The sequence below is a fragment of the Papio anubis genome, chromosome X, assembly GCF_008728515.1.
Source record: "Papio anubis isolate 15944 chromosome X, Panubis1.0, whole genome shotgun sequence".
NCBI classification, from domain to species: domain Eukaryota; kingdom Metazoa; phylum Chordata; class Mammalia; order Primates; family Cercopithecidae; genus Papio; species Papio anubis.
This window is the reverse complement of record NC_044996.1, coordinates 106,773,301-107,061,658: the sequence shown is the minus strand read 5'-3', so window position 1 is coordinate 107,061,658 and position 288,358 is coordinate 106,773,301. Positions and strand designations below refer to the sequence as shown.

At 39.3% G+C, this 288,358-nt stretch overlaps 1 protein-coding gene, 1 non-coding gene and 1 pseudogene across 3 annotated transcripts; 2 read left to right on the top strand and 1 right to left on the bottom strand.

The window, feature by feature from the left end:
- Positions 1 to 35,897: 35,897 nt before the first annotated feature.
- Positions 35,898 to 38,887, bottom strand: LOC101012131 (annotated as a pseudogene).
- Positions 38,888 to 64,630: 25,743 nt separating this feature from the next.
- Positions 64,631 to 184,709, top strand: TSPAN7 (tetraspanin 7). 2 transcript variants are annotated; one of them, XM_003917579.5, is made up of 8 exons: positions 64,631 to 64,883; positions 161,504 to 161,692; positions 166,749 to 166,823; positions 169,643 to 169,738; positions 171,127 to 171,282; positions 176,706 to 176,789; positions 183,384 to 183,459; positions 183,729 to 184,709. In XM_003917579.5, exons 1-7 carry the CDS (start codon positions 64,803 to 64,805, stop codon positions 183,450 to 183,452), a joined length of 750 nt encoding a protein of 249 aa, XP_003917628.1. In that variant the 5' UTR covers positions 64,631 to 64,802; the 3' UTR covers positions 183,453 to 183,459; positions 183,729 to 184,709. The 2 variants fall into 2 exon arrangements, with proteins under 2 accessions (XP_003917628.1, XP_009195668.1); XM_009197404.4 differs by lacking the exon at positions 64,631 to 64,883 and adding an exon at positions 121,645 to 121,687.
- On the top strand, positions 109,307 to 109,368 carry LOC116272233. The gene has a single exon (XR_004180953.1). It is a non-coding gene; the product is annotated as a U7 small nuclear RNA (small nuclear RNA).
- Positions 184,710 to 288,358: the final 103,649 nt, after the last annotated feature.

Genomic DNA, 288,358 nt, shown 5'->3' with positions numbered 1-288,358 from the left:
GCTGGGGAGACGGCACAACTGGCATCTACTGTGTAGAGCAGCATTTTTGGCCTCTACATCAGTTTTTAAAAAATCAGTATTTAAGGGGAGACACTGTCCTGCGCACTGTGTGTCCCACCCGCACCAGACAAACAAATACATCTGTATGTGTCCAAATGTAAATAGCTTCACACAAATACTTAAAGGTCAAAATATCCCTAGCAACCCAAACTGATGTTACACAAACAGTAAAATGGTTCCTGTGTATTTGTCATTTTGTACATCTCCAGTCCCAAATGAATGTCAATAGTGCTGAGGTTGAGAAACCCTGTATATGTTGGTGTCTTAGTGTGGGTTTCATCAAAAACAGACCCTGAGACAAGGATTTGAGTGCACCTAGTTTATTTGGAAGGTGATCCCTGGAAGCACTAGTAGGAAAGAGGGGAAATGAGAGAGTGAAGGGATAAACAAAATAATAATAAAATGAGAGCGTGAAGGGGTAACAGCAGGTTACCCCTGTGGGGACCTAGGACTCATTCCTGCTGAGGAACTCTGGGAGATTGTGTGGAACATGCCTTAGAGTTATCCCAAACAAGGCCATGGAAGCTGGAATAGTTATTTTCTAATTCCCCTCTGTCATTAGCTGAGGACTACTTCCAAAGATGTTAACTTTCTGGCACTTTCGGCCTGCCCTTCAAGAACCAAAAGCAAGCCCTGAGACAGAGAGTTGTAGGTGTTTGCAGAAGAACCTCCATGGGCATGTATGGGCATGGTGAGTGCTGAGGGGGTATGAGTACCATACCAACAATGTCTGCTGGAGTTGGTCCTCCAAGAGAACATTTATGGGGATTTATCTTCAGTTTCATTTTCTGAGGATGATGCCTTAGCCAAAAATAAAATTCAAATCATGCCCCCAGTAGGTGTCCTGAAGACAAGCAAGAGTGATACGTTTTAGAGGGACCTTGTTAGAACATACAGTTAGAAAGGCCCTTAGAAACCATGTGTTGAAGCTCTATACCAATGCACAAATCCCTTGAAGAACATCCCCAACAAATAACCATCTAGTCTTTTCCTGAATGCAACCAGGTACCCAGGAACACATTAGCTCAGGAAGCTCGCCCATGCCATTTTTAGAGAGTGTGATGTAGGGGAGCCAAACAAATGTGAATTTAAACCTGGTTCTGCCACTTAACAGCTATGCAACTTTGTGCAAGTTACTTAACTTTTTTGAATCTTACTCTCCTTAGCTAGAAGATACCAGCAATATTATCTACCTCTTAAGATTACTGTGAAGATTAAATAAGATAATACAAGGAATTAGCTCAACTTCTGACACATAGTAGGTGCTCAATAAATATTAGCTGTCTTCACTCCTTTTTCTTCTCCACCTTCCCAAATCTCATGTGTCAGTTCTGTACCTCATAACACTTTTGATCTTTTCATTCCAGTTCTAGCTTCCAGAAGAATAAAAAGTATGTCCAGCCCACCTTCCCATTAAACTAAGACTATCCCCTTCTCCATGGAAACACACCTGGCTTACTCCACCATTCCTTACGTGGCCTGGCTCTGTGGGCCTCTATTCTCTGATCTCTCTCCAGAAGGTTTTGGAATCTCCTCAAGGAGATAGCTGCAATCTCATCCTGACCTGGTGCAAAACACACTTGTAGATCACGTCCATTTAATTTTGATGCACATAGATCAAAATGAGTTTTGTATGAATAATCTTCTCTTTTAACATAAAGAAAAATCTAAAATATGGTTTAAACTTCTTATAGTCAGAAAAGAGGGCAGGAAGTGATTCTCTTTCTTTACCATGCTCTATTTTAACTCTTGAAAATGTTTCTTCCATGCTGTATTTGCCTCTCTCCCTCCATGATGAACAGTGCTTTCTGTTACTTTTTTCAAAGGAAAAATGTAATGTTTCATAGAAAGAAACAAGATTCATATCCTGACTAGAGGTGGCCTCATATCTCAGAAGGGCTGGCAAGTCTGTCCTTGGCAGTTGCCAAGAGGTGGGTTGGAGAGACACAGCTTGAGCTGGAAACAACATCCAGCCTTGAAATTTGAAGTGGCAAATTTTGCAATGCCACTCTCTCTCTTTCCTTGCTTGAAGCCCCTGAATGTTCTTTCTGGTCATACTGACATCTGATTGGAGAAGGAAATCACATGGCAAGAGATTTTGCTTTTCCTTACCTATAGCATGATCCAATTTAAAAAAATATATGTGTGTATATATGTGTGTGTGTGTATATATACACACACACACGTATATATATATACACACACACACATATATATATACACTATTTGTGTGTATATATACATATATATATGGTGTGTGTGTATAAAGATGTGTATACTAAAATATTAACAGTCATCTCTGTGTGTGACCAAGTGTTTACTTTCTACTTTTCTGTATTATCTGATTTTGGGGATAATAAGCATGTATTTAACATTGCTGCAGGAAATCAGGGGGAAAAAGACCTGTTTCTGTTTTCAAAGAAAAGGCGGAAACTTGCTGTCCTTTCTCAAGTAGGTCATATGATCTTTGCCCACAAAGCAATGAACAGGGCTCAGTGTTTGTCTCCTGAAGCCAGAGCTAGCTTGCTGAAAGGCATCCTTTAGCCTCTTGGGCACCAAGCTATTTTGCATGAAAAGATTAAAATTCAGGAACATGGAGGGCTTTCTCATCCACTCTTCCTCCCTTACTCCTCTGGGACTTCACTGGCAACCCTTCTACTCCCTACCAGCCACCAACAACTTGAGGTTCAGTCTGAGGACTGAGAAGAAAAGAGAATCCCTCCTGGGACTGAGTTGGCTTCTAGGACAGGAATGTTGCTTTATACTTCTTCCATATTCCCTACTGGGTCTGGCACCATGATTGACACAAAAAATAACAGATGCTCAGAGTAATGGAAACTCAAAGGTCATCAGTGCTTACTAATTTCCTAATGAACATATTAAATGTGGCTACTGGTCACTTTACCTGCTTAAGAGGTTTAAGCCACAGAGTCCGATGCCTCAATTCATCCAGAGAGCATCCCCAGCCAGTTCCCATTCTCAATGTCAAGGAATACAAAGACAAAGACATGACTGAGCATTTATGCCTCCACGAGTGGGACAGGAGAAGGGGCCATGAACCATGGTGGGACTAGCACCAACAGGTCCCTTTTACAGCATGCAGGGCTGGTGATAGCTGCATGCCTGGCATTCATACAAATCTACCCTCCCACAGTGTTCTTGCCCCTTCCTTGGGGTGTACGGACATGGCTGCAGGCCAAAACACAGCTCTGTTCACCAATTCAAGATAAGGAAATATCTATCTGGGCCTGACTTGCTATATAAGTACCAGATGGTAATGATTAAAATTAAATTAAATTAATGCTTGACAGTCCATGAAGGGCATAAATTGCATAGTGTGCTGCTTGTCCAATCTGTCATCTTGTTTCCCTCGGCTCAGGTCAACAAACAACAGCTGAAAGCTCCATCTCTGAATCAAACAGTAGCTTATTTCTCTGCTATGGAAATGGCTGCTCAGTTTACTAAGTTGAAGGCTTCCATGCTGCCAAAATTGTGATTAAGATGCCTTAAAAGGCAGAGAATTCTATCTTTTTGCCACAATCTCCAGCAGTCATCTCCCAAACACAGTAATAGCAATTACTGGTTAGAGTTCAGAAACTGGGAAATCTGAACCTGGCCTAAGAGTGAACCATTGCCAAAATCACAATGCAATTTTCAGCTCTAATGACAGCCTTCTTCATTCACATGGTTTCTAGAATGTGTGGGCAGTGCTGATGTGTTATCAAGTTGCAAAAGAATTCATGGCATCACATTTTAAAATCACCCATCTGCCAAGTACTCCCTTCCTAAAAACTTTCAGATTTAGACTTTTGCTCCTTTCCCCTGTGTTGTTCAGGAATCAGTGTCCAATATTTACATTTTAGTACTTAAACCCCAAATAACGTTTCAACCTTTGCACTTTTACACAAGAACTTTGATGAAATTTTGAAAATATTGAGCATAACTTCTTTGGTGGGAAAGATTGGATTCTTCAGGAGCAAGCCAAATAGTAGAACAAGCTACTGAAGACAGGCACAGGGTGCTGGAAGTTGTACCACCCAGATTATCCTTCAGGAATGAAACACTTCCTTCCCCAGCTGCTGGGAAAGCTGCAGGGGTATGGCCATCAGCTGTCATCTCCCTTTGGAGATTGCCTCCACTGAAGAAAACTGCCTCACCCAAGATTTCTTCTCCTTCTAAAGGCAGCCCACATCACTCAACTTGGGGCAACTCTGAAGGGCCATCCCTGCCTTTCTGGTTATTTTCTCTACCCGGGCTTGTCTCCCAGATTGCTGCCTGAATCCCTCCCCACTTCATTCAGGTCTCTGCTCAAATGTTGCCTCATCAGAAAGGCCTTTCCTCATCTCTTTTTCTAAAATAACACACACTCAGCCCGTTCCCATAGCCCCAGCTCCAGGGCTCCCTGTGCTCTTACCCTGCCTTCATTTCCTTCATTTCTCCTACCATTACCTGCCATTATTTACACATTTATCAATTATTTTGTTTAGTGCCTGTCTCCCCACTAGCATATAAGCTCTATGATGGTTGAGAATTTGTCTGTTTTGTTCATTGCTTTATCTCTACTACCCAGAAAATTGCTTAGCACATATATAGAGATTCTCGATAAATATTTGTGAATAAGTGCATGAATGAGTGATTAGTTGCCTACTATCTTAGGTACTTCCTAGTGCTTAGGCTGCCTAGCTCTCTCACTGTGCATCCTGGGAATCAGAGTCCTGCCAAGGTAGCATAATAGTCAAGAACACAGGCTATGGAGTTCCACTGGCTTATTCACTTAGTTCATAAACAATTACATAGTTCTTAAGTTGTGCTAGGCATTGCTCTTGGCTCTTATGCTATTAATACATTTAATGTTCATAACAGCCGAGGTCGCAGGATTCCTCTAGAAACTACTAAACCCAGGTGACAAAATGGCTTCCCAGGATTATGACTTCCTGGTTGCTTCCCCAATTCATCCTGTCATTTTTCACCTCTTCTCAGAGGCATGACTAGTCTAGCCTAGCTGCTTACACAAAGCAGCCAGAAAAAATGATGCCTATTAATCAGTTCTTGCCTCCTGCTGATCACCTCAGCTCAGGGCTTCTCTTTTCTCAAGGAAGTAAGACAGATGATCATGGGTTGCCACAAAATGCTGGTTCTTTACTTTGACCTCCTCAGTCCTGGGAGGATTTGTCAGTCAACAACACGCTCATTTAACTACACATCAGCAGCAGACAAAGAGTCAATCATTAAGTAAGTATAAACAACTTGGTACTTCACACGTTTGGTAAAGGCCCATATATTTATAAATGTGCCCTTGGGCAAGGGTCAGCCTCAATGATACTCACTTTGGGAATAACAAATCCCAAACCACTTATTTGTTATGAAAATAAATGACATTTTGATCTCAGTAATCATTTAAAATTCTGTACTTTTAATGGCCCATAAAATCTTAACATGCTCCCTTACATGTCAGATTTCCTAAACTACAACTGCATCAACCTCATAACTTCCACTTGATCATCAAGAATAGATCACATGTGTAATCCCAGCACTTTGGGAGGTGGAGGTGGGCGGATCACCTGAGGTCAGGAGTTTGAGACCAGCCTGGCCAACATGGTGAAACCCTATCTCTACTAAAAATACAAACAAACAAAAAAAAATTAGCTGGGTGTGGTGGCGGGCGCCTGTAATCCCAGCTACTAGGGAGGCTGAGGAAAAAGAATTGCTTGAACCCAGGAGGCGGAGGTTGCAGTGAGCAGAGATGGCGCCACCGCACTCCAGCCTGGCGACAGAGCAGGACTCCATCTCAAAAGTAAATAAATAAATAAATAAATAAATAAATAAAATAAAGAATAGATAAAATACTTGCCCTATTTAAGTGTGCAGTAGTGTGTGCTGGATAAGCTAATAAAATCATAGAAGATAAAAATGCAGGAGAGCATAACTGCTTATTTTTCAGATTTACTAAGGGAACATATTTTATCTAATTAAGTAGATCTTCCTAAGCAAATCCTTTGCTGTCACAGCATGTAGCCTAGTTCTTACAAAGGAATGAAAGGAACACTTGATAGTCTATTGGTTTCTCATATTCGTTTTAGTTTTTTTTATGTACTTTTAGAAATACTGTTTCATTTCTGATCTTAGATTGTCTGGCTACCCAAAGTGGAGCTGGTATTGTTAGGCAGGACTGAGTCCTGATCAATATTCTGTTCTTTATAGTGAAAGATGATATGATTGATGCTGACCCCAATCTGAACGGACAATCACAGCTATAAAAACAGATGCTAGTCTCCCAGGCCCATCCCAGCCATACATTTCTATTCATGGTTCAGGGCACTTGGCAGAGATGGGCATTTTGTGTCAGTAAGCCTCTGATACCCCTGGGCTGTCTGAAGATTATTTTTAAAAAGTTATGATTCACTGCTGATAGGGCTAGCTGCCTCCTAGGATTCTACAACTCCTATGGCTCCTGCTTTGAGAGTTTTCCTCTGTGCCTCAGATACCTACAGTCACCTCATTTCAGGCTCCCTATAAAGTGATTACTTGGATCACAAGAACAATGAATCGGTAAGGGCTTAATTAAAACATTCTGTATAAAACATTTTATGGTCGTGAACGTCACTATAGTGGAAATTACTGCAGTTTAGCATCTGCCCATAGGAGCTTCAGACTTAGTTGAGGAAACACAATTAAAGCAGAATGACGTTTGCCATCATTGAAATAGGTTGTATGACCACCTCCATAATCTCAAAGTGAAATCACAGGGGTCCTTGTTAAAATGCAGCTCTCATAGCAGATCTACTGAATAAGAATCTCTGGATTGGTGATGGAATCTGCATCTTTAACAAGCTCCCTAAGTAATTCTCATGCACACTTAATGTTCAGAATCATTACCCTAGAGGCTGATTATTTCAGCGCAGGCATGGTTCCTGCAATGCCACAACTAGTTAGTGATTCTCTCTGTGTTTTGGAAGGAAATAGCAGCATTCAGTGACGATCACCACTGAAATGTGTGATTAATCATTATAATGATGGTGTTGATGCCTCACCCAGAGCATCCATCCCCAGCTGCTTACACCATCTTACCCAGAACTGTGACTAGCTCTATTTATTTTATATTTAGTAGCTATGAGTGTTGGCTGCTAACAGCTCACAGCTGCACTGTTCTCTTGAGAATTACTCTCAGCTGATGGGAACCTCACCCAGAGATGCCTAGGAGGTTATGTACCCACCAGCACAGTCAATGACAGACTGGTATGTAGGAGCAAAAATCCAGTCCCTTTGCCTCCAGGGAGACAACTGTGTGGTGCCGTCTTTGCTCTAGAACTTCCTGTGGGATCAGGCTGATGCTAGACTTCTGCTGAAACCATATCTTTGCTTAGCTTCTTCCCCTGCCTTTCCTGCTTCCCTCACTTCCTTCCTTACAGGTTTCTCCTGAGAACATTTCAAAAAATAAGTGTTGGAGAGGATGTGAAGAAAGACGTTCACTTACACACTGTTGGTAGAAAAGTAAATTTGTATCGCTATTATGGAAAACAGTATGGAGGTTTCTCTGAAAACTACAAATATAGAACTACCATATGAACCAGCAATCCCACTTCTGGGTAGACATCCAAAGGAAATGAAATCAGCACATTAAAGAGATAGCTGCATGCACATGTTCACTGCAGCATTATTCACAATATCCAAGGTATGGAACCAACCTAAGTGTCCATCAGTGGATGAATGGATAAATATACACACACACAAACACACAAACACACACAATGGAATACTATTCAGACTTGAAAAAGATCTTGTTTTTTGTGACAACGTGGACATAGATGAATCTGGAGAACATCATGCTAAGTGAAATAAGCCAGGCATAGAAAGGAAAATACTGTGTGATCTAACTTATAGATGGAATTTTAAAAAGTCAAATCCTGTTCATAGAAACAAAGAGTAGAACAGTGGTTACCAGGGCATTAGGAGGGTGGGGAACAGGGAGATGTGGGTCAAGGATACAAAGGTGTAGTTATGTAGGATTAATAAGTCTCAAGATCTAATGTATAGCATGAAGACTATACTTAATATTGTATAATGGAAATTTGTTAAAAAGTAGATTTTAGGTGCTCTTACCATAAAAAAATGGTAACTGTGAGATAATGGATAATGTTGACTTGATAGATAAGTTAACCATTTCATTATGTATATTTATAGCAAAACATTGTGTTTTAGAGGCTTTCTCTAGGGGGAAGATGTTATAAAAGTAACAAAAGTAACTGTGATAAATACAGAAATATATTCGTAGCAGGATGTAAAAGAAATAGGAGGTTCTGGTTCCAAGTAAAATGGGGTTAACTCCACCCTGTTTCTCCCACTCAATGCAGCTACAAAACCTGGACATAATGCATGGGGCAGCTATTTGAGGACTCCAAAAATTAAACAGTGGTGGGCAGACTAGGAGAGAAGACAGGCCAGAATCTGAAGTATTACCAAATTGACACTGAGTTTATCATTTATTTTTCTTCTGTTATCCCCGGCCTAGAATCAAGGCATCCTGAAACCTAGAAGTGGGTACTCAGGCATGGACAGAAAAGCTCTCTAATTCTGTCTTGAAGAGCAAGAAAGAGATGATCTGATGCTCAGAGAGAGGGTGGTTGGGAGAAATCTTCTGAGACTTTTCCCTTTTCTCTGTCCTTCTGCACTCCAGGCCATCCTGCAGTAACTACAGTAGCAGTAGAGACAGCAGCAGCACTAGGGATGCCTAAAATTCTGAGGGAGGAGAACCACTATTTCTGATCAGGATAGTTATGTCCCAAAAGGGTGGGGTGAATCCCCATTGCCTTTTTTCTTTCTATCTTCCCTCCTGCTATTTCAGTTCAGAACTGACATAGGCTCAGTTGTTGGAAGTGCGCAGCACAGCATAGTTATATAAAGCCCCATCTTTCTTAGACTGTAAGAGGGTCACAGCCTGTAAGTTGAACCCCAGGGAAAAAAAGTTGTGGGGACATTTTGGAAAGTATGAGGAAAACAATCCCATAGAATTGTGAAGTCCTAGGCTCCCTCCCTAGCTGTGCATGTATGGATCTGACACAAAACAATATACCAAAGATTTTGAGAATGAAATTATGGGACAGAACACTACTTAGGTCCTAAATTGGCTGCTGGGTTTCACACATATGAGACAGACCTGAATAGCACTGCAAAAGCTTTGGAAACTGAACTGACATTGGAACCACAATTCAAAGAAGGCTCGTTGGAATATACAGCCTGAACCCAATCAAGTTGATTGTCTGTCACAGCAAAATGAACTACATTCCCTACAGGATGAAAGACACAGAGTCTCTCATAACCTAGAGTCTTCCAAAATGTCCAGGATAAAATCCAAAATTACTCAGCATAGAGAGAACCACAAAAAAGCTCAACTCTCATGGGAAAAACAACCAACAGAAACAAATGCCAAGATGACACAGACACTGGAATTATCAGAGACTTTAAAGCACGAATAATTAGAGAGTATAATTGGATTGTTTGTAACAAAAAGAAAGGATAAATGCTTGAGGTGATGGATACCCCATTTACCCAGATACAATTGTTACACATTGTATACCTGTATCAAAATATCGCATGTACCCCATAAATATATAAACCTACTATGTACCCAGAAACATTTTTTAAAAATTTAAAAAGAAGAAAAAATACTCTCAAAATAAATGAGAAGACAGAAAGTCTCAGCAAAGAAATAAAGGATATAAAGAGGAATAAAATGAAAAATTTAGAAATGAAAAATACAATAATCAAAATAAAAATTCACAAGATGGGCTCAATACAAAAACAGAGATAACAGAGGAAATAGTGAACTTGTTGGGATATCAATAGAAATGATCCTATCCAAATAATAGGAAAAAATATTTTTATAAATAACCAACAGAGCCTCAGGGGCCTGTAGGACAATACTAAAAGAGCTAACATTTGTGTCATTGGAGCTGCAAAAGAAAATGAGAAGGAATATGCTGCAGAAAAAATATGTAAGAAAGTAATGGCTGAGAACTTCCCAAATTTGGCAAAAGACATAAACCTACGGACTTAAGAAGCTCAGCAAATTTCAAATAGGATAACCCTGAAAAAAATCTGTGCCTAGACATACCATAATCAAACATCTGAAAACTATAGACAAAATCTTGAGAGCCACCAGAGAAAATGACACATGACTTACATGATAATAACAATTTGAATATCAGCAAATTTCTCATCAGAAACCATGGAAACCAGAAGGAAGTGAAATGCCATTTTTTTAAAGTGCTGAAAGAAAAGAATTGTCAATCCAGTCCTTCAGTAATGAGGGTAAAATAAAGACATTATCAGATGAAGTAAAACCAAGAAAATTTATTGCCAGGAGATGTTTTCTGAAATAATTGTTAAAGAAAATTCTTCAGACAGATGGGAAATGTCACCAGAGAGAAAGTTGAAACATCAGGAATGAAAGAAAAGCAATAGAAATGGTAGACATCTGGGTAAACAGAATATTCTTTCCTCTTCAGTTCTTTAAAATATGCTTGATGACTGAAAGCCAAACATAACATTTTGTGATAGGGTTTTCAAGATATGTAGAGGTATTACATAAAAGGCATTTACAGGATAAAGGGGGTAAGGGAAAGGGACCTACATGGTGGTAATTTTTTAAACTTGAAATCGTAAAGTATGGATTCTGAGTAGACTCAGAAAAGTTCAGTGCATATATTATAACCTCTAGAAAAAACACATAAAATAGTGTTTGTAGTGTCTTCCTTTTCTCTGATCAGTAAAAAACAAACACAATTAGAGTAAAAATAAATAAATAAAAAGGCAGTAAAACAATAGACAAATTAAAATGGAATATTAAAATATGTCCAAAAATCCAAAAAGGGAAGAAAACTAAAAACAAAAAATGAAAAATAGAACAATCACAAAACAAATAATAAAATAGTAAGTATAAATCCAAACATATCAATAATCACATTAAATGGAAATGTTAAAGTCAAAAATTGTCAGAATGGATTTTTTTTTAAAAGACCCAATTATACACTCTCTGTAAGAGACCAACTTCAAATACAATGATATAGGTATGTTAAAGGGATGAAAAGAGATATATTAATACCATGCTAATACTAATAAAAACAAAGCTGGAGTGACTATATTTAAAGAATAGATCCTGGCAAAGTGGCATGCTGCTGAATCTAAGCTACATGTCCCCAATAATTACTTAATAACTCTTTTATTTACATTCTTTCCCAGAAAAGTTTTACCTCATCTCACTCATAGACCTTCCAGACATCCAGATACTAAAAACTTCCCAGCACTACTAGACAGTTTTTTTGTGAAATGTTCACAGGTTTTGAATTAGAATCTTCCAGACTGTTCTATCTAATGGCTTACCTTAAGAACATAAGAACATGCTTCTCAACTCTGTTAGGTGAGCGACAGTTTTCCAGGTAGATTTCTGTTTCCTATAAAAAAATTAATGTTATTTTTTCATTTTCATTTTACAATGATAATTACATCTACCTGATATGACTGTACATACTAAGATGAGATACCTTATGATATATGTTTAGCACAGTGCTTGCCACATCGTGGGTACACAATGAACATTGTTTCATTCCTCTTCATTTGCATGCCTTAGAGTAATGTTTGCTAAGTAAATTGAGAGTAAGGTCTGAAGTCTCAGATAAGGTTTTATTATGGGTATGTAATGATCTTGGCCTTGAAGAGAAGCCAAGGATTGGATGGAAAGCAAAAAAGAAGAAAGGCCTCCCAGGCAAGCCCTGGTAATAAGATAGTACGAAGGTAATCTTTGAAGTCCCAGGCAGCCAAAGGTAGGATTAATGAGTAAAGAGCACTTAACAAGTAGTAGGGATATTGATTTGGAATGTAGCCTTAAGGAAACACAATGAAAAAAGTCTTATATTTGTGGATTTGAGTTGACTTCAGGCTAGCCCATGACCACATGGAGAAATAAGCAATATTTTTCTTTGGTGCTTTTCCATTACCTGTTTTTGCTGTCATTTCTTTCCTTTCAGCATCTCTTTCAAGGACTCTAGTGTACTATTTATGCTCACTTATTTGGGAGGAAAGTGGGATGAAAAATATCTAATTTATACCAGGGAGTTTTTGACCTAATGGATTAACCCTTCTAAATCATCATCAGTTTAAAAGAGAACCTTGGTTTGCCTTGTGATTAATCAAGAGAAAAGACTCTTCAGTGATTCAATTTCCAGCACTTCTAAGTAAGGAAGATTTTTTTTTATTAGAAAGGCTATCCACTCAAATCATAACAAAAAGATAACTTCCCACTTCATTTATGGGTGGGAAGAACCCAAATTTATAGATCTAGAGATGCACAGTCGAGATATAATCATGCTTTAGTGTCAACATTTTAAATGAGGCTTTAGAAGAATTTGCCTCAATTCTTCCTATACAGGTGTTAGTGCTGAACATAGGGAGAAGCACTGATTCCTGGCTGATACAAAGAAAAGGAGAAGCAGGTAAATGAGAAAAGTCAACACCCAAGATAACAGTACTATATTAAATTCAAAAGGCCAGAGGTATGATTGAAGGGGTGGCCTGCCCCTCCACACCTGTGGGCGTTTCTCGTTAGGTGGAACGAGAGACTTGAGAAAAGAAATGAGACACAGAGACAAAGTACAGAGAAAGAAAAAGTGGGCCCAGGGGACCAGCGCTCAGCATACAGAGGACCCACGCTGGCAGCGGTCTCTGAGTTCCCTCAGTATTTATTGATCATTATCTTTACCATCTTAGAAAAAGGGAAGTGGCAGGATAATAGGATCATCTTAGGGAGAAGGTCAGCAGTAAGACATATGAATAAAGATCTCTGTGACATGAATAAGTTTAAGGAAAAGTGCTGTGCCTTGATATGCATATGCAAACATCTCCATAAAGCTTTTTAGTGCATAAAGAGCACGTCCCACCTTCAGCCCTAAGGCGGTTTTCTCCCATCTTAGTAAATAGAACATACAATCGGGTTTTACACCGAGATGTTCCATTGCCCAGGGACAGGCAGGAGACAGATGCTTTTCTCTATCTCAACTGCCAAGAGGCCTTCTTTCCTCTTATGCTAGTCCTCCTCAGCACAGACCCTTCACGGATGTCAGGCTGGGGGACGATCAGGTCTTTCCCTTCCCACAAGGCCATATTTCAGACTATCACATGGGGAGAAACCTTGGACAATACCTAGCTTTCCTAGGCAGAGGTCCCTGCGACCTTTGGCAGTGTCCCTGAGTACTTGAGATCAAGAGAATGGTGATGACTTTTCACAAGCATACTGCCTTCAGGCACTTGTTTAACAAAGCACATCCTGCACAGCCCCAAATCCATTAAACCTTGAGTCACCACAGCACATGTCTCTTGCAAGGACAAGGTTGGGGGTAGGGTCACAGATTAACAGCATCTCAAATACAGAACAAAATGGAGTCTCTTATGTCTACTTCTTTCTATATAGACACAGTAACAGTCTGATCTCTCTTTCTTTTCCCCACACGTGATTACCAACCATCCTTCATGTTTGAACTTAGGAGAAGATGAAGTTCAAACTAAGAAATGGTCAGGAGCGACTGTTAAGTCCAAAGTGGTTATGGCGACCAGTCCATCCATGACATCTGCAGCTAATGTTTCCTCAGTGACTGCCAGTTGTAACTAGCTTCAAAGGTTAAAAACAGAGCAAGTGTAGAAAATGCAGCAACAGACTTCTGATGCTACAGGGAAATTTTAAATAAATACTAGAGCAGAATTGGTAGCTATTAGAACACTGAAGTTATGAAGCTAGTAGAATACAGAAGTTATAACACATGCTACCAGAGGAGGTAGTAAAATCCCTATTTAAAGACTCATTAGACACTCATTCATTTTTAAGACAGGACTTAAGAAAAATAATGAGATCTATCTTGTGGTAGTCCTGAGATATGAGCTAACTACGCCACGAGAGGTCTCTTCAAATCCAAGCGATTCTGTTTAAACGTTAAAATCCATCAGCTAGAATGGAAATTAAATCCGTAAGCATTCTCCTTAGAAAAACATTGCTTTGTATGAGCAATGCTCTATTTGCTCTTCTCTTTCTCTTTTTTCATCCCTTCCAAATTAAAAACTGGCTCAAACCTATCTCAAAAGTAATTTTCTTGATATTAACCCCTAACAATAGGATTCATATCATAATATACCAAGAATGTCCAATAGACTTCATCTTGATAAAGGATTCCTGAACTTTGTGTTGGGAAATATTCTGAAGCTGCCTTTAGAGAGCTATGGCTGGTTAGCAATGCCTGCCCTGTGCAGGAAGGGAGATTAGTGCATGCTTACCAGGTGTTTGTTACTCTGCCTGTGTAACAAACAACCCAAGGAGTACTGGTAATTAAAAACAATAAACAGGCAATCTAATATTTTAATATTCTGAGGCATATATGATCTCATGGGCATCAGTGAAATTTGATGCATGGTATAATGGACTCCTTCTGAGAATATGGAAATAAGAAGCTAGTCATTGTTTAAAACAAAGAGATTCAATAGAAGAGGAAAAGACGTAACACCGGTACACTAGGAATAGATAAACCTTTTTTTGCAAGTCTGCTATTCTAAGTTTGGAGTCCTAAGGAAAACGTTTAGGTATAATTCAAAGGAGAGAGGAAACAGAACTCATATTGCTATTGCCATATACTACACTGCATGGCCTAACAGAGGACACATGGTATTCTTCTAATATTGATTACAAAATTTATTTTAAAGGCATAGATAGAGCTGAACTTCAATCATCATCCATTTGAAAAGCCATGCCATTAACCACAAAGCTATACAGCCTAAACCTTAGCTGGGATTCTGACCTCCCAATGCTTAATAACTTTTATTTCTTTTGATAGCCTGGTCTACACAGATATCTAAAGGCCTTCAAGGTTCACGAGGTAAATCTTGCTGATAAAATCACATTGGTTTCCCAAAAAGCTTTTTCAGGGGATTCCACCCGGAATGTCTCAAGCCTGGAGTCAGCAACCATATATTTGCTCTACCATTTGAAGTTGTGAAGATCTATTTTGTGGTTCTGGTGGTTGTGGTAATGTGGAAGACCCTAGTAGAGTGCACACATTCCTCCAGCCCCCTATCTGCTTTATCTGAGACAAGTCAAGTGTGTGGGGTAGTTGGGGATGAAGTGAGGAGAGTTGAGGGGATGTTGCCTGACATGTTGTTGGAACTCAAACATTTATCAAAAGAATAAATAGTTGAATGAATGAGTGGAAGTATTGAGACCACCTTAAAAGTGGAAAGAAAAGTGCCTGCTGGCCGTAGAAGAACAGATGTAACAAGCCAGAAAAACAGAAGCAGGCTAGTGTAGATAAGATTAGTACTTTCCTACTCTAATATCAGCAACCATCCTCCTAAGACCAGAAAGCTGGGACCGTTTTGCTTAGGAGGCATGTATGTGTGTGGGATCATGCCAAGACAGAAAGGCTAACCCTCCAAATTAGTAGAGAGCAGTTTATGCAGGCATGATGACATTTGGCAGCACTTAATTTGGGCATTCTCTAGCATGTACAGCATGGAATAAGAGGGTCATACAGAAGACCATTTAAGTGTACAGTTTGTTCTAACTGTGAATCTGGGCTTGGACAAATAGACTTTTTCCTTTTTAATAATATACTGGTATATTGGGAGATAAACAACATCTAAAACTCATGAACCTTTAACAATTTTATTGGAGGAAACAATTGTGGTTTGTTTTAGTGACCAAAGAAAAACTTGAAATCATTTCGGAATAAGAAATTGATTTTGTTTTTAATTGGCTATTTTCTGAATTTCTCATTTTGGATTTTAAGCTGTGCTGCTGTTCTTTTAAAGAGAGAAAGTGCTTGATGGTGTTTGAACATCTAAGTAAATTAGGGTATAAGGCTGTATGAAATTGGCTATGTTTAGACTTCATTTTAAAAGTGGCTGTGCAAAAACAAAAATTGACAAATGGGACTTAATTAAACTAAACAGCTTCTGTACAGCAAAATAAACTATAAACAGAGTAAACAGACAACATACAGAATAGGAGAAAATATTTGCAAACTATGCATCTAACAAAGGTCTAATATCCTCAACCTATATGGAACTTAAATTTAAAAGCAAAAAACAAATAATCCCATTCAAAAGTGGGCAAAGGACATGAATAGGCCCTTCTCAAAAGAAGACACACACGTGGCCAACAACCATATTTTAAAAATGCTCAATGTCACTAATCATTAGAGAAATGCAAATCAAAACCACAATGGGATACCATCTCACACCAGTCAAAATGGCTATTATTAAAAAGTCAAAAATAACAGACTGCTGAGGTTGTGGAGGAAAGAGAATGCTTATACACTGCTAGTCAGAATGTAAGTTAGTTCAACTGTTGTGGAAAGCAGTTTGGCAGTTTCTCAAAGGACGTAGAACTACCATTTCACCCAGTAATCCCATTATTGGGTATACACCCAAAGGAATATAAATTGTTCTACCATAAAGTCACATGCATGCATATATTCCTTGCAGCACTATCTACAATAGCAAATACATGGAATCAACCTAAATGCTCACCAATGGCAGACTGGATAAAGAAAATGTACATACACACCATGGAATACTATGCAGCCATAAAAAAGAATCAGGTCATGTCCTTTGTAGCAACAAGGGTCAAGCTGAAGGCCATTATCCTAAGCGAACTAATACAGGAACAGAAAACCAAATACCACATGGTCTCATTTATAAATGGGATCTAAACAATGAGCACATATGGTCACAAAGAAGGGAAATTAGACACCAGAGCCTACTAGAGGGTGGAGTGTAGGAGGAGGAGGAGGATCAAAAAACTACCTATTGGGTACTATGCTTATTACCTGGATGATGAAATAATCTGTACACTAAATCCCAGCAATAAGCAATTTACCTATATAACAAACCTGCATATGCACCCCTGAACCTAAAAGTTTAAAAAATATAAATGAATTAATAAAAGAAAGTGACTGTGCAGAGGATATACAGTCTTGGGAATGACTGGTGTCTAGAATCTGCTACCAGAACAGGTTTTGCCTCAGTGAATACTGATTTTGCTTTGCATTTATTTAGACAATGCTCCTGCCTTTCATGTTTTATCATTTTCAGTTATTGACAAGCATAGTATTGCTAAATATGAAAATAAATCTATAACAATCTCCATTTGGGTTTTGATATCGTTCTAATTGAAATAGCTCACTATCCACTTGGTGAAGTTATGCAAAAGATAAAGACATTCTCAGATCCAACTTACTTATTATCATGGATTGTTGTTGATTAAGAAAAGGTACTTTATACTACCAGCCATCCTCCAGAGGCAACATATTTGGAATCTAACATTCTTCTATATAACTTGTTATATTGCTTAATTCAATCCATAATTGAGAAATAGGCAGAAATATTTAATTCACTCTGTGGTCTTGGGCCCAGAATACAACCGAGTTTTCTCAGGAATTTGAAAAACTAGGAATTTATAAAATGCATGTTTTCATGTTTAATTAGGGGAAATATGTAATTATGTCTTTTTGAGTTGAGAATGAATTTTCATAGAACTCATAATTCCTGGGTATTCTCCATTTATGGCAAGGCAGACTATTAAGGGCTGGGAAATGAAAGCTGTCCAGGAGCAGCCCTCATCCAATGAGGGATGAAAATTGGTTAGATAAGTACCCCAGCTCTCAAGCTCCTCAGATGGGATAACTGGGAGGTGCATGTTCTACATTACAGGACAGCAAACTATTTCTGTTAGGGGCCACATAGTAAATATTTTAGGCCTTGCTGGTGACATTATCTCTATTACAATTACTCAACTCTGCTGTACAGAGATTACATCAATGTAGAGAGTTGTAATTTTGTACAACAAAAGTAGCCATAAACAATTTGTAAATAAATGAGCATGGCTGCATTTCAACAAAACTTTATTTATGAATACTAAAATTTGATTTTTGGGGGGTAATTTATGTGTCACAAATTTCTTCTTTTGATATTCTTTAACCATTAAAACCATAAAAACCATTCTTAGCTTACAAGCTGTACAAAACCAGGCTAGAATTGGCCCATGGATTGTAGTTTGCCAACCCTTGCTCTATACTATCTCTTGAAGTTTCTCTGGAGATTACACAGTGGTATCTTCAGTGGTATCTCGCTAGAGAACTTGGTATTGTTTTCTTTTCTTTTCTTTTCTTTTTTTTTTGAGACAAGGTCTTGCTCTGTCACCCAGGCTGGGCTGCAATGGCATGATCATGGCTCACTACAGACTTGACTTCTCAGGCTCAGGTGATTCTCCCACTCTAGCCTCCCGAGTAGCTGGGATTGTAGGCATGTGCCACCACACCTGGCTAATTTTTGTATTTTTTGTAGAGACAGGGTTTCGTCATGTGTCCCAGGCTGGTCTACAACTCCTGGACTCAAGTGATCCACCTGTCCTTGGTCTCCCTAAGTACTGAGATTACAGGCATGAACCACCAAACTAGGCCCATTTTCCTCTTCTTACCTGTCTTACTTCCCCATTCACCTAACAGTGTTCCCTGGAATCACCTCCCAAACAAGCTACATGCATTTGAATACTTGTCTTGAGGTTTCCTTCTCAGGGAAACAAAACTAAGAACTGGGCTGATTAATCACTGAACTGAATATTTGTTGCTCGGCATCATGAAGACCACAGGAAAGAGTCCTAGAATTCTAACAGCAGATGCAATTAAAGGCTCTTTCCAGTACAGTCATGAGTGGCTTAATGATGGGGATACGTTCTCAGAAATGCAGTGTCAGTAGATTTTGTCCTTGTGTGAACATCATAGAGTGTACTTACACAAACCTAGATGACATAGCCTACTACACACCCAGGGCATGTGATATAGCCTATGGCTTCTAGGCTGCAAACCTGTACAGCATGTGACTGTACTGAATACTGTAGGCAATTGTAACACAAAGGTAAGTATTTATGTATCTACACATAGGAAAGATACAGCAAAAATATGGTATAAAAGATAAAAAATGGTACACCTGTATAAGATACTTAACCATAAATGGAGCTTGCAGGACTGCACATTGCACTGGGTGAGTCAGTGAGTGAGTAGTGAGTGAATGTGAAGGCCTAGGACATTACTGTAGATATTATAAACACTGTACACTTAGACTGCAACAAATTTATAAAAATATTTTTCTTTCTTCAATAATAAATTAACCTTAGCTTACTGTAACCTTTTTACTTTATAAACTTTACAAATTTTTAACTTTTTTACTATTTTGTAATAACAGTGTAAGATACACTTTATATAGCTGTACAAAGATAACTTTCTCTATATTCTTATTCTATAAGTGTTTTTCTATTTTTTAAATTTTTTTTTTTTTTACTTTTTAAACTTTTTGTTAAAAACAAAAATATAATCACGCACATTAGCCAAGGCTTACATAGGGTCAGGATCATCACTGTTTCTATCTTCCACCTCCACATCTTGTCCCACTGGAAGGTCTTCAGAGGCAAAAACATCCACAGAGCTGTCATCTCCTATGACAACAATACCTTCTGGAATACCTCCTGAAGGACCTGCCTGAGGCTGTCCTACAGTTAACTTTTTTTAATCAGTAGAAGGAGTACATTCTAAAATAATGATAAAAGTATAGTACAGTAAATATATAATCCAGTAACTAATTTATTATCACATTTAAGTATTATGTACTTTACATAATTGTATGTGCTATACTTTTATATGACTGGCAGTACAGTAGGTTTAAACCAGCATCACCACAAAGATGTAATGCACTGTACTATGACATTATGATGGCTACAATGTCACTAGGCACACATCATAGGAATTTTTCAGCTCCTTTATAATCTTATGGGACTACTGTCATATATGTGGTCCGTGGCTGACTGAAAGATAATTTCAAGAGGCAGTGACATAATTGACCATTGAAGTTATGTGGTCCATGACTGCATATTCTCAGACTCATCGTGTAGTGGGTTAAAGGAATAACCTTTATCATTGCAATCTTCTGACTTGCACCTGAGGTAAAACTGAGAGTGTTAATACCTGCAATGAGCCCAAGGCAGCCATTTCATCTTCTTGGATCCATCACTCCCAGACTCTCATGCTGGCTTTATCAGCAGTGAGGACCTAAAGGTTCCTTACAGCAGCAGGTGCTGGTGACTCAGAGTCAACAGAGTCGTGTAATAGTCTGCAGGAATCCAGGGGCATTAGGCATGATGATAACTATTGCAGCAATCTCTGTAGCCATGGGGATTTATGAAATGTGTTTTCTTCCCAAAGCTCCCTGCAAATAACCAAAGGATTGAATTATTTCTAGAGCAAGAACAGCAGGTGGTTAGACAGGACATTCATTTTTTGGTTCCATCTCACTCATTTTATGTAGTAATTGCTTTCTCTGCAAATTGAAAAAGCTTTCCTCACCCCGTTCTCTGCTGTTCCAGATGGCTGTACCCTCTCAACCTGGCAGGTGCCTGCCTGTTGGCAGTGAGGCTGTGAACTTACTAAGTGCAGCATTTTCCAATCTCCAGACACAAATGAAGCGATGTTGATTCTTCTACTAATGTCAGGCTTCTCTGAGGAAAGGATAGGCCATGACATGTGGACTACAAGAAATTATGAAGCTATTTCAAGCTCTAAAATACTAGAGACTTGTGCATGGTTTCATAAAAACCGATTTCCTCTAGTCCTACTTATTATCCAACATACAACAAAAACATAATTGTAAACTTAAAAGAAAAAAAACCTGACAATCCAGAACCAGCTCTGGGGTATTTATAAGTTCTAACAAAATCCCTCCAAAATGTGTTTTAATTGGGTTTCTATTAGCAAGTCTAATCCATTGGGACTCCCTAATTACTAAGGTAAGTCTTAACTCCCTTTCATCATTATTCTCTCTTTCAGTCCAAAATAGAAAGAAAGAAATTCTTCTTAAGATGCAAATTTTAACTTGAATTTGAGGCCAGCAAAGTAAGCTATCATTGGTTCTTTTTGAGTCTAACCCTCTAGAGAGCTTCATTTTAAAATTCAAATACAAGGAGATTATTTATCAGTGTGGTTCTGGCAGTGACATAATTGCCCCTTGAAGTAAACAAGTTGGCAGCCTTGCAAAAGAGGAAGTGATTCTTATTTATTTATTTATTTTGTATGGGAATTAGGTTCTGCAAACAAATCCCTCTGACTACTGAGGCTTAAAAAATGCTGTATGGTGTTCAAGTGAAAAAGCAACATGAAGCCAGTGAATGGCCATGGTCAGAGGGTGCGGGAAGTGAAGCCATAGTAATAAAAACCAAAGTGCCAGGGAGTGGCAAACCAATGCCCAGAGCTATAAGCCCGCTGAAATTTCTAGTCTAGGTTCCACATTCCTTCTTGAAAAATACCTTCCTCTTGATCAGACACACAAAGGTCTGTGTTTCTGTGGTGTTATAGCATGCAGCTGGGATAGAGTAGGGTGAGAACTGGCTCAGGCATGGGACATCCAGGTTATCTTCCTGCCTGTAATAGTCTCTGGGACCATATGCTGCAAGCTCAGGCAGAGGAGAGAGAAGAGCTATTTCTTACCATCATTTAGCTGCCAAGTCCTGGCATTCTTTCACCAAATTACATAACTGGAGACAGCAGGTGTGTTTCAGAAGCACATGGACCATCACCCCACCTCCCCAACAAACACACACACACACACACACATACCCTTCACCTAGATCTCCCTCCAGGTCCACCCCATCAACTATGTTCCTATCTGCTTATTAATGCTGGAAAATTCACAGCTAGTGTTTCATGCCTTGGATGTAAGGCTCTGGTTTTTAGTAATGTGTATATAATCCTGGGATATATGACATCTTAACCCCTTCGCTTTTTAATTCAAACGAACCCATAATGTTTGTTGTAAATAACTCATTCAAAATAGTCACAAAATTAAAGGGATAAGCTCTATTAATCACATCTACTTTACTGTATACAGGTAGAGGGAGGGTGAGGCAAAGAATGATGCAGGAAGAGGAGGCTGTGTGATCTACCTAATGATCAGGTTGACAGAAATAAAAACTACCATTATTTTAGTCAACTCAACCTCTAATTGCCATAAACAAGATTCTACACAGGTGTTCATTCGTTATACTTTCCAAGACTTACTCTTTTCTATGAATGATTTGTATAATAGAATAAAATTTTAAAATGAAATTCAGATCAAATACCCTGTTTGGGGACCTGAAAATAAAATTCATCAGAAAACTCCATGTGATTGTATCCATTTGGCCAACAGAGATATTGTTATATGGCATTTCTCCAAGTTCCCAAGCTTATTTATATCTCTTTGCTATCCTCATAACATCTGTGCTTTTAGGAGTGTAGTAATATACTTAACTGAATACATTTTTGCTTAGCCAGGAGGAGATGCATAAAGATGTGGAAATACAGAAATTGTCATATCATGATAGCATAGGGAAAGAGGAACACTCATAAACAGAGCATAAGTTGGTGGAAAAATTTGGCCATTTTATCAAAATGTATTATGTGATATAATTTAATGTAGCAGTACTTTTCCCAGAAACTTCATTGTATGAAACCACCTTAACAAACAAGTGGACTGAGGTACAAGATATATACAAGACACAAAAATGTTCATTGTAACACTGCAAATGTGGCAAATGCTGGAAACATCCTAAGTATTCATTAGTTGGTTAAATAAATTATGATTTATTTACATGATGGAATCTAAAACCACTAAAATAATTAAATAAGTGGATAAAATACCTAAGATATTTTATTAACTGTATATATATGATCATACATAGTTTTTTGACAAGTCAAAATGGACACGCACATTTTCCTGTGGTTACCTGTAAGAAGAGGGATGTTGGCAGGGGAAAAAATTTACTTTTAATTTCACAGTCTTCTGAACCGTTTAAATTTTCTTGTTGCAAGTGATCATTCACTACTTCTATGAGATAATAATAAGAAAATAAAGGAAAACAAAAAAATGGGAAAAGGAGAAAAGCAAATTGCCCTTCTGGAAGTATACCTAGGTGTCATTTTGGCCTACATTCTCTCTTGGAGAGTGGCAATACTGGGTTAGAAGAGATCAGCACTGTCTTCCCTGATGTGCTCTGAACATCACTGTCCCTGCATATTTTATAGATTCATCACCATAAACTAATATCTATCTTATTTGGATCCATGTAAACAGCTCATAGTACCTCTTGGGTAACAAGTTTCAAAAGTTTATCACCCCGACTTCACACCTATCAGTGTGCAGAGAAGATCATGACTCTAAATTTAGTCCCTTCAATCTTTAAGAGCTGTTTTCCAGGTGCAGGATTATAAAGGCTTGATGAGTAAGTCAGTGATCATCCCTCTATGTCTTTCGAAAACGTATAGTCTTTGACTCTCTTACTCAACTTTGCTTTTCTATGCAGAAGTATTACAAATCTTCATCTGTCTTCAAATAGAGAGATCGCCCGTTTGTCCAATCTATTAGTTGCCCTTCTCTGGGAACTTTCCACCTCCAATATGATTTTTTTTTAGACATTTTAGAATCAGAATTGCAAATGGTTTTCCCAGCATAGTTGGGCAGGGATTTTATACAGTGTTCTCTATTTTATTTCCACTGCCTTTTTTCTTGACAAGTCCAACTGCTTGGCCAGCTTTTTGGAACAAGTTATCCAACTCCTTTTAGCCATTCTTTTCCCTCTGCAAGACACCAAAACCTCCAGATAAAAATGAAAAATGTTCAGATGTGTCTAAATCATTGAATCCCAGAATAGAACTCAAAGGGTCATTAGATATAATCTAGTCCAAACTTCTTATTTTATAAATGGGAGAAACTGACTGGGTGCTCATGCCAGCCAAGTCGGGAGGGTCACTTGAGGCCAAGAGTTCAAGACTGGCCTGGGCGACATAGCAAAACTCCGTCTTTACTAAAACATATATTTTTTTAATTAGCTGGGCATGGTGTTGTGCCCCCTGTAGTCCCAGCTACTTAGGAGGATGAGGTGGGAGGATTGCTTGAGCCCAGGAGATTGAGGCTGCAGTGAGCTATGATCATTGCCATCAGCCTGGGTGACACAGCAAGACCCTGTCTCTAAAAAAATATATTCTTTTTCTTTTCTTTCTTTTTTGTCTTCTCTTTTCTTTTCTTTTCTTTTTTTTTTTTTGAGGCAGAGTCTTGCTCTGTCACCTGGGCTGGAGTGCAGTGGTGCAATCTTGGCTCATTGCCACCTCTGCCTCCTGGATTCAAGTGATTCTTGAACTTTGGCCTCCCAAGTAGCTGGGATTACAGGCATGCGCCACCATGCCCAGCTTATTTTTGTATTTTTAGTAGAGACAGGGTTTCACCATGTTGTCCAGGCTGGTCTCGAATTCCTGGCCTCAAATGATCTGCCTGCTTCAGTCTCCCAAAGTGCTGGGATTACAGATGTGAGCCACCACGTCCGGCCAAATAATTTTTTAAATAAATAAGTAAATGGGAGAAACTGAGGTTCAGAGAGGTCATATTAGTCCATTTTCATGCTGCTGATAAAGACATACCTGAGACTGGGAAGAAAAAGAGGTTTAATTGGGCTTACAGTTCCATATGGCTGGGGAGGCCTGAGAATCATGGAGGGAGGTAAAAGGCACTTCTTACATGGTGGCAGCAAGAGAAAATGAGGAGGAGGCAAAAGTAGAAACCCCTGATAAGCCCATCAGGTCTTGTGAGACGTATTCACTATCACGAGATTGGCACAAGAAAGACCAGCCCCTATGATTCAATTACCTCCCTCTGGGTCCCACCCACAACATGTAGGAATACAATTCAAGTTGAGATTTGAATGGAGACGGAGTCAAACCATATCAGAGGTTAATCAAGGACTCTAACTTAAATCTCCCAACTTCCATGCCAGGCCCTTCTCCACCACATTTGTATAAAAGAGATAGCCAAAATATTTAATACCTGTATATAGCACAGGTACTGGACTGAAGACCCGCCTGAGTGTTGGCACAGGGTCCTGAAGGCAGCCCAATGTGGTGGGCAATAGCTTTTTATTTGCTGTGTCAAAGAGTGTTCTGTGGGGTCCTGGGGGAGGAGCAGAGGTGGCTTCAGTGCCAGGTGGACGGGGAGTGTTGTGGAGCTTGGTCAAGAGACCAGTATGGAAGTATTTAAATATATTAACAACTGCGACAGTCATCCCAGTGTGTCCCAGGTGTGTAGCAGTTGCATTGGTCTAATTTAGATAAAACTTAGGTATACATTTTTTCTTCATTTGTATATTTTGATGTGTGAAGACTCAGAAGCTCTGGCCAAGTGATGTGCTTTAAATCTTTCAACATTTAGACGTCATAAAAATGCTAGGTAGTCGGGACATTACACGTAATTAAACAAAGTCTAAGGGGTCTTACAGGCTTTTAATATCAGTCATGAAAATGAAATCTTTTTTTTTTTTTTGAGATGGAGTCTCGCTCTGTCACCTGGGCTGGAGTGCAGTGGCATGATATCAGCTTACCATAATTTCCACCTTCCCAATTCCAACAATTCTCCTGTCTCAGCCTCCCAGATAGCTGGGACCACAGGCGTGCACCACCATGCCCAGCTAACTTTTGAATTTTTAATAGAGACGGGGTTTCACCATGTTAGCCAGGCTGGTCTCGAACTCCTGACCTCAAGTAATCCCCCCGCCTTGGCCTCCCAAAGTGCTGGGATTACAGGCGTGAGCCACTGTGCCCAGCCGAAAATGAAATCTTTAAATTGCAAAATAGATGTAGCTCCCCAGAAATATGAACTCTCTAAAAATGCATGAGCTGCTGCTTATCCATCTTCAAGGAAAAATGAGTCACAGTAATGTTTCCCTCTGTGAAACAGATTTTAAATTGTGATTTATGCGGTTTAAAAGCAGTTAAGTAGCCTTTGTCAGTAAGACTATCATGAGATGGTTTGATGGAGACTATTTCGGATAAATTACCAAATCAACTCAATTCCCCTTCCTCAGAGCCAGAGAGTAAAGAATACCCAGGAATGGCTGTGTGTGTGTGTGTGTGTGTGTGTGTGTGTGTGTGTGTGTGTGTGAAGAGGGTCTTTGTTGTCTCATTGTTTTCCTCTCTCCAGCTCCTCAGGAGGTGCTACAAAGACACAGCATACGTGAAAGCTAAACAACAGCATGTACATAAATATTCCTCCTCCTCCCCTGCCTAAAACCAAAACATCTATTTCACAGCTTGAAATCCCAGCATTTCATCTGGCCTTTAAAAGTCCCCAAATAAAACAAAATTATTCCTGAAAAGTCTTGAATACTTACATCTCTTTTCCACCACAGAAAAATGGGGTTGAGTTTCCCACAAAAAAATATTTTCGCATCTATTTATTTAACAGATCTTTCAAAAATATCAAAAGTTAAATCACACTTTGTCCCACTTTTAAAGAAACTGTCTTATTGAAAATGAAGACTATATGAATAGAGATATAGTAGAGGTTTAAATATATATTGAATGTGGGATGAATGAAAAAAAATCAACATGTATGTATACCAGTTAGACCTCAATAAAGCTGCTTAAAATTAATTCACATGTAGTTTAATACTTGATCTGGGGACTTCTGATGCCATCTGTATCATCTAGGGTTCAATCAGAGAAAGAAAACCACTACACACAGGTACACACACACAAACAGATTTAACCTTACACAATTGGTGGAAGTTGGTTAAGTAGTCTGAGTAAGGTTGTCTTTGCCACTTGTGATGCTGGAGCTTAAAGTCCACAGGGCAGGCAGTTGGGGAAGGGAAGATGGCTATGAAATGAGGGAAAGCAACAGTAAGCTGGAACCCACAAGCACAAGCTGAAGACAAGGATGGGCTGAAACCTGTGACAGTTCTTGTTGACTCTGACCTTAGCATTGAAAGAAATGGCAAAAAAAACTGCAATTACCTTTGCACGGACCGAATAGTATGATTGTTTTGTAGAAGCTGGGGAGCCTTCATCACAGGGCTAAACCCACACACCTTACGCAGAAGTAGAAGCATCGGAAAGAGGAGTCAGGGGAGAGTGGAGCAGTTAAAGCCCAGCTGCTGACTCTCTCCAATGAGGACAGTTAGCAGATCAGTGACGATGTGGGAGTTACAAAATGGCTGTTGTTCTCTTCTGCTATCCTAATCTTACATAAGAATTTCTCTTGTGGCCCACTTTAACCAGCAACATATAGGAAGGGGATATCTTAAAAACGTAGTTGAGCCTTGCCAAGTTGACACATTCCAAAGCCACCATAACAGTCACTATATAATCTAGGGAGAGAAGTGTTAACATATTTCTGAGAACCAGGTTTTCAAAATGAAACTGAAGGTATTTACCCAGCAGGGCAAAGATGAGGGTAAGGGTGGTGCAAAAAGAGGTAACAAAGCATATACTTAGTTAGTCACTCTCCCTCTCTCTCCTTTCATTTATTAAAATTGTATATTATTTATTCTATGTCAGCCCTGTACTAAATTGTATTTGCCAAAGATGGCCACAATATATCCCTTCCAGCACGATCACCTTACATTGTGATGTTAACACTCCTATATCAAGAGTCTACATTTACTCCCCTTAAATCTGGACAGGACTGAGACTGTGGCAGAAGTGACATTGCATGACTTCCGAGGCTAGCTCATAAACATGATTAATTTTCACTGGGCTCTCTATCTTTCTGGAGACTCTCATCATTGACTCCATGTTATGAGGAAGCCTAACCTATATGGAGAGGTCACATGGAGATGTCCCAGTTGACATTTCCAGCCATGATCTCAGCATAAATCAGTCAGCATCGATCACTAAACATGTAAGTTAGTGAGTTTTCAGATGATTTCTGCCCCCAGTCTTTAGGCATCCCTTCCCCTCCAAAAAAAACAAAAACAAAAACAAAAACAAAACAAACAAAAAAACCACAATGCCATATGGAACAGAGAGATGAGCCATTCCACTGAGTCTTGCTCAAATTACAAATTTATGAGCAAAATTAATGTTGTCATTATTTCAAGCTACCAAGTTTTGGGGTGATTTGTTACACAGCCATAGTAACTGAAACAGGCTCTTTGCCAGACCAATAAGGTATGTAATGGACAATATATATTATGTTATTAAATTGTACATAATTACCTAAATCCTTTTGCTTTAATATTGCTTAAATTGGCTTGAAGTTAAGTTTTTAATCAATACTTTTGTGTAGTGGGTTTTTTTTTTCACTTTCTATCTTGACATAAATGTAGATTTGCATGCAGCTTTAAGAAGTAATACAGAGAGAGAGAGAGATCCCATTTACTGTTTACCTAGTTTCCCTCAATAGTAACATCTTTCCTAACTATAGTACAATATCACAACCAGGAAATTGATGTTGATACAGTTTACCAAACTTATTCAGATCTCACCAGTTGTACACGCAGTCGTGTGTGTGTATTTAGTTCTATGCAATTTTATCACATTTGTAGTGTTATGTGATCACCACTATAGTCAGGATAGAAAATAGCTGGGTGTGGTGGCCCATGCCTATAGTCCCACATAGGAGCCTGAGGCAGGAGGATTGCTTCAGCCCAAAAGTTTAAGTCCAGCCTGGGCAACATAGTGAGATCCTGTCTCTACAATAATAATAATAATAATTATAAAATTTTAAAACTACAGAACAGTCCCATTACAAGGAACTCCTTATGCACCCTTTATAGCCACAACCACCTCCTTTCTGCCACCACCACCTGCCAACCCCTAGCAACCATTAATCTGGTTTCCATAACTATGATTTTTTCATTTCAAGAATGTTATATAAAATTCATTCATTATGGACTGAATGAAATCATATGGTATGTAAACTTTTGAGATTACCTTTTCTTACTCAGCATAATTCCCTGGAGATCCATCTAGGTTGTTATGCATATTGATAGCATGTTCCTTTTTACAGTTGAGTAGTATTTCATGGTATGGATATACCACAGTTAAGTATTCACTCCTTAAAGAGCATCTGGGTCATTTCCAGTGTTTGAATATTATAACATCCACGCACATTTGTGTGTGTGTGAACATATATTTTCATTTCTCTGGGATAAATGCTCAAGAGTGAAATTGCTGTGTTGTATGATAAGCATGTGTTTAGTTTTGTAAGAAACTGTCATGTTCTTTTTCAGAGTAGCCATACCATTTTCCATTATCTTTAGCAATGTATGAGTGATCCAGTTTCTCTGCATTATCATTTCAATACATGTGTAGTGATATAGCAACATTTTTTTGTAATATGATCTGACCAGATGTGTGTAAACTCTGTTCCTTCTTGTTTTCACCAGGGATCTTATTTTCTTCAGAGCTTCTAGGCCTAGGGCCTGCTGAGAAATTTCACACCCATGTCAAATGGTGAGGGGATCTTCTGTTTTTTTAACACTACCTCATTCCCCTTGACCATCCTCCATGAGATGGAGAAGAAAATGAGTTATGTGGGCTCCATAGCTAATGGCTGGCTATCCTTTTTTTTAAGAAACAACTCCTAATAGATATGCAGAGGCTTTGTTCCAAAAAAAATTTAAATACATTTTGCAAGATATTTTAGGTAAAAAAAATCAAGATAAAGAATGAGGCCGGGCGCGGTGGCTCAAGCCTGTAATCCCAGCACTTTGGGAGGCCGAGACGGGCGGATCATGAGGTCAGGAGATCGAGACCATCCTGGCTAACACGGTGAAACCCCGTCTCTACTAAAAAAATACAAAAAAAAAAAAACTAGCCGGGCGAAGTGGCGGGTGCCTGTAGTCCCAGCTACTGGGGAGGCTGAGGCAGGAGAATGGCGTGAACCCGAGAGGAGGAGCTTGCAGTGAGCTGAGATCCGGCCACTGCACTCCAGCCTGGGTGACAGAGCGAGACTCCGTAAACAAAAAAAAAAAAAAAAAAAAAAAAAAAAAAAAAAAAAAAAGAATGATAAGGTTGGGGACAAGATTAAATATAAGGTTTAACATATAAAATGTATGAGGTCTCTTGCAATTGAGTCACAAATTTGCCTGTGCATTTGTAGCGTTAAGAGGGAAATGTGGTGAACTATCTATTTCACAACATTCATGGGGAAATAATAAACTAGTTTCTCACAGAAACCCAGCCTGTTTCTGTGAGCAGAATGGAAATTCCCCCATGTCTACGGAGGCCACTAGGCAATGTAAGTGAGTGAAGCAGATTGGGAATAAGAGAATAGGGAGTAGGGGCTGGGGCTGTGTCAAACTGGAAAGCACATGCACAGTCTAAGGGCATCTACTACTACTCAGCCTCAGCCAATATTCCCAGAGGGAAGCATAAGCCCTGTGTTGCCAGATTTATTTTGACTTTTAATATATTAGCAACTATATCAGTGAAAATAATAACTGAACAAAATGCTTCTGTAGTCCAGAGCTGGTCAGTTGCTGCCAGTTTAAAACCTCTGGCCTTGAAGAGTAGGCAGAAACATCTAATGCAAGACAATCCTTATAAATATGACCTCTTTCAGCTTAGCTTTGGATAACTATTGAATGTCACTGAGTCGGTGATTAAGCTTTCTGACATGCATTTAGAATGAAGATTGTATGGCTGGTCAAGTATGGTGTCATACACTTTCATAGTCAGCCAACAATAATAAAAACATGAACAAAAGACTTGAACAGGCACTTCGTGAAAGAAGATATCCAAATTGCCAATAAATATATGAAAAGTGCTCAATGTTATTAGTCATGAGGAATATACAAATTAAAACCACAGTGAGATAAAACTACATACTCACTAAAATGGTAAATATAAAAAACACCCCCTCAAGTGTGGGTGAAGACGTAGAGTAATTGGAATGCTCATACGTTGCTGATACGAATGTAAACTTGTACACCTTTGTCATTTCTAATGAAATGTAATACATTCCTTCCTCATTGCCTAGAAATTTCTTTTTTTTTAGGTCATATCCAAATGTTTATTTAACTCATAACCTCTATAACACATTAAGTTGAACTTACAGAAATGAAAGCAAAGCATTTGAAAATTGATCTGTGGATACAGGATCTATAGGAAACAAATATAAAACATGAGACTCAATGAGTCTGATGGTGATAATAATTAATGTTTAGGATTCAACCTATATTCTAATTAATCTAATTGGGTTAACTACAATCATGAAATATTCCATATTTTCCTCTTATGATTTTGTTTGTTTTTTAAACTTTTATTTTAGGTTCAGGGATACATGTGCAGGTTTGTTATATAGGTAAACTCATTTCACAGGGGTGTTGTTGTTCAGATTTTGTCACCCAGGTACTAAGCCTAGTATCCAACAGTTAGGTTGTTTGTTTATTTGTTTTTCTCCTCTGCCTCCTCCCATCTGTCACCCTTGCGTAGGCCCCAGTGTCTGTTATTCTCCTCTATGTGTCCATGTGTTCCTATCATTTAGCTCCCGCTTATAAGTGAGAATACGTGGTACTTGATTTTCTGTTCCTGCATTAGTTTTTTTTTTAATTTTTAGTTTTTTTATTTCAATAGGTTTCTTGGGGAACAGGTGGTGTTTGGTTATATGAATAAGTTCTTTAATGGTGATTTCTGAGATTTTGGTACACCCATCACCCAACCAGTGTACACTGTGCTCAATGTGTAGTATTTTATCCATCACCACCCCCCCTTTCCTCCCAAGTCCTCAAAGTCCAAAGTATCATTCTTATGCCTTTGTGCCCTCATAGCTTAGCTCCCACATATGAGTGAGAACATACAATGCTTTGATTTTCCATTCCTGAGTTACTTCACTTAGAATAATAGTGTCCAATTCCATCCAGGTTGCTGTGAATACCATTATTTCATTCCTTTATATGGCTGAGTAGTATTCCATGGAATATATACCACATTTTCTTTATCCTCTCATTGACTGATGGGCATTTGGGCTGGTTCCATATTTTTGCAATTACAAATTGTGCTGCTACAAACATGCGTATGCAAGTATCTTTTTCTTTTAATGACTTCTTTTCCTCTGGGTAGATACCTAGTAGTGGGGTTGCTGGATCAAACTGTAGATCTACTTGTAGTTTTTAAAGGAATCTTCACGCTGTTTCCCATATAGGTTATACTAGTTTACATTCCCACCAACAGTGTAAAAGTGTTCCCTTTTCACCGCATCCATGTCAACATCTATTTTTTTTTTTATTATTTTTTTGATTATGGCCATCTTGCAGGAGTGAGGTGGTATCACATTGTGATTTTGATTTACATTTCCCTGGTAATTAGTGATGTTGAGCATTTCTTCCATATGCTTGTTGGCCATTTGTATAGAGAAAATCTTCACAGTCTATACAAATGACAAAGAACTAATATCCAAAATCTACAAAGAACTCAAATAAATCAGCAAGCAAAAAACAAACAATCCTATCAAAAACTGGTCTAAGGACATGAATACAAATTTTCAAATGACCTAGCAATTTCACTTCTAAGTATTTACTAACCAAAAGAAATGCATGTATATATCCATAGAAAGACTTGGACAAGAATATTCAGAGCAGTTTTATTCGGACTACCATTAACTGAAAACATCCCAAATGTCCATCAACAGGAAAATGAGTAAATGAAAAACTTTGGGGTATATTCATACAGTGAATGAGCAATAGAAAGAAATAATTATGATGCATCCAACAGCATAGATTAATCTCAAAAACATTAGGTTGGGTGAAAGAAGCCCTACACAAAAGAGTATATACTATATGATTCCATTTATATAAGGTTCAAAAACAGGCTGGGCATGGTGGCTTATAACTATAATTCCAGCACTTTGGAAGGCCAAGGCTGGAGGATCACTTGAACTAAGGAGTTCAAGACCAGCATGGGTAACATAGTGAGACCCTGTCTCTACAAAATAAACAAACAAACAAACAAACAAATAAATAAGCCAGTCATGGGGGCTTGCACCTATAGTCCTAGCTACTCGGGAAGCTGAGGCAGGAGGATCACTTGAGCCCAGGAGGTCCAGGCTGCAGTGAGTCATGTTTGTGCCACTGCACTCCTACCTGGGTGACAGAATGGGACCCTACTTACAAAACAAGGATTTAAAGTTCAAAAACAGCGCAACTTGTGGTAATTTTAAAACTGGTTGCCTCTGTGGGTGCGGGAACTGACTTTAAATCCGAGTGATGGAAATGTTCTATATCTTGAGCTGGGTGGTTACATGTTGTATATTTTTGCTAAAATTTTCCAAACGGTACTCATAAAATCTGCACATTTTACTATATGTAAATTATACCTCATTAATTTACTAAAATAATAGTTGGGTCCTGGAAAAAAAACAACTGGACAAGGACACTGCTGGCCTGGTCCAACCAAACTATCCAGATTCACACAGGGAAGAAATGTCAGCCTCCATGTTGGTATGTTGTACTTGGGTGCATGTGCTGGGCTAGTTCCCACATAGAAATGGCAAAACATGCTTATAGAGTGCCCGAGAGAGAAAATCCTTCTTTCCCCAGAAGTTTCCTACCATACAGAGAGGCAGTACATGGTAATGGCTAGGAAAATGACTTTGGAGCCAAATAACATAGATTCAAATTTTGGCTTTCTCAAATATTAGCTTGATGACTTCGAGGAAATTCTTACTGTTCCAAGCCTCTCATTGCTCAGCTATAAAAATGGGTATGATAATACCTTCCTCAAAGTATCATCATGAAGATTGTCTGCAAAGTGCTCACTTAGCACAGTAACACCCATATGGTAAAGTATTCAATAAATTATAGCATTTCATTCTATATTCATCTAGGGACCAAATGTCTGAACATCTACCTTTCAAAGCTTATCTAACATCTTCTCCTTAAAGAACTTTCTGCTATTCTAAGACTCCTAGAAAGAGTAACATACTGAGTTCTTCAGGCCTTAGTGTAAATTACTTTTAGAAAAATATGACTTCTCTCAGAGACAAGCAAGGTGGGTAGGTTATAGGGTAACTTACTTGACATAGATGTAGGGGAAAGCACTGCTAAAGGAAGAGGTGTCATTTGGGATTCCTGTTTGCAAGTAATTGAAATGATCTTTGGTTTAACCGAAGGCAGAGGCTGGAAAATCAGGCCTGGGCTTACAGAAACCAAGGTCACTCTGTAGGCCTAGGCCACAGAATTCATAGCAACTAATTTAAAGAAGGAAGTGACCAATAAACGCATGACCTCCATTTGTTTCATTGCATCAATTCCTCAAGATCCAAAGTTTGGGGAAAGAGTATCAGTTTTGTCAAGCTCACACCAACTTCTCTTTCCTGGCTCTCAAAGTAGGCAAGGCTAGATGCCTTTGGCTTCCAAAGGGTGAGGGAGGAACCTGGAATTACCTTACACCAAGATTACCCTAATCAGGGAGAGATATTCACCAAAAGAAAATTGGGGTGCCTTGGGAAGTGGCAGTGGATACCGGGCAGCTGAAAAGTAACAGATATCTACAGGAACACAGGGCACAGTAGTGGAGGGCCAGAAAATACCATTTCCTCCTTAGCGGGTTCTTAAGAGGTCTTTTATTTGGAGCTCAACAACTTTTTGGTGATCCTATTATTAAATTCATCTCAACAACAGCTCTGAGCAGCAGAGAGGGACTATCAATTTATTTCCTTATTAGTGACCTGTTCTATCTCATTGTATTTATTTCTTAAGAGTCCAAGTGCTTTCTGTGAAGGTTAGCAGGAAGCCTAGAGCAAATATTTAAGAGCATCATTTGTTATATTATATATATTATATATTTTTACACATATAAAAGTTAAAAGATTAGGGTGACTTCTTGCACAAATCTTAGTAAAACAACTGTACTAGCTAACAAGTTATACACAGTAGTCATTAAAATATTGAAATATAGGGAAATATAAATTTTAGCTCATTTAAATGTTTCCAGAAAAAATATTTTATTTTCATGGAAATGTTACTTTGGTGTTGCCTACTACAACCTTTTTGGGAAGAAGGAGGCCAAAATATCAATTTGAAAATTGTACTTAAAATTTATTTTAATTTTTAAATTTCCATCAGACTTTCTTATATACATTTTTCCTCAGCTTGAGAGAAATCATGTGCTGCCATACTACATTTTTTAATTCGATATGAACTTTATCAGAAAATATTTTTACTTCAATTAATCTGTGTGTGTGTGTGTGTGTGTGCCCGTGCGCATGCTTATAAAGCCTTGGTAAATTGTGACAACTGCCTTTTCTGAGTGGTATAATATCATAGCTCTCTTGCAATCATTTTGAATTATGTGTGCATGTCAACCAATTCAAGTACACTTCTGCTCCATAGGCAACTTCATTTAGTTAAAAAAAAAACCTTGTTTTTACCATAACACTGTGCTTCACACAAAAAAATAATAACTTTCATATTATATTACAAAACAAATAACTGAATCCTCAATGTTGAACTTTTAAAATGAATTTTCAATAGAATTCAAAACAATATCATATTTCACTTTGATAGAATGAACTTCTAAAAATTTTACTTTGATTCAATGAGTTGGGTAAGAAAAATTTAGCCATCATTGGAATTAACAGATTGTTTTATTTGAAGCATTCAATATCACTGATTTAAAACTGACCTCGCTTAATTCTTTGCAAAGCTCTGCTAATGAAGTGAACACAATAACATCTATCAGTTCATTTTTAATATATGCACATGAACACTTGGAATAAAAATGAATGGCATTAATTTAGGAAAATGATGATTTGATCTAAATTAAAAGTCATGCTTTACTGAGTGATATGTAAATACACCTTCTGAAGACATATTAATACATGTTAAATTGCCATCTTCAGGCCCAGGCTTCTTAAATTAACTATGAAGTTTTGAAACTATGAAGTTTTCTAAGTGCAGTAAACCACCATGGCACGTGTATACCTATGTAACAAACCTGCACGGTCTGCACATGTATCCCGGAACTTAAAGTAAAATAAATTTAAAAAAGAAACTATGAAGTTTTGAAATAAATGTGTATATATCTTTCACAGATCTACCTCCTTGGATTTTATATAGCCAGTCATTGATATTATTTTGGCTCCCAGGGTGGCTGGTAAATGGCTCTTAAACTTTTGTGCAAATTACATGTCCATGATCAACTGTCTTGAGAAACAGAAAGTCAGTAATTCGGTTGTTATTAATAATCATGTGCTTCATTTTTTTCAGAATGAAGCATCTTGTTTACAGCTTAATATATACGCATATAAAACACACTTCTGTCCCCTCCCCAATAAGCGGGTCCAGACACCTCCTTCCTACAGCGGACAGGGGAGAGGGCCATCAGGGCAGTGCCTATTTTCTCAAAGGCACGTACCCTCCTCTCCCAAAATGTTCCCTGCCTCCAGTTCCGATGCAGGAGGCCAGGCAGGAAGCCCCTCTGAAAAAGAAAGGGTCCCCCCCAAACTTCCACCCCACCTTGGTTTGAGCTGCAGTTGTGAGGACCTCGCTGAACTCTCTGGGACCCCTCATTTCTGCTCCCTGTTACATCATCCAAGCCTGAAGCACAAGTCACAAGTAGGTGGGGGTGTGGGGGACTGGTCTGGTGTTGGCTCAGTCAGGTGGTTGCTCTCCCTGGAGGACCCCCCAGAGTTGATGTCTCTGAGGCTGTAGGATCCTGATTTGGACTCCTCCAGCCCCCTATCCGCACCATATTTTGTGAGGTGAGTTCCTGGGCTCTCCCTGGCTGCCTCAGGGTGGGGCTGATCTCAGTTGAAGTCAGCATCTGAGGAGTCCCTTGAAGAGGAGGAACGGGTGGATTCATTGTCTTCATCCTCCCTGCCATTCTCCTCATCATCCTTATCCTTGTCATCCTCCTTATTCTTGTCCCTATCCTTGATCTCATCCTCAATGCTGGACTTGGAGGAGTCCCCACCATCCTCAGAGGAGTCACTAGTCTCATCATCTTCCTCTTCTTCCTCTTCATCCTCGTTGTCCTTCTCCTCAGACTCCTAATTGGACTTCAGAGTAGTCCAGCTGGACTTGGAGTGCAGGTCTCAAAGCTTAGTCACGCTCTTACATTTATTGGAGATGTACTCTATAAATTACATGGTCCTGGGGAGACTGTTGATGCAGAGGCCCAGGTGTACTTTGTACACTTCTGCTGCTCCTTGGCCGGCTTTTTGTAGTGCTCTTTCTGGCTCTGGGAGATGTGCTGCCAGTGGCTGCCAATCTCCACAATGTGTTCCTTCAGTGGCAGGTGGTTCAGCTCCCCATTGGACAGCAGCTCCTGGGAACTGTTCATGGGAGGCTTCTTGGTTTCTCCCAGGAACTTTATCTTCTTGGAAGAGTTTCTAGCAGCCAGAGATGCCTGCATCTCGCTCGGCTCTCTCTCATATCACTTTTGATGTTTAGCTGCCTTCTTAATCCATAGCAGTTTCTCCTTATTCTTTATGTTATTCCAGGTCATTTCCATGGCTTTTGAGGGCTTCACCCAGTTGTTCTTCAATTGGGCCATGTAGTCACTAATGATGCTCTGTTGTCAGATCTCTGCTGTCTTGGGTGACTCTGGCAGCTTGCCCTGGGCCTAGTACTCCCTCCTGGGCCTTGTTCTTGGCCTTCTTCTTCCCAGATCATTCCACATTTTGGCCATCAGGTAGGTCCACTCACTCCCAGAGAGCTCAGGCTGCTCCTCCCACAACTGCTACCACTTCTCCTCAAAGAAAAAGAAATGAACATGTCCAATATAGGCCACTTAGGCTTCTCTGAGTTGCCCTTACCCCCATCTTGGGATGGCTTCTTGGAGGCCAGGCTGGTGGCTTGCTTCTTGTTGCTATTCAACATCTTCTCCTTCCCCAGGACCCACTACTGCTCCTCCCTGGGGAAGGCTCCAAGTAAATGGAGGAGCTCCACCTCATAATGTTTCTTTTTCTGAATGTACTTCTTGTGATAGGCATCCTTCTCCTTCTGGGAGAGGAGCTTCAACTGTTGGCTGCACAGCACCATGCACTCTCTGCTGGGTGTGTCCTTCATGTCAGCCATGCGCTCTTCTCAGTACAGCAAGTAGCTTTTTGGAAGTGGCTTGGTGGGTCATCCATCAAACTTGTCCTTGAGCTGCCATTCTCAGCCTTGGTGAGGGTGAACTTGGTGATGCCCACCCCACCTTGGCTCAAGGTGCTTCTGGATATAGTCCCACATCGTCTCCTCATATTCCTTCTGCTGCTCCAGGGCCTTATTAATCCATTTCAGCCTCTTATTGTCCAAGAGCTGAGACCACTGCTTCCTAGGAAGTCCTTCACCTCCTTACCTCCTTCGTAGTGGTAACTGGGCTCACTTTGAGATACACCTTCTTCTCATGAGTGTACCACAGTTGCTGGGGAATTTGGGGCTTCTTGGGGATATCTGACTTCTTGTCATTCTGGATTGGGTCAGAGTGATCCTCTTTGAATTGGGTCAGGTTTCTACAGAACTTTTGTTTCTCCTTATGGAAGCCCTGAATATATTTCATCTTCTTCTCCGGAAACTGCTTGGTCAGGTCCAGATTGCTCATCTCAAGGGGAGTTTCACATACTTGTCCTGCTTCTTCATGAAGAAGGGAAGTAAGGAATCAAGGAATTCCTTGGGAAATCTGCAGGTTTTTTTTTTTTTTTTTTTTTTTTTTTTTTGCCTTTGTAAGGATTTGTAACGTGTTTCTGAGCATTGAGGATCAATTCTGTCAATGTATGGAACTTCCTGGCCTTGTTAGAAATCTCTACCCATTCAAACCTACAGAAAAGTCCTTAAATGCTACATTTTCCCACTTCATATGTGACTTGATAGTTTTGAACTTGGAGCTGTCATTGGCTGTAAAGTAATTCTTCAAGCATTGCGGCAAAGTCAGCATGTCTTCCTGGTACCAGCATTCTTGGCCTTTGGGGGTGGCCATTTTCAGGTCTGTGGGGCAGTCAGTTTTTCTCTTTATCCTCCAGGTATCCAGCTACCTCTTCCATGGTGCTGGCTGGCAACCCAGGATCAAAGCCACCTCACCCTTTAGAAGACATACCAATTCCCACTCAGGCAGGCTGAGAGGTGAGGGACTTTCTATCCCTCTCCCCTCCCAAAGAAGAGGTGGGCACAGGTCCCACACTCACAGAGATGACCAACCAAGACCCTAATAGACTTAATGGGTTGGTAGATGTGGGAGCATGCTCCTCCTCTTCTTCCTAACCTCTACCCTATCCCCTACAGCCTTGCTCCGTGGTGTGCACACTCCCCTGCCCACTGGAAACTGATTCCTGCTTCCATGTGCAATGAGTACCCACTTTCTACCTTCCTTCCCCAACCCTGGCCAACAAAAACTCCTCATTGGAGCACCCACCCAAGGGAGGCTCCAGGCTACAGGGCCTGAGCTTCACTTTAAAAAACTCATTGCAACTAAAAGGTTTATTGAAAAATAAATGCATCATCAAACAATAAAATTGTTGTAGATTACCATCATACAATAAAGAAAAAAATACTGTAGTAAGAGCATTCAGGCTAATCTCTATATCAAGGGTTGGCAAACTATTGCCTGCAGGCCAGATCTAACCTATAACCTGTTTCTGTAAATAAAGTTTTATTGGAACACAGGCACTCTCATTTATGAGTATTGTCTATGGTTGCAACAGAGACCTTATGACCCACAAAGCCTAAAATATTTACCATCCGGCACTTTAAAAAAATGTTTGCTGACTCATACTCCATATGTAAGATGGCAGGGCTGTTCAACCTCTATTTCCAGTACATATTTTATATACACCTAACCCAGGGTTTCCCAACCTTGGCACTATTGATATTTTGGGCTAGATAATTCTTCGTTGTGGGGGGAACTGTCCAGTGCATCGTAGGATGTTTAGTAGCATTTGTGATCTCCAGTCACTAAGTGTCAGTTAGTATCCTCCCACTTTTGACAATCAGAAATGTCTATAGACATTGCCAAATATTCTCTAGTGAGCAAAATTACTCACAGTTGAAAATCACTGACCTAACTTGTAATTTTGTACTGATCTCACAAATTGGGACATGGCAGTGTCATGCAACTTGAGGCTGTAACTTAATACATAGCACAACTGGCTGCTACTTCAAGTGGCCAGTGGAAGCAAAGCAATGTGGAATACTTTTCCCACTACCTTCCAAGGCCATGAAGCATTAGCCGTCTCTAGTCACAAATCGAGTGCCCTGCATTCTGTCTTTAGAAAGAATGTATGAGTTTCTTTGTGTTTGAAAAAGGTCAGGAAATGAGTAATGGGTTATGGTTAATCATTTTTTAGACTTAATTATGTGTTAGGGTGAGAACTTGGTTCACTACCTATGTATCTTACACACTGCTACAGAAGATTATGACAGAAGCTTCAAGTATAAAGTAGAGGTCTACTAAACCTATCAAATGATGTGAGTTGAATGAGTAAATAAGTAAAATAAGTAATGCATAATAAATCCACCACAAAATTTTTTAATTCTTTGGATTCCTTCACATATATCATACTGAGAAACTTAGCATCTCAACTTCTTTTACTCTGGCCCCCTTATTGAATTCAACTAAACAAACAATTGGAACCACTCCCAGCATCTTAACCTAACACAATGGAATCAGAATCTCCTGGTAAGTGCTTCTTAAACAATGGACTCAGCCTTATCTAGTATTTTGTCCTTCCTTCACTCAGTATAGCACCCACTGAACCTATTATGATTCTAGCCAATATACATTAGTAAATTTGCAATTTGGCAACTGGAGCCTGCCATGACCTGATTTTAGTTTAGGTTTTGCAATAATCAGAGGTAGTGGGCTAAATAGAATTTTCTCACCTTTTCAAGGTAACACTCTTAGCAAGGTTGTTACAGGGTCTTCAAAGAATGAAGGAACAGCCTCATTAACCAGGAGAGAAAGGAAGATTATACGGGGTTTGGGGTACTGAGTTACATGAGTCTGGCCATATGTCCCCATTTCAATTCTTGGGATCCCACTCTCTCCTAATCCAAATATAACTTTTATGTAAAATATCTGGTAAACCAATGTTTTTATGCAGCAGCCCAAGACTCAAAATTTGAGTTTTGTTTTCAACTATCTCACTCCAGTGGCTGCAAGTGATAAGAGATTCTTTGAATAAAATCGTAGAAGTTCCACAATTTTTTGGTTTTGTCTTGATATAAGACATTAAGGCTTTGAGGTTGCTTTTCTTTTCTTTAAGCTGCCAAATTCAGCTAGAAGCAGCTAGGCTATACTGCAAATTTTTAATTATTTAAGGCTTTCATATTATTCTATTCCAACTACTACTAGATCCTTCAGAGTCTTGCCCAAAATGAGCACATTATTCCTAATAAGCGTAGATAATAATTAGCTATTTCTTTGATTTGAGCATGTCTTAGACTACTGGTTGAGTTTTTAGAGATATCAACAACAATTAGAAGAGGTAATAAATCTGAGATTTCCCCTTATTTTCCTGAGAATCTGTTGCTTGCAACCTCTTTTGGCACCAATTTCTCAATCAGGTTGGTTATTAAGTAGAAAAGTCATTCATTAATAGTTCTCACAATTTCTCAGAGCCCTGGTAAATTGAGCTTGAAGCCTAACTTCCAGGAATAGACCTGAAACCATGCCTCAAAACAGACTTGATAAACTACTGCTACTGATTGCTAGAGGAAGCCTGCATTGCCACTATCCTTATGCCACATCTGTGGCAGGAACTCAACTTTGCAATCACCAGAAAGCTGCTGTCATTGTACCAGTAGATGCTAGGCACATCTCCAGGAGAAATGGAAGCACCAAAGATTGCTGCCTTCTAAACCACAATCTCACATGGATGCATTGGATTGCTAGGGTCTAGGTCACATCACTGTACAGTAGTTGCAAGTGGGGCTGTGAATTTGAGTTTATACTCCTATGTTGGAGTCCAAAGGCCAAGGAGCCTGGAGTTGTTTTCTAAGTACAGGAGAGGAATAGTGTGCCCCAGCTTTAGCAGATCCACACATTCATCTTTTCTCTGCTTTGTTCTTTCTGGACCTCCAGTAGATTTGATGACCTGCCCACATAGAGGGTAGATCTTCTCCACGAAGTCTATTTTGACTCACAGCTAAACTCTTCTGAAAACACCCTCACAGACACACTCCGAAATAATGCTTTACCAGGTTTTTAAGTATTCTTTAATCTCATCAAGTTGACACCTAAAATTAACCATAACACATACACCATCCCAAAATTTAATGTCTTAAAGCAACATGTATTTTGCTCACAAATGTGAAATTTGAACAAGAGACAATCTGTTTCATTCAGTGTAAGCTTGGGGATAGAATCACATGAAATCTCAGTCACTCACATGTCTGGTGATTGATGATGGCTTTCAGGTTGAGACTTTAACTGAGGCCATTGGCCAGACACCTACATGTGGCCTGTCCACAAAGAGACAAACTGTCTACCCCTACACAGCTTACTGTGTACATTAATCTGACTTTACTATTCCATTGTCTTTGTTAGTATAACTTTAGTATTCCAGTAGACTATTGCCCAGAAAGAAAAAAGTTGCAAGTAAAATTATTGCTTTTTACAGGAGTTCCTGAAAGTTGTATCATTCTTCAGTAGAAGAGTTTACATTGTAAGATTATTTGAGCCTCTAGCCTCAAAACACTTACCTTGTAGTATCCACCAATCCTAAGATCCTTATCCTATTCTAATCAAGCTCCTGTGTTGAAAGACTCTCGTAAACCAAACTCCCAGCTCTCAATATAGCATCAGACCTTGTCCTCCTGCTCTGAGACTCTCTCAGATTCCATGAAGTATCAGTTTAAGCAATATATTCAACTTAGTCTCTTCAGTGTGTTGTTCTGGTGATATTTGGGAAGTCAGCATTTGACACCATGTGGCCTGGGCTTCTTTACAACATGGTGGCTAAATTTCAAGAGTGAGTATTCCAAAAGAAAGCTATGTAGAAGTGATATAGCCTTTTTTAAGATAAGATCAGAAATCACACAGCATCATTTCCACCACATTCCAGTCATGGAGGTAACCACAGATGTTCACCCAGGTTCAAGGAAAAGGGGATTAGACTACACCATTTGATGGGAGGAATCAAGAATTTTCAGACAGGTCTCTAAACCATCACATCCCCTAAACTCAATTAACGTTGTCTATAGGTTCTTGGAAACTGAAACTTTAGGTACAATGCCTAAGGAAGCCAACTTTCCCATAGGCTAATTGATATAAACAAGAGTGATGAGATTGATGTAAACAAGAGTGATATAAACAAGGTTCCTATGGCATATTTCTGGTCACAGAAACATCACCAAAATTCTAAATAAAGACCAAAACACGTCTAATATTAAACATTAAAATAGATGTGAGCTATACATACATTTAAGACAGATTAATAAAAACAAGCAAGATCCAGTTATTGCAGTTCAGAGTTGTGGGTCACCGGAGGCCATCCCGGCAGCTCAGGGTACCCAATGGGAACCCACGCTGGCCAGGATGCCATCCCATCACAGAGTGCACTCACATACACACTCACATTCACTCAGACTGGGGCCATGTAGACACACAGATTAACCCAACATGCACATCTTTGGGATGAGGGAGGAAACCGGAATACCTGGAGAAAACCCACGCAGACATGGGGAGAATGTGCAAACTCCACACAGACCGTGGCCCCAGCCAGGAATCATTTTTTTTTTCTCATCAATGTTATAACAAAACGATTCTGGAAAAAAAGATGTAATTCAAGGTCCTGTCGTATAGAAAGATTATCCAAAAGCTAATGGGCAGCCATGAATATGAGGACTCTAGCGGATGCCCCCTACAAAAGGTATACACTAAAATACTAACAGTGTCTAGTTTAGGGAGTGGAATTATGGAAATAATTTTTTTGTATATATTTTCTGAATTTCCTTCAATTAAGAAGTATTCCTTAATTTAACAAAAGATACACAAACATATCCTCAAATTTAAGTTTGATAATGAAATAAGAAAAAATTCAGTACAAAATATAGAAAGGAATGCCTGTAACCTAAATTATTAAATGTTTTTTTAACAGCTTTATTGAAATCTAATTTATATACCATAAAATTGCCTCATTTAAAGTATACAATTAAATTCTTTTTAGTAAATTTATAGTTTGCAACCATCACACAAATCCAATTTTAGGACATTTTCATAACCCCAGTAAGACCTCTCATGCCCATTTTCGATCTCCATTCTTATTCCCAGCCTAGGCAACCACAACTTAATTTCTGTCTCTATAGATTTGCCTATTCTAGGCATTTCATATAGATGGAATCATACAATATGCAGTCTTCTGTGTCTGGCTTCTTTCACTTAGCAAATATTTTTTGATGTTCATCCACATAGCATGTATCAGTATTTTGTTCCTTTTAATTGCCAACTGAAATTCCATTGTATGGGTATGCCACAATTTGTTTATTCATTCTTCAGTTGATGGGCATTTGGATTGTTTTGGGGTTTGGCTATGATAAATAATACTGCTATGAACATTTATATAAAAGTCTCATGTAAACATTGTTCTCATTTTTCTTCAATAGATGCTTTCTTTTTTTTTTTTTTTTTTTTTTTTTTTGAGACGGAGTCTCGCTCTGCCGCCCAGGCTGGAGTGCAATGGCCGGATCTCAGCTCACTGCAAGCTCCGCCTCCCGGGTTCACGCCATTCTCCTGCCTCAGCCTCCCAAGTAGCTGGGACTACAGGCACCCGCCACCATGCCCGGCTAGTTTTTTGTATTTTTTAGTAGAGACGGGGTTTCACCATGTTAGCCAGGATGGTCTCGATCTCCTGACCTCGTGATCCACCCGTCTCGGCCTCCCAAAGTGCTGGGATTACAGGCTTGAGCCACCGCGCCCGGCCGATGCTTTCTCCAAAGTTGCTGTATCATTTTACATTCCCACCACCAGTGTATTAGGGTTCCTATTTATCCACATCCTCCTTAACACTTATTAAAGTCTCGTCTTTTATATTGTAGCTATTCTTGTATATGTGAATACACATCTCATTGTGTTTTTTTATTTGCATTTCTCTAATGACTAAATATGTTGAGCATCTTTTCATGTACTTATCAGTCATTTGTGTGTCTTTTTTGGTGAAATATCTATTCAACTATTTTTTGTCATTTTTAATTAGGTTATTTGTCTTATTATTGAGTTGTAAGAGCTCTCTATATATTCCACATACAAGACTTTTTTTTTTTTGAGACAGAGTCTCGCTCTGTTGTCCAGGCTGGAGTACAATGGTGTGATCTCAGCTCACTGCAACCTCTACCTCCCAGGTTCAAGTGATTCTCCTGCATCTGCTTCCCAAGTAGCTGGGATCACAGGCACCTGCTAACATGCCCAGCTAATTTTTGCATTTTTAGTAGAGACAGGGTTTCACCATATTGGCCAGGTTGGTCTCGCACTCCTGACTTCAGGTGATTCACCCACCTGAGCCTCCCAAAATGCTGGGATTACAGGCATGAGCCACCATGCCTGGCCAAGACTTTTATCAAATACGTAATTTGCAAATATTTTCTTACAGTCGGTAAATGTTCCCCCATCTATAATTTAAATTTTATCCTTTCAATAGTATAATTATCTTCCTGACTTCCTCCTTTGTGCCCCCAGTAGCCACGATGGAGGTGATGAACCTGATGGAGCAGCCTATCAAGGTGACTGAGTGGCAGCAGACGTACACCTGTGACTTAGGTATCCACTTGGGCGCCAACACCTGCGTGCCCTCTGTCAGCAGCAAGGGCATCATGGAGGAGGATGAGGCCTGTGGGCGCTAGTCACTTATTCCAAAATTGACCGCATAGTTGGAAGTAAAGCCGTCCTCAGCAAATGTAAAAGAACAGAAATCACAACAAACTGTCTCTCAGACCACAGTGCAATGAAATTAGAACTCAGGATTAAGAAACTCACTCAAAACCGCACAACTATGTGGAAACTGAACAACCTGCTCCTGAATGACTACTGGGTACATAACGAAATGAAGGCAGAAATAAAGATGTTCTTTGAAACCAATGAGAACAAAGATACAACATACCAGAATCTCTGGGACACATTTAAAACAGTGTGTAGAGGGAAATTTATAGCACTAAATGCCCACAAGAGAAAGCAGGAAAGATCTAAAATCAATACCCTAACATCACAATTAAAAGAACTAGAGAAGCAAGAGTAAACAAATTCAAAAGCTAGCAGAAGGTAAGAAATAACTAAGATCAGAGCAGAACTGAAGGAGATAGAGACACAAAAAAACCCTTCAAAAAATCAATGAATCTAAGAGCTGGTTTTTTGAAAAGATCAACAAAACTGATAGACCGCTAGCTAGACTAATAAAGAAGAAAAGAAGAATCAAATAGATGCAATAAAAAATGATAAAGGGGATATCACCACCGATCCCACAGAAATACAAACTACCATCAGAGAATACTATAAACACCTCTGTGCAAATAAACTAGAAAGTCTAGAAGAAATGGATAAATTCCTGGACACATACACCCTCCCAAGACTAAACCAGGAAGAAGTTGAATCTCTGCACAGACGAATAACAGGCTCTGAAATTGAGGCAATAATTAATAGCGTACCAACCAAAAAAAGTCCAGCACCAGATAGATTCACAGTCGAATTCTACCAGAGGAACAGAGAGGAGCTGGTACCATTCCTTCTGAAACTATTCCAATCAATAGAAAAAGAGGGAATCCTCCCTAACTCATTTTATGAGGCCAGCATCATCCTGATACCAAAGCCTGGCAGAGACACAACAAAAAAAGAGAATTTTAGACCAATATCCCTGATGAACATTAATGCGAAAATCCTCAATAAAATACTGGCAAACCGAATCCAGCAGCATGTCAAAAAGCTCATCCACTAAGATCAAGTAGGCTTCATCCCTGGGATACAAGGCCGGTTCAACAGACACAAATCAATAAATGTAATCCATCACATAAACAGAACCAAAGACAAAAACCACATGATTATCTCAACAGATGCAGAAAAGGCCTTCGACAAAATTCAACAGCCCTTCATGCTAAAAACTCTCAACAAACTAGGTATAGATGGAACGTATCTCAAAATAATAAGAGCTATTTATGACAAACCCACGGCAAGTATTATAATACTGGATGGGTAAAAACTGGAAGCATTCCCTTTGAAAACTGGCACAAGACAGGGATGCCCTCTTTCACCACTCCTATTCAACATAGTGTTGGAAGTTCTGGCCAGGGCAATCAGGCAAGAGAAAGAAATAAAGGGTATTCAATCAGGAAAAGAGGAAATTAAATTGTCCCTGTTTGCAGATGACATGATCATATATTTAGAAAACCCCATCGTCTTAGCCCAAAATCTCCTTAAGCTAATAAGCAACTTCAGCAAAATCTCAGGATACAAAATCAATGTGCAAAAATCACAAGCATTCTTATACAACAATAACAGACAAACAGACAGCCAAATCATGAGTGAACTCCCATTCGCAATTGCTACAAAGAGAATAAATATCTAGGAATCCAACTTACAAGGGATATGAAGGACCTCTTCAAGGAGAACTACAAACCACTGCTCAACAAAATAAAAGAGGACACAAACAAATGGAAGAACATTCCATGCTCATGGATAGGAAGAATCAATATCATGAAAATGGCCATAGCGCCCAAGGTAATTTATAGATTCAATGCCATCGCCATCAAGCTACCAATGACTTTCCTCACGGAATTGGAAAAAACTACTTTAAATTTCATATGGAACCAAAAAAGAGCCTGTATAGCCAAGACAATCCTAAGCAAAAATAACAAACCTGGAGGCATCATGCTACCTGACTTCAGACTATACTACAAGGCTACAGTAACCAAAACAGCACGGTACTGGTACCAAAACAGATATATGGACAAATGGAACAGAACAGAGGCCTCAGAAATAATACCACACATCTACAATCATCTGATCTTTGACAAACCTGACAAAAACAAGAAATGGGGAAAGGATTCCCTATTTAATAAATGGTGCTGGGAAAACTGGCTAGCCATATGTAGAAAGCTAAAACTGGATCCCTTCCTTACACCTTATACAAAAATTAATTCAAGATGGATTAAAGACTTAAATGTTAGACCTAAAACCATACAAACCCTAGAAGAAAACCTGGGCAATACCATTCAGGACATAGACATGGGCAAGGACTTCATGACTAAAACACCAAAAGCAATGGCAACAAAAGCTAAAATAGACAAATGGGATCTAATTAAACTAAAGAGCTTCTGCCCATCAAAAGAAACTACCATCAGAGTGAACAGGCAACCTACAGAATGGGAGAAAAGTTTTACAATCTACCCATCTGACAAAGGGCTAATATCCAGAATCTATAAAGAACTTAAACAAATTTACAAGAAAAAAAATCAAACAACTCCATCAAAAAGTGGGCAAGGGATATGAACAGACACTTTTCAAAAGAAGACATTTATGCAGCCAACAGACACATGAAAAAATGCTCATCATCACTGGTCATAAGAGAAGTGCAAATCAAAATCACAATGAGATACCATCTCACATCAGTTAGAATGGCGATCATTAAAAAGTCAGGAAACAATAGATGCTGGAGAGGATGTGGAGAAATTGGAACGCTTTTATACTGTTGGTGGGAGTGTAAACTAGTTCAACCATTGTGGAAGACAGTGTGGCTATTCCTCAAGGATCTAGAACTAGAAATACCATTTGACCCAGCCATCCCATTACTGGGTATATACCCAAAGGATTATAAATGATGCGACCATAAAGACACATGCATACGTATATTTATTGCGGCACTATTCACAATAGCAAAGACTTGGAACCAACCCAAATGTCCATCAATGACAGACTGGATTAAAAAAATGTGGCACATATACACCATGGAATACTATGCAGCCATAAAAAAGGATGAGTTCATGTTCTTTGTAGCAACATGGATGAAGCTGGAAACCATCATTCTGAGCAAACTATCACAAGGACAGAAAACCAAACACTGCATGTTCTCACTCATAGGTGAGAATTGAACAATGAGAACACTCGGACACAGGACGGGGAACATCACACACTGGGACTTGTTGTGGGGTGGGGGGATGGGGGAGGGATAGCATTAGGAGAAATAACCTAATATAAGTGACGAGTTAATAGGTGCAGCAAACCAACATGACACATGTATACATATGTAACAAACCTGCACGTTGTGCACATGTACCCTAGAACTTAAAGTTTAAACAAAAAGTATAATTATCACAAATTATTTGATTTTGTTCATAGAACATACCAAATTTGAAGAAAAATGAAATCAATGAGAAGCTTTGTTTCTAAGGTTTAAAGTTAAAAGGGCAATTACAGTTGTCCAATAACTAAAGATAATTTAATTACTTGTTGAAAATTATTTTGCCTTGATTATCTAAGAATTGGTAATCAAAATGTAAGAGCATATTTTTGAAACTGATAAACTGAGGGTTTTGTTTCTTTGTTTGTTTGTTTCAGATGGAGTTTTGCTTTTGTTGCCCAGGCTGGAGTGCAATGGCATGATCTCGGCTCACCGCAGATTCCGCCTCCCGGGTTCAAGTGATTCTCCTGTCTCAGCCTCCCAACTAGCTGGGATGACATGCATGTGCCATCACGCCCGGCTAATTTTGTATTTTTAGTAGAGACGGGGTTTCTCTATGTTGGCCAGGCTGGTGTCGAACTCCCATCCTCAGGTGATCCACCCGCTTCAGCCTCCCAAATTGCTGGTATTACAGGCGTGAGCCACTGCGCCCAACCAGGAGGTTATTTAAGATAAGCATTTCTTATTTCAAAAGGAAGGTAGTAGTTCTAAATTTTAATTCTACACCTCAAATATAATTCATTTTAACACTTTATCTACATCTGACTGATTTTATCAATGTAAAATAAAGCAGGTGGCCCAATTCAGGCAAACATGTACTGAGCATCTGTTGAATGAGGCCTTGTGCTAGGTGTGGCAAAGAATATAATGACAAGAATAACTGCTCATTTGTGATTTACTAAAAAAGAGAGCCAATAACTTCAGTAGTGAGATGTCCAGGAAAATTTTATAAGAGTTGCTACTGATAAGCTCAATTCCACATTCTGCTAGGGAAGAGAACTTGCATAGAAGGATAAAATAGTAAAACTTTTTGTTTTCAGTTTTGCCTGAGTTCCCAAAGGTTGAGGAAAACCAGTAAATTCCAAATACATTCACATGCCAGAGTGAGGCACTGAACTTGCAAAAAGGATGGAGCAAAAGCTATGATTTTCAATCCTTAGGATATCATCTATGTTGAAGTTACATCATTGGCTTCAAGATGGCCAGTCAGCTTCACATGCCTCTGAAGCTTGGGAGACTGATGTCTGACACTCTCAGAGACAAATCCGAAAGGAAGTGAATATGGCTGATGCTGACCCTGCCTGATAACACATTGAGAGAGTACTGCGTTGGAAGTGAGATGCACTTTCCCTTTCATGCAACAGTGGGGCAAGGGTGCTTGAATTTTCCCACTGGCCAATGGAAGGGTGGAATTGGAATTCTGCCCACAAGGATTAAATCCTGTTCTGCTCTTCTATTCCAGAGCCTTTCCACAGTTACTCCCACAGGATGAGCAAAGGGCCTGCATTGTTTCAAGTTTTCCCCTCCATGTAGACAATGGATGGATACTTGATTTCTCCAGTGCTCATGGGCCTAATGATTCGTGACTGTGTTAGCCCCTTTTACCATTTTCAGGGCTTGCAGGAAAAATAATCCTAGGAGATTCATAATTAGAGCAGAATGTGGCCCAAACACCTGGCAATCATGTTCATCCTCATTTTTTACCTAGATCATCCTTGATGCTAGAGCAAGGTTTACTCAATCTGATGGACATGCCTTTTATTTCTCTTGGCATCACCCACCTCTAGATAGTCATAAAGGATAGTGGATGGCTTATTATGTCAAGTATTTCTCTCATAATTAAATAAATTATATAGATAATGCAGTGTCTGTAAGTACTTGAGGAGACTTGGAAACCTTTTACGATCATCAAAATGAATATTTTTCTATTTGTCAACATTCATAACTATGAATCTTTATCTGTTTGTGTGGTTTATACTGGGGTTCTCCACCCCTGCCCCCCAACCACCAGTATTTCTCTACTTGGCCATTCTTATTCAGAGTCTTTCACCTTTATCTCTGACATAGCTTGATTCAAGAGCTTAATTTTTTTAAGGTACCATGATCAAGTCAATTTATATCCTGAAGAAGGGATTACATGACTCTTCATTTTCTGAGGAGTCCAATGAACAGGCCCATAACACGGACTCTCATGACAAGGAACTGAGGCTTCTAGCCAACAGCCAGCAAGGAACCAAGGCCTGCAACAATGACTTGAGTTTGAAGGCAGATTTTCCAACCTAAATCAAGCCTTGAGATGATTATAGCCCCAGCTGACAGCTTGAGTGAAATCTCATGACAGACCCTGAGCCAGAACCACCCAGCTATGTTACTCTCAGTTTTCTGACCCTCAGAAACCATGTGAGATAATAAATGTTTGGTGTTTTAAGTCACTAGGTTTTTGAAAAAATTGTTGTGCAGCAATAGATAGACAATATACACTGGGTTAATGTGACTCCAATAGCTGAAGGGTAGTTCTCTGAAGAGCTTGAGGGGATATCGTGTAGGAGAGTTGCACAAAGACGCTGGGGAATGGGCAGAACCAGTAGAAGAGACCTGAGTGACATAAGCAGAGCATCCATCATATTTGCTATTCCCCCCCAAGCACACATTTCATGAAACAGCACTTATTATATGTGATATACTCTAATGTTTTTTATTCTTGTTTTATTAAATGCTGAAAGAGAGCCCTCAAATTGATTTCATAATACCTAACAGATGTGACATCCAGTTGAAAACAGTGAACGTAATCATCTTTAAGGCCCCTTATAGATCTAACCTGCTGTAATTAGGAGGTGACACAGTTGTTATAATGATAACTAACATTTAATAAGCATTCGCTATCCAGAATTGTTCTAAGCACACTTCACATAGACTGTCTTACGTGAAGACAATAAGGTAGGTACTATTACCATCCTCATTTTACAGATGTGAAAACTTGTAAATGCCAGAGGCCAGGAGGGAATCCAGGCATTCTGGCTCCAAAACCTATTGTCAAGAGTGCAGGCTTCTATATTATACCGTTTGGGTTCAAATTCTGATTCCAATGGTTGATCAATAAATGTTTTCAGTTATGATGATGATGTACCCAATTATTAGAAATTCACTGATGGGGATAATTCTCCCTATTGTCAAGAACACAGGTTCCTGTATCAGACTGTTTGGGTTTAAATCCTGATGCCAATGGCTAATCAATGTCTTTTTAGTTATGATGATGACACACTCAATTATTAGAAATTCACTAATGGGGATAATTCTCACAAAAGGAAGTTTAGGGCTGAATTCAGCAGTTCAACGCATTGATAATAAGATCAATGTTCTGCTCTGCTTCAGCCACACTGACCCAGTCTTCACTTTAAATGCAGCCACTCATGCATTTCAGTAAGAAGGGGCCCTGGCCTAGGTTACATAATGTCTGCATGGTTTAACAGCTAAAGTACACTTCACTGTAACCAAACAGGATAGAAGGAATTTCAACATATTCATTTTTATGTATTGGGTTCATTAAAGTGCACTCAAAGATAATTCTCTAACAAACAAACCTAAGTAAAAATACACTATAGTCACCATCATGTAGAAAGTATTCCTACTAAATTCAGTGAGCATTAATTACCTTTGGATTTCAAAAATAGGATCAATAAACTTGGTATAATTGACTAAAAGTGGTAAAAACTATTTGCAGAACCTGGACACCTGGAACTATCATCTTTTTGGTTAAATTCCTCTGAGACAAGTCTCTATCAATTATATCTTTCCTTTCACAGGAATAAAGTATTTATCACAGGTAATAGAGTCAGTGTAAAAGCACAACATCCTTTTAATAAGATTCTCAGTAATCAAAAATTCATATACCTCCAGAATGAATTATCTAGAGCTGGACACATATAGGGAAAATGTGTCAGGAGGATGTTTCAGCAGCTGCTGCATTGTAAGGTGACATGGAAACTTTAGAAAGAGGGCAGAAGGAAAAAAAGGTTTAAGTCCCACTTTAGATGCTATTGGATGATTATGGATTATAAGGAACAAGACTGGTTGCAACCTTGCTTGGAATACCGCTAACAGGGGTAAGACAGTTTTCTCACATTACCTATTTTCTGGAAAAGAAAATATCATTTCTAATATGTTGCTAAAAAGGGATTTACAGAGGATGTCATGTTTCTCAAACCAAATATCAATCTCAATGACCTAAAATTTAACAATTCAAAATAAAACTTTTTCTAATTATAAAAGAAGTCATGCTTTTACAGAACATTTAATAAATGTAGAAAATGTAAAGAAAAAGCACAAAGTGATGAGATATTGCCCCACAAAATAGTAATTATTTATATGTATATATAGATACACATCTCCAAATTGTGCGTGTGTGTGTGTGTGTGTGTGTGTGTATCTCCAACTTGGCATCACACTATAAGTTCATTTTGTAATTTTACTTTTTACGTTTTAAATTTTTATTAACCATCCCCACTCCCTCCTCACAACTACATGTCCCAGCCTCTGGAAACCATCATTCTACTCTCTATCTTTGTGAGTTCAATTGTTTTAATTTTAACTCCCACAAATAAATGCAAAGTTTTTCTTTTTGTGTCTGGCTTATTTCACTTAACATAATGACCTCCAGTTCCATCCATGTTGTGGCAAATGACAGTATCTTATTCTTTTTTATGGCTGAATAGTACTTCATTGTGTATATGTGCCACATTTTCTTTATTCATTTGTCTGTTGATGGACACTTAGGTTGTTTCCAAATCTTGGCTATTGTGAATAGTGCTGCAATAAACATGGGAGTGCAGATATCTCTTCAGTATACTGATTTCCTTTCTTTTGGGTATATACCCAGCAGTGCAATTGCTAGATGATATAGTAGCTCTATTTTTAGTTTCTTGAGGAACCTCCAAACTGTTCTTGACAGTAGCTGTATTAATTTACATTCCCACCAACAGTGTACAAGAGTTCCCTTTTGTCCATATTCTTGCCAGCATTTGTTATTGCCTTCTTTTGGACAAAAGCCATTCTAATTTGGGTGAAATGATACCTCATTGTGGTTTTGATTTGCATTTCTCTGATGATCAATGCTGTTGACTACTTTTTCATATACCTGTTTGCCATTTGTATATCTTCTTTTGAGAAATATCTATTCATGTCTTTCACCCATTTTTGATCAGATCATTATATTTTTTTCCTATAGTTGTTAGAGTTCCTTATATATTCTGGCTATTAATTCCTTGTCAGATGGGTAGTTTAGAAATATTTTCTCTCATTCTGTGGATTGTCTCTTCACTTTGTTGATTGTATCCTTTCTTGTGCAGAAACTTTTAAACTTGATGTGATCCTATTTCTCCATTTTTGCTTTGGTGGCCTGTGCTTGTGAGGTATTACTCAAGAAATCTTTGCCCAATCCAGTGTCTTAGAAAGTTTCCCCAATGTCTTCTTTTAGTAGTTTCACAGTTCGAGGTCTTAGATGTGACTCTTTAATTCATTTTGATTTTTGTATATGGTGTGAGATAGGGGTCTAGTTTCATTCTTCTGCATATGGATATCCAGTTTTCCCAGCACCAATTATTGAAGAGACTGTCCTTTCCCCAATGTATGTTTTAGGGAACTTTGTTGAAAATTAGTTCACTGTAGTTGTATGGATTTGCCTCTGGGTTCTCTATTTGGTTGCATTGGTCTATGTGTCTGTTTTTATGCCAGTATCATGCTGTTTTGTTTACTATAGTTCTATAGAATAATTTGAAGTCAGGTAATGTGATTCCTCCAGTTTTATTCTTTTTGCTCAAGATAGCTTTGTCTATTCTGAGTCTTTTGTGATTCTATATAAATTTTAGGATTGTTTTTCTATCTCTGTGAAGAATGTCATTGGTGCTTTCACTGTAATTTTATTTTATTTTTTTACTTTAAAAATACTGTGGGAATTTCCTTGTGTCAAAATATTCTGCTTCAATATTAATTTCATAGCTGTATAGAATTCCATTCTATGAATGTAGTACTTGTAAGTTAGGTATCTACTCAGTCAAGCAGAAACTACTCTATATATTTAATGCAGAAAAGGACTCAATGTTTTCCGTTTAGTTTCTCAATTCATACAAAACCACATCCAGGCCATCACCAATCATTCTATATGACAAATGCTCTTTTTAACAACCCCACAATATCGCCCCTTACCACAAAATCTTCCTTCAGCTTAATCTCTCCCACTCTAGGTTCCCACGCCGCCTCTAATCCCATTTGAAGCAGCCCTGAGAAATATTGCCCATTATCTCTCCATACCACCCTACCAAAATTTTCGCTGCCTCAACACTTCAACACTATTTTGTTATTTTTCTTATTCATATAAGAAGACAGGAATGTCAGGCATCTGAGCCCAAGCTAAGTGATCATATCCCCTGCGACCTGCACGTATATATCCAGATGGCATGAAATAACTGAAGAATCACAAAAGAAGTGAAAATGGTCTGTTCCTGCCTTAACTGATGACATTACCTTGTGAAATTCTCCTGGCTCAGAAGCTCTGCCACTGAGCACCTTGTGACCCCCGCCCCTGCCTGCAAGAGAAAAACCCCCTTTGACTGTAATTTTCCACTACCCACCCAAATCCTGTAAAACAGCCCCACCCCTATCTCCCTTCACTGACTCTCTTTTCGGACTCAGCCCACCTGCACCCAGGTGAAATAAACAGCCTTGTTGCTCACAAAAAAAAAAAAAAAAAAGTAATTTGCTATAAGGTACAAAAAGTACTGAAAAAACACAAAGGACAAAGGTGTGTATCAGTTAGCTATTGCTGTGTGACAAACCACCTTAAACTTACTGGTTTTATTTTTAAAACAATTCTGTGGTCAGCAATTTAGGCTGGCCTCATCTGGGTAGTTCTCTGGTCTCAGTTGAACTCCTTCCTGCTGGTTTTGGGTTGACTTTGCAGATTGTGGCTGGGCTCCCTTATATATCTGAGTTATCAGTGGAGACAAGAGGGCTGGTTAGACTCTGATGCACATGGTTTCTCATTCTCTAGCAGGTTAATCTGGGATTATTCCCATGGCAATCATAGGGTTCCAAAAGAGTGAGGAGAAGATGGTGAGTCCCCTTGAGGCCTAAGCTTAGCACTATCACAACGTCATTTTCACTGTCTTCTATTGTTCAAAATAAGGAATAAGGTGAGCCCAGATTCAGAGAGAGAATAAATAAATTTTACTTTTTATGGGAAGAGCTGCAAAGTCACATTGAAAAAGGTCATGGAAACCGAGAGAAAGAATTTTGGCTAGTTTTACAATTCATTACAGTGTGTGTTACCCAGAGACCAGAAAGCTCTACTACTTCTGGGCTGGGACCCATAACCTGTCACTTAATGCTGATCTGTGAGTGATGCTAACACTGCTGTTTTTGGGGGTGCTGCTCCCACTGAGTAGGAATACAGGATGCTATAGCTTTACTAATGCTGTTAAAATGGTCACAGATGTTTTGGAAAGAAATGGCTGCCTATAGTCACTGTTGCTGCTGCTACTACTGCTGGAGGGACTTCTGGAGACAAAAAAAGAGGCTTCTTTTTCCTCTCACCTCATAGTCTCTCCACCAGTGCTTCCCACTGGCAAACCTAACAGGAGGCTAATTGGAAAAGGAATCTGAAAAATGTAGTTTGTGGGTTTCTAGCTCCCTGTGATACAGAGAGAACAATGAAAGTATAACTGGGAGCCAAGTGAAAAATTACTGCACAATATAATGTTTTAAACTGATCTCCTATTGCTGGATATTTAGATTGTTTTCAGACACAACATAAGTGTGGAAAGCAAAGCCATCAGTGGGATAGTTTCTGAATCCAGTGGACAATGATATTTAATTTCTAGGAGAGGTATTTAAGAAGGGATATGTTCTCCTTCAGCTAAGCAAGAAAAAGGTAATACATAAAACAGAGCAGCTCTAAGTAACTCTGTTCTAGACATCCAAGAGCAGATTTGTGTTCATTATAAAAGGAAGAACACTGGAGTTCTGTGCATGTGGAGCAACAATTATATAGTTGACCTCAAAAATTGTTTTCTTCGCATTATATTCCCATTTGGTTGAGATCTGTAGCTTATTCTTAAGTTATAATTTTTGTACCTTGAAATACACAAAAATTTTACTTGCATTGCCCTATATACCAGTAGTCACAGAATAACTATAAGGTCCTGATAATAATTTTTCAAAATGTGTTTTTAGGGTTTAGCCTCTATACACAACATTTAAAAAAGGTTTTAATTTTTGTTATAAAAAATTAGTATTCTTGCAGATATATTTTATACATGTATTTATCTTTTTAGGGCAATTCATAGAGGAGGAATTACTGGGTCAAGGAACAAAAACAAAATTAAAGAACTCTAACCCCTCTCAAATTTGTCCCATGTTCAGGAAGTACCCAATGTGAAGGGAGGTGGCACTTATATTTACAAACCCAGTCTTCCTGGCTATCACTTGAGTGCTACCATTGTAAGTCTCACGAATGTAGTCCTGTTACTAAGTGGCATTGGCTTTTTAATTTGTTCTGTTTTGGGGAAGTTGTCTTGAGTCTCTTATGTTTCTACCTCATGTTCTGATCCATTCAACTGTCATTCTGTTGAAATGAGAACAGTACCTTTTGTCCCTGATATTTTTTGTTCAGCAAGCTATCCTGGCTACAAAACTTTGTGCTCCCAATATCTTTATGAAATTTTTTTCTAATCTAGCTTTGTTAAAATCATCTCATTAACCCCCAAGGCTCAGGGTAAATCTCTATGGAGGAAACGTAAGGGCTCGCATCATTCATTTTACGCCAATATTGGGCTATCCTTAGAATAGTTCTAACCCTCTGACACTAACCATGGCTCCTTGAACCAAGTTTTCAAAGCTCAGTTCTTTCCCTTCTTCAGTCAAGTGACTTGCAAACATACCCTTGACAGGTCTAATCTCTGTCCAGTAGATGTTTCTGAATCCCAGGGTAAAATGTCATTTGGGCTGCTCAGGTAGGGATCCTAGAAATACTCAGATATATTCATAAATATAGAAACAGATGAACAGGGGTATGTTCAAATTTCATATCAGTAAGTTTTCAAGATAGTTCAGGGTTTTCCCCTCTTAGATCCTAAAACTTTAATATTTTAATCTTTGGGGTAGAAGGCTTCCTTTATATTCTTTTCTGATTACAAATGTAACATATGATCATTTAGAAATATTCAGAAATAGAAGAAATATAAAATACAGAAAATAAAATCACCTATAACCTCCTTCCCAGAGGCACCGCTGTGAAAATTTTATACACATTTTCATCCAAACTCTTTTCTATATAGTTTCTATAGTTAAGGTCATATTGCATATACCTTTTTTTGTTGTTTGCCCTTTTCTTAATGACAAAACTTTTCCTTTGTGACTAAAAATGCTCTTCATATACATACTTTCTAATAACTGTATATTAGTCCACTGTTTGGATGTACCATATATTATCAGGGTTGTGTGTTTTAAAAACTGTCTTACAAGTTTACTCAGAATAAAGTCAGTCATATTTTCTTTCATCACCCAGATCCATTCAGTTCTGAAAGCTGTCTATTCTATTTCCAAATGGTTTATCTGTCCCAGAGGTTTTAATCCAAGCTGGAACATCTGGGAAGCTTTTAAAATATACTGATTATTGGGGTCCCGCCACAGACTGATTCAAAAAGAATTCCTGAAGGATAGAGCTCAGGCATTCACATACCTAAAATCTCCCCAGTGGATTTTCATATAGTCAGAGTTGAGACAAAGTGGTCAGGCCAGTCGCTCCTCTCCAGAGCCACTGCTACATCCCTAGGTGGAGCCCTCCCTCAACTCCCAATTAGGCAAGTGCAATTACCTCCTAATTCTTTTCCTGTTTCTCGTCTCTTTCTCTGGCAACCTCTCATGCTTCATACTCCTTCCCAAGTTACTTTCCTAAAACACAGGTCAGATCACATAGCTCCCCCATTGAGAGACTTCCCACTGCTCCCTACTGCCTACACTGGTGAGTCCTAGCATGGCCTGAGCAAGGCCTTCTACCACCACAGCCCAACCTATATTTCTATATTTTTTCCTCCTCTAGGTCCTTGTATTAGTTAGTTTTATTTTGCTGATAACAGAATACCTGACGCTAAGTAATTTATAAAGAAAAGGAATTTATTTCTTACAGTATGGAGGCTGAGAAGTCTAAGGTTGCAGGGCTGTATCTAATAAGGGCCTTCTTGCTGTTGGGGACTGCAGAGTCCTGAGGCAGTGCAGGACATCACATGGGGGAGGGGGCTGAGCATGCTAATGTGCTAGCTTAGATCTCTCTTCCTCTCCTTATAAAGCCACCAGCTCCTCTCTCATTATAACTCATTAATCCATTAACCCATTAATTCATTAATCTATAAATGGATTAATCCATTCATGACTGCAGAGCCCTCATGACCCAGTCACCTCTTAGAGGCCACATTTCTCCATTCTGCTACATCGGGGAATACATTTCAGCATGATTTTTAGTGGGGGCATTCAAACCATAGCAGTGTTCTAGCGTGCCTTGCCATTTTCCTTAGCGAGCTTTCTGCTTTTGTTCAAACTGCCTTTTTTCACATTGTTCCTAACCTGCAATGATCTCCTTCTCCAATCCTCAAAGAACACCATCATCTTATTCATACTTCAAGGTCCATTTCTAATATCATATCCCTATTCAACCAGTCAACAATCATCTATTGAGGGACTACTGTGTACCATTCATTAGTTCACAAGTTTTTGAGTTCTACTGTATCTAGGTGCTGAGGAGACAATAGTGAACAAAACAGAAAAAAATACCTTTCCCCGTAGAACTTACATTTTAGTAGGAGACACAGGAAAAAAAAACAAAAACAAAAACAAAAAACACCCAAGCACATTTTCATAAATAAGAAAATGTTAGATAAGTGCTATGCAGAGAATAAGAACGTATAGTGACCGGGTGGCTATTTTTGTTTGAAATGGCCTCTCTGAGGTGACATTTATACTGAGGTCTGAATGACAGTAATGAAGGGACCAATCATTCAAAGTTTAGGGGGCAAAGCATTCCAAAGAGAGGATCAGCCAATGTGAAGGCTCTGAGGTGGAATGAAGCCTACTTGTTTGAAGAATAGAAAGAAGGCCAGAGCAGCTGAAGCACAGGTCCAAAGGGGGAGTAGTGGCAGAGAGAGTCAGAGCCAGCTTATATACACTTTTGTTGTTGTTTTGTTTGTTTTGAGACAGAGTGTCACTCTGTTGCCCAAGCTGGAGTGCAATGGTGTGATCTTGGCTCACTGCAACCTCTGCCTCCTGGGTTCAAGCAATTCTCCTGCCTCAGCCTCCCAAGTAGCTAGGATTATAGGCACGTGCCCCTACGTCCAGCTAATTTTTGTATTTTTAGTAGAGACAGGGTTTTGCCATGTTGGCCAGGCTCATCTCGAACTCCTGAGCTCAAGAAATCCACCCGCCTCGGCCTCCCAAAATGCTGGGATTACAGGCGTGAGCCACCACACCTGGCCTCATATATGCTTTCTAAGTCAGGGCAAAGAGTGAAAATTTGATTCCAAGTGCAATGATGAGAAGCCACTAGATAATTTTAAGCCAAAGAGTGATATGAAATGGTTTGTGTTTGAACAAGATCACTCTGGTTGTTGTGTGAACAACAGATAGAGGGGGTGACAGTAGGAGCAGGGTCCAGGTAGGTGCTTTGGTAGCAGTCCAGTTTTCCTTGAACTACTTCCTGAATTTGAAGCCAATAAAAAGCAAACACTTCTCTTACTCTTAGGCAAAAGATTACAATTGTTAATGTCACCTAAAAAGACCTGGATGGACTGGCCTCTCTCCAGCCTTCTCTATATCTTCTTTGCCTCCTGCTATTGAGCCTTGCTGCCCTTCCTTCAGTTCCCCAGCCCACATCATTCCTTCAGGCCAGAGGATACTTGGACTTGCTGTGGTTACATATTATTTCTGTGTGTTATAAAATACACATAACATACAATTTACCACTTTACCTATTTTAAGGTATATAACTCAACAACATTAAGTACATTCACACTGTTGCACAACCATCACCACTATCTAGCTCCAGGACTTATTCGTCACCACAAGAATAAACCCCATATCCATTAAGCAGTGATTCTCCATTAGGGTTAGCCCTTGGCAACCACTAATCTGCCTATGGATTTGCCTATTATGGACAGCTCATATAAATATAATTATACATATGCATCCTTTTGCATCTGGCTTTCACACAGCATCATGTTTTCAAGGTTCATCCAAGTTGTATCATACATCAGTACTTCATCCCTTTTTATGGCTGAATAATATTCCATAGTATAGATATGCCACAAAATAGATTTCATTAATCTATTTGTCACTGGACATTTATTTAGGTTGTTTTCATATTTTGGCTATTGTAAATGATGCTACTATGAGTTGTTTAGTGATATGGCAGCTGTGGTTATATACTGATGCATTATAGATCAGTGAATCTTAGACATTTGATAGTTTCCTATGGCTGCTGTAACAAAGTACCACAAGCTGGGTGGCTTAAAAAAAAAAAAAAAAAAAGAGAAATGAATTATCTCACAGCTTTAGAGGCTAGGAGTCTGACATCAAAGTGTCAGCAGGGCCATCTTCTCTCTGAGACTCTGGGTAGAATCCTTCCTTGTCTCCTCTTAGCTTCTGGAGGTGACCATCAATCCTTGGCAGTCTTTGGCTTGCAACTGCATCACTCTGATCTCTACTTCTGTTGTTACAGTGGCCTTCTCCCTGTGTGTCTTTGTGTTTTCATATGGCCCTCTCCCTGTGTCTCTTCTTTTAAGGATATGAGCCCTTAAAAGTGCTTGGATTAAGGGCCCCACTACTCCAGTATGACCTTGTCTTAATTATATTGGCACCAACCCTATTTCCAAATAAGATCACATTCTGAGGTACTGGGGTTAGGACTTCAGCTGCACGAAGCCTGGACTTCAATATATCGTTTGGGAGGACACAATTCAATCCATAATAGATGACAGACATTACTGTGCATCTGACTTCCCTAGGGATCTTGTTAACATGGGCTTGGAGTGGGGCTTGAGGTTCTGCATGTTCAAACAGCTCTTCCAGTGGATGTCAATGCTGCCAGCTCAGGGTTAGTGTGACCAATATGTTCTGGTCTGCCCAAGACTTTCCTGGTTTTAGCCATGAAAATCCTGAATGCAGGGAAATCCCTCAGTCCTGGGCAAACTGGGATGGCTTGTCACCCTATATATATGTCATGGGCCACAGTTGGAGAGCAAGGATCTAGCTACAAGCTATGTTAATTTATCTACTAATTACATTACTGAATATTCATACTTATCTTTACATTTAAATGGTTTATTTTTGCTAGAACAGTCCAAGTTTCCAAGAATCTGGACCTAAGAGATATTCCAAAAATGCTCCAAACTGTGAGACTGTTAGTTTAAACTGATGGGTGTCTTCTGTGAACGTCATATATTAACTCACCAAATTATCTATGATGTTTAGCAGTGTCGCTGTTTGGCTGAACATTGAGATTTCTGACCCCTTTACAGAATAATTATACATGGCCAAGATCTTTTGATGCTAAGGATACCCACTGGGTTTGAAGTCTTCAGTATCCTTTCCCTGCTGCTGCTGCAGTTGGAATCAACCTGGAGACTGTAAGAATGAAAGAGAAAGCTCCTCTCTGAAGTTGGGTTTAAGTTCATTGCAGTACGGAGCAATGCCCCTCAACTCTTACTTAATATTCAGACCACCTGAAGAGCTTCTAAAAAGCAGAGCTTTCACCCCACACCAAATGACTCCAAATAGCTGGTATTAGGCACAGGCATTCATAATTGTTTTAAAACACCAGGTGATGCAAATGAGCACCCAGCATCGAGAATCAGTGTGCCAAGACCCCTTTACAACAGACACCTTGCTCAACCTGTCCCTTCTTTCACCTGCACCTATTCCACTCTTCTATGCCCACGTACCTTTTTGTTATGGTTGACAATTTCCTTAAACAGGTTCTCCTCTTCCTCATATTTGTGTACTGTTTATACAGTTACCTTATTGACCTGAGACCACATATAACTCGATAGAGGTAATAATTACTCCTGTAACAACTGACCTTGGCAGGCTTTTCCCAAGCCTTATCGACTCTGTTTTTCACTCTTTCACAAATATGTATCCTTAACATAATCATCCACGATTGAGTTAATCTGTGATGGTGTTACTGTTTTGGCTAGTCTCTCAGCAATCAAGCTAAATCTCCCACTGAATCTGTGTGTTACTCTACAAACCATATCTGGGTGGAATGTACATTTTTATTGTGATATAATTAATATATCATAAAAGCCATCCTCTTAAAGTGTACAACTCAGTGGTTTTTAGTAATTCACAATATTGTGCAACCATCATCACTATGTAATTTTAGAACATTCTCATTACTCTAAAAAGAGGCCCCTTACCCATTAAGAGTCACTCCTCATTCCTGCCTCCCACTTGCTGCAACCACTAATCTCTTTTCTGTCTCTACGGATTTGTCTATTTTGGATATTTCCTATACATGAATCATTCAGTATGTGGTCTTTTGTGTCTGGCTTCTTTCACTTATTTTCAAGGTTCATCCACGTTGCAGCATTTATCAGTAGTACTTCATTCTTATGTGGCCGAATAATTTTCCATTGTATGGATGTACCGAATTTTGGTCATCCACTCATCAGCTGATGGATATTTAAGTTGCTTCCAATTTTTGGCTATTGTGAATAATGCCGCTATAAACGTTTATGTATATGGTTTTGCGTGGGCATATATTTTCATTTCTCTTGGGTAAATACCCAGGAATGGAGTTGCTGGATCATACGCAAACTCTGTTCAACATTTTGAGGAACTCCAAATTGGTTGTGAACATTTTTTGACCTCAATGCGGCTTTCCCTTACAGGAGGGAGGTGGTCTGTACTTGTTAGCGTGCCGCAAATGATTCTCAGGCATATTAAACATTTTTCTGTTATCTGTGAAACATTGTATGTGCAGCAAGGATGACGCCTCATACAGACCTTTGTCATTTCGTTTTATCATTTCACAATGTAAGAAAAATCTAAAAAATGGAGGAGCCTGCAGATACCTGTGGTGGCGAGGATTTGGGGTCTGTCTGAGCTCCTGGGTTCCTGTCCATCCCTCCAGCTGTATCTCCGGCCACCTGTCACAGTCTGTTCCTGGCACAGACAAGGCCTGCTGGTTGCCAAGGACATGACTACTGGGCCACTTCCATGTGAGAAGGCCCTGGCGGGTGTCAAAATGCAGAAACGTGACTGATGGGCAGGGGGGCACCCATAAACTTCCCATAGCCAGGTGCAGGCATCCCTGCAAATGTAACGTCCAACTGTGTACAAAGCAGAAATCTAAATGCCAGGGCGGACTGGGAGAGGTTCCCGTGACCTCTGACCCGGCCTCTAAATTCTCCCATTCCCTCCCCGCTGTCCTGCCGCGCCCCGTCTCCCCTCGCCTGGCCTCGTCTCTCTCCTCCGCTGGGGGTCTGAGCCTGCGCGGTATTGCGGACGCGGGCGGTGTTTCCCGCATGCGCAGTCACTGCCCGGCCCTGCTCGGCTTTTTCAGTAGGAGCACCGCGCGGTGCGCGCTCACGCACGCGCACGGCCTCGCCGGCGCGCTCACGAGGCCTCTCGCCACACGCGCCCCCGGCCCGCCCCGCCCCATCCCGCCTCTTCCCCCCTCCCGCGCGCCCGCCCGCCGCCTGCCGCCGCCGCCGCCGCCGGAGCTCTGTAGTATGGCATCGAGGAGAATGGAGACCAAACCTGTGATAACCTGTCTCAAAACCCTCCTCATCATCTACTCCTTCGTCTTCTGGGTAAGTGCCCACGCCGGGCCCGTGGCCGAGTCGCTGTCCATCTGTCCGTATGATGATGCTCTGAGAAACAAGTGGGGAGGAAAACCCAAACCAAAAATCAAATCTCGGACCCCTCTTTAAGGAGACAGGCGCGGGGTGCTGGGTCGGGGATGCAGGATGGTAGGGTGCGGGTCGGAGCTGCTGGAACCCTAGACCTCGCTCCGCGCAGGCTGCAAGGGGCTGCGTAGTGTTGGTGACTGCAGGTTGTCGACCTTCCAAAAAAAAGAATGTTAATGCATTAGTTTCTTTTTTAATCTCCCGGGATAGGGTCAGCTCCTGGGGAAAGTTGCGGGTTTATTCGTCTGTTTTCCTCGCTGTACACCTTTCACTCCCTTCCCCTACCAGCCGGTTCGCGGCGCCTCTTGGAGCTAACCTGTGGCCGGCTAGGAGAGGACACGGGAGCGTGGGGTTTAATCTCAGATTCGCAGTTATTCCCGACCCCACGGGGCTGCGAGAGGGAGGCACCAGAAGCACTGTGCCTGCCTGGCTGGGCAAGGGCGACCGAAGTCTCCCAAGCGCACGATGGGGAGCAGGCGTTGTCACCGCGTGGAGGCGCACGAAAGGGAGAGGGTCTTACATAAGCCGGGGCATCTTTGAGGTTTCTTGGTGACCCAAGAGACGAGTCTTTGGATTCCTTTCCCACCTCCCTGCATCCTTACACTCCCTATCTGGTCGTTCTGTCACTGCATGAACACAATCCGCAGCGCCCTGGCGGAGGGTCCCCTCCAGTTGGTGATAGAGATAGCGCCCCAACTCGACTCTCCATCTATCCAGTGCTGCCGCCGGTCCTTGAAGCTCAATGCAGAAGGGTGACGTCAGCCCCTCAGCCAGGGCCGCGGGGGGCTGCGTGGTGCACCTCGCGGAGGGATGCGCCTTTCTGCGCGGGGAAGGAGGGAGAAGGAGGAGGAGGAGGAGGAGGAGGGGGCTCCAGGCTTGTGCCTTACCTCATCCTGTTTGGCAAATCATGGAATCAGTGCAGGGCTGACACTGCAGTGATTCACTGAGAGAGGTGCGTGGTACTTAAAGACCATTCCCCGTTATTTCTGTTTTCATGCAGATGACCCCGTCTTCCCTAGTTCCTTACTCCCATAACCAAGCTACAGCTACCCCGCAGGGGAATGAATATCGACCCTCTTCCCCCCTTGTCCCCCAAATCTGGGTCATTTTAGCTTCGATGGCAGTCATTTTGAAATCTGAGGCTCTGTAGGGAAAGCCAGTTCAACCTTTGGTTGTTTTCTTCTTGCACCCCCCACCCCCGCCCCTCACCCACCACCACATATTAGCCCTAATTTTGCTTTGAAACTGGAGCACAGTACTGTATGAGGTACCGAGAATCAGCTAGATGGCAAACCGGACTGTTTGCAATGGTCAAGGAAGGAGCAGAAATTTATTGAGGTTCAAAAATATTCCTAATGCCCCCGGACATTTCCTTATCGCTGGCGTTGGTGATTCTTCAAGTCGGGGAAGGTATGGACTCCCCAGACCACGCATACCAGGAGCTCTGCAATGAGTTAGGATAGATTAACCGGCATATTGCACAAGGCAAACACAGAAACGGACTTTATTTGGACTGACAATGACACAGGTTGAAATGTCTCAGTAATGGAATTGTGAGCTATGCACGGATCATATCATCTTATGCTCTGCCTGTAAAAAGCGATAACACGTGCTGATTGCTGAAACTTCCCAGTAGCCATTCCTGGGAACTGGTTTATCTTTATGTGTTTCCTTAAATCTCTTTTGTTTGGCCCTTTATCATTTACTTGACTTCCTATTTGTTACTGGAGTAAATCATATGGGGGGGGGGATATTTTTAGCTTCCTTAAAAATAAGGTTTACAGTGCACATGAAGAAATATCGTTCTTTCAGAATCACTGCAAGCTGGTAAAGAAGGGGTATCTTCCAGACTGAGGCTTTTCATATGAACACTTTAACTCTCCTTGCTTACATTCCACCCCCATGAATCTAATTACTTAATGCCCCCAATACATCTTAAACAATCACTGCATTTTATGTCCTCCGGAAGTTCCTTGATGCCTTCATTTTAATTTTTTCTACTTTCAAGATTTTCATAGTCTTAAATATTTACCTGGAACGTTTTCAATAGTTTAAATACCAAAGCCAGTCCTGGCTTTGGTTGTTGTAATCATTTCATACTTACAACCAAAAGAATAAGATCTCTTCGGATGTGTGAGGATATTTTAAACAAGATATTATTTTTAAGTAGCCTTACTGAGACATGATTCACATGCCATAAAAGCCACCTATTTAAAGTATATGATTCAGTGAGTTTTAGTATAAGTAGCACATATTTTAGTATATAAGTGGTATATATTTCTGTATATTTAGTATATTCATAGATATGTGCAACCATCACTCCAGTCATTTTTAGAACATTGCATCATTTCACAAGAAACCCATTTCTTCAGCTGTTATCCCATTTACCCCCCAATTTCAACTTCCCACCCTCATGCCCACCCCCTGCCAGCCCTAAGCAACCACTACTTTCTGTCTCTAGAGATTTCCATATTGCAGACATTTCATATAAATGTAATCATACAATATTTGCCCTTTTGTGACTGTTTTTTTCACTCAGCATAATTACTTCAAGGTTCATCCATGTTGTAGTGTATATCAGTACTTCATTCCTTTTTATGATTGAGTAATATTCCATTGGATGATTATAGCACATTTTGTTTATCTGTTTGTCTGTTGGGGGACATTTGAGTTGATGGGTCATTTAGCTATCATGAATAATGGTGCTATAAACATTCATGTACAATTTTTTTGTGTGAACATGTCTTCATTTCTATTGGGTATATACCTGGGGGTTGAATTGCTAGGTCACATGGTAATTCTAAGTTTAATTGTTTGAAGAACTGCCAGCTTGTTTCACAAAGCAACAGCACCCTTTTACATTCCCTTTGACCATGAGGATGCCAATTTCTCCACGTCCTTGCCAACATTTGTTATTCCCTGATTTTTTTATTATAGCCTTAGTAGGTGTGAAGGTGGTATCCCATTGTGATTCTGGTATGAATTTCCCTGATGAGTAATGATGCTGAGGGTCTTTTTTTTTTTTTTTTTTTTTTTTTTTTTTGAGACGGAGTCTCGCTCTGCCGCCCAGGCTGGAGTGCAGTGGCCGGATCTCAGCTCACTGCAAGCTCCGCCTCCCGGGTTCACGCCATTCTCCTGCCTCAGCCTCCCGAGTAGCTGGGACTACAGGCGCCCGCCATTGCGCCCGGCTAGTTTTTTGTATTTTTTAGTAGAGACGGGGTTTCACCGTGTTAGCCAGGATGGTCTCGATCTCCTGACCTTGTGATCCGCCCGTCTCGGCCTCCCAAAGTGCTGGGATTACAGGCTTGAGCCACCGCGCCCGGCCTGAGGGTCTTTTTTATGTGCTTGTTGGTCATTTGTATATCTTTCTTGAAGAAAAGTTTATTCATATCCTTTGACCATCTTAAGATGTAGGGCTTTTTTTATTAAGTAGTAAGAGCCCTTTTTATATTCTGGGTACAAGTCCCTTATCAGATATATGATTTACAAGTATTTTCTCCTATTTTGTGGGTGATCTTTAGATGGTGTCCTTTGAAGTACAAAAGTTTATTTTTATGAAGTCCAGCTTACCTATTTTTTTTCTTTTTTTGTTTATGCTTTCGGTGTCATATTTGAGAATCCTTTGCCAAAACCAAGGTCACAAATATTTACCTGTTAAATGTTTATAAGAATTATTTCTCAGTTCAGTAAATGCAGTTGATAAATCTTTCTTCAGCACTTAGAACTATGTCTGGCACATAGTAGGTACTCAAATATTTGTCAAAACTTCTGAGATTATGCTAGGTAATTTACAAAAAGATGACCTTGGTGTTCTTTTTTTGTTTGTTTGTTTGTTTGAGACGGAGTCTCGCTCTGTCACCAGACTGGAGTGCAGTGGCGCCATCTCAGCTCACTGCAACCTCCGCCTCCCAGTTTCAAGCAATTCTCCTGCCTCAGCCTGCCGAGTAGCTGGGACTACAGGCCTGCACCACCACGCCCAGCTAATTTTTGTATTTTTAGTAGGGGCGGGTTTCACCATGTGGGCCAGGATGGTCTCGATCTCTTGACCTCGTGATCCACCCACCCCAATTACAGGCATGAGCCACCGCACCCGGCTGACCTTGGTGTTCTTTAAAGTGGAAGGTGGAGGAAAGATTAGACAGAATTATTTCCTTTGTATTCGTGAGTTGTTTTAATAGGAATTTTTCCCTTTCTTTACCTTAATTTAGATTTAGAACTGGAAGGCATTTGAACTTAAAATGGTGGTAGAGCAGTAGCATCATAAAGGTTGACGTACTTAGCATATGTTAAACCATAAGTCTACACTTTTGAAAGAGAGATTACTGTTTTATCTGGCTTTCTCTTCTGTCTATAATCACACTCTCTCTCTGAGGTGTTTCTCTAAAGTGGTAGTTCTCAAAAGGGGGCAGTTTTGCCCCCCTCCCATATTTGGCAATGTCTGGAGACATTTTTGGCCATAGCTGGAGGGGAGGATGATACTGGCATTTAGTGGGTAGAGGCCACAGATGCTGCTAAACATCCTACAGTACAGTACACGAGACAACCCCTCACAACAAAGAATTGCCTTGCTCAAAATGTCATCAGTGCCACCAGACTCTGCACTACTGGACTTACATAGTAGTAAGTCCTGTGAAGAAAAAATGGAACGTTATGCAAACCTCTGTATATTTATTCGTGTTTGGAACCACTGTAGCAGAGCATGCGCAGCACAATCACGTGAGAAGAAAAACATTCTCTATGGTGTATTATACAATTATTTGAAGACAAAAGGTAGGTACCTCTTTATGTAATTGTGTTCAGATGGATGGGATGATTTGTCTTTCAGTTAAATAATATCACCTGAATGCTGTGTAAACAGATCCTTCATTTCTCTTGATTTGTATGTTTTATTTTCAGGTTTATAGAAGAGGAGGGAAAAACATACCTAGGAGTAAGTTATCCTGTGCTTTAAAGACTAGCAAACAATGTCAGGCCCATAGTAGGTTTACTCACTAAGTACTTATTTCCTTAATGAATGAATGAATGAATGAATAAATGAAATTTTATTGACTACTCTTGGGCTCAGTTATTTATTTCAACTCACTTCAATGGGGAAGTTTTTTAAAACAGTGTTATTTCTAGTCTACCTGTAGTGATTTAAATGTGCTCCTCCAATAAATGTGTGAAAAGATGGAATAGTAGATTTTACAAGGACTTGCTTATCCTAATGACAGTTCAATCATTATATTTTTGTAATCAGTTAGTTTGTCATTTTGGTTATTTAAATTTTTAATTAGAATTTGTTAAGCATGAATAAAAAGATATCTATCTTGCCCTATATATATCTATAACAAAATATCCTTTCCTCACAACCAATGTAACTGTTTCAAGATCAAGCAAAGAAATGTAATAAATATTTTGCTTACCAGGTAACTTTTTGTTTTATTTATACATTTTTTATGTATTTTAAATACTCATCTGAGTTCTAAGCTAAGATTTAAATCCACCATGTGTGAAGAGAAATTTCCCTTGCTTAATTCAAGTGTATATTGGGTTTGATTTATTCCTTGATTATCTAAGGAGGTAATTAGCTTATCAATAGTGCTATCAAATTCTTCTGTGGTAAAATATCAGTGGTTTTTTTTGTCATTTGAGAAACATCATTAATCTTTTTTGGATAAATAATTTAAAACAATCATCATTCTTTTTTTTTTTTCTGTCCAGAAAGTTTAGGTACTTGGGATATAAATAGAAGAAAACATCTTAAAGAGCAACTCCTAACATTTTAAAGAGTTTGAATTTGGGCACTGTATTGGTCTGTTCTTAAGCTGCTAATAAAGATATACTTGAGACTGTGTAATTTATAAAGGAAAGGGGTTTAATTGACTCACAGTTCCACATGGCTGGGGAGGCCCCAAAATCATGGCTGAAGGCGAATGAGGAGCAAAGTTACATCTTACATGGTGGTAGGCAAGAGAGCTTGTGCGGGGGAACTCCCATTTATAAAACCATCAGATCTTGTGAGACTTACTCACTGTCACGAGAACAGCATGGGAAAAAGCCACCTTCATGATTCAATTATCTCCCACTGGCTCCCTCCCACAACAAGTGGGAATAATGGGAACTATAGTTCAAAATGAGATTTGTGTGGGGACACAGCCAAGCCATATCAGGCACACACTTTAGTTTATAGTTATTCTTTTGCACATCAATACAATTCAATCATTCACTGAATGTCTATTACATGTCAGGTATTGAGTAATCAATAGAATGCATACTAGCGTTTACTAGCTGCTACTTTTGGCGTTTTACCTGCATTTTAAAATAATACATGTATTCTATTTCTCAACTTTTCAGTTTTAGATGTTATGTACTGTCTTCCCACTATGGAAGATGAAGATTTAGCTCTCCTGCCCCTTTCTCCCATACTCGTATCTTCCCTATATTGTAGTTGACCCTAACATATCATTTTATCGTTGTCATATTTTGGTTAGAGCGGTCATCAGTGATTTCATGAATATGACTAGGTAAACCTAGTCACAGCTGAGCCATGCAGCATGTTATATTATGATTACTTGCATAGCTTTTTGTTTTCTCTGCAGTTAAGAATTGCCTTGTTTGATCCTTTGCTTTTTAGTTGCCATGCTCACTGCTAATTTATCCCTGTACTTGCCCCAAGATCTGTGTTTCTTCACTCAGTCTGTTCAAACACTTCATGTGTCATATCAGTTTCTTGTTCTTGGAGGCATTTCTCCCAAAGCATTCTGATCTTCAATCTGGACTAGTATTTTCTGGGCCTTTGAAACAGTGGACATCAATATAATCTCCCTTCACCATCATGCTGGTGAATCCTGTCTCCTTTTACATTGGATCCTCAGTTTTTGAGATGTCATGTCTTTCTCTTCCTTGGTGTTTTTTTTTTTTTTTTTCATTTTGGTAGAGCAAGTTTAATAATTTTCTGGAAAATGGTGTATTGGGGGTTAATTTTTTGAGCTCTTACAGGTGTGAAAACCTTATTTTTCTCTTGCACTTAATTTGATCGTTTGGCTTAGTGTAGAATTGTAGTTTGGAAATCATTTATCCTCAGAATTTTTCTGTCTTTCCCTGCTCCAAGTCTTGTTCTTGTTGTTAGTGTTGAGAAATCAGATGTTATTCTGATTCTTTTTGAATCCTGCTTTTCTTCTCTGAAAGTCGTTATGATCTCTTGCTTGCTCTGAAATTTCACAATAATATGCTCTGGTGTATGTCTCTTTTTAACTATTTCCTGGGCACCCTTTGAATCTGGAAATTTTCTGTATACCTTTCAATCTGGTCCTTGAGTTTGGGGAAATTTTCTTTTGTTTTTTGTTTTCTTTACCTTCTGTTTTTTCTGCCCTATTTGGATGTTGGACCTCCTAGACTGATCTTCTAATTTTCTCCCCTTCTATTTTCTACCTCTTTTTCTTTTTGCTCTATTTCTGGGAGATCACTTCCACTGTATCTTGCTGCTGTTGCATTTTTCATTTGTTTCATATGTTAATTTCTAGAAGCTGCTTTTTGAGGTCTGAATGTTCTTTTTTTCTAGCATCCTGTTTTTGTTTTGTGAGTGTAATATAGTTTTAAAATATCTCTGAAAATATTAGTGATTTTTTTGAGTTTGCTTCTTCCTGCATAGTTTCCTTCAGACTGTTCTGTTTTCTGGCATATTACCGGCCTACCTCAAATTTATGGTCATGTTTTGCTCTCTTTTCTGTACATGTTTAAGAGGGGGCACTACCAAGCTGATTGGAAGCCCTTAGCCTGAAGTAGATGTTTATCAATTGTAATTTGGGTGATTTGACTGGGCAGTTGAGTTTTAGGACCAAGGTTAATATCTTTAGGTCTTTTCTTTTGGTCTCATTAGATATCCTACAGAAGAATCTTCTAATTGCTCTCTGAATAAAGAAGGTGAGAATATAGAAGTCTCTGTGTACAGTATATAAACCTTTGCTTAAGTTCCTGTTTCCTGTGTAGCATCCATGTCCACTGTGCTTATATTCCTCAGTTCAGAGACCATCTCTTTCACCCTCCAAAGAATAAATATCTGAACCTATTGTAGAATGAGGAGAGACCAGAGACAGGAAGTTGGCGTCGGGGGTTAGGGGTGGGGAATCTAATTGTTTTTCAAAAAACTCTTACTGGAACCTATTTATTTTAGCTCCCCTTTCCTCCCTACTTCCAGGTATGCATGGAGCTGCTAACTCCTGAGTCTTTTGGGGATGTTTAGGTGCGAATATTTTATTTTATGCTTCTCTCACAGCTGCCATAAGATTTGACTTTTTCTCAGCTTTGAAGAGAACATTGTGGTTGTCTCCTGTCTTTGTTATTGTAGGTTAAAAACATTCTTTTAGTGTCATTTCAGTGGAGTTTTGGGAGATAGCCAAGGTAAATCGATGCATTCAATCCATCATCTTTAACTGGAAGTCCTTTATAGCTTTATCTCTGCATCAGATGGTACTAATTAAATACCCAGTTGATTGTGAGTGATTGAATAGAGCATCTAAAACAGCAATAGTCGGGCTATTCTAATAAATATTGGTACCCAGTTTTCAATTTTTAAAAAGCTTTTGGATTTCAAGGGAAGTGTTCTAAGCTGGAACAGGCTTACTAAGACACATCCTCTATAAGGTCATCTGATAATCAGCGACTGGACAAATGGAAATGAAGCTCTGAAGGTTGCCGCTGCTTTTTCTGCCCTTCTTATTTCTTCCCACCAGACGAAGTCCCATGTGTCTTCTGACCTAATTCAGACCTTGCTTGATTAATTTAGTGTTTATAGTGTGGTGTGTGTGTTGGGGAGAGGAGCTTGATGTTAAACTGATTATTGCTTTGCTGTTTTTCTTTTACTACAATGATAACCCTTCATGGTTACTATTGGACTTGTACATTATAATCTGGAGTTTTTTCTTATTTTATCAACTTAATTTACCATATGCAGTATACAGTTAGGATGTGTGAACTACCTTTTATAACATTTGGGGAACATTAAGTCTTTTTCACTTAATTGTTGCTTAGAAATTAGCTGAATTTTGGTCTAAATAGAATGAAATACTCTTCTCCATTCTAATCACAACTAGAGTTCTTGATTTGACCTTATTGTGAGTTGCATTACTTATTCAGTGATTGTTCTTTATATTCTGCTTTAAATAAGCACCTCAGAAGGTGCTGAAAATTGAAAGTCATCTGTGACTGTGTTTCTTTGTTTAAACATGTTAAACCCTTGACATAGATGACTAATGCACTGCCAAACCCATTTAAACACACTTTAAAAATATATTCTTATGTCTTTTTCTCCTTTAGTCCCATTACAGCAGCTTCCAATCTGAGTTACCTCCTCATGGCAAGCAGATTTTTGGAATGCTGCTCTTAAATTTCTTATTTTAGTTGTTATTCCCCTTGCCATGACAGAATGCTTTTCATTCTTGGCTGAACATTTTTTTCATTTTACTGCAGAACCCCACTATTCATCAAGAAAAGGATGTAGAGGAAAAAGGAGAGCGTTTTCTTTGTTTTGTTTTTCCTTTTGGTTATTTGATCAGTTAAACAGGTAAGCATTTTACTTATTTGTTTATTGCCTTTTAAAACATTTATTATTACTTTTATAGATTTATGGAATACAAGTGCAGTTTTGTTACATGCATATATTGCATAGTGGTGAAGTCCGGGCTTTTAGTGTAAAGCATTTAAAATAGTTTAAACATCACATTTCAACTCTGAAAGGTTTTCTTTGGTGCTTTCTGCAAGATATAGTGGGATTTTCCCATCATCATTTGTTTGTAGGAGAAATTCCAGGTGCCTTATACTAGAGGATGATGAGATGAGTCAGACACAGGTACTAGTGAACAGTCTAGATCAGCGATTCTCACCCTGTTTGCCCATAGAATTGCCTAAGGGGCCCTAAAAAGATACTTAGACCCCATCCTAAGAGATTCTGATTGAATTGGTCTGGACAGAGTGCCAGCATTGATATTCTAAAATATGCTCCCAGGTGATTCAGCTGTGCAATTAGGATTGAGAAACATCGATCCAGGGAGAACTCAGTAGCTAATAGCAGGCTTGGTTCACTTGAGCCTCCTGGATCTGCAGGTAGCTACAGAGTATCTAACCTAGTACTGGCAATATTAATTTGGTCTTTGTTGCCTGAGAGTCTGGAACCAGGCCTGCAGTGTCTCTCAGTAAACCAAAATGGCCTTGCAGTCTTAGGAGACCATGTTAATCATTCCTGACTAAAGCAATGTGTATCAGAATCATCAAGGACATTTTAAAAACACAGATTCTCAGTCCTATCTCATAGAGTTTAAGTTTTAATTGATATGAAGAGAAACCTGGGTGTGTGAGTTAAAAAAAATCCCAAGGTGATTCTGATTCCTGGGATGTAGCTCTTTGGGGCTGTGATGCCATTTGATATAAATGAGTTCTTACCTCATGAATGCTTTCCTATGATATGATCTGTGGTACCATAAAGCTGAATTGAGGAGAGTATTCCACAAAACAAGATGTAGTCAATGTAGCATTTTTCTTACCCTCTTAGTTGGTCTTTGGCAAGGGTCTTCAAGTGAACTCTTGGAGTTTGGAGTAGTTTCCATTCCTTAGGGGGAATCTATTTTTTTCATAGTTGTTCTGAGAAATTAGGGAAAAGTCTTGGTTTGTCAAAGACAAACCTCTGTCAAAAGAGAGACCATGATCCAAAATGTAAAACAAAACCCAGAATTCATTGCTTACCAAAGTAAGAGACAGCTTAGTCAAGCATAGTCTATGAGTGAAGCAGATTATTGATCTTTTTGGGAAGCATCATGGTGTTTCGGTTACAGAGGCATGAGTGGTTGAATTTGACCTTAGAAGCATGGCTATTTGAGTGAGACTATTGTTGATTGACTCTGAGAAGCATGTTCACTGCAGTGTGTCTGCTGCTGATTGGTTGACCTTGAATTGTGTGAAGCTCATTGTAATTGGCTTCCAGAATTGTGTTCCCTGAAGCAAGTTGAGTTGTCATTGATGATTAATCAATCAAATAGGTTTAAAAGTTGGTGCTGGTGGTTACTAGTTACCGTGGCTATTGAATAATCAATCTTTTTCTCCCCAGTAATAGAGACTTTTATTCTTACCTCAGACTGCTAATTCTCTTCAGTGAAATGAAGTTGCTTCTGCATCTCAATTCCCATTCATTCTTCAAACATCATCATGATGATGTGTAACTCCTGGATCAGTTCATTGTTCTAATCACTCTATAAATACTAATTGATTGTTTATGATTTCCAGGAATTAGACTAGGACTTCCCAAAGGTAGACCCCTTTGGGGTTGAAAAGGAACCCAAAGCTTGGTAAGACTGTGTGGAAAATGTTGCTAACCATCCCTTCTACATCCCCATCCCTGTTTGGGTTGAAGTTATGTTTCTGGTGAAGCTTTTGCAGACTTCTAGCTCCTCCAGATTTCTGTTTCATATTTTGAACTGTATCACCCACTTGATATTCTTTTAACCATTGCCTTCTATTGCAGAAGATTTAAAATTAGACTTAATATGAAGTCTTGACTAGCACATTTGCTGTGTGACCTTAGGCAAATCATTTATTCTCTCTGAGCTCCAGTTTCCTCTTTAGAATTGAGGATATCTATGATTACCCACCTCAGTCAAGTGTTGAGGGTCAAATGACATTCAAGTGCTTTATAAACTAAAGTGTGATACATATATATTTTGGCAACATTATTCCTTAGGGTGTAAAGTGTTTTTTTCCTAGTTTCTTGTACATGGAAGGTACTGTATCAATACTTGTTAAATGAATAAATTGGTCAGAACATTCCTTATCCTGGAAATTAAGAATGATTCACTTTTAGGGTTTTATAGTTTGCTACCAAAGAAACCTAAGTTAACAGAGTGGTTTGAACAGGAACCAAAAATAGGACTCACTGAGTTTGGTCCTGTCATTGGGATAAAGGTATTCGTATCTAGGATGAATAAATATAAATCTGACACTTAGAGTCAAATGAGGAATTGATGACTTCCATTATTCTTTTTAAAATAGACTTTTTCTTTAAGGATAGCTTTAAGTTTACAGAAAAATTATAGAGCTAGTGCATAGAGTTCCCATATATCATACCACCATTTTTCCCTATTACTAACAGCTTACATTAATATGGTACATTTGTTATAGTTAATCAATATTGATAACTTTTTATTATCAGAAGTACATACTTCATTCCTATTTCATTAGTTTTTACCTAATATCCTTTTTCTGTTACAGGCTACCCCATATTATATTTAGTAGTCTTGTCTCCTTAGGCTTCCCTTGGCTGTGACAGTTTCTCAGACTTTTCTTGTTTTTGACTGTCAACAGTTTTGAGGAGTACTGGTGATGCATTTTGTAGAATATCCCTCAATTTGGATTTGCCTGATGTTTTTTTCATGATTAGAATGTAGTTATGTGCTCTGGGGAAGAAGACCACAGAGGTAAAGTGCTATTTCAATCATATCATATTAAGGATACATACCACCAACATTGTTTATCACTGTTGATATTGACTTTGATCACCAGGGTGAGACAATTCGTCAGGTTTCTCCACCATAAAGTTGCTTTTTCTCCCCTTCTCATATGGTACTCTTTCAAAGAAAATCACAATGCACAGTCCACACTTACGTGAAGAGTTATGTTCCACCTCCTTGAGGAAGGAGTATCTACCATTATCTTTATTAACAAAGGTGATTTTCATTCAACAAATATTAAAACCAACAGTAAGTATTTGTTCAAACAAGTAGTAAAATACTAAAATTATTTGAGCCGATCAGAAACTGGACAGAGATTCTTGTTTACCATTATTATTTATGATTTGGTTTATCTAGCAAATGCAGTAAGAAAAAAATTAACATTGGAGAAAGAGATAAAATTATCTTTTTACAGATGTAGTTGTTGTAAACTAAATAACCCAAGAGATGTTAGGAAAAAACTACTAAGAGAATTTGATAAGATGGCTGGATATAAGAGAAATATACAATAATTAATTTCTTTTTATTATTTTAGCATAATCCTTAGGAAACAGAGGAAGGAATTTCATTCACAGCAGCAACAGAAATCATAATTACTTCAGAATAAAGTTAATAAGAAAGGCAAGGCTCTTATATGAAGAACAATAAAATCCTATTTTGGGTCATAAAATGAGATCTGAACAGATTAAATGATACCAGAAGTTCTTGGGTAGGGAGATTTAGTATCATAAAAATATCAGTTTTCTAAAGATGTTTTTAATATATGTCCCAACAGAATACTGACAGGATTTTGGGGAGGGGGGAGGAGATGGTACTTGATAAAACTATATTGTTTACATAGAAGAATAAATACCTGAGAAATCAAGAGATATTCTGGGGAGGAAAAGGAAGAATATGCCTTATTATCAGAATATACTATTGTGGAAGATAGACTGTAAGATGTCCCCCATAATCTCACCTCCTGATATTCATGCCCTTGTGTAATCCCCTCTGCTTGGGTGTGGGTGAGACCTGAGACTGTCTTCTAATTAATAGAATATAAAAAAAGTGATCAAATGCATATGACTATGTGTACATGATTTTATTACATAAGATTGTAAAATCTACCTTGCTGAAAGACTCTGTTCCTTTCTGGCTTTGAAGCATCAAACTTTTATGTTATGAACTGCCCTGTAGAGAGGGCCACATGGCAAGGAACTCAGGGAAATCTCTGGCTGACAGTAAGAAACCGAGGCCCTCAGTAACCAGCAAGCAACTGAATGCTGCCAATAGTCAAATGATCTGGGAAGGAGATTCTTCCCCATTTGTACCTCAGATGAGACTACAGCCCTGCCTGATGCTTTGATCAAAGCTTTGCAAGACTCTGAAACAGAAGATTCAGCTAAGCTGTGCCCAGATTTTTGGTCCACAGAAACTGTGAGATAATAAATGTGTTTTGTTTTGAGCTTCTACATTTGTGGTAATATTGTTATGGAGCAATACAAAATTAATACAACTATAAAATCAATTCAATATGATGTTTGCTTAGAAATACATAGGTAAGTGGAACAATAAAGAATCCAGAAATAAATTCTAGTGAATATGATTTAATAAATGAAAAGGAGCATTCATTTCAGTGAGAGAAACTAGATTTAAACGATCCTGATACTACAGGATATCTATATGTGAGAAAATAAAATTGGAGTCCTCGCTTAGATGATATGAAAACTTCCAATTGGTTTAAATGCTCAAATATGAAAATAAAATCCTATGAGAAAATGTACATACCATATGTACAAATTAGGAGTCAGAGAGACTGCCTTATGTAAGCTGGAAATTTGGAAGCAATTAAATAAAAAATCAATGTGTTTGGTTATAAAATTTTTAAAAATTTTGTGACAAAAGGTACAATAAAGTCAAACAGTTGAAGTAGGATAAAAAACTTGTGTCAGACTATTAATTAATATACTGCTTCCTTCATTCAGAAAGCTTTGTTAAAAACAGTCTGTTTGCTTTCTGGTATAAATTTCTTCTCAATGTGGACTGACAACAGTTTGCTGACCAGCCACTGGTTTGTCCACTAACCACACTTTGGGAATTACTGCTCTAGAGAAGTGGTAGGCAAACATTTTCTGTAAAGGGCCAGATAGCAAATATTTTATTTTATTTATATTGTGGGCCATATAGTCTCTGTTGCAACTAGTCACCTTTGCCATTGTAGTGTGAAAGCAGCATAGATAATATGTAAATGAATGAGCAAGGCTATAGTCCAATAAAACTTTATTTGCAGCCAGATTTGACCCATGGGCTACAATTTGCTGATTCGTGTTCTAGGGGATACAACTAGAAGGAAAGTCCAATCCTTACCCTCAAGAATTAAAATCTAAAGTTTAATATAGGCCTATAGGAGTGGGAATGAAGAAAGCCTCATGATTTTTATCTTGAAAGAGCTGGTCACGTACTGTCTAATAAATTAAGCACCTGAGCACTTCAAATGTGGATAGTCCAAACTTGGGATGTCTCTACGTGTAAAATAAATACCAGACTTTTAAGAGTTCGTATGAACACTGTAAAATATCTCATTTTTTACGTTAATTACATGTTGAAATGGTAATATTTTGGATATGGTGGTTTAAATATACTAGTTAGATTAATTTCACTAGTTTTTTTTTTACTTGGAATGTGACTTTTGATTGAAGCTTTTTAATACCCTAATTTAAAGTTAGATATGTGGCTCTTGGACAGCAATGAACTGTAAGCAATGAACTGTAAGAGAGAGAGCTTGTGGGGCTGGGGAATTTGGAAAGGTCATGTGGACATAGTTCACTTGGAGAATGACAGGATTTTGACAAGTGGTTCTTGGAGAGGATAATCAAGGCTATCAGCAGAATGGTTTCTGTGTTTAGGACAGGAATAAGTTTAGCTGTAATAAAAAGTGAGGCATGCAGCAAGTTTAAGTAAGTAGGCATAAGCCTTATTGTGGGTTGATTGCATGAGTTAGGGTTTTGGGCCTGCTTTGGCCAGTAGGCCAGTAGCCAGTAGGCTGGTCCATACTTTTGAGCAGGGAGTAGTAACTTTGGTAGCTATACTTTGCAGGCCTAATCTGGAAGTAGTAAGTTGGTTGGGTTGAAATAAGAAAAGCAAGAAGTAGTGAAACCAGGTTAACTAGGTAAGAATGAAAGTCTAATATAGGGTGACAGTGGGAATGAAGAATGGAAGACAGGGGACAGCTACTTCATGATGTGGCAAGAATGTTTGTGAGAGAGAACCCCAGTATTCTGTGCTTAAAGAGCATGGATGATGGTGATACTCTCATGAAAATGCAGACCTTAGAAAGAGCGGGTTTGAGACTAATATGATGTGTTCCATTTTGCATGTGTTTAGTTTGAGACAAAGGTAGATTTAAAAGATAGGCTGGTTCTCAGAAGCTTGTTTGCCTATATTTTTCATTGATAGAGGTGGCCCTAGGCAATTATTTATTTTTGACCATCTCTATACTTCCTGACCCTCCCCACTTTCTGCCATGGTCACAGTTGATTGACCTGGAGAGCAGATCTGACCTTTAAATATCTATTTGTTGGGTGTTCAGTGGAACTTGAGATAATCAGGCTTATAAGATCTGAATGGAGAAGTTCTTTTTTAGGCATTCAAACTCAAGATATAAGAGACATGGTTGGTGTAGGGGCAGAAGGAGAAAGTGACCCAGAGAAGTAGCAGAGACATGTGAGCAGTGAACAGCTGGAGTTGGACCAGTGAACTCCTGCTCACTAGACTGTGTAGCCCCTGGACAGCTCTACTGCAGCCCATGCTTTTCCCTTCTGGCCTGAAGAGTGGCTTTTCATAGTTCTGATGAGGCCTGACTGAGTGGGTATGATTCCTAGCTGCCTCATTTCCTCCTCTCTTAAACCCCCTTGGCTAACCAAAATGGGTGATTAGGTAGATATTTGAAGTGGCTAGAAAGGCAGGATTGGAATTAAAAGAGGAGGTTGGGGGGTTGGGGTAGAGATACAAAGTTGTGAAAGGCCATATGTTCATTTAAGAGGCATAAAATAGCAAACGGCGTTTTCTTCAACTGCACAGTAAGCCTAGAGTTCTAAATGCAATTAATGCTGAGTTGCTTGCTGATAATAGGTATAATAGGTACAGCAAAGCATTTGGCCGGCAGCATTAATGGATGCCTACAATTCCAGTGAAGTCTTGTCTAGGGGATAAAAGTTCTCCTACAGGGTAAGAGCAAGTTACTTATTAATCTCCTTAACAGCTGCTGCTCTATTTGGGAAGGGAGGCTGCAGGTTGTTTTAGTTTATATCCTTCAGAGATGTTTTGAGGACAAACAAGTAACTGCTTGGTATGTTGTGTTTTTCAAAAGATAGCCATGGTGTACAGAGGTGATGGCTAGCCTGAGGGTTATGTAAATGACTTAGAACAGGCCGCTGTTTGAGTGGTGCCTCAATGAGCGCTTTGGGGGGCTTTTTTCTCATCTAGATGACAAATGGAGGAAAGGTGCACTTCTCCATATCACTGGAAATTCAGTCTTTTAAACTAAGATTTTAGAAGTGAACTCTGAGATATAGCATGCTAATTATTTTGAGAGAAAAAAATACAGGAAAAGAAAGGTACATAAGTGAATATTGTACTAAAAACACTGTTCAAATGAGCTATCTACAAATTACATATATGCATGTGTGTATATGTGTACATACGTATACACATACACATATGTATGGTGTATATATGTGTATGTGTTATGTACATATATGTATATGTATGTGGGTGTATATGTACACACATATATACATAAATATATGGCAAGCCATTTTTGTAAAGAAAACAATGCATGTAACAAATGCTAAGGGGGATCCACATCAAATGTTAACAGCTGTGGTTGGGTAATAAGACAATTAATAGACTACTTCTTTCTGTGTGCTTTTCTTTATTTTCCAAGGTTTTTTCCTCCTTTTATATATAACATGAACTACTTTCGTAATGAAAAGATTGTTAATTCTTTTTTAAAAAAATCAAAATTACTCTGGACATTTTCTAGTATGTAGTTTTATGTCTCAAAGATGGAGTGCCTTTATTTTTCACCACATCATCTGATTTGTAATGTAGTTTATTAACCCCGTGCATTTTAGGGATTTGATTAAATTAATGCAAGGCCGGGTGTGGTGGCTAACACCTGTAATCCCAGCACTTTGGGAGGCTGAGGCGGGTGGATCACATGAGGTCAGGAGTTTGAGACCAGCCTGCCCAACGTGGTAAAACCCCGTCTCTACTAAAAAAAAAAAAAAAAAAAAAAGTACAAAAATTAGCCAGGTGTGGTGGCATGTACCTGTAATCCCAGCTACTCAGGAGGCTGAGGCAGGAGAATTACTTGAACCTGTGAGGCAGAGGTTGCAGTGAGCCAAGATTGTGCCACTGCACTCCAGCCTGGGTGACAGAGCGAGACTGTATCTCAAAAAAAAAAAAAAAAAATTAATAATAATGCAAAGCAAAAATGCATTAACTTGGTTTTTAAGCCTTATCTCTTCAAAATAAAGAATTTTATTTTGTTCCTATTAGGCATTTAAATTTTTTTGGCGATGTATTTCAAATGTAATCCTAAAACAGAGAACAACATGATAATTTTCTGTGTATCTACCAACTAAATAGTGTATCTACTACATCTACTAGATAGTAGATTTTGGCATTATGCCTTATTTGCCTCAGGTATTCAGTTTTTAAAGAAATATGAAAAATTTACAGTTGATGCCCCTACATCTCCTCTGTCATAAATTCAGAGTTTATCAATTCAGCTTATTTTTATACACATATTAATATTTACATATCTATAATTATTATACAGTATTTTCATATTTTAAGACCATAATGAATCATGCCATGCATATTGTTTTGAAACTTGCATTTTTGCTTAACATTGTTTAATATGTTTCCATGTTGACAGATCTGGCTTTAGTTTAGAGGCTGGCAAACTTTGGCCTGTGAGCTAAATCTAGCCAGCCACCTCTTTTTGTAAATAAACTTTATGTATTGTCTATGGCTGCTTTCACACCAAAACAGCAGAGTTGAACACCTACAACAGAGACTGTATGACCCAGAAAGCCTAAAATATTTACTATCTGGCCCTTTACAGAAGAAGTTTGCCAACCCCTAGTCTATTTCATTCTTTGTAAGAGGGTCTCCAGTGTAGCCTATTGAATATTAAACAATTTGGCTTTTACATATTTTGTTCCTGTTTTCCATACTTAACAAAAAAATAAATAAATTTAAGGCAGATATGGGCTCTGTTCCTAGATGTTTTATTTAGTGGTTTTGGAGAGAGAAGATACTTTTATTCTTGATTTAGATAGTTTTTCTCAAAGTGGGTTATTATTGCTTGAAGAGAGAAAAGGGTTGTGTGGTCCATGTGGAGCAAAATGAGAGTTATGAATTTTTCTGTCAGCAACAAAGGAGTAACCACTGCATGCAGTTAACTGTCTTAGGTTATGGTGATGTTGTTACTACAATTAATAGCTGCTACTATGATCGTTGAGCATTTAATAAGGGTCAAGGATAGTACTAAGCACTTCACATGCATTATCTTGTTTATTCCTTGTAACAATCTATTGAGGAAGTAATTGCTGCTCCTCATTTTGAGAGGAGGCAGCTGAGGTCCACAGTGTGCCCCAAGGTCGTGTTTAAAGTGAGGTTTCAACTTGGACTTCTCCAGCCCCACTGGGCCCAGTGTACCATTCCAGGAAACCTTTGAAGAGATGGGTTAGAGGGTACTCTTTGAGAATCCCTGCTGCCCCAAGGGATAAATTCTCATTGACTCCAGCCTTGGCTTCTAAAATCTGGCCAAGGCTTGATGCCCCAGGGAGAAGCCTCTGTTTTCCGCAAAGGTCAAAGTTTACAACTGTAGTGGGGATAATTATCTCACATGGCTGCTTTGTAGAAAACTGAGGCCAGGTCCATCTTGTCACATTTTTGGCTATCGTCCCAGCTCAAAACTTCAGTTTCTCAAGGTTTACATACAGTGGATGCTGGAGATGGTCCAAGGGACCTTAATGTCGGGTCCAGTGCTCTTGCGAGCAACTGAGCAACTGCTCATTCACTTTCAAAGGTTTGAATTTGTATTAGTCTGTTCTCACACTGCTAATAAAGACATACCCAAGACTAGGTAATTTATGAAGAAAAATGTTTAATGGACTCACAGTTCCACATGGCTGGGGAAGCCTCACAATCATGGCGGAAGGCAAAAGAGGAGAAAGACACATCTTACATGCGGCAGGCAAGAGAGAGAGCATGTGTAGGAGGACTCCCTTTATAAAACCATCAGATCTTGTGAGACTTACTCACTATCACAAGAACAGCACAGGAAAGACCCGCCCCCATGATTCAGTTACCTCCCACTGGGTCCCTCCCATGACAAGTGGGAATTATGGGAGCTACAATTCAAGATTTGGGTGGGGACACAGCCAAACCATATCAAATCTGTAAACATTTCTTCTCCCCTTTAGTTTATGGCTGCTGTGGGTAAGACGTAAGAAGCCCTGAAGACTTTCACAGGGATCGATAGCCTTTCCACTCTGTCATTTAAAACAAAATTACCTTGTGCCTAAAACACTCCAAATTGCTGGCTCAGACACCTAGGTATTATTTCTCCTGCTGCTGTGAAATATGGTAAGAATGTGAACTTGCCTCCTGCGGCTATAAGCCCCCAACCACTTTGAACAAGACAGAAGCCAAGGCATTTAAAGCTGCTGGAGATACAGGGTTTACTTTTGCTTTGCTTTAAAGAAACAAAGCTGAAAGCAATGGGGATCATGAGTCATTTTCCTATGAGCTGACACTAACTAGACATAGTAATCTGCACATAGACACACAGGTAAGGCTCATTGGCACATGGTCAAGTAAAAGTTTGTCAGCCGGGGTGATCTTGCCTCCCCTACTTGAACCTGCTTTCAGAAAATAATTTGACCAGTCATGTATACTGCCTATGAATGGTAAGAGGAATTCTTGCCTGTATCAGGATAATTAGCTATATTACCTCTGGTGAGAATTTAAGGTATGAGCACTGGAGAAAGTCTAGTTCTAAAAAAGAAATTCCTCCCAGGCTGTTAAAATTACATCCTATAGATGTACCTCTTTTTCTGCTTGTAAGACCAGCTACACACCAACATCAATGGACAATAATTTATTATATCTTACAAATACAAAGCTCAACATAAACTGTTTCTTAAGTGATATTAGTTAATGCACATGTATTCTACTTCTATGAATACCATGACACCAAACTGAGATACCATTCTCCTGTCCCACATCTATCAGGTGGCAGAAGGAAGTGTTATAGACCGTGGGGCCTAATTTCAACAGACCTGGCTTAAATCAAGTGTTCATTTGCAACCATGTCAATATTTTTCCAACCCTGCTTTGGGGCCTCTCACCTCCCTTTGAATGAGGTCCCTATGATTGTAAAGGTTTGACTAATAAGGATTTTGGAGGATTTGTATTTGAAAAACAATCTGTTTGTAAGATGGGGCATTGATCAGATACACTGAGAAAGCTGCATTCAGATTAAGTCTAAATTTAGCAGAATGTGTAAAGTTGTGTTACCTTTTGTTTGTAAAGTAACCCCCTACACCTGCTCCAGCAATTAAAGAACGGAGTTTGTCTTTTTTCTCTCCTGCCTCTCACAAATCTTTTATTGCATTTATTGTATCCAGTTGCCTCAACTATAAATCCTAGATTTTTTCTTTCAACCTCATTCACATCCCATGAATCACCAAACCGTGGTGAATTTAATTCTTAGATTAAATTAGTAGCTCTTGCATCCCTTTCCTTCTTTTCATCTCACCACTGTTTTTTCATTCACTTGGACCTTTACAACAGTTTCCTGGTTTTCCTACCTCTAGCCTCATTTTATCCCATCCATTCTGTTGAAATAGTTATTCTAAAACAATCTCATAAAGCCAGTGTGATAAAATTGGTAGTTTCATGTTATCTATAAGAATAAGTTCAAAATTCCATGCATGTGCTGATAAAAGACCCATTATGGTCCTCATTGTACTTCCTCCCCATTTTTTAGCTTTCATTCTGGTCACCAGCTCTAGTTCCTCTGCTTAGCGAATCTCACTTGCCTTCAAGATTTCATTCAAATGTCACATTTTCTGGGAAGCCTTGCCTTTTGTGACACGCTCTCCCTGCCACTCTACAGTCATTTTCCTTCCTTTACGCCTTTGAACTTTGCCCATCCATTATAGTGCTCATGTTGTATCGTAATCATTTGCTTACCTGTCAGCCTTCCTCAATTACTCATCGCATTTATTCAAGAAATATGCCAGGAATATTGAGTGCCTGTTAAATGCCAGGTGCTGAGATTTAATTGTGAACAAAATGAACAAGATAATCTGTCAGGAAGGGAGGAAAATAGACAATAAACAAGAAAATAAATATGTTAACTTCAAGCATTGATAAGTGTTCCAAAGGAAAGAGTTCATGAGGTGCTGGTGTGGGAGCCTACTTGACAGAGTCATCACAGAAGGCCTCTCTGAGGAGGTGACATTTGAACTGAGTACTGAAGGATAAGAAGGTCCATAATCCACAATTCAGATGATGCAGAATTCAGTGTTTTTTGCTATTTGCTAACCATTGTTAACCTGATTGTTATAGTTATTGATATCTGCTGAAGCATGTAACTTAGAAGTCAATTTATGGTTTTGGTTTGCTGTCACTCTCCCTGCATTGACAGCAACACCAGATTTACCTTTCTAATTAATTATTTTAGCATGAAGAAACAGAACCCTGATTTTTTTTTTTTTTTTTTTTTTGAGATGGAGTCTCTCTCTGTCGCCCAGGCTGGAGTGCAGTGACACAATCTCAGCTCACTGCAAGCTCCGCCTCCCTGGTTCACGCCATTCTCCTGCCTCAGCCTCCCAAGTAGCTGGGACTACAGGCTCCCACCACCATGCCTGGCTAATTTTTTGTATTGTTAGTAGAGATGGGGTTTCACCGTATTAGCTAGGATGGTCTCGATCTCCCGACCTCATGATCCTCCTGCCTCGGCCTCCCAAAGTGCTAGGATTACAGGCGTGAGCCACAGCGCCCGGCAAACCTGATTTTTTTAAAGGGAGATGTATAAATAATGGAGTAGAAATAGAAAAGGACTGTTTTAGATAACATTCACATGGGGCATTATTAAAAGATGGCCATGATTTAAAGCACTTCATTGTTGATACAATTGTGATTGGGATGAACTAATGAAATTAGGGTGGATCATTCTGCCATTTCCTGAAACTTGCATGATCCTTTATTTCTCTCTTCTTTTTCCTTGTATCTAAACTTGAAAATTTCTCCACTTATTTCTCTTATCCAAATTGATCTCTCAAATCATCTCAAACATGTGGAGTTCTGCTTTTCCTAGTTAATGTTATTCAGGTGTGGACTTGCATATGTATAAATGGTTGTGTATCTTTTTTCGTGTTTGAAAAAGTCTTTGTGTTGTGAGAGAGGTATAAAAGGCTGCAAAAATATTTATGTACAGTTTAGAGAATAGTTTAATTAAAAATCACATACGTAGTTAATCTCCCAGGTTAAGAAAGAAAACATTGTCAGAACTCCCGGAAGCCACCTCAGTTCCCCCTCCCTCTCTATCATGTTCTCATTCCCCTCTTCCCTTTCCTGAGAAACTCCATACAAACTTATTTACCATCTCCTTGATTTTCTTTATAGTTGTACCACCTATGAATGAACTCTTAAGTGGCCAAATTCTTTTCTCTTTTTTGGTGTATTTTTTAACATTATATAAATTGAATAGTACTCTTTGTATTTTGTAACTTCTTTCACTTAATGTTATTTGAGATCCATCCCTGTTGCTGCTTGGAGGTATATTTATTCTTTTTCATTGCTGTATAGTATTTAGTTATATGACTATACCATAAATTATCTGTTCCATTATTGGACATTTGGGTGGTCCTCAAGTTGTATTTATGAATTATGCTGCTATGAACATTCTTTTCTTTCCTGTTAAACATGTGTGAAGATATAGATGCATCTTTAACTTAATATATAACTGTTAAACTGGTTTCTTAAATGGTTGTATATTGGTGATAATTCTAGTTGTCTACATCTTCTTCAGCACTTCCTCTTATTAAACTTCTCAATATTTTTCCAATCTGGTAGATGTGCCTTCAATTTGCATTCTCTGGGTAATAATGAGGAAGTATATATTTTTGTTTGTTGCCCATTCTTATATCAGTTTCTGGGCCATATTTCATTTTCCCATAAGAGGCATCTTATTTTCCCCCTAACTTCTATGAGTTGAAAGATTTTTGATTAATAAATTACATTTTTAAGAAACTTTTATTTCTATAATTCTTGGAATTTTTATACAGTATGTATAAAATATTTGTATACAGATAATTTTAATACAATACAAAATATGTAATTATTCAATGGATGTGATATAGTTTGCAGATTTTTCCCCTCCAAGCTTCATGTTGGATATGATTCCTTGTGTTGGAGGTGGGACCTAGTGGGAGGTGTTTTGGTCATGGAGGCGGATCCCTCATTAATGGCTTGGTGCCATCCTCCTGGTAATGAGTAAGTTCTTGCTCTGTTAGGTTCCTGAGAGTTCCTGCAAGAACTGGTGAAAAAAGCCTGGGACCTTTCTCCCCTCTCTCTTGCTCCCTCTTCTTGCTATGTGACATGGAGGGTCCCCACTGCCTTCCACCATGTGTGGAAGTAGCCTGAGTCCCTCACCAGAAGCAGATGCTGGTACCATGTGTCATGTACAGCCTGCAGAACCATGAGCCAAGTAAACCTCTTTATAAATCACAGAGTCTTAGGTATTCCTTTATAGCAACGCAATGCAAATGAATGAATACAGGATCACTCCTGGTGTTCTGACTGAGCTTGTTTCTTTGCTTCTTTGAATCTTGCAGCTTATCACCACCAACTGGAACCTTGGCCTAGGCATTTTCTTTTAAGTCCTAAAAATGCCCAGTGGGCCTTCTTTACTACCTTCAAGTCCTCTCAGTGGTTCAGAGACCTGGCATTGGACTAGATGGATTGCTCAGATTTCTTTCAACCATCATTTATGTGTCTGATCAAGTATTGTGTCTTTTGCTTCACCTCAGTTTGCAGAATTGGAAGTTTTGCAATATTTGATATCAGGAAGGCTTTGAATATTTTTCATCTAATTTCTTTTGGGGGTTATTTCCTTGGAATATATTCCCAAATGTGGAATTACAAAACACTGTATTTCTTTTAACCTGGTATGTCATATGTTAGGAGATGAAAAGATTAAATGACCTATTTGCCCAGAGTCTGTCTCACACAGAGGCTTATTTAAACTGCATTTTGTTAGTTTAATTAGTAGGAATGAGTAGTATAGATTTTTCTTTTAATTTGACTAAAGGTTGAACTTAGGGACTTGAATTTTTAAAAAGCCAATTTCTTGAAAAATCATTTATTGAAAGTCTAATGCATATTTTCATTATGTCCTCAGAGTATATGATCAATTCTTTAATTCTTCTGTGTTCTACTGGAACAAATGACCAATTTATGAAGTTGTTGAGAGACTTGGTCAATGGCAATGATTTATGGCTATGAAACTTGAGACATGAGTATAATGATGATTCCTGGAAAAATGTACTTGAGATGTTTCCAAATTAGCATGTGCTCATTAGCTATGGAGGAAGGCATTGATTGTATTGATTACCTATATTTGACAGTGTCCTAAATAACCCCTCAGGCATCAATATTCTTCATTTTTCCCTCTCTCCCAGTTTGTTACCTTTCACCACCAGCCTTAGCTGAATTTATATAATAGGTTTTGTAATAAGTGTCTAAGGCAAAGGTTTTCAACTGGGGGCGGTTTTGTGCTTCCCCAAATGGGATATTTGACAACATCTGGAAAGATCTTTGGATGTCACAACTGAAGGAGAAAGGTGCAACTGGCATCTAGTGGGTAGAAGCCAGGGATGTTGGTTAAGTATCCTACAATGCTCAGGATGGCCCTGCACAACAAAGAATTATGCGGCCCAAAGTGTCAGTAGTGCTGAGACTGAGAAACCCTGTTTTAGTGGAAATAAGTTTTTATCTTTCCTTACATTGTCTCCCCATTCACTGTTATTTTCATGTTTTGTGAGTGAATTATCAGTTCACATTTGTGTTCTGTGGAGCTCTAATATGATAGTTTAATCTGCTTCATTGTGGAGATTCTATATATGTACACACATACACAGTAAAATTTGCCAATTTTAAGTGTATAATTTGATGAATGTTGACAAATGTGTAGTTGTGTGACCACCATCATAACAGTGTTTGATATGTTTAAATTTTATGTAGTTTCAAATATGCATTCATTAAATAATATTATATTCTAGGTAGAATATACATGGTAATTAATGAAGGATAACACCCTTGAACTGACTTCTGAATTTTACCATACTTTAATATTAATCTAAAGAGTCTTAATTTTACTTGGACATGATTTGACCCCTGGATGATTGGCTGAGAGGAGTTTCTATATTGTAAAACAGGAAATCTATATCAATGTCTCTCATAAAATACTGAGTTTTATGTCCACAAATTCCTAGATTCTCTTTGCATCTTCTAGGTCTTTTTTGTTCCTGCAGGTATAAAACAAGACTGAGTGTTTGAAGGCAAAAACAGAATATATACTTCTTTTCTAAAGGATAATTTCCAGAATGTTGGTTGCTTTGGTGGTTGAATTTTACCTTGGTAAGTAGTAGCAGTTGTTTGCAGTAAAGTGGATGGAAACCCTTGATTCCATGGCTGAACCACCTTCTTAGAGTGAGAGGTTTGTCTTGACCACTAATTGCTGTAATTGGAGCTTGAGAGATGGTTTGAGATGAGTCTTGAAATGATAAGTGTGTCTATCTGCTTGGCAGGTGTTTTCTCTCTTTCCTTTTAATTCCCTTTCCAAATCAAGGTGGTATTTGTAGTTGAGGTTTCAGAAGGAGTTTGCTAATATGTTTCCAGAAGAAACACAGAAAAGCTAGATAGAAGGGTGGTCTAACTTGATTTCTATCCTCATCATTGTGGTGTAATGAGAATATACCCCAATTTTTGCATGATGGCAAAAAATGAGATAAGCATTGGCGCACTGAAACATTTAGAGGTATTTAACTATATCTTAATACTATAGGCTATAGCTCAGAATAACCATAGGAATCTTGTTGGTTTTATTTGTGGGTTTATTTTAGGCAAACTATCAGCAGTGCTGAAATGATACTCTGTGAAAAGGAAGAAAGAATGTACCCACAAATTTAAAATGCTGTGTTTGCTGGTTTTCTTAGCCTTATCCGCCAATCAAGAATTGTTGGAGAAAAGTCATGTTGAATAATTCTGCCAATTCCACTATGTAATCTTGGGATGAATTATGTTGCTCTGCATGGTAACCTCAGTATTTCCTAACTGAGGATGAAAATGGTTTTCCAACTTGACAAAAATCAGGACTCTTTTGGAACAATATTTCAAATTCCCATAAAATACTATTTTTTTGTTTGGATGTTCATCCTCTGTCCCTTCTTCCTTAGCCTCTTATCCCAAGGTGCTATTTTTATGTACTGGCAGTCGAGTTCCAGAAGTGAGTGTCTTATCCTGAAGTGATATTTTGAAATGGCCTTATTCTATTATTTGAAAGAAAGGACTAATAAAATGATCCCAGTTTATTGTTGTAATGGACTAGAATATGAACAAAAACCTCAGGCATTTAAATTCCCGTTTGTCTCTACTCTTCTTCACTGTGTACTCTTTTCTACTGTTTACTTTCAGCATGCTTCTTGACGTGGAAGCCACATTGCTAATGGATCTGTGGCTATTTCACCCAGGTCACAGCCAGGTTAGCATTAGAAGGAAGGATTGGATTTTCCGAGTTCAGAATTTCTATTTGGTAGTGCTCAAGACTTTAGTTGCTTAGCCACTTCAGGTCACAATTTGGTGAAAGTGCTTAAAGAGCAGTGCAAAACTTTCAAAACCTGGGGTATGAGACAGATTTTGGAATCTTACTGTACCAGATTTGTGTCCTGATATTTATTCAATCAGAATTTTCTCATGTCTTTAAAAATTCTTTAAAAATACCATTAAATGGCCATGCATTTTTCCATCCTGAGGTTCATTTATTTAGCAATTTCCCTATTGTTGCATATGTAGGTATTTCCACTTTTTGACTAATATAAGATTATGATTAGTAGCACTTAAATCTTTGTCTTCACATTTCATTATTTGTTTAAACTAATTTCCTTGTGGTAGAATTAAGCATGAATATTTTTAAATATTGAAAATTTTTGCTAGAAGAGCTTTCTGAAAGGATGCTTACCAATATCCCCATTAATTGTATAAGAAAATGTCAATCACAACACACTATTGCCATTGACAAAGATTTTTTAAAATTTGAAATGTATAGATTTAAACATGGTAAATGATATATACCTTTTATATTATAAGGTGAAACTTAAATATTTGTATTTTGTGAATTTTTTGTTGTTTTGCTCTGTTTTTATATTATAAGGTGAAACTTAAATAATTATTTGTATTTTATGAATTTTCTGTTCTTTTGCTCTTTTTCTACCTTCTGTTAGTGGTATTTGGTTGTTTTATTAGAATGTTTATACCTTAAAGCTATCAATCCATTGTTTTCATTGCAGAAAACCAGATTTATCATTCCCCTCTTAATTTATGAGGTAGAAGCTAAATACATTATGAGTTTGATAAAACATAAATTCATATATAGCTATGATGCTATAGAGTAGGTTGATACTAATTTCCATTTACTTCTCTATAAAGACCTAACTGGTGATAATTCTAAGGTGTTGTGGCTACAAATTTCTGGTCTGATCTGGATTCTACTTTTCTCCAACATTCTTATGACGCAACCCCTTGCATTTCTGCAAAATACTATTTGGTCATAATGTGTTATCCCTTTTATGTTGCTGGATTCGATTTGCTAATTTTTTTTTTTTTTTTGTGACAGGGTCTCATTCTGTTGCCCAGGCTGGAGTGCAGTGGCATGATCATGGCTTACTGCAGCCCTGACCTTCTAGGCTCAGGCAGTCCTCCCACCTTGCCTCCTGACTAGCTGGGAGTACAGGTGTGCACTACTAGGCCTGGCTAATTTTTTATTTTTTGTAGAGATGGAGTCTCATTGTGTTGCCCAAACTGGTAATTTTGCTAAAATTTTAATTAGAATTTATGCATCAATTTTCATAGGGGTTGTTGGTGTATAATTTTCTTATAATGTTGTTGGTTTTTGTAATAACAGAAAGCTGGCCTCATAAACTGAATTGGTAAGTGTTCCTTTTTATTCTGTTTTCTAGAAGTGATTACATAGAATTGGTACCAGTCTTCCTTAAATGTTTTGGAGATTTCACCAGTGAAGCCATCTGGGCCTGGAGTTTTCTTTGTGGGAAAGTTTTTAACTATGATTCAACTTCTTTAGTAGATATAGATCAATTCAGGTTGTCTGGGGTTTTTTGAGGGAGCTGTGGTAGTTTGTTTCTTTCAAGGAATTAGTCCATTTCATCTAGGCTATTGAATGTATTGGCATAACATTTTAAATAATATTTTTTGACTATGCTTTCAGTATCTGTAGAAGCTGTAGTGTTGTTACCTTTCTCAGTACTTACATTGGTAATTCATGTCTTCTCTCTGCTTTTTCAAATCAGTCCAATTAGAGATTTATCAAGTTTGATTTTCTCAATAGGCAAGTTTTTGATTTCATTAATTTTTCTTTCTTGTGCTTTCATTGTCTTATTGTATTGATTTTAGTTCTGATCTCATCTTCTTCCTTCTACTTGCTTTGGAATCAGTTTTCTCTTGTTTTTCTAATTTCTGAAGGTAGAAGCTGAAGTCATTGATTGGAGACCTTTCTTCTTTTCCCATATAGCCATTCAATGCTATAAATTTTTCCTTAAGTACTGTTTTAGCTGCATCCCAAAATTTTTGATATGTTGTCTTTTCATTTTCATTCAGTTCAAAATTATTTTTAATTTCTCTTTTGATTTTTTTTCTTTAATCCATGGATGACTTGGAAGTGTATTATTTCATTTTCAAATGGTTGGAGATTTTTCCAGAGATCTTTCTCCTATTAATTTCTAAATTAGTTTGTTTGTGGGAAGAACATACTTTCTATGACTTGAATCCTTTACAGATTTATTGGGTTTTGTTTAATAGCCAAGAATGTAGCTTATCTTGGCAGATACTACATTTGTGTTAGAAAAGATTGTGTATTCTACTGTTGTTGGGTGGAATGTCATGTCAACATTGATAATGTTTAAGCTTTTCATATCCTTAACTAATTTTCTCAATACTTGTTCTATCAATAAAGAGAGTCTTTTTGAAATCTCCAGCTATAATTGTGGATATGTCTGTTTCTCCTGACAGTTCTATCAGTTTTGCTTTATGTGTTTTGAAGCTGTTTTGAAGCATAAGGTTTAAATGTTTAGGATTGTTATGTCCTTGTGATAAACGGAGCCCTTTATCATTATGAAATAAGCTTCTTTATCCATGTTAATATTCTTTCCTCTGAAATGTATTTTGTCTGATATTAACATAACAACATAACCACTCTAGTTCTTTTTTGAATAGTGTTAGTATGTGTATTAATCTGTTCTCGCACTGCTATAAAGAACTACCTGAGACTGAGTAATTGATAAAGAAAAGAGGTTCAATTAACTCATGGTTCCATAGGCTGCACAGGAAGCATGGCTGGTGGAGGCCTCAGGAAACTTACAAGCATGGTGGAAAGCAAAGGGGAAGCCAGCATGTTCTACATGGCTGGAGCAGGAGGAAGAGAGTGAAGGGGGAAGTGCTACACACTTTTAAACAACCAGATCTCATGAGAACTCATTCACTATCATGAGACCAGCAAGGGGGAAATCTGCCTCATAATCCAGTCACCTCCTGTCAGGCCCCTCCCACAACACTGGAGATTACAATTCAACATGAGATTTGGGTGGGGACACAAAGCCAAACCATATCTCTTCCCACCCCAAATTTAAACCTATTTGTACCTTTATATGTAAAGTGTCTTTCTTGTAGCCAGCATGTAGCTGAGTCTTGCTTTTTAATTTAATCTGACAATCTCTGCCTTTTAATTGGGATGTTTAGTCCACTTACACTTAATATAATTGTTTATACTTTTAGGTTAAGATCTATTATCTTGCCATGTTTTCTATTTGTCCCATCTCTTCTTTACTTCCTTTATCTCCTTTATTTTTTATTTTTATGATTCTATTTTATCTTACCTGTTAGCTTATTAGCTATAATTCTTTATTTTGTGCTTTTATTGGTTGCTTTATGGTTCATAGTATACATATTTAACTTATCAAATTCTACCTTCAAGTGATAGTATACCACCTTGCTTATAGTCTATGAACCCTGTGATAGTATACAATACAACTATTTCTCCATTCCTAGCCTTTTTTTCTATTGTATAATACATTTTATTTTTAATTCTTTTTTGTTTTTGTGGGTATATTGTAGGTATATATATTTATGGGGTACCACCACACTCCATTGTTATTATTTTTGTGTAGTCAGTTATATTTTAGAGATTTAAATAAGAAAAAATAATTTTATATTTTCCCAAGCAGTTATTTCAGTGCCCTTCATTCCTTTACATAGACCCATATTTATATCTAATATCATTTTCTGTCTTCTTGAACAACTTATTTTAACATATTTTATGATACACTGATAATTAATTTTTTCAGCTTTTGTATATCTGAAAAAATCTTTACCTTTGTTTTTGAAAGCTGTCTTTGCTAGTATAGATTCTAGGTTGATAGTTGTTTTTATTTTTGTATTTTAAAGATGTTGCTTCTAGATTTTTTGGCTTACATTGTTTCTAATGAAAAGTATGTCATCCTTATCTTTGTTCTTCCATATGTAACTTTTTTTTCCCTCTGGTGGTTTTTAATTTTTTTTCTTAATTATTTTTATCAATTTTGTTATAATATATCTTGGTATAGTTCATGTATTGCTTGGGGTTTGTTGAGCTTCTTGAATATGTGGGCTTATTGTTTGCATAAAATGTAGAAAATTCTGACCATTAATTCTGTAAATATTTTTTCTGTCCCACCCTTTTGTGGTTCCTTTTATGGAAGAATGGTATTTAGAAACTAGGGTCTGGGTGCTAGGTATGTTTGTTGCTACTGGAGTGTCATTGCTTCTTGACCCTAGCAACAGCTAGGAAATATACGCGAGTGTAATAACTGTGCAAACACACGTCTATAGTTATCTGCTATGGTTTAAAAGTGTGTCCCCTCCCAAACTCATGTTGAAATTTAATTGCCATTATAACAGTATTAAGAGGTGGGACCCTTAAGAGGTGATTAGGCTATGAGAGCTCTGCCCCCATGAATGGATTAATGCTGTTATTGCAAGAATGGGTTAGTTATTTCAAAAGTAGGTTTCTTACAAGAGGATGGGTGTTGCTTCCTTTTGGCTCTCTCTTGCTTTCTCTTCGCCCTTTGCCATGGGATGACACAGCAAGAAGGCCCTTGCCAGATGCCATTACCTTGATCTTGGATTTCCCAGCTTCCAGAACTGTGAGAAAATAAATTTATGTTTTTTATAAATTATACAGTCTCAGGTTTTCTGCTATAGCAGCACAAAATGAACTAAAACATTTTCTGAGTTTCTCTTTTTCTGTGTGTCTATTTATCTGTCCATCTATTCATTCATCTATAAAAACTATGAGTTCATACTGAAACCTTTGATTCTAATATAATACCACAGGGTTCATTATAGCCTTCTTTCTCTGATGGTGAGAAACCTGGTTTTCATTATTTACAATATATGTAAACATGCTTCTGTATTTCTTTAATCCTCTTAGACATGGAGTAGTTTCAGAACTGCTAACCTGTACCCTTGTAAGAAACACATTTACTAACTAGAGTAGTTCTGGGTATTGTTTTTTTGTTTGTTTTTTGGTTTGTTTTGGTTTTTGTTTTTGTCTTAAAATACAGTAGCCAGTAGCCAGTCAAGATGCTGTTTTACACAGTTAATAAGGTTAGTTCTTTTCTTCCGCACTCTCTTCAGTATGGTTACATTATTCACTTGTGATATAATTAGGTTCTTTTGTTAGTGTTTATATTCCATTTTGTCCCCTTCCCCCAAACACACTAGGTGATTTTATTAGTGACTTATATTTTCAGTACATTATATTTTCAGTACATTAAACATGACGATGCTTCTCAGAGTCAGGGCTATACAAAACAGTATACACAGAAGTGTCATTCCCTTTTTATTCCTAGTACCCCTTCCCATACCCCTGCTTTTTCATCCCTTTCTCTATTGCCTTAGATAACCAATATCTTTAGTTTTTGGTTTATTGTTAATGTATTTATTTTGCACAAATGAGAAGATACATGAATGTTTTCTTTCTTAAACGAAGGGTAGCATACTACAGATACTTTTTTACACTTTGCTTTTTAAGAATGTTTACACATTTATAGAAATACAATAAAATTTGTCTTTGTGCAAGTAAAAATTATCTATATTCAAGGCAAACAATGTGATGATTTCATATGTGTGTGCATTGTATAATGATTACCATAGTCAGATTAATTAATATATCCATTATCACCCAGAGTTACCATTTTGTGCATGCATGGAGCTGGTGGCCGTGAGGACACTTAAAATCTGTACTTTGCCTTTTTTACTTCTTACAGTTTATCCTGCAAATCCTTTCACATCAGTTCATAGAAATCTTCCTCCTCCTTTTTTTATAGCAGCTTGGTACTCCGTCATGTAACTGTATCATAGTTTAGTTAACCATTCTATTTATGGACATTTAGGTTGCTTCCAATATTTTGTAATTGCAAACTATTTTTAATGAATAATCTTGTACATATGTATTTTTTTATTAGGGGTGTTTTCTTAGTGAAGATTCCTAAAAGTGGGATTCCTGGGACAAATAGTTCTTTTCGTCCCTCTATGTGCTTGAAGAATTTCTGATGTGTATCAGAAAATAGCAGCTTTTCTTTGCATTTCTTTTCTCCTATTGTTTTGAACAAAGCAAAAACAAATTTGTACAGGAATATAGATGAGGACATTTTCCAATGTGTCTGTTGTTTCAAGCACACTCCTCCTAATATCTAACTTTTATCCCTTGAGCATTACATTTTTACTGTCATCTCTGCTCTTTCTTTAATCATTTATTTTCATATAACTCATTACATATGTTCTGAAATGTTCTCAATTCGTAGCTTGAGCTAAGATGTGATGTCCTCATTTGAAGTATAATTATCTGCATTTTGCCTTTTTGTTATGAGATTTAAAAATACAACAAAAACAAGGTTACATTAGTGAGAAACAGTCAAATGGAGACAGTTATTTTTTCTTCTTAACTGCAACTGGTACCATGTGTACTGAAAGAAAATTGGTATAAGGAAAATAAACAGCTATGAATAGTCCTCAAGTAGCAAGGAAAATCAGACTTGCTCAGGTGGTGAAGAACTCTATCTTTGGTCTCAAATGGAACTTTGAATTGTTAAATTTAAATTATTAAACACAAACTATCAAGCTGGAATCAGTGGCCTGAAAGAATCAGTTTTGAGTGTCCCAGAGGCCTTTCTTACTCTCTGTCCTCTACAATTGTCTGCCCCTCTATAGTAGTAGTGAACACAGTCTTCTTTTTGTCTGGTTCGTGGTTATTTTTGTAGCTCTACAAATCTTTGTGGGAGACTAATGTTCCTCTGAATTATATCTTGGAAATCAAATTTTCACTGGGGCATTTGCATCAAACTGCTCTTCTCGCTGGCTCTTTAGTGCCAGATTTCCTTACAAAATTACAGGTTGTGTGATCTGTGCTTCTACTGCCTTTATTTCACAAAGTCGTCTTTGATTTATTCTGTGTATCTGGGGGTAAGAGCATAGAGGCAATGAGAAGCAAATGCCTTTATCTGCAGATAACAGATTCCCTTATCTGCATGTTAAAATGGACAAGTGGTACTTTGCCCACTTGTGTGTCAGTTGCTTGCAAATGAAGCATTCTGTATCTTTCAGATGATTTTTTCTTTACTTCCTTAATGCTGCTAATGGTCAGTTGAGAGAAGAGAAAAATACTCCCAAAGCTGAGATCCTATTTGGAAAGCAGTATTGAGATCCTAATTACTTTATTTTCCATACAACACTAATAGCCTTAGGCAGTAAAATCAATGGCATTGTCAATTCTAGACTGTTTTACATGTGGAACTGTTGATATGCTGAAAGTTTCCTTACTTTTTAGTATCTAATATATAACCTGAAACTGAAGTGCTTTTTAAAATCTAAATAATTATCATCTATTGGACATAGGTCCATATTGAGGCTGATAAATTTCTTGGGGGAGCTTGTGATCTACCCCCTTGCTACCCAAAGTCTGTGCAGCATCAGCATCATCTGGGTGCTAGTTAGAAATGCAGAGTCCTGAGGTCTCAGCTCAGACCTTCTGAACCAGAAGGAACATTATTCACAAGTTCCCAGGGGATTCATGGGCACACTAAAGTTTGAGAAGCACTACCACAGAAGATGGAACATTCGTTTAGGAATCAGGTCATCTAGAATTCATTCCTGGTCCTTTTCATTCTTTTTTTCTGAAATAAGAACTTGCTTCTCAATTTTTCAAAGCTTTGGTCTTCTTATATTTAAAACCTGATTTAAAACTGAGCTTTTTCCAGGCTCATGGAAGATGAACAAAGGGGTCATCTTGATATGAAGTCCGAAGAGACACTTTTGAACTCATTCTGGAAAAGAACATAACTAAAATTTTGGCATTGTTACTAACTTTCTCTGTCCACCTACGAAAGTGCTTTTTGAGACCTCAAGGTAGGACATGATCTCTTGGAAATATAGTCAATTCTCATAATTGGTGGATTCTATATTTGCAAATTTGCCAACTTGCTAGATCTATTACTATTTGTAACCCCCAAATCGGTACTTCTGGTGCTTTTGCTGTCACTCACAGACATCCACAGAGAAGTGAAAAAATTTGATTCACCTGACATGCACATTCCCTGTTAAAGTCAAACAAGGCAATACTGTACCTTCTTATTTCAGCTCTCCTACTATAAAAAAGTATTTATTTCTAATCTATTTAGTGCTGTGTTTTTCCTGATTTTTGTGCTTTATGTTATTGATTTTGGTGTGTAAGGTGGTCTTTAACTATAGTGCTGAAGGGCTGTTCAGTGTTCCTAAACACAAGAAGCCTGCAATGTGCCTTACAGAGAAAATTTGTGTATTAGATAAGCTTCCTTTGGGTAGGAGTTAGAGCAGTGTTGGCTGTGAGTTAATGATAATGAACCAAAAATATATGTTAAATATAGTGTCTTTAAACAAACACACATAAAACAAGGTTATGTATTGATTAGGTAACAAAAATGTTGTGACCAGAGGCTTGTAGGAACTTACTCCTATATTTCCCCTAGGAGCAATGGTTCAGTATTTGTTAATTCAGTCTTTGTGGTGACTTCATAAAACATAGTATTGTGAATATTGAGAATGAACCATATGTTTAAAACACAATTAGACTAAGATTTTAACTGGGTATCACATTTTCTCTTTTGTGGATGATAACAAGATTAGCTTGTTATAAGAAATTTTGGGGTTGTACTCTGTGAGTATGATTTCAAATAATAGTAACTGGTAATTTATGAAAACATGCTTCAGTATTTGGAAGGTTTCTTGGGATGAAAGCAATATGCCAGAGAAGCTTTTCTCTTCCTGTGGGCAACTTTTTATTCTTTTAGGCATGGTACTTGAAACAATTGTACTGCAGTTACTTTTAGACCACTAATTTGTATGTTAAGCTCATTTTTTGTTGAGTCTGTGTCTTCTTTTTGGTCAACTTTGCTGCATAAATATCACAGAAATCTGTGTCCTCCTCTCCTGTATCCATGATCCATGCAGCTGCTTCAGTCCAGGTCCACATCATGTATTGCTTGGATCCTAGACTAGTATTCTAACTGTTCTTACCCACAGCCCACTCTCCAGTGCCACCCATTTTGTGGTATAGTAAATCTGATCCTATCCCTCCTCTGTGTGAAATCTCTAAGTGGCTCCCTGGGATAAAGTTGCTTTGATTCAAAGTTCAAGATTCTCTAAGTTTTAATTCTTGATTTTCTTACCTTTATGCTTGGAGACCCCTGACCAGTTGATAACTCTCCCACCTCTGTGCCTTTGCATAATGTCCCTCTGTTTAGTATACCCTTTTTTTTCTTCTTCTTCTACCAGGAAGTTGATTCCTGGGCTAAGACTCTGCAGTTACCTTTGTATTATTGTAGATTTTTAAAATTATCATTTCCCCCCTGCATTAGGCAGTGAGAACTTTGAGGAAAAGGAATGGTTTTGTTCAGCTTGGTGTCAGTAGTGCCTTATATCTTGTACAGAAGTTTCTGGCCATGAGATCACTGGAAATGTTAAATAAATTAGAATTTGGGGGTGAGTCTAATTTAACTGTTATAACAAACTGACCTTGGATCAGCAGCCCTAGTCTGCACCAGTTCTAATATCACTAATCTTTAAGAAAACCCAGTATAGAACCCATAATGAACATTCAATTCTGGAAAATATGAAAAAAGGAAAGTGAAGAAATTAGTTATAAAGTACAATAAAAACAGTAGCAACTTGTTTTATATGGTCAATTGTTTTAAAACAAATGATGCTTTGTATAACATTTGTTTGCATAAGAAGTAACAAATGTAAAATAAATTAATGCAATAAAGTATTCATACTCTAAATTTTACTTCCTGCTTTCCCTGATTCATACTTTGAGTCGTATACAGCAGTAGAAATGAACGAATTATTGCAATACACAACACTGTGGATGAATCTTATTAAGTTAGTCACCCATGATTGCATGACAGGAATATATCAAAGATCAACACAACACATGGTTCTTTATAGTGGCTATCCTGGGATGAGGGAGGGAGGGGAAGGAAATGGAGGTCACTACATATGGAGATGTAAGTTATTATCCATGTTCTAGTCTCTGTGTTGGGTAGTGGGTTCATGTGTGTATGTGCATATTAATATAATAAACACAAGAATGCCATGATGAGTCCTCATGAATCAAGGATTTTGATTAACAGGATTTATCTAATTATCTTCACCCAAGTTCCACACTTATTAAAAAAAAAAAATCTTCTTTGGAAATGTTAGGGGAGCCTCCACCCCTTTATCCTCTCCTGAATGTGAATTAAGCACATGTATAAGAATTGTACATATTTTGTATGGGAAAGAAGGGGAACAAAATGACCAAATATAAAATGTAATATTAACGGTGAATTTAACAGTGAATTCAAAGACAATAGGCATTACGAAAATGAGAAAATAATGGGAACATCACACAAATAGCCAGCCTTTTTTGAGTCAATCAAGTACTGGGGATGTGGAGATGAATTGCAATCAGGTTTAATGGAGTCCCCCATTTTGCAGTGCTTGTGTTAGCTTGCCCTACATTTTCTTGGCAGCAGGAAGCAAGCAAAGGGCCCTATTCAAAGCAAAGCAACTGTGCAAGACTTGTGAGAAAAATATGCATCCTGTTTCTTCCATGTTGCATATCATAGAAAGCTTTGCCTTCCAATTTTGTGAGAAATACCCTTCATTTGAAAATGGTTTTGTTTTACATTTCTCCCAATAGCACTCCCATGCTCAATTTCTTGTCAATCCTCTCTTTTCTGCTAGAATCCTTGAAATCTCTTTCTAGTAGCAGTTGGTACAAGACAATGTGCATTTATTTTGGTGGCAGCATTTTCTAGTTTTCCTGCCAGAATGTCTGCCTTCACAATGAACTAGTTTTAAGGCACTTTAGATTTCAGCTGATTCCCAGTATCAGATGTGAACAGACAAAATTCTATCTGAGAAGAAAATCTCTTTTTAGGCAGAAACTTTAGTTACCCTCTTGGCAGAGTCCAGAGAGAGGAATCAAGGGTTGCTTGGATTCTCAAGTCATTTTAAAAACCATATCATGAGTATCTTCCTGTCTCCTTGGTGATATGTGACCGTTTTCCTCCTGGAAGAGCTGTTCCATATATTTTTAGTAACAGCAGGAGAGGATAGATATTTGGGTGAGCTGTGTACCCAGCTGGAAAGCCTAAACATACAAAGGGTCTTAAGTTTCCCTTGATCTTGTTTTTCTCCCCAACCCCCTGCATTCTTTTTTTGTAAAGCACAGAAATGGAAGGCCCGCTTGTGAAAAGCATCTCACTTTGGGCTTACTGACTACCATTCACTTCTTTGGCCCTTTGTTCTGTTTCTTCTATCAGCGAGGGAAGCACATAAGCTCTGCCAGCTGTTTGTCACTTCCAGAGATATTACTCTGTTTCTGTCTCGTCTGTCCAGCCCAGCTAAGAGTGGAATCTTACAATTTGACAACCTATAAATAGGAGGGATGAGAGGGTATAATTTAGCAATGTTTTTTTTTTTTTTTTTTCCGAGCCTTGTTTCTTTTGCCTACATAGCTAGCAAGTGTCATAGACTTATTGCTTGATTGAATTTGGGTAGTTTCTAACAAAAAATGATATTCTTTTCTTCCAATAAGCAGTAAGGCTGCTCTATATTCTTTCTAATAGCAATGGGCATTACATTAGCACCTCCTTTTAAAAATCACATACCCAGGGCTCTGAATGAACTGTGGCTTTAGAACAAGATTTTTTGAGAAGGTGGGAGTGGTGTTTTCATGAAATAGGTTAGCTTGTCTGTTTAAGCCAAACTGTGACCTCATGAACACCATCATCCAAGGAATCAGCCAGCATTATATACACATCAGATTGAATTCTATAAATTTCCCTTCACACAGGGAAGTCCCTTGAGTAGACATTTGGTCTGCCCTTCCCAAGTCTCTTTTGCAGAAGGTTCCCCTCATGAATACCTCAGCACAGGGATCAATACTACAGGGTAGAGTATAGAAGACCATGATATTCTGAAACAGGCATGGAAACTGGGTGTGAAAATATGCAGTTGTTAATTAGTACACAGGGATACTTCCCTTTCTGGAAGTATATATCATATAGGGTATATCATACAGATAGGGTGATATTATTTTGGGACTTAGATAATCACACAAAACTGCTCAAACAAGAGTCAAGGGAGTCATTTCTAAGAACACAATGGTAAAGACTGTGGTCCCTGCCATGGGGTAAGTATAGTTGTGGGAGAAGCCCCAGAAATAGATACTCTACAGATGGATCTTAAAGGCTGTTTTACTAAAAGAATTTCCATTTAAAAACTTGTAAAATTTACATTAAATAAATATAAATACAATCAGTAATTATGGAAATGGGCATAAACCATCTACCATTTAATTTATCCCCATTGACATAAATATTTATCCTCCATGTTTTTCCTCTAACCCAGCATAAAAATGTTGTATGTTTTTGTGTGTGTTTTGGAAGATATACTGGCCACATAGCACTTCATTGTACTGAATTATAAGATACATCTACTGGTAAGGGAATGATTAGCTATTGTTGTATAAAAATCCATCCCCAAACTTAACAGTTGAAGACAATCATTTATTTGTTCACAATTAGGCAAGTTGGTAGTATGGGCTAGGCTCAACTGGGATGGCCCATTTCTGTTCCACATGGTGTCATCTAGGCTTACTCGTGCATTTGGACCTTAGCTGGGGTGGCACACTACATTCTCTCCCATATTCCAGGAGGCCAGCCTAAGCTTTTCACATCATAGCAGATAAGTTCTCAGGGATAATGAACAAGCAGTCTTGATGCTTCTGTCTGCATTACATTGGCCTGTGTCTCACTGGCTAAAACGAGTCACATCACCAAGCCCAGTGTCGTTGTGGGAGGGAAGACTACACAAGGGCTTAGATATGGGGAAGTGTGACTTACTGGGGTTGTTAATGTAGTCATCTCCCACAGTGGACCTTTCAGTTGCTAAATGCTTTTAATAAAATGAAAGCAACACTACTAGTTGCTGTGATGAGGTATGAGAGCTGAGTGTGAAGGAAAACCAAGTTTCTGCAGTAGTATGATGTATGTGCTTTCTGAATGAGAAATCATAGGGCAGTCTGACAAAGGGATTGTTATGATAAGTGCTTTAAGTATAATACCTAATCACCTTTGTGTATTCCTGTAAAGAGAATGCATCAAAGGCAATGAATAAATACAAATAGACTAGTCTCCACAAAAATGAACTCTCAGATGGCAAACAGCATGAATAAACAAGGAAAACACAAGCTGGGAAAATTATTGATAATAGACAAAGGCATAGTATTCCTAACAATTAACAAGAAAGACAAATATGCCAATAGAAAAATCAACAAAGGTCATGAATGGTATATTTACAAAGAAGAAATATAAATATGCACATAGCTGCCAATAAACATCCAAGAAAACATTCAATTTAACCAGTAGTCAAAGAAAGGCAAACAAAAGTTTCTGACAAATCTCAATTCTTGATATATTTTCTTTGCACTTACATAATATAAAAGCACTTACATAATATAAAAGGGAATGGAGAGGTGAGCGGGAGGAGTTGCAATTTTAGAGAAAATGGGCAGGGAAGGCCTCTCAAAGGTGGTAACATTGAAGCAAGGCATCAATGCAGTGAGAGCACAGGCCATGTGCTCCAGAAGTGTTCCAGGCTGAGGGAAGAGTAATGACAAGATCCTTAGGTGGGACCAAGCAGTGAGAAAGCCAGCTAGTATGTGACTGCAACCACTTGAGCTGAGTATTTGGGAATAAGTGGATATTCTGTACTACTGAACTATTCAGATAGACACATTCTGTGTGATAAGCAAAAAAGTGGATGTTACAACCCACAGAATGGGAAAAACTTTTGCAAATCATATATCTGAAAAGGGGCTTGTATCAACAATATATGAAGAATTCTTACAAGTCAATATTAAAAAGGCAAATAATTTAAAAATGGGCAAAGAATCTAAATAGACATTTCTCTAAAGCAAGTATACAAAAGGTCAATAAACACATGAAAAATGCATAATATTAACCACTAGGAAAATGCAAATCAAAACTACAATGAAATACCACTTAATGTTCACTAGAATGTCTAGAATAAAAAAGAAGTGTTGGCAAGGATGTGGAAAAGTTGGAACCCTAATACATTGCTGGTGGGAATGTAAAATGCTGCAGACACTCTGGGAAACTGTGACATTTCCTTAAGTGGTTAAACATAGAGTTACCATGTGATCCAGTAATTTCACTCCTAGGTATATACCCTATAGAGCCGAAAACATATTTCCTTACAAACACTTGTGTATAAGTGGGCATTTGGGCACATTATTCGTAATAGCTTAAAAGTGGAAACAACCCAAATGTCCATCAACTGATAAATGGATAAATAAAATGTGATATATCCATAAAATGGAATATTATCTGGAAATTAAAAGGGATGAAGTACTGATTCATACTATATCATGAATGAGCCAGTCACAAAAGATCACATATTATATGATTCCATTTGTATAAAATGATCCAGAATAAGCAAATCTGTAGAGCCAGAAAGTAAATTAGTATTTGCCTAGGACTGGAGGATATGTGGCGACTTGGGAGCAACAGTTAAGGGATGTAGGGTTTCTTTAATGTTACATAAAAATATATCAATGTCTTATGAATTTAATATTTTAAAAGGGATTAGAAATTAGACTAATTCTCTCGAAAGATATTAAATTCTTAAGACATTGATATATTTTATGTAACATTAAGTAGAGACTAGAATTACAAAGAGGCAGGACCTTGCCCAACTTGGGGGGTGAAAGAGTTGGAAAATGTAAAAGATAAGAAAGGTAAGACATCAGTTGACTTTGGTCTTGGTACCCAGACGAGCCAGAGCTACAGCCTTCTTTAAGGTATTAGGTCAGAGTTTTCTAGGATAGTAGCTGATGTAGTAAATTGATCTTTCGTCTTGGGATCCTGAATCCTAAGTCCATAATATTGGTGATTTACAACCTGGAAGTGATGAATGCAACACCAGACATCCACCCCCAACATTTCTTCATCACCAGAAGCTACTGTTGTGACTCCCATACCTAATGGGGCCCCCTTTGTGAAGTTGCACATAAATTGGAGCTTGAACTTTTTTTTTTTTTTTTTTTTTTTGAGATGGAGTCTCGCTCTGTCGCCCGGGCTGGAGTGCAGTGGCGCGATCTCGGCTCACTGCAAGCTCCGCCTCCCGGGTTTACGCCATTCTCCTGCCTCAGCCTCCTGAGTAGCTGGGACTACAGGCGCCCGCCACTTCGCCCGGCTAATTTTTTTGTATTTTTTTTAGTAGAGACGGGGTTTCACCGTGTTAGCCAGGATGGTCTCGATCTCCTGACCTCGTGATCCACCCGTCTCGGCCTCCCAAAGTGCTGGGATTACAGGCTTGAGCCACCGCGCCCGGCCGGAGCTTGAACTTTTTTTCCAGTGTAAGTATTTTTAAATGATTAGATTTTTTATAATGCCAATTTTATTATAAATCTATTTTGATTGGACATTTAAGACCACTTATAACATTGTTTAATGAGGAAATGTGTCCAGCTTTCAAACAAACGATTTAGAAATGATCTTTTGGAAACGTAAATTTTTTTGTGAACTAGAACTCCCTACATTTCAGAGCTCCTCTCTGAGTCATGGTGTGGATGTGGAGAAGGACAGCCTGAGAAAATAAGATAAGGGACTCCAGTTCTTCTTTTACATTAATATATAGTCACGTTCCTATTCTAGCATTTGCTGCTCTGATTTTCTGGGAACTACTTTAGAAGTCTGCACTTAGCTTGTTAGATATGATTTGCATGCAGTCGATACCCCAGAACTCGCATGTATGATGAATTTCATTAATCTAGTGATTTGTAAAAAGAGTTTGAATTAAACGCTCCTTCATGCTCCAGAGACTGCATTGGGCTGCTCTGTAATGGTTGCCACACTTTCTCCAAGGGAAGTGATGTAAAAATGAAAAGACAACTAGGAATGAAAGATAATCCAGAGACCTGCGGGTACAGCATTGCAGATCTTGAAACAGAAAAACAGTGTAGCTTTATTTAGATGTCTCACTGCTTTTTTTCCCTCTCTCTCGTTTCGTGAAGACAAATGATACTCTATGATACTCTCACTGTGCTTCAGCTTCTTACTCTATAATAGTAGTTTTCACTTAGGTGAGCCTCAAGCACCTGGAGAGCTAGTAAACATGCAGGTACCCCAGACCCCACACTCAGAGCTGCTAATTGAGTGAACCTGTGGTGGGACTGGAGCGTCTGCAATTCTAACAAGCACCCAAGCAGTACTGCTGCTGCTAGACCAGTAGGCACACTTTTCGTAGCATTCATCTATCATATTTAGAAAGCCACTTTCAACTCTAATTTTCTGTAAGTCTGTGATTTCATATTCTGACATCAGAGGCATCTGTGTGAGACCAGAGGTGAGCACTGACGATTGAACTTGCCCAACCATTTTCAGGACTCACCTTCTTCCTGATCCTGCAGAAACCAAAACATGGCTATGTTTAGTGTGTGCAAAAAGACTGCTCTCTGGTCTAGTTTTAGCCTTGAGGAAAAAAAAAAAAAAAAAAAAATGGTGGGAAAGAGAAGAACCAATTCTGAGTTCGAATTAAGATTACCAAATGCGTATTGAATGGCTTCAAAGCTATCTTTCTGTTTCCCGGGCACCCCCAAAGCCTAGATTCCCTTGAATCTTTCCTGATTTAGCGTGGTCCCTGGTAGGGAAGGACCCCAGCCTTTAGGAAATATGGGGGAACTGGAGAAATAAAGCAGAGGGGAGGGAGGTGGGAGTGTTGTAAGAAATAAGTCGAAGTAAATTGGGGACACTTAAGCTTTCAGTTCCTTTAAACATCTGTTTCCTTTGGGCAATTCACACTTCCAGAAGAGTTCTTGAGATGCTGTTTAAAGACAAAAAAAAAAAAAAAAAGTAGTGTTACAGCTCTTTTAGAATTTGTCTAGCAGGCTTTCCGGTTTTTACCAGAAAGCACCCCCCGCCAAAAAAAAATATATATATATTTTTTTGAAAGAAAAAAAAAGTGAGACTGAACTGTTAGCATATACCAAAGTTAGGGTCTTGAGAACCTAAGGTTTTAAAACACTTGACTGCTGACTCCAATCCAATATGGGTAGCCCTCACTTCAGAAGACAGTATTTGGTTTTAAAATGTTCAGTTCCGCTGCCTTTGTTTTCTGGCCATTTCTTAGTGGATAAGAACTATGTGTTAACTTTCCTTGGTGCCATTACTGAACTTATTTTAGACAACTCTTGAGAAATGTGAGAAAGTTGAAAAGTGGTCTGTTCCCCTTCCTCATTTTATATATATAGTATTATTTAACATATCTTTATTACATTTTATTTTGAAAATTTTAGCTATTTTGTTGTGCCAGCCATACATAATTGAATAATTAAAAATTACTGCCTGAAAGAAAATTTCCCACAATCCCATTAATCAAAGATAAATTCCTTTAACATTTTGCTGTGCATCATTCCATACATTTTTTCAGTGATTAATATCCTTATTTTCCACAAAATGGAGTCCTGCTATCCAAATAACTTAACCACCTTTTCCTGATAACATTATCGCAGATATTTTCCCATTTCACTCAATATTTTGCTATGCCACAGGACCCCATTGTATGAATATACCACCCTCTTAAGTAATCAGTGCTCTTTTTTGCTATTAAGCAGTGTTATGATGACCTTGCTTGCACGTACATTTTTCACATGAGTGTTCATTACTTCCTAAGGATAAATCCGTGTTAGAGGATAAACACTGTAAATGCTTTTAATACATAGTACCAAATTGCCCTGTAGAAATGAGCCTGTTTACACACTCTCTCAGCAGTGTCTGATGAGTAATCTGCATGTTTCAAAATGAGCTTTCATTATTTTTAAGAAGCGATTTCGTGACATTAGAGAATTTAAGTGTTGGTTTTTGAATGAAAGCATTAGCAAGCTGAATGTATTTGAAGTGGTGTTGAGGAATATTATTTGGAGCTGTCTCTCTTCACACAACCTTTCTGCAGCATTTTTGCACTGCCTTGATAAGAAATCGGTTCTATTATTAGTGGAAGATAGAGAGACTCTGAAATGTTCACCATCAGGTTTCCTCTGTGTTTAGGAGCTACATGTATGAAACTATTTTTCCTCAAATACTATTTCATATTTATCTGTGTAGTTGAAAAGCTTGTGCAGCCAAGTGTCTGTTTTCACAGTTCAGGACTGCATTCAGTTTTGATCTCCTGTTTTAAATATTTTTTGAATCAATAAATTTCTGTGCATGGTGCTTGGCATGCAGCATATATATATATATATTTATATAATTGTATATTTATATAATTTTATATAATTATATAATTATATATATGTAATTAAAGTAAGAAAAATCCAAGGTCCTCTATCTCCTACAAGGCTACAGAGAACTCTTGGAAAAAAATATTCCTTTATCTTCTAGGTGAGACAGTTACATACTCATTTGAAAATAAAAAACTTGGAATTCTAAAGCCGTTCTTGCCAATTCCTGCAAATATAGTGCTCAGATTTCACACCAGATTATTAACAATGACATGGATGTCTGAAATGATGGAAAAAGGATTAGACCCAGCAATAAAGAATGTCGCTAGGTTATGTTAAATTTCCCTCTTGGCCCTCAAGAATGCCCCTTTGGCCAGAGCTGGATAAAGTTCCATTATAAAAATAAGAGGTAGTACAAAAAATCTGAGAGATTTTTGTACTAAAAATGTGTGATTGGCATTCCAAAGAAAGTTGTATGTGATTCTGTATTATTTGGGGTTCTTGACAGAAACTGGCTTGACAATTTATCCAACAAACATTACTGAGGCATGTTCTGTGTCATATCCATTGTTTTCAGCATTCTATAAATGTCAACTAATTAATTACCCACCATTTTGTGAGCTATGGGTACTCATATTAGCCCATTTCACAGATAAGGAAACTGAGGCACAGAGCAGTTATATAAGTTGTTCAAGATCACTCAGCCAGTGAGTGGCAAAGCCAGCAGTCAAACCCAGGTAGCCTAACTCAAGATTCTGTGCTCTTAATTACTTAGCTATGCTGCATGGCATATATAAACATAAACACTGTTACAGCAGTGATGGTTTTTAGGAAATGTTAGCCTATATTTTTGACAGGAGGAAACTGGTCACTATTATTCTCTAATAGACTATAGTTCTTACCTTTGACTGTGCATTAAAATCACCTGGGGAGCTTTCCAAACTCAACCCAGACCACATCCCTGACCTAGTAAATCATTCTTGGAAGGTGGGACCCAAGCACCAGTAGTTTTTAAAGCTCCCCAGGTGATTCCAGTGTGCAGCCACGGTTGAGAAGCTCTAATCTGGGGAGAAGAGTCATTATCGATGGTCAATACTTTATCAGAAACATCTGAGGAAAAAGTACTGTGGCCATGTCTTGAGAACACTTCACTGAGTCTTCTAAGAGGTGAGCCTATTCCCAATGGAGCAGTCTTCTTCAAGTGGAGGCAATTTAAGTCTGAGAAAAATTGTTCTTTCTGAAGATGCCGTTTCCAGTCATATTTTAGAAAAGTCAAAGTATAAATCCATTGGTGTTAATGTAACATAGCCAGCTGTTTCAGTTTATTAGTCAGGTGAGTGGAATATAATGCTCTTACTCAAATCAGTGCCCAGTTGCTTTCAATTGTCTGCATCTGAATTTTGAGTTGAAGTCCAAAAGAGGTAAGAGAAAATCGGTGGATAGGGAAGACAGGCCGCGTGTCAGCCAGATGGCTAAACAGCATGAGACTTGGGCTGCAGCATCTTCAGTCCTCTGTGAATGCTGTAGAATGACTTCTTTCTTTCTTTGACTAGACATGGAAGGAAAATATTCAGCACATGAGAATTTCGAAAGAGTTTTTCTGTTGGAGCAGCTTCGTGAAATCGAATAGCAAGATGCCTTTCAAGAAAAGTGACTTTTAGTCATGGTGGTATGTGCATACCATACATAGTGTTTAAGGAAATCGACCAAACATGGGTCAGTAGTTAACCATAAATATTTCTGCTGCTTCATCTGAATCATGCTGGGAAAGTGAACCTGTTGTCTGGGGTATTTATTTTGGAATTGCCAGTTTGTTCGAACAAGACTCAGTCACATTGGGGAAATGGTGAGAACGATCTCTTTCGGCTAGACCCTTCAGTTTCTCTCAGAAGCCTGTGAGCTTGCAGGAATCCCCACTAGTTGAGGAGCATTAGGGCATTTCTCAAGGCTGTATATGAAAGGTAATTACAGAGGGTCTTGTTTCCATTTGTTCCTGCTGTGAAGTGTCTTCTAGAATTGCTTTTCTGTGACTGCTGTCTTGGGCCATATTAAAGGATCATGATGGTGGGAACAGACACTGTCCACTGCTGTTATGGGGAAAAATAGAGACAAATGGTATAGATTCTTGTACTCTTTGTAACATAATCTGTGACCCAAATCATCTTGTAAATTGCAAAATGTATTGTAAATACAAAAGAATGTTTAGTAGATATAGGTACAATATAAAGAATGATTTAAAAATACTCGGCCGGGCGCGGTGGCTCAAGCCTGTAATCCCAGCACTTTGGGAGGCCGAGACGGGCGGATCACGAGGTCAGGAGTTCGAGACCATCCTGGCTCACAAGGTGAAACCCCGCCTCTACTAAAGGTCACTTGAAAACTAGCTGGCGAGGTGGTACGCCTGTAGTCCCGGCTACTGGGAGGCTGAGGAGAATGGCGTGAAACCCGGGAGGCGGGAGCTTGCAGTGAGCTGAGATCCGCCACTGCACTTCCAGCCTGGGCGACACACAGAAGAGACTCGGGAGACCATCCTGGCTAACACGGTGAAACCCCGCTCTCTACTAAAATACAAAAACTAGCTAAGAGGTGGCGTCTGTCCTGAGATCCGCCACACTGTACTCCAGCCTCAAGGGCAGAGCGAGACCCGCCTCAAAAAAAAAAAAAAAAAAAAAAATACTCATGGGCCCACACCCCCAGTTTAAGAAATGGGAAAATAGCTCCTTAAAGACCCTTCCTCTGTTCCCTTTCCCAGTAGCATAACCTCCGGAGATAACCACTCCCCTGACTTGTCACTCGTTTTCTTCCTTACCTTTTTAGCAGCCAGAGTTATGTATGTATCCCTAAACAATATATTGTATGGTTTTGAAAACCAAGCAGCAAATACAAACCTAGCTGTGCAAGGAAAGAGAGACATTGGTTTTGTTTGATGAAAGTCCCAAGAGAAGGCAAGCTCACCAGGTCTCTGGGAGAAATCTGGCTTCTGCTTTCACAGCTTATTGTGGGGAAGTTGGTGGGCAAGGCCATGAGTGAATCTGAGGAAAAATGGGGCTCCTGATAGGCAGGACATTTGACAACACTGTAGTGTGGGACTGGTACTGAGCACCTAGCAGGAGTGTGGTGAGGGCACAGGCTGCTCTGCGTTTCCTGCTCTCCAGCCCTTTGATGCCTGCCTCCAGTTCTCAGAAGGCTGCCTTGGAGTGAAATGAGTCCTTTGCTGGTTCAGGCAGTGGAGAAGAGCAGGAATCTCCTCAGCCCATGCCAGGAAGAGCAAAACAGAAGAAGATGCATCCAGCTCACCCCATCATTGTTTTAACGGCAGGTTTAACGGCAGCAGGCGTCTTGCGATGAAAGTTCTCAGTGTGCCCCTCTCTTGAGTCACATTGCACCAATCTGGACTGGTTGTCTTCTTTTAGTACACAGCTGTCATCCGGAGCTTCCCTTGGCCTCTCTCCTGAGTTAGAGCTTCTTTTCTTTTTATATCTTCTGTTTTGCTTGCTGGTTTTAGTTGGAGCACTTCCAGTAACTTTGCGAGAAAGGGTACAAGGGAGGTAAATTTTTCAAGGCCTTGCATACCTGAAAATGTCTATTTCACTATCATACTTCATGGGAGTTTGGGAGTAGAATTCAAAGCTCTAAAGGAAAATTAATACATTGATCTGTTGTCTTCTATTTCTACTATGGCTGTAGAGAAGTATGAAGCCATTCTGATTCCTGATAGGATACTTAGGACCTGATTTCTTTTTCTCTCTACAAGTTTATAAAGTCTTTTTGTCCCCAGGTATCTGAAATGTCACACTAATGGGCCGTGACATGGGTTTGTTTTCATCCACTATGCTGGGCATTGTATGACATACTATGTGCCATTTCATTCTGACACCTCAATTCTTCAGTTTTGGGAAATTATTTTTGAAACATTTATTCTCCATTTTTCTTTTCATTCTGCAACTAACACTCAGGAGCTGGAATCTCCGTAACAGTTATCTGATTTTCTGTTTTCTCCTATTTTTCATCTCTTCATATTTGCTCTAATTTGGGGGTAATATCTTCTTATTTTTGATTTCTCATAATAATTTTCAATTCCAAAAATGTTTGTTTCAGTTCTTTAATTTTCTGGGTTAAAAAATCATTTTTTAATTTTATGGACGTAGTATCTTAGGTCTCCAAGGATATCATTGATATATATTTGCTTAATGTTTCTCCTAGGTGTATAGTCTCTGTTCCCAGTGCTCTTTTGTTTGCTTATTTTGATCTGTCTTCCTTGGTAGAGGCTTTTCTCAGATGTCTGGTAATCCTTGGTTTCTTGGGAACTAGAAAGCTGCTGTGAAGCTAAGCAGGTTGGTGGAGCTTGTTGAATTTTTTTTCACTATAGAGTGACCTGGGTTGGGCATTTGTTGGGAAATGCCTATGACAATATCTTTAGGTCTTTCACCTTGGGTCATTAGATGCCCTAGAGAAGCCTTCAAGTCTCCTGCAGGAAGGGTAGGTCTAGTGTTTAGTCTGGGAGCTTCTTGGGGAAAGAAGACTTGAGGGTAGTCTCTCTGCATTCAGGGTTCAGCGTGTATCTGGTCACTTAATGACCCTATTTTCATTAGAATACTCATGACCTGACTATGCCTCCCAGGATAGGTACCCTATGTTTTACCCTTTTTAGGAAATAATCCTCTGGATATTTTCCTGGCTGGGGAAAGTGCAGTCCCTCTGTGGAATGGAAAGGGGAGCTAGACGTAACAGTTTCTCAGATGCCTTCCTTTCCAGCCTCTGCACGTTTGAGACCCCCTTGTCCCCCAGTTCCAGAGAAGCCTTGTGCCCATTTTCAGCTTTGCTCACTGCTAGTTTGAGGTTTTTTTGTTTTGTTTTTATCTTTTTCCCTTGCCTGCTGAGTTGGTTACCACTCATCTGTCTGCTTTGGAGCTTCCAAAATGTTGTTCCTATTGTCCCATCTCCTGTTTTCCTGAGTTTGTCTTTTAAAAAACAATCCCTTTATGTGGTTTTTATGGTGTTTCAAGAGAGTGAAATTAGATGTATGTATTTCCACTGACTTAACCTGAAAGGCAGAACTGTTGTTTCTTTTTTACATTATTGAATCCGGTACGTTTTTGACTATTCGAAGCCCAAGGTTTCTGAGCATTTATGGAACACCTTTGTGCCAGGTACTGTTGTTGAGTTCTTTTCATGTGTAGAGATGCAAGTAGGAATGGATATTATCCTTAGTTTACAAAAGACAAGTTGAAACTCAGATTAAGCAGTGCATCCAAGGTCACTGCTAAAAAGTGGCAGTGCTGGGATCTGAATGCAGTCCAAGATTTGGGTTTTGAAACCCTGTGAAAGTTTTTACCCAGTCCAGTTCTTCCCGTACACCAGGGGCTGAGTTGAAATAATGCCTGTGAATCCTATTAAGATCTCTATGAGTTAACTGGACTTTGAAGGAGAAAAGTATTCTGACATGTTTTGAGTTGTGTAACCTTGATTGGGCTTTTACAAAGTGAATGGGGCACCCACAAAGCATGAGAAGCACCTGCTTTCCCCAGCTGCAGGGACTCTCGCCTCCCTGCTAGCTTGGTGTGTGGCTGAAGGTCATTCATGGGCACCGTTGTGCCGTCTATCTGGAGAACAAAGAATGCATGGTTTTCTGGCCCACCCAGTAGAATGTGTGTCTTATGGGTGATATTGTGCAGTAATGAAGGACTTATTTTCTATATGGCCACAAGGCTAGGTAACTCATTACCCATTCAGTGTCATGAGCACCAGCATCACATTTCCCTATTGAGAGCTTTGCTTTTTTTGCAACAGTATGAAGCCATTGATTTGCAAAATGGATACAGCCCAGCCATCAATGGGAGCTGTAGAGTCTTTACAGATTTAATTATTCTTTTTTTTTTGTAAACCTTTGTCAAACCAAATTGCTCAGACCAAATTATGTATCAAAAACTTTGTTTTCAGCATTAAAGAATTGCCTATAGCCTTAAGTATGGGCTGGGTGGATTCGAATATTAGAGTATTAGAAATATTGCTAAACAATGAAATCCTTTTTCCTCTCGAGTGTTGAGGGGTGTTATTTTTATAACACGTTTCAGCTTCAGTGAGCTTTCTAAGCATGGTTGCTTAGTTAAGTACAAGATTCTGTTTATATTCTTTTCTGTAACTATAGCTTCTCCTACAAGAATGTAATATAAAATACTTACACATAGCTGAAAACAAGCTTTTTTTCCCCAATGCAAAGTAATATCAGCCTGCCTCTGCCTATGAAACCTGAAATGAGCTGGGGTTCCATTTTCATACAGTGTCTCAAGTCAAATTATTTTTAATTTCTACAGAGAGAACCCTTTTCATTTAAAGGGATTGAAAGAGCACTGGACCACTTTCAGCTCCTTTAAAATGCACATTAGGGGCCTTTTAATGTCCTCTCAAGATTTTTTTTTTTAAAAGAACATTATAAGGACACTCCATACACTGCATTACTACATTGGTTTTCAAATTTAACTAGACCTTTTACCTAGAGAAGAAAATGATGAGTAACATATCCCATGAGTATTTTGAGAGAAATAAAATGCTTAAAGTGTTAAAATATTTTATTTTTAACACTTTTTCATCATAAGGATATCATTTCTTCCTTTCTTGCCTAAAGAGAAATATTTAGGTGTCTCACAGTAGAAAAATCTGCTATTCCAAAGCCAGATTTTGAATCCCATGAGAAATGTAGAAGACCTCGTGAAGGCAGACCTGTGATTTTGAGGTCACCATTACTCTAGACAACCTTGCACAAGGGAAAATGACTGGAAAGAAAACTGGACTTCAGAGTCAGATCTAGGTTTCAATCCTATCTCTACCTTGCATTCTTGGAAAAGTCATTGACCTCTCTGGGCCTGTTTCTGCATCATTAAATGGGGATAATTTGCAGCTTGCGTAGCTCTTTTAAGGTTTAGAGGGAACGTACATTAGAGACCTACTGCAGCAAGTGGCGTGTAATTGCAGGTTCTGATTATAGTCATAGCCTTAATTGACAGCGTTTAGTACTTGTTAGCTTCTGTTCTAAGAGTTTTACGTGTATTAACTCACCAAAGCCTCACAACAACTCTCTAAGGTAGGTACTATATTAATATCTCCACTTTACAGATGAGAAAACTGAGGCACAGAGAGTGTGCCCAAGGTTATACAGCTAATAAGTGGTGGAGCTGGGCTTTAAACCCACAAAGACTGTCTCCAGAGCCTCTCTCTCAACAGCTATACCTTATCCACTACACAGGGGTGGCTGATAATGATGATCTGAATCGTGGTCATCTGCAGGGCAGAGTTCCTGCCTCATTCATCTACGACAGTTATGGATTCTTAGTTTTTGTTTCTGGTTGGCCAGCAAAGCCCCTTCCTCATCCCTCTTTTCCACTCATCACTAAAGACAAAAACTTAAAAACCATGGCTTCAGGCTGCCAAAAGCCTAAAAACAAAACAAAACAGAACAACCACAAGATAAGGTGGGCTGGACAAGCTTGATCTATGGAGTACCCATTGCCTGCTATAGGTGGCGGTAGATTCTCCATAAGTGCTTGCTGAATGAATGTATGAAGCACTTTCCATAGCTTACTGAGGTGGGCTACTCTTGCTATACAAAATATATTTTTCCTCAGAGCCACTTTGCAATTTCCCTGAGCCCCTGTGAACCTCCTCTCACCTTTGAGTGCTGGTACCATACTCAGCGTCAGTATTTCCACTGAGCTTTCCGTGGCATGGCCAGCTTATCCACAATTGCCTTGCAGTGACTAAAAGATTTCCTTGATAAATATCAACTTTGAAAGCTATTCCAGTAAAGCAGGGGTTGGCAGAATTTGTCTTTAAAGGACAAGATAGTATTTTAGGTTTTGCAGGGCACAGGGTCTCTGTCACAACTACTCCACTGCGGCTCGAAAGCAGCCACAGTGTCCGTGGCTGTATTCCAAGAAAACTTCATCTACAAAGAGCCTGGCTGGTTGCATTCGGCCAGAGAGTGCTGATTTTCCCACTTTCCTGTGCTGAAGAATCATCTTTTGCAAATAGAGATTCCTGGGCCTACCTCTGTTAAAAGATAATATTCAGAAAAGGCAAAATCATTACTTTCATACAGATAAGGATGAACATGTTTTAAAGATTTCATTTTACTCACGTGAGGGAACCTGGCAGAAGTTATAAGCAGTTCAAAGGGAAAAAGTCAAAAAGCACAAATTTATGTTGAGTAAAGGAATAGAATTGCAAATGGAAGCAAAACTAGTTTTTTCCCCTAAATGGGGAGGGAAGTCAGGCAAAACCAGACAATGACAGAGTTTTTAATATCTTCCAGTTGCCTACAACTTACGAAGTTGCAAAATACCTCAAAAGCAGTGAGAGCTTAGAACCTGATAACCTAGAGGGATGTGCTCTACAGGCAACACAGAGTTTTGCATTTTATGCACCCTGGAAAGACTGGTTCGGTAGGTCTCATGTTGTACTCAGAAATCTGCATTTTGAACAGACTCCCAAAGCTTTGGTCAAGCAGGAAGACTTCGTGCCACACTTTGAGCAACACTGGTTCATTATTTGTATGCTGTTCTCTTTATTTAGAATACTCCTTCTGCTCTGAGCCTCTCTTCTGATTTAGGGAAATCAGCCCTCATCTTGTGAGGCTTACCCATCCATTTGATCAGATGGGTGATAGTTTTCTTTGTTGTGGGGATTGGAAGGGACAGGGAAAGATTGACTAATGGGAAAAACAGCCTCATTTTACATTTTTAAAATGTAAAAGGACAAAATGATGGAGACTTAAGCCATCCAACGATTTAAAAATATTTTGGGCAGATTAAGGAAGGTGTTTGTAATGGAGGAAGAATGAACCTTGGAAGTTGTTGGTGCAGTGAACCTCAGGAAGGTGGAGGAAGGAAGATGGAGGGAATCAGGCCATCACTGGGAAGGACCATAGGGTGGTACAGACTAGAACAGGAAGCTTGAATTCTAAATCATCAGGAGTACAGAGACTTCAGTGAGCATGTTAGGGAAGTCAGAACTCGTTAAGTTCACAATCCATTATACATTTACTTTCTTACTGATCTTTAACTGTCAGCCACTATTCATCTCCATCAAATGCTGTTCCTCTCTGGATAGAACAGCAGACCTGGCTTGTGCATTTCCGGAGGATGGGGAAGTTCAGAAAGCCCCCAGACTGTCAGCCAGATGACTTCCTTTTTATTGGGCTTTTTCTCTGTGTGAATAAGCAAAGGGATCACAGACAGACAGATGGTTGGGTGGGTGTTCTTGATAGCGTGTAGTTGGAAGTTACTGTCAAGTCAGGGTGCATGCGGCATAATTTCCCCTCTGATTTGCTTTCCAGCGGGAACTTTTGTGTCTGAGAGAGAGTGGGAGAGTAAGGAGGGTTCATTCCCCCACAAATCTTTTACTCAAACCATCTGGCTTCTCAGCTAGTCGCTGAGCTACCTTGAGAGTGGTACCATTTCATACTAGCTAGGAGAGTCTTCATGTTAATTCCTTTGCTCAGTGAGTTCAGCAGTTTACAGGGCAGACATTTTCCTTCATCTGATTCTCTGTGAGATGCTGTGTTAGGTTTCGGGGCTTCATTGGACAATGGGCACAGATCCTGGCTGTATAGGATTGGGAGTTGGTGGTCTCTCTGTGGGTGGTGGGGAGGCATCTGGGTGGCACAGACTGTGGAACAAAGTAGTTGTGTTATAGTGGAAGCTGGATGGCTTTTCTTCTTAGCGGTGAAGCTGTGTCTTTGAAGACATTGCACTTTGACACCTGTGTCTTGCTAAGGATTTTGTCCCTATCTTGTCTTTGTCCTGAGATTATATCTTAGGACCTGCCAATTTTGCTGGAAATGGCAAGTTACCATGCACTGAAAAATCTCAGACAGCCAAGAAATGTACTATTTTTGCTAGCCTCAAGAGCCTAAGTGATAAGAGTGTCCAGGTGGTGGCCACTGCTGCCCCTGGGATATCTCAGGCCTCCTGCTTGACTGGGAGGCAGCAGCCACGCCAGCTGTTTGGGCCCCACTCACACCGGGGCCCCCATAGCATCGGAGTCTGCCCTGCTATGGAATTTGGGATGCTGCCCTTGTTGCATTCACTCTTCTTTGAGTACTTGGTGCTGCTTAAAAGAGCACAGCAAGTGTTCTTTGCAGGTGATATTGTTCATGCTCTCACCTTGTTTAGACTCCAAATGGCACCTGAAATGGCATAGGTTATCAGTGTTTATTAGCTAAGGCATGGCTCAGTCTTGAGTCTCTCTCAAGAGCTACAGGAAAGGCCTTTGCATTGTCTCTAAATGATGCTTTGCTGCTTATTTTAATCACAGAAGCCTTAAGGGGGCTGATAGTTGTATGGAGGATAGGAGCTTGTTTAGCAGGCAGGACATATTGTCCTTTTAGATTCATAACCCTTCATTCCTAAATTAGATTGAAAATCTGAGCAGCTCTGTGACATCCACAGTATTGACATTCTCGGTTTTGTGTTCATGGGTTGCCAACACAGAGCATACTCTGACAAAACTGTAAAATTGTATATAACTTAAGAATGAATTTTTATGATTAGGGGCTCTCCTGTATTGTACAAATCATCTTATTTTGGGGTTGCAGATAGTAATAAATACAGAAGTTTTATAAACTTACATTTGGAAGTGAAATAAAGAAAAATAAGGAAGTATGTGCTCCAAACCAAAAATGAAGCTATTCAGATTTTCCTAATTTAAGCATATTTTCCCATTCTTTTCCCTAAGAAGATTTTTTTTTTTTTACCATATATCCCTTTGTATCTTTTAAATTTTGTATTACATTCATTTGTGATCTTTCAGAAATAAATAAATAAAAATGCACTGGCTTCCTGATCAGAAAGAGGGAATAATTGCTATCACTTGCATTTCAGAAACATAGCATCCAAACTGATGTGATTGTGGTGACCTGTCCCACTTAGTTTTGCTGATGTACTATAATTCCTTTCTCTAGTGAGGCTGACTTCAGAAACAGATGCAGATGCAGAATTTTAATCCAGGGTATGCTGTATGTAAGTAACTTTTGCATTTACAATCTACCATTTGACTTTTTATGACTAATAATCCACAAATATCTAAACTAATTTATAAAGGCAAAAACTACTGATTTAATGTAGTACTCTGCTTCTGGATCCCTGAAGTGAGTCAGAAAAATTTCAAGTTGCCACGCCTTGGCCAGACCCCACAGTATATTTGTGATTGGTCCTGAAGTTAGTTAGTTAAAATAACTTGAAATGTTTCATGCTTAGTTCTAGGATCTATGCTTTCTTTGATTTGACTGGGACTGAAAGGCTCAGAATAACTGAATATCCTTGGCTCTAAATAAGAAGCTGTAACTTTGGGCCAGGTGCAGTGGCTCATGCCTTTGGGAGGCCAAGGCAGGAAGGTAGCTTGAAGTCAGGAATTTGAGACAGTCTGGGCAACATAGTGAGACCCCTGTCTCTATAAAAGCTTTTTAAAAGTAGCAGGGCATGGCAGCATGTGCCTGCAATCCCAGTTACTTGGATGGGTGAGTTGGGAGGATTGCTTGAGCCCAGGAGTTCTGAGCTGCAGTAAGCTGTGATTGCACCACTGCACTCAAGGTTGGGCCACAGAGTGAGACCCTGTCTTTAAAGAAAAAGAAAAAAAGAAGCTGTAACTTTAGTTAGGATTCTGACTGGTATGCCATATCTTGCATTAGTTCAGAATTGGGTCCTACTTGGGAAGGTGGAGGGATTGAGTGCCATGTTGGCAATTTACCTTCAGTAGAATGTAAAGTAAGCCCATGGTGAGGCAAAGAAAAGCAGTACTAGTTCTCATGCCTGTCTTTAATCTTGGTTTCTATAACTTGTTTAGTTCAGACTTGGTTCTTTCCCCTATTTTTCTGATGTTGATCACATGCTAGTGTGATCTGCAAAATAATATGCAAATATTAGTTGTGTGCATATTTCTCTTTGTTTGGGATAGCCTTGCTCACTGAAGAGAATAAGAAGCTGGGTTTCTCCTCATTTACATAACAAGTAATATGGTATGGAAGATGGAACCGAAGATTTGAGGTCAGAAGACCTAAGTTCTATGGCTTTTCTACAATCTAGATGGTTGGTCTTAAATCTTGATTGATTTGTAGTTTGTTGTTTTGTACAGTTGAAGCTAACCCTTCTCATCTCACAGGGAAGTTGTGGAGATCCGAGGAGAGCCCATGTGAGGCAGCACTTTGTTAACACTGAAGTGTGATCATTGTCAGTTTTATTTACTCCTATTTGTAAGCATTACTAGCAGACCCTTTGGTTTCTGAGAAATTTGGCTTTCTTTTTGAATGACAGGACAAGCACTGAAGCTAATGCCATGTAGTACGATCAAAGACCTTCCTGGAACTCAGCTTCCATTGCTCCCAATAATCATGAAGAGGATTCAACTTCAATCACTGAGAAGTTGAAAGCTCACTGTGCGTTCTGGGAGTTTCTCTCCACCTGGCTTCCAAAGCACCTCCTTCTCTTGGCTATCCTTCTATCTCACAGGTTGCTCTTTCTCAGCCTCCTTTACTAGTTCTTACTCTCTCCCTAGTCCCTTAATGCAGGGTGGGTTCCAGGTCTCAGTCTGTGGCTCTTTCCTCTGTACTCGTTTGGTGACCTCATGCCATCTCATGACATTAAAGTAACGGCAAGAACCTCACTAACTTTCGCACCAACCTAATAGCTCAATCCTGAAAACTCTGACTTTCTCCTGAAATCTGGACTCATTTTCCGTGGCCATCTCTATATTGATATCCCAAACTCAATATGCCCTCAAACTGAACAGATTTTTCTTTCCTTGAAACAAAACAAAAACCAGTTCTGCCCACAGCTGCACCCTTCCTGAAGCCCCCACTTTTTTATTTCCTAAATTATGCTCTAGATACTTCTCCATGGACCCTCCCACACTCCCCAGTGCCTTTGGTAGAGTCACAAGGAGGAGAAATAAGTGTATCTCAGTGTTAGAACTGAAACACAACCCACATTTTCATCCACTGTGCTTATTTTAAGGATGAGGAAACAGACCGAAGGTAACACTTGGGATGCATGGATTCTTATTATCTTGGCAAATAACTCTGAGAACTTTTGAGTGTTTTTTGTTTTGTTTTGTTTTCATTTGTTTCAGAGCCATACAGTGTAGTCATTTATAAAGATGGATAGCCTAGGCTGGCTCCAGGCAAGAGGCACAACCAAATAATATATTAGACATAATTTGCCTTTCAGCATTTCTGTTATCTACCTAGTAAGCTATGACCCCCGCCCCATCAGCCATCAAAATGTTGTTATTTAAAGCTTCACACTGTAAAGCTGTATTATGCCTACCGGCTGGAGGAAATGTTGCTGCCAGATTGGTTCTGACCACACACGTCTGTTGAGACCCTGAAAACCAGGTTCGTGACGAAAGGTACTATGGAAGGACAATTATTGTATTTATTTTTAGGTTGTTAAATTATTTATGTTAACAGTTGAGAGACTTCTCTGTTTTTTGACTAATGAATGTTGACTTCTCTAAGTAAGGTTAGTTGTGCTCAGTAACCTTACGGGTCACTGAAGAAATAGGTTTTAGTTATTAATGTTCTCTGAGCTAAGAAACATTGCCTAGAAATAGTAACTAGAGCCTAAAGGTTTAAGTCAAGAAGAAACAAATAATCAAGGCAGAATTGTCTTGCCCAATTATAAGTAGTGTATTTAATCTTTCTGTATCTTGCTCCCTTGAATTAGAAAGCAAAAATACAATATTGAACGTTCAATCCTCTAAGGTGGTAGTTCTCAACCTTGACAGTACATTGGTATCACTTGGGGTTTAAGGAATATTCATGCCTGGGTTTCACCCCCAGATAATCTAATTTAATTGGTTTGGGGTGTGACCCAGGAATCAGGATTTTTTAAAGCTCCCCAGATGATTTTTAATATACAACTAAGGTTTGAGAGTTTCTACAATGAATTCTTGAAAGCAGTTTGCAGAGGTCTGTCCTACTTTTTTGTTTTCTGGAAGAGACCAGACACCTTTGGAATTTTCCATATCTTTTACTTGTTTATGGAAGATATAAAGATGAAAAATAGTTCTGCTTGCCTGTGAACAGTATACTTTTTCTGACTCTTGAGCACTAGCAACATGTATCTAGCCAGTTACCAAGGCATGGAGCAGATACATTTCCCACCCTGTTGAGCTTAGGAGGTTCTTATTATTGTCTCCCTTAATCTGTCTAAATCCTAAGATCAGCTCACCACCACCCACCCAGTAATTGCAGGCCTGAGATTTGAACCCTGGTCTTTCTGACTTTAAAACTCCTTTTCTTAACTACTGAGGCAAAGTCTAGTAGGATTCACCAAACCCCATTCCATCTTCTTCCTAGGCACACAGCTAGACTACCTTTCTCAGCCTCCCTCAGAGTTAGGTGTGGTCAGGTGGCTGGGTTCTAGTTGTTAAGGAAAGCAGAAGTAACGTGAAGTAACGTATGCCACCTCCAAGCGTTGCCTCCCTGGGTGATCTTCCATTCTTTCCCCATCTGTTGGCTACAACTGAGGACCATCTTTGGATGGCTCCCTTCCAAATACTCACAGTGTAATTCTATGTGAACAAGAAGAATATGTTAAGGGAGAGACTTGAGGGTTTATCTGTTTGAGCAGCTAGCCCTACCTGAAGATAAATACTGTGTATTAATGACCCAATGGAGAGGGGAAAACAATAGAGATGACAGGAGATGTGATCCAGAGCACAGGTGAAAGCATTAGTTTTGAACAAGATACGTCTTTGATTTTGAGAATTGGGAAGGAGGATGAAACAAGTGTGTATACATGAAAATTTTAGAGGTATGAGGCAATTTTCTTTCTGATAGCTTCAATTTTCTTTGTGATGTATAAGACATAAGTCATCTGTGGGAACTTCGTGGGACCAAGTAAATAGTTTAAGGAGATAGTGTTTTGAAAAACATTATCTTATGGAGAATGGAAAAGAGATCCAAAGGAGAAAATTACAGACAATGCCAGGAATCTATTGAGGATGGGAATCATGTGAATTTGTCACTGCAAAGACTGTTTCTTGTTCACTGCTATTTCTTCAGTGCTTGGCATTGTGCCTGGGACAGGGCAGGCTTTGAATAAATGATTGAAAAATAAATATAGTGGCACTAAAGAAGTGACAGCTGGAAAAATGAGAGGGCTATGGTCAAAGAGTGGGATTTTAGATATACTATTCTGGAAGTACTTTCAGGTTCTGACAAATTTTATGTTCTGGCTATGGGAGTAGATGGCAGACATGGAATGAAGGTGAAGATCATTGCCATTGGGGATACTTCAGGACTGAGACGCTAAGGGCAAGAAGTCACCCTGGATAATAGGGCATGGAATACAGTATAACCATCAACCAGCTGTCAATCTTTAAAAATATAAAGAGATTGGTACTTGACATTAATAGGAAGTGATAGAGTATGGTATATGGTATAGCCAGATGGTCTGAGCATCAGGAGAGCAGGATGACTATTCGAGAGTGAAAAGGCAGTGATCTGGAAGTTGCACTGGGGCATGAGAAAGATGTTAACCCTGCCTCCTGGCAATGAATGTGTTGGGTGTAGGAGAAAGGGCCACAGAAGACACAGTACCCTCAGAGGAGATCTGGGTTCCAGAGAGGACTGGGAAGTGAAAGGCACATTCAGAAGAGAGGAGTTTATTTTTCAACGAAAGAACTGAGTAACAATGGGAAGACTTTGGGTAGGTGTGTAGGGTGTTGCAGTGAGTACCGGTTGTCCCTTGCCACATTAATGCTGCACAGAAACCATAAATCCTTGAGAGCATTCAATAATAAGTTTATTGTGCATGTTTCTGGAGTCAGATTGGGTGGGGGGGGGCTAGGTGGCTCTAATGGTCTTGGTTGAACTTACATACATGTCTAGGGGTTACTTAGCTGTCAGCTAATCTATACTGGCTTTGGCTGGGGTAACTTGGCTCTGCTTTGTGTGTATCTCATCTTTCTTCTGGGACCAATGGACTAGCCTGGATGTGGCCTTATCATAGTAAAGATAGAGACAAGAATGAAAGCAAGCAGAATTGCTTAAGTGCTCTTCAGTCTTCTGCTTGGGTCAGGTCACTTTTGCTAACATCTAATTTGTCCAAGAAAGTCACATAGCTAAGTTTCAAAGTCACAAAATTATATAGCAAAGGGTAGGGATGTAAGAAGGGGTGGGGAAGTGGGGCATTTTTTGCAATTTATCACACATCGGGAAAATAGATAAAGAGAAAAATTGAAGAGACTATGGCTGGAAGAATATACGTTGAGGGATGAGCAAGGATGACTTGTAAGTTAAGCCGGTGTGGTGGTTGGCTGGCAGAAGCATTAGGTTCCAGTAGGCATCTGATGGATTGGCAGTGGGCACTCAGAGCCCCCTCAGAGGAAACTGATCCACTTACCCTCTTGGCCTTAGTTTCTGCATATGTAAATGGAGATGCTAACACTTTTCAGACTGTTAGGTTAGTGAGGTAATACTTTCGAAAGCATTTTGTAAACAATAAACTTAAAATATGGAGGTAGGTGTGAATGTGTGTACTAGTCCAACACCCTTTTTCAGCATAGATAGGCTACCGGGTAGCTAGTCCCCAGGCATGTGAGTAAGCCCAGTCAAGATCATGAGAGCCACAATGAGGAATGTTGGGGCCAGATTGCCATGTAAAGTCTGCATAGTTGTCTCAAACCCCTGCCAAAGCTAAAGTGACTCAAATCCTATGGTTTAAAAAAAAGTCTCTTAAAAATTATTTTATCTCTAGTATACTTTTTGAAAGTATACTCAGTTTGACTGAGTGGTTTTTGCCCCTTGTGAGGGGATGGCACCAGATACATATGTATCTGACATACGATGGTACAGAGTACAGACCCTAAACTGGTAATAATGCATGCCTCCTCTAGAGGGCAGTGCCCTCCACCCAGCCCTTGCTAAGTCCTCTGGTGGCCACAGTAGGACTCTATAGCTCTTTCTTTCAGATCACCTGCTGAGAGCCCTCTGGACTTGAATATGGGAAGCAAGTCAGCCTAACTTCAAGTGGCTTGCACTGGGCTGTCTCTCTGAACTCCCTTGGATGAAGGTGTACTTCCCTGCTGTCTAGAACAGGCTTTTCAGATGCAGAGTTCTAGATCGTATTGTCTTCTCCTGGGCAATGTCCAGAAATAGGAGTCCATTGGCATTAATGCCAAGTACTCTTTTTATACCCCCCTCCACAATGCCTGCTGTGGGGCATGGGAGCTGTGTTGGTAAGTGGACTCCCAGGGGCGTCCTGTAAGTCCCAAGCAAGGTATGCAAATGACTCCAGGATCACATCTATGGGTGACGACCTATTTATAAATGTGGCTTTGGAAAGACTTTGGCAAATATGATTTTTTTTGTCTTAGGAACACTTATGGTGGCAATTCTGTTAAAAATAAAAAGAGAAGAAAACAATTCCAGTCCTCTTTTACTGAGCAGGGAAAGAGTCCTTACCTATGCATGGTGGGCAGAGTGTATAGTACCCATCTGTGGAGGCTTTCAAATGAATGTCATGGATTTTGACTTAAATAGCACAATAAAAATCTCTGCATGCAAGATTGCACTGTCTGCCTTATTCTTCTGTTTCATCTCAGGTCAGCATTGGAGTTGAATGTCAAAGCTCCTTATTTTATATTCAGCTGTCAACTGGGTATTCTGATGGTTTTTAATACCTCTGACCTCTTGAACATTCCTTGGTGGATTTGGAAAACTGAGTTATTTATCAATTTATTGACTTGATTTTCATTTCACATTTACCAAGTATTTGTTTTTGGAGGACTTGATGACATCATCATTAAAAGGAATGCCATTCATTGGAGTCTTTTAAGGTTTGTGCAGTACAGGTGGCTTTGCATTTTTATAGCTATTTTTAATGACCAGTAATTTTTAATTGTTTGAGGCCTTGGATGGTCTTTGGGTCTGTCCTAAGTAACATAGATATGGTCAAGAACCATGTTGTATATTTCAAATACTTTTCCCCCTTGATTTTTTTGTTTTCTTTTTAAATAAAATCTATGGTAGTTTTGTTCAATAGAAACAGTATGTGAGCCTTGTGAGTGATTTTAAATTATCTAGTACCCACGTTAAAAAGTAAAAAGAAATAAGTAATATGCATGAAATGTTTTGTATTCTTTATTTTTCATATTCTTTGCAATCTGGTGTGGATTTCACACTTAGAGCACATCTCAGTTTGCTCTAGCCACATTTCAAGTGCTCAGTAGCCACTGGCTAGTTCAATGAATAACACAGACCTGTAGCATTAAGACAGTGATGTGATACGATATGGAGAACCTTCCACCACGGTTTGTGTACTTTGTTGTTGTTGTAAGCAGCAGCATCTTGATTAAATTTGGGACAATACACTTGAATTACTTAAATTGCATCCCTAATTATCACATGGTTCACTTGATTACCCTTTAGCACCTTGTTGCTTTTTGAGTAGCACTGGAAGAAAATGTGTTGAGAACCACTATGGTGTTTCTGAAAAAGCTTTGGAATAGCAAAGCTAAGCAGAAATACTGAGGCTAGCTGCTCTGAGAGACAATATTTATGTGGATGCATATACACGGTAAAAGACTCACCACTTTAGAGCACTCCTTAGGAAAAAGGGACAGGAGGTGTGATGCTTAGGGCCAAATATCTAAGAGTACTACAGCTTGTTCCACCTTCATGTTCCTCTGACCTGAGGGCCTCCAGTGCCCCTTAAGTATGTCTAACATTGCATGTATATGTAGAACTTACAGGAATTTGGCCTCCTCATGGGCTTTTTAGAAAACAATTCTGGGGAAACCCAGACTTGTATCAATTTAAGTCTCTGCTCAATTTAGTATTTGCTGTTCCACAATGATAGAGTGCCTTTACAATCTTGTCTATAGACTCTGGAAACCAGTCCATTCTCATTTAAAAGGTATTGACTTTTTTTTTTCCCCTTTGGGCTCTAAAATTGGCCTAATTGTATAGTTACAGCCAGAATGAGTTTGGCTTCCAGTTTACAATCTTGTACTATGGAAGGTTTAGGATTCTTATGGTTATGCTTGAGAAGAATGAGATGTTTTCAAAATTTAGAATATTGTTAAAGAGAAATGAACAAAAGGGATAACTTAAATTTCCCCATTTTAATGTAGCTATTTTATGCCAAGTTACAATCCAAAATGTCCAAATCAGTTTAGAAAATGATTGTGTCCTTCATGTAGTCTAAAAAGTGTTACCATGCCCTGTTAAGTTTATGATTTTGATTTATTGCCAAATGTGTAATTGTTTCTAGAAGAAAATATATAGTGGATATATTGCTCTGTTCTGTAGCCATCTTTATATTCATGATTTTTGGAAATCAACAACCCACATGGTTAAAGGGTGGTAAATATACAGGTGCTTCCTAACAAATATTAGTCTAAAAGTTTTTTTTTGGTTTATGTCCATCTCTTATGATAGGACTGAATTTACCTCCATCTAACCTCAGAGTTAGGCCTGATGGTGAGGACTATGTCACATTGGTATGTCCAGGTAAAGATTGTTTATGAGTATAGCAGTATCCTCAATATAATGTAATTTTAAATCTACACATACAAATGGGGACCAAATACGTGTAATATGGTAGTTTTGTGTACGTCTCTACTATTGTGATGTAATGATTATGTCATGTTCATGGTATACCTTTAGGCCATTTGGGGAGCCTGCATGTCTTTTTAAATCCCTCTTATTTTTTCTTTTAACCTTTAGAACTCTCTTTTTAATGTGATCTGGGATAGATCCAGATGATCTCTTTGTACTCCCAAGTTGCCTTGAGAAGACCCCAGTGATCAGCACCACAGTCGGTCAGAAATGCCCCATCTGTGATGACAAGTGAGCAGTGCTCATTTCTACCTCTGCGCTATGTGAGAACAGACGTACAGTACCAAGAACTAGATAAATCTCTTTTTTTTTTTTTTTTTTTTTTGAGATGGAGTCTCACTCTGTCGCCCAGGCTGGAGTGCAGTGGCACGATCTCGGCTCACTGCAAGCTCCACCTCCCGGGTTCACGCCATTCTCCTGCCTCAGCCTCCGGAGTAGCTGGGACTATAGGTGCATGCTGCCACCACGCCCGGCTAATTTTTTGTATTTTTAGTAGAGACGGGGTTTCACTGTTATCCAGGATGGTCTCGATCTCCTGACCTCGTGATCCGCCCGCCTCGGCCTCCCAAAGTGCTGGGATTACAGGCGTGAGCCAACGTGCCCAGCTGGTAAATCTTGAATACTAACCTTTTCACCTGTGCTGCCCATTTACACATTACTTTGGGTCAAAGAGGGATGGGTATATTTTTCCCCTTTAAATTAGATAGCAAATGATCAGTGGACTAGAATTCTGCATTATTCATAGATGTAATAATTTTTTTAAAAAATGGCTTTTATTTTCTTAATTTTTGAAAAATCCAAACATGAAAGTAAATATTTACCATCTGAGTCTTTAAACATTGATTATAAATTTTTTAATTTTGGCATTTTAATAGTGGTGGTCTCAGTGCATTTTATGGCAGGAAATTTGAGAAAAATTTAAAGAACTGGTGAGGAGTGGGGTGGATGTGTTTTTGAATTGCCACAGTTCTTTTGGGAATTTCAGTGCCCCATCAATTTGCATAGACACCATTTGAATAAACATGGCCTCTGCCAACATATTCACTGAAAATTATTTTCTTTAATCTGCCTTATACAGATGTGTACTTGGAAATACTTCTATGACTTGTAACTTCCTTCTTTGAAAATAAATTATATCTTTACCTAGAACCCTGAAGGTTGGAAGAGAAAAGAGCTAATTAGTCCAGTCAATTAAGTCAATTTTAAGTTAATTTTAAATGAAACACACCCCTAGATCTAGTTTGAATTTTTTACCTTAGGTGCAAGGATTTTCTAGTTGAGGCCAAGATGCCCTCAAAGGTAGAAAAATATTATGAAATGCCTCTTCTGTTAGGTTTTGGCAAGACTTTTGGGGGCAGAGGTGGTGTCATAAAGGGATCTTACTTCTATACTATTTCCATTTCCTGAGGAAGATGATGTAGGTCTCTGGTAACATCTCTTAAGAAATTCACACCATTTCCCATCTCGGTTGATGAAAATTGATGCTCTTTTGTTCTTAGAAACATCGTTGCCAGAAAGAGAGGAAAAGTAAATTCTGGAATAATCTAAAATGATGATGATGATACTTAATATCTATTGAACACTTACTATAGGCCCCACGCTGTGTGTTAACCTCATTCAGTCCTTAGTAGAACCTTGTGAAAAAGGTACTAATACTATCTTCATTTGCAGATGAGGAAATTGAAGCAGAAACAACTTGTCCCAAGTTCTGCAGCAATAAATTGCAGAGTAGGACTCAAACACGAAACAACTCTGTCTCACCCCAAAGCCCGCTTTCCAAAACACTGTTACCGCTAGCTATGTGGGCCCTTCCAGTTGAGGTAGGCCATGGGTCTGAGTGGCCCTGTGCTGTGCAGGCCTTTATGAGTAGTACCCCGTGAAGTTCATCACAGACTTCCCATTTCTGGCAAAGGATTCAATTATTCATTTTCAGGTGAAACTTTAAAAATTCCTTCTTTGTAGCCCCGTTAATTTTATGCATTTGCTAATTAGGGTTTTTTGTTTTGTTTTTTATTTTTATTTATTTATTTTTTATTTTTGCAAAACGTAAAGGGGCTATACCCCAGAATCAAGACACATTTGAGTGCAATAAACCTCTCACTGTTGATCAGAACAGCTAAGTATACCTGCCCTGTCCTCTGTTTACTAAGTCAACCTACTTAACAGCAGGACAGAAGCCATTTTCTTTTCCCTTGCTCGTACAGATTCTTTCATAACCATCACCCTGACTTTGAGTGAATAACCGTTACTCATTCTCTTCTCGTAGAGAAACATTTAAAATTGCATTTCTCTGATGGCCAGTGATGATGAGCATTTTTTCATGTGTCTGTTGGCTGTATGAATGTCTTCTTTTGAGAAATGTCTGTTCATATCCTTTGCCCACTTTTTGATGGGGTTGTTTGTTTTTTTTCTTGTAAATTTGTTTGAGTTCTTTGTAGGTTCTGGATATTAGCCCTTTGTCAGATGAGTAGATTGCAAACATTTTCTCCCATTCTGTAGGTTGCCTGTTCACTCTGATGGTAGTTTCTTTTGCTGTGCAGAAGCCAACCTGCACGTTATGCACATGTACCCTAGAACTCAAAGTATAATAATAAAATAAAAAAATAATAAATAAAATAAAATAAAATTGCTACCACAAGAAAAAAAATAAAAAAATAAAATAAAATAAAATAAAATTGCCAGTTACTTTCTGTTCCAAACAGTTGTCCCTGTTCAAAATCAAATTTCTTGCACTTAGGATCAGTGAGACTGATAAGCAAATCCCCAAGGTAAGTTTTGGATGAGAATGAACTCAAAGATCAGAGCATCATGGAAAATTATGGAACTCCAGCCCCAAGGCTATCATATTGAACAGAAGTGAAAGACGACACCAACAGTAGAGGACAGTGCTGAGGCACCTGGTGGGAGGCAGGCCCACAGAGGCCAGGACCGTATTCCCTGTGACAGAATCAGCATTAGGGGTAGGGCAGGGGTTTCTTTCTTTTTTCTTCTTCTTTTTTTTTTGTTTGTCAGATAGAGTCACCTCTGTCACCCAGGCTGAAGTGCAATGGCGCGATCTTGGCTCACTGCAGCCTCCACCTCCCGGGTTCAAGCAATTCTCCTGCCTCAGCCTCCAGGGTAGCTGGGATTGCAGGCATCTGCCACCACTCCCAGCTAATTTTTGTGTTTTTAGTAGAGACAAGGTTTCACCATGTTGCCCATGGTGATCTCGAACTCCTGACCTCAGGTGATCCGCCAGCCTTAGGCTCTCAAAGTACTGGAATTATAGGCGTGAGCCACCACGCCTGGTCGGATTTCTTTTTGTCCATAATTTCTCTAATAAAACCATAGTCCTGTTGAAACATCACAGGACAAATAGCCAAGATGTTACAAAGCACCTGACTATATAAGAAATAACCCCTTCATAATTGAGGCTCATTGTTACATCCTGACTTTCTGGGAGGTATTTCCTTAGCTAGCAACCCTGGAAGTTCCTGTGTCCTGGTTAAGATTTCAGCTTACTGCTGCTTTTGGTGTCTTGCAAATTCGCCTTTGGGTATTCTAGTGGGTAGATTTCCTTCCTGTAAAATTCCAAAAATACTGTTTTTAATTCATATGACCTGTATGTTCTCATGAATACGGTTATTCTGATGTTGCTTTAACCTTGTGTACCATGGCAAATGTTTACTTCCTCTAAAACTCCCTCCCCAGTTTGCTTCCGTTTTACATGCTCAAGGCCAGTCTATTCTAAAAGAGATATGTAATCTTGTGTCCTTGCTCCTAGACTTAGAAATGTCATGGCTATCATTGCTTCAGTTCAACCCCAGATCCCTTGGGTGGCCCAGCTCAGCAGAGCTTGTTTTCCTTCATGTGCTGCTTAGTTATTGTTGAGGCTGCTGAACTCACTTTTTCCTTCCCAGTGCCTCTTGAAACCCAGCCATCTTTCCCCACAGGAGAGTAAGCCCCTGCTGATAGGAATCTTCCCATGTGCCACATGCACACAGCGGTTTGCCAACGTGGATGGCTGCCAACGGTTTTCTCCTAGTTGCAAGTTTATTTTCCCTGGATGGCAGCGCTGTGCCACACAGGTGGTCCGCGACACACTAGGCTCCCCATTGATAGAAGCTTCTTTGTGGAGAAGTGCCTCTGGTGTACTTGGGGTTCCCACAGACATATGTGACAGTTGAATAAGTGAAAAAATATTTTCATATTTTAGTGATTTTTGGTTTATTCTGCAGCAGAAGGATGTGTCAATATTATTGTACGCTATAGGCCCCTCAAGAGGTAACAGATTGCTCCAGCCCCAGGGGGGCTTCACTGGCTGTTAGATCAGACCTGGAGCCACCAGAGAGCCCCCTATAGGCAGCTACCCATGATTGGCCTGTTAATGGAAGTGTTAAGGATTCCACACTATGTACCCCTACTTTGTAGGGTGTGGCATGGGTCCCTGGCTAACTCTGCGAAGCAGGGAGAACGGGCACCTTCCTATAACTGCACGTTAGGGAGCTATACCTCTCTCCCCTCTAACTTCCCACTTCTGATAAAATGCTACAGTCTTTAATCTTCTGCCCGTTTTTTAAAAATTGAAATTGTATTGACTTACCTCCTTCACCCTATGTGACTTTCTCTCTCCAAAATCACAGGGCAGGCCCCCTGTGGTACAATCTGAGTGCCACCTATAAAAAGGTTTTTCACACTGTGGGTTACTAAGATCATCTTAGTGAGTCATGATCAACATTTTAAAACATTGAATACAACGGAGTAGAAAATACAATACATGCTCATACTGAGGGTAAGTATTGTTTTGAGAAAGCCATGTTTAAGCTGTATATGTGTACGTATATGGATATTCAGCATAAATCTGATTTTTTTATGTAGATCGTGGTCAAGTCTGGAAGCCCCTGATTGTAGAGCCCTATCTTCTACCTTAGTCTCAAAGTATCTGCCATTCGCATCAGCTTGCCTTTAAAGTTGGGCCAGCTCCTCCTCTGCAAAGCCTCAGTTGTGTGGAACCTTCCTTAATTATATGGGCCTTGGGCACTGCCAGGTCTTAAATCATGAAAGACAGATTAAATTACGGTCACACTGCATGTTCTAAGGTAAGGAGTGTACTCGTGGGCTTCAGATTTTTTTGAGTTAAGACAAATTGGTCTTCTATTAATTCTTGGTTAATAAGAAAATTCAATTTAGCCCACCAGTATGATGCTCTGTAAGCATTTTGGATATTCAGGGCTTTTCTCTGGAATGCAGGGGTTTAAGGCATACAGCAAGCAGGGACTTTGCTAGGGAAAGGCTTTAAGTGTCTTTTCTTTTAATGCTTTAATAGGTAGAAGCCTCCTAGTGTACATGGAAAAATACATTTAGCTATCTTTACGACACCCTTTGCCTCTGACCGATTATATGGAGAAGGAATTGTTTTAGCAAGCTCTCCCCAACCACATCTAGAAAGTCTCCTCAAAGGCATATTTATTTAGTCTTTAGAAGGGACTTCTTGTGTGACAATGAGATAAGAATAGCAGCAGCTCTGGGTTATTGGGCATTTAGTGTTAGTCACAGACCTAAGTGTTTTACTTCACATTATTTCATCTGATCCTTGTAACAGCCTCCTGAGGTGTCTGTTGTCATCCCCCTTTTACAGAGAAAAAATAAATAAACTGGGTACTAAGGAAGTTATGTGACTTGTCCAAGGTCACATACCTGTGAGTGGTGGAGAAGGGATTCCACTGAGTCTAGCACACAAGTCCAGCACTCACATGCTATGTGGGATGGCCCCTTTACATCATCTGATTTGGTTCTTATATTTTCCCTTCTGCCTGAAATATTTTCTTTTGTTCATCCCCAGCCACCAGAATCCTTTCTATCTCGTAGGCCCTGGTTTGAATCCTACTTTTTGTGAAATCTTTTTTTGCTTCTCCTAGTGAGAAGTGATTTCCTGCTGTCTGTACTCTTGTGGCACATGGTTGTCTCTCTCGTGGCACGTCACATTCTGCCACATACTGGGTTATTGTTAGATGTAAATATGACCTGTTCTTGGGTTGCGGTTCTTATGGGATGGTTCTATTGCTTCTTCTTTGGTTTGGGTGAGAATGTATGCACTGTCTTCATCAGTGGGGTCTGCTTTGGCAACTTCAAGTTCAGGCTTAGTCTTTCCCTCATCTCTGAGCAATGATTCATATCCTAAAGGGATGAGAATTTTTTTTTTCTCACGTTCATTGTAATTGCCACATTTCATATGACGACCACTTATTTTCTAATTGTGATTCTATTTACCAGAATTCTTCTAGATTTTTCTAGATTCTTCTTTCTGGATCCTCCTAGAAAACTCAGCCATGAATGGAATAGGATTTTTAAAAATATATACACAAGCAAAAATGGACAGTTTTGTACTACAATGGATTTGTCCAATATTTTACTATCGTTTACCTTCATGGGTTTTGAAATGGAACAAGGAGGATGCCAGGAGAAGCAGAAGTAGGTTTAAAACATGTTGGTGTCAAAACTGAATTTTCATTGCATTTTAGAAGCCTGAAGGTAATTGAAATTTAGTTTTTCAGGATTGAATGTTTAGGGTGCCTTTCTTTTAGGGGAAGGGAAACTACCATTTCTTTAGCCCCTTCTCTGTGCTGGACTCCACATTTAACATGTTTCTACTTCTCCTGGCCTCTTCCTCACCCCCTTTCAAAACTCATAAATATCATAATAGTGAAATATGAGAACAAAAGGGCAACTCCCAAGATTGCATCTTATTGTGTTTACAGATATGGAAACTGAGACTCAGTGAGATTGTACTCAAATCAGCTAGGTACTTACTACCTATCTGACAAAGCCTGAAATGGAACCCAGGCCGACTTTACCCCAAAGCTCTTTGTCCACAGCATTTACTGTTCAAGGAGAAGCCTGGACATTTTCTGTTTGTGATGAGAGAGAGACTTTCAGTGGACATCTCCTCAACAAGCAAGCCCTTCCTCCCCTTGCCAAGGCTGACTTGATTAAATCACATGTTCATTAAGAAGAGTCACTATTTTGTTGCCTTTTAAAGGTATTTTCTCTCTTAAAATGCTAACATTTACAGAATATGCGTTTAAAATGAAATTGTAAGAAGTCTGGCATTTACTGTGTGGGAAGGAAAGATTGGGGAAAGATCTATCTCATGCTTCTCAAATCACATTAAGTAGGAGACATCTTCCTATGAGCTGAGGCTGATTCTGCTTTGGAGGGTGAATAACAGTGGTTAGCAGTACATGTCTTGAGCACTTGTATGTTTTGGGCACAATACTAAGCACTTTAGCTATATTTCATTTAATACCCACCACACCTCTGTGAGATTGGTTATCCTCATTTACATGAGGTAAGGGATGCTTTGCCCAAGGTCCTCTGTTAGGTATTCATGGGAGCTGGGTTTTGTGCCTGGTCAGATTACAAGCCAAAGTCTGTGCTCAGTCTTTCTGCTAGAGGATTTGTGTGTAGAATCTTGGCCTTGGATACTTGGTCCACAGCCTCCCAGTGGGAGGTCTCAAGTATGTTTGCAGCATGATTAATGCCCAGAGTGCAGCCCCCTCTCTAAGAATTTCTGCTGTCTACAGCTCTGAAGAGAGGCTTTGAACTTTCTCAAGTGAAGCTTTTCCCTTCCAGGTGTGTGTTTGTAGTTGAAGAACAAAGAAAACTGTATGATACTAGTAATGCAAGTTCCCTTGGGAAGGCATGTATGTTGTTCTTAACTTGCTGAACCTATTATTGCTTATCTTGACCTTCAGGGTGGCGTTGACAGAGTTAACTATGATGAAAGGAGTCCAAACCCCTCTCTGAAGGAAGTAGCTGTCCTCTGACATCTCTACCCAATAGTGGGGTTCTCTCCATGATGCCCTTCTCTGGTGTACCCTGAAACTGAAATCTATAGAAAAGAACTATGTGACTCTTTCCTCCTCCTTCCTTTCACTCTCTCCTCTTAATTCACCTTCTGATCCTTTCTTTAAATTTTGTTCATGTACTCCTTCAAACTCTCACAGCCAATAAGATCTGAATTTTGTCTGATGGTGTGTAATTTTCACGGTGCTTTCCCGTTTTGTCCCCATGGTGCAGACATTGTCTTCATTTTGCAGATTGGAGGTTGAGGCTCACAGATCTTAGCCAAGATCACAGCAAAGGTAGAATGAAAGGGAGAGTAAATAGGTACCAGAAAAGGAAAGAAGAAATGCTTTTCTCCTGGAATCTCCTCCTTCTAGTCTTTTGGAAAGTCCTCTTACCATTTTTTCTCAGGCCTTATGAAGCCTTTCTCCACTAGCTGATGCCTCATGCTGCTACTGCCTCTTCATTTTCATTACAAAGTATAAAATCATTATTTCACTTAGGTACAAAGAGCTCTCCTCCTTTTACAGTAGATACTTGTCATGTTTCTCCTGAAAGCCATTAACAATTTCTGTTTTTCTGTTTTTCTGTTTCCAGCATGCTCTGGGGTGTGCATTTGTGTTGCCAGAGTGAATTTGCAGCTTCTCTTTGACCCTGTCTGCAGTGGTTCCCAGAGATTAAAGGGAGCACACCTCGAGGTTATTTGTATGATTAAATTGAGCAGCTGTGGCTAGGACATTTCAAGATTGAACTTAGGATTCGGGGTGACTGTGACTAATTGAAAAACTCAACAAAATAATGTTGAATAAGGACAAGTGGACAATACCATCATGAGAGGAAAAAAGCCACCCAATCTCCCAGTGGGTATTTATAGGACAATTATGCTTTGCTCATTATTGTGCTGAGTACCGAGGTTGACTCAGAAAAAGCTGAGGGGTTGTCTCTACTCGTCGAGAGTTTAAAATCTAGTTAGAGAGAAAAGACCTAAACACACGAAACAAATAAGGAAGGAATAAATGACTATAAACAGTGGCCTTTGTAATCTTTGGTGCTCAGAGAAATGGACTTAAATGCAGCAAAATTCAGAGGATGAAAGATTCAATAAGAAACAACCTCTGACCTAACCAAGGCTCCTGCTACTGAGAAGATGCACATGTAAATGATTAAGATAGAGTGTAATCACATAATACAAACAGCTACGAGAGTAAGCAGCTGGAGGACAGTGGTTAAAAGCATAGACTGCAGTGATGCTGCTTGGGTTCAAATCCTGACCCTGGCATTTCCTGATCATGTAATCTTGGACAGTTTATTTAACCACTCCTTACCTCCATTTCCTCATCTCCCATGAGGTAGGATTATCATAAGGATTGAATAAGTTGGTACATGCTTCCAAGAGTTCCTAGCCCATGGCAGTGCTTTGTATGCTGTGGTGATAGTGATGATGATGGTGTCAGTGACCAGCAGCCCGAAAGGGGAGAGAACCTCTGCTGGGGAAGAATTGGAGGGAGAGTGGGGAAACTTGCACAATGGGTCCTTAGCAAAGTTTCTTAAATATCCGGGCAGATGACGAGGAAAGACACAAAATTACATGATAGGTTGGGAAGGGGGCTGCAGCTTATTGGGTATTGTTGCAGCATCAGATTTGAGTATAAGGGATTTAAATCCTGGGAGAAGATATAACCGCGCATCGAGCTATAAAGGATGGGTAGAACATTAATAGTTGAGGAGGAGGGCTTTTCAGTATGAACGAAGGTATACAGTTGGGCTGTTTGTTCAAATAAATATAAAAGAAGATGTGTAAATAAAGCAAAAAAAGCCACAAGAGGGGGCATGTGTCTGCAATGTGGTTGGTAGCTAAGACTCGGCAGAAAGTACTTACTACTAAAACATCAAATTGAGATTTAGCCTATATTAAACTAAAATCTCCCCAATTTTACTAAGAAAAGCAAAATTGTTAGAATGGAAGTTGGGTGTGACAGGAAAAAGATCAGTTCCAAGGGCACTAAGTATAGTTAAGGAATGAAATTTTAAAAAATTTAAGTCAGGGCCGGGCGTGGTGGCTCACGCCTGTAATCCCAGCACTTTGGGAGGCCAAGGCGGGCAGATCATGAGGTCAGGAGATCGAGACCATCCTGGCTAACACGGTGAAGCCCCATCTCTACTAAAAAAAAAAAAAAATAGCTGGGCATGGTGGCGGGTGCCTGTAGTCCCAGCTACTCATGGCGTGAACCTGGGAGGCAGAGCTTGTAGTGAGCCGAGATCGTGCTACGGCACTCCAGCCTGAGCAACAGAGTGAGACTCCGTCTCAAAAAAAAATTAAAAAAATAAAATAGAACAAACTAGTTTTTGCTTTGGTGGTAATGAATGAGAGATAACGGGAAGGAGGGCCAGAAAGGGTGGTATCTTGCCTGTAAAAGACCAACAAAGTAAATCTCTGGGGTTTATGGAATCCTGACAATGCCCTGTGCTTCTCTCACTCTGACACTATGAATGTTGCTTTCAGTGCAGGATAGATGGCTTCAGTGGGTATAATAAAATTAACGGGGCCCAAACTCCCCCTTCTTCCCAAACTGCGCTGACCTCAGTAAACTATGCACAGGAGAGAGGTTTTGTTTCAGCAGGTGATGTATAGGCTAAAATTATTCTGAGTCACCTGTTTGGGGGAACATTTTGCTGAGACGTGCTGATTCTTCTGACCTTGAGCTTAAGGAATAGCAGCACTGTTGTTTTGGTGACAATCTAGGATGTTAAATCTTTATTTCAACCTTGTGTGACCAGAGAGTTGATTGGGAATGAGGAGAAAGCACACTAGTATCAAAATAAATCTTGATGTAGTTTACCATAGCTTGTTTTTTCAGATAATGAGTGTCCCTTTTGATTTATATCTTTTGCATTTCCTTAATGAATTTTGATTTTCAGAATAAATTAAGTATTGTCACTATATACAGTCCTGATAAGGCTGACCTTGTTCCCCAGGAACTCTTTTACACTCCCCAACCCCCATCCATAATAGAAGTTGTTTAGAGGCCTTTAAAGGTGACATTTTGAAGCGATCTGTAGGGATGAATAAATGACGTGGATTCTAGTCCTGGCTGTGCCTCTAACTCCCTGTGTTATCTTAGGCAAATATTTTGCTTCTCCAAGCCTCAATCTTTTCATTTGTAAAATTGTGAGGGTTGGACTCGGAGATGATGTTGATGAAGATAGTAGCTAACATTGATTGAATGCTTCTGATGTACCAGGTGTTATTCCAAGTACTTTATATATATATATATATATATCAATTTGTTTAATCCTCCCATCAGCCTTGTCAGGTAGGTACTTGATCATCACTGACTCCCCGTTACAGATGAGGTAATGCACACAGGTCACTTGCCAAAGGTCTCCCAGCTGGTAAGTGGTATAGAACAGGATTATTCTAACCCAGGAAGACAACCCCTAAGCCTTCTCTCATAGCCACTGTGGCCTCCTGCCCCTCACTGTCTTGCTGCTGACGGTGATATCTAATGTGGTATACAGTGAGGGTTTAGAAAATGTCATGACATCAGTATTTGCAGTGAAGTCACCCCACCCATCTGCACTCATACACCAACACCAGTTTGATCCTACTCAGGCTGGTCGTTGCTACTATGACGTGTGGCATCACTTCAGTTGGCTGGCGTGGGGATAGGGGCAGCCTTGGAGCCCTTGCTAATTCCCAGAAGCTTCTAATTCTGCTGCTTTGTGAGCCCATTGCTTCCTGGCTGGGTCTGTCCCCCTTGACAGGGTCCCCACAGTAATCCTATGGCAGACCTGCAAACAAAGGAGTTGACAAATTTTATGCCTCTTCCAAGAGCTCAATTTAAAACAGCTGCTCTTGCTGATTTGCAAATGAATGACAAAGCTGTGCACCAGTAGTCCCAGCTACTTGGAAGACTGAGATGGGAAGATGGCGAGTTCAAGCCCAGCCTGGGCAAAATAGCAAGACCCCCGTCTCCAAATTAATTAAATTTGTATTGAAGGAATTATTTGAAGGAAGAAAAAGAAAATGATAGCTAATGACAGCAAACTTTCTTTTAAACAGTGAGCATAGAAGGGGCTCTGCAGAAAGTAAGGAGATTAGTATTTTCTAGCTGCAAAACGACACTTACTTTTCCCCAAAGCCAGAGCAAACCTCTGCATTTATAATTGTCTAGAAGCTTAACAGAAAGACAGACTCTTTCAGGAGGCAATTCAGAACATAAAAGGATTTTGGACAGTACAGATTCTTGGTAGCATGCATGGCTGTGGAAATACTTGGAAGCACTCAATAATAACATAAATAATAAAAACAACAATGGGAAAACCACTGCTTTTGTTTGATATTTCCTGTTTACCAGGCCTGAATGCCTGGCTAGTATGTTAGAGAAATTATCTATTTAAACCTTTCATCAGCACTATGAAATAATAGTCAGTTTACACATGAGGCACCTGAAAGTATAGAGTTGTTTTCTGGGTGCCTGCACAATTTATGTTTAAGTTAAGGTACTTCTTGTCAATTACCTGGCAGTGAATTACTGACCTGGTAAATTCCAGACTTATTGGTCAGACAGACTTAAAACTCTGGTTTTTAAACTAGTAATAGTTGGTGTACTTTCTGTTAAAAAAAAAAAAAAAAACTTGTAAATACATTAAAACTTTGGAAAAAGTCATCTGGCAAAAAGTATAGATCCAATACCATAGAGCTTTTCTATAATATCTTTTACACGTTCATTAAAGAAAGAAAGGCTGCAGGATTTTGTGGCAGACAGGATGTGGCTATGGCTTTGGTTACTAAATTTTGTTGCAGGGTTGGCTCCTACAAATATTAATGTGTGTAGCTGTGGGGTTTTGTGAAGGTAGTGTTGGTTTTTACTCTTTCCCTGAAGTGGCAGTGGAATAGAGTAGAAATATTAGGAGCAGTGAATGCATGTAAAACAGGGGTTCTTAGCAGGGGCGTGTCAGAAACCAAAGGAGGGAGGTGTATGTAGTTGGAGAAAGTGCGCTTGCAGTTACCATTGCTTGGAAGAACTTGTGAAATGCCAGATAATCTTAAAGGAGGGCATCAGCTATGCTTACCAAAAGTTGAGAAGCTCTAATTACTTCCTTGTTCAAGTGAATGACGATGTGTAATTTACATGCTGTAATTATATGCATTCACGTGGAGTGGAAAGTCCCCAAATTTCAAAAATTGCATTAAGGTGATAGAATTTAGGGATGATATTTATTTTAAAATTCTGCCTTTAAGAACGAGAATGTACAAACACAGGTGCCATTATGTACTTCATTGCTTTTATCTGTACATCTGGGACATTTGTGTCTTCATATTGCCAGATACTGGTGGCCACGGGAAAACAGTTTGTCTCAGTTCATGGTCCCTCACTGAGGTCAGAGCTTAAATTTCGCAGTGTTCCACTTAGGAAGAACGGTGCTAATGTGTTTTTTTTTTTTTTTTTTTTTTTTTTTTTGAGACAGAATCTCGTTCTGTCGCCTAGGCTGGAGTGCAGTGGCTGGATCTCAGCTCACTGCAAGCTCCGCCTCCCGAGTTTACGCTATTCTCCTGCCTCAGCCTCCCGAGTAGCTGGGACTATAGGCGCCCGTCACCTCGCCCGGCTAGTTTTTTGTATTTTTTTTTTTAGTAGAGACGGGGTTTCATCGTGTTAGCCAGGATGGTCTCGATCTCCTGACCTCGTGATCCGCCCGTCTCGGCCTCCCAAAGTGCTGGGATTACAGGCTTGAGCCACTGCGCCCGGCCTAATGTGTATCTTTTAAGATAACTCAGCCTGAAAGCCATCTGACTTTCAGTGAGAATGAGGGGTACACTAGGGGAGAAAATAGGCATCAAAGTTTGGAGAGGGCTGTGCTGCCTATAGATTTTCTTCTAATTATGTTCACCCAGAAATACATACTTTAAAAAAAATTATGCTCACTATTCTTTTAACACAGAAGTTTCTACTGGTTGGTTTTGCTAGTTACAATCCTTTAGTTAAGCTCTGTAAAATTATTCCCCCACTTTGATTAAAGGGATAGAACACATGCAGTTAGTACATAAACCCTCATGGTACATTTGTCCTGAGTTTTACTGAAATATCTTTTAGTCTGTATTTTTAGTAGAGATGGGGTTTTACCATGTTGGCAAGGCTGGTCTCGAACTCCTGACCTCAGGTCATTCACCTGCCTTGGCCTCCCAATGTGCTGGGATTACAGGCATGAGCCACCGTGCCCGGCCTTGTCTGTGATACAAAATTTTGTGTCAAAGAATTCTAATTTTGACACTATTACTTTCTAGAAGGTACCAAACATACTGATAAAATAAGCATTTATTGAGTATGTACTATATTTAGGACACCATACTGGGTGCTCCTGGAAATGTAAAACACAATGATTTGGTCCCTAACCTCAATTGTTTGCATGCTATTAAGAGGACAAGATGGACATTAGTGAAGTTTCAAGACAAATTGAAACTGTAATCTGCAAAGCAACATAATTGTGGCAGCATTAATTGAACAGGCTTTCTTTTAGCCCTGTGATGTTTAGTCCTCATTCTCATGGTTTGATTATGAAAGAGTCCAAGATGCTGGATGTTAGTCACAGATTGATCGAGTCCTGTGGTTCCGGCAGCTTGTCAACTCTGGTTCCTATACATTTGGATAATGTTAATAAATTCATTATTCAGGGGAGCTTGCAGTGTAGAGAACCAGATTAAGCACAAGTCAGATACACAAAATACAATGAACTATACCAAGTAACCAAGAAAACTAACTTATAAAAGTTCCTGGCATAGTGTAGTCAAAATGACTTGGCCTATGATTAAGGACATTGGGTTTTTGCTTTGTCTTGGTCCCTAACAGACTATGGGACATAGGGCAATACTTAACTTTCTCTGAGCCTGCACTGTCATCTTGCAATGGGTATCCTAATTATGTGAGCCTCATGGGATTATTATGAATATTAAATGCAATTTTATGAATGAATATACTTTATAAACTATAAAGCAGCTTACAAATGTTAGAGGATATTTTAATTTCACTTGTTGCATAAAATCCCAGAGTCATTTTTCTTCCTCCTGCTGTCTCTAATTATTATATAATAACATTTTTTCACTTATTCTTTTTCTGCTTGTGTTTTGAGGTTCTCCCTCACAATACACTGCAATCAAAATAGATTATTTGCATCACCACATGTGTCCCCTCCTATCATTCCTGACCACTTCACGGACAGTCACTGTTAGGATTTCTATTGCTGTAGCTTAGTTCAGGCATTTACATTTATTTATTATTTAGAGTGGGATCTTGCTCTGTTGCCCAGGCTGGAGTGCTGTGGCACAATCATAGCTCACTGTAGCCTCAAACTCCTGGGCTCAAGTGATTCTCCTGCCTCACCCTTGGAGTAACTAGGACTACAAGTGTGTGCCACCATGCCTGGCTAATTTGTAAAATTTTTGTCTCAGTGACAGGATCTCACTGTGTTGCCCAGGCTGGTCTCAAACTCCTGGCCTTAAGCAATCCTCCCGCCTCAACCTCCCAAAGTGCTGGGATTATAGGCGGGAGTAACCACACCCAGCCAGACATCTGCATTTTAACATTAGCCAGGCATGGTGGCACAAGCCTGTAATCCCAGCTATTCTGGAGGCTGAGGCAGGAGAATCGCTTGAGCCCGGGAGGCGGAGGTTGCAGTAAGCTGAGATCGTGCCATTGTACTCCAGCCTGGGCGGCAAGAGCAAAACTCTGTCTCAAAAAAAAAAAAAAAAAAAGAAGAAGAAGAAGAAGAAGTAACAGATGCCAATATTATGTTATTCCTGTTGGGTAAGGAGGGTCCCTGGTGTAATCCCAAATTTGCTTGCTTTTTAATTTACTATATTATTTACTTTTTAAACATTTATTTTTATGAATATCCTCTAGCATTTTGGAAGGCACTTATTTTATATACTCTTGGTCCTTAGGCCCTTTCTTCACCCCAAATGAGTATGTTAACAGACTGTGACACAGTGTGACACCTCTTCTTATGCTGTATTGTCCACAATGATACATTTCTCGTGACCGCCAAGCCCTCATTCTTGCATGGGAAGAGTCCCTACTGCAGTAATGTTAGCCACTTGCTGAGCTCCCAAGTCAGAAGGGGGGGTGGTGGTTCCAGATGTGGTGAGAGGCTTGGTGACGGTGAAAGGATATCCGAAGGATCCTGCCAGTGCCATTGGAACATTTAAGAGAGACCTACTTTGAATGGTCCATAGAGTACAGTGAGTTTGGCAAAAAGCCAATTCCTTCAAGCTAGTGTCTTCATTTATTTGAAGTCACTTGGCATGCAGCCTTATGTGGTCAAGGACCTAAGCCACACTTTTGGGAGGAGCTGAGGGAAGGGTCTGGCCTCCTGGGAGTTGCCAGTATTGCACCCTCCCTCTAGGCCCCCTGGTTAGCCAACCAGAGCTTCTGTTCCCTTGCTGGTACAGGCTGCTTGTGGCTACCTGAGTTGGGTTTCCCCAGGGTCCCTTTGGGACAAAGGGTTGTGCTGTTAACAGGTCTATCACCACAGTTTTCTGATGCTGTACAGGATGCAGTGTTTAAAGTCAGGCTGAACACATAGGCTGCTTCACAGTCCCTATCCTTTATTTCAGGAGGAAAGGGAGAGCCAAGTCCCACAGTGACGGGCATGTTAATCAGTGGGTTGCCCGGCTCACAGCCTTTTCTGACCATCTGTTCTCCTAGCACTTGCTGATAAGATGGGGCATTGGGACATGGCCCTGCCCTCATCACAGCTGATGGCTTCTGAGAGGTCACCTGACCTGAGACGGGTCCCTCAGATTTTCTCTTCCATGAATTTGAAATTAATATTCAAGGCTGCTCATCAGTCTCTGTTGGATGTTTGAATCGGGAATGCCCTAGTGGGAGGCCTTTGTACAGAGAGAGCCAGTGTGCATAGATAGAGAAGAATGCAGCTGATGTGCAAGAGAGGTACATCCCAGAGCCCTGGCTTATAGAAGGGTAGCTCCTCTGACTTCCTGTCCCAGGAAGTGCCAGTGGCTTGTGCTTCCCACAAGATGCCCGTGGCCCTCAGGAAGCCCCTTGCTCAAGGTGGCTTGTATCATCTCTTGCTAGTAGCCACATGATCTGTGGTTAAGATACTTTACGTCTGAACAATGGGAGGCAAAATGAGTTGAGAGAACGGTTTAGTAAAAATAATGTCAATTGATGTAAGAGGTCAGAATATAGCCATTGTGCCTGCTGGTCCATCCTACCAGCAAGCCAGTGCAGTCCTTGGTCACAGTCACTCACAGTGTATGCCAGGGCTTCAGACAGCCCTTGGCTGTGAGTGAAGACATATGGTAAGAGCCAGTGGCTTTCCTTTGCCCAGGAAAGCATGTCCTTGGCCATAACTTGTGTGGAGCACAGGTGGGCTCAACCATTCTAGCCCCTTCATTGCTGCTTTAAAGAGTTCTTTAAAAGAGGGTATGGTCCCCGGGCCAGTCACTTTCAGCTGACACTGTCAGAGGGGAAGGATTTCTGCTTCTTGCTGAGAAGCCTTAGCTTTCTAAAATAAGTTGTTTTGGTGACTCTTGGGGAAGGAAGAGGCTTACATCACTGGACTTTGAGTTGAGGGACCTGATTACCAGGTTATACTTTTCTGGACTTCTCATTTGTCTAAGACCACAACAGTCATATTTGTTTCTAAGCACAATGTAGAAGGAATGCAACAGCCTTTGGTGCTGGTTCCAAACTTGACTATTGCATCTCTCTAGCCTTTTTTACATGTCAGGCTCCCTGCCCAACCTCTCCCATCTCATGCCCTCTTAGCAACCTCAGAAACCAAAGAAAAATGCCGTCATGTCCTTGATGAGAACTATTTGCAATCAAAGCACTCTGGTCATATTTCATTATCAGAAATGTGATTTATATATATATACACACACACACACACACACACACACACACACACACACACACAGTTAATAACAATCCCCATGAGGGACTCATCTCTTTTCAGGGAGCAGATGACTGGGGATTCAGATAAGGTGTTCCCAAAGTCTTAGAATACAAGGTAAAAATGTCAGTCATAAGAGGTATGTGGAAAATCTTAAGCACATTCAGAAAAGGATGAAATGATTATTGTCTTTGAGTGTCAGGAAAGGCCTCTTGGTGGAAAGGACATCTTCGTTGTGCTTTGAAAAGCAGGTAGGACCTGGCAGGGCAGCGATGGGGCAGGAGGGCTGAGCAGGTAGAGCCCCGCATGTATCCTGCAGGGGCAAGCTTGATGGTTGTGCTACCTCAGGGTCCAAAGTGGAGTTGTATTTGCCCCCATAGCAATGTAAGGAGCTATGTAATTTTCTATAGGAATAGATCTCTGGTGCAATATGCCATTACTAATAGCACCTTATTAGACACTTCCTCTTTTTAGTTCCAATACACGTCAGGTTTTTGACAGAATCCTTGTCTATATGTGAAAAGTATGAAGGTTGCACCTATAGCTTTTGTAAATTTATCTTTAACCAGCTTCACTGATTCTTAAAGTCATCCAGGATTTCTGACTCTAAGCGATGTAGAGTGTATTTGCTTATGGAAAATAGAAGAATTAAAATAATAAGGCAAATACTCCTTCCAGTGCCATATCCTCTTTTAAAGAACACAGCTCGTTTTCATTGCAGCCCCATTACACTGAACAGGCTTTTCTCTTGCTCTTAATGTGACAAAATTATATGACCTATCGCTTCCTTTGAAGATCAAAGGAAATGAAACTCCAGATCTGGGAAAATGGTTTCCCCAGTTCCTGTGCTGTTAAAGCTCCTATTCATCCGTGTATGAAAATCCAGGGAGATAATTGGCTAGCAAAGGCTAGCCAATTGGCTAGCACAAGGCTTCTGGGACAATAGTCAGAATGAGAACAGGTTTTGAAAAACAGTGCAACTTAGCCCTTCCTGCTGGATTTCCAGCCATAGGACTTCTGTCCCATGGTTGCATCCAGAGCCTCTATGGGGCTGCCCAGAAAGCTGTTTACCTTCTGTTATAAGGTAACCCTCCCAAGGCAACCCACGCCATTTTGGGCAGTGCCTATTATTAGAAAGTTCTTCCTTGTAATGAGCCAAAAATCTGTTTCCCTATAACTTTCCCTAATACTGGCTTAAATATAGATTTTTGAGGACTGGCCTAGAAACAAGCCACCATGTATAACACGGTTTCTCAACAAAAATACCTTTTGAGTTTCAAACAAGTAATGTATAAATAACCCGGAACACAGCCCAGTTCATAAAATGGAGCATGCCCAATAAGGGGCACAGGAGGGTCCAGCCCAGGAAAGGAGAATGGCAAAGGCCAGCGCCCCCAGGGTCAGTTTGTAGAGTCCATTTCTTCCCACTCTGCCTTTACCCATGTTTCCTGGCTATTGACAATTAGAAAGTGCCCAAGAAACCTCGCTGTGGAAATTGGTTCAGGGTACTGGTTTCCTCATAGCTCACTTATAGGAAGCCCTTAGGCAGTATAAAGAAGACCAGGCTTCTCTTTAGCGCTCACCTACCTAGAGGGAGAGGGTCAGTGACTGGGTAATATTGGATAGAGGAACTCAGCCCTTGGCCTTGACTGCTGTTACTTACACTGCCGCAAGAGGCAGAGTATCCTAATGACCAGGAAAACTGCCTTCGAGTTGGACAGAAATTGGACTCTGGGCTATACCACTTATTCGCCTTGTGACTTTGAGCAAGTTGCTGAAAGTCAACAACCGAAAGCCTCAGGTTTTCATCTGCGAAACAGAGATTAAGAATAAATGTGATGAAGCGTATAAGGAGCACGGTACTGCTCAATAAATGTCATTTATCACACATATACACGGTTAACTGTGTTTCCAGACTGTGCCCTTCATTCGTGAACAACCAATCAAATCCCCCTCCCAGGCTGTGGGGTGAGCAGATATGATGCAGCTGCCTTATCTGGTGACTCGGCCCATCGCTTTTGGTTAGAGCTACTTTGAAAGGCAATTCCACAGTTTCAGAGTGGGTTCTCCTCATTTATGTTGCACCTGTGGCCTCTTGTTTCTCTTCTCAGGGCCCAAACCAGAGTACTTAAGTTTCTTAAGCTTTCATTTTACAATGTGCTTGGTGGAAAACCAATACTCAAGACACTACAGTTTTCCATATGTTTGTCAAGCTTTATTGGTTCTTCAGATCAGTCCTCCCACAGGTTTGTTCCTGGTGCTTATGATACTGAACATTTCTGGTTCACCTCGACATATACATGAAGATCTTTATTTCCCATACTGGCTTTTAAAGTATCAAACTATAGCTTGGAGTGGAACATGCTTTCATTTCTATAGATTTACCTGCTGGAAGGAGGGAAATAATAGATAGCCTTTTAAAATAAATGAATTATTGGCCATGCCTATAGATCTTATTTATTTTTAATTATGGCAGCCAAATTCTCAGGGTTGATTCAAGGACAAATCAGTGCCAGGATGGATGATGCTGGCTTATGAACTCTTCTTGTGGAAGAGTTAGGAGTAAGGAGTTGAAGAGAAAGAACCTTCTACAGACAGGCTAAAGACGACATTAAAAGAAAGCAGTGGTGGAGGGTCAGGGCTTTGAGTAACTGTTCTGCCATTCAGTGGCAATGACCTTGGGCATGTTTCATAGGGTTATTAAGAGGATTGAGCCAGATAAAGCATTAAAGCACTTAGCATAGTGCAGGGCACATAGATAGTAAGCACCTCAGTTGTACATTTTTTAAGAGAGAGGGAAATCTTACATAAATGCTGTTCATTATCTTGGCTGCTAACCATCAGCTACAGACCTTATAGAGTTATAGGATATTAGAGCTTCAAATTACTTTTCTATTAGTGGTGATGGATTAGAAGGAACCATTCCCATGCTTTCTCATTTAGTCCCCCTTGTGGCCAAATGCAGACATTTATGAAGCAATGTGCTGGATTAGAAGCAATTGGCCAAAGAACAGGTTTTTATCTGAGTGCAACTGCCAGGGCCTTACAGTAAGTAGTCAGGCGCACCATTTAGCCTCCTTGATGCAGTGCTAGTGACAATAGACTTTATGCCTCCAAAGCTCATACTTACTTACCTGCCTGCGGTCTTGTATTTGGTCAGTTAGCAAATATTTACTGAGCCCCTCCTATGAGCAGGCATTCGTCTTGGCCCTAGGGATACACCCATGAAGAGGACAAAAATCCTGCCCTCACAGAACTTAACATTCATTTTGGGAGATGAAGTGAGTAAGGTAAATAGTGTACAAAGGTGATAGGTGCAATGGCGAAAAATAAAGCAGGAGCCCTGTGGGGGAGTGGAATTCTGGTTTCAAATAGGGTCATCAGGGAAGGGCTCATGGAGGAGCAGAGACTTGAAGAAATGAGAGATCTTGGAATTCCAGGCAGAAGGAAGAGCAAGTATGAAATCTCTGAGGCAAGGGCATGCCAAGAGTGTTGAGGGTGAGCACAGAGCCCTGTGAGGCTGCAGCAGAGTGAACCAATGAGGGCTGCAGGTCAAGTAGGGCCTGCAGGCCAGGATAAGAACGTTGACTTTCTCTCCGAGAGATGAAATGTTGTGGGAGGATTTTGAGCAAAGTCATGATATTATTGGACTTATGTTTCAGCAGGATCACCTCAACTGCTGTGTTGAATAGAGAATGGGGACAAGGGTGGATGCAAGGGGAGATGGAGGCTTGGCCTAGTGGTAGAAGTGGTGAAGTGTCCTCTTTGTGTTTTTCTGAAATGTCCGATTTTTGGGGGGCCAAAAACATATTACTATTACCTTAAAGTTATTTTTTTCATAGTGCTCTGTCAACATTAGACATCTGAATTTTCCCTGTACATTGCATTTAGTAGCAGTACCACATACATATGCAGTATGGACATATGAGTGTTGAAAGGAAAGCGAATTAAGTCACTAATACAAGTTTTTAATTTTTTTTTCCCTAAATCACCCCAGGAGAAAGTTAGGATCATTGAAAGGAGAATCCTACCTTACTGTTTATATGAGAATCTTGCTCTTGAACACTGCATACATGCTTTCTTTTCCAGGCTTTTCCACATTTAATAGTAGGTCCTCTTCTAACATTATGTTTTATTGGCTCCAGTTTCACCTGAAAGGAGGCATGAATTCTTCACACCACCCCACCCCATCACAGACCATCGATGCGTAGCCACATAAAGCGTGGGAATTCAGTGACTTTTTTTTGCCATCTGAGTTCTAGCTTCTTCCTGTGTATAAAGTATTTATTAGGACTATGGTTTTGGTTTCAGTATTTTGAAGATGATAATCCTATGCATAAATTATGCAAAGAAGATTCTCCCTTTCGAAAATAATGGAACTCCAGGAAAGCCAAATATGTTCAACATAGTTATGAGAAAGGAGTGTGCTGCTGTCAGATCAGCATTTATGGAAGAATTGTTACCATTCGTTTTTCCAGATTCATTCCCATCCAAAATTCACGAGGACACAGTCACTAAAAGGGAGCTGAATTTGAAGAAGAGCTTGTCACTAAGATTCATTCTGTATTTATTGAGCTCCTACTATATGCTCCAGAGGTACATTGTACTATAGGCACAATGAGTGGCTTTCAAATTGAAGGCTGAGAATCACTGTCAGACAAGCAGTGATTCTGTTTAGATGGATATTAAGACAGAATGTTTGAACAGCATGTTGTCTTGGAAAATCAGGTACGAGGTATGGCTGAGGCTTTGGTGGATATAAAGGAGGAAAGGATTTATGCCTTCCCCACATGACTCTTAAAATCCTGATGTATTAATACAATTAATACAAGGCAGAAAAATGTGTAGTCAGTAGAAACATTCTGTCAACACACATTAATATGTTGCTCCTGTTTATAAGCTTATTCTGACATGCTCTTTTTTAAAACTATCTTATTAGTGTGGAATTCGATCCATCTTTTCACAGCGCTGGTTATCTGAGGAATGGAAGCAAGGGAAGGGGTTTCTTGCCATAACTCTTACTTCAGTGGTGGTCGGCTATCTGCTAATGGCGCTAAGACTGTTAGTGCTCCTGGCACTCACATGGCCTCAGTGTATATTCAACTGTGCCAAAAGATAAAGGAGGTGGGGCATAGAGGGAATCCCCCAAACATTAAGCTTCTGTCACTTTAGCCACTACAGCTGGTGCTGATTTCTAAGTACATAAATCTCCTGGTAAGTGGCTTTGCTGGCCCCAATTCCTAATAGGCATTTACCTATATGATGTCTATTTATATATCTGGGCCATCATGAAACCAGAGGTATGAGCTACATGCATATAGTCTTAACCTCTGGTTTGCTTGCTTCTTCCTTTCATATGCTCTTGAACTCTCAAAGTTGAAATAAGACCTTCACTATTAGTATAGATCAAAAACCTAAGTCCTGTTTTAAACATTTGATAGGAGAACTCAACAATGCTTATAAAGAAAAAGTAACGCCAAGGGGCTCAGAATAAGCTACCCTTAACATTCTTCTCTGATGTAATAGAATGTTTCTCAGCATACAGATATGTGTGCAGTCAAATTCTTTCTTTTCTTTTTGCTTCTGGGCCTTTTTTGGGGAATTTAGTTTTTAAGGGAGAAGAAACCTAAAGTCCATAACCTTTTAGGGTAATATAAAAGAAATGAGAAACCAGTTCAATAGAGGTGCCCATTCTTTCTCTTTTCCCAGTGCGATATACAGAGTACCTAATAACATGTTCAGGAATTTTCTGTGGCTGTATTTGTTGAATAATGGAATTAAGTATAAGGTAGAGCTGTGTGGGCCTCATTTGAAGGAGTTTAGTTATTCAAGTAGTAAAAGGCTGTCTTAACAAGGTGACATTTATTATTATTTTAGCAGCTGTATGGCCCTGATTTTCTGTGACAGGCCAATTTCAAAGATCTCTACTGTGTTCAGATTCTGTTTTTAATTCTGAAAATATTGTCACCATATGGGTCAATTTTTACCACTTCATGGGCCTATAGGACGTTAGAGAATATTCAGTCTCTAGCCAGCCGCCTCCTTGAGCCACCCTCTAGCTAAACTCCCCAGGCTGAATACAGAGCCCAACAGGTGCAGCACCTTGGTGAATGCTGTTGACCAGTCTTTGGCATCCAAGCTAACAGTTGAATTTGATATTTGCCCCTCTGAGGACCACTGGTAATTCAAAGAAACAAAGAACTCTAGCACTGGAAGGGCCCTGGGGCTAGTCCTGCCACTTTGTAAAGGATGAACGAAGACACAGAAATGCAACATGACTGGTGTAAGCTGGTGGTTGCAACTTAGAGAAGGAAGTATTGTTTGCTGGACTTACAGCATGCCTGGAGCCATTTCCTATGAAATGATTAGTTGTTTCACTACACATATGAAGAGACTGTAATAGACCCACAGCCAAAGCTAGAATTTCTGACTTTTCATAGTGCTGTTCAAAGCCTTTTTCATATTTTCAAAAGCATCTGTGATTTGTTAGACCTTGTTAGACAATCTGCATTTTAGACTCTGGCTATCTGATCCCTGATAAAATCCAAATAGAAGCTAGAGATTGTGACAAATCACTCTGGCTTCATGACCTAGCTCCTGAAACTTGAAGTCTATGAATTGAGTCTAGGATGTAATAATATTAAAATACAAAATGTGATCTCAGTGGGCTGTACTGGTGCATAAATAAAAAGAGTGCCCTGTCTGGTCATTAGTATACACGGGGTCAATGAATTGTGCTGGTGTTTTGTTTCCCATAAGTCTTTTTTGTTTGTTTGTTTGTTTTAATAAGGTCTTGCTCTGTCACCCAGGCTGGAGTGTGGTGGTACAATCTTAGCACACTGCAGCCTCGACCTACTGGGCTCAGGTGATCCTCCCATCTCAGCCTCCCAAGTAGCTGTGACTACAGGCATGTGCTGCCACACCTGGCTAATTTTTGTATTTTTTTTTTTTTTTTTTGTAGAGATGGGGGTCTCACTATGTTGCCCAGGCTGGTCTTGAACTCCTGGCCTCAAACAATCCTCCCACCTTGGCCTCCCCAAGTGCTGGGATTATAGGCACAAGCCACTGTGCCTGGCCTTGTTTCCAATAAACCTTTAAAGGAGAAAAAGTTTCTTTCTTCCATGTCCTACTTCTCGTATTGGCAACCACCTTCATAGACTTGTCCACTCTGTTTTGTGTCTCCGTGTTGTCCCCTGTCTTCCAGCATTGTCCTCTCATGTTCTAGTGGCAGTCTTCCTCAAGCCTTAGTCCTTGACCTTCCCACCATCTTTTGCTTCTGTTTCCTAAGATTCATTGTTCTCTCTTAGCTGTCACTTCTGGCCTCAGCCCTCACCTGCAGCTCTGACTTACTCATGAATTCAAGCCCCACATTCACAACTGCCTTCTGAACATGTTGCCTATGTGACTTTTGGTCATCCTAAACCCAACAGAAAACAGAGCCTGGACCAGATGGTCTCTGGATTTCCTATTGGTTCTCAGATTCCATTTTAACAAGTCAGCACTTAAGATTATCTCACTCCTCTCCCCCTTCTTTACTTCCCTGTCTCTTTTTAATGATACCACCAACGTCTCAGCTATGTAACATGTATGATCTTCCACATACACACACACCCACAGACGTACACACGTATACATGTACACAAGAGACAAAAATGGTGGAGTAAAAAGGTTGAATTGGCCAAAATACTTGCCTAGAGAGAGTTCAAAGCACATGTCTTGATAACAGTGGGATCTTCTTATAAAAAGTAAAGCTTTTGTTATGCTAGTGAGCTTATACATTTTTGAGTTGTCTGTGTAAAACTACAAACGCGTGTCCTGCTGGGCATTCTTCCAACCCTTTCTTATCCAGGAGCCTCTCGCCACCTTGGAAAGCTGACAGAACAGTGGGCTTCAGGTCCAGAAATGAGCTAACTTTCCTGCCCCTGCTGCTGGTGGTTTATCAGGTACAGGGAGAATCTTAGAAACTCTCTTTTGTTTGCCTAAAGGCACAGCTATATATATAAATATATTTCAGTGTGACTGAGTGTGTCAAGTTTGAGGTTCTGATTTGTTATATCAGAATGTTAGAGCTGGGAGGGAAGCACTGGCAATCAGGTTTCTCCACCTCCTGATTTTACTGAAGAGTGAACTGAGGCCCAGAAACATCAGGTGATCTGCCCAAAGTCACACAGCTTATTAATGACAAAACTACAACATTTTTAATTCTAATTTTTTTTTTGAGATGGGGGTCTTTCTACGTTGCCCAGGCTGGCCTCAAACTCCTGGGCTCAAGTGATCCTCCTGTCTCAGACTCCTGAGCAGCTGGGATTACAGGTGTGAGCCACCACACTCAGCTAACATTCTTTTTTTTTCTCTCTTCTCTCTTTTCTCTTTTCTTTTCTTTTCTTTCTTGACACAGTAAAGCTCTGTCACCCAGGCTGGAGTACAGTGGCGTGATCTTGGCTCACTGCAACCTCTGCCCTGCGGGTTCAAGCGATTCTCCCACCTCAGCCTCCCAAATAGCTGGGATTACAGGCGCATACCACCACACCTGGCTAATTTTTGTATTTTTAGTAGAGGTGGGGTTTCACCATGTTGGCCAGGCTGGTCTCGAACTTCTGGCCTCAAGTGATCCGCCCAACTCCACCTCTGCCTTCCAAAGTGCTAGGATTACAGGCATGAGCCACCACACCTGGCCCCAGCTAACATCCTTTTAAATTTATTGAGTCCCTTTCTGCCACTCATCTGGAATGGGTTCTCAAGCCCAGTGAAGAATCCCAATAAATTATGGTTCTTAGTCTATTTTAAAAACACTAAGTATACATACAATTTGTAATAAAATCTTCAGTTGTAAATATAATGGATGCATACTGTTACTTCTTAAAATAAGACGATAACATTATAGAAGCTGCTGGTTGGTTTCTTTGCTTTTCTGGTTACTTTCTCCACCTCTACCTAATCAGGTCCCAACATTGTGCAAAGACTTCTCCTCCTCTTTGTCCCCTTGGCACACACACTCACCTAAGCATCAGCTAAAAGAATAGTTTGTCAGGTACTTCTCCTCTTCAAACCTACCATCTGAGGACTATGGATTTTAATTATTGATGATGTGTATGGAATTTCAGTGTCATGTATTTTCTTCTGAGTTACAGAATTCTCTGGAGGATATTTCACAATACCTCTGTGTGTAGTTGCTATGAAGGAATTAACCTGTAAACCTCTGGGATGATTGAATTGTGGGCCAACTAAAATGCAATCCAGCTAAGACTGCTGCCTATGCTCTCACCTGTGTGTTTCTTTTTGTTGGTTTCTAGATGCAGTGCTTTCTATTCCATATGGCTCCTTAGTAGGCAGTCTCTTTTTTGATAGCTTGTACCTCTGTGATTCAATTTTTGTTGTTTTGTTTTCTTTAATTGAATGATATAGTAAATATGAACTTGTGTCATCATTAGAATAATGTGTATATATTCACATAGAAGGTGGGGCTTATGAACCTTGTATTAAGGATTTAGTGAGAGGAAATAAGGACTTTGCCCACTCAGACTTGGCACAGCAGCTGCACCAGTTTCATCGTAAGGTCTGTGGTCTGCATGCACAAAACAGAGTGGGCTCAAGTAAAATGCCTCTGGACAGGTGAGCAAGATGGAAGTCCTCTATTTCTGGCACTTCTCTGAAGATCAGGATGCTACAAGATCCACAGAGAGACTTATCAGCATTAGCCAGGATGACCTGGCAAGAACAAGGGGAATTGTTTATGTTGGCTACTTGCTCCCCTAATAGCCATTTTAGGATGAAAATAAACCGTAGTAAGTCTGTTTCAGAGCATTTTGGATACCCCTTGGCATATTGCCAAACCTATCTGTAAGTTTTCTTTGAGTATAATTTTAAAGTAATCATCACACAGAAGCCTTTTCAGTTCTGATCTAACTTTTCTGATGCCATGATTATAGCTTTATTCTGTCTCATCACCAAGCCTAAATTAATAGTAGCTAGTGGTACTTTGCTACCCATACATTTTGAGCTGTGTTGTAAGCACACAGAAAATGAGATGCTGGGAATAAGCAAGAAAGGGAGAGCCTCAGCCTGGTTACTGCTGATGGATTGCTGGGGCTACCGTCCTGGCTTGTGGTTGATTTGGGAGCATGTAAGGTGGTGCTGGTCCTTCACCAGGCCAGTCGTGTAGTTTATCTATGGTCTCCTATCTCTTTCCTCACTGAACCACAGCATTGGCTGCTTGCTGATCAATTCTTCTGAGAAAGAAGTAAAACCTCCATGAGAAAGGTAATATATGCTGATGATTGATTTAGGGATTTGAGGTCTCTGAGGAGCTCAGACACACAATTGCTTTGGTGAACTCTGAACTTACTCATTGCACCTCACAGCAGGAGAGAGATGTTTTTAAAAAAAAAAAAGTCCCTTGCTTTTCAGTTCAAAAGTCATGTTTGAGACATGACTTTCCTGTGGGTGCTTGCAAAAGCACATGTGTGGAGTGAATGTGTGTTGACAGGAGCCAAGAAAAAATTTATACATATGATAGTGGCTTTTGTCCACACACACAACCCCCCACCCCATGGAATACTACTAAGCCATAAAAAGGAATGAAGTAATGGCATTCGCAGCAACCTGGATGGAATTGGAGACCATTATTCTAAGTGAAGTAACTCAGAAATGGAAAACCAAACATCGTATGTTCTCACTCATAAGTGGGAGCTAATCTGTGAGAATGCAAAAAGCATAGGAATGATACAATGCACTTTGGGGACTGGGGAGAAAGGGTGGGAGCAGGATGAGTGATAAAAGACTGCACATTGGGTACAGTGTATACTGCTCAGGTGATGGGTGCACCAAAATCTCAGAAATCACCACTAAAGAATTTATTCATCTAACCAAACACCACTTGTTCACCAAAAACCTATTGAAATTAAAAAGTCTTTTTCTGAAAATGAAATATTTGTGTAATTTACATTTTATGACCATTTTAACAAACTGGTGTGGGTTTTGCACTTACGTGAGGAGAGGCTTCATATACAAAGCAATGATTGCATTAGGATACATTATGTTATGAAAGGAGAAAAGGCATTAAAATGATCTTGGTACTGTTTGCCTTAAAATCAGGATTTGTGTTAACTTTGACATACTGCATGTAAGATTTGTTCTGGTAGTAACTGAACTTCATGAAATCACTGGTCACAGAAATATAAGTTATCAGACTGTCATACTTGATTAGCAGTATACATTTTCATTAAAGCAATCACATTCCAATAAGGACCAGCAATAGCAGTTCACAGAATGCAGCAGCTCAGTTTATATTTGAGGCATTACTGTATCTTTGGGAGCAATACCATGAAGTCGCAAGTTTCTGAATGAGGCATGTATTCAGCCTAAACAACAACTAGCTTAACTGAATTTTTGCTTTTGTTCAATACATTTACATTGTGATGTTTACAGCTTAGGCTGATAATGCTACAGTGGAAAGTATGGGGGAAATTTCTCTTTGGTCCCATTTTAAATCACCTCGCAGTATTTACTGAATGTAGAAGTTGTGTAAGTATTTGGTATCTGATAAGCTCTGTTGTATAAAATATAGGTTCTAAGACCCAGAGAAATAAAAAATGTAATTTTTTCCCCAATGGAATAGTAAGCTTTTACTCTGTGCCAGGCACTGTGCTAGGCATTAGTAAAAGATGACACAGGCACTGTCCTTCTCTACATAGTGTCCATTGCATTTTTACCCCTAATGACTTGACAGTTGGTTCTTAAAATTTGATTTTAGCAGGTAAAAAGGATTTTATGTTTCCGTGTGGGGGAGTATGGCAGAAGAGGCTGCTCAAGGAAAGTACTTTTTTAAACAACCACCGGGTGTCAGCAGAGGACTTAGAACTCTTGGCAACATCTGTGTTCTTGGTTTTCTTGGATTTCTTAATTCGCTAGGCCATCTCCATTGGAATTTTTCAAAGGCAGTCAACCTCCACGGGGCCACTTTCTCCCAAATATTAGTGTCAAACACTTTCACCGCAACACTGCATCATGACTGTTTATCTTTGCCTAATAAAAGTAGCATTAGTTCCTCAATCTTTTTCTGATTTAAAACCTTTAATTCTGTCTTCATGGTGAGGGTTCTACAAAGTAGACAGGCTGCCGGGGCGGGGAAGTGTCACCAAACTCTAGTTGTTTTTATTGACCTCTCCCCCCATACAGGTAGAGCTCACCCTTACCTTATGCAGTGAAAGGTACATGGACTATTCTTGGTCCTGCCCCCAAAAAATAATCTGATAATGGAGCTTGATGGTTCCAAATTACAGGAAGTGTTTTCAGAGTATAAAGGAGAGAGGTCTAAGCATCTTCACTGGCCCAGACATTTGATTCATGGTATAGCATATATTTGGTGGTGGTCATAGACATTAGGAGCCATGTATTGATTGACAAGGGAAACCTTGGCAAGGTGGGTATTGATTTGTATCATGCCAATTCTCTCCAGTTTTCTCACCTTGACTCCTCACTTGAGTGAGCAAAGTAGACAGGGATCCAAGGCATTTGGTATGAGACATCAGGCTCTAGGGTGGGGTCAAACTGGAGATGGTCTTTCTTTGACACCCAAGTTTCTTTCAAGCTTCATGCGGTATCAGAAGTGGTAGCAGTTACAAGGCTGTCAGTTTGAGTTGCTAAGCTATTGGTGACCTGAAAGACCAGCTTGGGAGATGGTTAGAGACATAAAGCAACCCCAGTGACTTTAGCAGCTAAAACTGCCAGGGCGTGTGGCCTGCAGGGGGTGGAGAGTTAGGCATAGCATGCAGCCTGGAATCTATCCCATAAAGTAAAGGCCTGATTGATGCAGGGTTCTAGTTTAGACATGCTATAGGGATTTCTTTTGGACTGATCAGTGGGATTTGGCAAATCGCATTACAGCTAATTCCAGGAACTATGCAGATTCTTCTGTTGTTTTATATTGAATAAAATATTAAGACAGCACATTAATAGGAATTCAAAAATATTTGGAATATTTTGTTTTTGTGGAAATTTCTGCAATAATAGTCAAAGGGAATCACTGTGTTCCTGAAAACGTTGTGCAGAATGTCCATAAAATATACTGTGTATACACATTCCATCAAAGAGGGCAGCTGTCATTCTTCCTGGGGTTATACCCAGCTTGGTGTCAGGCAGCAGCTGGGGGAAGGCTCTCAGACCTGTCGTATGATGTGCTTTGTAAACTACTTTTTAAAAAAGAAGTTCTTTGTTGTTGGTTTGACTTCTAATTAACACAATAATTGCATATGGGATTATGTAAGGGGCACGTTTATTGGGGAAAAGAAATAAACCAAAGTGTCTTTATGATGATTTTAGTTAACACTCTCTGACATTTCTCGTTGCTCAGGAAATCCTACAGCAAGTACCATCTTATTCATGGAAACTTGAGTCTTCAGATTGGGCCACATTGCTCTGTGCTGATTGTCACCTCTCTTGGCAGTAGCTTCACACTCTTCTATCCCTCTTTCAGATCACTGGGGTGATCCTGCTGGCTGTTGGAGTCTGGGGCAAACTTACTCTGGGCACCTATATCTCCCTTATTGCCGAGAACTCCACAAATGCTCCCTATGTACTCATCGGAACTGGCACCACTATTGTTGTCTTTGGCCTGTTTGGATGCTTTGCTACATGTCGTGGTAGCCCATGGATGCTGAAACTGGTGAGTATGTCACAACATAATACTGCTTTCTCAACTGTATTTTTGTAAAAATATAAATTACATGGAGGTGAAATGGTTCGTCTTGAGGTCACAGACACGACCTTAACAATTTCAGTCCAGACTCTTTCCTAACCCAGCCTTTAATCCCCTAGAGGTAAAAACAGCCCCAAACACAGCCTGGCACGCTAAATCTAGTCCCAGTCCCTCCAGGTAGATGATGACAAAGCAGTGGCCAGTGATTGCAGTAGTCCATTTGTATCCTCATGACAAGATGCCCTGTTTCAGTCTTTTTTTTTTTTTGAGATGGAGTCTCTCTCTGTTGCTCAGTCTGGAGTGTAGTGGCGCGATCTCTGCTCACTGCAAGCTCCGCCCCCTGGGTTCATGCCATTCTCCTGTCTCAGCATCCCGAGTAGCTGGGACTACAGGCACCCACCACCATGCCTGGCTAATTTTTTTTGTATTTTTAGTAGAGACAGGGTTTCACCACGTTAGCCAGGATGGTCTTGATCTCCTGACCTCAAGATCCACCCGCCTCAGCCTCCCAAAGTGCTGGGATTACAGGCGTGAGCCACCACACCCGGCCTCGCCCTGTTTCAGTTTTGGACTATGTCTTAGAAGTCTCCTTAAGCATGTGATATGTAGCTTTGGTGGGCAAGGTAGCATCCTGAACATAAGCAGACTTTTACTTCCAAGTTCCTATTGGAGAAATACTTTCTACCTCCTTGAGCCTGGCCATGCACGGATGCATGTGTGTGGTCTTCTCTGAACCTGCACTCCCTATGTCAGTGCTATAAGAGTTGACCTAAGTCAGAGCCTGCCACCCAGAGGACTTATGCAGTGTCAAGTGTTGGCTACCAGGACCAGTGCAGGGTGCATACTCTTATGGGACAGATAAAGCAGTGATGCTTCCCAGATGATAAAGGCAGACTATTGAAAGGCTATTACTGTGATTTTTAACTTTTAGGTACACCAGTTGCCTAATTCTCTACTCACTGTTCATGTTCTTTATTGACGGGGATTAATGGTAAAGGATTTTATGGATAAAAATTAGCAAAGACCTCTCCTCAAAATAAAATTTTGTTTAAAATTATTTCAGGCATCTTACTCCATGAAGTGAGAAGCAAAGATTCCATCAGGGCCATGTTGCCTGTCCCTGTGTAGCCCTAGGTTGTAGTAACATTTAATACCATCTAGTGATATATGTGGGTGTGAGAGTGTTTCATTCCAAAGGAACCATCTTCCCAACTGGCACCGGGCAGTCAGTGTTGTGTTGTCAACTTCGTAGAAGTGGTGCTTGACTTTGCCACTTTCTATCCTGCAGACCAAACAGGAGGCTGGTGCCTCAGCCATCATTGATTCTTCAGGTTGGTGGGCAAGCCATAATGAGGCCCATCCTGAGGCACTTTTGCTGCTGTCACCTGGCACTCTATTCTAACACCCTGAGTCTACCTTCTAGTACTTCTCATAAACACTAGAGTTTCTTTTGGTCTAGTGCCATGGTCCTCAACTCCAGACATGTGATTAAATCACCTCGGAAGCCATTTGCAAAAACCTTTGCCGGCATCCCACCGCCAGCTGGTTGAAGTAGACTCCTCAGTGGTGGTGAGGCCCTGGCATCTTATTTTCTAAAAAGCTCTCCAGAGGATTCTATCGTGTAACCAGTATCGAGAACCTTTTGTTTAGCACAATGAGTAGCAAGGGGAGAATTAACTTCAAAAGCATAGAAAAGAACAAATTCTAAAAAACCATCCATTCAAACAAGAAGGGAAGTGATGTGGTGTTGAGACCTGACTGATTCCAACTAACTGGTTTAAGTCTTAATGGCAAGGATGTAACCTCCTTGGACCTTTGTCTCCAATTATGACAAAATAGAATTGGACTAAATCACCAAAGTTTCTCCTGGCCCAAATACTATGACTGGAGAGAGGTGGGAGAGGGGATATTTTTGTGTTCTAATTCTAAATTTGCTTGTGGGGCAAAGGTATCCCATAGGTGAATATAATGTCATAAATTAGGATATGTGTATAAACAATGGAATAGTTAGTTCTGGCCTCTTCTGGAGGTGGCTTCACACCACACTACCATTTTCTTCTCCTAACACAAGTTCACTAGCAGGTGAGCATTTGGGGAAGTAGAGAAGCTTTTTGGTTTGGGGCTTAATTTGGGTCTCTGCAAATATCTTTTAGATCAAATTTTAGATTCTACCTATATGTAAGATCAGGCAGTTATTAGTCTTTTCTGTCCCTGACTTATTTCACTTAATCCTCTAGATTCGTTCATGTTGTTGCAAGTGACAGGATTTCATTCTTGTTTAGGGCCAAATAGTATTCCATTGTGTATAGACACGTTGTGTCCAGTGTGTATGGACACTTAGGTTGGCTATTGTCAATAGTGCTGCAATATACATGGGGGCGCGGCTATCTCCTCAACATACTAATTTCATTTCCTTTGGTTATATACCCCGCAGTAGGATTGCTGGATCATATGGTAGTTCTACTTTTAGTTTTTTGAGGAACCTCTACTCTGTTATCCATAGTGGGTTGTGCTAATTTGCATTCTAGTCAGCAGTGTATAAGAGTTCCCCCTTTTCCACATCCTCATCAGCATTTATTAATTTTTTGTCTAGAGATAGGGGAGGAGGGAGGAGCAGAGGTTAGTCAATGGGTGCAAAGTCATAGCTAGATAGGAGGAATTATCTGGTGTTTGATTGCATAGTAGGGTGACTGTAGTTGATGTATTATATATTTAGCAATAGCTAGAAGAGAGAATTTAGAATGTTCCCACCACAAAGAAATATTTTAGGTAATGGATATGCTAACTACTCTGATTTGATCATTACACAGAGTATGCATGAATCAAAACATCATACTATACCCAATAAATATGTACAATTGTTATATGTCAGTTAAAAACAAAAACATTTAAAAATATGATTTAGTTCCTTTTATGTGATAGAGGCTGTACTGGGTGTGTATGACTTTTTTTTTTTTCTCCTCACTACCACCATGCAGTGTAAGTTGTATTTTCGTGTTATGTGATAGGAACTCGGGGGTTTAGATAACCCATCCAAGTTCACACAGCTAATGTATGGAAGGCTGGGCTTTGAACCCTTGTATGTTTCCTTCCAAAGCCAGGACTATTTCAACTCCAACGTTTACATTTGGGAAAAAGCTCTAACCCCTACCGACCTGTATTTAGTACAAGCTCTTCCCAATAGGCTTTTGGCCAAGGCTTTCTGTAGGTAAAACGGCCACTCTCTGAAACCTCCTAGAGGCAGGAAACTTGCCAGACACAGAAAACTGCTGATCTGGCTGATGAGAACGGAAGTCACTTGATTAACTGTCAGTCTAGAATTTTGCAGTCCTCATATAACCTCATTAATTGCAAAACAACTGAAAATAACTATGTCTACTTTATGGAAGCCCAGAGAGGCTGCCTCTTTTCTAAGAGGTAGTTCATAACAAGATAGGATTCAAACCTAGGGGGACTTCTGACTACAGAGATAAATGTCCTTTCTTCCACCTGCCTGCTAGCAGTTATTTTCCCACCCAACTTTCTGGAAGAGTCTAGGCTTATCCCATCAGCAAAATGGGAGAGTCTCACATCAAACTGTGCTTTGAATTGCATTTTGTATGAAGTTGGGAAAGAAGTCACATACATGGGACATTCTCATAACTACATATTTAGCATTTGAGTGGCTGTGCTTTCTAGAGAATTTTGTTAATATTTAGAAAGAAATCGATATTTTAAGCCAATATTTCCTTTTTCGATATATGTGCCACTAGATGAGAAAAAAAAATGTATGATTCTGCATACATATGTATACTTTATGAGACGTGTATATTTTACAGGTAAGTAATGTGGCCACATGCAATCTATCCAAATTCCACAGCATCATTTAGGGCCACTGCAAATGTTCAAAACCATTATATTTTATTTTGAGATGAGAAGAAGCAGATTTTAAGACATGTGCCTTGTAGGTAAGGAATCAATTCTTGTTTTTATCTGCTTTTCAAAGTTATCCTTAATGTTTCATAAATACCATGTACTACCCTTGAATTTAGACGTGCTTGCCTGTGCATGCACATGCAAAAAACTTAGGAAGTACTGGCAGCATGAGATGAAAAGCACTGAAGATGTTAGATGCTTGCAAATGTCATTAGTAGTATGGCGTATTTACTTTTTGAAAGGCTATAAACTCCATGCAGCATCCATCCCAAACAAGAAAGGCGGGCAGCTCCACAGGAAAGCTGCTGCGGCTACTGTGTCCAGTGATGACCACCAATCTGAAGAGGAACATCATCTTGCACACGTTTGGCTTCTTGGGCCCACATGGGAGGGATGCAATTCCAAATGAAGCAGTTTTGTAACTGTTTCATCCGAGATGTGGTTGAGACACCTGGAGGCCTTTGCCCAGGCAGTAGGTTCTCATCCTGGCTGTGTTCACACACATGATGGACTAGCATTAGAGAAAAGACATTGGGCCGATTCTTATTTCTTCTGAAAGCAGCACCAATGCTAGTGAGTGGAAGTTAGAAGTAGGCAGACTTGTGGCCAAAGGGAAAGGAAATCTTTCCAATGATTGGAACAGTTTCAAAATGGAATGGGCCGCAGGGAATTGGCTTGCAGACCGTCGTGAGGAAAGTGGTAAAAAAAGGCCCCCCAGACAGGGCAGAATGTGTCCTGTGACCTTCAGAGCAGTTTGGTTTTTTTCTAGCTCAAAGATTCTAGCGTAACAAATAGTAGATACCTTAGTTGTGAAAGTTCCTTCCGGGTTTCTCCAGGTGAGCCAAACTGACAGGCACAATGCCAGTCTCTCAGTGAATTCTCCCCAGCCTGTGTACTCCAGAATGCATATGCATATTAAACACACATTCCTAGATTGAGGCTTATGTGGGTAAATTTAGAGAAGAATGTTTTATATTTTTTTTCTAAACTTTGTCTAGGGAGTGTGAGGACTTGTCTAATTCCCGTTGATTGAAAGTAACCTACCCTGGAGAAGCCCTCTTCTTAATCCTGATGTGTCTGACTTTGTCTTTGTGTGCTTAATTTTCAGTATGCCATGTTTCTGTCCCTGGTGTTCCTGGCTGAGCTCGTAGCTGGCATTTCAGGGTTTGTGTTTCGTCATGAGGTGAGTATACACAAAATGCCTAACTCAATTAAGGGGTGTTTGGGAGGAGGATTCTTGAAACCTCTTGAAATGTGTAAAAGGTGCATGCATATAGGCTAGCTGATTTCCTCAGTGGTGTTGCTGTTTTCCAAAGATCATGTCATATGACCTGAAATTTTCATGAAATTCTAAATGTGGGAATTCCACCAAGCTTGAAACCTTCATTGTTGATCTTCACTGTTTCTCTGTGTAGCCGTTGCATAAAATGATTCTCTCCCCCATTTTAAAGCAGTCACCTTCAATATGGATTACATACTCCTTTAAAAATAGTTGCTTCAGGCTGGGCATGGTGGCTCATATCTGCGCTACCTGAGCTTTGCAAGGCCTGGGGCAGGAGGATCTTTTGAGGCCAGAAGTTCAAGAGCAGCCTGGGCAACATAGTGAGAACCCCATCTCTAAAAAATAAAAAAATAAATTAGCTGGGTGTGGTGGCTTACATCTATAGTCCTAGCTACTTAGGAGACTGAGGAGGGAGGATCACTTGAACTTGGGAGGTTGAGGCTGCAGTGAGCTAATATCACACCGCTGCACTCCAGCCTGGGCAAGAGAGTGAGACCCTGTCTCTATTTTTTGTTTTTAAAATAGCTGCTTCAGTAAGGCACAAGTGTATATCTGTATAACAAGTTTTCTAAGACTGTAAAGGCAAGCCAAACTAATTGTCTTGCTGCCTCATAATTTTATCATTGTATTCCATAGATAATAGTAAAGCCAGAAGCAGATACACATGTGTTAAAAAGAAAAAGGAAAAAAAAAACAAAACAAAACAAGATACAGATGGAAAACAGAGAGTTACTGTGGGTCGCAAAAGTCTGGCATCATCTGTTCCCAGACTCTGCTTTTTTTTTTTTTTTTTTAATTTTGTTTTAGATTTTTCATTAACCCATCTTGCTGCACCCTCATTGGTACCACTGTTGTGCCTGGCCAGGTTCAGTTCCCCCTGAGCTTGCCTGTATGCTCTCTGCTCCCCTACTGCCTTGTTTTTCCCCTTTACCAGAGACAGTATCCCAGATGCCAAAGCTGACTCCCAAAACCCAGTTTGTACGGGTGCTGCATTTGGAATTAGAACCCCATTCATAGTCTCTAGTGAAGTGGGACCTGATGAAGTGTCGGCCTCAACAGCCCTAATAAGTGCCCCTTGTGCCTGTGTGAACACCAGGAGCAGCCTGGCTTGTTCCTACCTGAGCCCTTGTGAACTTCCCTCCTGTTGGTTGCTGGGAGTGCACTCTGTGGAGGGGCTTTTCTCTTAATGGTGCTTGCTGCCTAGGGCCTGGGAATCCTCATCTACCTAATCTCTTTTGCCTGAAACCCTGAGGGATGTTGTGGGAGGAGGGTACAATGCCACTGTGACCACCAGCGCTGGTCTTGAGTTTGGCTCAACAGTCAAACTCACATGATGACAGTAGGTCTCAGTGCCATTTAACAAAAGCGGAAAGATATAACAAAGGAAGGCCAGCTTGCCTGCTAGGCAGCAGTGGGCTTGCTTCTCCACCATGAGTCCACAAAATAGTCTAGCGCCTATTCTGTGTTCAGTCCCCCATCCTAAGAGACAGCTTAAGTGCAGTGAAATGAGATGACACAGCTGGGTGTGGTAGCCACCTTAGCTTAGAAGCTGCATGTAACTGGTGTTTCTGTCTTGTAACTGTCCCATGGGCATAGTTTACAGCATTTTAGCAAAGAATATGCCTAGTTAGGAGAGTCACCATACTTAGCCCTAAGCTTCCCACCAAGTAATTATTGTCATTTGCTGTCTTCCCAATCTGGAGACATTTTACCAATTGGGGGTCAGTTTTATCACAAACTCAGTGGCCTGGTAACACACCTGACATTCCACCTTCATCAGGTTTTCAGGGAAACAGAGCTTGAAAGTTACCCCAAAGTCAAATGTATTCACAGAAAAGATTTTGTTAATCTTTTTTTTTTTTTTTTTTGAGACAGAGCCTTGCTCTGTCACCAAGGCTGGAGTGCTGTAGCACAATCTCTGCTTACTGCAAACTCTGCCTCCTGGGTTCAAGTGATTCTCCTGACTCAGCCTTCCAAGTAGCTGGGATTACAGGCGCCTGCCACCATGCTAAATTTGTGTGTGTGCGTGTGTGTGTGTGTGTGTGTGTATTTTTAGTAGAGATGGGGTTTCACCATCTTGGCCAGGCTGGTCTTGAACTCCTGACCTCAAGTTATCTGCCCATGTCAGCCTCCCAATGTGCTGGGATTACAGGCGTGAGCCACTGCGCCCGGCTGACCTTTTTAAGTTCTTGTCTTTTATCTTCTTTTTTTTAATTTGCCTCACTAAAGACAGGTAAGTGAAAGTTGGTTTTGCCTCACTCGTATGGTAAAACGGGGATCAGTTTTTGACCAAAACATCAGTCATCCTGTCCACCCAAGTGGTTTGTCTTTTATGAGCCTCCTGTGTAAGGGCAGAGAAAGTTATAGAAAGATGGGCATTAATCAATTCAAAGAAAATAAGTAGAAAGCCCATGCCTGAGGTTTGGCAGCTCATCATCACAGCCCTTTCAGAAATGGACAGGCCCCTCCAGCAGGTCATTCAGCAGGTCAGACTTTCTCTGAATTGAGGCTGAGGGGAACAATTTTTTAAATTCCTGAGCTTAAAAACCCCCTGGGAAATTTTCTGAGCTTTTCCGTCTCAGAAAATGGGGCATTGCCTCCCTGGCCTACATTTATAGAGAGACTTTCCGAAGAGGCTATGTTAGGGTAGAAGTTGGTAAGAATTGGAGTCAGTTTGGGCTGTGGTGGGCTGCAATCACATCCCTCCTTGTCTTCCATAGATCAAGGACACCTTCCTGAGGACTTACACGGACGCTATGCAGAATTACAATGGCAATGATGAGAGGAGCCGGGCAGTGGACCATGTGCAGCGCAGCGTAAGTTCCAGAGGAGATGGGGGTGTGAACTACCTATGAGGTCTGGGCTTAGACTTATGGGCTGCTGGTAGGTTGGCCTAGTGCTTGCTATTGGTTCCCGTTCTTCAACTCTTAGTCCAGTTCCATTGCCAAGAGTTGACACCCAGTCCTTGTCCAGGCTCCAGTTATTCAGGTAATGAGTGTCAAGGAGGACCACTCCCTTGCGTGTGCCTTGCATCAGTAAGGGTTGCAAGTATGCCACGGACAGCTCATTTGCTCTTCAGATCTGAACCCTTGGGAAGGAGTTAGGCAATGAGTGTGTGACAACCTTGCTTAGAGTTGGCTCCCAGAGGCTGGCTTTCTGGGATCAATGTCTTCAGGCTGGGTGGAGAGCTCAGGTGAGCTGTGTTCACTGGCCAGGGCAGTGGAGTGGGCATAGAGTGGACCTAGAAGAAACTGAGGATCTGTTAGGCATGTGAAGAGGGTGAGCTGCCTGATGTTTTGCGGAGGATATGGGGGAAATAGAAGAGAGATTTCCTGTCTGGGTGGCAGGTGCTGGCACTCAAGCATGACCGTCCATCAGGAATCACTAATGAGGCTTTTGCTTTGGGTTTTCTTGCTTTTGTTTACTTCAGAAGCAGTCTTTTTTCTAATTTATTTTGATAAAACTTCCAACATATACAGAAAAGTCTCAGGAATATTACAAGGAACTGCATACTCAGATTTACCAATTAATTATATTTTTGCCCCATTTGCTTTAATGTTCCCTATATTGGGGTTGGCAAGCCTCTTCTGTAAAGGATCAAGTAGTAAATATTTTATGCTTTGAGGGCCATACACTCTGTCACAACTACTCCTCTCTGCACTGTAGCACAAAAGCAACCACAAACAGTATGTGAACACATAGTTGTCGCTGTGTCCCAGTAAAACTTTATTTACAAAAACAGGTAGCTCCTGGGCTATAGTTTACCAGCTGTGGCTCTCCCTTTCTGTATATGCATCTTTTTAAAAGAACGATTTATTTACTTATTAGTAGAGATCCCAGTGGAGAGGTTTTTGAAACCATATTTGCCTCAATTCACCCATCAATAGTCCTGAGTTAGTGGATGAATACATCTATATCAATAGGTGATTGTGAGTTGGACACAGAAGCATTGCTTTGCTTTGTGGAGGTGAATAAAGAAAGGCAAATGTGATATATAATCTAGGACTTCCTTCTTGGAGATCAAACAAGCATCAGTATGGGTATAATTGTTATTGGAGCTTCCCATTCATCTTGACTCACCAAAGCTGCACAAGTTGTCTTAGGGCCTTGGCCTGTGTTTCTCTTGTAAAAGTTACAAGGCAGTGATTGAGGAGACCACATTTGATCTACCACTTTTTGATTATTTTCCTTTCCCTGTTAATAGCTGAGCTGCTGTGGCGTGCAGAACTACACCAACTGGAGCACCAGCCCCTACTTCCTGGATCATGGCATCCCCCCCAGTTGCTGCATGAACGAAACCGATTGTAATCCCCAGGATCTACACAATCTGACTGTGGCCGCCACTAAAGTTAACCAGAAGGTACCTGCTTTCTCCCAGCCCTGATGGGACCAGTGGTGAATGTTTGGGAGGGGTTTTTTTTGTTTGTTTCTGTGAAATTCTGATAAATAGATTTGAAACAGTAGTCAAGGAAAAGAGAATCTTACTTTGTGGTTCCTTGATTGCCTGGGAGAGGTACTTGAGGCTGCTCACTTCTAAAAGAGAAAGCTGTGACTCAGATCAGCCTTGTCTTTCTCTCCCACAGCAAGGATCTACGAGGCATAGTTAGGAAGGTTTAGCAAGCTGTTCCTGTTAACCCTGATGCTTATGTCAGACAGCGAGTGTTGCTTTCTTCTTTTGGGGTGTCCATCTTCTGCTTAATATACCATCCAAACATGAAATTGTTTGCAGCTGGGTGTCAGTCTTTGGCAGCAAGAGAGGAGTAGAGTTGACAGACAGCATCTACTTCTGCTAGGAAGGTGGCCTTTATTTTAGGGAGTTTACTGCCATAGGAAAATAAATCAGCAACTCCGATTCAACTCATTGTCAACCTCCTGACTCCCAAAGAAATTAGAGAGGGGGAGAAAAGAGGACTAAATGAGATTTAAAAGTTAGTACATAGTGGAAATGAGGGAAATGAAGTTTTAGTAGTCAGAGAAGAGGAAAATCAATTCTGCATTCCACTTTACAGAGAATACGATGAAGACATGATAAAACTGCATGTGAAGACTATCTACATTCTTAAATGTTTAGAGAAATACCATATATAAAATATATTTTGGTAAACAAAAGGGAGGGAAAAACCTATTATTGTGTTTACTTCCTGTTATTCAGTCAAGGGGTGAATCTTTTCTTGCTAAGATAAAATTCTGTTCTTATGATGCCTTCAAAATTCTATGTGATCTGGACCAACTGCTGAATAATTCAGAGAGAAAAGATAGTTCAGTAAGATTCAGTACTGACAGCTTCTTGTCTAAGTTAAAAGGACATCTGTTTGTATTTGAATTTTCTTATGAACCCAAACATTGAGGCTTCCTTCATCTCTTATTAGTTAATAAGGTAACTTCTGGCTTCTTCGTGGACATCCCCACTGAGTACCCATATGTGTCATTATGCTTCCATTTTATGAAGTGCTAAGCATGTGGTAGACACTCCAATTTATGGAAGACAAGACATGCTCTATGGCAGTGAGATATTTGATATAACAGAGCCTCAGAAAGTCATTCATGAAAGCAGTACCCAAGTCTTTTTTTTTTTTTTTTTTTTTTTTTGCCACTCAAACTTCCTCTTCTTTTGTGAAAATTGAGGATCCAGAAGTCAGGAACACGGGGTCTAGTGTCAGGCTCCAGTAGAAGTTCTGACTGAGCCACTGTTGATTATGTGATCTCGGTCAAGTTAACCTTTCTCAGTCTTGCTTTTCTCATCTGTAAAATGGGGATAATAAGAATACATGCTCCTTGTGCTTGATTTGAAGATTTAATGAGATAAAGTGTCAAAAGCACAGTACCTGGCACAGATTATGACACAGATGTGATACATGTTAACGGTAATGTAAATGATGATGGTGAAATTTGTCTTCTATATCACATGGAGTCTTTTATTAACAATGATGCAGCAGTTTCTTATAGGGAGGATCTTTTGTTAGTATGTAAAAACAAGTTTGGAGACGTATCTTACAGTGCATCTATAATCCTTACAATTATTTCCAGAAAGAGAGATAGGGTCACCTTTTTTCATTTCATTGATAAACCTACACACTGACCTCACTTTCCACCTCCCCACTGTAATCCAACTTTATATTTTCCTGGCCACCTCAAATACTTAGAAGATCTGCTTAACTTCTCTCTTACTTACCTTATAGCCTCCAACCTGGCTCCCTCAGAGGAGAAAAAGTGAATGAAAACTAAAATTTGTCTACCAAGTTTCCTTAGACATTCTTATTTAATGCCCACCTGAACTTATGAGACGAATTACTTCTCCTGACTAAATCTCAGACACCTAATCTATACAAGGTGGGAGATGGGGATGGGGTAATAGTAGATGCTCATAAATGTTACTCGTCCTCCCAGTGACTCCTTCCCCTAGGAGGCTTAACTACTGCCACATTCTAGTGATATGGAATCCTATGATTTAGAATAAATGGATCATCCCTGTAGATCCTGTGGTGTCTTAGACCCTGTACTCTGATAGCACAGAAAGACGATTCTTGGCTCTTACCAGGAAGCTTGAGAAACCTGTCTTGTACAGATAACTGGGAGAGAACAGGAGGAAAGTATGTAGAGTTAAATAGGATATTTATTGTTTGGATTTGGGGACAGGTTTTATTTTGGTTTTGCTAGCAGGATGATGAAATGTCTGCAGGTTCAGTTGGCTAATAGCATTGGCTGAAATCCTACTTCATAGGAATTATTTGACAGTTTGTAAGGGCAAGAGGAACATAGTTATTCTGCTTGGCAGCTACAGAGATACCTCTTCCCATAACCTATCTGGAACTAGCGTTCTACTCCTAGTAGTTAAAGTCGGTCACTTGCAGATGTTTTCCATTGGTGACTGTTGATTTAGACATGCTGAGAGGGCGAGCAAATGAACTGTTCTGAGTGTTTCCTAGAATACTTAGCAGGTCTGTGTAGATTTATCTCACACCTGACAACCAGACTTTTGTATTAGGAAATTGAGAGAGGCTGTTGTGAGTAGATAAGATCATAGTTTAGGGGAAAATTTAAGGTTGAATGCAAACATGGCCTGTGGTAGTAGTATTAAATCAGCTCTTGCAGTATGCAGATCTGTGCTGAGACCAGGAAAATGAACTTTGGGGTCCATGCAGTAAATAACAGAAACATCCAGAGATGGCAAACATTTATTTTGACATTGGTCTCTTATTGTTTAAAAACAAAACAGAAAAAAAAAAAACTAAGTCACTTTTCTCATTTTAATTAATCCTATTACTGATATGATTCATTAACTTGCTTTCTTATTTGGAATAAAAAATAATGAGAAAACATTTCTTATAGAAGAGTGCTTCTCACCTTTTAATGGGCATGTGAAGCGTCTGGAGATCTGGTTAAAATTCATTAAAAATATGTCAAAAGGAATAACCCATGGATTTGGCAGATTCTGATTCAGTAGATCTGGGGTGGAGCCTTCAATTCTGCATTTCTAACAAGCTCCTAGGTGAATAAATACTGCTCATTCAAGATCCATACATTGAGCAAGGTTTAGAGAGAATTATTTCGGCACAGTTGTACTAATGCCAGGCAGTTATTCCCTTTTTCTGGTGTCTTCCTACTGGTTGGAGTGGCCTTACCAAAAATAATGTGACCAAGTCTAAAATCTTCTAGAATGGAGTAGAAATCATACTTGAGAAAATATATTCAGTTTAAGTGTGGAATTGAAGTGCGCAGAAAAAAAATCTATGCCAAACTATTTTGCAGAATAAGAAAATACTCATTTTGCTTCTCTCTGGGTTGTATTATCAGGCTTGTGTTTCCAAATTTTGAGCTTACGTAACACTGGTGCTGATCTGTACCTCATTCCTTAGCCCCATCATCACTGCAGGGAGAAGATACAGTAATGATAGCCAGCCTGGCAAACTGCTGTCTTAGCTGCTACCTTTTGGGAAAGTGTTAGAATATCCACATCTCTTTTCATTTTGTCTTCTTTCTAACCCAAATTCTTCTCTCTTCTACTACCTTTTGAAAAATTGTGTGAGGTTGGGCATGGTGGCTCATGCCTGTAATCCCAGCACTTTGGGAAGTTGAAATGGGTGGATCACCTGAGGTCAGGAGTTTGAGACCAACCTGGCCAACATGGTGAAACCCCATCTGTACTAAAAATACAAAAATTAGCCAGGCATGGTGGTACACACCTGTAATGCCAGCTACCTGGGAGGCTGAGGCAGGGCGGTCCACCATCCCTGGAGGCGGAGGGTTGCAGTGAGCCGAGATCACGCCACTGTACTCCAGCCTGGGCTACAGAGCAAGACTCTGTCTCAAAAAAAAAAAAAAAAAAAAAAAAAAAAGAAAAGAAAGAAAAGAAAAGAGAAAAAGAAAAAAATGTGATCTAGAGTCTCACTAGTAACAGTGAAATCAGTAAGCTTCTACTATGGGGAATCAAATTTTAAAACTCCCCATGAGTGATAATGTATTTCCTTTCCCACTCCCACCCTGGCCTTCAAATTTGCATCAGATAACTAAGAAGTCTAGTTTGTCGATTGCATTGAAAACATATGTCACACAAAGGGAACAACACACACTGGGGCCTATAGGAGGGTAGAGGGTGGGAGGAGGAAGAAGATCAGGAAAAACAACTAATGGGTACTAGGCTTAATACTTGGGTGACAAAGTAATCTGTACAACAAACCCCCCACGACACAAGTTTACCTATATAATAAACTTCCACATGTACCCCTGAACTTAAAAACAAAAGAAAATATGTCTGAAAGCACTACTGGTAAGTTAATGCACCATTTTTTTTTCCCTGCAAGCAGCTTATAAATGTATATAGATATCACTTAATAGAAGACACAGCATTGGCAGAATTTTTTACAAGCTATGAGAAATGTTAAATTGTTAAATTTGAACTTAAAGAGGGGAAACATGCTTGGGGTTCTTTTTGTTCTTCAAATGTTATTAAAACTTAGTGTGCCATTTTGATAAATAAGAACCAGCTTTAATCTGTTTATCAAATTAATGTCTTTATTTGTCACAGACTTTATACAATTTAGTTGAGGCCCTTTTCCAGAAAACTGGAAAAAGACCATGTCTTCCTGGCTGAATAAGTCAGTTCAGAACTCTAGGTTGATTTGGCCAGTTTCAAATAAATATACTTACAAATTCTCTCTCTCTCCGGAAAAGATGACCCTAGAACATAGGTTTTCCCTATTTAAAAAATCCTAATGGTCTCATTAGGAAGAACCCTAAAACTCCATAAAGTTGGCAGATACTCAAACACTTCCCTCTAGCCAGATGATTCCGGTTTGTTTATTCAAGATTTTGTCATTCGTTGTCAAAATGCTAGTAACCATGTTTATGATGCTGAGATTTCCTGTTCAAGGATGCGGAATGTCTTTTCAAGTCTACTTCTTTGTCTCTGTAGTGTTTGCTTCATAGATCTTAGAGATCTCTTGCTAAATTTAATCCTACTACAGAAACATTTGTCGATGAAATTGTGTCTGGGATTGACTTGAAATGGGATGGGAGTTGGGGAGGTTCAAATGAAGCAAGATTGACCAGATGTTAATTTGTGATGTTTGGGGAAGGGTCATGTGTCGCTTTATTTTTGTGTATGTTTGAAACCTTTTCTTATTTTTTTAAGTTTGAAGAGAATGCTAATAAATTCCTGGAGTGAGTTGCAATTGTATTTGCTGAATTAAGGTTGAAGTGTATGTGGGGAGTGTTTCGAGTACACATAGCCCAGCTTGGCCTGAGTAAAAACATGTCTCCAAGACAGTGTCTTTCTCTTTCCAGGGTTGTTATGATCTGGTAACTAGTTTCATGGAGACTAACATGGGAATCATCGCTGGAGTGGCGTTTGGAATCGCATTCTCCCAGGTAGCTTCATAATTGTGCAGAACCTAGTCTAACCTTTCCTCCGCCTCCCTCCCTGGCCTCCAGATTCTCTGCCTGTCTTCCTGTGCTTTGGGAAAAGCTGATAGATGGGGTCAAAGCTCCTTGCTCATTAGTCCTCAGGTGATCTGTTTATTGATTTTTCTTTTTCAACTCAAATGAAGTTTTGTCATCAAGGGAATATCAGTTACAGTTACACCAATGACTAACTCCAGAAAAACAACTGGTTACTTCTGTAGGTCAAATGGAGGTTAACTGAATAACGTGCTGGCATAATTGGATCATAAACAACTCAAAACAGCAAATGGCTGATCTGGATTTGGGGGAAGCGTTTTTCCTGATTGACCTGACCCTTTTTTGCTCTCTCTTAGTTCCCCTGTATTACGGATGAGATCTCTCCCTTTTAAAGAAAGCCTAAATTTAGCACACTTCGACTTGTGATCATTATTTTAATCTCTAAGTTTGGCTATTTGTAAGAGGTTTGACTATTCTTATGTGGTTTCTTAAGAGGAAATAGGCCGGGCGCGGTGGCGCAAGCCTGTAATCCCAGCACTTTGGGAGGCCGAGACGGGCGGATCACGAGGTCAGGAGATCGAGACCATCCTGGCTAACACGGTGAAACCCCGTCTCTACTAAAAATACAAAAAATTAGCCGGGCGTGGTGGCGGGCGCCTGTAGTCCCAGCTACTCGGAGGCTGAGGTGGGAGAATGGCGTGAACCCAGGAGGCGGAGCTTGCAGTGAGCCGAGATCGCGCCACCGCACTCCAGCCTGGGAGACACAGCGAGACTCCGTCTCAAAAAAAAAAAAAAAAAAAAAAAGAGGAAATAAAATTTTGTGTACTAAATTTTATAGCCCTTTATCTGTACCTACCCTCAGGAAAACAATGGGAGAAAGTACTATGCCAATTAAGTAAACCACACACACTGGAGGATAGAATAAGATTAAGCTAAATCTAAAACGTAGCCCACCTCCACCAGGCAGGGCATGGTCCCACAGGCTTCTGATCTCCCAGACAAATGATACATCCTTGCTATAATGTGGCTTTGGGTAGAAGAATCAACATGTATAGTTAACAAGCAAGAGCAAACTTTGTTTATGTTTAACTCAGACTTTGTTCAGACCAACAGATCGTTTTTCAAACAAAGCCCGATTAATGTTGTCTGAGTAATGTCTCCACAGCTCTCAATTCTTTTTTTATTTTTTTATTTCTTTTTATTTAGGACCTGGTGTCTACAACAAACCACAACTCTAATTTCTATATAGGCTATCTCAGACTCTAATTACTTTTTCCCTACCCATCTGTATCTCTGGCCCTCCTGCTTAGCAATGCAGATGCACTTTAATTTTATTCCAGTTTGTTCCTAAAACTTTCTAATTGAAATGTGGAATATGCGGAAAGGTGCATAAATTATGTTTACAGCTTAATAAGTTACCACAAAATGAACATAGCTGTGTAACCCTCACTTAGATTAAGGCATAGAACTTTAAGCCTGATGGTTTGTTTTTTACAAGTAGACAGCCTTAGAGAAGTAGAAGAGCTTTTCTTCCTAAGCAGTTACAAAACCTGTGCAACATTTTATCTCACAAGAGCATGTGGGCTCCGCCAACACAAGTGTGTTCCTTGTTGCAATTTCAAAACTATCTTTTACCATGCTTCGTTGTTTTTTGTTTTTGTTTTGAAGCCCATGAAGTGAATTAAACCCTCAACACTCCAACACATAGACAAACCAGAGTGGGGTCACAAACAATGCAAATTAACTCAGTCTCCAGAGACATTTGAAAAGCAATTGCTACTCTGAAATGTATTCTAGTTGCTATAATATTTCAATAATAATACTCAGCCACATCACTCTAATGACTGAGGGACATTTTAGAGGATCCCCAAACCCTGGTGACTGATGCAAATGTGCAGGATGCACTTGAGAGCCTGGAACATCCTGTTTACTTAACACATGTATGTGTAGCATCATATTGTTAACATCAAAAGGGCATTCTTGTGTTTGGCATTTGAGGAGGCCTGTGCCATTGGAGGAAAAAAGAAATATTGCTGAAGTCTCCCCTACTAGCTATCCTAGAACCATAAAGGGACATTATGCAGATACTGTACATTAGGAGAAGAGGGCCTCAAATAACCTGGAATCTCATGAATGAAACACCTTATCATCCAAGAATATTCCCATGTGGCCATGAGCATGAGTGTATGTGTGGTATAGGAGGATCCTGTTTTCATTAATGAGATGAATCAAATGGATCCTTCTCCAAGTAATGAATCTGATTAATACCTCTCTTCCACTCTTCTCTCACACATCCCAATGAAAAAATGTATGATTAGACAAATAATTATCTGGCCTGATTAATCTCTCTGTGCTACCTTAAGAAATCTGTGATTTGTGAATTGTTGAATATGTACTGTGACCCTCTAGGGCAGTAAGAGAGGGGCTTTGACCTTAAGGAACCCCAACTCTGAAATTCTCTGCAGTGAGTTTAGGTCTCATCAAGGTACCACATAGTTATTGGGGTGATAAAACACAAAGCCCAGTGACATCATACCATGGTGCCAGTACTGCTCACCCATGTGGCCAGGCAAGTCCAGCAGGGCAGACACTTGAGACCTGCTCCCAGGTTCGGGCAGGGAAAGGAATGGCTGTGGCTGGCATTTGCCAGCCAGATGCACCAGGAACTACAGCTATTTATGGTGCCATCAGCCTCAGGGTTCCTGAAAGCTGAAGTTGGCTTCCAGATGTCCGTAGATCCAGGGCATCCCTGGGACAATGGTGGCCACTTACCAGATGCCCATTCACAAAGAACCAGCCCTACTGATCCTGGTCAGTGACCTAGAACCAGACCTTTGGCTACATGTGTTCAGAAATTTTAGAGCCAATGTCATAGTAAAATTTAGCACATGTTGTCTGATATTGATGAACCAGTTGTGTTGACCTATGCCTTAGCCTTCCTATAATAAAGAAGGCTCTACTAAGTAGAGGCCACAGAGAGGACAAAGTAGGTAGGAAAGAACAGAGCTCTCTCCCTCCCTCCCTCCCACTTTTGCTCTCCTGCCCTTGACCTTTTTCTTGCCCTTTGCTTGCTCTTATGACCTCCATGCTATCATCTGTTGGAAGAAACCGGCCATGCACATCTATTGTCTCAAAGATTAAAGGTGGTATAAAGTATTAGGAAAACTAAGCTGGGTCTAGCCTTTTAATACACTGGGCAAGAACTTTGTTCCCTGTTAGCTAACTTAGCTAATTGAAAGCTCTCGAGTGCTGTTTTCGAACAGCAGCAGGGTTGTGTCAAGCATTAAACACTTCTCTCTACAAACTTCCATTGCCTTTGCCCTCTCAAGGTAAAACTCATTTGTCTGGACTTGATGGGCAGAGTCTGCTGCCCTATAAAGTTATAGCAGAAGGTTGAATCTGTTTAGTAGAGTGCCTCTTCGCTGCATCTTTGGCAACTGCTTTTTTACTCGAGGGCTTGTGGGGAGAGTGAGAGATGGAGCATGCATGTACAGCACCCCTGTCCTCTCCCCACCCCCCAAATGCCCCGGAAGCCAAGAACCATGGGATGTCTCGGCATGGACATGTTTATTGTTCAATTTGTGACATTGTGTATATGTACATACGCATGTGTGTGTGTGGTGGGGTGTTCTCTGGTCTTCTGTGTTTAGTACTTCTGTGTCTAAGGTAAATAGACCCAGGGCTTTGCTAGACTTGGAACCTGTTAGGCTGGATTAATTCCCCATATCATGTAATATTGTAGTCCTGAGTAAAGACAGTAGAGCCATTTTCCAGAAGGGGAGGGTTGAGTGACTCGCTTGAAGTTGGGCAGCTACTATAGATCCAGTGTTATAATTCTGACCTCTTCACCTGGCCTGCTGTATTAACTTTTAAGGCCAGAGATCACCCTTGTTCCTGCCTCTGGTAGCACCTGAAGGGAATTCATTTATTGCTTTTATAACAAAAAGACTTAAGTCTGTGAAATACAAAAGGAAAAGGTACTCATAAGAAAACACAGACCCTATTACTACCCATCCATTTTCTGACCCTCATCCTCCTGTCTGGCCTCCTCCAGGGTCTAAATGCTGCTAAGATGTGCCGGTCATTCTTTTCTTTTGGGGGGCCCTTGAGAAGACTTGTTTACCTTTTCTATGTAGAGGGCAGGACAGAGCTGAGGCTATTCTTAGATAGGATGAGAGGGTACAACATTAAGCTCTGAGAATTACCTGTGTAGCTTGGGGCGTATTCTTTAACCTCTCATAACCCTCAATTTTCTTATCTGGAAAACTGAGATTGTAATATTGTACAGGTTGTGGTAAATATTCAATACAGGCTAGGTACAGTGACTCACGTCTGTAATCCCAGCACTTTGAGAGACAGAGGCAGGCAGATCACTTGAGCCCAGGAATTCAAGACCAGCCTGGTCAACATGGCAAAACCCCATCTCTACTAAAAATACAAAAATTAGCTGAATGTGGTGGTGCACAACTGTAATCCCAGCTACTCAGGAGGCTGAGGCAGGAGAATCACTTCAACCTGGGAGGTAGAGGTTGTAGTGAGCCGAGATTGCACCACTGCACTCCAGCCTGGATATTCAATACAGTCAGCCTTCCGTATCTGCAGGTTCTGTACCCATGAATTCAACCAACTATGGATTGAAAATAACAATACAACAAAAAATAATGCAAATAAAAGCAATATAGTATAGCAACTATTTACACAGCATTTACATTGTATTAGGTATTATGAGTAATCTTGAGATGATTTAAAGTATAAAGGAGGATGTGCATAGCTTATATGCAAATATTGCACGATTTTGTATCAAGGACTTGGGCATCCTAGGATTTTGCTATCCTCAGGAGGTCCTGGAACCAATCTCCAACAGATACTAAGGGACGACTGTAATTTGTTCTACCTGAATGTGTTATGTACCTCTGACACTTATTTAATTTTTGACATTATCAAGTGTGTTCTGCTGTTTGTTGGTCCTGGAAAATGGAAGTTCTAATAAAAAGAGACAAGCTATGAGGTTCAAGGTCGTTACATTCATATTTTAGTTTCTCATTTGGCAGAATATTCTAAAGGTTATAGCCATGGTATCTTCAGCCACTTGGCAGTAAGTGCATGAGACTATGTATTTTATGGCACCAAATGATGTTGACTAGAACCTTGGTAGGAGATAGGACGAGTCCAATAAGATGATGATGCTTCCTTACCTGAAAGGGGTTATAGTTTGCATATTTCACAGCACAATTTTGATTTGAAAAAGGAAGATAAGAAATGAGAACTGGAACCTGCACGGGTAGGTTAAGAGCCAGGAGAATGGAGTTCAGGTGTTTCCCTGACCAACAGTGGGACCTGAAGTGGCAGTAGGTGTTTCATCTATAAGATGAGGGTGACTAGGTGGACTGGATGAGCAGTTCCCTGCCCTTGAAGGCTTGTTAAAACACCAGTTGCTGGGCCCCAACCCCCAGCGTATCTGATTCAGCAGAACTGGGGTGAGATCTGAGAATGTGCATTTCTAAAAAGGTCCCAGGTGATCGTGATGCTCTTGGTCCTGGGGTCGCGCTTCTAGTGACACAGGTCTGATCCAGTAAAACATGCCTAGTTGTCTAAAGAGAAGGGACTACATTGACTAAGAGAAAGCAGCCTCTAGACTCAAGTGCACAATTGGGCTCCTCTCTAAAGAATGCTGATCCTCCAGATTCATGAGTGGAAATTTTCTTTTCTAATGAACAGAACAAGATGTGGTTAAGGGTGTCTTGAGGGTATCACAATCATCTTTATTAGATTCACTTGTGCTACAGTTTAGATCAAGGCACAAAGACAAGTGGATGACTAGAATCTTCTGAGGAGGTAGAGGTACTACATCACTGGTTGTCCTGAGGCCCCTAAAAGAACTGGGAGGTGGGCCCTGGGTGTAGATGAGCCCACTTAGGCCTAAGATATCTACATGGTCAAGAGACAGAATATAAAGCCCCACTTTCCCCTAGCCCCTCCTACCTTTTCATAAGCTGTGGCTTTCTTACCCCACTGGTGAATGTGCCTCATCAAGAATAGGGTCTCTATTCTTGCCTCAAGGAAAGAACTATTATTTTGTCAGCTGGGTATGACTGAGATATCATAGTATGCTGAGAAGTCTTCCAAATGCATGTGCTATAGATTTGAATTAAATTTTAGCCTTTTAGTTAATATATCACTAAATTCCGTGTTCCTTAATTTTTTTATTACTCTCATAACATGAACAAATTTTAATACTCCTCAAGTGTCAAAAGTTGTTCTTAAATGGCCAGAGTGAGCTACAGCTGGAACATGATGGCCAGTTTGAGAACTTCCAGTTGGCTCTGCAGTTAGACTCCCAACAACTGAGATCCCATGGTTGAAATCAGGTTTTATCTTTTGCTCTAGTGCCCTTTCCCCATTTACATACAGAAACACTTGGTTGTTGAAAAAATTATGTCTAGTGATACACACATATCAAAAATCACGTTTCCCCCATAAATATATAAAATTATTAATTAAAAATTAAGAGGGTGTGGTTCGGTGACTTGAGATTCTCGTTTTCATTTTTCTCCCTGGCAACAGTTAATTGGCATGCTGCTGGCCTGCTGTCTGTCCCGGTTCATCACGGCCAATCAGTATGAGATGGTGTAAAGAGAAGGTAGGTGACAGTGGGGAGTGTTTAATTTTGAGGGGTCCCCTTTGGGACACATAATACCCTTCAAATGTGCAGGAGTACTCCCTGGCCATTGAGTCACCTGATCTTGGTGGTACTTGTCCATGTGCAGAAATCTCATTTCCATGGTTCTGGGAAGGAGGTATAATTGGTTCTTTTGTGGAAACTGTGGAAATACTTTTTTCAGCTTGTTATCTTTCTTTTCAAGTCCTTATTACTGGTGAATCACTCACATGTTCTAATTTCTCTCTTAGTCTTTCAAGAACGACGGAATAAGAGACCTGTTTTAAAAAGGAACTGCAGCAATCTTTGAAAGACTTCCAAAGAATGTTAGAGCACAGTACATAATACACCTGCCCTGCTCCCCCTATCCCTTACCCCCCACGTGCAACTGACACTCCCACCCAGTCTCTGCTCCACCTTTCAGCCCATGTCACTTGTAGTGTCCATTTTGTGAAGCCTTGTTGTGCCACAGAGTGTAGCCAGGTCCCCCTGCAGCTAGTCCTAGTGAACCTCACCCCGAGGCCCTGCATGGGCCAGCCCCTCCATCTGTACTTGGTCCAACTGCAACTCATCATCGGTGACTGGTTATCACACCATCGCTGGCCCCTTTGGGCCCTGCATGTAGTGTGGGAGGCTCCTGTTAGCTCCTCACTGTGGTAAATGCCACACACCTTTAAGTAGATAAGCAGACGATAATTATCTGTTCTTTTGACTTAATCTCATTTGGTTTGATTTTCCCTCTACTAAGGCTTTCCTACCTTCTTCAGGCTGCCTAAGACATGTAAAGAAACACATCGATAATTGTCCATGAGGAGAAAAAAAGCATGTGTCATGCATGAAGGAAACTGAGCTTTAGGTGGCCTCCTTGCTTGTTACATACCTGGGTATGTGTAGGCAGTTTAGTGCATCTTTGCTTCTCAGTTGAAACCTGTATAATCCTGTTACAAAGCTGTGTTGTTGCTTCTCGTGAAGGCCATGATATTTTGTTTTTCCCCAATTAATTGCTATTGTGTTACTTTACTACTTCTCTCTGTATTTTTTTTCTTGCATTGACATTATAGACATTGAGGACCTCATCAGAACAATTTAAAAATGAGTGTGAAGGGGGAACAAGTCAAAATATTTTTAAAAGATCTTCAAAAATAATGCCTCTGTCTAGCATGCCAACAAGAATGCATTGATATTGTGAACATTTGTGATATATGTATTAATAAATAGAGCAATTACAAGCAGCTGTGTTCTGGTTCTGTTCTTTGGTTCTTATGAAAGTTTTTAAATACATTTCTATTCCATCTTGCTCTTCAGGACATTGCAGGCAAGTGGACCATCTCACACACTGACACACCTCTCCATGTGTGCTCCCACCCCACCAAAATAGCATCAGGCAACAGAGAAGCTAAAGGGTTAGATTTTTAAAATTATTGTTATGGACACTTCAGAAACTTTAACCATTTATCATGAACAGAATACATTGTTGTCTGCAGAAATAGAGCCTTCATATCATTTCAGGCCTCTGAAATCCTTGGATCTGAAATCCGTGAAATAAATAAAAAGATTTCAGCTGAGTTTTTAAAGTCTGGATTTCATTTTCTTAAAAAAGGAAATGAGCCTCTATTCTTTCCTTCATCGTTTCTAATGAGCATGAATTCTTCCCTTTCCTCTTTCTTTTCTGGGTTGGAGTGAGTAAACACAATCTAGAGAAGAGATTACATCCTACGATGCAGCCATCCCAATGCCCCAGTTTGTACTGAAGTATGGAATGCTTACACTTGATTTAAAGAGCATTTTATCAACAGGTGCAGTAGATTATTTGCAATCAGTTTATTCTTGATGAGTCATCCAAAAACGAAAAACCTAGTAAAAGCATAAATTGATCTGTTACCAAAATGAGTGGATCTAAAAGGCTCCCTCTTCTCTATAGCACAGACTGTAATTAGAATGGAGATGGCTTTCTAACTATATGCATTTATTAGCCTGATCTCTGCATAGAGTAAACCCTACTACAACATTGACAAAGGACACTGCTTAAACCTTCAGTTGTACCCTCTTGAAAAGGTCAGCATTTTTAGTGAATTAAGGAGAGCTCTTCTGTGGAAACACATGTAGCTCAAAAATTTTTCACATCTCTGTTTCGTAATTTCTATTTCATTATATATTGAAATGAGGCTTTTCTGTAAAATCCTAAATAGATCCCAACCCATGGTTTATCTTTTTGCAAACTGTGTGTTTATTGGTATACTTTGGTAAGTAAGAAATCTATATACTTTCTAAATTAAATTCAGATCTCAGAATAACATACTTTTAATGTGAAACATTTGGACCAAGGTTGATTTTCCTTTAAAACTATCAAGTGTTCATGTTTCAACTCTGAATGACTTGTGTGTAATGTCCTTTCCTCTTTCAAACGAAACTTAAAGGACACAAATTGAAATACTTTTTTTGTTTTCTTTTATTATCTTCCCCCGCCCTTTTTTTTTTTTTTTTTTTTGAAATATAACATTTACTTATGGTAAAAAACACAAAATGTTAAGTGTGCAACTTGAACTTGCTCATATGTACAAACCAGTGTAAATAACTGCCCAAATTATATACAGAGTATTTCAGCACCCTTGAAGGTTCCCTGGTGTCCCTTTTCAGTCAGTAACCACAGCCCTCTCACATCCCCTCAATCCTGCTCAGGAGTACCACTAATCTGAATTATATTCCCATAGATTAGTTTTGTCTCTTCTTCAACTTCAAATAAATAGAATCACACAGTGTGGACTGTTTCGTGTAGCTTCTTTCACTCAACATTGTGTCTGCAAGAGTTACATGATGCATGTAAACATAGTCTTGTCTTCATTGTGGTATAGGATTACATTATACAAATATAGCACAGTTTACCCCTTCTTCTGGACATTTGGGTTGTTTTTTAGGTTTGGGCTACTATGATACAGCTGCAATGAGCATTATGGTATATGCTTTTTGGTGGACATAAATACACATGCTGGATTGCTTAGAAATAAGGTATGTTTAGCTTTAGAAAGTACTACATAACATTTTCCCAAAGTGATTATACTAATTTATACTCCAATCAGCAATGTAAAAAAGGTCTAGTTGTTCCACATCCTCACCAACACTTGCTATTCTCAGTCTGTTTTATTTTAGCCATTCTGCAGATGTATAGTGTTATCTAGATTTAATTTGCCTCACACTTTCACTTTTTCATTGACATTGACTTTTTCATTGTATTCTGTTCATGATAAATGGTTAGTTTCCGATGTGTCCATAACAATAATTTAAAAAATCTAACCCTTTAGCCTCTCTGCTGCCTGATGCTATTTTGGTGGGGTGGGAGCACACATGGAGATTTGATTTCCTCTTTTGTAAGATGTTCAAGTATTGTGTGTATTTTAAAATCAGTTGTCTTTATTGATTTGTAGGAATTCTTTCTCTATTCTGGACACAAGTGCTTTCTTGGATGTAAGTATTGCAAATCTTTTCTCCCAGCCTGTGACTTGCCTTTTCAAGAAAAGTGAGTTCTGGATTAACAATGCATCTGGTTAGAGGTAGAAGCAATGACACAAATAATTCAAAATATTAAAAGTCCTTTCTTCCTAGCAAGAGCAATGCTTGATTCCACGGTGCCTCCACTATTTGTTAGTTGACTTTAGAAGGAGCTTTGCCTTTTATTTGTGTTGTGCTTATGCTAATGTAATTAGTTTACATTTTCTACAAATATAAAGATTTGTAGCTGGGAAGAGGAAATAATTAAAACATGTCATTTGAAAATGTCAGGAGCCAGGCCTAGTGTCTCATGCCTGTGATCCGAGCTACTCAGAAGGCTAAGGCAGGAGGAATGCTTGGGCCCAGGAGTTTGAGCCTGCAGTGAGCAATGATCGTGCCACTGTACTCCAGCCTGGGCAACAGAGCAAGATCCTGTCTCTAAAAAAGTAAATAAATAAAATGAAATAAAATATTGGGACATCCCCTAGCAATCAGACTCAGGAAAAAAAATATTGGAGGACAGGCTAAGGAATTTAGGTTTAAATTAACAAGATACACAAAACAAAGGTTTTCTTGTTTGCACACATTTAATTGTCAATATTAAAAACCTTTGAACAAAACTTAGGTAATAGATTTTTGAGATTATCAATCATAGCCCAGCCCAGAGATTGTTGAGGTTTAGCCTGAGCTTTTTCTTTGTTAAAACTCCCCAGTTGATTCAAATGTCCAGGCAGAGTGGGAACCTCTGTACTAGAATCTGGCTTCAGCTTACCTTTTTCACCTTGTGCTCCACGTCTATCCTATTTACTTGAGATTGTTTTATCCCATGCTTTCACTCTCATTCTCCCTGTTTGGCATGCCTTTTCCCAAGGCTTCCCATCTTCAAATACCATCTTATCTGTGATGTTCTTTTGATAACTGCAGTCCTAGCCTCCTGTGACAACTGTCTTCTGTGCTCCACATTTTAAATCAAGTATTAATATTTTCCAGAATGTTGTCCATTTTTCCTGCTTTCAAGTTTATAAAGTTGTTATAGTAATGTCTCATTTTTGAAATTTTAATGACACCTACTTTTGTTCCCTTTTTCATTCCTAGCATTATTTCTTTCTTCCCTTTTTTCCATTAATGCTGAAAATTTGTCTATTTTATGTATTTTCAAAGAACCAGCCTTTCAGTTTCATCCTTTCTATTGTTTGGTTTTTATTTCATTAATATCTGTTCTTCCTTCTGTTTTCTTTGGGTTTCCTTGGATTTTCTCTTTTGTCAATCCTTAGCTCATTAATATTTTAAACCATCTTTTCTAATAATTTCATGAAAGGCTGTAAATTCTCATCTAAGTACAACTTTAACTGCATTTCAGTTTTAATTTGAAATTTTTGTTGTCTTTCAGTTCTAGACATCTTGCAGTTTCCATTAGAATTTATGCATTGAACCATACATTGGGATTTTTTTTTTTTTAAGTTTCCAAACATGGATTTTAGGGTTTTTTGTTCAAAAAACTTGGTTTGTATAATAAAGATTCTTCATTTGTTGAGACTTGCTTTGTGCCTGGGTATGTGGGCAGTGTTTGTTCTGTGTGTGCTTGAAAGTATGTATCTTCTTTAATTGTTGGGTGCAGGATTAGGACAAGCCTGTGAATATACTCAAATAGTAAATTTTATGAATATTAGTAAAATCATTGGTTCTTATGAATATTTTGTCTGTTTATCAGTTTTTAAGAATGGTACATTAAAATCCCCCACTGTGATTGTAGATTCTGTCAGTTTTTGCTTTATATATTTTTAAGCTTTGTTGTTAGTGACATGCAAGTTTAAGATTACGTCTCATAGATGAATCATTTCTTTTGTCATTATGGACTTTCTTTTCTCTCAATTATGATTGTTTTTTTCTTTAACATTCATTTTGTCTGATATTATAGTTATAATTATTTTTTCTTTTGATGAGTATTTGCCAAGAGTATCGTTCTGTATCTCTCTGGTTTCAGTCTATAATATTTTTGAGTTAGACATGTCTAGACATGTCTCTTTCACAACACATAACTGCATTATGTTTTCTTTTTCAGTCCAATCTGAGAAAGCTTTAACAATTATGTGTTGTTATTACTGATGTTTTGGTTTTATTTCTACCATATTATTTTTTCTGTCTACTATTCATTTCTTCCTCTTTTGCTGCTTTTCTGTCTTCTCTTGAATTAAATATATTTATATTTCTTCTTTGGAAAGTATAGATGATATTTTTATTGTTTTAGAGGTTAATGTTAATCTTTTAACATGAATATTTGCGTTTAAAATTAATCAGAATAAGGATTCTTAAGAAAGATAGGAATCTTTCTCCAAAATAACAAAAAGACCTTGGATTGTTTTAATTCTAGTCACCACTCACTTAACTTCTGTATTTTTGTTGCCTGACATTTTATTTCTACCATCTCCCCAAATGAATATTAACTATTAGTGGCTTTACAGTTTATTTAGACTTACCTAAATGTGTACCATTTTGTTGTTCCCCCGTTGCTTCTTGCCTCTTAATCCTTCTGGGTTCAGAGATCTATATGTGGTAAATAATCTCAATTTGCACCAGAAAAGTATCATCAAAAGACAAAATTATAACAAGTTAAGTTTAAAGATCTTCATTGACTTTATTTGTGATTCCAGAATTGGGCAACACTTCGTTCTGTGAAACGGAATCAGTGTTATAATGAGATGAGCAGAAGGAGTTGGCTTTATAGACAGAGAAAGTCTGAAGAAAGCAGAAGCAAAGAACAGAGAGCATAGCAGTCCTTTCAAAGCTACTTTTCTTGTAAAGCAGGACAAGGAAACAGGGCAATAGAAAAATAATAGTTAACATCAGGTTACTTCGGGACACTTTCTTGTGTAAGAATTAAAGCAGAGGGAACTTCATTATCAAGCCTATTGAAGATTATAAACTGGCCTGCTAGGGAAATTAGCTGTTTCTCCTTGCAATGTCAGAAAACAACTTAGTTTAGGTTTAGTGACTTTAGGATGGGTGACTTCATTTGGATTAGTCTGGTCTGTTGGGGCCTAGAACAGAAGCTTAGTCCAAAACAGTGGCCTCCTATAAATTTCATTTAGCAGTGTATATTTATTTCCTAAACATATTTTTAATCCACTATTAGAGGTTTTGCCTAATGTGTCTAGGTCCATTTCTTTCCAGTTTGCCACGTTACCAGGATGTATATTATATTATTTGTGGTGTATTATATGCTGCCTTCTAGTTCTCTAATTATTTTACATGTAAGTAATTTTATTCACAGTTGATTAGGATCTTTTAATAGTGTTCTTGAGGGCAAGGATGATGTCAATACTGTCTTTGTATCCCCCAGTGACTGGCACAGAACTAAGCACTTTCCAGGTTCTCAAATTACTTTATGAGTAACGAATGAATGAACTCCAAGTCCTTAAACTGTGTGCCAGAGCTTATCCAGTCTTATATAAATATATTTTCTTAGGTTATTTCAGTTGTTCCTTACGTCCTATTTGCGGTTTTATCTCTAGAATTCTGTGGCATTCCTTTTTTTGCCTCATGTCTTCTTTTCTACCAGTTAATGCATCACTAGTTTTGTCTCATAGGTATGTCATAATTTTTCCCAATGCCCTCAAAGTAACTATGTGTCTTGAGTAGAACTGGTATGATTCAACCTTGATTCTCACGTAGACTTATAGTCAGAATCCCCAGAATTCTGTTTCTTGGAGGAGGAAAAATGGTTGTCTTTGTTTCCTAATAGAACCTAAAGCATGTAAAAATATGTTAATAAACACTAAAAGGGTCCAAGAACAGATAAATGAATTCCTCCTGGCCCTGTTATTTCTCTACAACAAACAGTACTGGATGATATATATGCACAGAACTTTTGACCTCGTGTGTGGCATTTCTAGGGAGGGATATAATTTAATTAGAAAATGATTATTTGAAGACCTACTGGATTTGGACCATGGGATGTGAAGAAGAGTAAGAAAATGCTTTCAAGCAGTGTTAATTAATTACCATATATATAGCAGATCTTTTAATCTAGTAGTCTGCTATAATAATTCAGGTTTGTACAGTTGTGAAAGGCCAATGTGATATCTGTGACTATAACTGTCTTATCTATTGCTTTATAACACATAACCCCATCACTTAGCAGTTTAGAATAACAAACATTTATTATGACAGGTTTTTGTGCTTCAGGAATCCAAGTATGGCTTAGCTTGATGCCCCTGGCTTTCACATTCTCTCATGAGGTTATAGTCAAGCTATTGGTTGCGGCTGTAGTCTCCTGTGAAGGCTCAACTTGGGGGAAGGGAATCAGCTTCTGAACTCATTCAGTTGGCTGTGATAGGCCTTGGTCCCTTTCCACATGAGCCTCTCCACAAAACTGCCTCAGAACTTGGTAGCTGGCTTGTCCCAAGATGAGCAATCAAAGAGTATTCAGGGCAGAAGTCACTATTTTATAACCTAAAACGCCACCACTTCTGTAATAGTCTATTTGTTAGAAGCCATGAGTTAATCTAGGACACAGGAGGAGAACACAAGGGTGTGAATATTAAGAAGCTGGGACCACTGGTGGCTGTCTTGCAGGCAACCTGCCACAACTATACTTGGTTCACTTCCCTTTAGGATTTATTGAATGACTCTCACAGTTAACAAAGAATAGCAACTAAACTAAGGAAGAGAACCATTTTACAAGTTTATACTCGACTGCCATTGATCTTGATGTTTTTCATTTCTTTTTCTTTTTTTTTTTTTTTTTTTTTTTGAGATGGAGTCTTGCTCTGTCACCCAGGCTAGAGTACAGGCATATGATCTTGGCTCACTGCAACCTCCACCTCCCAGGTTCAAGCAATTCTCCTGCCTCAGCCTCCTGAGTATCTGGGATTACAGGTGCTCGCCACCATGCCCAGCTAATTTTTGTATTTTTAGTAGGAGCGGGGTTTCAGCATCTTGGCCAGGCTGGTCTCGAACTCCTGACCTTGTGATCCACCCGCCTTGGCCTCCCAAAGTGCTGGGATTACAGGCGAAAGCCACCGCACCCGGTCAATGTTTTTCATTTCTTTCATGACCAGCCAAGACTTTTTTGGCATCACCTCCTCAAATATTTCTCTTTAGGGGGTAGTTCTTTCTTTATTATTTGTTTTTGTTTGTTTGTTTTCCTTTTTTATGAAGGTAGAAATTCTGATGGTCAACAAAATGAAACTCTCAAATTTTTCAAAATGTCAAAGCTGTTTTTCCATTATCTTGGGAGGTTTTCTAATTTCTGGATATTGACTTTCTTGTGAAAAAAACAGTAATTATCTCAATTCTGTATTACCACACATCTCTTGGTAAAATCGATCTGAAAAGAAATCATTAAAAATAACTTGGTATTTGATTTTACCCATTCTTCCATTACCCTTATTTATTTCATGAGGATTCTTTTAAGTTATGGTTGATACTGTTAAGGAAATGGAGTGGTAGGGTTGTTTTATTTGTAATTGCTTTGGTAGCCAAATATTACATTTTTAAGCAGACACTGATAAACTGATAAATGACTGTGTCCAACATACCCTCCAGAACAGTAAGGGTCTAGAAATTAGGTTGCAGTTGAAGAAATTTGTGATAATCTGCTTGTACAGGTTTGAATTTATGGCGGTGGGGCATATTAGGGAGGTACAGCAAAGCATAGGACACCATTTTCTTTAAAGATTGAGTACCTGAGGCTCAAACCCAGTCTGTCTTCTCTATCCTCTCCTCCTGGACAATTTCATCCATCTGTGTTGCTTCAATTACCGTATTGATGGTAGTGACTTCTATCTTCAAATAGCTAGCTCACCCTCTTCTTTGGAGCTACAAATGTGTACAGTTCAGCTACCAATAACCATAGGGCTGAAAGTAGGATCAAAATCCCGAGTGGTGATAATGGTGAGACCAACTTGGACTCAAATGGAGGGAAGGTCCCAATCAGTCTGGTTTGGATTAAAAGAAATGGGAATGTTGATGGCTGATGTGATACTTCAGTTCTTCTCGGCTTAAAAGAATTTAAACAGGAGACACACAGCAAAGGAGGTACGGCATAGAGTAATTTATTGCTAAAGAAAAAGAATATTGTGAAAGTTAGGTGCAGAATAAACAGTACACCCCAAGAGAGGGATTCAGGGCAGGCTGTTCATTAGGATGAGACAGCAAAGACTGGCACTAGGGAGACTCCCTTTATGGGGTCTTCCATAATTATTCATAAGGAGTTGGAAAGAGGTGTTACTAGTTAGTATGTTCTGGGTGGTCTTCTGGGTACACGTGAGCAGTACCTGTACATGCTTGTTCATATATCGTATGTCTCATTAGCATCTTAAATCTCTACCCCAAGGGTGTGTTTTTTACTATTATAATGAGCAAAGGGTCAGTTTGAGGACAGATAAAATGAAAATGTACATGCTGTCTAGAAGGGAAAGTCCCTACTGAAGATAGCTTTGCTTGAAGGAACTCAATTACAATGCAAATGCTGCAGCTTATTGTGTTGACTGGTCACGACGGTTGCTGCAGTTGCTCAGTCAAGAGAACATGGTCATTGACTACCTATCCTGCCTTGGGAATTTTTGGTGAAGTTTCTTTGGGCAATTGTTCCATAGATATTTATCAGACACCTACTATGTATTAGGCACTATTCTGAGTGTGGGGCTACAGTGGTGACAAGACAGAGAAAGTACTTGCCATCATGGAACTTACGTTTTCATGGAAACAGGCAGATAATGTGTGAATGAATAAAGTTAGTGATGGGCCTTAGAATGAAAATGAGTGACACTGGTGATGTTACTTTAACAGCTTACCTTTAAACTATGTGTTTGAATGAGCTCATAAACCTGAGCAGTCAGGCTCTGACATCTCATTTGAGTTAATTTGAAGATGGGCTGAAGTCAGATTTATACATACCTGAGGCTTTGGTTGGGACACTGCGGCCACAGGTGACTGTGTGAAAACCAGCCATTTATGATTATGCAAACAAGGCTAAAAACCTCTTGCAAATTAGGACCCTAAAGAAAGTTTTCAGAAATTCAATTAATCACTAATTATAGATATTCCCTTGCAAGGGAGAGTTAACATCAAGCAGAAGGGCATAACAGTGTTCATGGTCTGTACATTAACAAGGAACATATATGCTGCAATCATGGTTGATTTAGCTTTGTGGACCAGCTCTGGCACTTCACTATTGGAAGCACCCCAGTTCTACCTGTTACATATATGAGGCTTTGTTGTCAGGTTGAATTTGAAGAAAGGATTTCACAGTGTCAATCTTAAATAATGAATTCAGAAGATATAATTAAGTATAGAGTTTTATTCGAGCTCAGAGTTAGAGGATGGCCACCCTAGACCACAGCTTTAAATTGCTGTGAAGGTATACTCTAATTAGCAGCAGTTACAAGTGTTTTTGTTTGAGATAAGATCTCCCTCTGTCACCCAGGCTGGAGTGCAGTGACGTGATCAGGGATCACTGCAGCCTCGACCTCCTGGGCTCAAGCGATCCTCCCACCTCAGCTCATGCCTCCTCCCCCAGTAGCTGGGACTACAGGCATGTGCCACCATGCCCAGCTAATTTTTTTGAATTTTAGTACAGACAGGGTCTCACTATATTGTCCAGGCTGGTCTCGAACTTCTAGGCTCAAGGGATCCTCCCACCTCGGCCTCCCAAAGTGCTGGGATTACAGGCAAGAGCCACCATGCTCGGCCTACAAGTGGATTTTTAAGGAAAAAAGAGGCAGGTTCCTAAATTGCTTACCAAGAATTTACATTAAAATAACATAAACTATAGGTTGACTATACATTGTTCTTTGTATCACAAATTCGAGGAGCATAAGGATAATGAAGGAGATAGGTAGAGAGGTACAAATGACTTTAAACCAGTGTCCCCCCAGCATGGTTGTGGGATGTGGGATGACTGATGTCCCATACTCATGTCTCTCTGAGCCTGCTAAACTTTGCACATACTCAGACTGCTTGAGCTATTTTTCTTTCTTCAAAAGCTTTAAGAAAAAAGTTTGAAAATCCCTAAGTTAGATTATGACACTAATGAGAGGAATCAGAGCTGCACAAAATGTAGTCTGGATCAGCAGTGTGGGCATCACCCAGGTGCTTGTTATAACTGCAGAATCTCAACCCAGAGATTCTGTCCCACCCAGAATCTGAATCTGCATTTTAACAAGACCTCCTGGGGATTCATAGTCACAAAAATTTGAGAAGTACTGATTTAGGATTTAGGCCACTGGTTTCCAAACTTAGCTGTACTTTGGAATCACCCGGGAGTTGGGGAATAGGCTGGGCTTTGGGATTTTTAAAGGCTCCCCAGAGGATTCTGATGTGCAGCCAAGGTTGAGAACACTGATTTAGGCCACAGCCTGAGCCCTAACATGATTGTTGTCCTAAAAATATGGGCTGTTTTGCCATTAGAGAACCAGGTTTATAGTATAAGTCTATCAGCTAGGACCCTATACCACTAGGGAAAGGTGACAGAGCCCACCCAACATCCTCCCTGCATATGAAAGCTAGTACGTAGTGAATGGAGAATGGTTATTCTGGTAAGTGGGTGGGGCAAGTGTCAAGGGCATTGAGCATTCCTTTCCAGCAGATGGTATCACTTATCAACTGGTTTAGGACAGCAATGAGATCTCATTTATATGCAGCAATTTTCCTCTTCACCAGGGATTAACTCCGTAGAAACACTCAGACTAGCCTGCCTGCTACTCACCCTGTTCAATTTAAATTTATTTTATGTAATTGTATGCAATAATTTATCTGTGAAATTCCTCTAGGGGAGGAAGCCACATGGATAGCTCAAACTGCTGAAGGCAGTAAATAGAATGGCCTCATGCATTCATTAAGTCAGAAAGCAAACAGCAGGGGATTGTTGGGGAAAACGAGAGGTGACTGAATACTCAAAACAGGACACCTTTGGGGATCCCCCATCTTCTTCCACTCCTCTCTCTGCCAGAAATGTGGTTCAGAAAATCCAGTCTGTACAGTTCAGTTTTTTTTAATGAAAAGTAAATTATGGAAATAGGCAAGTATAGACTTCACTGTTAAAATTGCAATGTTGGCCAGGCATGGTGGCTCACATCTGTAGTCCCAGCACTTTGGGAGGCCCAGGTAGGTGGATCACTTGAGCCCAGGAGTTTGAGACCAGCCTGGGCAACATGGCAAGATCCCGTCTCTACAAAAAATACAAAAAAAAAAAAATTGCTGGGCATGGTGGTGCACACCTGTAACCACAACAACTCGGGAGGCGGGAGGATCACTTAAGCAGGGGAGGTCGAGGCTGCAGTGAGCTGTGATGGCACCACTGCAGTCCAGCTTGGGTGACAGAGTGAGATCCTATATCAAATAAATAAAATAAAAATTGCAATGTTACATTCTCCATGGTCCCAAAGTCACTTTAACAGACACAGAGAGAATTGAGTTAGGAGAAAGTATGTGTGAAGTTCTATCTTCTTACTCAAAAAGCTGGCTGCAGTGAGATTTTGGTATGATTCATGCACGCATGCCTATAATAATAACAAGCAAGAAATCAAAGCTGGTACCCTGAGAGGGTAGGTATTCTTTTTATTTCTTAGATGAAGGGACTAAAACTTCCTGGAGTTGTGATCTTTAAAATTCACTGTCCATGACAGCTGAAAATGCCAAAATATGCCTAAGTTGCAGAGCTGCAGTAAATTCCATTTCACACAAATTAACTATGAAAATACCATTGCTTGTCGACCACTGCGTATGTGATCAATGGGCAAATGTAGCGTGGTCAATCCACTTGTAGATAAGTTATTACGACTGAGAAATATAAATAAAATCCTAAGCCCCCCAACTGATTGAATGAACTCCCTCTTGGCCAAGGGGACCTCAGAGTAACCTTGAAAACTGAGATCTTGGTCCTGACAGGATGGGAGGTCAGACACACCTTGTAATACCTCTTTCCCTGCTAACCACCATTAGCCTTTCTTTCCTAAAGGCCAAACAGAAACCAGCCTTTTTGAAAGACTCCACCACTGATATGGACCAACCACCTGCCACTGCCCCTCCCTTTTGGCACAACAACCGACCAGCATTCCTTCCTGATAAGAGACCACCAATCACGGCTCTGGCCAGTCTACAGAGAATGCAGTAGTGAGGGTTTTAAGGTCCTCTGCTTCACTTTTTAACATCCAAGGGCTGAAAACTGCACCACTGGATCATGCTAACACTGCCATTTTTGAACATGGGTCCCATAGAAGGGCATGAAGTTCAATTGCACATGCTCATGTTTCCTGTTTCATAAATATTCATGACTCCTCCTATAGCTTGTTGAATATGTACATTTGACCACCTCGCTCAGCCGGAATTCCCGTCTTATTCTCCCCTCCCTCAAAGTATCTGTTTCTGGCTTCTCGTTGGAGGCTGTGCTTCCCAGCCTGTCAAAATGGCCACCCTGCAGGCTGCAACCCTTTATGAAAAATAAAGCTCTCCTTTACAAATTTATGAACCTCATCATTCCTCAGTTGACACAAGTGATTCTATATCCACCCAGTTCCTTCAAAATAATAGCATTTCATTGCAAAAGAGACTCTACTGGTTGGCTATGGTTATGTTTAAAAGAAAGAGAGACCTGCCTTTCTCTGTGGAGGTATGTGCTGGTTTTATAAGCAAGACACAGGACATTTAAAACCTGGCTGTTTGTCACAAAATAACCCTTACTCAATAAAATTGTTTTGAATTAAGAATTTTAATCTTTCCAGCAACCTTTATTCTTATTTAACTCCTTCTGAACTAATCTGTACACCGTAATATTGTTATACAAGAAATGGTGAACTGGTTTGAAGATTTTCCGATTTTTAAAAATCTTCCTGATTCTAGTGTCTTCATACTTTCACTGTTATAAGGAAAATGTGCCCTCATAGGAATGAAATGGGGTAGGAGGAGGGGTGAGAATAACACCATTGCTTTTGTATCAATCAAAAGATTCAGATATCAATAGACTTTGTTACAATAACCCCCAAATAATTTTATGTTAATGATATAGATCTTGGGGAGTAATCATTATTAATCTTCCAAATGTTCACTTCTTAATTCTGAATGCAAGAATTGAGAAGATTTTTTTTTTTTTTTTTTTGTGAGGGCAGGGGAAATGCTTTCGAGGTAGAGGACCTGACCACAAAGGTAGGTTTAAGGCTAGGCTATCTCTAGCTTGGTTCAAATTTTAACTTTAAAAATAAAGTGTGAGCAATTTTTGAAACCTTTAAAACAAAGATGTCTTAATGTGACCATTTTCCTGGGATGGATTATGTTGAATAAGTATAGAGGAAACATAAAACCAAAGGAGTAGGTAGCAGTGCCAATGGAAAATCTACCAAAACTGAAGTCACCTGGCTCTGAAATCATAAGTCAATGAGAGAATATGATTTTTTTTTAAGTTGCCCTTACATAGTACCTTCTTGGATCACATGTTCCAGGCCACCAGTAGCTTTTCCTCATGAGTTTTAGATAAGTAAAGGTTCTGCTAGCAGCCTTAAAGATGTGTTTGTGCCATTAGGACATATGGGAGAGAATATTCCAGGGGCCAGGGCGTTTCTCTGAACTGACAATCAGTTGTGCCTAGTTTCTAGGCCACAACAGAAACACGATGATGAAGTCTGAGCTGTTAGCCCAAAGGCTAGTAATAGTGATTTATTTCTACTTCACTATCTTATTGTATTTATCTATGTAGACTCCTAAAAATGAGGTTCTAAAGAAAACTATACTTCAACAAAGAAAAGCCCAAGGGTGACACACCACATTTATTCCAAACCTATTCATGGCGCACCTCCTAACTTCAAACCAGCAGCCTAGCAGAGACTAACCCCAAAACAGTTTTATGAGGAAAAGAGAAAGGGTCATTAATAACTTCCGAGGCAGGGATTGGACAATGAAGATAAATGTCCTCTTTCCCAGAGAGTTCTGTGAGATTTGAGGAAGCTATTATTTAAAGTTCAAAAAACTACATATTAAAATTCATCTAGATAGGCAAGAAGGTGAGACTCAGTCACCTCTGTTGTCCTTCAGGCAAACAACTTACTGCTTTTTCATATGACAGTAAAGTTATTATGAAAGTTACCGGCTACAACAGGCATAATTATCCTAATTCAGTACTATCTTCTGCCTAGTGCCCAATGAATAAAGGCATGGCACAAAGCGAAGTGGACCCAGCAACTATAGAACCAGCCTCTGGGTGTTTCATATCTTGAACTAGAAAAACAATCGTAACAATGTGGCCAAAGGTCCTTAAGTCCCACCATCTACCTTGACAAGGTGCTGTCTCTTTAGAGAGAAGCCATTACTTTGATGGTTTCTTCCTTTTTGCCCAGTTTGGTGTTTAATACTTCCGCTGAAGGAAATCAAGTATTCCATTTTTCATTTTTTTTCCCTGAGGGCAAGTCTGCTTTTTCCCCTGGCATGTTCTCAGGATTCCCTGCTATCATCAACCCCACTAAGGGGAAAGACAACCAGGGCTCCATTCAGAATCCTCCAAGGGAGCTATGGGGCGTGTGCAAGTGTTCCTCTGCTGCCAGCTATCCTAATTCTTGATGGCTTTGCAGGAGAAGTGACTCTTTGGGGAAGAAGAAAAGAAGGTCAGGAATAGCATCCTCTGTTTGGTGGTAGCTAGAGTAACACCTTGGGAATTAGAAGGGCAATTGGATATGTAAAATTAATCATCAACAATGTTACAATATAGGTATTAAGAGCCTTCAGATGTAGTTCATAATATGGTATTCCTAGGCATATAGCTCAGAACACTGAGTGCATATCTTCACCAAAAGACTCCTACAAAAATATCGACAGCAGCTTTATTCACAATAGTCCAAAACCAGAATCAACTCAAGTGTCCATCAACAGGACAATGGATAAACTATGGTATATTCACAGAATAAAATACTACTTAGCAATCAAAGAAAACAAACGTGTTTCACACAATAATGTGGATGAATCTCTTAAACAAAATGTTGAGTGAAAGAATATGAAAAAGAGTAGACATTATATTATTCCATTAATACGAAATGCAAGGACAGATAAAACTAATCAATAGTCATAGAAGTTTTAGTAGTAATTACAAGGGGCAGGTATTGACTTGAAAGGGGCATGAGTAAGCTTTTTGGAAAGCTTCCCGGAATCCCCTTTGTCTTAATCTGTGTGATTGTTACACAGATGTATAAATAGTAAAAATTCATCAAACTCAACTGACATTTGTACACTTTTTGTATTTTAAATCTCAATAAAACTTGAGGGGTGTGAGGTGATAATAATTGAATCACAATTGTTGTCAAGGATATGGAGAAAAGGAAACCCTTGTACCCCGTTGGTGGGAATGTAAAGTAGTACAGCCATTATGGAAAACAGCACGGAGTTTTCTCAAAAAACTATAAGTAGAACTACCATATGATCCAGAAGTTTCACTTCTGGGTACATACTCAAAGGAAATGAAGTAAGTATCTTAAAGAGGTCTCTATACTCTCATGCTCATTGCAGCATTATTCACAATAGCCAAGATATGGAAACAACCTGATTGTCCCTCAGCAGATGAATGGATAAAGAAAATGTAGTGTGTATGTGTATCTATGTGTATATACACACAATGGATTTTTAATCCTTAAGAAAGAATGTTAATATTTGTGACAACATGAATGGACCTAGAGGTCCATTATGGTAAGTGCAGTAAGCCATACATAAAAAGACAACTACTGATTGCATGATCTTACTTTCTGTGGAATCTGAAGAAGGCAAACTCATAGAAATAAAGCATGGGGCTGGGTACAGTGGCTCACGCCTGTAATCCCAGCTTTTTGGAATGCTGAGGTGGGTGGATCACTTGAGCTTGGGAGTTTGAGACCAGCCTGGGCAATACGGTAAAACCTCGTCTCTACCAAAAATACGAAAACTTAGCCGGTGCACATCTGTGGTCCCAGCTACCTGTGAGGCTGAGGAGAGAGGATCACCTGAACTGAGGGGGTGGAGGTTGCAGTGAGCCAAGATCGTGCCACTGCACTCCAGCCTGGGTGACATAGTGAGACCCCATCTCAAAAAAAAAAAAAGGCATGGAATGCCAGTAGCTGGTAGTTTGGGAAAATGGGGAGAGCTGAGTAAAAGGGTACAAACTTTCACTTTATGAGTAAGTTCTGGAGACCTAATGTACAGCATGGTAAATATAGTTAATAAGAATGTATTGAGGCAGGGCCGTGACCCATGCCTGTAATCCCAGCACTTTGGGAGGCCAAGGCAGAAGGATCATTTGAGCCCCAAGAGTTTGAGACCAGCCTGGGCAACATAAGGAGACCCTGTCTCTACAAAATAATAATAATGTATTGTGTACTTGAATTTGCTAAGAGAGTAGATCTTAGTGTTCTGTGTACACACACACAAAATGGTAACTATGTGAAGTGATTGATGGATATCTTCAGTAGATTATTTGTGGTAATCATTTCACAATGTATATGTATATCAAAAGGTCATGTTCTATACCTTAAATATGTACAACTTTTATTTGTCAAGTATACCTTATTAATCTAGGGCGATAAAAGGAAGAGTGAAAAGAAAGCATCTTGAGAACTTCTAGTTTCCAAAGTAAATGCCTGTGGGATATTACAAACTCATTTTTCATCAATGACTAATTTTCTAGACTGCTTTGGTATCAAGAAGTGCCACATTCTTCCATCCTTGGATTAGAACTACCCATCCCAGTCCCCAGTGTTTAAATTGCTCACAAGCAAGAAGTAGGGTGACAAGAAGGAGGATGAATTAAACATCGATCAGCAAAAATGGTGTTTCAGAAATGCCCCATGAGTGCGAATGTTACCACTGCGTTAATATGGTCATATCTGTGAGCAGGACTGTGGTGCCATATAGTGGAAACACTCTCAAGATGGGAGTCCAGAGACCTAAGCCTCAGCTTAGATCTCAGAACTTCCTGGGAAACTTGTGTGAGTCTCTTAAAAGCTGTCCACTTCTATTTCCTCATTTACAAAATGGTAAGGGTGGGATGAGATGTTTCTAAATACCCACAAAACCACTTTGACATAGCTGAATAATTGGTCAGTCAATGACCACCCAAATCCTTTGACGATTCTTCAGAGTTAAGACAATTGAGAACCAAGCCAGGCCTCCCCAATTAGGGACAATCCCACTGGTGGAGACCCAGCTACCAGCCCCTTCCCTATCAACATCTACACAGCGTCTCTGGAATCACATACACACATGCCATTGTGGGCAGAATTTGGGGAAGATCACCTTTCCACAGCAAAAGTTATCTTCTAGATTTCAATGTTTGCCTTTTTCCATGATTCTCTGTGATGGGAGACTTGTGAAATCTTGATAACATTAATTAAAATGCAGACTATATTACTTATAAATTCACAGAATGAAGAATAACAGCAGCAGAAATAAAACAGAACAACTTCATATTGAAAAATGTCTTCTACCAGTAAAGGATTAACTGGAAAGAAATTATTTGTTTTAAAATAGGTATATATATAAGGGACTATCAATTCCAGCTAATTTAGAGTACAAGAGGCCAGATTTACCCTCCTGCCTGAAACAACCAAATACCAGGAAAAATATATGAAACAACAGTTTTCAAGACACTAGAACCACAGAAGAACAGTGATCCCTGAGAGAGAACGAAGGAGAAGAGCACTGTGCGTGCCCCAGCTTACTGCCTTGAGATAGTTTCAAAGCTGTGTTGTAGGAAGAAGAAACTCTCTGAGCCAGAATCTCTGAGAATAGACAGAGCTGAGAATCCCGGCAGACTCAAGCAGCTAGAGCAGGGGTGTCCAATCTTTTGGCTTCCCTGGGCAACATCGGAAGAAGAATAATTGTCTTGGGCCACATTTAAAATACACTAACACTAATAATAGCTGATGAGCTAAAGAAATGTACCGCAAAAAGTTCTCATAATGTTTTCAGAAAGTTTACGTATTTGTATTGGGCCACACTCAAAGTCATCCTGGACCACATGCAGCCTGTGAGCCGCAGGTTGGTAAAGCTTGAGCTAGAGTTTGCAGGACAGAACACTGGAGAGGAGAGAGTTGGGCAAAGACAGAACTCTAGAAATCTACAGAGGGACCCGATTGAATATTCAGTAAAGTAGAGATCAGTGCATATATGTGGAAAAACTACCAAGGGCTGGGGAAATTACTACCCAGAGGATTAGAGGGAACAGTACTTGGGGCTCAAACCGGTGCAGGAATAGTGCCCCTTCCCACCAGCCAGACTAGAAAAACTCATAATTCACAAAGCATTGAGTAGAGAGAACTCAAAGGCTTTTGCCTCAGTAGTGGGGAATAATTAGCTGTAGAATAAACATGGCTCTGTTCCCTTAACAAATCTTGAAAGACCTGGGCCAGGTGTGATGGCTTACAACTGTAATCCCAGCAACTTGGGAGGCTGAGATGGGAGGAGCACTTGAGGCCAGGAGTTTGAGACCAGCCTGTGCAAGATAGTGAAACCCTATCTTTAAAAAAATTAAAAACAATTAGGCATGGTGGCATGTGCCTGTAGTTCCAGCTACTCAGGAGACTGAGGTGGGAGGATCACTTAAGTCTCGGAGTTTGAGACTGCAGTGAGCCATGAATGTGCCACTGTACTCCAGCCTGGGCAATAGAGCAAGATTCTAACTCAAAAAAAAAAAAAAAAAAAAAAAGAAAAGAAAAAGAAGAAAGAAGAAAGAAAGACTTGAAAAGATGAGATTCTTTTGAAGTAACTGAGCTGTGTCTCAGAGCAAAGCTTAAGAATATTTACAGGAATACACAAATATCTAGGACTCAACAAGGTAAAATTGAAAATGCCTAGCACTCAATAAAAATTTACCAATATGCAAAGAAGTGTGAAAATAAACCCATAATGAGGAAAAAAGCAATCAATGAAAAAGAACTCAGAACTAAAATACAAATTAGACTTAGCAGATAATGACATTTAAATAATTACTATAACTGTATTTGAAGAAATATGGCCAGAATTGCCCTCTTTTTATTTTTAGAAATATTTTCACTATGTTTCCCAGGCTAGAGTGCAGTGGCTATTCACAGGTGCCATCATGGCACACTGTAGCCCCAAACTGCTAGGTTCGAGTGATCCTCCTGCCTCAGCCTCCAGAGTAGCTGGAACTACAGGTGCATACCACTGAGCCTGGCCAGAGTTGCCCAAATTTGATAAAAACTATGAACCCACAGATCCAAGAAGCTCAACAAACCCTAAGTACAAGAAAAATGAAGAAAATTACATTAAGGCACATCATAAACAAATTGCCCAACCAGTGATAAAGAGGAAATCTTTAAAGCCACCAGAGGACAAATAGGTTATATACAGAAAAACAAAGATAAGGATGACAATGGACTTCTCTTTGAGAAAAAAGTGTGAGAAGAGAGTGGAACAGTAGTTTTTAAAGTACTGAAAGGAAAAAAAACCCTCATCCTAGAATTCTATACTCAGCAAAAATATCTTTTAAGGCAAAGGTGAAATAAAGACTTTTTCAGACATAAAAAAGTTGAAAGAATTAATCACCAGCAAATTCACACTATAAAATATATTGAGAGGTCCTTTAAGCAGACAAAAAAATGACACTAGATGAAAATATATGTCTACACAAAGGAATGAAGAGTGCCGAAAATGATAACTACTTGGGTAAATAAAATCTTTTCTATTATTTAAATATCTTTAAAAGATAATTATTTAAACAATAATAATAGCAATGTAGTGTAAGTTTTATAATATATGTAAGAACAAAACAGCAATAGCACACAGACTGGGAGGGGAGAAATGGAAGTACACTTTTATAAGGTTCTTTTACTACATGTGAAGTGGTATAATATCACCTGAAGATAGACTGTGATTAGATAAGATGTATAATAAAAATTCTAAACCAACAAATAAAAAGGTTATGATTAACAAGGCAATAGATGGGATACATAGAATTTTTAAAATATTCAATCTAAAAGAAGATAGAAAAAAGGAAAAAAGAGAATAAAGCACAAAAAGAACAGATGTAGCAAGATGATAAACTTAAACCTAAGCTGGGCATAGTGGCATACATGCATAGTTCTAGCTACTCAGGAGGCTGAGGCAGGCAGATTGCCTGAGCCCATGAGTTCAGGGCTATAGTATGCTACAACCACATCTGTGAATAGCCACTGTACTCCAACCTGGGCAACATAGTGAGACCTCATTTCCAATAAAACCAAATATGAACAAAACTGTGTCAGTAATCACATTGCATATAAATGATCTAAATACCCCAATTAATAAGTAGAGATTGTCATATTGGATAAAAAGCAAGAGTCAACTAATATGTTGTCTATAAAAACATACTTTATAAAGACACAAATAAGTTAAAAGTAAAAGAAATAGAAAAGTTATTCCATATTAACACTAATAGAAAGCTGGAGTGGCTATATCACTATTAGACAAATTAGATTACAGAGCAAAGAATATTACCAGGGTTAGATAAGATCATTTCATAATGATAAAGGGATCAGTTTACCAGGAAGAAATAACTATCATAAAAGTTTATACAACTAATAAATAAATCAAGTAAAAATGATAGAGCTACAAAGAGAGATCAACAAATCTACAATTATAGAGACTTCAATGTCCCTCTCTCAACAATATATAAATACATTTTAAAAAATCAGCAAGAATGTAATAGACTTAAACAATAAAATCAACCAACTTGATCCAAGTGACATATTTGGCACATTCCACCCAGCAACAGCAAAATACATATTTTTTATTTTTTTGAGACAGGGTCTCACTTTGTTCCCCAGGCTGGAGTGCAGCAGTGTGATCATGGCTCACTGCAGCCTCAACCTTCCCAGGCTCAGGTGGTCCTCCCACTTCAGCCTCCCAAGTAGCTGGGACGACAGGCATGCAACACCATGCTCAGTTAATTTTGTTTTTTTGTTTTTTGTTTTTTTTTTTTTTGTAGAGATGGGGTTTCTCCATGTTGCTCTGGCTGGTCTCGAACTCCTGGGCTCAAGCGATCTGACTGCCTCGGACTCCCAAAGTGTTGGGATTACAGGCGTTAGCCACCGGGCCTGGACACATTTGTTTTTCAAGTGCACATAGAATATTTACCAAGATAGACTATATTATGGGTCACAGAACAAGTCTCAAAAAGTTAAAATGATTCAAACTCATACACAGTATATTCTCTGATCTCAATGGAATTAAAGTAGGAATTGATAACAAAAAGGTCTCTGGAAATTCCCCAAATATTTCAAAACTAAACATACTTCTTAAAAGCTCATGATTGAAAGAAGAAATCCAAAGGCAATTAGAAAACATTTTGCATTTAATACAATTAAAAGATGACATATTAAAATTTATGAGGTACCACAAAAGCAACATTTAGGAGAAAATCTATAGCACTAAATGCCTATATTAGAAAATAATCAAATCTTAATCCCTAGCCAATGATAGCAATTTCCACCTGAAGGAACTAGAAAAAGAGGAAATTAAACTCAAAATAAGCAGAAGAAAGGAAATAATAAAGATCAGATAGACAATCAATGAAACAGAAAAATAGAAAACAGTAAACAAATCAGTTTAATCAATAGTTCATTCTTGAAGAACAAAATGGATAAACTAATAGTCAGAATAATCAGAAGAAAAATGAGATACAACTTAACATACATCAGAAATGAGCAAAGTGACATCAGTACAAATTCTGCAGATATTGAAAGGTTAACAATGAAATGTTTTGAACTACTTTATTATTAGTATTAGTATTTTGATACAAAGCCTCGCTGTGTCGCTCAGGCTGGAGTACAGTGGCATGATCTCGGCTCAATGCAACCTCTGCATCCCAGGTTCAAGTGATTCTCCTGCCTCAGCCTCCCAGGTAGCTGGGATTACAGGCGTGCACCACCAAGCCTGGCTAATTTTTGTATTTTTAGTAGAGACAGGGTTTCACCATATTGGCTAGACTGATTTTTACCTACTTTATGTCAATAGATCTGACAACTTAGATGGCTGGAAATTTCTTGAAGAACAGAAAGTAGTAAAGTTCACTCAAGAAGATAAATTTAATGTACACAGCTCTTTTATAGAAATCAAAACTATAGTTTAAAATCATCCCACAAAGAAAATCCAGGTCCAGATGACGTCACTGGTAAATTTTACCAAACAGGCCGGGCGCGGTGGCTCAAGCTTGTAATCCCAGCACTTTGGGAGGCCGAGACGGGCGGATCACGAGGTCAGGAGATCGAGACCATCCTGGCGAACACGGTGAAACCCCGTCTCTACTAAAAAATACAAAAAACCAGCCGGGCGAGGTGGCGGGCCTCTGTAGTCCCAGCTACTCGGGAGGCTGAGGCAGGAGAATGGCGTGAACCCGGGCGGCGGAACTTGCAGTGAGCCGAGATCACGCCGCTGCACTCCAGCGTGGGCGACAGAGCGAGACTCTGTCTCAAAAAAAAAAAAAAAAAAATTTACCAAACAGTTAAGAAAGAAATAATACCAATTCCATACAAATTATTCCAGAAAACTGAGAAAGAGGGGGTAATTCTCTCTTTATGAGGATAACTCTTTCTTAAAGAGGGGATAATTCTAATTCTTTATGAGGAAAGCATTACTCCAACACCAAAACCTGAAAAAGACATTAAAGAAAACTACAGAACAATATCCCTCATAAACGGGTAGAAAAATTATAAACAAAATTTTACCAAATTGAATCTAACAATATATAAAAACAATAATACACTATGACAAAAAGTCAGCATTTATTTATCCCAGAAATCAGCACTTCTACCTTGTACTGGAAGTTCTAGGCAGGACAATCAGATAAGAAAAAGAAATAGAAGGCAACTAGATTGGAAAGAAAGTAATAAAAGTCTTTATTCAAAGAAAATATGATTTGCTATGAAAGAAATATAATGCAATCTCAAAAACTTAAAAACAAACAAGTGAATTAGCCACGAATATTCAGAAGTTGAAATTCTTAAAATACCATTCATGACAGCATTGAAAATATTAAATACTTGATGACAAATTTGACAAAAGGTATACGAGAGCTATATATTGAAAACTAAAAAAATTGCTAAGAGAAATTAGAGAAGACCCAAATAAATGAAGAGATATATCTTGTTAATTGTTCACAAGACTCAAAATAGAAAAGATGTCACTTCCTCTGAGTTGATAAATTCAATGCAACGTCAATCAAAATCCTGCCAGCCCTTTTTTTTTTTTTTGACATGCTCACTCCAAAATTCACATGAAAATGCAAAAGGACTTAGAATAGCCAAAATAACTCTGAAAAAGAAACCATCATCCTCAGCAAACTAACACTGGAACAGAAAACCAAACACTGCATGTTCTCACTCATAAGTAGGAGATGAACAATGAGAACACATGGACACAAGGAGGGAAACATCGCACACCAGGGCCTGTCAGGGGGTGGACAGAAAGGGAAGGGAGAGCATTAGGACAAATACCTAATGCATGTGGGGCTTAAAACATAGATGACGGGTTGATAGGTGCAGCAAACCACCATGGCACATGTATACATATGTAACAAACCTGCACATTCAGCACATGTATCCCAGAACTTAAAGTAAAATAAAATTTAAAAAGAGTAACAAAATGGAAAGGCTAACACTACTGGATTTCAAGAATTAAATAAAACATCAGTAATCAAAACAGTGTGGTATTAGAGTCAGATCAGCAAAGAGATCAATGGAGAATAGAAAATCCAGAAATAGATTCACACACATATGGACAACTGATTTTTCACAAAGTTTTAAAAGCAACAGAGTGGATAAAAATAGCCTTTTCATCAAATGGTGCTGGAACATTTGGATATTCACATGCAAAAAAAAAATGAATTTATAGCCACACCTTGCATAGAGAAATGAATATGAATCACAGAACTAATGTAAAACCTAAAACTACAAAACTTGTAGGAAAAAAAAAAGGAGAAAATATTCACCTTTGGTTTCACAAAGATTCTTTAGATAAGACACTGATAAGAGAATGAAAAGACAAGCTACAAACTGGAAGAAAATGTTTACAGAGTATGAATCTGATAAATAACTTGTCTCTCTAATATATTAAAAAATCTCAAAACTCAATAAGAAAACAATGCAGTAAAAATGGGAAAAAATAGTTGAACAGACATTTCACCAAAGAAGATATACAGATGGGAAGTAATTAAATAAAAACACACTTAATATCATTAGTCACTAGGGAAATGAATATTAAAATCACAATAACATATCACTACTCACCTATTAGAATGCCTAAAATTAAAGTGATTTTACCATACCAGGTGTTGATTTACCACAACAACTGGAAAGCTCCTATAGTGCAGGCTGGAATGTGAAATGATCCAACTACTTTGGAAAACATTTTGGCAATTTCTTAAAATGTTAAAGAAAAACCTACATATGATCTAGCCATTCCACTCCTAGGTATCTAAGCGAAATAAAAACATGGTCCATACAAAAATTTGTACACAACTGTTCACGGCAGCTTTATTTGTAATAGCCAAAAATTGTAAACAACACAAATGTCTGTTAACAGGTAAATAGATAAACAAATTCTAATATATTTACAGAAAGGATAATAAGAAATGAACTAATGATATGCATAGGAACATGGGTAAATCTCAAAGTGCTGGCCGAAAGAAACCAGACAAAAGAGTATGTACTGTGTGATTCCATCTAAATAAAATTATGGAAAGCACAAACTCCTCCATAGTGACAGAAATCATATCAGTGGTTGCCTGGGGGCAGGTCTAGGATAGGGAGGGGCAAAAAGGCATGAGACATTTTTGGGGTGGGGCTGATAGATACGTTTATGATCACGACTGTGGTGATGATTTCATGTGTGTACACATGTCAAAACTTATCAAATCATACATTTTAAATGGGTGCACTTTAATTTATGTCAAATATGTGTGTCAAGACCCAGGAATTTCACTCAGGTATACATATAGTCAAGAGAAATGAAACCATCTGTTCATGGAAAAACTTGTACCCAGAGGTTTATAGCAGCATCACTCATGGTAGCCCCAAAGCAGAAACAACCCAAATGTCTATTTACTGATGAACTGATAAATAAAAGGTGGTATGTCCATACAATGAAATACAGATGATCCTGACTTATGATGGTTTGACATAAATTTTTTTGAATTTATGGTGGTGTGAAAGCCATATACATTCAGTACAAAGCGTACTTCAAGTGCCTATAGAAGCATTCTATTTTTCACCTTCAGTACAGTATTAAATAAATTACATGAGACATTCAACATTTTATTATAAAATAGGCTTCGTGTTAGATGATTTTGCTCAATTGTAGGCTAATGTAAGTGTTCTGAGCATGCTTAAGAATGGTTAGGCTAAGCTATATTTGGTAGGTTGGGTCCATTAAATGCAGTTTTTTTGTTTTGTTTTGTTTTGTTTTGTTTTTTTGAGATTGAGTCTCACTCCATCGCCCAGGCTGGAGTGCAGTGGTACTGCTACCTCCTTCTCCTGGGTTCAAGCAACTCTTCTGCCTCAGCCTTCTGAGTAGCTGGGATAACAGGCGCGTACCACCATGTCTGGCTAATTTTCGTATTTTTAGTAGAGACGAGTTTCACCATGTCCAGGCTGGTCTCAAATTCCTGACCTCAAATGATTCACCCACCTTGGCCTCCCAAAGTGCTGGGATTACAGGCGTGAGCCACAGCACCCAGCTAAATGCAGTTGTAACTTATGATATTTTCAATGTACAATGGGTTTGTCAGCACATAATCCCATCATAAGTCGAGGCACATCTGTATTATTGGGCCGTAAAGAAGAATGTAGTACAGGTATATGCTACAACCTGGATGAACTTCAAAAACATTAAGCTAAATAAATGAAACCAGTCACAAAAAGACAAATATTGTACAATTCCATTTATATAAGCGAAAGAAAATAGATTAATGGTTACCTAGGGCTGGGGTGAATAGATGTTGTGGAGAAATGGAGAATGATTGCTAAAGGGTACAGGGTTTCTTTTTGGGGTGATGAAAATGGTCCACAATTGATTGTGGTGATAGTTGCACAACTCTGTGAATGTAAGTGTACACTTTAAATGGTTGAATTCTATGGTGAGCGGAGTATATCTCAGTAAAGCTGTTATAAAAATATGTACGTTGATTATGAATTGTTGATTATTTTTAAAAGGTATGCTTTGTGTTACCAAATTCTTCTGAGTCTTGCCCTAAGGGTGGTTGTTTTCTAAAAAGTGAATAAAATTCTTGTACAGATTAGTAAGTATTCTATCTCCATTGCACTGTGTCATATTTTCTAAGTTTATTCAGGTTGTAACAATATATGAAGGATGTTTGAATTCCTTGAATTCTTAGCACATCTGCTTGCCTCTGAATAGTCATTTCTGTATATGTAAATATTTTTAAAAATTGTTTCTACAAGCAATTGTGTGCTTTTTCTGACTATGTGATAGCAAGCACAAATCAGCAAAGGAAGGTAGTATCTTTGTTTCAAAACTTTTCATCGAGGCAAAAGACATCAGAAAGTACTTATATCACAAGCACATTTTGGATGGATTTTCACAAAATAAATGCACTAAAATCACTAGCACCCACATCAAGATACAAACCATTCCCAGCATCCCAGAAACTCCCTCACCTTTAGTAAAATATATCTTTTAAAAAATATTGTAGTAAAAGCCACATAGCATAATTTTACCACCTTAACCATTGTTAAGTATACTGTTCAGTAGTGTTAAGTATATTCACACAGTTGTGAAAAAGAGCTCCAGAACTTTTTCATTCTGCAAACCTGAAACTCTATACCCATTAAACAACTCCCCATTCTTCTTTCACCCCAATCCCCTGGTAACCAGCATCCTATTTTCTGTTTTTATGAAGTTGACTACTTTAGATATCTCTTACAAGTAGAGTCATACAGTAATTGTCTTCTATGGCTGGCTTATTTCACTTGGCTTAATGTCCCCCAGGTTCACCCATGCCATCACAAATTGCAGAATTTCCTTCTTTTTCACGGCTGAATAATGTTCCATTATATGTATATACCACATTTTGTTTATGCACAGACATTTGGGTTGCTTCTACCTCTTGGCTAATGTGAATAATGTTATGAATATGAGTGTGCAAATCTAAGAATGTCTTTTAATACTAAGAATAGCTAACACTGTTGGCATTAATGTTTGGAACTGTTCTAAAGATTTTGTATACATTATTATCTCATTTAATTTTCACAGTGATATGAATTGGGGAGTGCTCTTGTTATCTCTGTTTTACAGATTAATAAGCTGAAAAACAGGGAGGTTAAGCAACTTTCCAGAAGGTTGCACCAGTGAAGTTGGAATTCTCAATGAATCAGTAGACTGGCAACAGGGCTATGCTGTTAACCACCACGCTATACTGCCCCTTCTTTATTTTCTATAGTGATGCTACAAAGTGTCTCCTATGAAGCATTGCCCATGTGTGCACTCATAAAATGTTCAGGTCACCCAATTACAGCCCTGTTTAATTAAAAACATGAGCATTCCCTCATGGAGCCCCACATTTCTTTCAATTTTGACTCATTTACAAACTGTAACATCATAAAGCATATTTATTAAGCACCCGACCTTCTAAAGTTCCTTTTCTTGTTCTGGCCAAGCATTTCAGAAAAGCTGTATATTGGAATGAAGAAATCAAAATTAGCTTCAATACTCAATTCTATAAAAAGTTATTAGCAATTAGTACAGACTTAAGGGGGGAGGGGAGTAATTAGCCCTCTTGCCCTGAAAATTAATGGGTCCTTTTCATTATACCCCTAAGGGATATTTTACCCAATAACATTCCATTTCAGATTAAAATAAAATGAAGACTAAGTTATTTGAGAATGCTGGCTACATAACGATTACAAACCACAAATCTCACAAAGATTAGCCGAGAAGGAAGATCAAGCAGAACAACGAACTATTAATAATTCTAGACGGGATGAAGGTAATAAAATCAATGTGTCAATCATTCTACCAGAATCAAGAAAACACAATATTTTTTGAAGGCATGGCCAGGCTTGTGTAAAATAAGAGTTGATGTAGTTCTGTATACGTTAAACTAGGCTTTCAGGAGTGGGTAGTTACAAAAGAAATTAAATATACTCCATAAATTTCAATTTTAAGATGCTGGGGTCTATACAAAAAGACACTCTCTTTTCTACATTTCTAGGGAAAATCCTCTTTCTTTCCTGAAAAGGCCAAAAATGGCTCAAAACAGCACAGATTGAGTGTCAGCTGCTCCAAATGAACCACTAGGGGGCAGATGCAGACAGAAACTGACCAACAGGTTACCAGAGAACCCATTCACACTCAGTGACTTGAGATGGACTGCTGATAATTGCTTCCTATATGTCAAATTGAACTTATAATTTATCTTATTTCCTTACTAAGAACTAGAAGCCAAAGTAAAGCTGCCCAATTTTTTCTTTTGTCTTTATTATGATGCTTATGTAACCATTTGTAAGGAATACTGACCTAGGGGCCATGATAGCAGTTACGTGAATGCAAGGGAAATACAGTTTTACTTCTATTCCTCTCCAGCTCCAGTTTTACAGTCCTTTTCATCTTGATAGGCACTATGTGCATTCTGGCTTACCCTTGTGGTTCCCCTCATCACTTGATGACTTGTGGTCTGATTCCAGAAACAATATCCCCAAACAAATCTGACTTTATAAGGCAGCCCATTGCCACACACATTTAACCTATACCACAGTCATTTCATAACAGGCAAGAGTTCACTCCTTCTACTACATAATGCTGTGTTGAAGCTTAGCCAGGAAAAGTTACAAAAGATAGAAAAACTAAGTGTCAGACCTATGCAGCAAATCGTGTAATTCCTGCCAATTTCTGAAACCTCCATCCTACATAAGCCCACGAAGAAATAACTTTCTATAAGGTGGTCAAAGCTGGATTGTGAAGTACTCCTAATCTCATCCATATATCACTGCAGTTGTTGTCTATATGCTGAGGAATAAAAATGGATGGTTTTTCATTCAGCAAACTGGATACTTAATATGTGCCAGACTAAAGACATAAGAAATGAGCCCTGTCCTCATGGAGCTTGCAATCAAGTAGAAAGCCAGATATAGAAAAGAAGGAATATCATAAATAGAATATTAAGTTTTATGTAAAATCAGTGATTTGGACAGGGTGTTGCTTAGCTGGGAGTAGGGGAGGGAGATGAGAGGGATCAGATGTCAGATAATGCTTTGCTTCCTGAGGAAGGGGACCCTGAGTTCAGTGTTAAAGGCTGAATTGAGATGGCCAGGTAAGGCTGGGTGTGGTGGCTCATGCCTGTAATCCCAGCAATTTGGTGTTACAGGCAAGTCTTTGTTCTTAGAGCTCTCAAGATGGTGGTGGGCCACTCCCAAGATGGTGGTGGCTGCTCCCAAGATGGCAGCAAGCCTTTTGTTCTCTGACCTTGGGTTCTTGGCCTCACGGATTCCAAAGAATGGAACCTTGGGCCATGCAGTGAGTGTTATAGCTTTATTTGAAGCTGTGGGTCATGGAAAAGAACTGTGGTACCCAGCGGCTAGTGTTCAGCTCAATTAGGATGAACCCAGGCACTTAGCCATGCAGGAACAATGGCAAGCCTTTAGCCTGATCGGGAGTGGCAATGAGCGCGTCACTGGATCAGAAGTGCAGCATACACCCTGCCGGATCTGGAGGGGTGGAAGTCAATGGCGGGTCTGCCATGGCGACGAACAGCAGTGGTGGACAGTGAGTGAAAGCTCAGCTCAAGCTGGAAGAAACATGGGCCAGAAGAGTGTGCAGTTGCAAGATTTAATAGAGTGAAAACAGAGCTCCCATACAATGGGAGGGGACCCAAAGGGGGTTGCCTGCTCCCAGCTCGAATGCCTGGGGTTTATATCCCAATCATTATTCCTCCCACTGTGCTCTCCAGATGATAGATGATTTGACTATTTCTTTACCTCCTGCTTTTAGCCTAATTGGTATTTTAGTGAGCCCTCTTTACTACCTGATTGGTCAGGTGTGAGCTGAGTTACAAGCCCGGTGTTTAAAGGTGGGTGCGGTCACCTTCCCTAGCTAGGCTTAGGAATTCTTAGTTGGCCTACGAAATCCAGCTAGTCCTGTCTCTCATTGGGAGGCCGAGGCGGGGTCTCACGAGGTCAGGAGTTCAAGACCAGCCTGGTCAACATGGTGAAACCCTGTCTCTATTAAAAGAAAAAAAAAAGTACAAAAATTAGCTGGGTGTTGTGACGGGCACCTGGAATCCCAGCTACTTGGGAGGCTGAGGCAGGAGAATCGCTTGAAACAAGAAGACAGAGTTTGCAGGGAGCTGAGATTGTGCCACTGTACTCCAGCCTGAGTAACAAGAGCGAAACCCCATCTCAAAATAAAGAGATGGCCAGGTAAAGAGAAGGTGGAAGAGCATTAGAGCCAAGGCAGACAATTGTAGTAAGAGGCAAGGCAAGAATAAGTTGGGTGTGATGGTGGTGGTGGGGTGGGTAGATACCACAGAAGTTCTAAGTTGCTGCTGTGTTCACTGGGAGTTGTGAGAGACAAAGCAGGAATAGAGAAGGACAGAGCTCTATGGGCCTTATACACCAGGTGGAGGGTCAGGGACTGCAATGTTTAGTCAACAAAGAGCTGGGAGCTGTTTTGAGTAGAGGAAATTGATTGCTCTGGAAGGATTTGAGGGGCATGAGATTAAGATCAGAGAGACTAGTTAGGAAGTGGTATAATTATCCAGAAACGAGGCAAGCCTGAGCTAAGGCACTGATACTTGGGGTCAAAAGGGGTGACATTTTGGGATTCACATTGGCAGGGCTTGGTCATTGGTTGGATATGTGGATGGGGTGAGGGTGAAAGAGTAATCAGGAATGACTCAGATTTCCAGTTTGGATGGCTGGAAGGATGGTGGGACCACCATTGGAGATCGTGAACTCAGGAACAGGAGCAGAATTTGGGACAACAATGAGTTGGATTTTAGACAATTTGAGAGTTTGAGGTATTTCAGAGATATCTAGGTGCAGATATCTGGCAGGCATGTGAATATCAGCCAGGTGGACCTAAAAGTATGGGTCCAGAGATTGTTTAGGCTGCAATTTTTTTTTTTTTTTTTTTGAGACTTTGACACAGAGTCTCGCTCTGTCATCCAGGCTAGAGTGCAGTGGCATGATCTCAGCTTATAGCAACCTCTGCTTCCCGGATTCAAGTGATTCTCCTGCCTCAGCCTCCCGAGTAGCTGGGATCATAGGCACCTGCCACCACAGCTGGCTAATTTTTGTATTTTTAGTAGAAATGGGGTTTCACCATGTTGGCCTAGGCTGCAATCCTTAAGTCACCAGAAGCAGAAAAGATGGGGTGGATGAACTTTTTCCAGAGAATGAGTAGAGCAGAAGGACAAGATGAAACCCTCGGAGAACCCCAGCATTGAAGGAATAGGTGGAAGATGTGGGTCACCAGGCTGGGGCAGAGAAGGAATGGTCAGAAGCAGGCATCTTGTGGCAGAAAGTTCTGAGAAAAACCTCGGATGATAGGTTAAAAGTATCCAAACATCCTACTCATGTCATTATCATTTAGTAAATATTTGAGCATTTAGTACTATGAAAGTCATTATAGGAGGAGAGGGGATCCTAAGAAATCTACCACAGGACCCTTGATCTCAAACACCCTCAAATCTAGTGGGAGAAACAAACCACACTCATAAAAGAGGTCAAATGAAAGCTCAGGGAAGAGCCAAACAGCTGGGGAGGGTGAGGTCTAGAGGACTCTGTGGGAGTAAGGGAGCCAAGAAGATTTTAAAGAGAAGCAGAAGTTGGCTGACCTTGAGGGCCAAATGGGCCATAGGTGGAGGATGCACCAACACAGGGGAACATGACACAAAGGCCAAGAGGAGGACAATGTAGTATTTACTGTGGATGGGACAGCCACTTCACATTAGAGAATCGAGACGGATCCTACTGGAGAGGTAGCTCAAACCCAGGTGTTCAAAGGCATGTGTGCCTGCCTTGGGGAGTTCAGATGCTGCATAAGGCGAAATGGAAAGTTCAGGAAAAGGACTATCTTTATCAGCCAACCGTGACCACGTGTGTATCCTCCAAAGAGGAGTAAGAAGAAATGTTCCTGCCCTTCAGAGACAAATCAAAGGAGCATTTCAGATAAATTAATACAACAGTGGTGTATCTTTTATTATGTACTTTTGAAATAGTCTGACAAATTCAGTTTTTGTTTCATTTTAAGATGACATAATTTATCTGCTATCTTTGTTGCCACATTTCCTGGTTACTGTTATTTTCTGCTTAACCCTCAAACTTCAACAACAACAAAAGATAATAAGACACTACCTCAGTGAGACTTAGCCCATAAGAGTTTATCAACGTCATACTTTAATAGTAGCTTTTCTACTTCACTGTGCCTAAGAGAAACCTATGCGTAGGTTTTTCAGAAATCACTAAAATATGAGCACATTAGCCAAGTGGATGATAAACTGTAATATCAATTTGGTACTTTAAAGCAAAAGAACTTTCTAAAATGCAATTGTATCCCACTCCTATTTAAAATCCCGAAGACTTACAATTCAATAAAAGAAAGGCTAACAAGTTAATGGAAAAATGGGCAAAGGGCAGAAAGAGGCATTTCAAAGGAAAAGAATTGCGTATGGTAATAAGCACATGAAAAATGTTTCCCTTCACTCTTCTATTTCACTAACATTTAAAGAAATGCATATAAAAAAGCCAGGTTGCTGCTTTCACATCTGAAAATGTTTGCTATCATCCATTGTTGGTAAGGGTGTAGGGACTCTTGTCCAATGTTAATGGGAGTGTAAATTGGTGTGTCTTCCAGGAGGGAAATTCAGTACTCACTTTCATATCGTAAATGCATACACTCCTTGACCCAGCAATTTTACTCCTAGAAATTTCTCCTACAAATATTCTTGAGCAAGTGCTTCAAGATTGTGTGTAAAAGGATATCCACTGCTATATTTTTTGTTGTAGATTTTTCTTTTTCCTTTTTTAAAAACAAAATCTAGCTCATCCAGTAAGAGGGGGCTGAGGAGAGTCACTGTGGTGGCTACATACGCTGGTCACTGGGAAGTCGCAAACAAAATCTTGTAGATTGAGGTGTGCTGGTATGGCCTTGTCCATGATCTACATCCCTAGAGACCCTCTACATCCTCTTTCAAAGACTCTTATTTTTTCCTGAAAACCTTACCACTATGTGAAGAGCTGTTTCCTGAAAAATTGCCTACATTAGTCTTACTGGAAAAAAATTGTGTTGTGCTCTAACCCCACCCAAATACACCAAAATGTTTTGCAGAAAGAAAAAAAAATCAATTTGAGGTATGAAAACTAATTTGTGTAAGTAATAAACATCAATTTGCAAGCATGTACAAAATGAAGGTCCACTGTTCTTGCCCAAAAAAGAAGAGACTTGACAGTGGATGGCAGCGGCGGAGTGACATGCAAGGAACTCGTTCCTTGGAAGGGGAGTTCAGCTTCGGTGTGTTTTCTTCATCATGATATGGGCTCATGATTATCTTGTGCTGAAACTCTTCTTAAAAAGAAAGTTAGCTGGCCAGGCGCAGTGGCTCATGCCTGTAATCCCAGGACTTTGGGAGGCCGAGGTGGGAGGATCACTTGAGGTCAGGAGTTCGAGACTAGCCTGACCAACATGGTGAAACCCTGTCTCTACTAAAAATACAAAAATTAGCCAGGTGTGGTGGCATGTGCTTGTAATCTCAGGTACTCGGGAGGCTGAGGCAGGAGAATTGCTTGAACTTGGGAAGTGGAGGTTGTAGTGAGCCAAGATAATGCCACTGCACTCCAGTCTGGGTGACAGAGTGAGACTCTGTCTCAATACATAAATAAATAAATAAATAAAGTTAGCTAGGTGGTGGCCCACGCCTGTAATCCCAGCTACTTGGGAGGCTGAGGTGGGAGGATCACTTGAGCCCAGGAATTTGAGATGGGGCAACACAGTGAGACCCCTGTCTCTAATATAATAATAAAGTTATAGGGTAGAAAAACATTTTGGGGGCAGAGTAAAGGTTAAACATGGAGTGCTTTGATCATGTGGAAATAACACATGTGAACCACAGACTGAGGATATGTGGGAGATGCACCACTTCACCCCGCTCACTTGGTCTGTGTATGAAAAACAAAACATTTTGGCTTAACCCATGCATTGTGCACAGTTCCAATTAGTTCCTTATGAGAATCTCTGACAAGAAACCATTATTCAAGTAAATTGGTGAATGCATCTTTGCCTGAAACCATAATGTAAAAATTCCCCTTATTATAATGCATTTATTTAGTATGTTTTGTGGAGGAAACATTATGCCAATATTTTTTTAAAAGTTATCTCCCATGCTAGGCACGGCGGCTCATGCCTGTAATCCCAGCACCTTGGGAGGCTGAGGCGGGCAGATCACCTGAGGTTGGGAGTTCGAGACCAGCCTGACCAACATGGAGAAACCCCATCACTACTAAAAATACAAAATTATCCAGGCATGGTGGCACATGCCTGTAATACCAGCTACTTGGGAGGCTGAAGCGGGAGAATCACTTGAACCCGGGAGGTGGAGGTTGTGGTGAGCCAAGATCGCGCCATTGTACTCCAGCCGGGGCAACAAGAGTGAAATTCCGTCTCAAAAAAAAAAAAAAAAAAAAAAAATCCCCCAAATGGTGCAACTTTTCAAAAGCAGTTATAGCCAAGCAAAGATTAGTAATTAACTGAAAAAAGAGGCAAGTTGCAGAACAACATAGCGCAATCTCCTTTTTAAAATGACATATACCCATAATACATGTTTCTGTGAAGAAAATCCTGAAAAGACATATAAGAAATAGTAACAGTATTTTTTTGGGAGGAGAGAGAGGGGGGCAAGAAAGACATGTGTGCTGTTTAAATTTTTACTATGTGTAAGTAAGATTTTTATAATACAAAACAGGCTTAATGAAGAATGCTTTGGGGATCAGTGATTTTGTAGACTAGAGAAAAGGGTTACAGTTAGTGTTCAGGTGTTAACATAGAGAATACTGCAAGATCTGTCTGTCCACATAGGCTCTTCACAGCGCGGAGTGCCTCATTACAGCCCCACCAAACTGCTTGCTGTTCCCAAAATGCACTATGCAACTCTGAACCTCTGTGCCTTTGCGCTGTTTCCTTTCTCTGGAATGCCCTTTCTAAACTCATCTATCACGAAACTTCTTCTCATCCTTTAAGATCTAGTTCAAGTGGGCCTTGCTTTTGGATGTCCTTCTTGACTTCTCCAAACCCTAGTCCCTCCCCAGGCAGATGTGCTTTTTCTGGGATGGATACTTGCAGCTCAACTTACATGCTGTGAATGGCTCCTCTTGGGCCATGCCTAGCTGCTTGGGCTACCATTTTCCAGCCTGAGAAAGGGGTAGCTGAAGGTAGGGTAGGAGGGCATGTAATACCTGCCCCAGTCTGGGTGCAGGGTTTACTCACAAATGTCCTGGCATCTCTCCCCACTTTCCTCTATCAGAGCCAAAGAGCTGCTTTCTGTACCTCTTCCCTTAAGGCTGTTGGACCAGAAGCCAAAGCCTTAGCTCTAATTGGCTTAGTCCATGCTAGGACTTGGGAAGATGTGTCTCTGACTACTTTGGGCTCACCTACTTGATTTTACTGAATGAGTTAAGTTAATTCTTCAGAGCATGCTTCTTCTGGGTTATGTTGGCCAATGCAGAGTTGGCCTTAGAGTCACAAGAAAACTCTTCATTTAAACTTAGTGAGACAGCCAGGTGGAAGGGGCGTCCCTGGAGAAACTCCAACCAGTCTGCCCAATGAGGTGGAGCCTTGGGAAGTTCACGATGTTTGCAGCAGGGAGGAGCCTGGAGCCTAAATTTTCATGGCCGTGGGATGGACAAGGACCCCATCTTTAGCTGAACTAAGGAAAAGTCCTGCAACATTTTTGGCGTGCAATGTGGGGGCTCGAGAAGCGGTGAATGAAATACGGACTCAAAACCTCTCACTGTTGCTTCTAAGCCTTTTCATCGTGGGACTTCTGAGGGTGGGGAAGAAGGGTGCTCCCGGGTCTTTTCATGACCTTTTCCTTCCTTTTTCGGACCCACCGGTGAGCAGCTGCTCCCCGCCACTCCCTACTCGCTGCCACGGCTGGGATGCATAGCCTAACGGTCCAGTACAGCCACTGGCTGGTTCCCAGCCACAAGCCACAGCAGTCTTCCCCTTCCCCAGCCAAGGGGTTTTACTCCATTGGACAGTAATTAAGCTTTTTCTCTCTGATGAAGGAACCAGTTGCATAAGAATAAGAGGTTCTTCCCCGGGCATTAAAATTTTTTTTTTCTTTCCTCTTCTCCATTCTGTCAGCAGTCAACCTTTAAAGTTTATTTTTTTCCCCTTTACTAGGCCAGACCCCCCCAACTATCACTGTTTATATTTCCTGTAAAGCTTTCATTGTGGAAAAGGATTTGTGGGGCTAGTCTTGGGTTGTGGCCAATCTGATGCGCTTTGCATGTGTGCATGGTTTGTGCTGCAAGCCTCCATCTTGTTTTACATCCTGGGGGCACGGCCTGTAACCATTTGGCAAGGCTTTGTTTAGCAATCCTGCCTTAGGGAATATGTTTCTTTCCGAATTGATGTCTGCATGTTTTCCTAGCCCTGTCTTTTAAAGGGCCCCACCCAATGACTGGGCTTTCTTCTGCATGTCTGTGTGTGTACTGTGTGCAACATCTGTCCAAAAAAGCTCTAATTAATTTGGCCTAAAGAAAGACAAGTGCTTGAATCAAATATTTTTAAAAGGGAATATAAAATCGGTGGTACCTTTCAGTTCATGTGACTTTAATCTTTAAGAAATAAAAACAGCCTTCAAGCATATTGGTAAAATGCCGGTCAGATGCAAGGTTTGCTAAATGTTTTAAGGTTACAAACGGCTTGTGGGGTTTTGAGAACTATTTGACTTGCTGGCTTCACAGTTGGTAAGGCCTGGGAACATGCGGAACTAACCAGGCTCTTACCTAAGAAGGCAAACCTTGGCTGCAGTTAGCACACAATTAAAGCAACTTACCAAGTTTTACCTTAAAGTTAAAAATTGCTAGGAGTTACGATTATAACATGTAATTGAAACTACTGAAAATAAATTTACATGCAAGGGTAAATAAGAAGGCATGGAAGTATAAGCTTTTGCCTAGAGTTAAACGATTCTTTTGAGTTAGACAGGGAAAGCTGAAGGTTCAAACAAGTGGTGGAAAAGTGGAAATTAATCTTGCAGAAGAGATTCTCTGTGTGAACATATTAACTAAATTCAAAAGAGTTAGAAAAGGTTTTTGCTTCTTTAAAATGTCTGAGTCATCATTTTGGGAAAATAAATAGTTTATGGTAACCTGGAACTCTATTTAATAATATGAAGTGCTTTACACATATTTAAAAGGCTTCCCAAAATCAAACTTAAGTTTTTAAAATTGTCTTTCCTGATACCCGGCTTTTCAAATATTTCAGAGGGCCCCTGTAACATCCAGAAAAAAGAAGTAAACAGGATTATGTGACATGTGTAGGTACATGGGATTGCCAAAATGATCTTCAGTCTTCGTCAGATTACACTTTTGTGAATAATACTAATGTATGTTCCAAAATTGTATGGGATTTCTAAAATTCTAATATCTGAATATATGCTATCAATCATAATTAAGGTTGCTATGCTAAGTTATTGTAAACCATGGAGATAACCAAACTTCTTTGTCAATTGTGTTTCTAATTGTAACCACCCTGGATATTTTGCTGTTCACAGACAATTGTCTTGTTTTCTTCCTTTTCAAAAGATGGTTTATAATAAGCTATAGAACTGTAACAGGTACTCTCAAATACAGGCTTCTGATAACATTGGAAATTGTAACATTGGAATAAAGGAAAACGCGCAGGACTCATGAAGAGCTGAAATGTTCAGAATATCAAGCAAAACAAAAAACTAAATGGACTGAACTCAGAAAGCTGAAGCAAACTGTTTGACTTTTGGTTGTAATATTGCTGATCCTTGATTGGTTTTTCATAGTCAAAGAAACTTATTTAAAACTATTTGCAGACTTTAATAATTGAGTAAGGTATACTCCTATGAACAAAATTTGGAGAATGTTTGTTTCTGTGTGACTGGTTCCTCTAGAATTTGGAGACTCTCTGTGAGTATTCTTAACTTATGGCAATATAGTTATTTGCATCAGTGCAATAAGAATCCATTTTTCTTTTGCAACTTGACACAATTGGAGAAAATGGTTATTTTACCAAGGCTTTGACTGGAAGGATATGCTTCCCTTTAAGGAGTCAAGCTCGACTTGGAGAGCCATTAAAAGCCCCATGGGAAAACTGGCCTCATACCCTTGCCTACACAGTCCCTGGACAGGATTCCTGACCCGTGGTTAGTAAAGAATGTCTAGGAGTTCCAAGTTTATTTTGGGACCTTAAGAGGAGAGGATCACCCAACTCACAGGTATTTGAGGACACAAACCCATGGTTGGGCTTGGCTTTAAAAGGTCCTGTCTGAGATTCCTTATGGAATAGAATTCCATCAAAGCCAATCAAAAAGCCTATGTAGAAATAATTATTCTTGCTGCACTTTATGCAAATAATCAGGTCAAATATAAAACTAAAGTCTATTTTGCAAACCACTCAGTCCTATGATGATTTGTTTTTTCACAAACATGAGGACTGGAGAGAGAGAAATCATGTTTCAAAACTTACATTTGTCATTAAATTCTAAACTCACTAGTTGTTTTTAAGTTTTTGCTTACATTTTATACTAACCCTGCATGTTCCTGTGAACTGACCAGTAATTTCCAGCTGCAGTTCAGAAAGAACAAAAAGGATGGGTAATGCAGAAATCTGGATCAATATTATTGTTCTGAGCAATTATCCTGGGATAATTGCAAATATCCAGGTGATGGGAATAAGTGGGATGCCCATCACCCGGAAGTTTCCTTTTGGGAAAGTAAGACCAAAAAAGAGCTAACCAAAGACAAACACCATGGGCCCAAATCCTAGCAAGAATAACGACAGCCACCAGTTATCTGGGTTTGTCACAAAACATCCTTTCCTCTCCCTCGTTGGAGGAGGACTCAGTTCCACAATTTTAACTTAGCATTCGGCTTATGATAAGGTGTCTATGCAACCCCCCGAGACACATTTTTGTCCCAAACTCAGTTCCAAGTTTCATGTCAAAGCCCTAGGAAGGAAAACTGGATCTGAGGAATCCAGAGGCAAATGACAACAGAGGTTAAAAGGCACAGCGCAGGTGAGCGTGGCTGATTCTTGCTGATTAAGCCAACCCTAAGCTTTCTGTTTCATGGATAAAGGCCACGATAAATGAGTTCTAGGGAACTCCAAGGCTACTGACAGTAGATGGGAAAGAGACATAAGTGAGAGCAGATAATTCCTATTCTTTAGACCCCCCTGCATCATTGGTGCAAGCCACTTTGGCACTCATGGCGGGACCTGCCAAGGAAGCCGGGATTCGGGGATGCAAGGATGAAAGACGGAAAGAGGATGCTCTTCCCTCTCTTCCTCATGTACCATGAGTATCTGCTAGGAAGAGAAGGGAACCAGGGACGCCTGCTCTCCTTTTTGTAGATGGGTAGCCACTCATTTTCAGTCTGTAGCCCTTTCAAATGCATCCTGAACCCCTGGGACTCCTTTAAAAGTTGCCCTCTCTTTTTCCTTTCTTCTCCTTGGTCCTCCCTTCACTGATAGGTAATTGTGTCTCTGTACTATGGGACACTCCCCTCAGATGATCCTCCAAACTGAAAAGAGTTAATTTCTGAAAACTTAAACTGGTTGGCTTAGGATTGGACTCAGGGGAAGGGAATCCAGAAGCTCAACATGCCAGCAAAAGGGTAAAGTTTATTACCAGTCGGGCTTTTGACCTCCCTCTCCCTTTGTAAACTGGTAAAAGCCCTCGGAATTTTTGAGCTGTCTTTACCCCTCCCCTTGTTTCATTTGATACATGTTTTCTAGTAACGCAGTTTGTCTGTTCTTGCTTTCACGCCATCAGACTTCAAACAGTCATGCAACCAGAGCCTCTGACGATGGCCTCTTCTGCTGGGAACCCTTAGTAGGCCTCTGAGGGAGATCTGACTGCCGCTTCCCCAAAACAGCGCCCCCTGTCAGCAGGAAGCAGTTAAAATTGGTCTTCATCCTTCTCCTTAATCTAATGGCAGTTAGATGTACTTATTTAGAGGGGAGAATGAGACAACAAGGTGGGAGGGGGTCCCTGGAGAAACTCCAACCAGCCTGCACACTGACGTGGAGACACAAGGAGTTTGTGGAACCTGGGATTTGAAGGGCCTGGCGGGAAGCACTCTAGCATAGGGACTGTGGCCTTGCAAGGGTCCCTATTTCCTCCTTTTTCCCCCCTTTTCACTCAATAAAACCCTGCTTTTCTCACCCTCTAAACCGTCTGCGAGCCTAAATTTTCATGGCCATGGGACAGACAAGGACCTTGTCTTTAGCTGAACTAAGGAAAAGTCCTGCAACTTTAGAAAGTTCATTCAGAGTCGTTTCAATTTTTTTTAATAAGAGAAGAAAAATTATCTAGAATGAAGTTCCTATAACATATGCAGAAGTCTGTTTTGTTCTTTGTGTCCTTATACCCAAGATTAAATGATCACAAAGAGAACTACAGGAAATATGCACTAGAAAGATAAGCTAGAGAAGTTAGTGAAGTTCCGAAAAAGAAAAACAATGCGAGGACACTAGCCCTACCAGAAATTCACATCTGCAGTGATGTATGTCTCAGCAATTGGAAAAGTGGGTGAATAAAGAATGAGGCCAATGAGAGAGAATAGAAAGTCCAAAAATTGAACCAGGTACATGATGTTACTACATGACAAAAATAACATCTCTAAGTTTACTCTAAAATAGGAATTAGAATGAAGAGCTTATAGGAATGTGGTAGAAGCTAATAATAAGCAAACAAAAACACTCAGTGAAGAGGTATACTATATTTCATCAGTTCTAAGATGCACATTTATTCACACATTGACATCTGTGAATTTGGGATTTAATATCTCGGAACTCAATGGTACCTCACAATCTCGCAATTGTTTGTCACTTCTATACCTAAATAGGCCTAAAAGAACTCTTTCAGTGTATATAAAATAAAAAGTTAAGTGATTAAAAAAATAGCACCTGTAATCAGTAGGCTCATAAGGACTTTGGATTACTGGGTTGTGATCTGAGAAACAAAAGTTGGATCCATACCTCAATATATCTCATATGACTGTATGTTAGAACAAGCTTTAAATGATTCATAGATTTAAATGTAAAAATAACAAGAAGAAAAAAAAAGAAACCATAAAAGCATTTCAAGAAATATGGGTGAATATACCAAGAATATCGATGAATCACAAAAGAACTAATATAAATGGCTTCTAAAACCTGTAAAAATATGCCTAATCTCAATTATTATTATAGAAATACAAATGAAAATTGAATCACATTGAAGTATTATTTCTCACCTCTAAGACTGACAAAAATGTAAACGTGTAACAACACATTCTTTTGATGAGGTTATGGGCAGCAAGTATCAGATATTACAGGTGGAAATGCAAATTGACACCATCAGAATTACAAATGTGTTTACCTTTTGAACTCATTCTACAGATGCACCTGCACATATAAGAAGTGATACATATTTATAATTATTCACTGAAGTACTGTTTGTAATAGCAAAAGACTGGGCGCAACCCAACTGTCCATTAATAGGGAACTGGTTAAATAAACTTTGCCACATCCACTCAATGGAATACCATGTGGCCACTGAAATAGAACAGACACTCTATGCGCTGATACATAAAAACACTGGAACACAGAAACTAGTATGATTGGTTACCTAAAGGGAACAGTAGATAAAGCGGTGGATGGGGAGGGTAGTAGAGGGAATTATGCCTTAATATACGTCTTTCTGTATCACTTTAACATTCTACTATTGTGAATGCATTTCCTTTTCAAAAAATATAAATAAAAATTTTAAATATATATTACAGAAATCTAAGTTGAATGTATTTCATTATATTAACAAATCTGTTAACAAACTTTGCCTCCTTATTAGGATCTATTGTGATCCTTTGCTTTTGTGATGATTCTGTCATATGACATATGACTTAGAGATGCTATTTTTGTCATGTAGTAACATCATGTATTACATTAAAATGTAATTGTTAAAAGGAGAAGTCCAGAGAATGCTAATTACACCTATTAGGTCCATAGATCAGAAGAAAGACATACATAGATGACAGTTACAACATATATTTCCATCAGTTATTCACTGAGAATTCGTATGATGGAGGATGTTTGGGTGTTTTGTGGGTATACAAAAATGTGACCCTTGGCTTCAGGAAAATGATATTTGATCATCAAAAAGAGATTTGACACATCAGCTCCTAGTGGGAACTTACAGCAGATTTCCTCACTAAGATTAAGTCATTAAACATCATGATTGTTAGAGAAACATATCTTGGAATCTTGTTCAGCCTATGTGGCCTGGAGGCTGATTTTATCTCCATTGTACCAACCACAGAAGGTTTTACCATGGTGCTGGATCAGAGGAATGTCATGATTCAAGCTTTCCTTTTCACAACTCCATTAACATGTTTTTCTTCATCTCTAGCATTGGGGCTTGCTCTGTCTTCTCTCTATCTTTCTGCCAGCACACCTCTCTCTTCCCCTTCTTTTTGATGCTGTTCAGTCACCTAGAAAGATGTGCAGTGGCATTCACAGTCAATGATTGGCATCAGATTTTCCTCATTATTCTGCCATAGAGTCAGCATTGAAATTGATGGGAAACCAAGTGCAATCACATGAAATTGATTGCCATTTGGGTCCTATTGATTATCCTGCCAAATCTAAGACAAGAAGAATACCTATGCTGGATGGCAAAAAGGCAGTGACTACACATATTTCAGTTGTCATTTGGGGTTGGCTGAAATGGCATCTGCCCATTGATCTAGACCAGAAAATATGAAGGAGATGCCCTTACAAAAAAGCATGCCGGGGGGAGGGGTAGTAAAACATTCATTCTTGCCCACTAACGGTGACCTCTTAAACTTACCTTCTATTTAATTAGGAATTCACTAATTCTCCCTTTTCTAACCTGCAAAACTGAGAACTGAGGACTTCTGGGACTCTGGTGGACTGAGTTACTATAGATAATCCTCCTACTGCAAACACACAGAGATGCTGGATGAAATACATCGCCGGTAACTTTTAAATACATACTTTAGTTCAAATAAAGGAAGGGAAATCTCTACAAGTACAAAAGTAAAAGGAAATCAAAAGCAAGGCCTCATAGGTTTGGGATGGGGGTAGGGTGCAGTGTCAGGCCCAGATGGAGGTCTTCATGGCCAGGTGTTAGGATTAAAGGACCATATAGGAGCAGAAGACATGGCCCTGGATCCATAAATAATGAACTGGAACTTATTTCATTTTATAAAGCGAGGACTCCAGCAAAGCTGTCTCCTCAATGAAGGTAGAATAGAAAAACTCTAGTAATTGGCCCAAGAATTTAACAAGGGAGGTTGTCATTGCCCTAAACTCTAAATGGATTTTTTAAAAAAAGTTTCCTGTAAGAAAATGAACCCCGACATATGTGCCACAAGTGGATATGGAATTTTACTACCCATACAGTATGAAAGTCTAAAAAATTAAAATAAAAACGGGTGTTAGACCAACAAAATCTCTGAGCCATCTGGCTGAGAGAAATAGAAAAACAATTTTGGAGGAATCCTACAATACAGGGTATAGGGGATGTCAGAGATGTTTTAAAAATAATGGCCAAAATATTTTTTATATTCCACTGAGAGTTGGGGTCTATGTTGCCTCTACTTAAAACTAGGCAGGCTCCTACTAGGACCCTGAAAGAAGCAAGAAAAAATCACTTAAAAAACAAAAGTAAAGATAAATAAATCCAAGCAAGCCTGTGACTGCTTTGACAAACAGAACACAGAAGAAGTGATGCTACCTAAATTCTGAGGCTAAGCTTTAAGAAGTCTTGAACCTGCCATCTTGTTTGTTGAAACTAAAAAAGAAAAGAAAAGAAAAGAAAAATCACCATCAGAAGACTGCCATGCTGGAGAGTCCACATGTAGCTGTTCCCACCTACAGTGTCAGATGAACAGTTGGCTCACAGCTAGAATCAGTTTCCAGCCCTGTGAATGAACCATCTTGGACGTGTAACCCAGTCAATCCTTCAGATGACTCTAGGCCCAGCTGGCATCTGACTGCAGCAGCATGAAAGAATCCAAGCAAGAACTGCCTAGTCAAGCCTTCCCTGAATTTCTGACCCACAAATGTGAGCAACATAAAATAGTTATTTTAAGCCTCTTTGTTTTGGGTGGATTTGTAGAAACAGACAAATAGAAAAAAGGGGAAGAAAAAGTCTCTGCTGAAGAGATGCTCATTAACACAAATTATAAACATGAAAAGAAATGGCCCACAATGAAGGAAAAGTCCACAGAAATAGAAAGATATTGAGAACTGCCAACAATGTAGCCATCTGAAGGATACTCTATGTCAGGTATGTTAAAAATGATTAAAGAAGTTTGACAACACACTCTGCTAATGAGACTGTGGTGAATCGGGCACTTTCATGTGTTGTTAGTGGGAGCACAAGTTTCTAACTCTTAACCAAATGTTCCCCTATGGAGAACAATTGGGTTATATCTATCAAAATTATAAAGGCAGGTACCCTTTGCCCAGCAATTGCCCTCTGTGACTCTATTCCACAGATACACCTGAGCACACATGCACAAACACATGCACAAGTTATTTACTGCAGTATTATCTGTAAGAGCAAATGGCTGGAAACAACCCGTGTATCTAGCAATAGGATACCGGTTAAACTATGGTATGTCCACACAATGGAATACTATGTCATTTTAAAAAATGAATGAGGTCATGACTTTATGTGCAAAAAGTAAGATACAATACCATCTATATAATATATAATGCTACTTTATGGTAAGAAAGAGAAAAATCAGACTGGGCATGGTGGCTCATGCCTGTAATCCCAGCACTTTGGGAGGGTGAGGTGGGCAGATAGCTTGAGGCCAAGAGTTGGAGTCCAACTGGGTCAACATGGTGAAACCTCGTCTCTACTGAAAATAAAAAATTAGCTAGGCATGGTGGTGAAGGCCTGTAATCCCAGCTGGTTGGGAGGCTGAGGCATGAGAATCACTTAAGCCCGGGAGGCAGAGGCTGCAGTGGGCTGAGATCATGTCACTGCACTCCAGGCTGGGTGACAGAGTGAGACTCCATCTCAAAAAAAAAAAAAAAAAAGGAAAAATCAGAATATAAATTCAAAAATCCTTATATTTGCACAAAGAAACACTGGGAAACTAATAAAGGAAGTTACTGCGGGGAGGAATATGTCGTTTTGATTTTTAAGCTGCATGAATAAAATGAGACATTTAAAAAATGATAAAGGAGGGAAAACAGAGTCATTATAATGAAAAATTCTATTAGTAGATTAAACACAGCTGAGAACCAGCCTAAGCAAATGACTTATAATTCAGCAAAGAGAAATGAATAGATAGAAAATACGTCAAAGAGATTAGGAAACATGAAGGTGAGAACTGGAAGGTCCAACATACATCTAATAAGAGTTCCAGAAGGTGAAATTAGAGAAAATGAGGTAGAGACAATATTTGAAGAAATAATGAATGGGAAATTTCCATAACTGAAGAAAGATGTTAATCATCTGTTTCAAAAATAGGAAATTTTAAAAAATCCTAATACAGAAACATCACAGTGAAATTGAAAAAATACTGAAAACATATAGAAAATTGTAATCAGAGAAAAAAGACCAAGGAACAAAAATTAGACTCAAAACAGACTTAGTGGCTGCAGCAGCAATAGTGCCAGAATACAATTGAATATTATCTTTGTTTACCTCAGTTCTATTCTCAGCTAGATTTGCATTCAAAATTGAGATAAAGCAGACATTCTTAGACAAGGAATGACAGCACTGACCACTCATAGACCTTTGCTGGGGGGGGAAAAAAAAACTTTAAAGGATACACTTCAATAAGAAGGGTACTGAACCCAGAAGGAAGAAGTAGAATGCAAGAGACAATGTGAGCTAGGTCATTGCTCAACATGGAGTTAAAATCTAAACACACATTAACTATAAAAACAATAACAATGATGATGAGTAATAGGATGTTAAAAACAGGGGACAACTAAATACTGGGCCACAAAAACATGGAAGGTGGGAGGATCGTGCTTGGGGTTTGTGCTCCGAGGTCTTATCTTGTTCAAGAGTAAGGTGGAGATACTGACTTTTCATGTCAAGCATGCATGTTCAGCATTTAAGAATCAGCACTAAAGTAAAGAAATGGAATCATAACTTCTAAACCAGAAGATAAAGAAAGAGGAAACAGTAATAAAAAAAAAAAAGGAGCAATTCAAGAAAACAAAAAGAAAACAAGAAAAGGTATGATACAAAGGAAATGCAAAATAAAATGTTAGAAATAAATAAAAATATATTAGGAACCACAATAATACATGTGAATTAAACTCAAAAGTTATAAAACAGTTTCTTACTTTAGATTTTTTTTTAATACAGAAAAACTCCTTAAACATAATGACACAAAATTATTGAAAGTAAAGAGATGAAGAAGAAAGATACACAAACCAAAGAATAACAAAATAGTCAGATATGGCAATATTTATGTTAAATAAAATATACTTCAAAACAAAAAGCATTATTTGATATTAAGTAGTTCACTACACAGTTATAGAAAGAAAAATATAACAGTCATGAGCTGACTTGCATTTAACAATAGATTTTTAATATATATAAAGCAAAAATCAATAATATTGCATAGAAAAATTAAAAGCTGTGCAATTAGTGGGGAGTTTTAACACATCTCTTTCAGAAATATATAGACTAAGAGGGTAAAATCCTAATAAAGATATAGAGGATTCATACAATACAATTAATAAGTTTTACCTAATGGTCATGCATATATCTGTGTCCAACAATTTGCAAATAGATATTTTTCTCAAGAATACCTAAGAATACATACAAAAATTGACTATATACTTGATCATAAATATGGCTCAACAATGTCAAATATCTCACTATAAGCAAAATTACTACATAGGAATAATTGTATACTCTACATCATGTGTCATTTGACTTATTTAAATATGTTTATGTGTGTGTGTGTCCACACCACAGGCACGTATCTGGAGGGATGGAGGAAGAGTAGGGGTTTTCTAAAAAGAAAATAGATTTGATGGAAATTATTTGGAAAGATTATTTCTCCAATTTCTTCCTTTTTTTTTCAGAAACAGGGTCTCATTCTGTCATCCAGACTGGAGCACAGTGGCATGATCATAGCTCACTGCAACCTCGAACTCCTCAGCTCAAACAATCCTCCCACCTCAGCCTCCAGAGTAGTTGGAACTACAGGTGTCAGCCATCATGCCTACTTGTTTCTCAACTTCTTGAATTATTGTAACCTATGATTTCATCATCTACGTGTTGCTATTTTCATTGCATTATTGAGCTGTCAATGAGAAGAATGGTGTTTAATTGACAACAACATTTTTTCTAAACATCTATGAATGAAACATTTCAGTTTGACCTCTATATGAGGTTTTGGTGGCAAGAATGAAATGTAGGGTAATAGATGAAAGAAGAGATCTTAAAAATATCTTGGTTTCTTTCTTGTCAACCTATTTCAACATTCTTATTAGCTTTGTAGTCCTACAAGAAAGTAGCGGAAATATGGAGAAACTCATTGCTTTATTAAACATTCCTGTGATCTTATTCCTGCAAACTTCACAGCATAAGAGAACCTGTATCACCGAATGATGGCAAACAAATAATGAATTGAATCTGACCTCTTTATTACAGGCTGAGGTGCCCCACTTATGTTTTTGTTTTTGTTCCTTTTTACATTAAGCACAGTACAAAATTCTATGGCTCTCAAGCCCATAATTACTGCCTTGCATGTATGATGAGGTTAAGAATTAGGCTTGTCTTTTTGAAAAAGTTTCGGTTGTTAGATTTTCCAAACAGTATTCTAATCATAGATTAGAACAGGCCCTCAGTAGGCCTGGGATGAAAGATCTTGTCTATGTGATAGAAAGCTAAAGACTTACTTTCCAAGTCCATCCCATAACTGCAGAAACTTTGCGGACACTCACCCAACTTCAGTATATCAATGTAAAGATTATAGCACCTGTTGGGACTTTCAAACTTATTATATTGGGCTGAGTTCAGAGTATATCAGGAAGAATGCAAAACCATAAATGCACATAAAATTCATGTATAGAAAAATTGGCTGATCTGATATTTTTATTTCATAAATACCTATTAAACCATCTAGGTAGATAGAGAAATTTAATCATAATTAGTTAAAATAACGATTATAGGATATAATGGGTGAAATATTTGGGTTAAAATAATGACTGTGAATAACAAGATCTTAAAGTCATTTCTGAATCTTCAAAACGGATGTGTTCAATGCCCTTCAATGTTGATTATTTTTTATTGTATCATCAATCTTGGAAAAATTATTGATCCTTGCATGGGATGAAAAGAGCAGAATAAAAATGGCAATGTTTCTTAACTGCCTACTATGTGCTGGCACCGGACTAATGCCTTTGCAGGAGTTATCTCATCAAATCCTCGAGATACTCTAGTACAATAGGGTATAATTGTCCCTGTTAAGCAGACATGAGACAGATTGAGTGATGCTTTCTCATTTCCAGGGTTACCTAGCTGGTGGATGACATCTCAGCATCAGACTGTAGGTGTTTCTTATTCCAAAGTTTATGTTCTTCCCACCATGTGATGCCACTATATGCTCTACAAGCTGTATACTTTGGACTAATCGTTTAATTCAAATGAAGGTACATTTTTGAACCAGAAACGTATCCACTTTGCAAAAGAAAGCCAATATGGTTGCATCATTTAAGTCTCCGAAGCAGCTCTGTTTTCCTATATTTTGAAGGATGGATTACCAGTTGTATCAATTTCGTGTAGCAAACCATCACGAGAAAAACAAATATTATGTTTAATTTGCAAAATTGAGTTCTACAACTTCATTTATTCACTTGTTTGTTCTCTTCTTTAACAAGCATTTATTAAATGTTTATTATGTGCCCAGTATCACGTTAGATATTAGAGAAGATAAAAAGCAATAGAATATATGTCTTCTATAATAGAAAAGCTCATAATCCAGCTGGAGAAAAGCAATATACAAATATACAATTAAAAGCAAAACAACTGTAGAATGATTCTAAAATAAAATGTAGACAAATATAAGACTGTGTTTCGAGCTTCAGAATTCAAAGAAAGGTAAATGTCACTATAAAGTATCAATGAGGCAAGGCTTAGCTGATGAATAGAATTGTAAAGACTTAAAAAAAGAGTGTGATTTGGTTTAGCTAGGAGGGATACTTGGCTTTAGAAAATAGCAGAAACAAAACAGAGTATGGGACTGAGTCCTCTCTGATCTCCTAACCTGACTTAGGCTCTCTCTCTCTCTGCTCTCTCTCTAGGGCTCTCATCTCTTTTTTTTTCGAATTTCAGGAGGTCTCACTTTGTCACTCAGGTTCTGTAAGTGCAAGTGCTCAGCTCACTACAACCTCTGCCTCCTAGGCTCAAGTGATCCTCCTACCTCAGCCTCTCAAGTAGCTGGGACCACAGATGCACACTACCATGCCTGACTAATTTTTTTGTGTTCTTTGGTAGAGACAGGGTTTCACCATGTCGCTCAGGCTGGTCTCAAGACTCTTGAGGTCATAGTGATCTGCCCCAGCTCTATTCAGCCTCCCTAAATAGTGCATGATTACATTGAGCATGAGCCACCGTATGCCTGGCCCCCTTTAGTTAGGATATAAATGAATTATTTAATCCTGACCCTCCTGCCGCTCTCCACTCTTGAGTAGACCTTGGTGTCTATTGTTCCCTTCTTTGTGTCTATGTGTATTCAATGTTTTGCCATCCCATGCTTATAATGATAGAACATGTGCACTGCCATTTGGAATTACATCACGTCTGTTCCTGTGTTATATTTCAGTCTCTAGGATGATATGAGCCTCCAGCTCCATCCCTGTTGCTGCAAAGGAGTATTTGAAAATCTGGTGTATCATTCCACCTTGTTTACATGGTATGCATAGTATTCACATGGTGCTACATAAATGTACCACATTTATCATTTATCCAATCTGCCATTGATGGGCATTTAGATTGATGTTATGTCTTTGCTATTGTGAAAATAGTGCTGCAAATAACTAGTTACATGATGCATGATGTCTTTAGTAAGGTCATCAAATCCAATAATTATATTTTCTACATCATTGGTTGTATATACCCAGTAATGGGATTCCTGGGTTGAATGGCAGTTCCATGTGTAAGTTCTGTTGAGATAGGTATCTCCAAACTGCATGTTCCACAGGTTTGGCTGAACCAGATTTACATTCCCACCAGCAGCGTAATAAGCATAGTACCCTATGTCTCCACAACTCTTGCTAGCATCTGTTATTTTTTTCACTTTTTAATAATAGCCATTCTGACTGGTGTGAGATGGTCTCTCATTGTGGTTTTTATTTGCATTTCTCTAATGATTAGTGATGTTGAGCATTTTTTCATATGCTTATTGGCCATGTGCATATCTACTTTCAAGAAGTGTCTGATCATGTCCTTTGCCCATTTTTAAATGGGGTTGTTTGTTTTTTTGCTTGTCAATTTGTATAAGTTCCTTATAGATTCTGGATATTTGACTTTTGTCGAATGCACAGTTTGCAAATGTTTTCTCCCATTCTGTAGGTTGTCTGTTTACCCTGTTGATATTTTCTTTTGCTGTGTAGAAGCTCTTTAGTTTAATTAGGTCCCACTTGTCAATTTTGTTTTTGCTTTTATTGCAAAATTTTGGCATCTTGGTCATGAAATCTTTGCCAAGGCCTATGTCGAGAATGGCATTTCCTAGGTTTTCTTCCAGTGTTTTTATAGATTAATGTCTTATATTTAAGACTTTAATGCATCTTCAGTTTATTTTTGTATATGGTGAAAGAAAGGAATCAAGTTTCAATCTTCTGCATATGGCTAGCCAGTTATCCCAGCACCATTTATTGAATAGGGAGCTCTTTTCCCATTGCTTGTAATTGTGAACTTTGTCAAAGATCAGATGTTTATAGGTCTGCAACTTTATTTCTGGGTTCTCTAGCCTGTTCTATTGCTCTATATGTCTCTCTTTGTATAAGTACCATGCTTTTTTTGTTACTGTAGCTTTGTAGTATAGTTTGAAGTCAGCTAATGTGATGCCTCTGGCTTTGTTCCTTTTGCTTCAGATTGCTTTGACTACTCAGACTCTTTTTTGGTTTCATATGAATTTTAGAATTTTTTCTAATTCTGTGAAAGATGTCATTGGTAGTTTGATAGGAATGCATTGACTCTGGAAATTGCTTTGAGCAGTATGGCCATTTTAATAGTATTGATTCTTCCTATCCATGAGCATGGAATAAAAAACCTACCATCACTGGGCGTGGTGGCTCACATCTGTAATCCCAGCACTTTGGGAGGCTGAGGAGGGCAGATCACGAGGTCAGGAGATCGAGACCATCCTGGCTAACACGGTGAAACCCCATCTCTACTAAAAATACAAAAAATTAGCCAGGCATGGTGGCGGGCACTTGTAGTCCCAGCTACTTGGGAGGCTGAGGCAGAAGAATTGCATGAACCTGGGAGGCGGAGCTTGCAGTGAGCTGAGATTGCGCCACTGCACTCCAGCCTGGGTGACAGAGCGAGACTCTGTCTCAGAAAAAAAAAAAAAGCAACAACAATAAAACAACAACAACAACAAAACCCTACCTTCCAGAAAATGCCATGGACCAGATGGATTCATAGCTAACTTCTATCAGATGTATAAAGAAGAGCTGGTTTCAGTACTACTGAAACTATTTCAAAAATTGAGGAGAGGCTGCTCCCTAACTCATTCTATGAGGCCGGCATTGTTCTGATACCAAAACCTGGTAGAGACACAACAAAAAAAGAAAACTTCATGTCAATATCCCTGATGAATGTAGATGCAAAAATCTTCAACAAAAGCCTAATCCTGTAGCACATCAAAAGGCCAACTTACCACAGCTAAGTAGGCTTTATCCCTGGGATGCAAGGTTGGTTCAACATATGCAAATCAATAAATGTGGTTAATCACATAAACAGAACTAAAGACAGAAACCACATGATTATCTCAATAGATGCAGAAAAGGCTTTCAATAAAATTTAACATCCCTTCACATCAAAAACCCTTGACAAACTAAGCTCTGAAGGAACATACCTCAAAATAATAAGAGCCATCTATGACAAACACACAGCCAACATCATACCGAATGGGCAAAAGATGGAAGCATTCTCCCTGAGAACCAGAACAAGACAAGAATGCCCACTTTCACCACTCCTATTGAATAGTAGTAGAAGTCCTTACCAGAGCAATCAGGCAAAAGAAAGGAGTAAAGCACATCCAAGTAGAAAGAGGGGAAGTCAAACAATCTCTCTTCAGAGATGATATGATTCTATGCCTAGAAAATGCCATAGTCTCTGCCCAAAGGCCCCACCTTCATGACCTCATTACCTCCCATAGGCCCCACCACCTAATGCCATCACACTGGGGGTTAGGATTTCAACATATGAATTTGGGGGAGACACAAACATTCTGTCCATAACAGTAGCTCTTGTTTGCTTACTTCCTACTCAAGGTCCCTGTCTTTAAAACCCACCTCATTTAAACATGAACCACAGAAAAAGATTGTGATCAAAACCCTTACAAAAATGTAACAAGTAAAAAGAGGGAATGAAGCAAATAACATATCAGCAGATAATGAAGACACTGAAGAAAAAAATACAACCAAAAGACAAATGAAACCTATGATGTAATATTACAAAATGAAGTTCAAAGAAAATAAGAAAACTATAAAGCTATGAAAGAGCAGCATATATTTGCAGATTTCTCAAAGAACTTAGAACAGACCTACCATTCAACCCAGCAATCCCATTACTAGGTATATACCCCCCCAAAAATAAATTATTCTATCAAAAAGACACACGCATTCATATGTTCATTGCTGCATTATTCACAATAGCAAAGACATGAAATTAACCCAGATGCCCATCAACTGTGGATTGGATAAAGAAAATATGGTACATATACACCATGGAATACTATTCAGCCATAAAAAAGAATTAAATCGTGTCCTTTGCAGCAACATGGATGCAGCCAGAGGCCATTATCCTAAGCAAACTAATGCAGGGACAGAAAACCAAATACTGCATGTTCTCACTTACAAGTGGGAGTTAAGCATTGAGTAAACATGGACATAAATACAGGAACAGTAGACACCATGAACTACTAAGGAGGGAGGCAGTTAAAAAAATGACCTATCAGGTACTGTGCTCACTACCCGGGTGATGGAATCCTTACTTCAAACCTTAGCATCATGCAATATTCCCATGTAACAAATCTGCACATGTACTCCCTGTATCTAAAATAAAAGTTGAAATTTAAAACAACAAAAAGAAGCAGCAGCATAGACCAGAAATGATACAGTTCTGAAATGCTATAAAACTAACCAACAAGAGTGTGTGAAAAGAGCTTTCACGGTTGGGTGTGGTGGCTCACACCTGTAATCCCAGCACTTTGGGAGGCCAAGGAGGGAGGATCACCTGAGCCCAGGAGTTTGAGACCAGCCAGGGCAACATAGTGAAACTCCATCTTCTAAAAAATAAAAAGCAATTAGGCAGGGCTGGTGGAGTGCACCTGTAGTCCCCGGTACTTGGAAGGCTGAGGCAGGAGGATTGCTTGAGCCCAGGATTTTGAGGCTGCTTTAAGCCATGATCACACTACTGCACTCTAGCCCAAGGAACAGAGTAAGTTCTTGTATCACACACAAAAAGGAAATTTTATGTCTTAAAACAGAGTCAGTGTATTAGTCAGGGTTCCCTAGAGGGACAGAACTAATAAGATTATGTGTGTGTGTGTGTGTGTGTGTGTGTGTGTGTGTGTATCTCACAAGGTCCCAAAATAGGCTGTCTGCAAGCTTGAGGAGCAAGGAAAGCCAGTCCTAGTCTCAAAACTGAAGTACTTGGAGTCCGATGTTTGAGGGGAGGAAGCATCCAGCACGGGAGAAAGATGTAAGCTAGGAGGCTATGATGGGTGGCTGGGAAAAGAGGCTGAGTGGTGTCCACAGAACGAGTCATCCTATCCACTTGATTATTAAACTCCCCCTCTGCTTAGGTCACCTGTTGGTGAGCACTCACATGGGATACAGGTATCTTCACAGTTTTTGACCACTCAGAGAGGTCCATCCACATACCTCTTCCCCAAATTTCTTTGTCACCAATTTTCCTATCATGCTTCTTTCAAGTCCCTGACAACCAGCTAAACGTTTGGCTACAGCCCATGAATCACTATATAATTGCACATCTGGCCATTTCTCCTTCCATGCAAAGTGCACAACCATGTGTACTTCTCAGAGTTCTGCCCACTGGGAAGACTTCCTTTACAGGGATGTCCTAGAAAGGGCTGTAGTGCTATTACTATCCACTTTCAGGTGGTGCCTGTATATTGTGCAGAACCATCTGTGAACCAGGCCCTAGTCTTCTCTTCCTCTGTCAACTGATCATAGGGAACTCTGCATGAAGCCATCGGTGCACGCTTGTGGAGAGAAGGCAGGGCGGCAGGAGTGGAGACCATGGACATTTGAGCCACTTCGTCATGTCACTTACTTGTGCTTTCAGGACCTGCTTGAGCTCGATCACGTATATACCACTTCCATTTGATGATGGAATGCTGCTGTGCATGACCCACTTTATGGATAGATGGGTCAGAAAGTACCCAGTTCATGATAGGCAGTTTAGGTCGCATGGTGACTTGATGACCCATAGTTAAATGTTCAGTTTCCATCAAAACCCAGTAACAGGTCAAGAACTGTCTCTCAAAAGGATTATTTGCAAAAGATGACAGAGCCTTGCTCCAAAATCCTAGAGACCTCTGCTGTGATTGACCTATGGGAGTCCACCAAAGGCTCCAAACAGCATCCCTATCTGCCACTGACATCTCAAGCACCATTGGATCTACTGGGTCATATGGCCCAAGTGGCAGAGCAGCTTGCACAGCACCCTGGACCCGTTGCAGAGCCTTTCCTGTTTTGGACCCCACTCAAAACTGGTAGCCTTTCAGCTCACTCGATAAATGGACTGGAGTAACACAGTCAGCAAATAAAGAAAAAAATCATTTTGGAAACAAAGACTCAGAGTAACACAAGAATGTATATAAACCATGTAAAGTATAGTAAGGGAAAGAGAAGATAGGAAAAAATGAAACAAACAGAAATAAAATTCCTCTGTGAAAAAGCAAATTTCATCATCTCTATCCTCTTGAATCTTGCTTGATGACAAAACCACAATGTTTATTTTTCTAAGTTATTTGTTGAAGTTTGATTAATCTTACTCAAAGAGGTTATAGTTAATTAATTTTTAAAATATCCAGTTTCAAATAGATATTCCTGAAACCAGTTTTGCATCCATATCCTTCTCAATTCATTTGATAATTTGAAAACTTTAACAAAAACATTTTTAATCTGGTTTTCAAAGGGAACATCTGTGCATTATTGTTTGTGACAGTGACTTTGTTACAGCAAGTGAAACATCTGGAGAGACTTGATTACTTGTCGACAGAAACTTCAATGCAATACATAGGTGAATGATAATGTATTCCCATTGGACTCAAATGAATAAGCCCAGCTGATGGGGTCAACCTAAACTAATATTCTGGAGCACTGCAGTACTTGAACCCTTTTATTTTGAGACATTCCTTGTGGTGAGTCTGCATCTGCAGCCATTTTGGGTACTACCTAACTTGAAAGAAGAATTAAGACCTTTTAGCTGTGGCTTTTACACTGATTATCAGATGTGGCCCATTCACTCTCATTCTTAGGTTAATTCTCTGCTAGAAACAAAGAAACTCGAAGTCTCAATAATCCAGACACTTTGAACCCATGTTAATAGCATTTTTCAGTCCTTCTTTTCAATACAGAGTTTCAGTTCACTTGGTTGTTAGAGTTAGTTGGATAGTTAGTTGGATAGCTGTTATTTGCCAAGGAACAGCTTTAGGGCTGCAGATATCAATAGATGAACAACTGGCTTCTAAGACCACAGAAGATAATTCATTGACCATTCTAACTTTATTACAGCTTAATTAGGTAAATAGTGTAATGTCTGTGAGTGCCTAACAAAGTGCTAGACATGTGCTAAGAATGCAATAAAAATTGAATTTAAGTGTGGCAGACACTACTGGTTATACGCACAAAGGCTATTTCCTCCTCCTTTCTTGATGGCGGAGAATCTCCCTTCCCAGAGATTGAAAATACCATCTTCTCACTTAACAGTGCGAAGCTAAGGCATGGACATGTGACCCAATTCTGGCCAATGAGAACTGAGGAGGGGAGCTCCTGGGGAGACTTCTTCCCCAATAAGAAATCCCTCATGGGTGCAGACATCTCTTTTCTTCAGTTGGGCGTTGTTGTGTTTTCATTCAATGTCTAGACCCATGGCAGCCATTTTGCAACCATGAAGGAACAAGCCTAGGTATCCATAAATACCCTGAGGAGGTCAGGGTAGAAAGATGGAGGAAGCCTGGGTACTTGGTGTCAGTGTGGAATCACCAAACCAACTCTGACACCACCCACCCCTGGATATCTTGGTATATAAAAAATGAGAAATATCTTTAATGATGAAGCTATTTTGGTTGGGTATTTAGATACATGCAGTCAAAAGCATTAAAACCAATACACTAAAGGAGTGCTCTCATTTTCAAATATCTCAGTAAAACTCAAAATCAGTTTGCCCTTAATGTGCCCCACAAAATGTGCAACAATAAGCTGCCACTGGGGAAGGGGGTCCTCACCAAACCCTGAGTCCGTTTCCATATTCACCACTGCTTGTCCTCAAATCTTCCACATCCACAAAATGAAGATGGTTTTTGTTTTTCAACTCATTAAGAGTTTATGATAACTGGTAACCTAATTGGTTTGTGGTCCCCAAATTAAAGACACTAGAAAAGATTTTTTTAAGTGGTGGTTTTCCATGTAAGCTCTGCCCAGGCTTTGCTGTAATTTATGAATGTGCTGATAGACTAGAGGACAAAGTGATACGTATCACCAGCAGAGTTCTGAGAGCCTGTATCATGTACATTACCTCCCCATCATCACACAAGTAATAACCATCAAACACACTGGTGAGCGATGAGTGACTCCCTTGCTTCTGAGCTTATACCCTGTCTTGTACCTGAGCCTGGTGCCCAATAACCTTTGAGGATGACATCTCAAAGAAATCAGAGGCCCAAACAAGAGCAGAACAAACCAGCACGGTGCCTCAAAGAATCCAGCCCAGATTTAAAAGCAATGAACAATTACAGGATATCTGATTAATATTTAATGAAGATGTAAATGATGAGAGTCAATACTGAATTGCTTGGTGAAATCTATTCCAGCAAGAGAAAGCAGCAGTGGTCTGTAGAAGGAGGGGGAACTGTCTTTCTTATTAGTCGTCGTTCTTTAACTTCTCCCCAGCTCTAGCTGAGGCCTGGGCTCAGATTCCCCAAACAGCTGACAGTTGCAGCTAGAGTGAAATCAATCTTATAATCCTCCTAGCCATTTTATTCCTAATTTCCCTCTTTGTATGCCCTTTTTCTCTTTCAGACTGCACTCAGACACAAACTCCTCATAGGGTTTCTGACATCAGATTTGCCTATTGCCAACATTCTGTCTGTCCCTCTGTCAGCTGGGTGTCTGCACTGACGAGAGGGGCATGATGACTCCAAGGCAATTCATCACCTCTGCGATGTGGGGAGAGCTGCTGAGCTCACTTGTGTCAGAAGAAGCTGCCAATTCCTCAGTCAGAGCTTGGGGGTGCATCTGAAGGTGCTGGTCCATGAAATAACACCGGAGAAAGGGAGAAGCCGCCAGAAGCAGTGGAGAGAGAATCGAGGGCTACAGGGTGTAAGTGAAGAATGATGGTTGGCTGTTCAGGACACTCAGCCCAGCCTTTAAGGGGCCAAAAGATGCCAGGGGCCTGTCTTTATTGCTTGGCCTAGTCTTGGCCCCCCACCCAGAAGAGGCAATAACAGTGTTGAGGGCTGGGAGCAAAAAAAAAAAAAAAAAAAAAAAAAGAGCTTCGAGGAAAACATTTTCCCCAGCGAACAGCCCCTCCTCCCAACCAAGGTAGGAATTGACAGATGCGAAATCAAGCCCAAAGGCTTCTTTTCTGTTTTCCCAGTTGGTCTAGGAAAGAGCAGCCTATTTGTCCAACTGGCGGAGAAGGATGCATCGACTTTCCTGGAGCACCAGTCTGCAGAGAACAGCAGCCTGTGGGAACTGGTTCCTCATGCTGGGGGCTTAAGTCTATTCCCAGAGCAGCCAGGCCATCAGCATAAGCAGCATGCAGCCCCCCAGGCAAGCTGCCCAAGTCCCAGAGGACTGGGCTTTCCCTTCTATCATGATGATCACGTCCTCCCCTTGCACATCCCTCTGACCTCTCCTCTGCCTGCTGTAGCCTCATAGAGACTCTGCATAGGGGAATCCCAAGGATGGCTGCTCACATACCTTCTCTCCCTGCTCCAGAATGCTCACCTCAGAGTGGGAGGGTGAGAAGAGCTGCTCAGTCACTCTGTCATCACCTTTCAGAGCTGTTGCTTTGCTATCTGGTAGTTCAGCGGGTGCTTTCCTGTCTTAGTCTATTTTATTTGCGAAGACTGATTCAAGGATCTACAGAACTCTCAGTCCCACACTAATTTTTTTCTTTCTCTAAACAGACTTGTGAAGGCTCGAGTGAGGCTACATGTCATCAAAGATGAAATGTTTTGCCTTGCTATGTTAGAAACAGAAACCACTCTAGGTATTTCATACGGGCTGGGGATAGTACCAGAAGCTTGTTGCATAGGTCCCAGAAGAGTGAGAAGTCGAACAGGGACCCATAAGGCAATACAAAGATTTGCCACAGCAGGAAGTTGCTACCACCCTTAGGACTGGGGCAATGTGGAAGGCAGTGGTGTTACCAGAGATCAGAAGTTAGGGCCGTAGGGCAGAAGCCAGAGATGTAGTGAAGGCTGTCAGGTGGGTGCTGGGACTGTGGGAAGTAGAGCTACCAGATGGAAATTGTACTTGTCTATTGCTGCAGAACAAATGATCCCTAAACTTAACCACTGTAAACAACAAACTTACTAACTTACAGTTTCTGTGGGTCAGGAATCTGGGAGTAGCTTAGCTGATGGTTCTGGCTCAGGGCCTCTCCTGAAGCTGTAATCAAGGTGTCAGTGGGGCTGCAGTTTTAAGGTTCAACTAAGGGAGGGTCTGCTTTCAGGCTCACTCACATGGATGCTGGCCCGCCTTAAGCCTTTGTTGGCTATTGGTTGAAGACATAAGTTCCTTGTTGCGTGGCCCTCTCCACAGGGCTAATCTCAAGCAGTATGACAGCTTTCTTCCTCTAGAGCATGAAATCGAGGGAGAGAGAGAGAGAGAGAGAGAGAGTATGTGAGAAAGGAAGAGCAAGATGGAAGTCACAGTTGTTTTGTAATCTAATCTTGGAAGTGATATCCCAGTACTTCAGCTATATTGTTAGAAGAAAGCTACTAGGTCCAGTCCGAACACAAGGCATGGATACTAGGAGGCCAGGGTCACAGGGGGCTGGATACATAGAAGTGGAGCCAGCTTCAGCTTTTGGGGGGCCTGAAGCTTACATGATCTTGGGAACCCTTTTTAAGAAAAATAATAAAAAATTACAGGTACAGAATTACACGCAGGTCTATCAACTGGTGAATGTTTAAACAAAATGAGGACTATCCAGACAATAAAACATTATTCGTCAATATAAAGGAATGAAGTATCAGTATATGCTAAAATGTGGATGAACCTCAAATACATTCGGCTCAGTGAAAAAAACCAGTCACAAAAGACCACGTTCCACTCATATGAAGTGTCCAGAATAGGCAAATCCACAGAGACAGAAAGTAGATTAGTGGTTCCCAGGGCCTAGGGTTGAGACCCAGGATTGACTGAAAACAGACACGAGAAAACTTTTGGGGGTGATGGAAATGTTCTAAAACGGGATTGTGGTGATGGTGATGCAACTCGACAAATTTACTAAAAACCGTTGAACCATATCCACTTCCAATGGATGAATTTTATGGTATGTAAATTATATTTCAATAAAGCTGTTAAAAAATGATACACACAGGGCATTGGAAGAGGTCTGGGCAAGTGAGGGACCCTGGAGCTTCAGCTTCATCAACTTTTCAGGAAATTTGTCTCCGTGGACGAGACATAGCTATTGCAGAGATGCTGCCTGAGGCAGTGAGAGGGTGGGGAGATCACCTTGCTTCTTCCCTGTTTTCTCCCTCCAGTCTTCTGCCTGTGCTTTCTATTGGCTCAACCTTCCCAGAAGCCAGGGAAATGGAATGCCTTGTGATACAGAGTGGAGGATACAAAAAGGTGGGAATAGATCTGAGAGCAGAGGTGAATGATGGGCTCATGGGCTAAACCCTGCAGTGATAGCTCCACACCCACATGCTAAGACAGCTTGGAATGACTCTACCTTTTGGTGTGAGAGATGTCTTGAGAAGAACTCCAGATGACGCCTGTGTTGAATGAAGGCCTAAGCTGTTGATTATTTGTCATCAAACATTATAGGATGCTGGATTTGTCAGTTAGCTTTTCACTCACTGGTCACCTGAAGGCTCAAAATCATTTAGTCATGCATATGTATGAATGAAGGGATGGAGAGCAAGCTGTGAGGGGTAAGAGGCGAGGGATGATGAAATAACTCATGGAAGAAGAATATACTGAAGATGTTAAATATTCAGTATTGAATGTATTGTCTTGGCTGCTTTTCTCTCAACGCCTAGAAGCAATGGGTACTAAAGGCAAGGCAGTGGGCGCAGTTGGCTCCAGGTACAGGTAAAAAGAGGACACATTTTTCTGTGAAGAAATTACAAACAACACTAAAACCAACCACAAATTAGTCTCTTTTTTCTTGTTAGTGTGTCTAAGCAATTCTAAACAATGTCAATGATAAAATACTCCTCCTTCACCTCCAAAATACCTTTTTGGATTAAGTTCTACAATTGCAGAGGTTACCGCTGAGTTTTCAAGAACATATGTAAGTTTCAAATTGGCATATTTTCATGACTTACCCTTTAATAAAGTGTTTTCTGCATGGACGATAATGCAGAGAACCCCCAATCATAGAGCAGCCTGCTGTACTACGTGGACTCAGCCACAATCCATTCAATTCTAGAGTAAGTTCATGTGGGTTCAGAATCATTTGAACTCACTTCAGATGCAATTTGCCTCTCCATTTGCTGTGGTGCTTACATATTCCTACATTTAAACTGTAGCTTTGAAATCACAATGAGAGGACAGTGACTGAAAAAAAAAAAAACGAAACAGTACTTGAGATGCTTCAATCTGTCATTCAATGTGCACATCACTCATGGAATCTTGTGGTGTTCACTGAATTGAACATGTTTCTTCATGTGGGTTCCCCCTCCTTAAAATACATTACTGTAAATAAAAATATTAATTCAGTTTATTTTTCCTTTTTGGTACTGTAATATTTATTTTTATTTTGCTTTTTCCTGGTGTGAAAGTTTAATAAAAAATATTTTCACTATCTGTGTTTCTCTGGGACTGTTACAATTATTACTTTCATTTCGTGATTGTTACTGAAAATGATTTTGTTATATGAGGAAGGGAGTGTTAAAAATAATCTACTCTGGATGCCAAATATGCTAGGTATGCTACTGCTTAAAATAAAAAAAGAAAACCTGTCTCCATAAATAAGGAAACTGAGACTCAAAGATGTTAAGAAAATTGCTTAAAATTACGCAAGGAGTGAGCTATAGACCAGCCATTCTAACAAAGATTGTACAGTCAATATATTGCACATAGGCTTAGTACATAGGAACTCATTTAATACTAACAGCCATATGAATGGAGAACATCCCCATTTTGCAAGTGAGGGAATTAAAGTGCAGAGAGGCTAAATGACTTGCCCAAGTTCCCACAGCTAGTACTATGGCAGAACAAGGATTTGAACACTGGTAGTAATGCTCCGGATACTACCTGTGTAATCTTCACACTGGGCTTCCTCATCAACCAAGGTCCACTTTGAAGGCCGTGCTCAGCTCTCATGTCAGCTGCAGCTGAGCAACTTAGACCCACTTGCAGCTGCTCTGCCCTCTTCCACCATCCTCTCCCATGTTTAAGGATATCACCCAGCAGATGCATGTGGGGGATTTCTAAGAGCAAAAATTGCAATATGCTCTGAATTCATTTCAGCTTGGTTGTTTTCCAAAGACTTTGAGAAGGGAAGAATGGAGAAGAAGACTGACTGTTTCGAAATAGGATCCATGGCATTCTAAGATATATTTAACTCCTGTAGGCATCTTTGCGAGCTTTAATAAAGTCTGAAGAAAACTGCTTATTGCTGCCACCACAGGTAATACTGACCCACAACACTAGATGGCAAAGTGGTGCTACGTTACTGTGTTGTGATCTGAAAGAGCCTGGTGTAAGTCTTCCAAAAAAATCCAAATCTACTGGGCTTTTTTTCTCTTTTTAATTTCTAAATTTATTTTAGGAAAACAAAGTTCTATGTGAAGTTAACAACTTACTTAAAAAAAAAAAAACATTGTTTAGAAATGCCCTATTTTGAATCGTCCAAGTCTTTCAGGCTGTCTCAAGTAGGTAAATATATGTCTTCTTGCCTAATGGCCATCTGGTCAAAAGCTACCACCTAATTGATCAGATAAAAAAGGGAGGATAACATAAGATAATAGAGATAGTATGAAATGTACTTTCAAAAGCTGCATGTTAACATAAATGTGACAAATGTATACGGCGCAGATGTCATCTAGCATGGCCTCTTCTGTTTAAATAAACTTAGAAGCAAATAACAAATTGGACACACTGATGTTCATTTCATTCATTCAAAAATAAGCAGCTTTTATGTACAAGGCAATCGTAAGCAGCACATAACACCAAGAGTTCTACTCTGGCATTTAAGAAATCTGTGTTCTAGATGGGGGCAAAAGACAAATGCACCAATACTGTTAACAGCGCCTGAATCATTCTTTCTCCAGAGCCTCATGGTGAGAGCTGCTGATTTCCCCCTCCTTTCTTCCTCGCAAGCCTTGGGACCACCCAAGATCCTGACCGGGGCAGACAGTAAATCAACATATTAAGACTGGGCTCCATGCAGCAAGGGCTCAGGGCTGGGTTTGTATTGCTTTCCGAATTGTCTTGGCAACTCAAATCTAGCATATTGCCTGCGTTATCAGAGGTGCCGAATAACCGTTAGCGAGAGACAGGAATCCGTGTGCGTAGCCACCAAAGGAGAGAATTTGTCTAGGATGTTTTCTAGAACTTTGCCACGGGCAATGAAGAGAGGGTGGATGTTACTGGCATAGAGTAACATCAGCAAAGGCGCAGAGGCAGAGAACTCCTTCCTGGCTGGGGAAGTCTGCCATGGTTAGAGCAGTGATCCTTAAAGGGTGAGAGTGTTGCTCTCCCCAGCAGTATCAGCATCTCCAGAAACTTGTTATAAATGCAAATTTTAGGCTTCACCTCAGACCTAGGAAATCAAAAAGTACTGGAGTAGGGGACCTGGCCATCTCTGTGTTAACAAGCCCACTACGTGATTCAGATACAAGCCCAAGGTCAGAACCACTGGGTTAGGGTGTAGGCCTTGCCATGGAGGGTTGATAAACAAGGTGAAGTACATAGGTGTTAGACCTTGAAGGGTCTTGTGCTAAAGAGACTTTTTTTTTATTGTTTGTTTTATCTTGCAGGCAATATGGAAGCCATTGAGAGTTTCTAAGCAGGAAAGTGACCAGAACACGCTTCACTTCAAAACTGTTGCTCTGGTGATGACATCGAGGAGGATGTGGAAGGAGGGAAGATATCCTCCTTCTGGACAATTCTAGCTTCTCTTCTCTCTTCACCTCAAAGCTCTGCCCCTGGATCTCTTCTCTTCTCTTTCTATAGCCTTATCTTCGGGTGACCTCACCCACTCTTCTGGTGTCAGCCATCCCCCTCAGCAGTTGATTTCTAAACCTCTTCTGCCTCTATAATCTTTCTTTCACCAAGTGGACCGACTGACTCAACTTCCTGGATGTCCAGCTGTCATTTTACCCAAAACACAGCCAAATATTAATTCATCATCCACAAACTAGAGTTTCCCCTCCTGGTTTCTTTACTTCCATTAATGCCATGGCTGTCTACATTGCCATTTAGGCTACAGCTGCAGGTAGGATCACCCTCAAATCTTCTTCAAGCACCAGACTCAGTTAACCACTTCCTATTCACCATCCCAGGAGTCCTTGGCACATTCTTTTATCCCAACATATTGACATGTTTTCAGTGTTTGAGGGTAAACATCTTAAGGGAGAAAATGGGCTTCATTTATATTTGCATCACATTGGCACCCATCAGAGATAGGGTAGAAAATGGATGTTTAAAGGAGTAAATTCTTCCCCTTAAAGCTGAGGGAGAAAAACACATCAGGGAAGAGTAGAGAGATGCCTGAAATGCCAATGGACACAGGGGCTGCAAACCCCATAGATGCTATAGATGGTCCCTGGTAAACCCTTAAAGCCAGGTGTAGATTGGTTGTGAGGAAATAGAATTAGGTTACAAGGAATTATCAGAGAGAATAGGTATTGAAGCAGAGGGAACAGGTGTAGATTAAGCTTTCTAGAAGCCTGGGGAAGATAGGAAGGGAGATGGACTAGTATTTCACAGAAGGAAGGTAAAGGGAATATTTGGGGGCAGGGATATTTTGGGGGTATTATTTGTTCTTAAAGATAGAGGAAATGTGAATATGCAATTCAATAAAAATAAAAAAATCAGCAGGGTGAGAATGACTTAGGATGACAGGGAAGGGTCCAGGAAGAGCTCAAGCATCACAAAGAGGGACAATTAGATGAGATCATGGACACAGAAGAAGGGGCTGGCCTAGGAGTAGGAGATTTGACTAACAGACATTAGCAGGTGTGCTGCATTTGTAGTTTGTAAGCGTGCCTTCTCTGATATCAGTGAGGAGAAGGTGTATAAAGATCCAGAGATATTGAAGCTACGAGGATGAAAAGTCAGCAAGTTCACATGGATGCCTGTGTTGGTGAAGACAGATAAATGAAGGCAGGAAGAATTTGGTGGCCTTGGGGAGAGTGGAAAATGTTTAGAACAAACATCTAGAATTTGATAGACAGTGAGCAACAGGCCCCAAACACAAGCTTGCAAGCTTTTTGATTTTTTTTTTTTTTTTTTTTTTGCCTGCCTCCAAAATATTCCATGTGAGAGATGGGGAGACTGGGCTACCCATACCCCACACCTGGCAGTCATTGATTATTTCCTCTGCCCCCAGGGGTCAACCCTCTCTCATGGGCCAAGCACAGGGGATTCCAACCGCCTGACGACAATCCCCTCATAAAGATGTAGGTACTGATCATTGGAAATGAGGCTGAGGTGCATGGAAATGTTCTATGGATCAGATAGGTTATGGGCCAAGCACCAGTGGCATGGGCTACGTAGTCATTGTGCTTCCTGGCTTGACTTTGTAAGTGGTATTGAAAAGGTTCCATGGGATCTGGGATTTTCTTTTGGATAACTGGAAGAAACGATGGAGCAGAAGCATCTGGAGAGGCCTGGAATGACACTTCTCAGTCTACCCTAGCAGTTTCCAAGCTTTGCCCACACTGGTCCCACTGCCTGTCTGACGTTTGCTCCTTCCCCTGACTGTTGAAAGCCTTCCCATATTCAAGACCCAGGTCTAGGCCGGGCGCGGTGGCTCAAGCCTGTAATCCCAGCACTTTGGGAGGCCGAGACGGGCGGATCACGAGGTCAGGAGATCGAGACCATCCTGGCTAACCCGGTGAAACCCCGTCTCTAGTAAAAAAAATACAAAAAAATAGCCGGGCGAGGTGGCGAGCGTCTGTAGTCCCAGCTACTCGGGAGGCTGAGGCAGGAGAATGGCGTGAACCCGGGAGGCGGAGCTTGCAGTGAGCCGAGATCCGGCCACTGCACTCCAGGCTGGGCGACAGAGCGAGACTCCGTCTCAAAAAAAAAAAAAAAAAAAAAAGACCCAGGTCAAAAGTCATTTTCTCTCTGAAATCTTCCTTGACCACCACCTTCAACCTTCCCTGAGCACAACTGTTCCCCAAAATAAGAACATTTGTGTAGTGCTTTATAGTTTAAAAGCAATTGCACATACCTTTTTCTATATACATTATGTTAATTAGTCCCCCTCTCTCCTCTGCAGTTCTTTGGCATTCTGTTCATTACAAGAATGCAATGCTTTATTGATTTATATTTTAAGAAAAAAACACCTAGATCTTCATTTTGTCTACCAGGCAGTGAATTTATTAAAAGCCAGAGTCACATCCAACCCAGCTTCATACCCATCTCTCTAGCATAGCACCAAGTCCATATTAGAAACTTAAAAGTATAAATTGAATTAAATGAATGAATCTTTATTTAAAATATATACTTACAACAAGCCCCGTCTTCAAGACCCAGTTCGATGACAATTTGTTCTTATCCCCCACTAGTAATATCTTCTCCAGATTAAACAAACATAGTTCCTTCTACATTCAACCCAGAAAAACCTTTTTGTTCTTCAGGTTTCAAAGTGACTTTGTTCAGACTTCTTAAAATTATTCTTATATCTTTAAAGTTAGGGATTCGGAAATGGCCCTGGTGAATTCTGAACTATCAATACTTCTAGGTACATCAATACTTTCTGGTGAATAACTCTGAACCAATTATTCTTGGTTTGGCACAGGTTTGGGGTGGGTTTTGGATTGATTTTATTTCTATTTAGTAAAATATATTAATAGGTACAACAAGGTTCTTGCCCCTAAATTCAGTTAGTATTATTCTTCATTGTTAAATAGTGAGGGCTTCTATCTTGAATGGCATAGTAGAAGACCACTTTTTTTCTTAGGATCAGCCAGAGTAAATTATAAATAGGCAGTTTAGTTTTAAGTGCATGCCAGTGATTTTGATGTGTAGCCAGCTCAGGATCCTCTGCTTAACCCACAGCATCCACATGGGAAAGAAAACAAACAGAATGACCTCCTCAAGTCTAGAAATACTGGGCAGGTTGCCCTAATCCAAACTTCACCTACAGTTTCCTTCAATTTGTGGGACTTCCAGCAAGAAGAACATGGTAGAAACCATGTTTTAGCACTGTGAATACCACTTCACTGATGACTGTTGATATAGTTTGGCTCTGTCCCCACCCAAATCTCATCTTGAATTGTAGCTCCCATAATCCCTACATGTTGTGGGAGGAATCCAGTGGGAGATAATTGAGTCATGGGGGTGGTTACCTCCATGCTGTTCTTGTGATAGTAAGTGAGTTCTCATGAGATTTGATGATTTCGTAAAGGGTTTTTCCCGCTTTGCTCAGCACTTCTCCTTCCTGTGGTCATGTGAAGAAGGATGTGTTTGCTTTCCCTTCCGCTATGATTGTAAATTTCCTGAGGCCTCCACAGCCATGTTGAACTATGAGTCAATTAAACCTCTTTCCTTTATAAATTACCCAGTCTTGGGTATGTCTTTATTAGCAGCATGAGAACAGACTAATACAGCCGCCATGTTCTGAAAGCCATTTCTAGTTCTCCTTCTCACTGTTGAGATCTGCTGGGAAATAGAAATTGTGGTGAAAGCGTGCAGTGTTTCCTAAACTGAGCTACACATGAGGATAACTGTATGTATTAAAAGTATGGATTTCCTGGACCTCACTCCCCTCAGATACTGATTCAGTTGACCTGAGGTTTGACTGGAGAATATATACATTGATTATCCATTTAAAGTTGTTTCATATATATATGAAATATATATTTCATGGTATGTGTATATATATGTAATATGTATATATATAAGTGTGACTAAGTGACAAGTCAAGTAACACTATGTCAATCAAGTCCCCTCTCCTCCATTTGATATTTGACCACCTAACATACACACACACACAAAAACACCATGAAATATATGTATCATATATACAGTATATCATATATCACCACGATATATGTGTGTGTGTGTATATATATAGATATAAGATTGTCTAAGATTGAACTCTCTCAGAAGCAGACCCTGAGGCGGGAATGTGAGAGCACGCAGTTTATTTGGGAGGTAATGCCGGGAAGCACTGATGGGGAGTGAGGAAGGGGAGAAAGCCAATAAAGCATTCACTCAAGATTTTCACCTCAGGATACAGGTAAGATGGGATATTTGTCAACTTCAATTGTTAACTCTCCGGCACTTCCAGGTTGGCAAATAAGTGAACCAAGGTGGCTCTGGCAACCAGAGAAAGTCCAAAGACAAAGAGTTGCAGCTGTGTTCAGTTGAGGGCCATCTGGTTGACTTACACAGAGATGGTGAATGTCCAGGTGGGGCACTAACAGTGTCTGCTACAACAAGCATTCCTGATGTTTTTGGATATAACCAAGGCTCAAAGTAGACCAGATTTGAGTAATTTCACTAGGATTTTATGCAAAAACCCAATAGTTTTATTTGCTTTTTTTTAATGATCCTGCTGATCAAACTCCCTCTTCTCAATAACCATTAACAAAGATAACAACTCCTGCCTTTTACGTTGAAACGGATTTCAATTCACTCTGAAATTTAAGCTACAATATTTATTATCAAACAACTTGTGTGAGCAATGCATAGCTGACTTGAAATGGCTTGAATTAGAAAAAAAAGAAAAAAGCATAGGGTCTTGTCATTTGCAAGAGAGGAAGAAGAGAAGAATCATAGTCCACAGTGAGGTGTCTAAATTGTCTCAGTAGTTATGAAATGAAGAACATTGATATTTTCTATGCATCAAGACTGCTTGAGATGCCTTCCAGCTGCAGCATTGGGACCTTAATAAACGAACCATATTATGTTTATACTTTACTGTTTAAGTAATGCTATTTCACTCTATGTAAAGCCACTTAAAACACCAGTGGAAACGCATGCATGGACCATGAAACAACTTTAAATGGATAATCAATTTTTATCACATATTGAGGGTTAGACTGGTATATCTGAGTGAATTATGAAAGTCTGTATGTGCTCTGGCTAGGAGTGTTTGCATACCAAATCTTTGTCTTTGTTACAAAACCAATCTATTGTGACGTAGTTGGGAGTTTCCAAAATCTAACACTGAAAAACTCTTTTCTTTATGAAATAATTTTTCAGAACTTTGAATACACTGGTGTATTTCAGATGTAAGAAACTTAATTACTTTGTATGACAATACGGGGGGTGTGTTCAATACCCAAGACATCAAAAAGAAGGTATGACCAGGGTGAACATGAACTTACTGATGAAAGTCTGGAATGCACAGTCTACTGTAAAACTTACAGGGTATGGTTTTGGAAGAAACATGAAGAACTTGTCTATGCAGTAACTAGTAAACACATGGAACTCATTATACTCACTAAGCTGGGCAGGATGAGAAGGTAAATGTGGTCAAGGCAAATTTAGATAAATTCATTGATAACAGAACCATAACTGTTCACTGAGGGGAAATTAGGCAGGTTCAGGTTACATCCCTAGCCTCTGAGGATGATGTCATGGATACAAATTGCCACATTCTTTGAAAGCGTTGGTATCACCTTCAGAGATAGCACAAGGTTGGTGGACCACTCATCTGACAAATTGTGACATTATTTATATTCACTAGAGGATGTTGAAAATGTCATAAAACCTGAGTGCCTTTAACCACGAAAAAGCCATCAGTTCTTTGATCACCCTACTTCCTTGAAACACTTGCCCCTGCTTTTCTGGTCCCAAAGCTGAATGAGGTGAAGAATGTGCCCTGTCACCATTACCCTCCACTACACATCCCACAAAGTACACACCAACTGTGAACTAAGGTTTCCTAAAGCACCTTCCAAATCAATGTTACCCTCTATTTGTAAGTAAGGATCCAGAATTATAAGGCAATAGGCCAATCTTAACTCTTTAATAAAGTGGTTCATACCTCATCCAAATATTCATTCATTCAGCACATTCAACCATGTTCTAAGCACTAAGCTAGATTCAAGATAGAAACTCCTGCCAACATATTCTAATTATCAGTTGGTTTCACTTTTAACCAGCATTGTGTGAAGTGTGACTAGGTGACAAGTCAAGTAACACTATGTCAATCAAGTCCCCTCTCTTCCATTTGATATTTGACCACCTAACACACTCATATACTCAGGCACAACCACAGGGGATACACATATTCCTTAAATCTGAATCTTCATATCATGACAGGTTTATATCAAGAGTTCTGATGTTATAAAATATGATATTGCACATGTGACAATTTTAACCTATATTAATTGATTCCATTAAGTCTTGGATTTTTTAAACCAGTCTGTGTGCTGAAATGAATAAACACATGTACTAATGTAAAATACTCTTACATGAGAAAGAACATTCTGGTTTTGTTTTGTGTTATCATTCACACAGATCTTTTCTAACCTATGTTATTTTTCAAGATGTTCATGACTCTCTGAGAATTTATTTTTATTACTTGTACCCCCTTATGACTTTCAGGTGAAGTAGAAGAAGGAGGAGGAGAAGGAGGAGGAAGGGGAGGGTAAGAAGAAACTTAAAGAGATTGAATTGGGAGGCCAAGGCGGGTGGATCACCTGAGGTCAGGAGTTTGAGACCAGCCTGGCCAGCATGGCGAAATCCTGTCTCTACTAAAATACAAAAATTAGCCGAGTGTGGTGGCGGGCACCTGTAATCTCAGCTACTCTGGAGACTCAGGCAGGAGAATTGCTTGAACCTGGGAGGTGGAGGTTGTAGTGAGCCAAGATCGTGCCACTGCACTCCAGCCTGGGTGACAGAGGGAGACTCTGTCTCAAAAAACAAAACAAACAGACAAACAAACAAAAAACAGAGAGATTGAATTTATCATCAAAGATGAAATGACTTGTGCATAACAAATCAACAAATGTCTTAGGACAAAACTCCATTTTCAGTGATAAACATATCAAGCTCATTTAAGAAGTTAATGATTATAGCATTTATTTAATTCATATTAAATTCATTACAAATACATTATAGGTTTTGGTTTAGGAGAAAAATAATTAGAAATTTTCCACTTTAAAAAGTTGCTACTAGATGCTATAATCTGGGATACATTATAAAAATCCTGTTAAATCAAGAAATACTTTGAGGACAAAAATAATGCATGAAAAGTGTTTTAAAAATTAAAATTAAGATAGCTCCTTCCTGCTCAGTAAATGTCATAGCAAAGGAGCAAAATTATATTTCACTTACTTTCAGTAAAACCTGGAACACCTGCCTTTGATGCAAAATTGGCATAGAATATAAAAAAATGCAAAGAAATGAAAAAATGTGAAAATATAAAAATGATTGGCTGTAAAGTATAACTTTCTAAAGGTTTTTATATTCCTGCATCAGATTTTTAAACTCTTAGCCAAATTTACAAAGGTATCTCAAAAGTAAATAATAGCAAGTAAATAAATTCATTAATTTGTTTAAAAGCACTTTTAAGTACCTAACTGTCTTATGTATTAAGTAGTTTATGAGAGTAGTTGAAGGAAGGTAACAAAAGAAGTTACGAAATATTTTTAAGTTGTAATTAAATTGGGAAGCAAAACATACAAAACAATCAGAAAATTATAAAACAATACATTAATAAGGAAAAAATAAAATAATATAGCATAATCTGTATACATAAATGCAGAAAGAACATAGATAAAAGTGTCTGTTTCAGTTTAGAAAAATAATTTAAGTACCACAGTAACTAGTCAGATAAAAAATGCATTGCATATCCATATACTCTAAATACATGCAAACATAGACACATACACATAATTAAATATTTGTATTACTTCCAGATTATAATGGTAATCAGATATTTTTCTAGTTTGCATTGTATCCGCTCTGGTTTTTATTTTTTAATTCTCTAGTTGGAGTTTGATAGTAATGTTCAGTAGTAATCAATAAATCGTGGCTGGGCATGGTAGCTTTCGCCTGTAGTCCTAGCTACTTGGGAGGCTGAGGTGGGAGGATAACTTGAGCCCAGAAGTTTAAGTCTGCAGTGAGCTATGATCACGCCACTGCACTCCAATCTGGGTGACAAAGCAAGACCCTGTCTCAAATAAACAAACAAAAACCCAAACAAATAGTAAATTAACAGAAAATAGCAAATAATCTTCCTAATGGTGAAATCCCCATATATCCTTGAAATGAAATTTGGCTTTGTCTAATTCATATAAAATTCCTTACATATTTGTTTCCAATTATTCTACATTAAGTAAAATATGCAATATTGCTATGTTCTACCCAAATATTCTTCTCCCTCACGTATCTAAATCCTAACACATCTATAACACTCGTTTGATGAATAATAACATTTCAGTACACTAGGTAATACATATGTTTTTTATTTGCCACAAAGAACTGTGTTTCCTCAACTGATTTATGTACCACCTGGACAAAATTATTTTTATTATGGTTTATTTCATTTTCTTCAGCATCCACAACTGAAAAATACTTGTAAACTGCCAATGACACAATGATAATGTAAAAAAAATAAATAAATAAAATAAAAAAGAACAGTCTTGGAATTCAAAAGCAAAACTCCACATTTCTTCAGAGAAACCCAATGAAAAATGTAGCTGCAACAATTTTAAACTAGCAAATTCAAAGTAAAATCAAACAGCAGCCTATCTTTTTGCTGTGTTCCCTTATGGACAACTACATAAAATTCACAGGCAGTCCCAAAGTCTTTGAAAACAGAGATAACCATTTAGGTTTAGAGTCTGCATAAGGGATTTATAAAGAAACTATCCAAATCATAAAAAAGGTCATGAAATAATAACAAAGAATGTTAATGATACTTTCTAATCATATGACTTCATTTCTTGAATTATACTTCATCTAGAACCTGAGAAAAAGTACAAGGAAACTTCTCCTGTTTCTAAGTTAAAAGTACTCCTTCACAGATCATTGTAGGTATATTGTCTTGACGACTTCTACTTAATTTTCTTGATAATATTTAAACCAACTCAATTGCAACATGTTGAAGCCAGCAATTCACAGGATGTTTGGGAAACATCTCAGATGTTTGAGGCCATTTGCGTAATGAATATAACATGGACCCATTTCATTCCTCCTTTCCTGGAATTACTTTGAATTTCAAACATTTGTAAGCCATTAACTATACTTTGCATCTAATACTTCATATGTGTATAATGCATTTTAGAGTCCACATGTAAAACTAACTTATTTGTGATCCTATACCTATACTAACGGTCCTGCACAACAACCACTAATGTCAATCTCCCCTCTCCCTACACTTGCATCTGAACAATTAATTCTAACTTGAGCTAAACAGATCAACAGGACTGTTTATCCAAAGATACTTTCTGTGCCTTTCAAAGTAACCCAAGTAAGGTTCTCAAGGAATTTCTCTAAAAGGTTCATTGTTTATTTTTCTATCTAAGTCAGCATTTGCATTACTATAAGCCCTCCTTCAAAATTTGGTGATACTTCAGTTACTTTTGAATGATTCTGTGAAGTCAACCAAAATAGACATGTTCATTTGCTAATGAACAGGCCCCTAAAAATAGGCCATAGCACATACACACACAGTCACAATGTAGGTATTTCTTGACTCAGAAATTACTAACTTATGAATATCCTTATGGATACAGATAGCTAACCAACTTACAAATAACGTTGTGGGTTGCCTTAAGAGTCTTTTCTAGGCAGGGCACGGTGACTCGCACCTGTAATCCTGGGACTTTGGGAGGCCAAGGCAGGTGGATTGCTTGAGCCCAGGAGTTCCAGACCAGCCTGGGCAACATAGTGAAACTCCATCTCTACAAATTAGCCAGCCCTGGTGGGCCACACCTGTAATCCCAGCTACTTGGGTAGCTGAGGCACGAGAATCGCTTGAACCCGGGAGGTGGAGGTTGCAGTCAGCCGAGATCACGCCACTGCACTCCAGCCTGGGTGACAAGAGCGAGATTCTCTAATGCCCAGTTTTATTCTCTCCTCTGACCAATCCATAGACTTTGTGGAGGGGAGGGTGAGGTGTTCTGAATTATACCAAATAACATACACATTTGTAAATTGTGGATTTACAAAGTAATTTGCAAAGTAATTACACATTATGCCCGCCCCTATGCACACATACACTCATATACATGCTCACAGAGTCGAGGCTCTATGTGTGATCTCTATAAACACTCACATGCAGACAGAGTATCTCCATGTGCATTATGAATTACCTATAGCTTCTAGAGCAGGTGCATCCAATCTTTTGGTTTCCCTGGGCCACACTGGAAGAAGAAAAATTGTCTTGGGCCACACATAAAATACACTAATACTAATGACAGCTGATGAGAAAAAAAAAAAAAAAGTCGCAAAAAAAATCTCATAATGTTGTAGAAAAATTTACAAATTTGAATGTTGGGCCACATTCAAAGCCGTCCTGGGCCGCATGTGGCCCATGGGCCGCAGGTAGAACAATCTTGTTCTGAAGCCTTCCAGATACATTACACACAACGGATTTGGAACCAGCAGTATAGAGTAACTTGTATAATCTAGTTGGGAGCTGCAAGCTAGTTCCCAGAATTGCGTAGCCTAACCCACATAACAGCCAGTATACTCTGCTGGATGGCTTGAGTTATTTCTCAGCATCCCCATAACAAAAGTGATTTTTTTCCTGTGGACAAGCCAAACAGAAAATTCTCTCTCATTTCTCTACCGAAGAGTGAATTTATTTTACATTTATTGAGAACGTACTGTGCTCAAAGCTGTGTTGCTTATGGAAAAAGAGGACAGACAGACAGACACACACACACACACACACACACACACACACACACACACTACAAGACCAAGGTGAATATGGTAACTGCTATCAGGAATGTCCAAATGGAAATAAGAATGTAGAGGCAGGAGATATTACTTTTGACCAAGGAGTTCAAGAGTGATTTCATGAAGGAAGTCTTGGTTTGGCTATTCCTTAAAGATAGGTGTGAATTCAATGGGTGGGAATGGGGTTAGAGAAGGGAGCGGGCAAGGAAGTAGAAAGAGTAAAAAAAGTCACTGAAGAGTACAATATGATCTGAGCATGGTGTCATGATGGAGAGATGATGAAGTCAGACAAGACCGGTAGCTGGGAGCAGACAAAGGGAGCTTCAATTAATATGGTGAAGAATTGGGTGGGCAATAGAGATCCACAAGAAGGTTTTCGTTATTTGTTTTTAAACCGTTTTATATTGTGAAATATACCACAAATTCAGGGAAGTACATAGAAGTGTTAACTAAAGAAATTGTCATCAAACAAACACACAGGTCAAGAAACAGAACATTTGCTAGCACCTCAGAGGCCCCCTCTTCACGTATTCTTCTAATCACTTCATCACTCCCTCAAAGGTAACCACTAATCTGACTTTTATGATTATGGTATCTTCACTTTTCTTTATAGTTTTACCACCTAGGCATGCGTTCCTCAAACATAGTTTAATTTTGCTGGTTTTGCAAACTTTGTGTAAGTGCAATGATGTAGTATATATTATTTTGCATCTGGTTTCTTACATTCAGTGTTGTATTTGTGAGCTTCATCCGTGATGCTGTGGGAGCTGTAATTCTCTTTTTTCTTTCTTTCCTTCTTCTTCTTTTTTTTTTTTTTTTTTTTTGCTGTAGGGCATGCTTGTTCAACCCGCAGCCCATGGGCCACATATGGCCCAGAATGGCTTTGAATGTGGCCCAACACAAATTCGTAAACTTTCTTAAAACATTATGAGATTTTTTTGAGATTTTCTTTCAGCTCATCGGCTATTGTTAGTATATTTTATGTGTGGCCCAAGACAATCCTTCTTCCAATGTGGCCAAGGGAAGCCAAAAGATTGGACATCTCTGCTATTGAGTATTCCTTTGTGTGAATATACCACATTGATCCATTCCACTGCTGGCAGATATTTGGATTGTTTCGAGTTTGGGGCTACCATGAATAGTGTCGCCTTCTTGTGCCTGTCTCTTGATGCATGTATCGTCTCCTGACGAGAGGAGTGCTGCACTTCAGGCCAATCAGCATCACAGTAACACATAAAGATAGAGTAGCCTGCAGAGAGACTTGTGACCTGGAAACTCCTTTGGAGATCAGGAACCTAGCTAGGCATCCCCTAACTAGTCTTGAGGGTCCAACTTGGATTGTTGCCTCAGTTGGCAAAACTCACTAGGCAGAAAGTCTTCAGTTTCCATATGCAAATCAAAGTAGGAGTAGTTTCTCTTCTTCCCCCCCCCCCCCCCCTTTTAACATTGGACTGCAGGAGCAAGGAGTTGGTCCATGACTAACTCCATCACTGGTCCATTTATGACCTACTTTAATTTTTCATTCTATTTTTTGGTTAGTTTGAATACTGTAATAAGCAACTGCAAATCCACAGCCCCAAACAAAAGACAGGACCTTGGTAATGACCACAGTTAACTGTATGTTTCCCTCATCATTCCATCTTCTGGCCTCTCCCTACCTCGTGCAGAGGTATTTTTGAACATTACATAAAACCCTCAAAAAGGACTATTGACCCCAAGTAAGTATCCATTTGTGCTAGGCAAGTAGAAAAGAATATTGATTTCATTCTCTTTATGTCCTATTACTTCCAGGGAGGCAGACAAATGATAAAACGATAAGTTGTGTGAATCATGTGAACACACATTCTTCTGGGACAAAGCAATTGCAAAGTCTTTACAGTTTTTTTCATATGTAACTACTCATTCCCTTTAGAAAGATTTCTAGCAAAAATATAGCTTATGCAACAACAGACTTCAAGATGATCCGGGCTATCTGAGAAACCTATTCCTTGATGATAAAATCGAATGGCAACATGAAGTTTAAATGTCTCTTTAGTATGTTTTGCTACCAAAATTGCTTAGTTTTCAATTTAACCATACATTTAATCCTTTGGTGGACTGAGTAACGCCAGGACAGAGTGAAAGGAATTGGAGCATCATGAGTTTGAGAAAAGGACAATAAATCCAATATTGCAAAATTACAGTAGATGGTGCTAGATGGGTGCAAAAGACTCCAACAGCCATCTGGGCCACCTTCAAGATTTCTCCTGAGCTTAGCAGTTTAGAAAATGTGCAATTTAGATTTATCAATTCAGGAGAGGTACTCAGATAAAACAGTTGAATTAGTGAGATCAATGAATGCAGAACCCTATAATTAGACAATGTTAAGGTTTTTATGGAAATTAACAATGAAGACAACTTTAAAGCCGAGGTCAAATCGTCGATCTTTCTGGGGTGTTGGTGCCAATGTTAAATTACTAAAAGAATGATTTTCCATTCATTTAAAATAATGTCATTTGTAAAGTTAATTTTTAAACGAATTTGCTCTTGGTATTAGTTATTTATCATTTATACAGTATTTGTACACTTTGTAGGTTAGCTTTGAGATTTAAATGTCCTATATAGTGTATGCAAAGTGAATTACAAAGCATTACCTAGTATAAATTATTCTACACATGTGAAGTATTATTATTTTTATTATTATTACCTAAAGTACTTATTAAATATTTGTGTTTATTACTTTTTTACAGCCACTTTGTCCTGGATATTCTTCTTATTATTCTTTTAGCTTTTCAGGTGAAACAGCTGAGACATAAGATAATGAAGTGAATAATTTTGAATATGTATATATTCCCCTTGCAGCCACAGTACAAAATGACTTTCAATCAATGAACCAGAGATCAGGCAAGCACCTGTCCTTAATGAGAGGGTTATCTAGGGTTAACCCTAGATACAATGAAAATTAACAATGGGAGCAATTCCAAACCATCTCACTGTTGTCTCTCTATAACAGATACTTCCCTCCCATGATCTGCTGAGCACTCGTGGGATGTGTTGGTCCTTGGCTTCCTTGGAGAAAGGAGCAACATGACAGCACTAACCACACTCAGGATGTGACTTATTAGAATTTGTCAGTGACTGCAGGAAAATGTTGGATCTGGCGTTAAGTAACCCTTTTTCTCTCCCCAGAGCCACATTCAGTTGAGGTTCATGAGTCGGACAGGGCGTGGAAGAAATTCCTTTTCTGAAAGGTAACCCCTATTGTCCAGCATCTGATATGTCCAGCCTAAAATATTCTCTTAAGTGCATATTAGCAAATCCTTGGAACTCCAAAGGCTTTTTCAGAGGCTGAAAGGTCAGGCGTTTAAGTGAATTCTCTATATTTATGAATCATGGCCTATTGATTGAATGTGTGAGACGTAGTTCTAATGTCTGTCTGCCTTACGTAAAAAGTTCTATGGACACGGATACTATCCACAATGAGGGGGTTTTAATGGTGTTTTGATTTTTACAGGACCTAGCACCTAAATCGTTAAATAAATATAATTAATATTAGTTTTTGTATTTAAAAATAATAGTCAAGTGAGTATTTCTTTTATTTATTTTCCAATATGTGTTTAGTATTTACTGTCCCAGAAAAATGTGCCTCATCCTTGCTGTGATCAATAGTCACAGTAGTCATGGTGGAAATGTCTTCTCCAATCACACTGTCAGTGCATGCAGAAACTAATATGCAATAGGTCTGTCCAGTAAGTATGAGGGGAAAAATCTGTCTATATTTTTACTTTGATTATTTATTTATTTTGAGACGGAGTCTCACTCTGTCACCCAGGCTGGAGTGCAGTGGTGCGATCTCAGCTCACTTCAACCTCTGCCTCCCGGGTTCAAGTAATTTTCCTGCCTCAGTCTCCCAAGTAGCTGGGATTACAGGCTCCCGCCACCACACCCGGCTAATTTTTGTATTTTTAGTAGAGTTGAGGTTTCACCATGTTGGCTAGGCTGGTCTCAAACTCCGGACCTCAAGCAATCCACCCACCTCAGCCTCCCATTGTGCTGGGATTACAGGCTTGAGCCACCGCGCCTGGCCTAAAAATCTGTATTTTCTAATGTCATAGAAGCTATTGCTGTAGTCGCCCGGCATCCGACTTTCAAATGTTAATAATTAGGCTGTGGGCCAGGCCTATTGCTCAGCAGCTAATGCACTGTGCATGCTACCGCGCAGGAGACCTCGGTCTGGTGCTAGCCGGAAGCTCTGCTGTCTTCCAGCAGGAGCGAGGAGTACTGTGGAGGTGACACTGGGCGCCTTAGAGGAGAGAGCTGCATGATGTATCACCACTCACCAGCCCTTGCCGGAGACCTGTTTAGAGTGAGATTACAGTCTCACAGAGCCTCTCATTTCTCCTGGTCACGGGGTTACAGAGCACTTTACAACTTGTGCTACAGGAAGGCAGGGAGGGATTTAAATGAGAGACTGGAAGAGACTGTCCGTAAACCTCAGCCAGAGCAACCCTGACTCACAGTAAGTTTCTGCTTCCACTGGCTTCGAGATAGCCAGATCAATGTTTTTAGAAAAATGTAAGCTTTAAACATGGAATGGAATATGAATTGGCCATATTTCATCTGATCACAAATGTAACAGACTACTTGGGAAGCCTCTGAAATTCTGGCACTAAAATGGTTCTTTCTCAGAATTGGGGTATCTTTACTATTTATCTCTACGGAGCACCTACTAACACTAATGGGAGAACAACCCGAATAAGGTCAACAAAAATGTTCTTGTAATAGTGTTCATTAACAGCATTGCTAGGTGACTGCTTAAAATCGTTTCTGCTATAGTCTCTCCCGTAGATGAACTCATTTGCTTCATTTTTAACCATTGCTTGGAATTCTATGCTTTCCAAACCTTCATCTGTGTACCTTACCTTTAAGATGTGACTTAACAATTTTAATTCACAATTTCTGGGGCCAGGTTCAGCGCTTTTTGAACACTAATCTGCCAAAACATGAGATAATATTCCTTTCTTGAAATTGTCATCAGTATTACCATCCAAGGGCCCCCATCAGCTGCCCAGGTTCCTAACTTCATCACTTTGCTTTTTCTCCTCTCCTTTGCCTCCCACATACAATTTACCACAAAGTCAAGCGGTTTAGTCTTTTTTCTCCACGATGTCTCCAATATGTATTTGTTAATCTCATAAATATTTATGAAGTGCTAGGAACAATGCTACAAATGGGAGTTCTGTGCTAGGGCTGCGCATGGGCTCTATTTATTTTCGTGGTCATCACCTTGGACCATGTCTGTGGTGGACCAATGAATTCTTTGACAGTTCGCTCATTGAGAAATTTTATACATTTAATGAGATTATAAACCTTTTAAGGTATAGGCTCTATGATCTACACATGAATTGAATATATGACCCAGCACAGCTAACATTTGTTAGCCCACCAAAAATATTCATGTCAATTAGAACTTGACAGAATCCTGTCAGTGTTGATGTGATTCCTGAGAGTCTTCCCAAATATTTGAAAAGGCTTTTATCTCTAGAATCAGAAACTTTATTTATTTATTTACTGAGACAGGGTGTCGCTTTGTTGCCCAGGGTTGGCGTGCAGTGGTGCCATCTCAGCTCACTGCAGCCTCAAATTCCTGGGCTCAAGTGATCTTGCCACCTTAGCCCCCAAGTAGCTGGGACTACAGGCACCTGCCACCATGCCCAGCTAGTTTTTTGTAATTTTTGTGGAGACAAAATTTCACCATGTTTCTCAGGCTGGTCGCGAACTCCTGAGCTAAAGCGATTCTCTTGCCTCAGCCTCCCAAAGTGCTGGTATTTCAGGCATGAGCCACTGTGCCCGGCTGAGAATCAGAAACTTTGTATTGAATTGTCTAAATTTCCCTTGAAAAAGCTTATTACAACTTTTTCTTATGATGGTTTATAAAAATTGTGATTTTTTTTTCCTATAACATAAAGAAGTAAATATTTCCAAAGGCTTTCAGTGTATTTTAACAGATCAGATCTGTACACCTGGTAGAGACCCCATAAATAGTTTGAATCTGCCATGTAAATTTCATTGGGCAGTGATAACTCATGTACTTAGATTAATTTTTTTAGCTTTATTGAGGTATAATTGCTGTACCAAAAATACGTACATGTAATGTATGCATCTTGAGTTTGGTCATGTCCTTAAATTTAAATGCTGATTTTAAGTTATCAATAAAACACTTAAACTCTACAAGCGCTTTGCAGTCATTCTGGATGGAATCTAACTAGCTTAATTTGAAATTTAGTGTAGCTGACAAAAAGCTATTAAGAGTAAAGCTGATGTGTCAAAGCATGGTAAGTTTAAGACTACATAAATATGCTACACAAACAAAAATAACGACCTTCCATTGTTCAGATAATTCTTATTTCTTCAGTAATTGCTTTAGGCCTTCACCCACCACTCAGTTGAGTAAAACAAAGCAAGTAAAAGGATGAGTGACATTCATTTTTTTTTTTTTTTTTTGACATGGGGTCTCACTCTGTCACCCAGGCTGGAGTATAGTGGGGTGATCTCAGCTCACTGTAACCTCTGTCTCCTGGGCTCAAGTGATCCTCCCACCTCAGCTCCCTGAGTAGCTGGAACCACAGGTACACACCACCATGCCTGGCTAAGTTTTGGTATTTTTTATAGAGATAGGGGTTTCACCATGTTGCCCAGGCTGTTCTCAAACTCCTGAGCTCAAGCGATCCACCCATCTCAGCCTCCCAAAGTGCTGGGATTACAGGCGTGAGCCACCATGCCCGCCCGACATTCATTTGTTTCTCAAAGCCATAAGCAATGTTGGCCCTGGTTATTATGTGTGCTTTATTTTTACAGACATTTAATAAAAACAAACAACTGAAGGAATATACATTGATCACTTTACCATGTAAAAGCTCTGTGCAGAAATTGTTTTTCTGTGATCTACTGAGGTGGAGGGGGAAGAAATATAGATAAATAACCAGAAAATACTGCAAGATGTCAGTTGCAAAAATGAAATATAAAAATACAAGCATGATGCTTTAGGAAGACCAGGGTGGAAGAGATTAATTTCACTTAGGGGAAGGTGTGGATGGGGACAGGACTCAGAAAAGGAATCCTGAAGGAAATTACTTTTCTTCTAGGCATTGAGGAATAATTTCAATCAACATGAAGGGCAGAGGTGGAAGGGGAGGGACTGAAAGGAAGAATAATTCTGGTTGAGGGAACTGTATGAGCGATATACAGGGTAAATTTGAGGAATGGAGAAGGCAGGTTCCACTGTGGCTGCCACACAAAATACAAGGTGGATGGGGGAGAAAAAAAGTGTGAAAAAATAGACTGGGATGGACTTTAAAAGACCTTCTAAGGCATTTGGATTTTGCAAGTGATAGAAAGCCAGCGTTTTTTGAGCAGGAGAGTGACACTGCTACCAAATTTATTTTTTATTAAATTAGGTGTCAATAAAAGTATTTGAAATAACCCAAATGTTCAATACAGAAGATTGGTTGGAAATAGAATAGTATATTCCCATAATGGAATATTATGTCCCCACAAAAAAGAACAAAGGTGGTTTCTATACATAAAGGCATCTCCATGATATGCCATTAAGAAAAAAGATACAACCTAACGTATTTTGCATGCTATCTTATATTTAAGAAAGGAAGAAAATACTAATAAATACACACAGACACACATTTTGCTTGTATTTGCCAAAAATGAAAAAAATAACTGAAGGACAAATGAAGAACTAATGAAAATATTTACCTATAGAGGAGAGGGGGAAAGCAGGGTGGAGGGCACAGAAATAGAAATGAAATTTTTCTAAACATAACTCGTTATATTACTTTGACTGGAAATATAGATCCATTTTCTATAATTAAAAATAATTTAAACAGGAAGAATTTGGTGGCAAATATAGCAGGGAGACTGGAAGCAAGGATGACGCTTAGAAGGCCATTGCAAACCAGTCCGGTCAAGGAATGAGAAGTTTTCTGAACTACGTTACTGGTGGAAGGTGGTGGAGAAGAGGTGCAGACACTGGTGGTGGTAAAGGTATCGCTTCTAGATGCTGCTTGTCCAGGTCTATTGGAAGTGTCTGCCTGATTAAGGAGAATTCATGCAACTTTAGAGTTCACCCACAGGACAGCAGAAAGTAGTGGATGAGCCCCTACACCTGTATGAAGTAAGTAGTCTGGGAAGTGAAACTTACATTTTATTAAATATTGATTAATCTTTACTTGCCCAGCCCCCACTAGCCAGGAGTGTGGACAGACAGGGGTGTGGGTAAAAATTGCTTTGATAATGGAAAGATAATGGAATGGCACTGAGCTCCCTAAACCTCACAGAGTTGCTAAAACCTCAAAGTTCATTCACTTCCCTCAGAATGACTCAGAGCCACTCAATTAGGTAGCAAATTAAACTTATCTCCTCTCCTTAGCTACTTAAGTTTTCCTGCTGCCACTACAGGTGTGGTCACTGGCTATGCTGTCATCCTTACCTTGTCCACCTAGAGTGTTCATCACCAGCTGTTTTTGCCCACTTGTCTCTCAGTCACTGTCCATTTTGATGAGACTGCTCCTAAGGCCACTAAAGCTGCCTTATTGCGTGACCTTACTCTGATTTCTCCTACTTCTCTTGGTGCAGAAGTTTCCTGAGAAGGACATACCCGAGAAGCATCCACCAGAACTATGCTCACACCACCCAACTGATCTGGACCTTCTGGAGAGGCAAAGGGCCTGCTCTAACCTGAGCAGTGGAGGAGATTTTGTCTTCTTTACATTGAGGAATTTTAATCCTAGAGCCAATGTTATTTAATACCAATTGTGATCACTTCTATGAAGGCTATTTTGAGGATCTGTTACAGGCAAGTGTGTGTGGCTTAAATGGGGCATTGGGTTATTTTTGTTCTTTGTATCATGATTCTCTATACTTACATATAAGTTATAATTTTTTTTGCCATCTATTCAATACTTAATCAATGTTTTAAAAATACTCAATTGACACTTCAGGAGAGGTGTTAAGTCTTATTCATGTGAGTTCAGGTTCAGCTCTAGCACTTACCAGCTGTGTGATTTTGGGCAAGTTACTTAACCTCCCTAAGCCTTGATTTTCTTATCTGTGAAATGGGAATGTCAAAACATTTACCTCATGGATGGTTGTGAGGATTAAATGAGAAAATGCATGTAAAGTACTTATCTCAGTAGTACTGTGTACAGAGCAGGTGCTTATTAATGCTCACTATAACTTAAAATATGATGATGGGAAATGATAGCATGGGAGAATACTCACGATTTGACATAGGTATAGGTTATGTAATGATTACCACAGTCAGATTAACACATCCGTCACCACCCACGCTGTACATTAGATCCCCTGAACTTGTTCATCTTATAGATTGTATCCTGTGACCAACATGTCCCCATTCCCCCAACCTCCTACTCTGGTAACCACCATTCTACTCTTTGCCTCTATGTGTCCGACTTCTTTACAGTCCACATGTAAGTGAGACCATGCAGTATTTGTCTTTCTATGTCTGATTATTTCACTTAATGTCCTCCAGGTTCATCCATGTTGTTGCACATGGCAGGATTTCATTCTTTTTTATGGCTGAATAATATGATATATAAATATGAATATATGCTATATATACACAATGGAATATCTATACACATACACATATACATATATCAATCACATTTTCTTTATTCATTTGTCAATGGATACTTAGGTTGTTTCCATATATTGACTATTATGAATAATGCTGCAATGAACACAGGGGTGCAGATGCCTGTTTGAGATACCAATTTCATCTCCTTTGGATATATACCCAGAAGTGGGATTACTAGATAGTATAGTAGTTCCATGTTTAATTTTTTGAGGAACCAGCATATTTTTTTCCATAATGGCTGTATTAATTTACATTCCTAGCAACAGTATGCTAGGGTTTCCTTTTCTCCACATTCTCACCAACATTTGTTATATCTTGTCTTTTTTGCTACTGGCCATCCTAACAGCATGAGCTGATATACCACTTTGGTTTTGATTTGCATTTCCCTAATCATTAGTGATGTTGCACACTTTTACATATATATGTGTAGGTCATTTGTGTGTTTTCTTTGGAAAAAAAATGTCTATTCAGGTTCTTACCACATTACGAATAGAGTTTTTTGTCTTTTTGCTATTGAATTATCCTTTCATGATAAAAACTCTCAACAAATTAGGCATAGAAGAAATGTGCCTCAACATAATAAAGGCAATGTATGACAAACCCACAGCTAACATCATACTCAGTGGTGAAAAGCTGAAAGCTTTTCTTCTAAGATTAGAAATAATACAAGCGTGGTCACTTTCACTACTATTATTCAACATACTACTGGAAGTCCTAGCCAGAGAAGCTAGGCTAAGTAAATAAATGGCATTCAAATTTGAAAGGAAGAAATAAAATTGTCTGTTTGCAGATGACATGATCTTATATATAGAAAACCCTAAAGACTCAATTAAAAAACTATTCAAACTAATAAATTCAATAAAGTTGCAGGATACAACAACATACAGAAATCAGCTGTGTTTCTATACACTAACAATGAACTATCCAAAAAAGAAATTAAGAAAAATGATCCCTTTATAATAATATCAAAAAGAATAAAATACTTAGAAATAAATTTAATCAAGGAGGCAAAAGATCTGTATGCTGAAAACTATACAGCACTGATGAAGGAAATTATAGAAGACACAAATAAATGGAAATGTATCTCATGTTCATGAATTGAAAAAATTAATATTGATAAATTTTCTCACTACCCAAAGTGATCATTGAAAATACAGATTCAATGCAGTCCCTATCAAAATTCAAATGGCATTTTTCATAGAAATAGAAAAAACAATTCTAATATTTGTATGAAATCCCAAAAGACCTAGAGTAGTCAAAACACTCTTTGGAAAGGAGAACAAAACTGGAGATATTGCATTCTCTAATTTCAAACTATATTACAAAGCTCTAGTAATCAAAAGAGTATGGTTCTGGTATAAGAAACAGACACACAGATCAATGGGGCAGACTAGAGACCAGAAATAAACCCACATGTAAAATAAGCTTTAACAAGGGTGGCAAGGATTGACATTGGAGAAAGGAAAGTCTCTTCAATAGTTTTGGAGAAACTGGATATTCACATGCAAAAGAATAAAATTGGACCCATGTTGGATATGTTATACCAAAATTAACTTGAATTGGATTAAAGTTGTCAATGCAAAATCTGAAACTGTAAAACTCCTTGAAGAAGACAGGAAGAAAGCTCCTTGACATTGATTGGCAAGCACTGGCAAGAATTTCTTGGCTATGAAACCAAAAGCGCTGGCAACAAAAGCGAAAATAAACAGTGGGACTATGACAAATTAAAAAGCTTTCACACAGCAAAGAAAACAATCAACAGAGTGAAGAGACCACCTATGTAATGGGAGAAAATATTTGCAAACCATATGTATGATAAGGTGTTAATATCCAAAATATTTGGGAAACTCATGCAACTCAATAGTAAAAAAAACAAATAAGTGATTTTTATTTCTCTTTTTATACTTACATATATTTTCCAAGTCTCCACCAGTCTATATAGTTACTTTCATAATTTGAAAAGGAAAACAAATGTTATCTTAAAGAATAAAAGAAGGTGAGAAAGAATGAAGCATCTAGATTTGGCAAATGAGAAGCAAGATGAGACTGGAGAGCTAAATAAAGCCAGATCATGGAGAGCATTGGGAGCTACCTTAGGGCTTTGAGATTGCATCTTTGAATAGCCATGAAAGCCCAGTCAAGGCTTTGACCATGGGTGGAGCAGGGCCAAGTCTGGATTTCTAAAAACTCATACTAGATTCAGGGTGTCCAAAAAAGATGGTGAAGTAAAGGAATTTTTGTTACACTCTTTTGCTCCAACCCCACAGATTTGAACAAAGGAAAACAAAAGAAAATTCCATCCACAATGAAACTAAGAAATTACTACTACTACCCAAATAGTGATGAATATTTGCTAAGTACAGTGAAACTTGGACAGAGTGATGGGCTAATGCTGGGGGCTAACAAATAGCTTTCCAGATCTAAAAGAGACTGTAAATATCTATGCACATAAGTAAAGGTATACCTTTAGATATAATGTTATAGATGGGCTATGGGAGTGAGTGGGCCATGGTGGAATAGGGATTGTCACTGTACAGACCTTTTCCACCCTGAAGAAGTACAATGGAAGCATTGTTGAAGAAAATACACCGTGGATATGCCATTTTTGTTTTCTCCAGCCCAGATAAACTTCCTCTAGATGAGGCAGGGATGACAACAGCTTGCCATTAAAACTGCTGTTTACCAGAGTCAGATAGCAAAGAAAAACAAAACCAAACAAGACAAAAACCAGTAAGTCCATGAAAGAAAACAGTTCAGTAAGCTCAAAAGTTGAGCCAATAGATCTTCCAGGTTAATGATGCCCTCCCCTTAAGGGATGTGCCAAGAGCTGATGAAGATGTATACCACTCCCATGGAAAGACCTAGATTTGGGCATAGAGTTTTCTAAGCCATCATACCTGATTTAAAACCAAAGGCTAACATGGGATGCTCCCTTTTCTCTTCCTCAGTGTCACTTTTGTTTGCATTAAGTAAAATTTACCTGTAATAAAAGGTACAAATTTTGTGTACAGTTCAATAAATTCTGGCAAATGTATACACCTCTGTAACCACTATCCCAATCAAGAACATAATAGAATATTTCTATTACCCAAGAAAGCCTTTTTGTGCACCCTTGCAGTCAATCTCTAACTTCCCTTTTCTGCTTTCTTGCTATAGGCAATCACTGTTCTGATTTCTATCCACATCAAATAGTTTTGTCTTTTTTGAACTTCATATTAACATAATCAGAGAATATATACTCTTTCCTGTTTGGCTTCTTTTGCTCAATGTAATGTCTCTGAGATTCTATGTATGTGCAATTCATTGCTTTTTATTGCTGACTGATATTCCATTGTGTGAATATACCACAGTTTATTTATCCAGACTTCTGTTAATAGACATTTGGTTGGTCTCTAGTTTTTTGGTAATTATGAATAAAAGTGCTGTGAACATTCTTTCACAATTCTTTTTGTGGACATAAGTTTCCATTTCTCTTGAGTAAATTGAAGTGGAGTTAATGGTCATAGTATAGGTTTATAGTTTACTTTCTGAGAAGCTGACAGTTTTTGAAGTGGTTGTACCATTTCACACTCCCACATCAATGTTGAATTTCAGTTACTCCCCATCTTCACCGAACTTTAGTGTTATTAGACTTACATTTTGACCATTTAGTGGCTGTGACGTGGTATCATATTGTGGTTTTAATTTGTATTTTTCTGATAACTGATGAAGTTGAACACCTTTTCATGTGCTTGTTGGTCATATATTTTCTTTCACGAAGTGTCTTTTTATTCATTTGTTCATTCATTTATTTATTTACTATAAATTGACATAAAATTTTATGCCTTTACTTTGTACAATATATTGTTTTGAAGTGTATATGCATTGTGGAATAACTAAATATAGCAAATTAATACATGCATTACCTCACATAGTTTTCATTTGTATGGTGAGAACACTTTGCATCCATTCTCCTAGCATTTTTCAAAAATACAATATATGGCTAACTACAGTCACCAGCTTATAAAATTAATCTCTTGAACTTATCCCTCCTATTCAACCAAATTTTATGTCCTTTGACCAACATTTCCCCAACCCCCTGTCAACCACCCCAGCCCCTGGTAACCACGATTCTTTTCAAGTATTTTATGCATTTTTGAATTGGAATTTTTGTCATTTTATTATTAAAAACATTCTTTAAGAATTCTGGATACAAGTCTCTTGTGAGACATACATATTGTGGATATTTTCTCCCAGTTTTATAGCTGTTTACGGTGAGAAAAAAAGTTCATTTCCAGTTACTGTGTCATGGTGGGAATCAGAGATCCTCCTCACATTATTTATGTAGTGACCCTCTCCAGAACTTCCACCCTTTCAAGATGAGCAATATGAAGAAAGGGCCCTGCATGGCTTGTCTAGGGATATTAGCACCATCACCCCACATGCCACCTGCAAAAAGAGAAAAAGAGAAGAAAATAAACATGTCGAAGGAAGAATGTACATCAGAAGAATCATCCTTGGAAACAGGCAAATGTCAGGAACTATAGGCCAGCACTGTTACACAGGAAAACTTTCTGCAATGATGGAAGTGTACAACTTCTAAGTTGTTCAACTTAGTAATTACCAGACACATATGGCTACTGAGCACTTGAGATGTGACCAGTGCAACTAAGGAACTGAAATTTTAATTGTATTTAATTTTAATTAATTTAAATGCATTTAATTTTAATTAATTTAATTTGGGCTAGTGGCTACCAACTGGATAGTGCTGCTCTGTACTCTCATTTTATACTGTCACATGGACTCCTTGGGGGATCAAAAAGGAGACATTCAGACCATCAAGTCAGAGAGGGGAGATTTGCCTTTCACCGAGCTTCGGAACATACCAAAAAGCCACTTTTATCAAATCAATATGATATTGACATAAGAAAAGACAAAGTAATCAGTGAAAAAGAGTAGAGAATCAAGAATTATATCCCAGTATATATGAGAAATTAATAAGTGACAACTGTCATAGTTGAAACCCATTTTGGGGAAAAGTAAGAATTTGTTAAAATAACTGGTATATTGTAATTGGATGTCCATCTTGAAAAACATAAAAATGGACTCCATCTTCCATGAAATAAAATATTAATTTCAGAAGACATAAAAAGGCAAATGTAAATTAAACAACTAGAATCTTTAGAGAAAATTAGGAGACTATGTACAATATAGGGTCAGGGGAACCCTGTTAACCAAGGTTAAAAACACAGAAGCTATAAAGGAAAAGATAGACATATTTGGCTATACATGTGCAAAAATGTATGTAGGTTGTAAGGACAGTTGTTGATGGTAGAAGTGGATTGCTGTACTCTGTCTGGGACAGGGACCTCAGTGGTGGGGCCTTTAGAATGAGGCTTTCCACTGAGGGGCTAGTAGATTCTATGACCATTTTTTTTCCTTTTGAAATAGTCTATAGTATGCCATTGTCACCATTGTACAGTCATGCATCACTTAACAATGAGAATACATTCTGAGAAATGCATTTTTAGGCAATTTCATCATTGTGCGATTATCATGTTGTGTACTTAACCAAACCTAGATGATATAGTCTACTACACACCTAAGCTATATAGTGTAGCCTGTTGCTCCTAAGCTACAAACCTCTACAGCATGTAACTGTACTGAATACTGCAGGCAGTTGTAACCCAATGGTAAGCATTTATGTATCTAAACATAGAAAAGGTATAGTAAATACATGGTATAAAAGATTTAAAAAATAGTACACCTGTATAGGGTGTTTACCATCAATGGAGCTTGCAGGACTGGAGGTTGCTCTGAGTGAGTGGTGAGTCAATGTGAAGGCCTAGGACATTACTGGACACTACTGCAGAGTTTATAAATCCTGTCCACTTAGGCCACACTAAATTTATTTTTTAAATGTTTCTTTCTTCAATAATAAGTGAACATTAGGCCGGGTGTGGTGGCTCATGCCTGTAATCCTAGCACTTTGGGAGGCTGAGGTGGGCGGATCACCTGAGGTCAGGAGTTCGAGACCAGCCTAACCAACATGGAGAAACCCTGTCTCCACTAAAAATACAAAATTAGCCAGGTGTGGTGGCACATGCCTGTAATCCCAGGTGCTCGAGAGACTGAGGCAGGAGAATCGCTTGAACCCAGGAGCCAGAGGTTGCGGTGAGCCGAGATCACGTCATTGGATTCCAGCCTGGGCAACAAAAATGAAACCCTGTCTCAAAAAATAAATAAATAAATAAATAAGTTAACATTAGCTAACTGTAACCTTTTTACCTTATAAACATTTTAATTTTTCAATTTTTGGACTATTTCATAACACGGCTTAAAACACAAACACACTGTATGGCTGTACAAAAATATTTTCTTTCTTTATATCTTTATTCTGCGTTTCTATTTTAAAATTATTTATTTATTTTTCTACTTTTAAAACTTTTTCGTTAAAAATGAAAATGCTCGCACATACATTAGCCTAGGCCTACACAGGGTCAGGACCATGAATATCACTGTCTTCCACTTCTACATCTGGTCCCACTGAAAGGTGTTCAGGGGCGATAACATGCATAGAGCTGTCATCTCCTATGATAACAATGCCTTCTTCTGGAATACCTCCTGAAGGACCTGTGTGAGGCTGTTTTAAGGTTAACTTTTTTTTTAAATCTGTAAAAGGAATACACTCCAAAATAACAATAAAAAGTATAGCACGGTAAAAACTGTACTAACCAGTAACATAGTTGTGAATTATCATTATCAAGTATTATGTACTGTACATAATTGTATGTGCTAGACTTTTATATGACTGGCAGTGCAGTACATTTGTTTACAGCAGCATCACCACAAACATGAGTAATAAATACATTGTGCTATGATGTTATGATGGCTATGAAGTCACTAGGTGATAGGAATTTTTTAGCTCCATTATAATTTTGAGACCATCATCGTATATGTGGTTCTTTGTTGACGGAAACATTGTTATGCAGCACATGACTGTACTTTAGAAGCAGGTAACTTGTTTTCTAGTTTCACAGGTCTATAGATAAAGAGGAATTTTGCCCCAGGATAGGCCATACCGATTCTTACACCTGATTTAGATAATGAGATTTAGAACTTTTTGAGATTTTGAAGCTTTTTAGGCGATGAGATTTTGGATTTAGAGTTAATACTGGAATGGGGTAAGACTTTGGGGGAGGTATTTTGCATGTAGAATGAATGTAGATTTTTTTTTGAGGGGATGGACAGAGGACAGACTGTAGTGGCTTGAATAGTGTTCCTGAAAAATTTGCAGACTATTACCTTATTTGGGTAACAGCACCTTTGCAGTTGTAATTTGTTAAGTTAAGATGATGTCATAATGGATTAGGGTGGGCCCTAAATGGAATAACTGGTGTCCTTATAAGAAGTCCATACGAAGACACACAGGGAAGGGGCTGGGCACGGTGGCTCAAGCCTGTTAATCCCAGCACTTTGGGAGGCTGAGGCGGGCGGATCATTTGAAATCAGACAAGCCTCAGCAACAAAGTGAGACTCCGTCTCTACAAAAAAATAAAAAAATTAGCCAGGTGTGGTGGCACACATCTATGGCCCCAGCTATTAAGGAGGCTGAGACAGGAGGATCACTTGAGCCCAGGAGGTTGAGGCAGCAGTGAGCTGTGATCGTGCCACTGCGCTCCAGACTGGGATTCAGAGTGAGACTCTGTTTCAAGCCACAACAACAATAACAGCAAAGACACACAGAGAAGGCCATGAGACGATGGAGGCAGACTGGAATGGTGTATCTAGAAACTGAGGAAACCACGCATTGTCAGCAACCACCAGAAGCTAGGAAAGAGACATAAGATAGATTCTTTATCAGAGCCTCCCAAAAAAAACGAACCTTACTGACGCCTTGATTTCATACCTCTCTGGCCTTCAGAACTGTAAGACAGTAAGTTACTGTTGTTTTAAAACACCAAGTTTGTAATGATTTGTTACAATGGTTCAACTTTTCTTTTAGTCCTAGTTAACCCAGAAGTTTCTTCTGTTAGATGACAATTGTTGGGGCCTCCTTCACATGACCTTTACCTGTGACTTCTCAGTTCGTTCTTTCCTTTTTCCATTTTGTTGAGGTATAATTGAAACATCCTATTTTAGTTCTGTTTTGCATGCACTGAGAATTTGGAGGAAGCTCCAGGCGGTGTCAAAAGAGACCCTCCCTTTCCCATTCAACCTCCTAATGGCTTACATTGGCTTAGCTGCAGTACCGGTATTTTTGAAACTATTTAATTCAATACATATTTAAACAGTAGCAACAGTCACAGACAAAACTTTTACATGACAAAGGATACCATAAACAAATTCCTTAAACAAAGACCTGGAAAAATACACCCGGAAGGCAACCACAAGTTTAATACCTGTAATATACAAAGAGCTATTACAAATTGACAAGAAAATTAAAAACAACTCAGTAAAAAACTGAGAAAAGGATATACACAGACTAGTAACAGACTTGCAAATTCAAATGGCCAATTACATGAAAAGATGCTCAAATCTGTGAGTAGAGAAATAAAAAGTGAAGAAGCAATGTAATATTACTTTATATACAACAGAGTAGCAAAGATTAATAAAGAAAAATGCCATCTCTCCTGGGCAGCAGTGTAGGAAACAGTATCATAAATTGCTGGGAAAAGTGAAGCATTGCAGCCTTATCTGAAAAGCGTCCTGGCCATTTCTGTTAAGATTAACAATACACACACTTTTTGGCCCAGGTAATCTATTCCTGGGAAATTATCTTAAAGAGACAAAAGTCCCTGTATGTAAGGATATTCAAGAATCTTTTTCCTGTACTGTTTGGCCAAAAGTGGCCAAAAAAAAAAAAAAAAAGAATGCCCGTCAAGAGAAAAATGGCTAAATAATTATAGTAAATTTATAAGATGGAATAACATGAAGCCATTTAACAATCGAATTAAAGATAAATAAGATGACTTAGAGGTATTTCCATAAGGTGTTGTTGAGAAAAGCAAGGTGCAAACAAATAACATAATAGGATCTTATTTCTGTAAAGCAAACATTGATCAGATGAAAGCATATGTGTTTGTTTAACATACCTGCCCATGAGACAGATTGAATTAATGCCCTAATTTTGTACCACTTCCTTATTCATGCCCTTGCAATGTAACATCACAGTTTCTTCCATCAAGAGATGAAATACAGTTCCCCACCCATTGATTATGATTTTAGCCAATAGGATGTTAGCTGTTACATAAACAGACACTTTAAAAAGTGCTTATGTGATTGGACTTGCCTGCTTGCATTTCCTCTATCTCCATGAGGAAGGAAAATCTTGGTCTAGCCCACTGATCCCAGGAGGAGGATGAGACAGAAGTGAAGCCACACTAACTATGTTACCCCTGACAGATCCTACCTAGAGCAGAGGCCAGAGGCCCCAGTCGATCCTGAAATGCATGAAGAAGCTCAGCCAACAGTGGCCAAATTCCAATCTCATGATTTATGAACTATAATAAGTAATAGCCATATTAAGTCACTGAGTTTGGGGGTAGTTCATTATGCAGAATAACTAACTGATGCTATGTATGTGTGTGTGTTTATCTGCTTATGCACATTCTGTCTGTATAGGATTAGATGTTCGTGGACAAAATTGAAAAGATACACAATAGGTTAGTCTGGATTATGGGGGTGGTATGATGTAGGTTGGAGTGGGAAGACAAGAATAAAGCAAAAAATTAAACATAAATAAACACATAAATAAAAGAAGCACTCTAAAATAAAAATGCATGTAAGTCAGCCCATTTGTATATGTTTAAAATTTCATACTGTACAGTTGGTTGAACAGCACCCCAGCTCCCCCCCTGAAAAAATATATCCAGAACTTATTTGGAATAAGGGTCTTTGCAGATGTAATTAAGGTAAGAATCTTGAGATGAGATTATCCTGGATTCGAGTAAGGCTTAAAATCCAATGACTGGTGTCCTTATAAGTGACAGAAAAGGACAAGGAACAGAGAGAAACAAATGGGGAAGGTCATGTAAAGCCAGAAGCAGAGATTAGAGTGATGCATATACGAGCCAAGGAAAGCTAAGGATTGCTGGCAGCCACCAGAAGCCGGGAGCGAAATACAGAACGGAATCTCCCTCAGAGCCTCCAGAAGAAACCAACACTGAAACATTGATTTTGGATTTCTGGCCTCCAGAAAAAATGAGAGAATATAATTCTTTTGTTTCAAACCACCAAGTTTATGGTACTTCGTTATGGCATCCCTAGGGAACGAATATGTACTGTGTACGTAGTGTCCATCAGTCAAGATGGTGTTCAGCTGTATCAGAAAACTGACTAGTGGCTTAAATAGATAGAGACTCATTTTTCTCATGTAACAAGAAGTATGCAGATAGACAGTTCATGGCTGGTATAGCAGCTTGTACATGTCATCTACACCCAGGTTTCTTATAGATTCATCCTTTATTATTAATATGTGTTGCTATCTTCCTTATATGATAAATGGATGCTGCACCTGAGGTATCTAGCTGCTTTTCTGACAGTAAAAAAAAAGAAGAACAAATATTATAGAAGAAGGCAGAAGACACATACCAGTGTTGTCTGTCCTTTTATATAAAGTTTTTCCAGAGGGCCACGGAGAAATTTTTTCTTTCATGTCAGTGGCCAGACCTGACCTCTCCTAGTTGCAAGGGGCAGGCATAAAACGTGCTCATACTCTGGAGATATTTTGAAATTCGAGCCACTGTGATTTCAGTATGATGGGTTAGATATTGAATCAGGAGAGTTATAAAGGAGCCAAAATGAGCAAGTGGAAAAAGGTAGCTTTCCTCAATTAAGAAGAAATGTACAATCACAAACAAATTACATGGAAAGGTTGTTTTTAAGGAGGAACAGGAAAATGCCTCAGTGATGAGATAGTAAGTGATGATAAGATGCGGAGAAAGAGCTATAAGATGTGCCGGCGGAACTCAGGAAATATGGATAAAAACAAAACAATTACTAAAAATAAAAACCATATTTGTAATGTAAACTATGGACTTTGGGTGATAATGATGTGTCAGTGTAGGTTCATCAATAGTAACAAATGCACCATTCTGGTGCAGGATGTTGATAGTCCAGTAGGCTATGCATGTGTGGGGTTATGGGGCATATGGGAAATCTTTGTACATTTCATTCCATTGTGCTGTGAACTTAAAACTGGTTTTTAAAATGTATTTTTTTAGCCGAGTGTGGTGACTCACACTTGTAATCTTTGGCGCCTTGGGAGGCCGAGGTGGTTGGATCGCTTGAGTCCAGGAGTTCGAAACCAGCCTGGGCAGCATGATGAAACCCATTTCTACAAAAAATACAAAAAAATTAGCCAGGTGTGGTGGCGCCTGTCTGTAGTTCCAGCTCTCTGGAGGCTGAGGTGGAAGGATCACCTGAGCCTGGGGAGGTGAGCTGTGATCATGCCACTGCACTCCAGCCTAGGCGACAGAGTAAGATACCATCTCAAAAAAAAAAAAAAATAAAATAAAATAAAATAAATTATTTTCTTAAAATGAAACATGCAGAAAAATACGGAAAATAATAAAACAAACAACCCATGTACCCACAACCCAATTTTATCAAATGTTGGCATATTTGTCATGATTTTTAAAGAAATCTTTTAAAAAATAAAGTCTTTCAGATTGTTGAAAAACATAGTGCCTTTGAAAGACAAAAAGTTGAAAAGATATTACTAAGATCAAAAGCATGTAATGCAGAAATAGGTTTAAAATTATGTGATATGAATTGGAAAAAGACAAATAATGAAAGTAAATAGGAAAAAAAAAGAGACAGCTATGGAAGAGGGACAAAAGAATGTGAATAAACTCCAGAAAAAAAGAACAGGAAGCCTAACGAAGAAAAAAATATTCAATGACAAAATTTTAAAATACTTCCTGGAAATGAAGGTAGACATGAATCTGTGGATTGAAAGAGTACACCAAATTCAAGGAAAAAGTTGATTTAGCCTGGTAAATAGACAAATACTAGAGAAGCTGCTGAGCTTCAGTGAATACATTGAATCTTATGGGCATCCATAAAACAAAACCAGAATAAATCAGGTGGACTTCCCACTTCCTCATAGCATTATTCACACTTAGAAAACAGTAGAGCAATGTGTTCAGATTTCAGTGGTGAAAAAATGACCTGGTAATATTATAGTCAATCTAGCTGTTGTCCAGTTATAAAAAAATCAGAAAGCTATTTTTAAAGTGTAATAATTTGGAGACTGCTGCATCCACAAAGTCTTCTTGGGGGAAAAAAAAAATCACCTGATGACAAAATCCAGCCAACCAAGAGATGAATCAAAATAAAAGACCCAAAGAATGTCAGAGCTGGTGACTGGGCGCAGTGGCTCACACCTGTAATCCCAGCACTTTGGGAGGCCAGGGTGGGTGGATCACCTGAGGTCAAGAGTTCGAGACCAAACTGGCCAACATGACGAAACCCTGTGTCTACCAAAATTAGAAAAATTAGCCAGACATGGTGGGACACACCTGTAGTCCTAGCTTACTAGGGAGGCTGAGGCAGGAGAATTGCTTGAACCTGGGAGGTGGAGGTTGCAATGAGCTGAGATCATGCCACTGAACTCCAGCCTGGGTGACAGAGCAAGACTCCATCTAAAATAACGATAATAATAATAATAATAATAATAATAATAATGGAATGTAGGAGCTGGTAAAATCCAGTTACTACAAAAACAGTTTGATATACAGAGGTTTAAATTAAAAGAATGATCAAAAACATATTAGGCGAGTGGAAACAAAGTGAAAATAAGGCACCAAAACTAATATCTGATAAGGTTGAATTTTAAAAAATACATTAAAATGGCAAAAAGAATTTTCAATGATAAAAGATACAATTCAAATACAGACTTAACACATTTATGCATCAAATAACATATAATCAAAATACATACATTAAAAGCCAAAAGGAACTACCATGAGAAGTTGATAAGGTGCCCAAAAGTGGGAAATTTGGACTTACTCTGCAGTAAGACACAATAAGTATACCTCCAACTTCCCATCTACTACCATCATCAAAATCTAAATAAATATGTAATAAAGGGTTTACCTCACCTAATTAGGAGAATCAATTGAATAGATAAATATATATTGAACTCTGTTGCTATGGACTGAATGCTTGTGTCTCCTCCTCCAAATTCATATGTTGAAATCCTAATTTCCAAAGTGATAGTATTTGGAGATGGGACCTTTGGAATTTAATTAGGTTATGAAGGTGAAGCCCTTATGATGGATTAGTGCCTGTATAAGAAGAGAAAGAGAAAGCTTACTTTTTTTCTTTTTCTCTGCTCTCTATCAGATGAGGATGTAGCAAGAAGATGGTCATCTGCAAACCAGGAAAAGGATCCTCACCAGAACCCAACCAACCCTACTGGCACTTTGATCTTGAACTTCTCAGCCTCCATAACAGTGAGAAATAAATTTCTGTTGTTTAAGCAATTCTGTTTATAGTAATTCTTTATAGCAACTCCAACTAACTAAGTCATCTATACTCTGAAAACAGAATACCTCTTCTTTTTTATGTATCCATAAAGCAAAACAAACAAACAAAAAAACAAACAATATCTTTAATTCCAAGATATCATCCACAATAAGATACACTAATGAACCAACAGGAGATGTAGGGGGGAAAAAACCTAACAGTTGTCAACTTTCTTTTAATAGAGGGTGTGAAATATGTTACCATTTTAGAATGATTTAAATAAAACATATTCATTAAATTTAAGCTGCCATCAGATTGCAAGGCCTAACATTATCTTATGTTGCACTAAGAAAGTAAAAATGCTGCCAATTACAACTGTAAAATGTCATTAATTAGTGATAAGGTGCCACATTTCAGAGACTTTCATGTGTCTTAGAATCAATAAAATGGGCAGTAAAATAAGGTATGTATTAGAATTGATACTATAAGGCATAAACAAAGATAATGTTAATAAATTACTAAAGGTAAAAGTCATGCAGATTACATTTGCTGACCACAAAGTAATGAAATCTGAGTTAATAACAAACATAGAAACTAAAATAACTTAACTATATAGAACTTGTAAAACTTTCTCTAAAACAATTCTTGGGCCAAAGATACTAAAGTCAGAAATAGAGTTTATCTAAAGAAAAATAATTAACACAACTAAACCTACAATCAAAGAAAAAGTCACACCCTTAAACACTTTTATGACTTAAACAGGAAAGAGGAAAACAAATGAATTGAATAATCAACCTAAGAAGCTAAAAATAGAACAGTGAAAACCAGCAAGGAAAGTCAAAGAAAAAAATAGTAAGATAAATGAAAAATAAATTAAAACAAATGGCAAGTTCATAAATAAATTCCAAAACAGTTGTGTTTTTTCAGAAGGAAGACGAAACATCAGATCGACTGAACAAGAAAAAAGAAAGAATATGAGAACAAATACAAAAATCTACATATAAGATTAGGATTATCATAATATAAACAGAGAAACTTGAAAGAACTAGATGAAAATATCTGGCACATCTCTGTGGATGAAGTGGTTAATTTTCTAGGAAGATAAAACGTCTTAAAATGATCCGGGCATGCTGGCTCACGCCTGTAATCCCAGCACTTTGGAAGGCGGAGGTGGGTGGATCACCTGAGGTCGGGAGTTCGACACCAGCCTAACCAACATGGATAAATCCCGTCTCTACTAAAAATTCAAAATTAGCCGGGCCTGGTGCCACATGCCTGTAATTCCAGCTACTCGGGAGACTGAGGCAGGAGAATCACTTGAACCTGGGAGGCAAAGGCTGTGGTGAGTCGAGATCGCACCATTGCACGCCAGCCTTGGCAACAAGAGCAAAACTCCATCTTGACTTAAGAAAAGATTTTAAAAAACTGAACAGACTAATAACCAAAGTTGTGTTATTAAGTGTCTTTTCAAGTAAATAGAAACCACTTCAGTATTTCAATAGGGAGGTCTTAATATGGGGAATTGATTATATAGGTTTTGGAGGGGTGAAAGAACACAAAGGAGAAATTGAGATAATGCAGAGATATTTGTTGTAAAAAGCAGCTACCACCCCTACCTAGGGCTGGAGAAACAAGAAGGAAGAGGCTGGTATTACCAAAATCTAAGAGCTCAAAGAAAAGGCCCTGGGAAGTTGATGCTCAGACTCATGAAGATGGACCCTCCCAGCTGCTGCTATTGTCTCTGTGCTCAGAATTGGGACTCAGACTTCTGAGGAAGAGCATTACACTATCGCTGCTGCTAGGTTTTAGGGGATACCATGAGGCTGTTTCTTAGAGAACCAAAGAAACTGCAGGTTGAAACCACCTGCTGCTGCTGGAGTGGACTCCCAGTGCTAACAGGAATAGCAGAAAACGTAAAGAAAGTCCATCTTCTCTCTGCTCACATTCCAATTTCTCTCTTATTCCTCCTGTTACCAGGACTTAACCAGGGGCTGGCTGGCAAATGAGTCTGGAAAATGCAGTTTGCAAAATTCCAGCCCCAACATTTTTTTACTCTTGGGAAGTTTAAGTTTTAATGCATTGGCAAATTCTATTGTCTATATTTTTACATCAATATTCATTAGTGTAACTGGGCTACAGTGGTGTTTTAAGCATCTCTGTGAGGTTTATGTATAAGTGTCATATTGGTTTGAGAAATAGAATCCACCAATACATGGAAAAAATAATATTCAACAACCAAACAATGTTTAATCTAGAAATTTAAGAATGATTTAATATTAGGTAGTCTATTAATAAAATTGGCCACACAAACTGGTCAAAAGGGAAAAACTGTAAAATCGTCTCAATAGCTGCTATCAAGTCATTTGCCTAAAATAATTCCTAATTTTCAAACTTGTTATTATATTATAGAACATATCTGCTTATCAGCATCAAATTACACTTAATGCGGAAACATATTCATTCCTCCTACAGATATTTACTAAGTATCTAGTGTATCACGCCTTATACTATTAATAGATGTTGGGTATATAGCAGTTAATAAAACAGATGAGGTGCCTATCTTCGTATATTCTAGTTGGGGAAAGACAATAAACAAATAGGCAAATTAATAATCACTGATTATGCTAAATACTATGCAGGCTATCAACAGGGTAATGGAGTATGGAGTCACGCCGATGGAGATTTGTCTTAGGTGGTATGATTAGGGAAGAACCCTTTGAATTGAGACCTAAAAGACAAGAATGAGTTGCCCACAAACAAAACAAGAAGAGGATACCAGACAAAGGCAAGGGGGTTGAAGGTGACAGTTTTGAGACGGGTTTTGGACTTGATGACTAACTGGATATGAAAAATGGAGAGAGAAGTGTCAAGGATGGCTTCCAAGTTTTCTGGCATGAGTAACTGGCTGGAGAGTGGTGCTATTTCATGAGAAAGGCAGTAGTGAAGGGGAGTAGGTTTGTCAAGGTGAAAGTATGGTTTTGGATGTGCTGGGTCTGAATGTCTGAGAGGCATCAATGTGGAGGATTGTGCGGTGGGGGAGGGGGTCGGGGTGGGTGGTGGGTGGAGAAATAGAATAGATAGACCAGAGGCTAAGAAGAAGGATTTTGGCTAGAGACATATATTTTGAGTCAACCATATATGGATAGCATCTGACACCATGGATGGATGATATTGCCCAGAGCAAAAGTAAAAACTGAGAAGAGAACAGGGTCTAAGAGTTTTTAGAATCCTTAGGAGCTCCAACATTTAAAGATTGGGTAGAAAAGGATAAATTAACAATGGAGACTGAATTAACAATGGAGACTGAGAAAGAGAGAAAGGAGGAAAACTAGAAGGGTATAGGGACATGGACGCTAAGAAAATGGCACATTTCAATGGAGATAAGGTTAATAGTGTCAGATGCTGGCAATGTCAAGTATGATGAGAATCGAAAGGTGGATCTGCAACATGGACAGTGGCTATAACATCAGCAGGAGCAATTTTTATGGAGCAATGGCACTGGAAGCCAGAGTGGGGTGGGTTAAAGAATGAACAGAAGGTGGACAGAGATTGTAGACAGCTCTGGGAGAAGGCAGGCTGTGAAGGGGAAGAGGGAGATGATGAAGCTGGCGAGGAGGCCAGGGATATTTATTGTTGGTGGTGGATCTTTTGTAATGAAAACCCTTTTTGGTCCATTGAATGCTACTGGAACTAGAATTTAGGGCAACACCTTAAAAATACTATGATTCAGAAGCTATATCTGAATGCCTAGGCAGTGTCTGTACTTGATGTCTAATAAATATCTCAAAATTAACATGTTTAAAAGTGAATTTTTGATCTTCTCACACAAACATGCTATGCTATCTGGCTTTCCCAGCTCAGTGTTAACTATCTTTTGGTTGCTTGGGTAAAAAACTTACTTCATTGAATCCCTTTTTTTCACACCTAAATAAAATGCCAGCAAATTGTACTGGCTCAGCTTTCGAAATATGCACAGAACACAACCACTTCTCACTGATGCTACCTTTGGCTAAGCCACTTCCATCTCTCCTGGATTATTGCAGTGGCCTCCAAACTACTCATCGACCTCCTATCCTCACTCCTCTAAAGTCCATTCTCAACTCAGATAATAACACAGGTCTCCTTTTAAAATGTAAAGGAAATCATGTCATGCTTTTCCTCGAAATATTTCAATGCTGCCATCCCCCCATTAAAACCCCAAGTCTTTAAAATAACTTACAAGTTCCTATGTAATCTGACCTCATCACCTAACACTCTCCCCCTCACTCTGTTCTGGCCCCAGAGCATGCCTCTGCCTCAGGAGCTTTGCACTGGCTATTCCCCCTGCCTGGCCTGCTCTTTCCCCAGATAATCTGCATGGCTCATGTTCTCTCCTCCAATTTATAAATTCTTTCTAAATGACTTGTTCTTCACATGTCACTTTTATCAGCCTATATAGTCTGAGAGATTTAGGCCACAAGTGTTACAAATGCTCAGATTATGTATAATTAGGAATTCGTGGATTATTTAAGAATGTGTGCTGACGTATAAAGTTTCCAAGAGGCTACAGTGAGGCTTCATAAAGAAAAGGAAAGGAAGAAAGGAAGAAAGAAAGACAAAGGAAGGAAGGCAGGCAGGCATGAAGGAAGGGAGGAAGAGAGGAAGAAAGAGAAAGAAAGAAAAAAGAAAGGAAGGAAGGAAGAAAGGAAGGAAGGAAGGAAGGAAGACAAAGGAAGGAAGGCAGGCTGTACCTCATGCATCTCCAAGTGGAAAAGTGAAAGTAGAAAAGATTCAAGGTCCCAATCATGGTTCCACACTACAAAAGATAGATGAGCTGCAAAAATATATAGGTATTTATTTTCAATCACAATTCTCATAAACAGCATCATGATGCATATTAATACAATATACATTAAAAAGGTATCTCAGCCAGGCAACATATTAATATTTACTGCTTACCATGCACCTGATATTCTACAAGAAGCACACCTCATCTTTAATTTTTCCATAAACTCTGCAAGGTGAAGACACTGAGGCTTACAGAGTACATGTCTTCTCTGAGCTCACAAGTTAGGAAGTGGCAGAGAGGTCATTTACATGGGGGTGGAGGGTATAGGGGATGGGTTTGACTCCAGACATTTTGCTTTTTTAATTATACTACGTGGGCTGCCAGCCCATCCTCTCAAATAAATAGAATGTCTGTTAGAGATGATTTACTTCTACCTAACTTTGATATTTTAATACAAATCTACTCAGATGTTTTATGGCCTTTATATGAATGCTGTCATAATTCTAGAATTAGTCACTTGCTTTGCAATGTGTGGTGGGTTCATTTATTATTTTTTTTGTTAATTTATTATACTGCCTTAGACAGTATCTTGTAGGTGAACTTGACCTCCTTGTACATCT

What these genes read in the sequence shown, in the direction of transcription:
- TSPAN7 (XM_003917579.5), top strand. Translation starts at nt 64,803, where the DNA reads ATGGCATCGAGGAGAATGGAGACCAAACCTGTGATAACCTGTCTCAAA. An exon ending in GGTTTGTGTTTCGTCATGAG is followed by an intron (nt 166,824 to 169,642) that starts GTGAGTATACAC and finishes TGTCTTCCATAG; the next exon opens with ATCAAGGACACCTTCCTGAG. An exon ending in TGGACCATGTGCAGCGCAGC is followed by an intron (nt 169,739 to 171,126) that starts GTAAGTTCCAGA and finishes CCCTGTTAATAG; the next exon opens with CTGAGCTGCTGTGGCGTGCA.